This window comes from Heloderma suspectum, chromosome 7 (assembly GCF_057233095.1).
Source record: "Heloderma suspectum isolate Gila_16-S chromosome 7, 16-S_ref, whole genome shotgun sequence".
Taxonomy (NCBI): domain Eukaryota; kingdom Metazoa; phylum Chordata; class Lepidosauria; order Squamata; family Helodermatidae; genus Heloderma; species Heloderma suspectum.
Genome location: NC_139464.1, coordinates 102,492,663 through 102,781,020, shown reverse-complemented (window position 1 = coordinate 102,781,020; position 288,358 = coordinate 102,492,663). Strand labels below are relative to the sequence as shown.

The following is a 288,358-nucleotide window of genomic DNA, read 5'->3' as shown; positions in this document are numbered from 1 at the left end:
GATTACCCTTTTAACGACCTTAAATCACTGTGTCATAATCCCATACAGTGGGAATTATGATCTGCTTTAGCGTTTGTATGAAACCATATGGGTGTTAATTCTTCAGACTGGCAAATGCAGAATACAAATAATGATGTGGTCTTGTGTATATGATGTGGGATATTTGGTTTGGAAAGTCCTGCCTTCCCCACACTCCTGTAGTTCGCTGTGCTGCTTCTTTGTGATAACTCTCTCAGGTGCCTTTCCTCAGCAACACAGCTCCCCTTAATGATTCTCATTGCCCTTGGGTCCTCATTTAAAAAATGTGTCTGCAGATGAGCCCAAAGCTCTTACTGAAAACTGCTTAAGCAGCAATATTCAAGGGTTTCTTCCCTTTACTATGGGTGCCACCAGATGAGCTTTAAAAGGGTGGGTATGGTATGGATGGAAGCATATTTTAAGTTGTGTATGTGATATTTTATTGTCTCTTATTGTGGATCTTTTATTTGTTTCATGTATTAATTCTTTTCCTGGCTTCTTCCAAGTAGCTTGGGGTGACACACATGCCTCTCCCTTCTGCAGTTTATTCTCACAACTACCCATTACTCCTCCTATTTTTCAAGCCAGCCTTGCAAATAAGTTTTGAAAAGCTTTCCAAACTTCTCCCTTTCCAGTGTTTCAAACAGGAGAGGGCCTAGGGGCCATGCCTGCCTGGCATCAAACTGCTTAGCTTTACCAGCTCTTTACCCATAATTCCAGTCCAGATATGGGAGTTCATTGTGGTCATTCAATAGAATGGGAAAGGCAATAGAGCATGCTTAGATTGCCGATGTTTGAAAATTGAAAATACTTCTGATAACAATGGAACTGCATATGTAAGCCTACGAAAATCTTTCATGGTGGAGATAACCAAAGCCTGGACTGGAACTGCCCCCAGGTTCTGTTGTTGTAAAGCTACTGCAAAATACGGAGTTGAAACCAATGGATTGGTGGAGAGCTAGCTACTGTGTATGTATACTCTGAAGCAAATTTCCAGAAATTCAATGGAGCTTACTCTCAAATAAATAAGCTCGGGATTTCAGCATGTGAAGCATTCTCTTGTTACTTTGTGTGTGCCAGGGCTGAGTACTATCATTAGAGTGCTGACCCCACATGTATTTCTTTTCTTTTAAAACATGTTTGATTTGAATTGTATATTTGATCTTGTTTTTGTAAACTACCTGGAAGCTCCACCGAAGGACAGTATATATACTGTATATATATCTTTAAACTCTTGACAACCAGTGTATGGAGATGGTTTTGGAGTGGATGAGGGCAAACTAAGTGAGACTTAATCCAGACAAGACAGAGGTACTGGGGTTATGGAAATTGACGAATCTGGATTGACAATTATATCTGGTCTTATTTGGGGTTGCGCTCCCACTGAAGGACCAAGTATACAGTTTGGGAGTTGTCCTGGACTCAGCACTAACTAGAGAAGTTAAGGTGGTGGCACTGGCCATAAGAACTTTTTATCAGTTTAGGCCTGAATGCTAGTTTTGACCTTTCGCGAGAGGGCTGCTCTTGTCTTGGTTAATCATGCCCTGGTGACATCCAGGCTGGACTGCTGTAATACAGGGCTGCCTTTAAAGATGGTTCAGAAACTTCAGCTGGTGCAGAATACAGCCACCTGGGTGTTGGTGGGGGCTGGATGGTCAGCTCATGTGACACCAATATTGCACCAACTGGATTGTCCCACCTTGCCTAATCAGTGGATTGCCCCTTTGGCATCTATACCTGTCATGTCTATGGATCTTAGCCTGCATCTTATTCAGCAAAAAACGTTTTTGTGTCTATTGGATGCCAGAACATCTCTTTAATAAGGGTCTGTCTAATTCGACTAAATACTGGTGGTGCTATGCAGCTTATGCTTCTTTTAATATGTTTTGGCAATGTCCAGTAGTTACTTCCTTTTGAGAAGAGGCTATTATATGGATAAATTTTGCACTGGAACAGACTTTAATATTTATGGATGTACACACTCTTTAAAATTATCTACCTACTTCTTGTAAATTAATGGTCAGCATCAATGGATTTTTCATGCCCTTTTGACAGCTAAAAGACTGATATTACAACATGGGAAGAATAAGCACTCACCTCATATAACACAACGGATTGAGGACCTTAGAACGCTTTCGGTGCTTGAATGGGTGGCGTATAAACGCCACCTTCAAATGGATACTTATTTGGCTATCCAGGCCACTTTTGTTGAAGCTTATGTATTATTGCTAGAAAGTTGTATTTTCATATATATGCATTTCCTCTGTATCCACTGATATGGATATATATATATACAAATCTCCTTTTTTTCTCCTTTATTTTTATAATTTTGTTGTTGAAATTTCTCAACAAAAATTATATATTTAACCAGCTGCACTAGTTGGAAGTGCTTTTCAAACCCCAATTTAAAGTGCTGGTTTTAAAATTTAAAGCCTGAAATGGTTTGGGCCCAAGTTACCTGAAGGACCGCCTTTACCCATACCAACCTGCCTGCACTCTGAGGTAATCAACAGTGGAGTTTCCTCTTGCCTCTGAGGATAGTTAGGTTGGTGAGTACAAGGGTGAAGACCTTTGGGGTAGTGGCCCCACACCTCTGGAATGAGCTTCCATTGGGGGTTTGTCAGACCCGTTCTTTTCAGGCCTTCAGGAAAGCTTTGAAGACCCACTCGCTTCATTGGCCTTTTCTTTATTTTATATTTATTTATTACATTTATTAATCGCCCATCTGGCTGGTCACCCAGCCACTCTGGGCGATGTACAACATTAAAAAAGTTCAAAACAATAAAATTCAACATTAAAAACATCACATTTCTAAAATTACCCTAAATTACTCTTATTGTATTTTTAGGCTGCTGGTTTTATTTGTAAATGCGGTTTTATGGATTTTTACTATTTTGCATTGTTTCCTTTATTATGTACATTACCTTGGGAGGGTACTGCCTTAAAGCCTGCCTAAAAATAATTTTAAATAGATACGTTTAAATACATAAATAAACATAGTTGCTCCTTAAAAATCAAGATAGGAGAGCGATATTCTCTGGGGGAAAGGGCTCTGAAAAACATTGCTGTTCTGGCTAAAACTGGACAGTTGTCTGGTATTCAGTGCTGAGAGCAGGCCCTTTACTGCTATAACCCTAAGGCTATTGAGTTACACTGAGAAGAGATTTACAGTAAAAACCCAATGCATGTCTATTCAGAAGAACAGACAAACTTCCTTCCAGAATCAGCAGGCCTCAAACACAACTGTTCTTTAATTGAGCACACACAGAAGTGACAGCTTAGCACAAGTTCCACCCACCGTTCCTACTCCCAGCTCTACAGGAGCTGTCAAGGTTCAAAACAATAACTAAGCCGTAGTACCACCACCACCCCTGGATACATAACATTCTTCCCCCCTTAGCTATAATAGTCTTCCAACTAAGGCAGAGGTACCCTTTCACGGCACAATCTCTGCACTCGACTAGTAGGTGTAGCTTTCTCAGATGACTTCCTTTTAGTAACTGCTGTAGGTAACAAAGGAGTATTGCTCCCATTACTAAGTGGTTCTGGTGCTTCAGCTGGCAGTGAGAGAAACACATCAGTTCCAGATAGATCTTTAGCAGCTACCTCTGCTGATGACAACCTACTCTGCCTAGAATGCCTTCTCACTGGTCAACATGGCGATGCTACACTGACCCATTTGCACATTGGACCTTGTATGGCACAGGTCCAGTGACCTCAATGATAGAGGAAGGAACCTACCTTGGTCCAGCACCATCATTCCTAGCAAACACCTGATCTTGTGGGGCAAATGAACAGAGAGTAGGAGCTGAGAAGGCACCATCCAGAGCTTACTCCTCTTTGCTTTCTAGGACTTCAGCTAAATATGAGTGGAGACGATCAAGGGAAGCTTTTAGATGCTGCCTTATAAGTAATTCTGCAGGACTGACTCTTGTTGTTGCACAAGGAGTAATATGTTGAGCAACCTGGCAAGGCGTGTTGGCCAATATCTTCCCACAATGTGCTTCAGGGCATCTTTTGTTGTCTGCGCCGTCCGTTCAGCTTGGCCATTTGCTCAGGGATAACGAGGTACAATGGTGACAGCCTGAATAAGATTCTTGTCTGCAAATGTTTTAAATCTAGCAGATGTAAAAGCAGTCTCATTGTCTGAGACTATAGTATCAGGCAACTCATGAGTTGCAAATAAGTGGTGCAGTGCTGTGATTGTTGCCGCAGCTGTTTGTGATGTTATTAAGACTACTTCAAGCCACTTTGAGTAAGAATCTACCACAACCAAGAAGTTTTTTCTTTAAAATGGTACTGCAAAATCAATATGGAATCTTGAGCAAGGCTTCTTGGTCACTTCCCATGGGAGAATAGGTGCCCTTGGTGGATTGTGCCTAGTGACTTGATAACTACTGCACTCATTTACAGTTTTTCAATAACTGAGTCAACACCGGGCCACCAGACATAGCTCCTAACAAATGCTTTAACGCAAACGATCCCTGGATGAGCTACATGCAGCATGATCAAGATAGTCTGATGACTTTTATCTGGAAATAACAACATGGTTTTCCTATATCAGATATCCCTTATGGGCAGACATCTCATGCTGACAGCATTTGAATGGCTTAAATTCCTCTGGCAGTTCCTCATCTAGCCATCTCCTCCATACCCAGTTTAAAACACAAGCCAGTACAGAATCTCGAGCAGTCAGCTTAACAATTTGATCAGCTTGAAGAGGTGGATTAGGAGGGGCTTCGAGCATCAAGACTTCCAGTAGAGGAGGTACAACAAAATCTGGAATTTGAAGTACTCAACTCAATCCAGCGGCATTAGCTGTTGCCTTTCCTGGCTTATAGACAAGTGTATAATCAGAAGCATTGAGCAGAATGCTCCAACACTGCATGCAGGGTGGTAGTATACAGGGAGTAGGCTTACCAGGAGAGAAGATTCTTAGAAGAGGCTTGTGGTCTGTGCATATTTCAAAAGTATGGCTATAGAGATAGTTGTGAAACTTTTTGGCTCCTGCAATAACAGCCAAGGCTTCTCTGTCAATTTGTGCAAAGTTCTTTTTAGTGGATAACATAGTCCTTGAATAATAAGCAATTGGTGCCTCTGTACCATCTGGACATTTGTGGCTTAGCACAGCACCAACCCCGTAAGAAGAAGCATCAGTAGTAAGGATTAGTGTGGTTTTTTTTCATCATAATGTACAAGCACAGAATTTGAACTCAGGTGTTTCACATTTTGGAAAGCATTCTCATGCTGGCTCGTCCATTTCCATGGAACTCCTTTTCCCTGCAGGCGATGCAGTAGCTCAGCAATGGTAGCCTTTTGTGGAACAAACACATGGTAGAAATTGAGAAGTCTCAAGAAGGCTTGAAGTTCTTGCTTTGTTTTTGGAGCAGGTGCATCCTGAATTACATGTATTTTTTCATCAGTGTGGTAAATGCCAGAAGCATCAATACGATAGCCTTAAAATGTTACAATGGAAGTTCCAATTTCACATTTCTCCTTTTTTTACATGAATGCCGGATGTATCAAAACAATGTAGGACTTCTTGAAGTCATTCAGCAAGCTCTTCCTCTGTAGATTTCATGACCAGGACATCATCAAAATATAGTACAACACCTGGAATTCTAGAAAGTTGGGTTTCCATGAATTGTTGGAATAGTCAAGGGGCCACAGAAATTCTGAATTGCAGATGCTTTACTCGGAATGCCCCTCGATGAATGATTGTTTGGGCATCTGCTGTAGAATCAGCAACGACCAACTGTTTATATGCTTGGACCAGATCACGTTTTGCAAAGACCTTCCTTCCACCAAGAACAGCGAGGAGTTGATTGACAGCAGGCATTGGGTATGGATGCTGCTTAAGTGCCTTATTCACAGTGCACTTGTAATTCCTACACAGTCCCACCTTCATCGCCACAAAATATTGTATAGGTAGAGGGAATGACTGCAGAATCAGCGGGCCTCGAACATGACTGTTCTTTAATTCAGCACACACAGAAATAGCACAAGCTCCACCCACTGTTGCTACTCCCAGCTCTACAGGAGTTTGTTGTTGTTGTTCAGTTGTTCAGGAGTTGCCAAGGTTCAAATCAGTAACTAAGCCACAGTACCTCCACCCCGCCCCCAGATACATAACATATATGTTGTGGTTTAGAATAGTGCACACTGAAGACAGTTGCATGTTCAGTTGGTGTGATTTGCTTGATGCAAAGTATTGTATTATAGTGCTGCGGTTAGGGATGTACGGACTGTGTAAAATCTGCTCCGTCTGTGTTTCGCGGATTGTCAGGCGCCTTTTGTTCCGTTGTCCATCCACAGACATATGTGAATATCTTTTTTCGTCATGTATTTACACAAGTATTTACATAATTTACCTCAGTATGTAACATTTAGTGTATTGTCCCCCATTCCATTCAACGTTTCCTCAGCAGAAATTTATATATTTTCCTATGAATTTATATGCATAAATTTCGGGAAAGTAAAATAATCATCCAAAAGTCCATGGACTCCATGAAGCCTGAGGGGGTCGCTCCACAGTGGATTCTGCAGAATGGATTCTTAGAAATCCAAGTTTATTTTAGTCCGTCTCGAATTTCTCCAGCATCCCTAGCTGCGGTGAGGTTTTTGTATTGTTTCACTTTATGTGTGGTGTTTCAGTTTATGTGATTTCAAGTTGCCTTGAGCTCTTGTGTAGCACTAAAATATGAATGGTAAAATAAACAAAACAAACAATGTTTGCTGCATAGCCTCTCCTTCATCAAGCTTCCCTTTGGTTCAAAGTTACCTCTAACTTTAAGCTTCCTGACTGATTCGATAGCTCTGCTTCCAGTTTGGCTTCCAAGTGTCCTCTTGCTACTGTAGTGGCATTCCTCCAAAAGCATTACAAAACCACAATTATCTGGTCCATATGCTTGGCCTCCAGAAATCATCCATGTCCTGCCAGGAAAATGTCTCTTCCATTCCGAACCATATCAATTCTTTTAAAAACAGTTACAATTAAAACTACCAAATTGTATTTTTAAAATAGATATGTATATACTTCTGGATCTTTATGTGCCTGCAAGTGAGATTAGACCACAGTAACCCCTTAAACTGTTAACAACATAAATTTTGTTTCTTTTAAGACGCAATCCTATGCATGTTTAAAAAGAAAAAAGTCCTACAACTCCCAGTTGCCCTTCAGCAAGCCATCTTGTTGGGGCATACTGGGAATTGTAGGACTTTTTCTGACTAAACATACATAGAATTGTGCCCTTAATGAGTCAAAATGAGGCAGGCCTCACAGATTGAGTGGTTATTGCAGTTATGTCAGTATAATAGTTTTATTGTGAATTTATACATATTTAAATTACTGTCATCAGAGCTAGGGTGCACAAACCTTGTCAGCACACACAGCTACAATTGTAAATATACTTATCAGGAACTAAGTGCTAATCAAATAGGAGGGACTTTCTTTTGAATAAAACCACTTAGAATCAGGCTAGTTGCATACCTCCCAACATTCAAGAGAGATCCAGTGAAGTCCGCCAAGTATAGCTATGATTAAATAAGTCAGTTAAAATGAACGGTGATGGTCTTTAACATAGGGACAGAACTAAAAGCTGGAGAAAGAGAATAGACATATGTGTGTTTATCCCACCCCCCACAGGTCAGAAGTGGTCAGAAGGTAGACCTGGATCTGTGGGTAGATCTCTGAGTGAGTTGTATTAGATCAGCAAGGATTTCTGACTTCCAGTTATTTAACTCTAGCAGAAACAAAATTACTTCCACTTGAAATGACAAAAGTTTCAAGTACCTAGGCATGTTTTTTTTTATGTGAAGGACTATGAGCTCCATTCAGTTCTGGCACTCAAAACAAATTCCTGGGATCAGAATTCTAAAGGAATGTCTTTTGCACCAGGTTCCAGCTGGTGGATCTCAAGGTTCTAGTAAAAAAAAAGTACATCCTGCAAGTGTGAAGTCTGCCCACCCCTGCCTTATGTATACATCCCGCTGAAGCAAAGCAATAATAATTGGGGATTGCTGCATTCTCCCTTCAGCACACACAACTGGGTATCAAGAAATCAGAACAATTCATCTTGCCCAACACAACTACACTCTGTCATCTGCTCTGTCTGGCCCTGGCTCTCCACATCACCCAGAGTATTTCCCAATTCCCCTAAGACATCCCCTAGATGGAGATATTGGGGACAGAACATGGTATCTTTTAATGCAGAATTTGACTACTTTCACCGAGCTATAATCCTTCCCAAACTGGCTGGTCCGTTGGATGTGTGTGGCTTAGACACATCTATTCTAGCTAGAGTTACAACTTTCTAACTAGCCATAGACTAGGGGTAGGCAACGTGGTGCCCGTGGACACGAATGCATCCCCTGGACACATTTCTTGATGCCTGTGAAGGTGCCCTATCCCTCCCAGGTTGGGTTTTTTTTTAATTAACACATTTTCTTCTTGGCAGTTGGGATTGCTGTGAAATAGGTTTCTCTTGGTTCTATTGTTTAGTGTGTTGAAGTTCAGCCCCTACCTCTGCTTTGAAATCAGTCTTTTCAGCAGGTTACTTGCACTTTGCCACACCTCCAGGGCAGCCCTTTTGTGGTGGTGCCCAGGATAGCTTATAAAATTGCCAACAGTTCAAAAAGGTTCCTACCCCTGCTGTAGGCCCTTTCTTATAAGGCTGCAGTGCTATGCACATATTTACTAGGAAGCAAGGTCCGCTGAATTATGAAGCTATTATTTCTTAAAAAAACAAATACAGAGTTGGGTTCCACTCTAGGTTGAAACAATTTTCTTCCACCAAGAAGTTTCATTCAGGGCTGGTTCAGTTCAAATCAGATGAGAGAAGGACGTAGAATCATAGAATCATAGAATAGTAGGGTTGGAAGGGGCCTACAAGGCCATCGAGTCCAACCCCCTGCTTAGTGCAAGAATCCAAGTCAGAGCATCCCTGACAGATGGCTGTCCAGCCTCGTCTTGAATGCCTCCAGTGTGGGAGAGCCCACCACCTCCCTAGGGAATTGGTTCCATTGTCGTATTGCTCTAACAGTCAGGAAGTTTTTCCTGATGTTCAGCCAGAACCTGGCTTCCTGTCACTTGAGCTCATGATTCCGTGTCCTGCACTCTGGGATGATCGAGAAGAGATCCTGGCCTTCCTCTCTGTGACAACCTTTCAACTACTTGAAGAGCTCTCTCATATCTCCCCTCAGTCTTTTCTTCTCAAGGCTAAACATGCCCAGTTCTTTCAGTCTGTCTTCATAGGGCTTTGTTTCCAGTCCCCTGATCATCTTTGTTGCCCACCTCTGAACCCTGTCCAGCTTGTCTGCATCCTTCTTAAAATGCGATTCCCAGAACAGGACACCAGATGAGGCCTAACCAGTGCTGAGTAGAGGGGAACTAGTACTTTCTGGGATTTGGAAGCTATGCTTCTAGGAATGCAGCCCAAAAGAGCAGTTGCCTTTTTTGTGGACACATCACATTTGGTGGCTCATATCCAGCTTGTGATCTACCACAATTCCAAGATCCTTCTTGCTTGTAGTGTTGTTGAGCTATGTGTCCCCCATCTTGTAACTGTGCCTTTGGTTTCTTTTTCCTAGGTGCAGAACTTGGCATTTATCCCTATTAAATGTCATTCTGTTGTTTCTGCCCAGCGCTCCAGTCTATCCAGATCACTTTGAATTTTGTTTCTGTCTTCCAAAGTATTAGCTATCCCTCCCAGTTTTGTGTCATCTGCAAATCTGATCAGCATTCCCTGCACCTCCTTCTCCAAGTTATTAATAAAAATGTTGAAGAGCACTGGGATAGGGTTTGAGTCTGATTGTTTCATCTAGCCCACTTTGAGCTAGTTTGCTCATCATGGGGCACTTTGTTGAAAGCTTTGCTGAAGTCAAAGGTATATGATGTCCACAGCTTTCCCACAGTCCACAAGGGAGGTTACCTGATACAAAAATGAGATCAGATTCATCTGGCAGGATTTGTTCTTGACAAATCCATGTTGGCTTTGAGTAATCACTGCATTGTTTTCAAGGTGCTTACAGATGGATTGCTTTATCATCTGCTCCAGAATTTTCCCAGGGATTGATGTCAGACTGACTGGTCTGTAGTTCCCAGGTTCCTCCTTTTTACCCTTTATGAAGATAGGGACAACATTAGCCCACTTCCAGTCATCTAGCACTTCACCCGTCCTCCATGATTTCTCAAAGAGAATTGACAGTGGTTCGGAGAGCTTCTGCCAGTTCCTTTATTACTCTAGCGTGCAGTTCATCTGGCCCAGGAGATTTGAACTCATTCAAAGTAATTAGGTGTTCCTTGACTATATGCCTATCGATCTCAAGCTGCAATCCTGCCCCTTCAGCCTGGACTTCGCCTTTGCCAGGGGGTCATAGACCCTCTTTTGGGAGAAGATTGAGCCAAAGCAGGAATTGAGCACTTCTGCCTTTTCTTTGTCATCTGTTATCATTTTGCCATCCTTATTTAATACGGAAATATTACCACCATTTCTTTTCTCTGTCTTTCACTATGTATGTATCTGAAGAAAGCCTTTTTGTTTTTTTTAAGCATCCCTCGCTAACTTCATCTTTTGTTGTTTTTAGCATCCCTCGCTAACCTCAGCTCGTTCTCAGCTTTAGCCTTCCTGACGCCACCCCTGCAATTCTGTGCTATCTGCCTGTACTCTTCCTTTGTTACTTGGCCTTCTTTCCAGTTCCTATATGTGCGCTTTTTTGTTTTCAGGTCATCTCTAAGCTTTTTGTGAAGCCACACTGGCTTCTTCTGTTGTCTTCCACCTTTTCTTCTTATTGGAATTGTTTGTAATTGTGCCTTGAGAATTTCCTTTTTGACAACTTCCACCCATCTTGGACTCCTTTTCTCATTAGTCACTTGCCATGGGACCTTACTTATCATTGTTCTGAGTTTATTAAAATCAGCTTTCCTAAAATCCAGGGTATGCGTTTGACTACGCTCGGCTTTTGCTTCCTTTAGAACCAAGAACTCAAGTATAACATGGGCGCTCTCCCCCAGAGTTCCTGTAACTGCTACTTTATCCGCGAAGTTATCTATTTTGGTTAGGATCAAGTCAAGGATAGCCAATCCTCCAGTTCCTTCCTCTACTTTCTGTAGGAGGAAGTTATCTGCCACACTAGTCAGGAATTTCCTGGAGGGGCCATGTTTTGCAGAATTTGTCTCCCATTACTACTACATCATGCTTCCTTGAAACATTGGCTATTTACTTTTCAAAGGTTTCATCCTCGTCTCCTTCATCAGGTGGCTGGTAGTAGACTCCGACCACCATGTTCCTTTTATTCTTTGCTCCATTTATTTGAACCGAGATGCTCTCGATGGGGCTACCAAGCTCATCCTCCTGTATTTCTGTGCAGAGATATTTATTTTAACATATAGTGCAATTCCACCTCCCTTTCTGTTCCTCCTGTTCTTTTTGAACAAGTTATATCCTTCAATTGCTGTATTCCAGTCATGAGAGTCATCCCATCAAGTCTCAGTTATACCTATCAAGTCATAATTTCCCCCCTGTATTAAGAGTTCAAGTTTGTTCTGTTTGTTTCCCATACTCTGGGCATTAGTATATAGACATCAAAGACCATGTGCTTAATAGTCTGGCTTTCTTCCTACATGTTTGTGAAGACTATTATTGGGCGCCATTAGAGCTGTTCTCTCCGTTGCAGTGCATAAGCCTTCATCCATTATTACCGCCAACTTTACATCTCTCTTCCCCATAGGATTCAGTTTATAGCCCTCATGATAAAGTTCTTCATGCTGTGGCCAAACACATTCTTCCCATCCTTTGTGAGTTGCAACCCATCCCTTGCCAACAGTCCATCTTCCAGGAAGTATAGCCCATGGTCCCAAATCTCTCTTGTTGGCACCACCTTCATAGCTAGTCATTCACCCGGAGTATTTTTCTTTCCCTTTCTGTTTCTCTTCTAATTACTGGAAGGACAGATGAGAAAACTATCTGGGTCCCAAGTTCTTGAGTTTCCTTCTCAAAGCTTCAAAGTCTGACGTGATTTCTTCATAGCTCCACTTGGCGGTATCATTTGTTCCCACATGGATGAGAAGAAAAGGATACCTGTCAGTAGGCTTTATGAGTGCAGGCAACCGTTCAGTAGGGATGGCAGAGAATTCCGCCACGGATCACGGTGAGGCCGAATGCCAGTGCATTTGGCCCCCCGAACTCCGTGGCAGAACGGCCTGCCCCCCCTGCCCCCCCCCATGGATCCCCCCCGGGACGAGACTCACCTGGGACGGATCTTCCAGACGGTGGTGGCTGCTGCTGCGGCAGCCTGTCTTCCGACCAGCTGCCGCCGCCGCCATTTCCACTCTGGTAAAAAAGAAAGAAAGAGAGAGAGAGAGAGAGAGAGAGAGAGAAAGAAAGAAAGAGAAAGAAAGAAAGAAAGACGTGATAGGCTACGTAAAGATTTACGAAGCCTATCATGACTAGGTTTTAAAAAAACAAAAACGACATGAAAGGCTACGTAAATCTTTACGTAGGCTATCATGGCTGGGTGGGTTTAAAAAAAAAAAACCATGTACGCAAATGGCGGCGGCTATGGCCGCCGCCATTTGCGTTCCTTATTTTTGCCCTCTTAATCTACGTAAATATTTATGTAGGCTATGATGGCGAAAATCAAGGGGAACGCAAATAGCGTAGTGGGCGCTATTTGCATCCCTTTTTGATTCCCCATTTTAGCCTACGTAAATTTTTACGGGGATTCCGAGGAGGGAGGAACGGAGCGCCTCCCCCCCTGGCAAGGATTCCAGGGGGAGGGACGGAGCGCCCCCCCACCATCAACATAAATCCGCGAACAGATAAGTGACTTTCATACATCCCTACCGTTCAGTCATGTCTCTAATCCATCCTCCTGGGAGACAGCATACCTGGTGTGTCCACAGGTCTTCGCGACATACTTGAGTTTCGATCCCACGCAGCAAGGAGTCTTCCACTACCACTACTCTTCTCCTTGTTATTGTAGGCCTTGGTTTCATTGCCTCTGCTTGACTGACCTTCAGCCTCTTGCTCACCCTCATGCAGGTTCCCCTGTTATTTAGTTTTTTATTATTAAATTTATTAATCGCCCATCTGGCTGGTCACCCATCCACCCTGGGCGATGTACAACATACAATAAAAACAGTTTAAAACAATAAAGTTCTACAATAAAACATTTTCTAAAATACCCTAACCCACCCCAAATGCCTGCCTGAACAACAGCGTTTTTAATGCACGACGGAAGCTCGTTAAAGAGGGGGCATGACGGAGTTCCCTAGGGAGGGAGTTCCACAGAGTAGGGGCCACCACAGAAAAGGCCCTCTCCCTCGTCCCCACCAGTCTAGCTGTCCTGGCTGATGGGACAGAGAGAAGGCCATCCGAGGCTGATCTTGTTAAGCGGCCTGTCTGGTGCTGCTGGAGGCGCTCCTTAAGATAGGCTGGGCCAGAACCATATAGGGTTTTAAAGGTCAAAACCAACACCTTGAATTTGGCCCGGAAAACAACTGGTAACCAGTGCAACTCCTTCAGCACTGGAGTGATGTGATCTCGCCGGCGGCTGCCTTTAATCAGGCGAGCCGCCGCGTTCTGTACCAGCTGCAGTTTCCGAACCGTCTTCAAGGGTAACCCCACGTAGAGCGCATTACAGTATTCTAAACGAGAGGAGACCAGGGCATGTACTACCGATGGGAGCAGATGGTCGGGAAGGAAGGGGCGCAGCTGCCGTATCAGATGGACTTGATACAGCGCTGTCCGGCTCACAGCTGACATCTGAGCCTCCATGGACAGCTGGGAGTCCAAAATGACCCCCAGGCTGCGGACCTGGTCTTTCAAGGGTAGCCGTACCCCATTCAACACCAGGTCAATATCCCCCAGCCTCCTCTTGTCTCCCACCAAAAGTACCTCGGTCTTGTCAGGGTTCAGCTTCAGCCTGTTCCTCCCCATCCAGCCACTCACCGTCTCCAGACATTTGGACAGGGATTCTACAGCCAACCTTGGTGAAGATTTAAACGAGAGGTAGAGCTGTGTGTCATCTGCATATTGATAACACTGCACCCCAAACCTCCTGATGATAGCACCCAGCGGCTTCACATAGATGTTAAATAGCATCGGGGAGAGGATGGAACCCTGTGGCACCCCACAAGTAAGTGGCCACGGGTCCGAAACCTCCTCTCCCAGTGCTACCCTCTGGTACCTGCCGGAGAGGAAGGACCGGAACCACCGCAATACGGTGTCCCCAATGCCCAACCCCTCCAGGCGGTCCAGGAGGATACTGTGGTCAACGGTATCGAAAGCCACTGAGAGGTCGAGAACAAGGAAGGAGCATTCACCCCTATCCAGAGCCCTCCTCATATCATCTACCAAGGCGACCAAGGCCATTTCTGTCCCATGCCCAGGCCTGAAGCCCGACTGAAATGGGTCTAGATAATCAGTTTCTTCCAAGTGTGCCTTCAACTGCACCGCCACCACCCGCTCAATCACCTTGCCCAAAAATGGCAGATTTGAGACTGGGCAAAAGTTGTTCAAAACTTGAAGATCCAAGGAGGGCTTCTTTAAGAGCGGTCTTATCACTGCCTCCTTGAGGGCTGATGGCATCACTCCCTCCTCAAGGGAGGCGTTCACCACCGCCTTGATCCCCTCACCCAGTCTCTCTCTGCAGCTCATAATGAGCCAAGATGGGCAAGGATCAAGTAAGCAGGTGGTTGGCCGTACCGATGAAAGCACCTTGTCCACTTCATCAGGAGGAAGAAGCTGGAACCGATCCCACAAAACCGGTTTGCCACAGGCCGCCTCTTGCTCACTAACTGTATCCACAGCGTGCAGAGTAACACACCTAATCTGATCAATTTTATCTGCAAAATGCCTTGCCAAGGCCTCACAGGAGGCCTTAGAATGCTCCAGTGGTTTCGGAGCCACAGGACCAACCAGGCTCCGGACCACTTGGAACAGCCTCCTGGGACAGCAGTCTGCAGACGCGATGGAGGCAGCATAATATTCCTTTTTTGCTGCCTTCACAGCCACGTGATAGGCTGAAGATACAGCTCTAGCCCGTGTCTGATCGTCTTTGGAGCGAGACTTCCGCCACCGGCGCTCTAGCCTTCTCACCTCCTGTTTCAGAGCTCATAACCACGGATTGAACCATGGTGCAGTCCGAGCCCTGTTCAGGGGGAGAGGGCGTTTCGGAGCCACCCGATCTAATGCCCCAGTGATTGCGGCATTCCAGCCACCCACCAGGGTCTTGACCGAGTGGCCGTTGGCATGCCCCAGAGAATCCCCAAGCGCGTTCAGGAATCCATTTGGATCCATAAGACGCCTGGGGCGGACCATTTTAATGGGTCCTCCACCCCTGCGGAGGGGTTGTGGAACCGAGAAGTCCAACGTCACCAGATAGTGATCTGACCATGACAAGGGGGTGGTGGATATACCCCCGACTTCCAGATCACTCCCCGCTTCTCCAGAAACAAACATAAGGTCTAGTGCATGACCGGCTACATGGGTGGGCCCAGTTAGAATATGGTGCAGCTCCCAGGAGGCCATGGTCTCCATGAAGTCCCGAGGTGCTCCTGTGAGGATGGCCTCCGAATGTACGTTGAAGTCCCCCAACACCATTAAGTTAGGGGACTGCACACGCACATCAGAGACTACCTCAAGCACCTCGGCCAGGGAGTCAGTCATGCAGCGGGGTGGACGGTACATGAGCAGAATCCCCAGACTGCCCTGTAATTCTTCCTCTGCAGGCTGCCCTCCAGTCTCATCCCCAAGTACCTGTAAATGGTTCCATAGCTCCACTGCTTCCACTGGTGCAGAGTGGCATCTAGTTCTTCTGCTCCTGTCACCCTTTTCCAAGGAGTATACTCTCCTGCATTTTTCCTCACCTCGACATTTTCCTCTTCTGCCTCAGCTTGCTGTTGCTTCTCTAGCTTCTGTTCTTCACTTTGCTGCTGTAGTTCCACCGTTCTGTCCAAGAACTCTTCATGTTCTCTTATTCTCTGGAGGGTCGACAGTCGCCACTCCAGTACTCTTTGCTTTTTCTTCCAGCAGTGTGATCAACTTGCACTTGTTGCACGTGTAGGCCATGTTGTTCTCAGGCAGGAAAACAAACACTGCACACACCTTGCAGGTCACCACCACTGGAGAGTCTTGTCCTTCCATAGTCTCTTTTCCCTTTTTTTGTGTCTAGCTTTCTGATTGTTCTAGAGTAGCCTGTGCTTGTTCTTCTACTCACTCTTTGCCTTTGTCTCCTTTGTTTCCTCTTCCACTGCAACTCCCCTGGCCAACACCTGTTTGCTCGCTCCGATTGCTCTCTCTGTGGGAGCTTGCTTGCTTCTATAGTCCCTAGACCAGCTGGAGCAGCTTCCTCTGCTCTGCTCTGCTCTGCTCTGCTCAGCTAGGAGGCGGGAAACAGACTGAAGCTTTCCCCCCACTCAGCTGCTGGGAGTACTCAGGCCACACCCCCACAATTCAGTTGGAGCTCTCAGGAGCACCTGGTGAACTCACAGCTACTCAGAAGGGAAAGGACAGCCCCCTGGGCCCACTTACCTCTTTGCCGTTGTCTCTTTTGTCTCCTCTTCCACTGCAACTCCCCTGGCCAACTCCTGTTTTCTCTCCCTGTTCACTCGACTTAAGGTTGCTGTTATTGTGGATGCGTGAGCTTTGATAGCACATGTATGTGCACTAAGGCATTATGTGGGAATGGTGGCTGTATTTGTATTGTATGGATATCCATGTGCACACTGTGCCACCATGTGAAGATCTGTCCCTTAGCAACAGGGATGTGGAGATGATTGGTACCATTTTGTGGGCTACATTTGACAAGAGGGCACGCACATGTGATAGTCTCCCAGCCACAGCTGTGCAGAAAAGACAGACTGTCCTGACCACAACCAAAGGCGATACTCATAGGCAGAAATAGAAAACTTCAAGCTTTAAGTCAGGGGTGGGCAACTTGTGGCCATCTGAACGTTTTGGCCTACAACTCCTGTCAGCCCTAACCAGCATAACCAATAGTGAGGAATTATGGGAGTTGTGGTCCTCCTAATGTTTTAGCCTACAAGTTGTCCACCCCTGCTTTAAGTTGTATTCTTACTAGTGCATAAACAAGAATAGATGTTTAGATATGCACATTATTTAAACCAATGTTGGGATGAGAGCAGCAATAACCACACTGGGTTTTCTCTGAGGATAATTACTGCTGTGGTATTCTTAGCACTTTATCTTATAGTGAAGCACTTACCACAAGAGGAAGGCTCTGTGTGGATGTTCTGCTGTTTCAAAGTGCTAGCATGGATTCCCCTATCCCACTCCTGTCCTTGTACTGTCAGAGAGCCCTAATATTTTGTCCTTTTAAAGCTGTTACCTTTCCCCCAGATAAGGCTTATGTACCCTTAGCAGTGCCAAGGCAGACTGAAGTATTACGTTTCACAACAGTCCCATCTTTGCCAACACTCCCCTCTAGTCATATCTTTCTTGTTTGGTTTTATGATTGTAAAGCACCAGTTGCACAGTATACAAATCTAATAAACCAACAAACAAGGGAATGCACAGATATGGAAAGCTTTACCTGATATATTGTACAGCTGTTTAATATACAAGAGCCCTTCCCTACCATCCCGCAAGCAGCAACCCTAGCTCCCATTGCTTAAGGATCCAAGAAATGCAAAGAAGTCTTCTCCTCAGCTGACCATCTTTAACCTTGATGGGATTTGAACATGCATTCCTGTCTCTCTAATTAGGTCTGGCTTACACTTCATGATTCTCAACCAAATACCTAAACTGTCTCTAATGAAAGGGTGTGTTTTTTTTAGTTTATTTACAATATTTGTATGTTGTTGTTCAGTCGTTATGTCGTGTCCGACTCTTCAGGACCCCATGGACCATAGGACGCCAGGCCTTCCTGTCCTCCATTCTTTCCGGGAGTGTGCTCAAGTTCATATTCATTGCATCGGTGATGCTATCTAGCCATCTCATCCTCTGCCGTCCCCTTCTCCTTTTGCCTTCAGTCTTTCCCAGCATCAGGGTCTTTTCCAGAGAGTTTTCTCTTCGCATTAGGTGGCCAAAATATTTGAACTTTAGCTTCAGTATCTGTCCTTCCAATGAGCAGTCAGGGTTGATTTCCTTTAGGATTCACTGATTTGACCTCCTTGCAGTCCAGAGGACTTGCAAGAGTCTTCTCCAGCACCACAGTTTGAAAGCATATATTCTTCAGCACTCAGCCTTCCTTACAGTCCAGCTTTCACAGCCATACGTTGCTACTGGGAAAACCATAGCTTTGATTATACGAACCTTTGTTGGCATCTCTGCTTCTTACTATGCTGTCTAGGTTTGCCATAGTTAAAAGGAGCAAGCATCTTTTAATTTAATGGCTACAGTCACCATCTGCGGTGATCTTGGAGCCCAAGAAAAAAAACTCTGTCACTGCTTCCATTTCTTCCCCTTCTATATGCCAGGAAGTGATGGGGCCAGATGCCATGATCTTCGTTTTTTTAATGTTGAGTTTCAAACCAGCTTTTGCACTCTCCTCTTTCACCCTCAACAAGAGGCTCTTTAGATCCTCTTCACTTTCTGCCATTAGGGTGGTATCGTCTGCGTATCTGAGGTTGTTGATAATTCTCCCGGCAATCTTAATTCCAACCTGTGATTCATCCAACCCGACGTTTCTCATGATGTACTCTGCATATAAGTTAAATAAGCAGGGCGACAATATGCAGCCTTGTCGTACTTTCCCAATTTTGAACCAATTGGTTGTTCCATGTCTGGTTCTTACTGTTGCTTCTTGACCCTCGTACAGGTTTCTCAGGAGACACGTAAGGTGGTCTGGTACTCCCATCTCTTTAAGAATTTGCCACAGTTTGTTGTGATCCATGTGAGCATAGTTAATGAAGCAGAAATACACGTTTTTCTGGAATTCTCTTGATTTCTCCATGATCCAGGGAATGTTGGCGATTTGATCTCTAGTTCCTCTGCCTCTTCGAAACCCAGCTTGTATTTCCGGTAGTTCTCGGTTCACATACTGCTGAAGCTTAGCTTGTAGGATTTTGAGCATAACTTTGCTGCCATGCTAAATGAGTGCAATTGTACGGTAGTTTGAACACTCTTTGGCATTGCCCTTCTTTGGAACTGGAATGTAAACTGACCTTTTCCAGTCTTGTGGCCACTGTTGAGTGTTCCAAATTTGTTGGCATATTGAGTGCAGCACTTTACCAGCATCGTCTTTTAGGATTTTAAATAGCTCAGCTAGAATACTGTCATCTCCGCTAGCTTTGTTGTTACTAATGCTTCCTAAGGCCCACTTGACTTCACTCTCGAGGATGTCCGGCTCAAGTTCAGTGACCGCACTATCATGGCTATCAGGGACATTCAGTTCTTTCCTGTATAGTTCTTCTGTGTATTCTCTCCACCTCTTCTTAATCTCATCTGCTTCTGTTAGGTCCCTGCCTTCTTTGTCCTTTATCATGCCCGTCTTTGCACAAAACGTTCCCTTGAGATCTCCAATTTTCTTGAAGAGATCTCTAGTCTTTCCCATTCTGTTGTTTTCCTCGATTTCTTTGCATTGTTCAATTAAGAAGGCTTTCTTGTCTCTCCTTGCTATTCTCTGGAACTCTGCATTCATTTGGATATATCTTCCCCTTTCTCCCTTGCTTTTCACTTCCATTCTTTCCTCAGCTACTTGTAAAGCCTCATCAGTCAGCCACTTGGATTTCTTGCATTTCTTTTTCTTTGGGATGGATTTTGTTGCTGCCTCCTGAACAATGTTACGGACCTCCGTCCATAGTTCCTCAGGCACTCTGTCTATCAGGTCTAATCCCTGAAATCTATTCCTCACCTCCACTGTATATTTATAAGGGATATGATTTAGGTCATACCTGAATGGTTTAGTGGTTTTCCCTATGTTCTTCAATTTCAGCCGAAATTTTGCAAGAAGCAGCTCATGATCTGAGCCACAGTCAGCTCCAGGTCTTGTTTTTACTGACTGTATGGAGCTTCTCCATCTTTGGCTGCAAAGTACATAATCAATCTGATTTCGATACTGACTGACCATGTGGTGATGTCCATGTGTAGCCTCTTGTGCTGTTGGAAAAGAGTGTTTGCTATGATCAGCGTGTTCTCTTGGCAAAACTCTATTAGCCTTTGTCCTGCTTCATTTTGTACACCAAGGCCATGCTTGCCTGTTATCCTGGTGATTTCTTGACTTCCTACTTTAGCATTCCAATCCCCTATGATGAAAAGGACTTTTTTTTTTTTGGTGTTAGTTCTAGAAGGTGTTGTAGATCTTCATAGAACCGATCAACCTCAGCTTCTTCGGCATCAGTGGTTGGGGCATAGACTTGAATTCCTGTGATGTTGAATGGTTTGCCTTGGATTCGTACTGAGATCATTCTATCGTTTTTGAGATTGTACCCCAGTACTGCTTTTCCCACCCTTTTATTGACTACGAGTGCTACTCCATTTCTTCTAAGGGATTCTTGCCCTCAGTAGTAGATATAATGGTCACCTGAATTAAATTCACCCATGCTTGTCCATTTTAGTTCGCTGATTCCCAAGATGTCGATGTTCAATCTTGCCATCTCATGTTTGACCACCTCCAGCTTACCTTGATTCATTGATCTGACTTTCCAGGTTCCTAAACAATATTGTTCTTTACAGTATCGGATTTTCTTTTCACCACCAGACACATCCACAGCTGAGTGTCCTTTCGGCTTTGGCCCAGCTGCTTCACTCTTTCTGGCACTACTTGGAAATTCCCTCTGCTCTTCCCCAGTAGTGTATTGGATACCTTCTGACCTGAGGGGCTCATCTTCCGGCATCATATCTTTTAGCCTTGTGATACGTTCCATGGGGTTTTCTTGGCAAGAGTACTGGAGTGGGTTGCCATTTCCTTCTCCAGTGGACCACATTTTGTCAGAACTCTCCGCCATGACCTGTGTGTCTTGGGTGGCCCTGCACGGCATAGCTTATGGCTTCACTGAGTTACGCAAGCCCCTTCGCCACAACAAGGCAGCGATCCATGAAGGGGAATATTTGTAAAATGCTCCATATCTAAAACAGATTTTGGAGCTGTGAACATAAAAAGTATGTATAGTAAAAGGATTAAAGATTAAAACACCATATTAAAATTATGCTTTTAAAAAACTGAATGCCAATAAAAACAGTAGCTGGTCACTTAGGGAATGCCTCCTGGAACAGTGCTGTGTTCAGGAGGTGCCAGAAGCAACCCAGTGTTGGTGCTGCCTGACCTCCAGTGGCAGGAAATTCCAAAGAAAGGGGGCCACTATATTTAAGGCTCTTTTACTGGTGGACTCCAATTGGGCCATAGGTCCATGCGAAACCACCAGGAATACGCCCTCTGATTACCTCAGTGATCAGGCAGGTTGGCAATGGAGAAGGCGCTCTCTTAGGTATCCTGGCCCCAAGTTGTTTAGGGCTTTGTACACTTTACCTTTACACTAGTACTAGAACCTTAAACCAGGCCCGGTAGCAAATTGGCAGACAGTGCAGTTTCCTCAGCAAAGGAGTTGCATGCTGAAAAAAGGGGCAGCTCCCAGCAACAGCAGAACTGCTGCTTTCTGCACTAGTTCCAGCTTCTGGAGCAGCCTTAAGGGCAGCCCCACATAGACCACATTTAGTAATTCATTCAATACATTTATATCTTGCCTTTAAGAGGTCCACCCTCACAAAGCAACTTACAAACAAGAAAGGGGTTGGACATAAGAACATATGAACATACAAAAATAGTACTATTGAAATTGAGGAAATTAAGCCCACATTAACTACCTACTCAAAAAAGGCCAGTTTTTAAAGCTTAGAGGCCTGCACTGAAAGAGTAAGGAAGAGTAAGCAGCAGGAAGGGAGCTGAGGGGCCACCGCCAAGGAAGTCTTTGCCCCTTGTAGTTGCCCATCAAGATGTTCTAACTGACAGGCAACTGAGCAGAACCCTTAAGAATGACCTAAGTCAGGCAGGATCGTCTAGGTAAGGTCATGCACCGAAGTTTTGGCTCTGACTCATGGCTCATTCACACATGCCAGCCTCCAGAATCCTAGGCCCGTCTGACAGACATGCCTGAGTGAACTGTCCCTGAGCAGCAGCAATGTCTCTGTTTCCACAGCCTTGCAACACCAACGCTGGGCAAGCAGGGCATAAAATCAGGCTAGGAAAGCTCGTGGTGGAAGGCACCGTCTTTTCATCCTTCTCTGCTGCACACCCGCTCCCAGCAATAGGAGCATGACAGGCATTGAGATCAGCACCTATCAGCACATGCCACTGTGCACGCAATCCAAAGTGACAGCAGCTGCTGGGTGGGTGTTTTTTTTAGGGGACTGCTGTTTTGTTTTGTTTTGTTTTTGACGTTCCCACCAACCCGGCAGCGAAAAGGATTTCCGCCGCCTGGGCGCGAGCTCCCCCGCCCGCCCCCTCCGGAATGCAGGAGCGCTGCAAAGGAGCCGAAGGGACGCCAGGCGAGGGTTTCCCGGGGCTTGGCGGCCAATGGCCGGGCGGCAGAGGCGTGGCTAGCGGCGGCGGCGGGCGAGCGGCGGACGGAGCGCGGGGCGGCGGGGCGGTCGCTGCGCGGCGCGCCGGGCATGGATGGCGTCGGAGGCGTCGCGGCGGCGAAGCAAGAGCCGCTCTGCCTGTGTCACCACCCCGATCGGGGCGCGGGGGGAGTGGCGGCGCGGATGAAGGGTCACCCCGGGCCTCGATGAGGAGTCGCCGCCCCTAGATCTGCGTGGCTCGCCGCCCGCCGGGGCGGGCAGCGGCCCCGTCAGCCCTTCCTCGCCAGGCAGCAGGCGCAGCAGCGGGCGGGCGGCGCGGAGCCCTGCCTGCCTGCCGCCGCCGCGGATTATGCCCCCGCCGCTGGAGGCTGCTGCCGGCGCCGGGCGAGCGCGATGGCCCCGCTCGAGCGCCGCGACGAGGGCTGCGTGCTGGCTGGCCGCGGCGTATGGGCTGAGGGCCCTCTGCCCGCTCGTCTGCCGGCGGCTCAGGCGGGCGGGCTGCACGACGGGCTCGCGGCGGGTCGCCGGCAGCGGCGGGAGCCGCGCGGCGGGAGGGGACCTTCCGGAGGCGGCGGCGGCGCTGCTGCACCGCCCGGGGCTGCCGTCGGGCCGAGCCTCGCCGGCGGCCAATGCGGAATTTTTCCGGCAGCTGCTGGAGCTCCGCAAGGTCCTGTTCCCCAAGCTGGTGAGCCCCGAGAGCGGCTGGCTGTGCCTGCACTCGGTGGCGCTGGTCTCGCGGACCTTCCTCTCCATCTACGTGGCCGGCCTGGACGGCAAGATCGTGAAGAGCATCGTGGAGAAGCGGCCGCGGCGCTTCGCCTGGAAGCTGATCAAGTGGCTCATGATCGCCGTCCCGGCCACGTTCGTCAACAGCGCCATCCGCTACCTGGAGTGCAAGCTGGCCCTGGCCTTCCGCACTCGCCTGGTGGACCACGCCTACGAGACCTACTTCGCCCACCAGACGTACTACAAGGTGATCAACATGGACAGCAGGTTGGCCAACCCCGACCAGTCCCTGACCGAGGACATCATGATGTTCTCGCAGTCAGTGGCGCACCTCTACTCCAACCTGACCAAGCCCATCCTGGACGTGGTGCTCACCTCCTACACCCTCATCCAGACGGCCCGGGCCAGGGGGGCCAGCCCCATCGGACCCACGCTCCTGGCCGGTCTGGTGGTGTACGCCACCGCCAAGGTGCTGAAAGCCTGCTCGCCCAAGTTTGGCAAGCTGGTGGCGGAGGAGGCGCATCGGAAGGGCTACCTGCGCTATGTCCACTCGCGGATTATAGCCAACGTGGAAGAGATCGCCTTCTATCGAGGGCATAAGGTGAGGAGAGGCGGCGGCGATGGCGGCTAGCTGGCTGACCTTTGAGGCTGGGACGGCTGAGGCTGCTGCTGCAGCTGCTGTAGTGGTCTGTCATCTCTCTAGCACTCTGGAGCATGTGCGCTCAACCCCAGAGAGAGTTGAACAGCCAGACGTGTTTACAAGATACAGACTGTAGCAAAAGGGCTCCTGCATGCTTCATGAGCCAGCCGGGCCGCGTTTCTCTACAACCAAACCCTTTATCTGGGAATGCCTAGGACAAGCATTGGTAATAAATAGCTTAATGTGAATGAAATACGCTTTAATGGGGTCGCAGCCAAGGATTGTCTACGTAGAGGAGACCCATTGAAATGAATGGGACTTAAGTTAGTCATGGCTAACCCAAGTCCCATTCATTTTAATGGGTCAGCTCTTAAGTAGAATGATCCTTGGACGCAACCCACAGCTTTTATTCCCACTGAGCAGCTTTTATTCACAAAATTGGGTTTATTTAGAGGGTGAATTTCCCTGTGGTTTCTGAACTCCACTCACTATTGTTCCCACAAAATGACCTATGTAATTATATGTTAGTTTTCCCACTTAACTCCTTAAAAAAAACCCACCATTATCCAGTCTCATCTGGATACTTTCTTTATTTCCTCCTTGGAAATAAACAATGCAATCCTATACACGTTTACTTAGAAGTAAGCCCATTGAGTTCAATAGTACTCACTCCCATGTAAGTTTCAGCCTCTCAGCTGGCTGGGGATTATGGGAGTTGTTCAACCCATCTGGAGGATACCAGGTTGGGGAAGGCTGGACTAGGCTCATCTTCCTATGTAAAGGTGGTTTACAAACGTACTTGCCAGAGATGCTTGTCTCATTGCACTTAGAGGGACTCACTTCTGAGTAAACACACATCATATTGCACTGTAAAATGACTATAATCCATTTCTGATGGATCTTTTATATTCTTCTAAATGTATTGGCGAAAAGAAATTACTTCTTCCCCTTCTGCCCCACCCTGATCAATGTAGCACGTGCACATGGCAGCTTGGAGAAAACTTTGCTCTCACACTGACAGCAATACAACCTTTGATACTGCTCTCCATAGCTAAACAGTGATGTAGTCCTCAGAGTCTTTAAATAGCACAGACCAAACGTCACCAAAGTGGTGTTTTACTTTCTTTCCCAAAGCGGGGTATAATCCCAAAGTGGAGTACAAGCAATAAAACACAGTGAAATAATACAACATTAACAGAAACCATAATCAAACAGAGGAGAACACCAATGGTTAAATAACAGTTTACACAATGCAGCAAAAGAACAGAGAGGGGAATTCAGTCAACAACTGTAGTTGTATATGAGCCTTTTAAAAATCAAAGTGTCCAACATTTTTAATATGAATTTTAGCTTTTATCTGAGAATGAACGGAGTTTTCCTTCTTTTGGTTTTCTTTTAATTCAAAGGAGAATTAAAAGGGTGGTTGAGCAAAGGAATAGGGTCACCCTATGTCTGAAGCAGAACCTAGACAATGGAAAAGTAGAGTTGAGAATGCTGACCAAAGTCTGGCAACTGCTCCATAGGGAGGCCTTCATCATATTTCAAAGGTCATAGTTCCAGATAGATTTCAACATGCATGCGTGCACGCTCGCACACACACACACACACACACACACATCCCACATTCCATTAATTTTGAGATGATAGTACATTTTACAAGTTTGACTAAATCCAAACTCCTAGAAAGGCACTTAAGACTCTGGCCCAAGTAAGGCTTGCAGCTTTGAGTCTAAAAGGAGCCCCAAATCCTCCAAAGCCAGTGAGTTAGAATCAACTTTCCAGTTATTTCTCTTTGGATTGCTTTTATTGCTCGTTTGTTTTTTAATGGAGTACAGCCAATGCCAACACTTCGACGTTGAGGGTGAGTTTATTTGCTAAAAATAATTCATTTACAAATAGTAGTTCTGATCCATAATTATCTGTACTTGGTCTACATGAATTATGCTATAAGTGAGTGGGTTGACAGTAACTTTATCTGACCAGGTGTTCAGCTGATACATATCAGCATACATTCCCTGGGTGAAGCAATATTAAGGGGGTTCCTAGATATTTCAAGCATTATCATTTATTCCGAAGCAGCTTTGTCCCATAGAAACTACTGGGTATACCTTGTTTCAAAAGACTGTCGCTTCAAAAGACTCCATAAGATACTTCAAAGGCCATGGTCTACACCGGGGGTGCAAAACCTCAGGCCTGCAGGCCAAATCCGACCCTCCAGGATTCACCAGATGGCCATGCCCCACCCTCTTTCCCCCAGCCGCTGATACTTTGGTGGCTTCCCGACTTTTGCATGGTTTATCTTCCCCATTCTTAAAGGTTGAAATGCCTCTGCTAAGGCTGAGTTCCTGGCAGTAAGAGCTTGATGCTAATATCCTGGTATTTTGGCCCCACCCCTTTTGCCTTTGGCTCCACCCACCACTGGAATGCAGCCCCCGAGAGCTTCTCAGAAACTGAATTTCAGCCATCAGGCTGAAAGACGTTCAAGACCCCCGTTTTAAATACCAACAGGCAGAGCCTCAGATGGTATATGCTGTGTAATTGCTATCCACTCAATAGACCAAAGCAGGGTGCATTTGAACATAACCTCCTGGAGGGGGGATATGTTAATCTGTAGGCTTCATATACATGCAAAAACATGGTGGGAGAATGAGTTAATTACTCGTGCTTCTACTTTGTGTCACATATGAAACCACCCCTGATTTAAAGAAACATTCAGCTCTTGTGAGCTGATAAGACACATGAAAGAGTTGCAGCCTCTTACAAACATGTCTGTTTAAAGTGCATCTATTTCTGTCTCTGTCATACTGTGTGCATATTTACATTTTTGAACTATAGGTAGAAATGAACCAACTCCAGAAGAGTTACAAAGCTCTGGCAGAACAAATGAACCTCATTTTGTCCAAACGCTTGTGGTATATCATGCTCGAGCAGTTCCTGATGAAGTATGTCTGGAGTAGCAGTGGTTTGATTATGGTGGCTGTACCTATCATCACGGCGACAGGATTTGCAGATGGCGGTAATACCCTTTTATTTAATCTGAAATGCTTTGCATGGCCATACAATGGGATTATCTGAAGGTGGGGGCATAAGAGAGATCTGCATATACTTTGTGCCCTCATTCTAATACTGCATTCCTGGATAGCTCTGTGATGAACTTTGCAAGCAAAAACATAGAGATTAAGCGGGGGGCACCCCAGTCCCCAAGAAAATGAAACATAAAACTTTAAACTTCAGAAATGAGGGCTGCCTTTCCAAGGAACACTTATCATTCCCTTTATCTCAGGTTTAGACTGCTAGGCCACATTCCTGTTTTCATTTTGGTCCTCTGTAACATGAGTGGGCAGAAAGTAGATCCCCAGATGTTTTAGACTTCAACTCCCAGCATTCCTGACCATTGGCCATGTTTGCAGCGGTTTCTGGGAATTGAAGTCCAAACATCTGGAGATCTACCTTCTTCCCAATTTGGTACCCCCAGATGTGTTGGACTATAGCCTCCAGGATCCCCCAGCATCCTTTCTGTAGCATCACTGAAATCCATTGTTAAGCACATGCAAATAGAGGTGTATGATGAGGACTTTCACAGTAAACAGTGATTTTACATCTAGTAAATGGCTGGAGGGAGCAATCCTATGGCCCCTAGATAGTATCTGAGGGGTCATAGGATACTTCAGATTCCTGGATCCAAAACTGGAGACCACACTCCAACCTCGGATATGTGAATCCACACTCTGCCCCTCTCACCGTCACTGCTGGTGCAGAAAGAACTGCACCAGCTGCCTCTCTGAGACTGGGAACTCGTTGTGGGGGGAGGGGCTGAAGGGGGAGTTCTGGTGGGAAGGAAGGGAGGGGACTGGAGAGGCCAGGATACTAGCTATCCTGAGGCCACTCCAGCACCTGTTCTTACCCCTCTGGAACACCCCAGCTAGACGGGCAAAAAGCTCATCAAGCAAAAATACAGAGGTTTACAAGCATCAAGGGTGGAAGCCATAGGATTGCGCCCTGCCAGGGTTAGTCATGCTTAAGCTCCTTGATTTAACTGTGCTTAATTCAGTATTAGTCTAACAGTTTCCTGGCCATTTACTATATAAACAATCTTAGAAAAGCTTTAATTTTAGATTGGGTTAGATTTTAATGTTTTTAGTCTGTTTCTTAAAAAACACACACACCTCTCTTTGAGTGTCAAGTGTTGAGTACATCAAACTGTTCTAGTGTTTCTAGTACAGTAACGTGTCAGTGTACTATACATTTCAACTCGGAAGTAAGCCCCATTGCATCCATGGGACCTACTCCCAGGCAAGTGGGTATAGGATTGTATCTGAAAGAGATGAGTCTGTTTCAAGGGACAAAAGGGAAAGATCCTCAGGAAAATCTTTATCACCCAATGAGAAAAAAGGAATAACAGAATGTAAATTTTAACTTGTTATTTATTTTTCTAGTACTTAATGGGCTGATGCAGCTGAAAGGAAAATAATGGTCATTTGTCGTAAGAGAATTTGTATAGTTCCTTAAGCTCCATATTTGCATTTACACTTTCCAATGATTCAGGGTTGAGTGAGGCTTTGAGCCCAGGTTCAAGTTCAATTATCTAACCGTGGGATCACTCTACATCTCTAAGGTGTGATTAGAGTCACATCAGGGAGTAAGAAATGTCTTGGCTCATAATAAATATTACTAGGGAATTAAAATAATGTTTTTTGGTGTACACAAAATTGGTAGTGACACATTCTGAGAAAGAATTTAATTAAAAAGGTTGGTCCAGCTATTGCTGCTACCACAATGTCCTTTTCCTTAATTGTTTTCAGGAACAATTTCAGCGCACCACACAAGACCTTTTCTATACACGCAAGTCGCTGTTCATGTTCACTGTTGCGCAGGCTAATGTACCACGTGGGCACAGTTGGCAACAATTCCTGTGATCACAGCAACTGGAATATAGGCCACCGGGGTCTGTGGTGCTGCCAGGGCTGGATGTGGGCCGCAGGTCTAGCCCCTGCCCCCAACTGGTGGCAATGGCAACTTGTCCAAGGCCATTGTAGCTGTGGTTGCTCAGTTTCTTTGTTCGTGTGTGGATAGGCAGGATTGCTGGCAGGTCGAGCACAATGTCTGTGTGAACTGGCTCTAAGCTGAGTTGGCTACTTAGTTAAGACAGCACAGAGTTCTCCTCAGTTTCCAAAAGACAGAACTATTATACGTAGCGATTAGTTATGTTAATGTTTTGTAAGAGCAGAACGAGATGGGGATGGTAGCAGGCACGTGTTTTCAGACGTAGACCACCACTGTAATGCAAGCTATTCTGCCGTTCTCCTACCCTCCCTGGTGTGGATGTGACCTTAGATTTTTCTAGCCTAGGATTTCAGAGAGAAAAAGAAAATGGGATGAATCCCAACCAATTCATAGCCATTTAATTAATTTTTTTTAAAAAAATGCATTTTAAATTGAAGAAGACACAGGCCTTTTAAAGTGTATAAACACTGTCATCTGCAACATTCAGTTATCGCCTATCTCTCTGTAATTTTGGAAATGAGCTCTTAACAAGCAGGAACTGCAACAAAATGTTGCGGCATGGAATGCTCCCCTTCAGTGTTCCAGCCAGCCAGCCATGCCCTCTTCCAGGATATTCCATTCTATTCCCCCCTCACTCCCCATTTTTCCATTTTGCCCCCTGTACCAAACAGCATTCTGTGCCCTTACTGGGCTTGCTTACCTCTAAGCAAGCCCGGACCTTACTGGGCTGTTTTTGGGCAGCAATGATCTTCTTAAGGTTTTTTGTTTGCTTAAGATTGTTTGAACTTCTGCAAACCTTGGGGTCCCCTGAGCATGTCAATACCTCTCTCTTGTTTCTCAGTGGTCCCATTTTGGCTATATAGATAGTTCAGAAACTTCAGCTGGTGCAGAATGTGGCTGCCGTGTCCGAGCTTTTTACCTGCTTAGGCTGGAACACCAACTGCGGCCCTATCTGGAGAGGATGGACCTTGTCCCAGTTATCCATGCACTAGTCACGTCCAGGCTGGAGTACTGTAATGTGCTATATGTGGGGCTGCCTTTGAAGATGGTTCAGAAACTCCAGCTTGTACAGAATGCGGCTGCCTGAGTATTGGTGGGGGTGAGGCGATTTGATCACATAATGCCTATACTGCTCCAGCTGCACTTGTTATTGGTGTGTTTCCAAGCCCAATTCAGAGTGCTGGTTTTGACCTTTAAAGCCTTAAACGGTTTGGGACCAAGTTACTTGAAGGACTGTCTTCCCCTGTATCAGCCTGCCCGCCCTTTAAGATCAGAAAGAGATCTCATTTGCCCGCCCATGAGAGCAGCCAGGTGGGTGATCACATGTGAGAGAGCTCTCTCTGCAGTGGCCCCACACCTTTGGAACAAGCTGCCATCGGAGGTCCACCTTGCTCCGTCATTGCAGGCTTTTAAGAAGGCCTTGAAAACATATTATTTTACCATGGACTTCTCTTGATATGACTGCTGTTGTTGCTGTTATAGCCATTGTTGTTGGTTTTAGTGTTTAGTGTTGTTTTTATTGCTATTTTATTGTGTTTATGTTTTTATCACTGTGAGGAGTCATCAGGGGTCACTGTACAATCCCCTAGGTATTCTTGGTTGCCTAGCCGCAGTAGCCAGCCACAGTTAGGGTTGGTAAAACAGAAGAAAGGGGAATCAGGGCAGGGGCTCTTTAAATGGATCCAGGACTCTGAGGAAGGAGGAAGAGGTGGGGCAGAAGCACAGGATAAAAGCCTGAAGGATAGACACTCAAGGGAGGAGTAAAGAGAGAGCCAGAGTAAAGAGGCTCAGGAAGGGTGGCTGAAAGGAGCAACTAGGAGGTAAAGAAGGGGACGGAGAGCAAGGGGAGAAGAGTAGCTGGGCTTCCTTGATGGCCAGGGACCTAAAGCAGAGGAGGGTTTGCTAGCAAACCCCAAAGAGACCCACCTGTACGGTTAGCAGCAGTCAGAAGCCTATAGGAATTGGTTGATGAGCAAAGACTGGCTTAATTAGCTAGCAAGCTCAGGAACAGGTTATCCTGACTATGTAACTATTCATCACCCTCAAGCAGCAGTATGTAAACAGTCCCTCTGGTTCTACAGCTACTGCGCTGAGGTAACGCACTCCACCCCACAGCTACCTGCACTATAGACCTTCAGCCTGCTCCAGCAGATACTTACCAATATTGCCCTGAGAGTGTCCATCCCAGTCCTGCAGCTACTTACCTCATGTTATGACCTCATATCCAGGGCCCTGCAGATACTTACTGTTATTGATCGAGAGACTCTGTGCCTTATCCTGGAACTGCTTACTACAGGTACCGAGAGGAGATCCTGTGCTGTAACAGGAATTAATAACATCTACAATTGCTGCTTTTATGTGGTCTGCTTAGTCATTTGGGATGGAAAGAGGACAGAAGGACAGGCTCCTCTTGGCAGAGGGGGCACACTGTATGACAATCACTTCTAATGATTTAACTGTTTTAATGTATTTTATTGCTGTAAGCCGCCTTGGGAGGGCTTCTGCCCTGAAAGGAAGCCAAGACATTTTTAAATTTAAGTAAAAATAATCCTGTTGGCACTCACCAGCTGAGTTTGGTTTTAGACGGGGTGATTACTCCATGGTATAATCTTATTAACAAGCAGCAATATACCTTTGATACAGCATAGAAGTAGGCTTGCAGCTTACCTAGAGGCATAGCCATGGAAAAAACATAGGGCAGTATCCAGCTGTGTCATTCTATTGGCGTAGGTGACATTGCGCTAGCAGAAACTGAGTTCTGAACTATGCGCAAGAGGAGACTCTAACTAAAGTTACATTTGCGCAAGCATGGTGGTGCAAGGAGTTTTGCATTATGTTTGGGCAACGCTTTGGGCAACCCATTGCACATTCCACTTGGGTCACACAACTACTTGCACCCATTGTGCAACGTGTTGTGCAATGCATTGCAACTACTTTGCATTTGTTGTGCAACCAGTTGCACAACTGCTTGCAGAACCAGTTGCACAAGAGTAATGGGCAACCGCTTGCGCAAGGGAAAGACTCAGCAAAGCTCCGCTAGGGCTACTTGAGTTTGCAGAGTGCCCGTAGTCCTGATCCAGTAAGGATTATTCAACTCCTACCCAGTGATCATCTGGGCCTCACTGATTTGGCTGGAGAAGATGTGAACTCCCCTCCAGAGCCAGTAGTTACGTGTGACTAGTAAGTTGTATGCAAGTAGCACTGTGTTGGGGCGGGAACGTATGTGCCAATTGAAGGCCCATTATTGGACTACCATCAAATATTCCTAGAATGAGATTGTGTAGATGGTGGCATAGCTTTTTAAATTTTGTTTTGATGTCATTTGTTGGTAAAGGCAGCTTGTCCCCTAGTCCAGCAGTAGTTGAGGGTGAACCTAGTAGCATAACAAAGTTTCTCCCACTCGCTGCCTCCTATAACTGCGGACATCCCCAGACAGAACCGCAGGAAATCATCAGGGCAAAGGCCACTACCTAATGAGCTGAGTAACGGGGCAGGTGTGTGTGTGCACGCACGTGCAAATCTTCTGTAATGGAGCTCATTAGCTGACACTGGGCCACTCAAACACAGTCAGCCTAGCCTACCTCACAGAGCTGTTGTGAGGATAAAATGTGTATGTGGAGGCTGGTGGCCCGATTTCAGTGGGGAAGTGACTCCATTCAGGGTTTCAGTCAGAACCAGCCAGAATGCTAAAGGAGCTATCCAAGGTGCTGAACCCTATCTCCAAAATAGGTTCATCATCTTGGATAGCTCTTTTAGAATTCTGTCTGGTTCTGACTGAAACCCAGAATGGAGTCACAGAGCCACCAGCCCCCCCTTGGAGGGACATCTATACACCACCATGAGCTCCTTAAGGAAGCGGTGGAATAAAAATAACGATTTCATTATATATAAGTCATTGTTCTCCAATAATAGCTCTCTGTGGGGGTGGGGGTTGTGATTAGCATAACAAAGCCTATCCTTTGTTCTCATAACATTAATGCTTTAAAAACATTTGACTATTATTTGACAATATTTGACCAGTCAGTTGACCAAATCTTTTCTGGCTACTCAACTGCATTTGTTCACCTTCTGCTAATAGACTTGAACTAGTAGCTGGTCCTTTTTCATGAAATGATTTTTACATTATTTTGCTGAAAGAGAATTTCCTAAAGGTATGAATACCACAAGCTGGCTTCCCAAAGAATTATGCTGTGTTGGTTCCTGTAAAATATTTTACAGAGAAATAGTTGGTATGAAGGCATTAAAAGACTTAAGAAACAATTTTATGGCGGGAAAAATGTAAATGCTGCATTTGGCAAGAGCGTTGGACTGGGAGCTGGGAGATCCGGGTTCTAGTCCCCACTCGGCCATGGAAGCTCACTGGGTGACTTTGGGCCAGTCACACACTCTCAGCCCAACCTACCTCACAGGGTTGTTGTTGTGAGGATAAAATGAAGAGGAGGAGGATAATGTAAGCCGCCTTGCGTTCCTTGCAAGAGGAATAAAGGCGGGATATAAATGCAATAATAATAATAATAAACATAGTTGTACATAGTTGTAATGTTGTACATAGTTTGTTTGTCATATGCCTTCTATGATAAAAAAAAGGTAAAGGTGTCCCCAACCAGTCGTGTCTGACTCTAGGGTGCGGTGCTCATCCCCGTTTCTAAGCCGAAGAGGCAGCGCTGTCCGAAGACACTTCCGTGGTCATGTGGCCAGCATGACTGAACACCGAGGTGCACGGAATGCTGTTAGCCATTTTGAGTATTTCACTGCTTAAAGGGCATATTTTTTCCTCACGAAACCTCTTGGCCTCTTCCCATTTGATCCAGAAGAGAAGTTGACTTCAAACTAGCTACCCGCACATCTACATGTAGAGTGTTATGACTTCAGTATGCGTGGTGTGAGAAAGACAAGTCTTATATAAATGTACCAACTGACTATAGAAAAATGAAGGATTTACATTACAGGGTGGGCAACTTGGCTTCCAAATGTTTTGGCCTAGAACTCCCATTAGCTCTAGCCAGCATAGCCAGTGATGAGGCCTAATGGGAATTACAGGCCAGACATCTGGATGACTGGAAGTTGCCCACCTTTGACTTTTACAGTATAAACCTATGCATGTCTACCTGAAAGTAAGCCCTACTGAGTTCAGTGGGATGTACTCCCAGGTAAGTATATCCAAGATGGCAGCCTTTTAAAAATTGGTATGAAAGTACATAGTTTCTTACACACATTTATATATTTATTTCACTTATTTCCTATCTTTCCACCAAAAATGGCATCCAAAGCAGCTAACAATAATAAAATGAAGATTAAAACAAAAAAATTAATTAAAACAAACACATAAACAAATAAGTTAAAAGCACAATGAAAAACACAACAATAAAAGAAATAAAACACACCCAACTCAATAGAACCCTTCACATTATAGAATTTGCTTACAATCAACCCCAACTCAATAGAACCCTTCACATTATAGAATTTGCTTACAATCAACCCCACTATGGGTGATATTGAGGACTATTTGTAACATGCACAGAGAGTAACCATGGAGCAGTGGTATCACTGGGTCAGGAGGGAGTGGGAAGAAGGTAGATTGGGATTTACTGGTAGATCTCTAGATGATTTGCAGTAGTTTGGCCAGGACTGCTTATTCCCAATTGTTTAAAAATTGTAAAAACAAAATGACTCTTCCCCATCCTAAATTATACAGTTGACTTGAAGAAAGTTTGCTGGGGAGGGGGTAACCAAGAGTGGATTTGGCAACCATATTTGAATGTTTCTTATTTTATGACACAGATTTTGCTCATTTTTATCTCATTTTCTTATGAAAAGGGTTTTCTTTCATGTTTTGCTCCAGTTAAGACTCCTTCTTTGCTTTTAGAATTAGAAGATGGTCAGAAACAAGCGATGGTCAGTGAGCGAACGGAAACCTTCACTACTTCACGAAATCTGTTGGCATCTGGAGCGGACGCCATTGAAAGGATTATGTCTTCTTACAAAGAGGTATTGGATGAACTTACTCTTGACAGCAGATGGGATAATACAATGAAAAATAGTGTAGGAAGTCTTAAATGTAATTGGATACCCAAGGACACATTTCAGTGGTGGGTGGTGGGGTGGGTGGGTGGGTGGAACTAGAAGCAAGGAAAGATTTCAGCAAGCTTCAAAAGCTCTTGGACATATGCAACATTAATTTCCATAAAGTAGTGTATTTTAAGAGCATTTGTTCTGACGACTTTTTATATCTCTCCTAATAACCAGAAATATAGGTCTTCCTGAGGAAGAAACACATGGGCTTGGATCCTAAGCTGCTGCTTCATTCACATAAAGAGGGAAAGAGGTGATTTCTGCCAACTATCCCTTCATCTAGCCTCCTTCACCATGTCCCACAACATTCTTAACAGTTCCCCAACCCCCAGGAATGGATTGGGGTGGGGGCACAGGGGCTGCAGAGGGAAGGGGAAGATGGGAAAGCCCCATTAAGTGTATATGAACTTTTCTGATTATTATGGAGAGAAAGTTAGGATCCAAATCATAGAGCCTAAAATGGACAGGAGGGAGAACTCCTCTAAATGGGCACTCCTGTATATACTATCTGGACTTAATGACATTGGTAAAACCATTAAGTAGTTCCGCTGAGAAGAGATGGAGAATTTGACCCATTGTTACGCCATGCAGGTAACTTCTTAAGGTAAGGTTGATTTGGGGCCTATAAGTCTAGATTCAAGTGCCAGAGGTAACTGTTTGCTTTTTCCAGAATAGTTTTATATTTCCTCAAGTTATGTGTCAATATTATTATTATTATTATTATTATTTATTCATGATGAAAACAATCCTATGCTATATAATATTATATGTACACAAATAAGTTTACAAATATTTTCCCTTCTCTGAGGTAGAAATATTTTGACAGCCTGACAAGTTCAAACCACCAAACTCAGGTTGATAGCCTGGCATGTTCAAACCACAAAGCTCATTTGCTTGTTGAAGAATTATTTTTTTAAGCCAGGTTGCTTGGGGTGAAAGGCAAGTTTAACCCCCACCTTAATATTAAAAACAAATGTTTGAAAGAAATACCAACACCAAGTTCCATGCTAGTCATGCTTTAAAAAGATTTTTATACATGATGGTTTATACCAACATGTTCAGATGTACATTCAAATGTACATTTGAATGAATGTTTCATTGAAAACACTGCAGCATGGATCGATGGAATAGCCACTCATTCTGATGTGTATTTTGATGCACCTCAAATTTACAACTGTGGTTCCTGACCAAGCTGTTTAGACATACACAGAATTCCCTAGCTGAATAAGAATGCAAATTATTTGGTATCCTATAACCTCATATGGAATACAACAATAAAATGCATAGAATTAAGAGGGGACCTACATGGCTGCCAATAATTCACCACCCCATTTGGAGGTGGTGGTGCTGCAGTTTGACCACCAAAATGCCATGCATCACTTTGTGGTGCCCCATTCCATTCAGGGTTTGCCCCAAGTGCCCCGCCCCCCAAATAGGGCAAACCCTGAAATAGGGGGAAAGGAGACCAGCCCTAATGGATGTTAGTGTTTGCTACTTAGTCACCATTTAGGGCTTGTTCAAATGTGCAGGACGACTTTGGGATACGGAACTGCCCCCCTCAGTTGAAATTAGTGGGGCAAGTCCTACATGCGGGTGCCCCATGTGCACATCAGAGCATGCTGAGGCTCTGGATCAGGGTGGTTAGTGTGTTATCACAGTCCTAGTAATTTTGTATAAATATTAGTTTTGATGATATCAAGGCCTGTAGCTAAGATTTGGGCACTAGGCGTGGGGCAACACTGGGTGACTGAAGGAGGCCCTTGTATTTGCCTGATGCAGTATTGTGCACAGAAGCAGTTATGGTAAAAACTGAGGCAAAGCAATTCAGACCTTATATGTGGGCTAGATATGAGTTCATTTCTATTCATTTTAACATTGCTGATTTTGTAGTATTAAAGTTCTCCGTTGCAAGATTGTGATCACTGATAAGAAATTGCATTTGTACAATTTGTAATAATTGTACAAATGCAGTTATTAAAAGTCATTTTAAATGTAGTGTCATTTTATTTCTCTTACTAAATTAAGTTTTCTTTGTATGGAAAGAAATAATTTGATGAATCGCTGAACTAACATAGTAGTAAATATTTGCCTGCCAAGAAATGTGTGCAGCTGATAGCTAATCTCATACTGTAATGCCCTTATATAAATCTGTGGTGTGGCCACACTTGGAATATAGTGTACAGTTCTGATCACCACATCTCCAAAAGGATATTTTAGAGCTGGAAAACATGCAGAACGGGGCAAGCAAAATGACCAGGTGACTGGGGAACCTTCTCTAGGAGGAAAGGCTACAACATCTAGGCTTCTTAGTTTAAAAAAAACAATGGTGACGAGAGTGGGGGTGGGATATGATAGAGGTTTATAAAATTATGCATGATGTGGAGAAAGTAAATACAGTGTAGTTTTTCTCCATTTCTCATAATACTAGAACTAGGCTATCAGTGACAACATGCAAGCTGCCAGGTTCAGAGGCATGGTGACTATAAATACCAGTTTCTGAGAGCAAGAGCAGGAGAGACTGTGGGCTTCCTGGTGGTATCTGGTTGGCCACTGTGGGAAACAGGATTCTGGACTAGATGGACCTTTGGTATGATCCAGGAGGGCTCTTCCTATAACTAATTTAGGTCACGTTAGGGCACAGTCCTATGCATGTTTAGACAGAAACTCATACAACTCCAAGAATTGTAGGACCTTTTTCTGTCTAAACATGTGTAGGATTGCACCCTTAGTTAGTCAACTAACTTATGACTTAAGTTAGTCCCATTCATTTCACTGGGTCTGCTCTAAGTCTGACTAATATTGGATACCATCCCACATTCTGACATTGTGTCAGAATACACAATATTCTGACATTATTGTACTTCTTTCTTGGTACAAATAATATTGTTCTCCTGTTTTCTCAACTGGTCCAGATGTTTTGGTCAACTTCCTTCCTACCTGCAGATGGAAACGGCACACTGCAATTTGGGGATAATGACATAATGTCATCACTTGTTGATAGCAACCTTGAAAGCCTCCCCCCGACTTTCTTTATAAACCTGGGTGTGACTCCTGTGTTGTTTGAAGACAGGCTGAACAAGAGAGGAATTTAGAGCTGATGGTGCAGGCACAGGAATAATTCCAGCCACATCTTTAAGAGAAGTATCTCAGAAGAACTAGGGGAGCTACTGATGGCCTAAACTGAATGAGCCAACCTTGTGGGTTGGAGGGGACGAGGGAAATACCTGTTTTCAACATTTTCCTACCGCCCCAAAGTCAAGCTGGTTCCACAGCATAATCTTTCAATGGGGCCATCATGCAACTGAGTGATTCTATTGTGAAATTTGGTATGTGTGGGTAAAAGCTTGCGAATGCACTTATTTTTGACCTGGTTGTGTGTGTGTGTGTGTGTGAGAGAGAGAGAGAGAGAATGAGAGAGAGAGAGAGAGAGCACAAACACATGTTCAGATGAAGAGTGTTAATCTTATGAAAGACATGAATGATTAAGGGCACTTTAGGAAAGAGGTCACGAAAGACTAGATCCAGTTGCAACCAAATTTCCTCTTTCAAATAACAGTTGAAACACAGGTTTTACTGAGGGGAGGAAGGAATATATCCTGAAACTGATCTTTGTGGAAGTAGGCAGATATCAAACCCCACTCTTTTTAAGTGAATGAGAGCTCCTACTTGTTGGTAGTTTATAAGTGGTTTATAATATTTATAAGTGCAGTGCTACCCTAGGAAAGCGACAGACCAGCAGCAGAAATGCATTCGGTCTCGAGTTGCTTTCAGTATCGGTCACCAGATACTGGTTGATCCCAAGTGAATGACACTGCATGTCTCTACGAGGTTGGCATGGAAAATGAAAGAGAGAAGGAGAGTCCTTATTCTTCTTTGAGGTCATCAATGGCAGCCTTATTCCTTTGGGAGATTAGCACTGTTTTCTGCAGATGCATTGCATACATGTCTGTATATTTCAACTATATAGCATGGTCCACAAATCACTTTTGTCCATCTTAATTCAATTGGATTGGATGGCATTAAGTCAGCTTAAATGCAAATATGCCAGCAAACTGGCTGGATTGCAAGCCTCCATGTTTTTCAATTGTATGTTGCTTTCTTGTCCAGTTCCCAAAATAATAGAAACTGCTGCTGAAAATTCTGCTGTCCTGCAATCCAGTTATCTGCAGGTGATATCATCATGCCCGACAGCAGGGGTGGGCAGAAGTTGATTACCCATCAGCCCCAGCTCACATGACAAATGGCCAGGAATGCTGGGAGTTGTAGTCCAAAATATCTGGAGGGTACCAGGTTGAGGAAGGCTGCTGTAGAGCAATTGAGAAGCTGACCTTTATGGTCCTGTTCCTGTCTATAGCAAGAAATATCTGAATACTTATGAAGACTGAATTTGGGGGTTTCACCAAAGCATTTTGTTCCTCACCAAGAACAGAATACGTGATACGTACCAAACCTTTGGTAGAATAAAATAAGCGGTGGTTCCAATCATTCATCTACACAGGTGTGGTTGTGTGTGCACATGTGTGTATCTTAATCTGCATAATTGTTTGTTGTCTTTCAGGTCACAGAGTTAGCAGGCTACACAGCTCGCGTGTACAACATGTTTGCAGTCTTTGATGAAGTGAAGAGGGGCATTTACAAGAGAGCAGCTGTTTCTCAAGAATGTGAAAGCAACAACAAGAAGAGGGAGAAAACAGAACGACATATCAATGGTCCCTTAGAAATCAAGGGTAAGGAATAGTTTTTGTTAACATTCCTTTTAAACATCTCACATCTGTGTGCAATGTAAATTGAAACAGTGGGGCAGCTATATAAACGAAGACACACTTCACACACTTAATCCACCCCTATTGCCTTGTATTAGAAGTCCTGCTATCTTCCGCTCTCAGCTATGTGTATTCCTTGCCCAGCTCTTTCCTATTATAAATTGTCTTCTGTCAGATGCTGAGGGCCGATCTACATGTTCAGATGTATCACATGGTACACAGTTCCTGCAGCTGTCCCATTTCAGACTGCAGATGGGAGGCGGCATATCTGAATGTTCCACCCCATCAAGATCTCCCTTCCCATGGAATGCTAGCATGTCAGGGAGAGAGTTATAGTTTCACCTTCCCCCTGACCTGCTTGTTTTCTATTTGAAGGGAGGTGTTGTTTTTAATGTGGCAGAGCATGTGGACTTTCACTTTTCCAACTGTATTCTCATATTGGTACAGGCCCAGGAATTGCACATGTATCTTCCGCAGTTCTTCTGCTAATGGTGACATTCCAGTATTAATCTTCAACTCTCCCTATCTCCCCCTTTAGGCTCATGCCTGCTAGTTCCCATAGTATATGCTGCTCCTTGCTTCCCAGCGTTCCTCTCTTTAGATATTTTTGTGGTTCTCTGTGATGCAGGGTAATCATTTCCCTATGAAGGACTTTATATCTCCGCTGTCATTTCCTATCTTATCCCCAAAATGTCCATCCCCAGTGTCTGCCTTCTCTCCAACAAATATTAGCATGTACTCTTTACCTTTTCTTGGTAAAGAGAAAAGATGCACTTTTCTCACTACACCAGCCTTCCCCTACCTGCAGTGGTGTAGTGGGGCCAGGGCTCACAGGGACACAGCCCTGGCACCTTTTGATTGGCCAGTGTCATCATCTGGCGCCCCCCTCAGAATTCCCTGTTCCCTCTGAGTTTAGCTGCAATCCTCACAGTAGCTGGGAGAAAATGCATTTTCCCAGCAGCAGTGTATTGTTCCCTGCTGTAATGCAATGGATTTTGGGTGGAGGCTTGGTCTTGAATGGGCAGTGAAGACCCATTCACTTTACAAAATACCTGCACCTGATGGAGGTGAGAACTGCTAGAACTGGTTTGTTGATATCGATCAACGCATCTATCTGCAGTTTTTGAGTCTCCTTGGGGGCCTTGGTATGGGGATGATCATTATGAGTTCCTGCCTTTCAAAATGTACCACTATATCACTGCCTACCTGGCACCCTCCAGATGTGTTGGACCTCAATTCTCATCAGCCCCAGCAAGCATTACCATTGTCCATGATGGCTGAGATAGTGGGAGTTGTGATCCAACACATCTGGAGAGCACCAGGTTTAGGGAGGCTGCAATACACACTTTCTTTCCTGCCTTCCTGCTGTTTTTTGGCGGGGAGGGAACCTGTTGTTTACTCTTTAAAAAGCCCCATTCATGCAGTTTCTAATTGCATGAATGGAGTAATGTCTATTATTATTATTATTATTATAAAATTATGAGGTCTTTCAGCCAAAATAGGGCGCCCTCAAGGCTTACAGTTAAAATGTGCAACCATTTGAAAATATTTTTAAAAATGCCTTCAAACTGCACATGCATTCCTTAGCACATATGGATTGTGCCTCTTCATTGAAGTGGAAAGGGAGACTTGCTGTCAAATGTTTTACACTTGAATTCACAGGCCATTTATTTTGCTGTTGTCTTGAAGCAGTTACATTGATTTTAGAAGAACTTATTCCAGTGTCAATGGCTTGAAAATTGCCACCTTTCTATGTGGCATAAAGGGGGAAATCTGTACTTCAGATACTTCTAACTGTATCTTAAGTTACTATTTTACCCTATGTTGGTGTTTTTCCTTCAACACTCATGAATGAAAATTACTGATAAGTCAGTAGTATAGCCCGCCATTGTATTTATTACGCTGTAATTTCAGTGGCATAAAGGGTGAGGGAAAGTCACCCTACAAACATTTGTCAAAGTCCAACTTTAATGTGGTGGTGGTGCTTTAGTTGTTCCTTAGTTACACAATCTGCATGATTTAAAAGCAGTTCAGAACTCCTTGTAATACTTGGAGAAAGGCTGCCAGGCATTATAATGAAGAAATTGTTTAATTTATGTTGGGGATAATTGTTTTAATTGTTTTTTATTTTCAATTCGATCAGTGTAAGTCTTCGATAAAATATATATATTTCATTTAGTGGCACCTTCTTGCTATGAAGAAGAGTATCTGCATGTAGGTTAGATATGTGGGTCAATATACGTTTTTTAAACGTCCTCTGCCTTTTTATTTCTTTCAAAAGACGATGGGTAAAATCCAGTGTCGCATGAGTGTAGCTGCTTCTCATGCAGTGGAATTTCCCTTTGCTCTCTTCCTCCTGCAGCCCTCCATGTCCCACCCATATCCATACTGGAGGGTCCCACAACCCTCTGGAGCAGATGGGGACATGGGGAGGGGCTTCAAGGGGGAAAGGAAATCCATTCCGCCCGCAGTTTTTGTTCCTGTGGCAGATGGCCACCGTTGGATACAACCATATGTTCAGTTTCTACTAATTTGTAGCAAACTCATTCAAAACATTTGAACACAAGCTGAATATGCTTTATATATATATATAAATATTATGCTAAAAACTGAGTAAGGTGCTAGGGGCTGATTTTGGCATAATGTTTAACTCCAGATTCACAGAAAGCAATGGCTGTGACAGCCCTCTTTCCGCATTTGGGAAGGCAGCGCCCCTCACATCCAGCGAATATGCCACAAGAGAGCTTTGTATGTCCCTGTGTGCTTTGTATGTCCGCTAAAGGCTGTTCCCTCAGGAAGGGGTGTTCATGCTCCATCTGCTGGGGCTTAAAAGACATAACCGTGCAGTGTGCTTTAATGCTGCTTAAGCACCCCTAATACCATTCATTATCTTTAACTCCCTGTGAAGGTGAAGCCAAGGAGTATGTGTAGACTTTAAAATGCTGAGGGAAGGAGACTGTGTAAGCAGGTTTACATGATCGTCTACTGTACAATGGCCTCAAGAGCTTACTGTATGATGGCAAGTAACCCTGTGGAATATGTCTTCTCCAGCCACATGGTGATTGCTGTGCTCCAGGAACTGCTTGGGAAAAGAGGGAAGGAAGAGGGAGGAGCTCTAATGCTCAGCTTGCTCTGGCCAGAGGCTATTGATGACCAGCCCCCAAGGTGTTTTGGGAGACGCTACAATAGGTTTTTAAGTAAATGCCATGTGGTAAAACTTCATGTGCATCTAACCTCCATTAGACGTTAACAGTGTCTGTTAAGATGGAGCAGTTGCAAACTGCTTGTAAAGGACCCTTAATGGGGGGGCTGCTGCACAGCATAATGACACAGAGGGCAAATGAAAACCTTTCCTCAAATTCTTCATCCTGAATGAAAATGGACCTGAATGTGGGAGGGATCAGCTCAATCACTTGTTGACCAAGAAGCTCTCAAGTGCAGATTCTAGGCATATCTATGAGCAGGGTTTGAATGTTATGTTTGAGGGACCTTGAAATGCATGTTTTCTTAAGTGAATGAAAGTGCTTCCTCAAATGTACAATTAAAACTCTGCTCCTAGATTATGCCTAGAATCTGGACTTCGCTTCTTTACAGTTTCTTGATCAAGAAGTGATTGAGTTGATCCCTCCCATGTTCCTTCCCTCATAATAATCTAGACCAACTTTGAACATATTCAATTAAAGGTTAGCACTCTACCAGTATAGATCTTGGAAAGAAACAGGAATGTGTATGTGAACATACAGGGGCTGTTCACACAACACGCTAACCCAAATTCAGTGGTTGAGAGTGAGTTGTTTTGAACCATGGATTACTGTGTTGTGTGAATGCAGCCAGGGTGGCTTGTTTACCATACAGTGTGGCTTATTTTGTCAGACAAGCCACCTTGAGAACCCATGGTTCATTGTTGTATTGTTCAGGATAGTTAACAAGCCACCATGACTGTGTTCAGACAACATGATAACCTTCCCTGTGTAAAATGTGCTTCATTCAGACAACACCCCAACACATGGTTCAAAACAGCCCACACTCAACCACTGAGTGTGGGTTAGCATGTTGTGTGAATAGCTCCACAGTGAATGATGATATATCAGAACTGAGTGTAGGTTTTCACATGTATGGAAAAGAATGCCAATAATACATTATGGCAGTATCTCTAACCAGTTTCACTGTGTATAGAAGTGCCAAATATTATATGGAGTAGTGGCAAATACCTTGAAAGAAATGGCATTTCCAAAAATGACTTTCCTCTTTTCTTGCTTCGGGAAACTGGATTGAGAGGTTAACATGGTATCATGTGAATCTTATGAATATACATCACACATTTTTAATTTAAACTGAGTATCCAAAGTTTAGAGTAAAAAGTTAACATAAGGCAACACTTTGCAGTTATTATGCTTGATGCATAACTGACATTGACACAGCCATAGACTAAGAAACAAAGACTGATCTTTTCATATTGCGTAGCATTTCCTCAAGTGCAGTATTTTTACTGAAGGCAATTCACAATCAAGACATCCAACAATGAACCTATATCCTCCTAAGACTGACAACTTTCTGTCTGCCTGTGTGTGAATGTGTGTGTATGTGTGTGTGTATGTGTATGTGCTCTACTAACATGTGTTGTTGTGGTGTGTTTTTTTTTTACTTGTAGGAAGAGTGATAGATGTTGATCATGGAATTATCTGTGAAAATGTTCCTATTATTACCCCAAACGGAGATGTGGTGGTTTCCAGGCTAAACTTCAAAGTAAGATGATATGCAAGTATCTTCTGATTGTTACCATCACAGTTAGCACAAAAGCAGCACAGAGTTCATGTACCTTATTTTAAATACTTGGACAAGCATATGGAGAAGAGGGGAAATCAAGCAAGGTAGGCATAGCTGCTCAATGGTAGAGGCAGATGGGTACAGTTCATCCTACTTCAGGAAACAAGCAGACAGGTGTCTGCTTCCTGTGCTCTGGTCCACAGATTCAATCAGCATGTGGAGGTGAGCAGGGCTCCATGCATTTGCTGGCCATGCCACCTGATCTCTATGCATTGGGCAGAACATGAGAAAGTTACAACTGTATGTGCATAGGGTCCGTACTTGTGATAGGGAACGCATACAGGTCCTCTGTAAGTATAGACCTTTCATACAGCTTTACCCAATGCATAGAGGTTGCCAGGGGGGCGGGGTAGGGGCAGTAGTCACATGAAGGTTGAGGGCGGGGCCAGCTGCTGTCATCTTGTTCGACGTGTTGAAGTGAAGGTGTGGACTGGACTGTGAGAAGAGGTCTAGACAGTGATAATGATCTGCCTGTGTTCTCATGCGATTTCCAGATTGAAAACTAAAGCCAGGATGTTCAGTGACTCATAGGGTCACACCTGTGTTCTCTTGCCCTACTACAGTACTCTAGTTGAGCTACAGTTAGATGCTAATTTTGCTCCCTGAATGGACAAGGGATGCAGTTTCTTGTATTACAAACATAATGAAGACAAGGGAATTCAAATGACCGAGTCTCTGCTTTCCACATTATATTTTAATATGAAGAAAAGCCCCCAGAAAAGGACAAAAGATACATTTTTTTCTGTACCATCAGAAGGATCTGGTGTGTGTGCGTGAGAGAGAGAAAGCAAAAGAGATCAGCATTTTGTGAAGCTTCTTAAATGTCTTTCAGAATTCAGGTATCTCATCCTGGCTGCTAAGTTTTCCACCATTAACAAAATGTCACTTTTGCCACTGAATTCTGGCTAAAACAGAATTCAAGGCAAAAATCTAGCCTTATGTTAAGAATCTGGCTGGATCACAACAATGCTCATTTAGCTCATGTCTTGTTTCCCACAGTGGCTAACCTGATGTCTCTAGGAAGCCCACAAACAGGACAATATTCCAGAATGGGGCATATTGATCAACACACACATTCCCTTTTACTGGATCTACTGCATATTCCTCTAAGAAGTGCTCTAGTGTTTATAGTGCCAAAATCCATGATCCAGTGTAAATGAAGCATGTGCCTGCAAAGATATCCATTCCCTGCAATTGTTAATCGCAGTGCTAATGAAACCAGCTGAAATCCAAAAGGCAGATGGCTTTTCTTCAGAATTTCTGAAAATGGATTTCATGGTGGAATTTGTCCTAAGGCTCTGCATATCTCTGAGAAAAATGTACATCTTTTACTATTCTCAGGCCATTTCTCTACCCCTGTCCTTCATACTTAGGAAGTGAAATATAAAGGGCAAAGTATTTTAAGACAAATTACTTGTTCAAATGAAAACAAAAGAAAAATGGCCCTAAGGCAGCTGATATCTTGAAAGTTTTAAATTTCCTTTATTTTTGTAAAACAAGAAGTGACATAACTTAATCAATGAAAGTTACACAGTTAATTAATGTTGGATACAATTCACATTGTAGCTAAGGGAGAAACTATACATTATGAGAAGCACTGTATGTCCTTGTAATAGCTAGTTTAGCACAGTGGGCCAGTTCACATGATCAGAATAAGCCATGGTGGCTTATTTAAACTGTGGTGCGTACCAGGCATGATTTCCATGAAGCTGGAGGTGGCTTGTTGTGTCATCTGGACCCAGCTCGTTGGAGGGGAAAACAACCCTCCAATACCTCTACAACAGCCCATGGGTTATTAGAGGGTTGGTTCCCCTTCTAACAACCCTTGCTGGCTGGGTTCAAAAAGTATAACAAGACACACCCGAGTGGTGATTATGGAAATCATGCACCTGCACATGGCCAACATGCACTGTGATTTAAATAAGCTACTGTGGCTTATTTTGATTGTGTGAACCAGGTCAATGGCTGGGTTCACACAACATGACAACCCACACTCAAGGTTGATTATGAGTTGAGTGTGGGTTATTGTTGAACCTGTGGGTTGTTGTGTTGTGTGAACAACCCACAAAGGGAACCCATAGTTTGCTGTTGGGTTATGAACTGTGAGTTGGTTGTGGTCAAAACAAACAGTGCTTTGTTAGTGAGGCTGGGTTCACACAACATAACCCATGGTTCGGTGATAACCCATACTCAGCCTTGAATGTGGGTTGTTGTGTTTGAACCCAGTCAATGTTATTTGCATTACTTTGTCTACTGGACCGAACTGGCTGTTGCCAGGGAGCGTTCCACTTGCTATGTATTACTTGCTATGTCAAACTAAGATTATGTGAAGGAGGCATGAAACACTGGCTATATTACAGCCCATAAACACAGGGAAAAGCCTGCTTGATAAAGACTGCAGGGTTATTAGCAGGACCTTCTATTTTTAAGTTATTTAATAGCTAGTTTGTATTCGTTTTAATCTAGCCCACCTCTCTGGGCTGGCTGAGGGCATCAGTTTAATAAGGAGATCCATGTTCCTGGGTCCCCCCATCCCATCTGTCTCCCATTGTCCTTGCTTCCCCATCACCCCTTTACTTGGCTGTACTGCAAAAAGTTTTCCTTCATTTTGCCCTAGACAGCCTCATTGTGGATGCCAGTAAGAGCCAAACTACAAGTTACGCTAATCATGTAGCATGTAGTTGAGGGTTAGCCTTTTCTTTAGTGTAAGCCTGTCCCCTGATTCGGATTGGGATCATTGCACACTAGGAGGGGAGGATTAACCCCCCCCATCACCATTTGCTTCCCAAAATTGAAGCCAGTTGAGCGGGTTTTCTTCCTTTCCTTTTGATTTCGGGAAGCAAACAGTGGTGTCAATAGGAGTCAGTCTGCAGGCATTCTCATATGTGTGTGGATTAATTCCAGCCACTGAAGTAGGACTGTCTGAGAACAGGACATCATTCATAGCAGAGCACCAGTGATGTACGCAGATAATTTGATTTTTCTAGAGATCCCATAATGTTTACTTGAGGATCAATTTGGGGACTCTATCCATAGCGGACAATGGGAGCACATGACCCCTCTCCTGCACGTATGTGGTAACATATTATCATATTCCACCCCACCCACACCCACACACACCTTTATGAGTGAGGCACATTTGGAATTTTGAGAGACTTCTAAAGATGGCTGCCATGGGAGCAGTTTAGCCATTCACAAAATGGCTCCCATAGTGGATATGGCCAGTCACAAAACCACCAATTTCCTAGAAGGCAAACTAAATCTTTACGTAGCCTATCACGTTGTTTTGTTTTGTTTTGTTTTTTAACCTGGAAATGGCGGTGGTGGCAGCCGGTCGGAAGACCGGCTGCCGCCTCTGAACCACCACCGCCAGGAAGATCCGCCCAAGGTAAGTCTCGTCCCGGGGGGGGGGGAGGGGGGCGGCGGGCCGTTCTGCCACGGATTTCGGGGGGCCGAATGCGCTGGCATTCGGCCTCCCCAAGATCCGTGGCGGAATTTTCGTACATCCCTACAACCTTTCAAGGACTTGAAGAGCGTTCTCATATCTCCCCCCAGTTTTCTCTTCTCAAGGCTAAACATGCCCTGTTCTTTCAGTCTCTCCTCATAGGGCTTTGTTTCCAGTCCCCTGATCATCTTTGTTGCCCTCCTCTGAACCCTCTCCAGTTTGTCTGCATCCTTCTTAAAGTATGGTGCCCAGAACTGGACACAGTACTCCAGATGAGGCCTAACCAGTGCTGAGTAGAGGAGAACTAGTACTTCCCGGGACTTGGAAGCTATGCTTCTATTAATGCCTGCCCAAAATAGCAGTTGCCTTTTTTGCAGCCACATCACATTGTTGGCTCATCTTCAGCTTGTGATCGAGAACAGTTCCAAGATACTTCTCGCTTGTAGTGTTGTTGAGCCACTATCCCCCATCTTGTAACTGTGCCTTTGGTTTCTTTTTCCTAGGTGCAGAACCTGGCATTTATCCCTGTTAAATGTCATTCTGTTGTTTTCTGCCCAGCGCTCCAGTCTATCAAGATCACTTTGAAATTTGTTTCTGTCTTCCAAAGTATGAGCTATCCCGACCAATTTTGTGTCATCTGCAAATTTGATCAGCATTCCCTGCACCTCCTCCTCCAAGTCATTAATACAAATGTGGAAGAGCACTGGGCCCAGGACTGAGCCCTGCGGTACCCCACTCGTTACCTCTCCCAAGTTTGAGAAGGTCCCATTGATAAGCACTCTTTGAGTCCAATTCTGTAGCCAACAGTGGATCCACTGGATCGTTGTTTCATCTAGCCCACTTTGAGCTAGTTTGCTCATCAGTTTGCTCATCATGGGGCACTTTGTCGAAAGCTTTGCTAAAGTCGAGGTATATTATGTCTACAGCATTCCCACGGTCCACAAGTGAGGTTACTTAATCAAAAATTGAGATCAGATTCATCTGGCAGGATTTGTTCTTGACAAAACCATGTTGGCTTCGAATAATCACTGCATTGTTTTCAAGGTGCTTACAGATGGATTGCTTTTTCATCTGCTCCAGAATTTTCCCAGGGATTGATGTCAGACTGACTGGTCTGTAGTTCCCAGGTTCCTCCTTTTTACCCTTTTGGAAGATAGGGATCACATTAGCCCTCCTCCAGTCATCTGGCACTTCACCCGTCCTCCATGATTTCTCAAAGAGAATAGACAGCGGTTCTGAGAGTTCTTCTGCCAGTTCCTTTATTACTCTAGGATGCAGTTCATCTGGCCCTGGAGATTTGAACTCATTCAAAGTAATTAGGTGTTCCTTGACCATATGCCTATTGATCTCAAGCTGCAATCCTGCCCCTTCAGCCTGCACTTCATCTTTGCCAGGGGGGTCATAGACCTTCTTTTGGGAGAAGGCTGAGCCAAAGTAGGAATTGAGCACCTCTGCCTTTTCCTTGTCATCTGTTATCATTTTGCCATCCTGATTTAATAGCTGAATCACCATTTCTTTCCTCTGCCTTTTACTATGCACATAGCTGAAGAAAGCCTTTTTGTTGTTTTTAGCATCCCTCGCTAACCTCAGCTTGTTCTCAGCTTTAGTCTTCCTGACGCCATACCTGCAATTATGTGCTACCTGCCTGTACTCTTCCTTTGTTACTTGGCCTTCTTTCCACTTCCTATATGTGTCCTTTTTTGTTTTCAGGTCATCTCTAAGCTTTTTGTGAAGCGACATTGGCTTCTTCTGTTGTCTTCCACCTTTTCTTCTTGTTGGAATTGTTTGTAATTGTGCCTAGAGAATCTCCTTTTTTTAAAACTCCCACCCATCTTATTTATTTATTATTAAATTAATTAATCGCCCATCTGGCTGGTCACCCAGCCACTCTGGGCAATGTACAGCGTATAATAAAGCAGTTTAAAACAATAAAATGCTACAGTAAAAACATTTTCTAAAATACCCTAACCCACCCCAAATGCCTGCCTGAACAACCACATTTTTAATGCATGACGGAAGCTCATTAAAGAGGGGGCATGGCGGAGTTCCTTAGGGAGGGAGTTCCACAGAGTGGGGGCCACCACAGAAAAGGCCCTCTCCCTCATCGCCACCAGTCTAGCTGTCCTGGCTGATGGGACAGAGAGAAGGCCATCTGAGGCTGATCTTGTTAAGCGGCCTGTCTGGTGTTGCTGGAGGCGCTCCTTAAGATAGGCTGGGCCGGAACCATATAGGGTTTTAAAGGTCAAAACCAACACCTTGAATTTGGCCCGGAAAACAACTGGTAACCAGTGCAACTCCTTCAGCACTGGAGTGATGTGATCTCACCGGCGGCTGCCTTTAATCAGGCGAGCCGCCACGTTCTGTACCAGCTGCAGCTTCCGAACCGTCTTCAAGGGTAACCCCACATAGAGCTCATTACAGTAGTCTAAACGAGAGGAGACCAGGGCATGTACTACCGATGGGAGCAGATGGTCGGGAAGGAAGGGGCACAGCTGCCGTATCAGATGGAGTTGATACAGCGCTGTCCGGCTCACAGCTGACACCTGAGCCTCCATGGACAGCTGAGAGTCCAAAATGACCCCCAGGCTGCGGACCTGGTCTTTCAAGGGTAGCCGTACCCCATTCAACACCAGGTCAATATCCCCAAGCCTCCTCTTGTCTCCCACCAAAAGTACCTTGGTCTTGTCAGGGTTCAGCTTCAGCTTATTCCTCCCCATCCAGCCACTCACTGTCTCCAGACATTTGGACAGGGATTCTATGGCCAACCTTAGTGAAGATTTGAACAAGAGGTAGAGCTGCGTGTCATCTGCATATTGATGACACCGCACCCCAAACCTCCTGATGATAGCCCCCAGCGGCTTCACATAGATGTTAAATAGCATCGGGGAGAGGATGGAACCCTGTGGCACCCCACAAGTGAGTGGCCACGGGTCCAAAACCTCCTCTCCCAGTGCTACCCTCTGGTACCTGCCAGAGAGGAAGGACCGGAACCACTGCAATACGGTGTCTCCAATGCCCAACCCCTCCAGGCGGTCCAGGAGGATACCGTGGTCAACAGTATCAAAAGCTGCTGAGCGGTCAAGGAGAACAAGGAAGGAGCATTCACAAGGTCTAGTGCATGACTGGCTACATTGGTGGGCCCAGTTAGAATATGGTGCAGCTCCCAGGAAGCCATGGTCTCCATGAAGTCCTGAGGTGCTCCTGTGAGGATGGCCTCTGAATGTACGTTGAAGTCCCCCAACACCAGTAAGTTAGGGGACTGCACATGCACATCAGAGACCTCCTCAAGCACCTCGGCCAGGGAGTCAGTCGTGCAGCGGGGTGGATGATACATGAGCAGAATCCTCAGACTGCCCTTCGGGCCCAACCTCCAGTACATGCACTCAGCAACCTTGGTCTCCCGGAGAGGGGGTCTGGTGAAGACCAAGGACTCTCGGTAGATAACAGCCACTCCCCCTCCCCGATCCCCAGCCCTCGGCTGCTGTGCATACGAAAATCCGGCTGGATACATGGCTGCAAGGGTTGGAGCAGCAGCCTCAGCCAGCCAGGTCTCCGTAATTAGGGGTGGACGAAAGTCCCTTACCTGTCCTTGAAGGACGTTCGCGGTGGGGGGGAGGCGCTTCGCTGGTCCCCCCGCGAAGTTCAGGCCGGGGGGGGGAGGCTTCCCACCTCGGCCCGGTTGAAATTCAGGCCGGGGGGGAGGCTTCCCGCCTCGCCCCGGCCGAAATTCAGGCCGGGGAGGAGGCTTCCCGCCTTGCCCGAACGCGAAAGTTAAAAAAAAATTTAAAAAAATACGCCCCCTGATAGGCTACGTGATGATTCACGTAGCCTATCATCATGGCTAGATCTGCAAAGTCAGCTGTGATAGGCTACGTCAATCGTCACGTAGCCTATCACGGGTGACTTTAAAAAAAAAAAAAACGCGTACGCTAATGGCGGCCCCCATAGGGAGCCGCCATTCGCGTTCCTTATTTAGTCGCTGTAGTCTACGTAAATGTTTACGTAGACTACAGCGACCAAATAAGGAATGGGAATGGCGGCTCCCTATGGGGGCCGCCATTAGCGTACGCGCTTTTTTTTTTTTTTTTTTTAAAGTCACCCGTGATAGGCTACGTGACGATTGACGTAGCCTATCACGGCTGACTTTGCAGATCTAGCCGTGATAGGCTACGTGAATCGTCACGTAGCCTATCAGGGGGCTTTTTTTTTTTTCCTTTGATTGCAATGGCGACGGCCCCGCTCCCCGCTCCCGCCCCGCTCGAACACCCGCCGAACCGCTGGCCGGACCCGCCGCCGGGAGGGACATTCGGCGAAGGTAAGTCCCGTCCCGGGGGGGCGGTGCGGGGGGCGGGGGGGGTTCGGAGGATTTCTCCCCGAAACTTGTTCGGGGGGCCGAACACGTGGAAATTCTCCACCAACCCTATCCGTAATACATGCCAGGTCTGCACCCTCATCCAGGATCATGTCATGGATGAGGGAGGTTGTCTGGGTAACAGACCTGGCATTGCAGAGCAGCAAACAAAGGCCAGAAGATGGAGTCACGCCTTCCCCCAGCCATCCTTTGGCTGTGGACAGGCCCGGAGCAGAGGACAGATACTACACATCTCTCCCTTGTTCCCCTTACCTGGCATGGCCTGCCCCTAGCGCTCCACCAGCGCCTGCTGCCCAGCCTCAGTATGTTCTGGCCCGCAACAGTCCCCCCACTGCCTCCATCAGGTGAACACATGCCCCCTCGCTCCCGCCTATCAGGCAGGCTAACCACCCCTAAAAACACAACAAAATCCCCCTGAAATTAAAAAAACAAAACAATTAAAAATCCCCTTAAAACTAATAAAGAAGTCCGCAGGGAAGGTCTGGTGTTGGTGGCGGCGGAAGCAGCAGCAGCAGGCACGCCTCTTCCCCAATGGTGGCAGCTTCTCCGCAGGCCCTGGCTCTCCCAGGTAGGGATGTACGAAAATCACTTACGCTTTGCGGATTATGCTGATGGTGGGGGGGAGGCGTTCCGTCCCTCCTCCCGGAATCCTGGCCGGGGGCGGAGGCACTCCATTCCTCCCCTCCGGAATCCTCTGTGGCCGGCTGTGCTCCGCGGCAGCTCCACGGAGCAGCTGGCCAGGCCCAGCCAGGCCAGAGCTGTCTGCAGCCGGATTTCCGGTCGCGGAGGGCTCTGGGTAAAAAACAAAGAACAAAACCCGCGTACGCAAATGGCAGCTGCTGCGGCCGCCGCCATTTGCATTCCTTCTTTTTGGCCATCTTAATCTACGTAAATATTTACGTAGAGTAAGATGGCCCAAAATAAGGAACGCAAATGGCTATGGCCGGCCGCTGCCATTTTTGTACGCCTTTTTTCTTTTTCTTTTTACCCAGTCGTTTTAGGCTACGTAAGTTTTTACGTAGCCTAAAAGGTGTATGCAAATGGCGGTGGCCGGCCGTAGCCACCGCCATTTGCGTACTCCTTTTTTTTTTTTACCCAGACATTTTAGGCTACGTAAAAACTTACATAGCCTATCACGTCTGTGTAAAAAAAAAAACTGCAAATGGCGGCGGTGACAGCTGGTCGGAAAACCAGCCGCCGCCGCCCAGAAGATCCGCCCCAGGTAAGTCTCGTCCTGAGGGGATCCGCAGGGGGGCAGGCCGTTCCGCCACAGATTTCCGGGGGCCGAATGCTCCCCGAGATCTGTGGCAGAATTCTCTGCCATCCCTACTCCCAGGCCACCTCAGCCAGCCAGCTTATGTAGCCCCTCCCGGAAGGGGCGGGTGGAAGCAGCACAGCTGGCTCAGTACCTGGGGGCCTGGTCCTGCAGGGACTGGCGGTCTGCCAGGCAGAAGTCCACATGGAAGGCCTGGTGTTGGTGGCGGCGGCGGCAGGCCCAGCAGCAGCAAGCATGCCTCTTCCCCAATAGTGGCAGCTTCTCCTGCAGGCCCTGGCTCTCTCGGACTCCTTTTCTCATTAGAGTCGCTTGCCATGGGACCTTACTGATCATTGTTCTGAGTTTATTAAAATCAGCTTTCCTAAAATCCAGGGTACACGTTTGACTACACTCGGCTTTTGCTTCTCTTAGAACCAAGAACTCAAGTACAACATGGTCGTTTTCGCCCAGAGTTCCTGTAACTGCTACTTTATCCACTAAGTCATCTCTGTTGGTTAGGATCAAGTCAAGGATAACCGATCCTCCAGTTTCTTCCTGTACTTTCTGTAGGAGGAAGTTATCCGCCACACAAGTCAGGAATTTCCTGGAAGGGCCATGTTTTGCAGAATTTGTCTCCCAACAAATATCGGGGAAATTCAAGTCCCCCATTACTACTACATCATGCTTCCTTAAAACATTGGCTATTTGCTTTTCAAAAGTTTCATCCTCATCTTCTCCTTGATTGGGTGGCCAGTAGTAGACTCCGACCACCAGGTTCCTTTTATTCTTTGCTCCATTTATTTTGATCCAGGTGCTCTCGGTGGGGCTACCAAGCTCATCCTCCTGTATTTCTGTGCAGAGATATGTATTTTAACATATAGTGCAACTCCACCTCCCTTTCTGTTCCTCCTGTTCTTTTTGAACAAGTTATATCCTTCAATTGCTGTATTCCAGTCATGACAGTCATCCCACCAAGTCTCAGTTATACCTATCAAGTCATAATTTCCCTCTTGTATTAAGAGTTCAAGTTCGTTCTGTTTGTTTCCCATACTCTGGGCATTAGTATATAGACATCGAAGAGCATGTGCTTCATAGTCTGGCTTTCTTCCTACATGTGTCTGAAGACTATTATTGGGTGCTATTAGAGCTGTTCTCTCCGTTGCAGTGCATGAGCCTATGTCCATTGATACCCCCAACTTTACATCTCCCTTCCCCGTAGGATTCAGTTTAAAGCACTCCTGATGAAATTCTTCATGCTGTGGCCAAACACATTCTTCCCAGCCTTTGTGAGGTACAACCCGTCCCTTGCCAACAGCCCATCTTCCAGGAAGTATAGCCCGTGGTCCCAGAATCCAAATCTCTGTCGTCGGCACCACCTTCATAGCCAGTCATTCACCCGGAGTATTTTTCGTTCCCTTTCTATCCCTCTTCTAACTACTGGAAGTATGGATGAGAAAACTATCTGGGCCCCAAAGTTCTTGGGTTTCCTTCCCAAAGCTTCAAAGTCTGATGTGATTTCTTCATAGCTCCGCTTGGCGGTATCATTTGTTCCCATGTGGATGATAAGAAATGGATACCTGTCAGTGGGCTTTATGAGTGCAGGCAACCTTTCAGTCACGTCTCTAATCCGTCCTCCCAGGAGACAACATACCTGGCGTGTCCATGGGTCTTCGCGACATACTTGGGTCTCGATCCCACGCAGCAAGGAGTCTCCCACTACTACCACTCTTCTCGTCTTCTTGTTGTAGGCCTGGGTTTCATTGCCTCTGTTTGACTGACCTTCAGCCTCTTGTTCACTCTCATGTAGGCTCCTCTGTGATTCTTCCTCTGCAGGCTGTCCTCCAGTCTCATCCTCAAGTACCTGGAATTGGTTCCACAGCTCCACTGCTTCCACTGGTGCAGAGTGGCATCTAGTTCTTCTCCTCCTAGCTGTCACCTTTTCCAAGGAGTATCCTCTACTGCATTTTTCCTCACCTCAGCATTTCCCACTTCTTGCTGTTGCTCTTCAAGCTTCTGGTCTTTACTCTGCTGCTGTAGTTCCCCCATTCTGTCCAAGAACTCTTCGTGTTCTCTTATTCCCCAGAGGGTCGACAGTCGCCGCTCCAGTCCACTTACTTTTTCTTCCAGCAGCGTGATCACCTTGCACTTGTTGCAGGTGTAGGCCATGTTGTTCTCAGGCAAGAAAACAAACATGGCACACACGTTGCAGGTCACCACCACTGGAGAGTCTTGTCCTTCCATAGCCTCTTTTCCCTTTTTGTGTCTAGCTTTGTGATTGTTCTAGACTAGCCTGTCCCTGTTCCTTTACTCACTAGAGGTTAAAAGCAGAGTCCCACAATAATAGAAGCCCAGCTAAAATGGATACCACAGGTTAGGAAAGGTAGCACCAAGTCCAAAAGGTCACCGGCATGGTTAGCAAGCAGTGTCAAGGAAGCAATTAGAGAAAAGAAGGCTTCCTTCAGAAAATGGAAGTCTTACCCAAATGAGAAAAACAAAAGGGAGCATAACTTGCTCAACTTGAACTTGCACAAAAGAGATGCAAGCAGACAATAAGAGATGCAAAAACAGCATTTTGAAGAGCATGTCACTAACAACAACAAGGCCAACAATAAAGAATTCTTTAAATATATCAGATGCAGGAAACAAGCTAGGGAAGGCAGTTGGACCATTGGATAACAATGGAGTTAAAGGAAGATGTGGAGGCTGCAGAGAAACTGAATGAATTCTTTTCATCTGTCTTCACTACAAAACATATTGGACAGATACCTATGCCTGAACTGATGTTTTCAGCAAGGGAGTTTGAAGAAATGAGGCAAATAGTGGTGACAAAAGATGAAATTCTTGACCTTATTGACAAACTGAAAGTTAATAAATCACCAGGCCCAGAGGGTGTCCATCCTAGAGTTCTTAAAGAACTCAAATGTGAAATTTCAGATCTTCTGACAAAAATATTTAACATGTCCCTAAGATCAGCCTCTGTATCAGAGGACTGGAAAATGGCCAATGTAACACCAGTTTTAAAAAAGGGATCCATGGGGGATCTGGGAAACTACAGGCCAGATAACTTAATGTCCATTCTAGGTAAATTGGTTGAAGGCGTTATTAAAGATAAAATTAGTAAACATATAGAAAGACAAGCCCTGATGAAAAAGAATCAACATGACTTCCGCAAAGGTAAGTCATGTCTCACTAACCTTTTAGAGTTCTTTGAGAGTGTCAGTAAACAAGTAGACGGGTGATCCGGTAGACATTGTTTACTTGGACTTTTAAAAGGCTTTTGACAAAGTCCATCACAAAAGACTCCTGAGCTGACTTAACAGCCATAGAATAAGAGGAGATGTCCTCTTATGGATCAGTAACTGGTTAAAGAACAGAAAGCAGAAAGTAGGAATAAATGGTAAGTTCTGCCAGTAGAGGGATGTAAATAGTAGGGTCCCACAGGGATCTGTATTGGGAGCAATCCTTTTCAACTTTACTTACTTACTTATGCATTTATTTATTTATTACATTTCTATACTGCCTGATAGCCAAAGCTCTCTGAGCGGTTTACAAAGATTAAAAGACATTAGAAAATACAGTATACAGATTTTAAAAGTGAATTCCATAAAAAGCACATGAACAGAACAATATACAAGAACATATATCTAAAACAACTTCAACAAGCAGTCTCAAAGCAGACAACCATAACCATATGCCATTCCAGGATCAATTAAAACTTATATGCTGCCAAATGCCTGGGAGAAGAGAAAGGTCTTAACCAGGCACCGAAAGGATAACAATGTGGGTGCCAGCAGGGCCTTGTCGGGGAGATCATTCCAAAATTTGGGGACCACCACCAAGAAGGCCCTCACCTTTGTCGCCATCTTCCGAGCTTCCCTCAGAGTAGGCAGCCAGAGGAGGGCCTTAGACGTTGAGCGTAGTGTACGGGTAGGTTCTTGTCAGGAAAGGCACTCCGTCAGCTGTTGTGGTCCCGAGCCATGTAAGGCTTTATAGGTCAAAACCAGCACCTTGAATCAGGCTCAGAAACATACAGGCAGCCAGTGCAGGCGGGCCAGAATCGGTCTTACATGTTTGGATCTTCTGATCCATTATCAACCTGGCTGCCGCATTTTGCACGAGCTGCAGCTTCTGAACTGTCTTCAAAGGACCCCATGTAGAGTGCATTGCAGTAATCTAACTTGGAGATTACCAGAGCATAGACGACTGAAGCCAGGTTATCCCTGTCCAGATAGGGGCATAGCTGGGCCACCAACTGTAGTTGGTAGAAGGCACTCCATGCCACTGAGGCCACCTGACCCTCAAGTGACAAAGATGGTTCCAGGAGGACCCCCAAGCTGCGGACCTGCTCCTTCAGGGGAGTGCAACCCCACCCAGAACAGGTTGAACACCCTCCATCTGGTCAGCAGAACCACCCACCAACAGCATCTCAGTCTTGTCTGGATTGAGCTTCAGTTTATTAGCCCTCATCCAGTCCATTGTCGCAGCCAGGTACTGATTCAGCACATCCACATCCTCACCTGAAGAAGATGAAAAGGAGAAGTAGAGCTGCGTCTCATCAGCATACTGATGACAACGCACTCCAAAACTCTGGATGACCGCACTGAGAAGTTTCATGTAGATGATGAACAGCATGGGGGACAAAACTGACCCCTGTGGAACCCCATATTGGGGAATCCACGGGGCCAAGCAGTGTTCCCCAAGCACCGCCTTCTGGAGCCGACCCTCCAAGTAGGAGCAAAACCACTGCAATGCATGCCTCCTGCTCCCACCTCAGAGAGCCGTCCCAGAAGGATGCCATGGCCAATGGTATCGAAAGCCACCAAGAGATCAAAGAGAATCAACATGGTCACACTCCCCCTGTCTATCTTCCGACATAGGTGTCATACAGGGTGACCAAGGCTGTTTCTGTGCTAGAACGCAGCCTTGAACCCCAGCTGAAATGGATCTAGATAATCAGCGTCTTCCAAGAGTGTCTGGAGCTGGTTGGCAATCACCCACTCAAGAACCTTGCCTAGGAGAGGAACATTTCCCAGTGGCCTAAAATTACTAAGATTTTCTGGGTCCAGGGAAGGTTTTTTCAGGAGTGGTCTCACTACTGCTTCTTTGAGGCAGCCTGGGACCACTCCCTCTCTCAAGGAGGCATCAATCACCGCCCTGACCCAGACAGCTGTTCCTTCCCTGCCAGATTTTATAAGCCAAGAGGGGCAAGCATCCAGTACGGAGGTGGTTGCACGAACCTGTCCAGGCACCCTGTCAACGACCTTGAGCTGCACCCACTGAAACTCATCCAGAAGAGCAGGACAAGGCTGCGCTCTGGACACCTCACCAGGTTCACCTGCTACAACACTGGAGTCTAAGTCCTGGCAGATGCGAGAAATCTCATCCTGGAAGTGCCTCGCAAATGCATTACAGCGGGCCTCAGAGGGATCTACAGTGTCCTTGGGGCTGGCATGTAATAGCCCCTGGACAACTCCGAACAGCTCCGCGGGACGACAGACAGAAGATTCAATAGAGACCGCAAGATAATGTTTTTTTGCCGCCCTCACTGCCCCTGAATATACTTTACTATAGGCACATACCAGCATTTGATTGCATCCACTAGGAGTTCTCCATCTGTACTCAAGCTGTCCCCTATTTTGTTTAATCACTCTCAGCTCTGGGGTATACCACAGAGCAGTATAAGCTCTACTCAGGAGAGGGCACTCAGGAGCAATCATGTCAACCACCCGGGTCATTTCTGCATTCCACAGATCAACCAGGGTTTTGACAGGAGAACCCACCCTATCAGCCGGGAACCTCCCCAGAGTCCTCTGGAAACCATCCAGATCCATTAGCCTCTGGAGGTGGACCATTTTAATAGGTCCCCCACCCATGCAGAGGGGGAAAGCTGCTGTAAATCTAAACCTCAGCAGGTAATGATCTGACCATGACAAGGGGACTGATGCAAAGTCCCCCACCTTCAGACCACCATCTCCATGTCCAGTTGAGAAAACCAAGTCTAGAGTATGTCCTGCCACATGCGTCAGGCCGATGACATGTTGGAACAGTCCCATGGTCGTCACAGAAATCCTGAGCCACCTCAGACAAGGTATCCTCAGTGTGAATGTTGACATCCCCCAGAACTAAGTCTGGGGGATCGCAACAGCACACCTGAGATGACCTCCATCAGCTCAGATAGGGAGTCTGTTGAGCAGCGGGGTGGGCGGTACACCAACAGAGTCCCCGATCTGTCCCAGTGGCCCGACACGAGGTGCAAACACTCCAGACCAGTAGTCACGAGGACAGGGAGCCTGCAGAGGGAGATGGATCTCCTATAGACCACAGCAACCCCTGCTTCAGGTCTTCCCTGATGCTGACCCAAATACCCCAGTGGGCAGAGCTGGGAGAGGCTAACTCCTCCCTGCTCAACCACCCAGGTCTCAGTTATGCATGCCAGATTGGCTGCCTCATCCACTATTAAATCATGGATGATAGAGGTCTTATTCTGAACCGATCTGGCATTTAACAGCAGCATCTGGAGACCCAAGGGCAGGCTGATAGGGCAACCACCATGCCTGAGGCTGGAGGGAGGGCCAGAACACGGCACAGCCGTTAACTGTCTGGGCTGTGTTCCCCTAACCTGGCTAGCTCTCCTCCTGACGCCATATCTCCCTTGACCCATAACCACACTAATTGGGGCCCCTTCAAGTACCCAGACTTGGCCATATATCCTCTCTGCTAGGCACATAGCAGGATCCTAAGCAAACAACCAACCCCCACACATAAAAGCCGCAAAACCAGTCAAGCCAGTGTTAGGGGGGTGGCCTTTGCCATTGTGGCCCCCCCTAAGTGGCTCCCTCCAAAGGGGTGCCCTTGCCTTTGGTGGCAGGGGCGCTGCCGCTCCGCATCAGAGCTGGGCTGATAAGAATGTTCCAAGGGAACTCGGGCCCAGCCAGCTTGAATCAGCTGTAATGAGCCCGGGGGAGGTTTTTCTTTCCCTCTTCAGCTCCAGCTCCAGCCAGTGGGGTGGCTTCTCATCTGTGGCAGCAAACACAGTCCCAGGTAGGGCCAATAAGATAGTAAGTTGGCCCACCTGCCTCTGTTTGATGTCCCGGCTGCCGTCCCCTCCAGGTCCAGGCTTTGAACTTGTTTGGAAATTATCTGGAATTAGGAATGAGCAGTGTGGTGGCCAAGTTTGCTGATGACATCAAATTTTTTAGGGTTAAAACAAAAAGGGATTGTGAAGACCTCCAAAAGGATCTCTCCCAACTGGGAGAATGGGCATCAAAATGGCAAATGTAGTTCAACTTAAGCAAGTGTAAAGTGATGCACGTTGGGGCAAAAAAAAACACACCCCAACTTCATGTATATGCTGATGGGATCTGAGCCAGCAGTGACTGACCAAAATAGAGATCTTGGGGTTGTGATGGACAACTCGATGAAAATGTCAACCCACTGTGCAGCTGCTGTGAAAAAGGCAAATTCCATGTTAGGCATAATCTGGAAAGGAATCAAAAACAAAACTGCCAATATCGTTTTACAAATCTATGGTGCGACCACACATGGAATACTGTGTACAGTTCTGGTTACCTTGCCTAGAAAAGGATATTGTAGAGTTGAGAAATGAGCAACTAAAATGATCAGTGGGCTGGAGCAACTCCCCTATGAGGAAAGGTTATGACATCTGGGACTGTTTAGTTTAGAAAAAGAAGGAATAAAGGGAGATATGATAGGGGTGTCCAAAATTATGCATGATGTGGAGAAAGTGGATAGGGAGATATGTTTCTCCCTCTCTCATAATACTAGAACCCAGGGACATTCCATGCAGCTTATTTGTGGGAGCTTTAGGACAGATAAAAAGAAGTACATCTTCACGCCGCACATAAACTATGGAATTCACTACCACAAGATGTACTGATGGCCACCAATTTGGATGGCTTTAAAAGGGGATTGGACAAATTTCTAGAGGAGAGGACTAGCAATGGCTACTAGTCCTGATGGCAATATGCTATCTCCAGTACCAGAGACAGTATGCCTATATAGACCAATTGCTGGGGAACATGGGCAGGGGCTCCTGTTACATTCATGTCCTCCTTGTGGGTTTCTGATGGGCAGCTGGTTGGCCATGAAGAGAATGCTGAACTGGATGGACCCTTGGTCTGATCCAGTGTGGCTCTTACATGTTAAATATAACCACTGTATGCAAATTTTTGCTAAACTGCTGTCATAGCAAGGGATTCACATGGAATTCAGTCCTAGTGTGTGCAAGTTACCTAAGGAAGTTCCATTCTGTCCTGGAATTGTAGAGAGAATCTAGGAAATACTGACAATTGGGACATTACCGGTGACATTTGGTGTGTGGGTGTATTTTTCACACCCTTATTTTCACAGAAGCCAAATGTTCCTATTTAAAAAAAATAAACGGTGGTTTGATTATAGCCAATAGAGGAAGCACACGGTGATAAAACACAAGCTGTAGTTCTGTGCATATGGAGCTCCTGCTGTTGGCTATGATGGATGGAGCCCCACATTTATGGTTGGGTTGCTTTCTCCTGCCAAAGCCAACAGTAGAATCACATAAGACTGAACAAAGGCAGTGTGTATTATTGATGCACATGATTCTTAGCCACTGATCTTTCCTACGGAGACATAGTTTATTACCTCAGGTTCCTTAAATTCTTTTGCTTAAATCCCTTATGCACATGTCAAAGTGTGCAACTAATCAGGTCAGGAGGCCACTGCTTAGGATAAGTTATTGAAATGCCTCACTCTATGACATTATGACATCCTTTCAAGGATGTAGATATAGTAGCACAAATGTTAGGTATCAGGAAGCAGGATTCTGATGCGACTTTTAATTGTGGATGGGGGTGGTATGGCACAGTACACTTGAATGCTGATAAAAACAGTTGCCTTCTAAAAGGATCTTGCGTTCTTCATTTTCGCCCCTTGTAGGTTGAGGAAGGAATGCATCTCCTCATCACTGGACCCAATGGTTGTGGAAAGAGTTCTCTCTTCAGAATTCTAAGCGGCTTGTGGCCTGTCTATGAAGGAGTTCTCTACAAACCACCCCCCCAGCATATGTTCTACATTCCACAAAGGTTTGCGATTTTGTTTGTGATTTATACCATACCTACACAGATTTGTATCCTACTGCCGTACTGTACTCAAGGTGGCTTACGAAAAGAATAAAGCAATTAAAAAAATTCACTGATACAACATAAATTGGAGGTCTGCGCATGTTCACTTGGCTTTGTAGATTAGTTGGCTAACGTTTTTGTTTGGATTTTAGAGAAATAGGAATAGTTTACCGTGGTAAACTATTATGGGAAAAAAATTTAAAGGGCTACAATCAAATAGGAAAAACCAAAGGGGGAAAATTGAAAATTCCAAAGCGTATGGGAAGGTGGAGTGGGGGCGGGGAGAAGTTGCTCATCACTCACATTAGCCAATACATCTTTGTGGCATTCATGCAACCACAGTGCAAGCACCAGTTTCATGAGTAATGAGTGTGAGCATATGTTGTTCCCATCAACAAAATATTGTGGATTGTTTATGACAAAATGTGATTTCCCCACAAGTGATGCTCAGCCTTTCAAAGGTGACCCTCTCAAAGAGAGGGGGACTTCTAAAGATGTTTGGCTCCTGTGTACTACCTTGATAAATATTTCAGATACCTAGTGTGAAAAGCCTATTGGTTCCAATCTAGCCAAACTTAGTTGTGACTAAGTCCCACTGAAACCAATAGAAGATGTTGGTTCACTTGCTTTCAGTGAGACTTGGGCTGCAATCTTTTACCCATTTTTTACCCACTTTTGAATAGGCATATATAATAGGATTGTGCTGTTAGTCATGAATAACGTTAGCTGGATTGGGGCACTAGGCAGGAAGTTTTCCTATGTGAGCATCATTGAAATGAAAGGGGCTAATACAGGAAAATATCCCTTTAGATTATGGTCATTGTCTGCACTGGTTTGTCTCTGATTCAGAATAGTTTATACATGCCATAGTTTTTATTGGAGTTCTCTGAATTAGTGGACTAGCCCTTCAAAACAAGATGCTGTGTTGCTTTTCTGTGATAATGAAGTGAAGCCCTAGTTGATTTTACCCAGATTAAAACAGGATTTTACCCCGTTTAAAACACTGCTTTGATTCCGTATGGTTTAACTGAGAATTTTGCTTGTCTTGGTTGCTGGAGGAACTGTTCATTTGTACATAGGGTCCACTGATCACCTTAAAATGCAAATTATTTTTGTACCCCATGGATGGTGACAGGGCACAGGAGGTGATTAAAAAGTTGGAGATACAGTTTACAATTGGAAAATGCATAGGATATTACCTGGGCAGGCCTCCAAACAGGGAATATTGGCTTTAGAGATTAACTGTCATTTTCTCCCTTACTTTCCAAGGTATTGTGCCTTCTGACAGGCACTCTAGCGGTCTGCTATTTGGAACCAGGGCTTATAGAAATGTATAGAGTTTTACAGAGTTATTTACAGAGTTATAGAATTTACAGAGTTATAGAAATCCCAAACAGTCTATCTTAAATCGGTATAGAGGGATTATTTTTCCTAAAATATTTTGTGAAATGTCTGAATTGATGTTTATAATTCCCCTTTGCCTGGGAAGTTTTGCATGACAGAGGATTTGGTCAAAGGTAAGGCATGCATCTGAATACTTGTGTCCTTCTTAATGCCACTTAAGAATGTTTGAACTTTATTTGTTATCCTGAAGGGGAGGGGGATACGGAGAAGGGACTGAGATGCTCATTGTTTGTATTGTTTTGAAAAATGGTGGGGTGAACCAATAAACCAGGGTGGGCAACCTTGTTTCTGTCAAGAACCGCTCTCCCTCATGGGTAATCTGTCAGGGGCTGCATGTCAGTGGCAAGCAGAGCCAAAGCCGGCAGGGGCAGGGCAGAGCTAGGCCCAAAAGTGGGTGTGTCATCCCTTTTCTCTTTCTGCCTCTCTCCTTTCTCTGTTTTTCCAGGGCTGGCCCTACCATTAGGCAGGGTGATGGTGCCTGAAGGATAGCGCTTCAGGCGGTAGATGCTAGGAGGCAGCAGATGCCAGGAGGCACAGTTCAAGGAGAGAACTGTGTGTGCCATGCAGCCTACTCTGCGCCCCCTCTGCTGCCTTCAAGTTCAGTGGAGAAGGTTGCCCCATCATTAGTGTTGAAGACAGATTCATCTGCCAGTCCAGTCAGCTTTTGTACATGGAACGGGAGCGGGCACCATCTTGTCCTTTGCCTCAGGCAGCAAGATGTCTTGGGCTGGCCCTGTCTTTTTCTGCTTCCCCCTTTTCTCTCTCTCCCTCCCTTCCAGGAAGAGCTTCCAGGGACCAGATAGATCTCTCTTGGCATTGGTCTGAACTGATCACACGCAGAAAGGTTTTGAAATTAGGCTGAGGGCCACATTGCCCCTAGGGCCACAGGTTGCCCACCCCTGCAATAATGCATTAGTAACCCCCCCAAAAAAAACACATTTTTTAAAATAAGAACTATATGTGACATCTGATAGGATACACAATCTACACAATTTTGCTTTCCCTAGTTCATTGCTATTAGAGCTTATTATAACACTTCTATTGTTACATTTATATCCCACATTTCCTCTAAGGAGCTCTAGGCAGGTCCATGGGCACATTGGGAATGTTGAGAGACTGTTGTGGGCACTCTCCCAAAATGTCTGTCATTGTGGGAGGGGCAGAGAGTCTAGGCGGCATGCACGTTTCTTCCTCCTTCCCATTTTATTCCTGCAGCAAACCTGTGAGATAGGTTAGGTTGAGAGAAAGCAAGCTTTGTGGGATTTGAACCTGGGTCTGGTGGGGACTGTTAACAACCAGAGTCTGGTCTTCTGCTTGCTGTTCCTTGCAGTTCCCTCCCAAGGGGTCCAGTCCCAATGCACTCTTGACACTTCTGATATTAAGGTGAATTTGACTGCCATCCCTAATTGCTAGTGCCAGATTGATAGATACCTATCCCATCATAGAAACACAGGTGCTCCTGTCATTTCAGATTAGTCCCAGATGTTCAAGCTGTATATGATTCTAGTGTCTTTCTTAATTCTATGGCTCTTCTTTGAGCCCTGCATGGGAAGGGCAGGAAGTGTCCTCCTGACAGCTGTTTGAGATGCCACAGTGCTGACTCTTATATTGATTGACAGCCTGCTCCCTGCTGTGTCTCCCCAGTGGGCTCAAATCCCAGAGGCAGGCAATTTCTGGATTGTGCTCTCAGACTGCTTTGCTGCAAGGGAGCCAAACAAATGTTCATGAAATCAAGGCATGGTCTTCAGCCTGAATTTCTTCGCTGTTTCCTTTCCATGTTTCGGATCTGTGCCCTTTCCCGCAACTTGGTGTTAATTGTGTAATATTCCTGCCTGTGACGACAGGTTCCCTACTGTTAGGGAAGCTCTACGATGCTCTGTGCCCTGTAAACTATGTTGGCGGGTGTAAGCTAATTATGTTTGGGCTTGGTAACTGAGCTCCTTGAAATATTTAACAGATATTCTTGGATACTGGAGAGGAAAGCTTGTTGCTGGTTATTTTAGGCTGAGATCAATTATATCTTGAAAAGAGTTGTGGAAACGGGAGCTTGCCCTAAAACACCCTTGAACTAATATCAGGAGTGAAGGGAGCACACCAGAGGGGCTACTCTTCTTTAGATACGGCACCAGACTTGTGTTTTCGTAGTGCCACTAAAGTTGTAATAGGCAAGCCCATAAGTTTTATTTTATGATTTACTATTAATATTTACATGCTGCTTTAGGGTGTAGTCCTATGCATATTTAGACAGAAAAATGTCCTCCAGCACTGCTCCCAGAATGCTGGGAGTTGTAGGACTTTTTTCTGTCTAAACATGCATAGGATTGCGCCTTTATTTGCTAAAAAGCTGTCAAGGTGGTGCTTCACCTTCTGTGTTGGGAAAACACGTTTTCTGCCATTTCTTGTAAGCAAGCATTAGCATTCCTTAATGGACACGATCACATCATTTATTAAACATAATGTATGTGTTCACCCAGTGAGTAAAAGAATGAGTCATCATCACATACGCGATAACAGAAAGTCACTAGGTGTTGTAAGCAGTTGCTGGTCCTTATTCCCACAGTGAGTTGTCTAAGTATTTGTAGCAGATTCTTTGCTTGTAATCCTGGTGAAATGACCTTGCATTGTAGTGTGATAGTGGCGTGTTTTAGCACAACCCAGGTGAAAAATCTATGTCTGGCACAGCAGGTTTTAGGGCAGGGGAGGGGAACCTTTTTTCTGTTGAGGGCCACATTCCCTTGGGGGTAATCTGTTGTAGGGTACCAACAGAAGTGCCCCCCCCCCCCCCCCGAAGAACTTAGAATCTGAGCAGGCTCATATGGGACAAGGTTGTCTTTCAGGTAGCCTGGTCCCAAGCTGTATTGGGCTCTAAAGGTTATAACCAGCAGTTTGAATTGTGCCCGGAAACAGACCGGTAGGCTGTGAAGCTGTTGTAACGAAGGAGTCACGTGCTCCCTGTAAGCAGCCCTGGTCAACAGTTTGGCCATGGCATTCTGGACCAGCTGAAATTCCAAAGGCTGGTATATTGTTCTCAAGCCCAAGTTAATCCATATTGCCACACTCCAGTCGGTTCTTCTGTAAACAATGCATTGTTCTCCAGAGTAAGTTTAGGTAAACAGTCATCCTCAAATAATTACAGTATTTAGAAAGGCAGCATTTAAAGCATTATGCACTGTTCAAAGAACATCAGCTGGCAGCCCTAAATAGCAGGGTTGAGATGTGACTCCGTATGTGAGAGGGCTAATTTAATTAATGTTCTTTCCACTGCTTTACAGGCCTTACATGTCCATTGGAACGCTGCGGGATCAGGTCATCTATCCTGACTCAGTGGATGACATGCATGACGAGGGGTACCATGACCAGGATCTTGAGTGTATCCTGCAGATAGTTCATTTGAATCACATAGTTCAGAGAGAAGGAGGTACTTAAAAAAAAATAGAAGGGAGTATATAACCTGGGAGAAGACACTGTGTATATATGTATGTGTGTGTGTGTGTATAATTATAGAATCGTGTTTCTCCAGATCTCTGTCATCTGTTTCCCTCCAGATTCCAGACATACTGCTCCTAACTCCCAATGGCACGTTAAATTAGTGCATGACAAGGCTTTGCTGAAACGAAATATCTCATTACCATATATGATGGTCGCACCAGAGCTATAGGAACAGATGCTTGGTCCATCTAGTCCAGTATTGCCTTCTCTGACTGAGGCAGGTCTCTGAGGTGTCAGGCAAAGGTCATTTACAGCCTTGCTGCCTGATGATCATTAAACTAGAAATGCCAGGGCTTGTGACAATGAGTTCCATAAGTTAACTGTGCATTGTGTGAAAAAGCATTTCCCTTGTTTGGCCTGAATCTACTTCTTGCACCAGATAGCATTACAGAGTTGCATAAACAATTTAGGATTCCTTATTTATGTATTTATTTTTATTTACAATATTTATATACCACTCCACATCACAAGATTTTGGAGCGGTGAACAGCAGAGATAAAAAAATGAAACACCATGTTAAAATATTTTAAAAGAGAATAAATTAATTGTGAAACATTTTATGAAACATTTTATCAATCTGCCTGTATGGAAGAGTTCCATTGGGTTTGATCCAGACCTAGTCATATTTTGAGTAGACCCCCTGAAATCAATGGAACCCAAGTCACCTGTGACTAACAAACCCTATTGATTTCAATGAGTCTACTGTAAATATGACTAAGTCTAGACACGACCAATAATTTGTTTCTCCTAATGTCTCTCCCTTTCACTAAAAGCAGCTGCGGTGATCCCTGGCTTGGCACTGGGGTGAGTTTTTTTTAACCATTCCTACACAATTTCCCCAATTTAAATCCCCCAGCTGCTTTTAGAGGCTTTTATGTTTTGACTTATGATCACTGATTTATTAGATTTGTATCTTAACCCATCCTCCAAGGAACCCAGGGAAGAATACAGGGAAAAATTACTCCCTAATTTTATCATTACAACAAACCTGTGAAGTATGTTATGCTGAGAGTAAGTGAGTAGCCCAAAGTTGCCCAATTGGTGAGCAAGAATTTAGGCCCAGATCTCCTACTCAAAGTCTAGCACATGTCCTCTATACTAAGGACAGGCAGAAGGTGGATTGGGATCTACTGGTATAAACTAAATAGATAAAATAAAACCAGCAACAATGAAACAATATCCAGGGTGGAAAACTAAACACTGGTGTTCTTAAAAGATCGTTAAAACAATCCTAAAACAAACTTTAAAAGCCCTTAACATGCCTAGGAGAATAAAAAGGTCTTCAACTGGTGCCGAAAAGACCACAACATAGGCAACAGGTAAACCTCTCTGGGGAAGACATTCCACAATTGGGTGCCACCACTGAAAAGGCCCTTTCTCTGGTAGCCACCTGCCGAACCTCACTTGGAGGGGTAACCCTGAGGAGGGCCTCTGAAGATTATCTTAGGATCTTAGGATCCTTAGGAGTAAATATGGAAGAAAACAATTTCTTACAGGAGATCTGTAATGGCGTATGATTACCAGTTATAGCAACAAACTGTTTTTCTAAATTAGGGTGCTAAAATGAAGCGGGGAATGGGGAATTAGGAATGGAATTTTGTATGAAAGGTGCATGAGCTCAGTTCTGGTACTGAAGACAATGTTACAATTTCTTTGCTACAGTAACTCAGTTGTAGATTTGTACTTGTACATGCAGATTATGCCAGCGTATGACTCAAGGCAGAATTCTACAACCTGGTGCCCTCCAGGTGTCGCTCGACAAATCACATCATCCCGCAGCCAGCTATGGGGGGTTATGGGAGTAGTAGTCCAACACCTCTGGAGGGCATCAGGTTGAAGAAGACTGACTCAAGGGGTAAAGTAGGTAATTGGCCCCTGAGCTACTCTTTTGCACCTATTGGTGCAAAGGGCTTGATGGATCTCAGGGTTCTAGTAAAAAACAAAGTAGATCCTGCAAGCCTAAGTCTACTCACCCATGAACGTGTGTGTTGCAGTTACATTTCTGAAATAATTCAGGGTATCGGTAAAATTGTATTGTATGCTACTCTGTGGTCGGGTTACTGGGCATTTGCCCAGTATAATAGTTCTTATACTGTATAATACACTGCAAAATAGTTATTATACATTGCCTGAAATGTATAATAATGATTTATGAGTGATGCTAAACCTTCATAATCACAGGTGTTTCTCTCTTTTAAAAAAATGTATTTTTACAATTAAAAGAAAAAAAAATCCAAAGATATAAAAATACAAAAAGCAGTATAACATAGTTTCATACACATATGTCTATTTGTTATTTAATTTGATTTTACTGAGGCCAAAAGGGGGTGGGGGAAGGATTAAACAAAGAGTTGCATTTCTCTTATGTCTCTTTGAAGGATGGGATGCTGTGACAGACTGGAAAGATGTCCTGTCTGGAGGAGAAAAGCAGAGGATGGGCATGGCTCGGATGTTTTACCACAAGTAAGTCTAATATGTAGGTTTTGAGGCAACAGTATGAATAAAAAGGACAGGGCCAGCCCTGTCATTAGACACAGTGAGACAGGCACCTCAGGCTTTGAATGCTGAAGGGCAAGGAGAGCTCGGGAAGTGTTGGACAGAGCTGCAAGTCCCACACAGCCTACCCTGCACCTGTTAAGCTGTGCTGCTGCTCTCTGGTTCTGTGGAAGCTGTCCCATCACCAGTGTCTGTATCAACTGTCAATCTGGCTGGCTTCTGTATGAGGAATTGAACAGACACCATCTTGTCCTTCACCTCAGGCAGAAAAATTTACTGGATCAGCCCTGGACATGGATAGAATGTATTGCTCTTTCTCAGGGGTGGGGGCAAAGATAAGGCACGTGATGGATGCTACAGGGAGATGTGGAAGAGCCAGATAACAGGCATGGGATCGAGTTGGAAGAGTGGTCGACGTGAAGTCCAATGGACCAGCGGTTGGGTAAACTCAAGGAATAGCAGGGCTCACCAATAGGTAGAGTGAAAAGAGAGTGTTCCGAATTCTTCTGTCTCTGTCTCTGTCTCTGTCTCTCTCTCTCTCTCTCTCTCTCTCACACACACACACACACACACACACACACACAGAATGCATGTAATATATAAAGCAGAGATGCTGAACCTTTTTCAGCCTGAGGGCTGAATTCAATTTCAGAAAAGCTTTTGGAGGCCACATTCCAGTAGTGGGCATGGCCAAAGGCAAAATGGGGTGGGGCCAACATACAAAAAAATAACCAGCATATTTTAGCTTAAAGCCCTGACTGCCAGTAACTAAGCCCTGGAAGAGGCATTTCAAACTTTAGAATGGGGAAAAAAGTGCACAGAAGCCAGGAAGCCATAGAACTGTCAGCAGTTGGGGAAAGGGAGCCCCAGAGGGTGGGAGTGGAACCCCAGGTGAACCCCACAGTCCTTAGGTTCAACACCCTTGATATGAAGGAAGCTCTACTTTGCTCGTGGCGCCCCTGAGAGCAAACGATCACTGTTACCTTTCATGGCAACCTGGGCAAAACCAGTCTCACATTCAAATGCAGGGTGTCATCGTGGGCGCACGCGTCTTGAATGTTCTTGGATATCTAGTACAGGAGTGTGTAATCTAAGCTGTCAGTTTAGCTTTGAAGGCTGTCTTGGGCAACTTCCAGGACTCCAAAACGTGTGTATTTGAATTATATCCGATATAACTAAGATCGTCACTCTGAACCCAGCACAGTGCGCAGCTAGAGGATCCAGTGAGGGGATGCTGCAGTCCGCTGGCCTGAGAATGAGTATTGTTGCTGCGCTTCCTCCCCTGAATCACAGCCCCTTGCCCTGCATCATTGAGGAGAGATGCTGTGTTACTCCAAGAAGTAAATGAATAACCATTTGTTTTCCTACTTTATTCTCAGGCCCAAATATGCATTGCTGGATGAATGTACAAGTGCTGTCAGCATTGATGTCGAAGGAAAGATATTCCAGGCTGCAAAGGGAGCTGGCATATCCTTGCTTTCAATAACTCACAGACCATCTCTTTGGTGAGACCTTAAGTGGGGCTTTCTTTCTTTTAGCTTGCAACCAGATGATGGACGTGGGCATTGCTAAGTCAACAGCTCTTTTTGGTATCCTCCTCACAATAGTCATGGCACAGGGTTCCCTGTCACAGGGAGAGCCTTACAAGCAGGCACCCCTTTACAGAGGTTTCTCCCCACCATGCAGCCCCGATTACATGGCGGAGAAAGCCCCCAAAGGGCTATCATTTCCAGGATGATCTGTCTTTGTCCCAGTAGATAGGAAAAAGCCTTTAGCATTGATTGATAATCATCTGATTTCTCCACATTTGTGAGGGGAGGGGGAGGGGAGCAAGAGTAATATGGGGGAAAATAGTCAGATGAGGTTGCACCGCCACCCCGGCTAGCTCCTTAATAATTCCCTCCTGGACATTCCCGTAGTTTTAAAAAATGTGTAATGCTTGCAACTGCCAACGTTTCCCGAAATGAGCTTCCAAATTGGCTCTAGGGGACCTCTTGTTTCTGGTGTCCCACTAGCAATTGTGTGACTGTTCCAAATCCCATCATTAGATTTCTTAGTGTTTCTTTCTTGTCCTGCAGGAAGTACCACACACACTTGCTACAGTTTGATGGAGAAGGAGGCTGGCGCTTTGAACAGTTGGACACAGCTATCCGCTTAACCCTCAGTGAGGAAAAACAGAGACTAGAATCCCAGCTTGCAGGAATGCCAAAAATGCAACAGAGACTGAATGAACTTTGTAAAATTTTAGGGGAAGATTCTGTGCTTAAAACAATGGATAAAGAAGAATAAATGTTTTAGTTTATATTCCCCCCCAACTTTTTTAAAGTTACAAATGCACTTTTATTTCTGAGACACTACGGTTTGCATGTATTGTGATTAGGTTAGAGTGTAAGCAAACATAATTGGCAGTGAGCTAAATGCTTCAGAGAAGCTTCAGCCTCCTAGTGTTACGGAAGAAAGTAATCAAATGCTGAATTATAGCGAGGGTTCATTTTCAATAGGAAAAACTCAGTTCTTGAAGGGGTGTTACAAGCCTCTTTCAAAACCTCTTACCTTAGTGATCTTCCACATTTGTTCATGCCTGTTCCCACTCCTGATATGCTGCTGCTTTGATGCCAACTTTAGGACTTCTTTGTGTTTTACTTTGTGGTCCCAGCCAATCAGGGATCACATGGTGAGCACTGTGACAGTACAGCACCCCATAGTAAATCAGAGCTGGGCACATGACTGAGCATAAGCAAAGCCCTCCCATCACCCTGACTCTAAATGTGGGGGAGGAGAAGAGGGAGCATATTTACTTTGCCCAGGCAACTGGGCTTAAGCTCCCTAGATTTATTGCTCACCAGTTCTGTGTGGCAAGATTTTAGTCCCATTCCTGCTCTAGTTTTGCATCATTATACACTAAATATTTAGGATAAAATGGGGCTGTGGGTGTGCATTACATACAATACCAAATGTTATGTTATCATTTATTTCTATGCCACCTTTCAGCCAAAAAGGCCCCCAAAGCAGCTCACAAAGGGGGACGCAAATACAAAATTCAAACAATAAAATACATCTTGCAAAAGTTTAAGATAGCAATATCTTAATAACCTCTTTAAAGCCAAAAACCAAATGCATCCTTCCCCCTGCCTTAAAATAAATGTCTCCGAAAGTGGAAAAGCTCACCCGATAGTTCCAAGCGCAGCCATTGCTCCTTGGCAGAAGCTCGTTATAAAGGTCCCAGATAAGGCAGAGCAGGTGGAAAGCGAATCCCCAATGGTTCCAAATACAGCTTCTCCCCTGTCATTGCAAGACATCCACAAGTGGATGTGCATCTAGTTGCACATGTAATTATGGATATCATCCATTCATACTGCACTATTTTTCAGTGGATCTACATTCCGAAGTTCATTCCCATTCAGTCCCAGCTAATCAAACCTTCCTAGGCAAAGTGGCATTGGGTGCCCCCCTCATACAGTGGTGCCCCCTTGTGGAAGCCCTGTGAGGCTTGGCCACAATGGCCCAGCAATCAACCACAATGCTTCAGAAGAACAACTCAACCTCCAGGACGAAGTTGCAGTTGGAAACAAAGGTGGTGACCAGAAGGTGTCCCCCTGCACAGCATGTTAAAGGAATGGGGGGTTAACTAGTCAGGACAGCAGTCATTAGGGGCTCCAGTAGATGTCTCAACAGTGGTGTAGTGATACATTTTGAAGAGCAGGCACTCATCATGACAGTCCCCATAGTCACACTCCCAAGGATAGTCCAAAGTTGCAGGCAGCTGTGTTGATCCATATCAACAAACCAGTTCCAGCAGTTTTCATCTCCACCAGGAGCAGGTCTTCCATAATGACAATGGGTCTTAATTGTCCATTCAAGACCAAGCCTCCCCCCACCCCAAATAATTTGAGTTACGACGGTGTCAAGGGCTCCTTGGAGGCCTCTCTCAGTCTAATCCAGTAGCCAAGTCCAGACACAGACAAAGGGATTCCTTTCCAAGCTTTATTCTTCTTTTACAACTTAACAACTCTACCGTTAGCAACTAGATATGAGCAGCAGAGTACCTATGCCCTAAGTTGGAACAGTTGGTCCCCGTTTGAAAGGGAATTACTGGCAAACCCCTGAACTTAAGGACTAGGGAGAGTCCCTCCCCTTTTCCCTTGGATCCTCTGGGCGCAGCCGTTGTTTGCGCGCCAACCAGGCACTACGCCTCCTTTCTGCGCCCTCCATTTGGCGCCGCTCTCTGCGTTGGCGTCGCGCGTCCACCAAGTCTGCTATCTGTGCTTGGTCACTCCCTGGACTGCTATCTAAGCTAGGAATGCTGGTGGGAGGAATCTCCGTCAGCTGCTGGCCCTGGGAAAGAGGAGCGCGCTCCTCTCCCAGGAGCGACTGCTCTTCCTCAGAATCAGAACTACTCTGGGATTCTATGGGCTCAGTGTCCACCCTGACAAACGGGGAGCAATATATTGTTACTGGAGAAATTTATCCCCCAACACAGCTACAGGCTGAGGTGGTGGGAGGTGGGGTGGCAGCTAATCAAGAAGTGTCAGCACTGCCCCTGCAAGTCATAGAGTCATAGAATAGCAGGGCTGGAAGGGGCCTACAAGGCCATTGAGTCCAACCCCCTGTTCAATGCAGGAATCCAAGTCGGAGCATCCCTGACAGATGGCTGTCTAGCGTCGTCTTGAATGCCTCCAGTGTGGGAGAGCCCATCACCTCCCTAGGGAATTGGTTCCATTGTCGTATTGCTCTAACAGGACGTTTTTCCTGATGTTAAGCCAGAATCTGGCTTCCTGTAACTTGAGCCCATGATTCCGTGTCCTGCACTCCAGGATGCCCAGTTCTTTCAGTCTCTCTTCATAGGGCTTTGTTTGCAGTCCCCTGATCATCTTCGTTGTCCTCCTCTGAACCCTCTCCAGCTTGCCTGCATCCTTCTTAAAATGTGGTGCCCAGAACTGGACACAGTACTCCAGATAAGCCTAACCAGTGCTGAGTAGAGGGGAACTAGTACTTCCCGGGATTTGGAAGCTATGCTTCTATTAATGCCTGCCCAAAATAGCAGTTGCCTTTTTTGCAGCCACATCACATTGTTGGCTCATATTCAGCTTATGATCTACCACAATTCCAAGATCCTTCTTGCCTGTAGTGTTGTTGAGCCACGTATCCCCCATCTTGTAACTGTGCATTTGGTTTCTTTTTCCTAGGTTCAGAACTTGGCACTTATTCCCATTAAATGTTATTCTGTTGTCTTCTGCCCAGCACTCCAAGCTATCAAGATCACTCTGAATTTTGTTTCTGTCTTCCAAAGTATTAGCTACCCTGCCCAATTTTGTGTCATCTGCAAATTTGATCAGCATTCCCTGCACCCCCTCCTCCAAGTCATTAATAAAAAAAGTTGAAGAGCACAGGGCCCATGACCGAGCCCTGCGGTACCCCGCTCGTTACCTCTCCCCAATTTGAGAAGATCCCATTGCTAAGCACTGTTTGAGTCCGATTCTATAGCCAACTGTGGATCCACCAGATCGTTGTTTCATCTAGCCCACTTTGAGCTAGTTTGCTCGTCAGGATATCATGGGGCACTTTGTTGAAAGCTTTGATGAAGTCGAGGTATATGATGTCTACAGCATTCCCACAGTCCACAAGGGAGGTTACTTGATCCAAAAATAAGATCAGATTTGTCTTCTTCTTGACAAGTCCATGTTGGCTTTGAGTAATTACTGCATTGTTTTCAAGGTGCTTCCAGATGGATTGCTTTATCATCTTCTCCAGAATTTTCCCAGGGATTGATGTCAGACTGACTGGTCTGTAATTCCCAAGTTCCTCCTTTTTACCCTTTTTGAAGATAGGGACAACATTAGCCTTCCTCCAGTCATCTGGCACTTCACCCGTCCTCCATGATTTCCCAGAGAGAATAGACAGTGGTTCTGAGAGCTTCTGCCAGTTCCTTTATTACTCTAGGGTGCAGTTCATCTGGCCCTGGAGATTTGAACTCATTCAAAGTAATGAGGTGTTCCTTGACCATATGCCTATCGATCTCAAGCTGCAATCCTGTCCTTTCAGCCTGTACTTCGCCTTTGCCAGGGGGGTCATAGACCCTCTTTTGGGAGAAGAGTGAGCCAAAGTAGGAACTGAGCACTTCTGCCTTTTCTTTCTCATCTGTTAATCATTTTGCCATCCTTATTTAATAATTGAACCACCATTTTTTCCTCTGTCTTTTCCTATGCACATAGCTGAAGAAAGCCTTTTTGTTGCTTTTAGCATCCCTCGCTAACCTCAGCTCATTCTCAGCTTTAGTCTTCCTGACGCCATCCCTGCAATTCTGTGCTACCTGCCTGCACTCTTCCTTTGTTGCTTGGCCTTCTTTCCACTTCCTGTATGTGTGCTTTCCCCCCCCAGGTCATTTCTAAGCTTTTTGTGAAGCCACATTGGCTTCTTCTATTGTCTTCCACCTTTTCTTCTTGTTGGAATTGTTTGTAATTGTGCCTTGAGAATTCCCTTTTTTAAAACTCCCACCCATCTTGGACTCCTTTTCACGTTAGAGTCGCTTCCCATGGGACCTTACTGATCATTGTTCTGAGTTTATTAAAATCAGCTTTCCTAAAATCCAGGGTACGCTTTTGGCTACACTCAGCTTTTGATTCCTTTAGAACCAAGAACTCAAGTGTAACATGGTTGCTTTCGCCCAGAGTTCCTGTAACTGCTACTTTATCCACTAAGTCATTTCTGTTGGGTAGGATCAAGTCAAGGATAGCCAATCCTCTAGTTCCTTCCTCTACTTTCTGTAGGAGGAAGTTATCTGACACACAAGTCAGGAATTTCCTGGAGTGGTCACGTTTTGCAGAATTTGTCTCCCAACAAATATCGGGGAAATTCAAGTCCCCCATTACTACTACATCATGATTCCTTGAAACATTGGCTATTTGCTTTTTAAAAGTTTCATCCTCATCTTCTCCTTGACTGGGTGGCTGGTAGTAGACTCCGACCACCATATTCCTTTTATTCTTTGCTCCATTTATTTTAACCCAAATGCTCTCGATGGGGCTACCAAGCTCATCCTCCTGTATTTCTGTGCAGAGATATGTATTTTAACATATAGTGCAACTCCACCTCCCTTTCTGTTCCTCCTGTTCTTTTTGAACAAGTTATATTCTTCAATTGCTCTATTCCAGTCATGACAGTCATCCCACCAAGTCTCAGTTACACCTATCAAGTCATGATTTCCCTCCTGTATTCAGAGTTCAAGTTTGTTCTATTTGTTTCCCATACTCTGGGCATTAGTATATAGACATTGAAGAGCATGTGCTTCATAGTCGGGTTTTCTTCTTACACGTTTGTGAAGACTATTATTGGGTGCTATTAGAGCTGTTCTCTCCATTGCGGTGCATGACCCTTCATCCATTGTTACCCCCAACTTTACGTCTCCCTTCCCCGTAGGATTCAGTTTAAAGCCCTCCTGATCAAATTCTTCATGCTGTGGCAAAACACATTCTTCCCAGCCTTTGTGAGTTGCAACCCATCCCTTGCCAACAGTCCATCTTCCAGGAAGTATAGCCCGTGGTCCCAGAATCCAAATCTCTCTTGTCGGCACCGCCTTCATAGCCAGTCATTCATCCAGAGTATTTTTCGTTCCCTTTCTGTCCCGCTTCTAACTACTGGAAGGACGGATGAGAAAACTATCTGGGTCCCAAAGTTCTTGAGTTTCCTTCCCAAAGTTTCAAAGTCTGACTTTGTAGCTCCGCTTGGCAGTATCATTTGTTCCGACATGGATGATAAGAAAGGGATACCTGTCAGTGGGCTTTATGAGTGCAGGCAACCCTTCAGTCATGTCTCTAATCCATCCTCCCAGGAAACAACATGCCTGGTGAGTCCACAGGTCTTCGCGACATACTTGGGTTTCAATCACATGCAGCAAGGAGTCTCCTACTACTACTGCTCCTCTTGTTGTTGTAGGCCTGGGTTTCATCGCCTCTGCTTGACTGACCTTCAGCCTCTTGCTTGCTCTCATGCAGGTTCCCCTGTAATTCTTCCTCTGCAGGCTGTCCTCCAGTCTCATCCTCAAGTACCTAGAATTGGTTCCATAGCACCACTGCTTCCACTGGTGCAGAGTGGCGTCTAGTTCTTCTGCTCCTAGCTGTCACCCTTTTCCAAGGAGTATTCTCTACTGTATTTTTCCTCACCTCAGCATTTCCCACTTCTGCCTCAGCTTGCTGTTGCTCTTCAAGCTTCTGGTCTTCACTTTGCTGATGTAGTTCCACAGTTCTATCCAAGAACTCTTTGTGTTCTCTTATTCCCCGGAGGGTTGCCAGTGGCCACTCCAGTCCTCTTACTTTTTCTTTCAGCAGCGTGATCAACTTGCACTTGTTGCAGGTGTAGGCCATGTTGTTCTCAGGCAAGAAAACAAACATGGCACACACCTTGCAGGTCACCACCACTGGAGGTTAAAAGCAGAGTCCCACTGGTATGGAAGTGTGTCTGTCGAGGGCTCCTTGGAGGTCTCTCTCAGTCTAAACTAGTAGCCAAGTCCAGACACAGACAAAGGAATTCCTTTCAAAGCTTTATTCTTCTTTTACAACTTAACAACTATACCGATTGCAAGTGCAACTAGATCTGAGCATCACAGTACCTATGCCCTAAGTTGGAACAGTTGGTCCCCGTTTGAAAGGGAATTACTGGCAGACCCCTGAACTTAAGGACTAGGGAGAGTCCCTCCCCTTTTCCCTTGGAGCCTCTGGGCGCAGCCGTTGTTTGCGCGCCAACCTGGCACTTCGCCTTCTTTCCGCGCCCTCCATCTGGCGCCGCTCTCTGCGTCTGCATCGTGCATCCACTAAGTCTGCTATCTGTGCTTGGTCACTCCCTGGACTGCTAACTAAACTAGGAATGCTGGTGGGAGGAATCTCCGTCAGCTGTTGGTCTTGGGAAAGAGGAGTGCACTCCTCTCCCAGGAGCGACTGCTCTTCCTCAGAATCAGAACTACTCTGGGATTCTATGGGCTCAGTGTCCACCCTGACAGTGTCTTACAAAAAAAAAATTTTTTTTTTAAATGTTAGGGGCCTCCCCCTTGACCTCCCCTGCTGAACTCCCCTGGCCAACTCCTGTTTGCTCCCCGTTTGCTTGCTCTGGTCACTCGCTCTCTGGGAGCTTGCTTGCTTCTGTAGTGCCTGGACCAGTTGGAGCAGCTTCCTCTGCTCTGTTGAGCTGGGAGGTGGGAAACAGACTGAAGCTTTCTGCCCACGCAGCTGCTGGGAGTACTCAGGCCACACCCCCACAATTCAATTGGAGCTCTCAGGAGCACCTGGTGAGCTCGCAGCCACTCAGAAGTCCTGGCTGCACTATACCGCTGTGCCTGAAGATGCCCCCTGCTGACCCTGGTCCTGCAGGACTTGATCAGGGCAGCATACCTCTTCTCCCTGACACCTGTCTCCTTGGGAATAGTTTCACACCTGTTTGCAAAGAGATGCAACCACCACCGCCGCCCACTATTGAAAAAGCAGGGCCTGTGGATAGTGGGATAAAAACATGCTCCTCCATTTTGGCTCAGCACTCGTTTGAGCCCTGAAAAATCAACAAGAAATGCACTTGTGTGTGTGTATGCTCAGTCACTATACCTTACAGTAGATCCCAATGAGATGACGAACTCATTTGCTCCTGAGAAGCTACTTATGTGGCTAGTTTATCTCAACAGAGTCTTGCTTTAAAGCCAGCAGGTAGAATATGCTCTCCCACCCAACTGCCACGTGTATATGATGTGCCTGTGTGTACAGCAAATGGGCACGTTACCCAGGCGTGGAGCAACGCGGGCAGGGCTGCGGTGAGTACGCAGGCACATGAAACAAAAAAAACTGAACTTGGGCAGAAGGGGAAACCAGTTATTTTAATCCATATATAAATGATCTCCTGCACTGCAGCTGATAATGTATTCATGTCAGTAGCTGCATTTTTCTAGGAGAGAACAAAATGACACCCAGACGAGAAAATAACTCTCACAGTGGGAACGGTTCAGCATTCCATTCCATTCACAGAGAAGTGACATGGGAGGCATGTAGTGTGCATCAATGGCAAGTATGCCACAAGGCAGAAATTTGGAGAATGTTTTCTCTTTTGCTGTGGGGTGTACATCTGTGCTCTGCATTGCAGTGGGTATGAATGCAGTCAGAAGACTGTATTTCTCTCCTTGTCCCTTTTACGGATCTGTTGTGTTATCTTAATAAGGCCCCGCCAAACTCTGCCTAGTACATCACAGGGGTCTAGAAAGATATGCCCCCTATGACATCCTATGAGTTCCATTGATGGCACATACTGTGATGAGCCTAATCAGAGATAACTGCTGCATTCTCCCTGCACCCCAGCTGTCTTTTTCTTGAGATAACTTCCCTATTGTCTCAAAATAAACAAAACAGCGGTAGCTCCAGAAAAAAAAGGGGAGATGAGCTCTGTCTTGTATATTTCAGTCTCCCCAACCTATAGGAATTTACATTAATACCCTAATGCTAAACCCATTAACCTGGAATCAAGACCTGTTGATTTCTTTTTAGGTTTACATTCAAGTAAAGGGTTTTGCTTTTAACCACTGCATGTCAGGGAAATAAAGAAGCATATTTTTGCCATTTTGCTGTGTATCCCTGAATCCATTCTGGGGAAAGCTGTGCCATTTGGATTTTTTACCCATCACACAGTTAAGGCACACAAGCCCTGCCAAAGAGAGAAGGGTGGGAACATGCCAGAGCAGCAGTAGGGAATGTGTGGCCCTCCAAGTGTCATTGGACTATACCTCCCATCAGTCTTAGTCAGCATGGCCAATGGTGAGGGATGCTGGGAGTTGCAGGCCAACACATCTGGTGGACCACATATTCCCCACCCCTGTGCGAGATGACTCTTGATTGTTAAAGTGATAGGTCAGAAGGTGGTTCAAGGAAATGAGCCATTCCATGTTCCCAGGGCCAAATTAGGATTTCTTGCCAACGTGGACACAAGAAATCTAATTCAGAAGAGACAAACTTCAAGTCTCAGAGAGAGAGAGAGAGAGAGAGAGAGAGGACTCTATAAAGTGGTATGTACATTGATGGTACTATATAAATAATATGGTAATAATTAGTATCCTAAATGATATATTCATCCATGAAATTCTGTTTGCTTCAAAAGTAGACATCTGACCAGAACTGCCATGTAGTGTTATGCGCCATGTGATCGTGTTATGCACCATTACTTTGCACAAGTAGTTGAGGCTGCAATCTGGAGGGAACCAGACTGGGGACGACTGCCCTACACAACTCATTTACCAGAGGCTAAATCCCACTGACCTCAAGGGGACTATCTTCTAACTGAGTAGATATGTATAGGATTGCACTGTAAGCACTATATTCAAATTAGGTTCTTAGGCAGGGCAAGGAGACCACTGCCACTTCCATAATATAACAGTGGATTCCATCCAAGGACTACTGATCACGTAATGGGACTTCCCCTGCCTCTCCTCCCACCCTGCACCCCAGTGCCCCCCAATCTGCTGCAGAGGGGCCACAATTGTATACAACCCGGTGATCCCAATATAAGAGCACCACTTACCTTGATCTGGCTGCACATAAAACTGATGAGCATATTCTGATAGTGAGTAGCTTTACTTTAGTAGAAACCATTTGTTAGTGTGTCAAGAACATAAAGCATATGTGCAGCCTCAGTCCATGTTTACGGCAAATCTTGTGATACTTTGCACTTATATGAACAGCAATCCTCTGATTGAGAATATCAAGAATATTGGAGACAATGGAAAACAAGAAATGTTCATCCTTTATTTCTGAACCCTATGAAAATACATCTATCTGAATGGTTGGGAAGGTCTGGATAGGTGATGCATCTCCATTGGGTAACTTGATCTTGGGTTAGCATGATTGTTAAGAGGAAATGCTCCAATCTCATCTGAGCTATGAGTTCTCTGAGTGGCTTTCTTCTCAGTTTCATCCCTATTTGTAATAGGCAGATGAAGGGCAATTTTGAAACATTTTTGAAACCCATAGCAACAGATGAGAAAATACTTCTTTCATTTCTTTTCTTTTTGGCAAGCCCATATAATATTTCACTTAGGTACACTAAGGGAACAATCCTATGGCCGCTAGACAGTGGCTAGACAGCCATAGGATATCTTGTTTTCCGGGAACTGGGAAGCAGCGTGTCTGGGGGCGTTCTGGGGCGGGGAGGGCGGAAGTGCTTGTACGACCCTTCCAATATGTCGTACAGCAGTCTCCTTCCCCACTCAGCCCTCCCACGGCTAGATAGGTGCAATCAGCTGTCTAGCTGAAAATGCAGGGCAGGAGGAGCGCAGAGGGAATGATCCCCTCCATGCTTCTCCTGCCCTGCACTGGAGAAGCTGGATAGGATTACGCCCTAAGACAGCTGATGGCAAAAGGGGTGTTTTCCAGAAATGCACTATATGGTGTAACATATAACAATAGGTAAGGCAAAGTCTAGTGCTTGCTGTTGCTGCTTGGGAAAGTGTGAGAACACATGGCATCTGCAATGCTCCTTTGGCGAGCCACTGAAAGTCTCCTGGGTCTGGGCTACCTTTTTACAAAAGATGATTGGCTGGTATTTCTTCACAGACGGTCCGTTCAGAGACCAACCCAATACATTTTCCCAGGAACTGCTCATATTCAAGGCGAGGTGGGGTGGGATATATCTAACCATGGGACAATCAGAGGCTAGATAATTAATATTTAAGTTTTACATTCACTGGGCTAGAAATTGTATATAGCACTCAAGTGATGTGACCTCAGATTGTAAAGGTCTTGCCATCTAAGATCATCTTTCACATTACCCTTAAATCCAGTTTTTGTTAATTTCTCTTTGTAGAGTGTAAAGTTCATTTAAGTTTGGTTCCCTTCCATTCCGTGTCCCACATCAACAATGTTCATAGGTGCACATAAATAGTGCAAAAGCTTCAAAAGTGGCTTTAACTGTCCTGTGTGAAAATGTTCTGAGATTCTTGTAATGGTTTTTGAAAAGTATCTGAAGGCTGCCTAAAAAGACTATTACTATATTCAGGGTGTAGGTGCAATGTTGATAACCTCTGGAAGCCCAAGTCTCCATTTTTGTAAAATACTTGGAATGTGTTGTACTATGGGAAGGTATTCAACAGTGGTAGATTGTTCTTGTGATGATTTCAACAGGTTGAATTTTTCAATGGATATGTAGGTGTTCTGTTTTTTTGTGGCTGACTGCTTCCTGCTATACCCCACATCAACCTTCTCCAACCTGGTGCCCTCCAATGGGTTGGACTACACATGACTGGGGGATTCTGGGAGATGTAGTCCAACATATCTGGGAGACACCAAGTAGGGGAAGGCTGCCCTAATATTATACTAACTATGCTTTCTACTGTTATAGTTATAACTATAATAATTATATAACAATTACAGTTATAACTATAAAAGTAGCAAGTATAATAATTATAGTATAGCTTTATAATAAGGAACTGTAGTAAGTATATATCATTAGAGTTATTTAATATACTCAAAGTGGAGTTAATTTCAAACTATTTCAAGGAGGTCAGAGATGTACCTCATATATACATAAAAAATACTAGATGCTCCTAGAGAGGTTATGGTGTTTTGTGAAGTAGGAATTCTAATGAAAGAAAAAGGTAGGCCTCCACAGATGACATGAGGCCACTGCTATCAGTACAATGTGCCAAAAGTACAAAAACAGACTTGGAAGACTGAGCAGAGCTGAAACACACAATCTCATCCACAGGTTATACATCAAGTCACAAAACCTATAATATGCATGTATGTTGCATAGTATTATGGAATTCAGCACTGATATAATGGGTAAATTTTTCCAGCCTATCTTTAGAAGACAGGCTAGAAAAAAACATTTTACAGATGGAAGATTTATTTATTACATTCTATACTGCCCAGTAGCCAAACTAGTGAAATCTAATTTTCTAAATATTTCTGTTTTTATCTGTTAAACTAACAAGTAAAAAGCTAAATACTGAGACCCCAAGATAGTTAGGTTGGGCCTACCCTTTAATTACTAGATAAGTTGGGCCTCCTCTCTCCCCCTCCCCAGAATTCCACTCCTGATTTTCCATTTCCTGTTGACAGCATTTTGGAAAGAAGGATCTATCCTGGTATGTGTCTGGTGATTTTCTAATTGGACTTTGTGGCTGCCTTAGTTCCTTTTCTCTGGTTTCCAAAGTGCGGTTTACAATTTCAGTCACCTGACAGGAATTCTTTCTCATGGACAATATATTAGAAGCCACTTTAGAGCAGGGCAGATTCTTTATCCATCTAGCCCAGGATTTCTGAATGACCGAGGTCTCCAGGGTCTCAGACAAAGGTCTTTCATATCACCTGCTACCTGATGCTTTCAGTTAGAAATATTAGGGATTGAACCTGAGACCTGCTAGATGCATGCCTGTGCTCTGCTACTGAGCTATGCGCTCTCCTGCATGGTGAGCTTATCACCATGTACATCATGTGCAAGTGGATCATGTGATTGCACTGTACTGCATTGTGCTAGACCAGGGGTGGGGAAACCTGTGGCATTCCTGACATTGTTGGACTACAAGTCCCAGAAGCCCCAGCCAGCATGGCCAATGGTCCAGCACAATGAGAGTTGTGGTCCCACATCTGGTCTAGACAAACTGCTTGACAATTGCCAACTATAAAAGTGAAAAGAAAGACAATGAAGCTAAACGGTAACAACAGGCCTGCCTCAAGTGTTTTGGAATAAGCATCCAGCTTTAGCTGAGAACACAACCAGGCTCAGCTCAGAAGCCACACTGTGCAGTCTCCATACCATAGAACCCTCCATGGTCTTATGGGCTCCTTTCCTCTCCTCCTCCTGCCTACGTGAATTCCCTGGATTGAATCATAGAATCATAGGGTTGGAAGGGGCCTACAAGACCATTGAGTCCTATCATGTGTACTGGCATAACCATTGTTTCAATGGTTTTTAAATGTGTGTTTTAAAAATATTTTGATTTTCTAAACCACTTGAGGGCTCCCTGGCCTGTGTAATCTTCTATAATAAAAAAAAGAGAATAAATGTCTGACAGCACTGTAGCTTCAAGACCCTGAGCCTGAGACAGCTGAGATTTGGCATGCATGCTAAGGGAGCCCTGGCAGTGTGCATGTCTGGGATATTTGGTTGTTAAAATGCATTAGGGTACAATCCTAAGCATGTTTAGACAGAAAAAAAGACCCACAACTCCCAGCATTCCCCAGCCAGCCATGGATTGCACCTTTAATTAATTTTAATTAATTTTAATGTGACCATGTGTTTGAATCCTGCAATACTATCTTCAGTCACTAGGTGGCAGACTACCCTAACAACAATAGCAATAAGAAGAACATAAGGAAGAGCTGTGCTGGACCAAACCGAGGCCCATCTAGTCCAGTTCACACAGTGGCCAATCAGCTACCCTCAGGAAACCCACAAGCAGGAGGAAACCCACAAGCTGGAAATAGACTTGTAAATGACAAAACAAAGAGAAAAAAGGCAGCTGCACCAATGTTTATGCTACCTGATGTGTTTCGAGAATGTCTCGTTATCAAGAAGTTCTAAGCACTGTTTGGAAGATAATTTCCCAATAAAAAGACATTCTCAAGATTTTATTGATTGATTGATTTAAAATATTTCTTGGCCGCCTTTCAGGGCAGAAACCCTCCCAAGGCGGCTTACAGCAATAAAATACATAAAACAGTTAAAATATAAAAAGTGATAAAACATAGAAACAATAAAAACAACAACAAAAGCCAACAATAAAACCAGCAACAGTGTTAACAGCAGTAACATATCAAGAGAAGGTGAAGGTAAAATAATATGTTTTCAAGGCCTTCTTAAAAGTCTGCATTGCCAGAACATGGCGGACCTCCGATGGCAGCTTGTTCCAAAGGTGTGGGGCCACTGCAGAGAGAGCTCTCTCACATGTGATCACCCACCTGACTGCTCTCACGGGCGGGCAAATGAGATCTCTTTCTGATCTTAAAGTGCGGGCAGGCTGATATGGGGGAAGGTGGTCCTTCAAGTAACTTGGTCCCAAACCATTTAAGGCTTTCAAGGGCAAAACCAGCACTTTGAATTGGGCTCGGAAACTCACTGGTAACAAGTGCAGCTGGCACAGTATAGGCGTTATGTGATCGAATCGAGTTGCCCCCATGAATACTCAGGCGGCCGCAGTCTGCACAAGCTGGAGTTTCTGAACCATCTTCAAAGGCAGTCCCACATATAGTGCATTACAGTATTCCAGCCTGGACGTGACTAGTGTGTGGATAACTGAGGCAAGGTCCGTCCTCTCCACATAGGGCCGCAGTTGGTGTTCCAGCCTAAGCTGGTAAAAAGCACTCCTGAACTGGTAAAAAGCACTCCTGAAGCACTCCCAGCACACTTGGGCTTCCCCAGTTAGCTCAGAGTCCAGGAGGACGCTCAGACTGCGCACTTGGTCTTTCAGGGGGAGTGCAACCCCATCTAAGACCAGTTGTAAACCTCCATCTGAAGTAGTTGGTTTCCCAATGCACTGTACCTCCGTCTTGTCTGAATTAAGTTTCAACTTGTTCGCCCTCATCCATCCCAAAACAGCCTCCAGACACTGGTTCAAGGGTTCCACAGCCTCCCTGGGATGTGCAGATGGAGAGGAGAGGCAGAGCTGAATATCATTTGCATACTGATGGGAACCGTAAACAGTCATGCAGCTGTCTTTTTTGTATTGGCAGACCTCCCTAACCAGTGTATAACTTTGCAGCTGATAAGAGTTTGAAATCAGCAGAAAGTAGTCCAATGGACAGAGTTATGCTATTGCCCCCTTACCCTTGCTGTGGGGCAGCCCCCTCAGGAGACTGGAGTGAGCCCTCCCTCAGGGGGCTATATGGTAGGGTCCGTGCCTAGGGGTGCCAGTGGGCATGGCTTCACTCAGATGGGGCAGGCACAATGTGTCCAACACTGACAGCTGCATAACTTTGCTATATCAAACTCAGAGCTATTCCAACACATGTGAAGCTGGGTACATTCGCAAGTGGAATAGAACAGAGAGGGCCTTTTCAGTGGCTGCACCCAGGACTTTGCAATTCCCTACCCAGAGAAATCTGCCTTGCCTCTTCCTTGATGGTTGTCTGCCACAGTGCGAATAACTTTCCTTTTAGGAAGGCCTTCAGTTGTCAGTGATTTGGGTGAATTCTGGTTGATGGGCTTTTCGTGCTGTTCTGATTTTATCTTTGTGCTGTTTGCTGCTCTGTTTCTTCTTTTAAGTAATGATGTTTTGTATTGTATTGTATCTCGTGTGTGTGTGTGTGTGTGTGTGTGTGTGAATGAATATGAGAGACAGAGAGATAAGAGCATGAGTGTATTTCTTTTCCTTTTAAGCAACCTCCAACTTTTTGGAAAGATTGGATATACGTAAATGTTTTAAAGAAAGAAAAAATACATCATTACAACTAACCACAGTTCACTTTATTTTAAAAGCTTACTGCAGTTAGTGCTGTTTATGGTTTGCTGACGTTCACTTTAACCAGGGAAGGCACATGCAAGCAGAGAATGCATGAGCCCCTAGTATGCTCTTAACTGCCAGCCATGGACTTGGTGATCAGGCACTATGACATCTGAAATGGACCATAGTGGTGTGAGATGCATTGTTTTTTTCAATGGGATTACAGATGCCTTAGCATAGTGAAAGTTCTAAAATGAAAGTAGGGTATTACAACTCCCCATCTTCCCTGACCATTGGTCATGTTTGCTGGGGCTGATGAGAGTTGGAGTACAACAACATCTGGAGGGCCACCCCCTCCTAGGATGTTATTCCTGAGTCAGCCACAGTGAATATTGGAGGAAGAGTGGGTAGGTGATGGTTTCTTTATGTTTCTATGCCATGGCAGAGAAAGGGAGTTAATGTGTGAAAACATTAAAAATAAACTGGAGATACTAGTTAGCTTTGATGCCTGTTTTATAGTATACTACTGGAGCAGAAAAATCTGAGGTAAAGTAACTCCCATGATATTCCATGAATCAAAGAGATAACTGTGTTAAAACTGTCCTGAGGAATGAACCACCTAAATTCATTTTTTACCTCCTTTAGCGTGCAGGACTCCCCAGACCATAGTCTCCTTGAATTTCATTTGGGGCAAAAATCAGTGGTAAATGTAATATTCTTAGGAAAGGAACAGCCATTTTCTTGGGCTGGTTCAAGACATTTTGCTGCCCTGAGCAGCTGGACTGCATTGTCTGGGAGGTGTACCATAGGATCCTTTGCAATGCTATAGTGCAGGGGTGGGCAACAGATAATTTTGACCTACAGTTCCCATGATCTCTAACCATTGGCTATGCTGGCTAGGGCTGATGGGGGCTGTAGGCCAAAACATCTGAAAGGCTACAAGTTGCCCGGCACAGCCATGGCAGATGTTGGTTCACAAATCTCATATTGCACGTGATCTGGGATTTGTTCCCCAATGTTCTGTGATACCTTGCTCAGGAACCTGAGATACATGCCTCATATCTCGTATTCTACTTCACTGGCACCCTTGAACATATTGACTAGGCCCCTAAGAACCATGAACGGCGTTTCACTCATGGGATGGAGCTTTCCTCCTCTTCTTTTCAAAGTTGCTCCTAACGGTCAGAAGAACCTCTGGGATGATGACTGTCATGACACAGGGGACAGCAGTGGTGTAGGTGGGAAATCTAGCAGAAGTTGGAAGCTGCCTTATACTGAGTCAGGCTATTGGTTCATCTAGCTCAATGTTGTCTCCTGACTGGAAGTAACTATCCCAGGTTTCAGGTTGGAATCTTCTCCATCCCTACCTGGAGATGCCAGGGATTGGGCCTGAGATCTTGTGCATACAAAAGACACGTGCTGCAACTGAGCTATGACCCTTCTGCTTGCACTAGGGCACGGTTGGATCCAAGATATTGTTGTGCTAAGTCAGGGCTGGGCAATCTTTTTTTTCAGTTGAAGGCCGCATGCTGGTGGTGGGCAGGGCCAAAGCCAGCAGTAAGCAAGGCCAGAATCAAAGGTGGGTGGGGATACTCCCTTATATCTCTCTTCCTCTCACCTCTCTCTCTCTCTCTCTCTCTCTCTGAGCCTTTTTACATGAGGCTTTTATTGTGCTTTCGTGATTGCTCACTCACAGTAGTTTGCGGATCCTTTATACCACTTCATCATCCTCCAGGCTCTCTTCCATGCTTTATGACCAATATCACAGGGTGATTTTTCAACGGGGAAAGTCTGGTATATCCAGAATGTCGCTATTAAAATTTCTGTGCAATTGCACAGCACAATCTAGTGGCTGTATATGAAACATATAGAAAGGCAGAGAAAGAAAACTCCCAGAAAAAGCATGTGTAAAGGAGTCGATCTTAATCCTGCAAAAAATCCAGAAGCAGAAGCCCCAGTAAGGATGTGGGATAAAAGCCTCATGTAGAAATGGTCTCTCTCTCTCCCTCCCTTCTTTCTTTCATCTTCCTCCCCACTCAACAGGCTGCTGGGAACATATGGATCATTCTTGCCAGAGGTCTGAACTGATTGCTTGCAAAGGGCCAAATTTTGAAATTAAGCCAAAAGCTGTACATGGCCCTTGGCTTGCAGGTAGCCTACCCCTTGTCATGATAACTTGGGTTTTCTTATATAATCAAGACTGACTCTGGGACAAGCTTGTGATGGACCCTACTCACTGAATTCATTTGAATAATCACTGGCAAGGGGCCCATGAGAAAGGTAGCCTCTATTCTGCTAATGTTGAAAAGTTGGAGGTTGGGGGCAAAAAGAGTGCAAATGGAAAAATGTTCCTTATTGTGTGATATTTGGAGATGCGGCAAGAAATGAGGAACAGGAACAATGGGAAGAAGGGCTACTTTTATATGACCTTAAAACAAAACAGATGTATTTATTAACTGGGACAATTTTTTCCCAATTACAATTTGTATCTCTTTTTGGTTTGATGTTTAAGCAATGCCAATTATTACACTAGTAAGTTATTAGACTTTTAAAAGCTCTTTTAAAGCATGATCCTAACAGTCTCATTCAAATCAGTAGGAGTTGCACCCAAGTAATCAAGGCACCAAATAGATTGTTAGGTTAACTGTAATAATTATTCCCTCTTTTCCCCAGCTTAATTAAATACGTTTGAGCTTTCTAGCAATGAGAACTATTGTAGTGCATGTGTTTAAAGGCTTTCTAAAATGTATGAACCAATATGAAAGCAAATTAAATTACTACACTTGCTTGTTTATAAAGGTTGGGAAGGAAGGAATTGCAACATCAACTTTCGGTTTTGTTCTGGTTCATTAACACTCTTGAAAAGATGACAGGTTTTGAAGCAATAAATTTGCTTTATTAAGGGTGTAATTTAATTCAGCATTACATAAATTATGTTGTATTTTACCTTGACGCTGCAGTGTTTATTAATCATGAGAAACTGAATAACGGCTAAACAGGTTTGATGAGGTTTGCTGGCATGACGCAAGACAAGCACCTCAGCCTACCCTGGTCTGTAATCCTGAAGATCGCACTCTATGCTTTCTAAATTGCAGAAAGTGGCGAGGTAAGTTTCACAATATTGTGGGCTATGGTTAGACAGCTCTTTACTGCCCTCTAGCCAAGAGCTGTTCAGAGAAATACCCAGCAAATAAAGCCTTTTAAACTGAAATTTTGCATCCACTTCCCGCTAAAAATCTCATAGCCAAAAAGAGTACCATGTAACAGTCACCTGTAGACGCAGTAATCACAGAAACACAATGCTGTAACATTTAAAGATTAACAAATGTATTGCAGCAGTGGCAGGAACGGAAGGACTGACAACAAAAACTGACAGTTGTTAAATTAAAATGAAAAAAGTCAAGATCAGTCCTTCAAACTTAATAATGATGATGATGTTTATTTATTTAAAATTATTTTTAGGTTGCCTTTAAGGCAGCATACAGATAAAGGCATACAGGATAAAAAGCATACAAAAGTATATAAATATGCAATAAATAAATATATAATAAAATACTATAATCCACTGTAAAAACAGAATACACCAGTAAAGCCTGCAGCCTGCAGATTGTGGAAATGTGAGAAAAAATAGTTCAGAACCTTCCTGAAGTTCTGCAAAGAAGGGCCTGAATGAACCCTTGATGGAAGAAGAAGACGAGGAAGAATATAGTGCTTCCTGCGTGTTCCATGTGCCTCATATACCAATGTTCTTCAGTAAGATACAAAGCGACCAGAACAAATGACTTCAGCAGGGCTGGCCAAGACATTTTGCTGCCTGAAGAAAAAGATAAAATGGCCGCCCACCCTGAACTCCATTGTACCTACAGAAGCTGACTGCATTGGTAGTTGAATCTTCCTTCACCACTGGCAGTGAGACAGGATCTTCCTCTACACCCAGAGGCAGCAGGCTAATGTAGGGGATGTAGAGCAGGCCGCCTGACACACAGGTCTGCCCACCACCACCGCAGCTGCCCACCCTCTGCTCCGTTACCTGAGGCGGCCACCTCAGTCGCCTAATGATAAGGCCAGCCCTTCTTGTGGCTCAGGACAGGCCCCTGTGGAGTCTGTCAACACATATAACAAATTAATTAAGAGCAATAATTAATTAACAATCTTGCCCCTCGGGATCACACCACCACAAAACAGGTGTGGCGAAACTGTGAATTGGGTTAGGCTTGTTGTTGTTTATTCGGACAGTCGCTTCTGACTCTTGGTGACTTCGTGGACCAGCCCACGCCAGAGCTTCCTGTCGGCCGTCGCCACCCCCAGCTCCCCCAAGGTCGAGTCCGTCACCTCCAGAATATCATCCATCCATCTCGCCCTTGGTCGGCCCCTCTTCCTTTGGCCTTCCACTTTCCCTAGCATCAGCATCTTCTCCAGGGTATCCTGTCTTCTCATTATGTGGCCAAAGTACTTCAGTTTGTTAGGCTAAGAGATAGCAATTTTCCCAAGGCCACCTATGAATGAGGAAGGATTTGAAGCAAACAACCCACACTGACCCTGAAATGGCAGCAGCAGGGTTCTGAGACAAGATTTATATGTATTGGAGGAGAGGGAAGCATGGCTATAAAGGCCATGTGGTGGAAATAGGGTGGCCACTTATGCATCACCCCAAAGAGGAAATTAATCACCAAAAAAGAGGACAAAAGAGGACAGTGGTTGCATAGCATTTGCATATGTTAATGTATAGGTGTAAATTCAAATTTAGAAATAACTACTATAATTTAAATAGAAATACATCTTATCACACTGGGGAAGACCCCAACCAGTGTGCCTGCTCAGTCAGTTGTCCAGGCTCATGGGCAACTTCAAGGCCCCTGCTGATCTTCTTAATAAGGTTCTTTATTTTTAAACTGGACTTGGACTGGACAGACCTTTAAACAGAGGATGCCTTCAAATAAAGGACTGTCAGGATGTATGGATTTTGTTAAATCCATTGCTTCTGTGTTCTGTGAATTCATAGATCATAGAATCATAGAATAGTAGGGTTGGAAGGGGCCTACAAGGCCATCGAGTCCAACCCCCTGCTCAATGCAGGAATCCAAGTCAGAGCATCCCTGACAGATGGCTGTCCAGCCTCGTCTTGAAGGCCTCCAGTGTGGGAGAGCCCACCACCTCCCTAGGTAGTTGGTTCCATTGTCGTATTGCTCTAACAGTCAGGAAGGTTTTCCTGATGTTCAGCTGGAATCTGGCTTCCTGTAACTTGAGCCCATGATTCCATGTCCTGCACTCTGGGATGATGGAGAAGAGATCCTGGCCTTCCTCTCTGTGACAACCTTTCAAGGACTTGAAGAGCGCTCTCATATCTCCCCTCTTCTCCAGGCTAAACATGCCCAGTTCTTTCAGTCTCTCTTCATAGGGCTTTGTTTCCAGTCCCCTGATCATCTTTGTTGCCCTCCTCTGAACCCTCTCCAGTTTGTCTGCATCCTTCTTAAAGTGTGGTGCTCAGAACTGGACACAGTACTCCAGATGAGGCCTAACCAGTGCTGAGTAGAGGGGAACTAGCATTTCCTGGAACTACCAAACTTCCCGGGAAGCTATGCTTTTATGAATGCAGCCCAAAAGAGCATTTGCCTTTTTTGCAGCCAAATCACATTGTTGGCTCATATTCAGCTTGTGATTGACAACAATTCCAAGATCCTTCTCGCTTGTAGTGTTGTTGAGCCATGTATCCCCCATCTTGTAGCTGTGCATTTGGTTTGTCAAGCATCTTTCATTCCATTGTCTGGTCACTGATAGAATTGGATTTTTTGAACCAGAATTCCATTCTACTTGTGCTAATTCATATTAGTGCTAATGTGCACTTGCACAGATGCTCTAATGTGCATTAACTTTTCACTTTGGGAGGAATTTGTGCTAATTTACACTAACTAACGCATATTAGCATAAGTGTGCAGCAACACTGATGCACACTTGTGCGAATGTGCTATTGTGCATTAGTTAATGTACATTTGTGCATTAGCATTAATGTATACGTGCATTAATGTGCATTAGTTAATGTGAATTAGTACAGCTCCTCCCCCCGCAAATGAAAAACTTGTCCGCAAGTCCACAGAATATGTGTGATCTGCAGGTTGTATTCATAAAAATCTGAACTCATTTGACTCCATTACAGATTTCTCCAACATACCTAGTCCTCCTACAGCCCTTCAAATAGAGGACTACCCTCTGTAGAATAGGACACATTTCCACCCTAGCTGATATTTCAAACTGCATATGAAACGCTTAGGTTTAGAGAAGCTTGGCATGTAAAATATATTGAAGATGTTATCTGTGGTTACTTATAAGGTAACTGGTGATACTGTTTGAATTATGGGTCAATACTTGAACCCTTGGGAATTGCATTTTGAAACATCCAATAAAGCTTTCTCACTTGCTGTGTTCAATATTTAACTGTGGACACACCTAGAAATAAACTGTTTGGAAAAAGATCCTCTGACAGGCGGATTCTACACAAAGCTGTCAAAGGGAGCCACTTTCAGAGCAGGTGTTTCAGATGCCCCATTACATGCAGAAGAATCCTGCTGCTTCTTGTATAGGCTTGTTGCAAACCAAGTGTTCACACCAATTCTGCTCTCCCTAAGATGGCCACTGAAAATATGCATTGCAAAGTCTGGAGATTAAGCAGGTGTGCCTTGTTGGAAACAAACCTTCAGCCAGCACAAACAGGTGTATAGCAGCCACATGTTTAAAACAGAAAACTGGTTTAGAGGAAAAAGTACTTCTACTTACACAAGGCCTGATCCACTAGTCATGTTCATGCTACAGAGCAATTACTCATGAGCAACGTTACCTCCAGGAAGTAAGTGAAGCTCAGTAAGAAAAATGGGTGAGGATATTAGTGCCCCAGTATAGATCAGGAAGCAGGTCTCTGCATGGGTGTCACTTGCTGAATCAGAAGCTGTGGGCATAATGAAGCTGTAGCGTATATCTGCAATGCATTACTTTCAATAGAATGCACATTCAAATTAAATTCTCTGTTTATTGAACAAAAAGCCTGATATAGAACTTGAGGCAAAAATACGGAATAGGGAGGCAAAATAGTTGGCATTAACCCTGTGTGAACTCTGGCATCAAAGTTCACTAGGTAAGGAAAAATATTCAGTCTGCTCCTAATGATTTCTTGGTATTCACGAAGCACTTATCAGTTTAAACCTGGTGTTCAAAAGTGGAATCAAAGTTATACGATGATGTTAACTTTGACATCTGAATGTCGTGGGACTGGCTGAACCGTGACTAAGTTTCCAGTTTCCACTTAAAGCTCAAATCAGTTTTCAGCAGTGTCGAAACTCTGATGTGGTTTGGCTACCTCGACCACATTTTGTAACTTGATATTGACAATACTGGGACCAACTGGTTATACTTTGGTATTACTGCATTGGACCTGGGTTAGCCACTCCAGGCTAACTGGGGGTAACTCCACATCATAGAGGACAATGGGGTATCCAGTCCATTACATAGAAGGCCAATGCAATAAAATCCAATGCAACAAGGTTTATTGCCTCCACTGTCAATCAGCAACTGCACACCATGGGTTGAGTTTAAAGCCACCCTTATTTTATTTATTTCAGGAAATTTCTAGCCCACTTTTCATTTAAAAATTAAGAAATCCCACAGCAGTTTATAAAATAAATTCATAATAAAATACAATAAAGCCAATCATTAAAACAATGAAACGATGATAAAAACAATAAAATCTCATTAAAATAATGAGGGGTAGCTGACAATCAGAGGTAGCTAGCAGTCAGGAAGATGCTGAAGTATGTCTTCAGTTCTTGGCAGAAACACACCACACTAGGGGCCCATCTACACCCAGCTTTTACTCTGGGGCAGGGATGAGTTCAGGTCCCTCATGATACATGACGTAGTCGCGACTTTGCAGCCATCCGTGGTTTTTGCCTGGAAAATGCAGAGTTCCAAGGAGTCGTTTTGCTGCGATATTTTTTGTTTGCTACGGGTTTCCCTGAGCTTGAGAGCCAGGGTCTGCAGGAGAAGCCACCACCACCACCTGGGGAAGACGGCGCTGTGCCTGCTTGCCGCTGTGCCTGCTGCCGCCACCAACACCAGTGCTTCCCTGTGGACTTCTGCCCGGCAGACTGCCAGTCCCTGCAGGACCAGGCCGCCAGGTACTGAGCCAGCTGTGCTGCTTCCACCTGCCCTTCCTGGAGGGGCTACATAAGCTGGCTGGCTCAGGTGGACCGGGAGAGCCAGGATCTGCAGGAGAAGCCCCCCCCCAGGGAGGTGGGTGTGCCTGCCACCACCATGGACTCCTGCCTGGCAGTATTTTTAAAGGGGTTGTATTTTCTTGATTTTTTTTTTAATTGTTGGTGGGGGTGGGTTTTTGGGGGATTCTGTTGTGTTTTTAGGGGTGGGCAGCCTGCCTGATAGGCGGAAGCGAGGGGGCATGTGTCCACCTGACAGAGGCAGTGGGGGAGTGTTGGGGGCCAGAACATACTGAGGCTGGGCGGCAGGCGCTGGCGGAGCGCTAGGGGCAGGCCATGCCAGGTAAATGGAGCAAGGGAGAGATGTGTAGTATCTGTCCCCTGCTCTGGGCCTGTCCAGAGCCAAAGGATGGCTGGGGGAGGGGTGACTCCATCTTCTGGCCTTTGTTTGCTGCTCTGCAATGCCAGGTTTGTTACCTAGAAAACATCCCTCATCCATGACATGATTCTGGATGAGGGTGCAGACCTGGCATGAATTACGGAGACCTGGCTGGCCGAGGCTGCTGCTCCAACTCTGGCGGCCATGTGTCCAGCTGGATTTTCGTATGCACAGCAGCCAAGGGCTAGGGATCAGGGAGGGAAAGTGTCTGTTATCTACCGAGAGTCCTTGGTCTTTACCAGACCCCCTCTCTGGGAGAACAAGGTTGCTGAGTACTGGAGGATGGGCCTGAAGGGCAGTCTGGGGATTCTGCTCGTGTACTGTCTACCCTGCTGCACAACTGACTCCTTGGCTGAGGTGCTTGAGGTGGTCTCTGATGTGTGTGTATAGTCCCCTAACTTATTGGTGTTGGGGACTTCAATGTACATGCAGAGGCCATCCTCACGGGGGCACCTTGGGACTTCATGGAGACCATGGCTTCCTGGGAGCTCCACCCTATGCCAACTGGGCCTGCCCATGTAGCCGGTCATGCCCTAGACCTTGTGTTTGCTTCTGGAGAAGTGAGGAGTGATCTGGAAGTTGGGGGTATATCCACCACTCCCTTGTCATGGTCAGATCACCACCTGGTGATGTTGGACTTCTCTGTTCTACAACCCCTCCGCAGAGGTGGAGGACATATTAAAATTGTCTGCCCCAGGCATCTTACAGATCCGAATGGATTCCTGAATGCGCTTGGGGATTCCCTGAAGCACACCAACGGCCACTCAGTCGAGACTCTGGTGGGTGGCTGGAATGCTGCAATCACTGGGGCATTAGATTGGGTAGCTCTGAAATGCCCTGTCCCCCTGAACAGGGCTCGGACTGCACCATGGTTCAATCTGCAGTTATGAGCTCTGAAACAGGAGATGAGACGGCTAGAGCGCTGGTGGCGGAAGCCTCGCTCCAAAGACAATCAGACACGGGCTAGAGCTGTATCTTCAGCCTATCACGTGGCTGTGAAGGCAGCAAAAAAGGAATATTATGCTGCCTCTGTCGTGTCTGCAGAGTGCTGTCCTAGGAGGCTGTTCCAAGTGGTCTGTAGCCTGGTTTGTCCAGTTGGTCCAGAACCACTGGAGCATTCTAAGGCCTCCTGTGAGGCCTTGGCAAGGCACTTTGCAGATAAAATTGATCAGATTAGGAGTGTTATTCTGTGCGCTGTGGATACAGTTAGTGAGCAAGAGGTGGTCTGTGGCAAACTGGTTTTGTGGGATAGGTTCCAGCTTCTTCCTTCTGATGAAGTGGACAAGGTGCTTTCATCTGTAAGGCTGACCACCTGCTTACTTGATCCTTACCCATCTTGGCTCATTATGAGCTGCAGAAAGAGGCTGGGTGAGGGGATCAGGGTGGTGGTAAACGCCTCCCTTGAGGAGGGGGTGATATCATCAGCTCCCAAGGAGGCAGTGATAAGACCACTCTTAAAAAAGCCCTCCTTGGATCCCTGAGTTCTGAACAACTTTTGCCCAGTCTCGAATCTGCCATTTTTGGGAGAGGTGATTGAGCAGGTGGTGGCGATGCAGTTGAAGGCACACTTGGAAGAAACTGATTATCTAGACCCATTTCAGTTGGGCTTCAGGCCTGGGCATGGGACAGAAATGGCCTTGGTCACCTTGGTGGATGATATGAGGAGGGCTCTGGATAGGGGCGAATGCTCTTTACTTGTTCTCCTTGACCTCTCAGCAGCTTTTGAAACCATTGACCACGGTATCCTCCTGGACCACCTGGAGGGGTTAGGCATTGGAGACACTGTATTATGGTGGTTCCAGTCCTTCCTCTCCGGCAGGTACCAGAGGGTAGCACTGGGAAAGAAGGTTTCAGTCCCATGGCCGCTCACTTGTGGGGTGCCACAGGGTTCCATCCTCTCCCCAATGCTATTTAACATCTATGTGAAGCTGCTGGGGCCTATCAGGAGGTTTAGGGTGCGGTGTCATCAATATGCGGATGACACGCAGCTCCACTTCTCGTTCAAATCTTCACCAAGGTTGGCCGTAGAATCCCTGTCCAAATATCTGGAGACGGTGAGTGGCTGGATGGGGAGGAATAAGCTGAAGCTGAACCCTGACAAGACCGAGGTACTTTTGGTGGGAGACAAGAGGAGGCTGGGGGATGTTGACCTGGTGTTGAATGGGGTACGGCTACCCTTGAAAGACCAGGTCCGCAGCCTGGGGTATTTTAGACTCCCAGCTGTTCATGGAGGCTCAGGTGTCAGCTGTGAGTCAGACAGTGCTGTACCAACTCCATCTGATACAGTGGCTGCGCCCCTACTTTCCTGACCATCTGCTCCCATCGGTACTACATGCCCTGGTCTCCTCTTGTTTAGACTACTGTAATGCGGAAGCGGAAGCTGGTACAGAACGCAGCAGCTCGCCTGATTAAAGGCAGCTGCCGGCGAGATCACATCACTCCAGTGCTGAAGGAGTTGCACTGGTTACCAGTTGTTTTCTGGGCCAAATTCAAGGTGTTGGTTTTGACCTTTAAAACCCTATATGGTTCTGGCCCAGCCTATCTCAAGGAGCGCCTCCAGCAACACCAGACAGGCCACTTAACACGATCAGCATTGGATGGCCTTCTCCCTGTCCCATCAGCCAGGACAGCTAGACTGGTGAGGACAAGGGAGAAGGCCTTCTCTGTGGAGGCCCCCACTCTGTGGAACTCCCCCCCTGGAGAATTCGGTCATGCCCCCTCTTTAATGAGCTTCTACCACGCATTAAAAACGTGGTTATTCAGGCAGGCATTTGGGGTGGGTTAGGGTATTTTTAGAAATATGATGTTTTTAATGTAGAATTTTATTGTTTTAAAATGTTTTTATTGTTGTACATTGCCCAGAGTGGCTGGGTGACCAGCCAGATGGGCGATTAATAAATTTAATAAATAAATCTGTCCCTTCCCCAAACTGATGTCGCATTTTGCAGTGGGTGTGTTGTAGGCATGCGTAGTGCCCGCGTCACTTTGTGATGCCCCTTTTCTCCCCCATCCCTTTGCAGCTGCGCAGTTACAGAGGCACAGAGGGGCTTTTTCATATTTAATCACACATTTGCACATATTTGCAGCTTCGTATCTTCATAACAATTGCTTTTGGACTCAGGACCCAAGGGCTGGGGGGGGGTCTTGGGGGAGGACCAACATCACTCTGGCCACCATTTCAGAGAGATAGCTAGGCACACAGCGCTCACACCTGTGAGTGCGAACTATCGCGAGAGTCTCAGGCTGGGGAACTGACAAACTAATGGTGCGGAAATGAAGGAGCACAAAACACCCAATTTTTACTTAAAAAGGGACGGAAAGACACAGGAGAGCCCCTCAGATACCAAACAGCCACTGAAGTGTTGCTCCCCCACACTCACGGGACAGCACCACTGTGCATTTCAGTATAATGGCAAAAAAAGGTCACGGCGAGTCTCTTAGGGCAGCACATAGTACATTGCAAGTGCTGATTCAAAGCCGCATTGCTGTGCAGTTGTGACGGGGTGGGGGGGTCAAAGCTGTGCCATGCAGATGGGGCCTAGGAGCTCGCCCGATCTCAGTGGGGAGATCATTCCCACAGCTGAGTAGGCCCTCCTCAGCATAAACTTCAGTAGGTCACAGTACAGTAAGCAAGTCCTCCCCCTTAGAACGTAGAGACTGGGGTGGCCTATACGGGGGAAGGCGGTCTCTCAGATAACCTGATCCTGAGCTGCTTAGGGCCTTATAAGCCAACAATATCACCTTGAACATGGCTCGGTAGCTAATTGGCAGCCAGTGCCCTCTTAGTCTTTACTGTTGAGGCTCTGAGTTGTGTCTTTTGTGAAGTCCTTGAGCAATGTGTTATTCTCAGCTGGGTTTTCCTATTTGGATACAGTTGCCCAACTTTTGCTCACACAACCTATGGCTCTGCTCTTGGGCCCAGTTGGCACTCAACCACCAATCATGCCACTCCCCTGCATGTGGCTCAGTACCCTTCCACTCCTCAGCCTCTTTCTCCTGCTCAGCATCTTCTTTCTCCCCCTGTTGACCCACCTTCTGCTTTATACCCTCTACCCGGTGATTCCATCCTTTCTCTTGACCCGCTCCTGCTGCTTCTTAGCCTCCTTTCTCAGTCATGATTATGCCTAACAAATTCCCATTCCTCCCATCTCCATCTCACCTAGCGGGCCCTATGCTAGCCCTGGGCTCCTCTTCTGATTGTCTCCCACATCTCAGGGTCGACAGGCCGCTGCCCACTGAAATGGGTATTGCAACAGTTTTTGAAACCTTTATGGAAGGGCTTTACTCAGCAGCACTTTCAGGTGTGGGGTTGAGTAAGAGTTGTAGCCATATTGCCCCTGAGATTATATATCTGAGCCTTCCACAACCTGGTGCCTTCCAGATCTGTTGGACTACAACTCCCAGCATGCCTGGCTGAGAGATGCTGGGAGTTGTAGTTTAACACGTCTGGATGGCACCAGGTTGTGGATAGCTGCATCCCTACTACAACAAGCCCCAAATGTTTATGAATTGAGCCTTTAAGGGTTATTTCTGGCTTCACATGTCTTTTCTGGCACATCAAAGGATATTAATGAGCTCAGTAATTTAGCTGCAATGTTATTAATTTAAAATCAAAGCTGAACTTTCTAATGGGGACACCCTTCCCTCTGCTTCTTATGTTGCAAGACATGTTCCTGAGGCAGTGGCAATCAAGGCTTTGCTTATTGGTTGTCTCATAACAGCTGTAAAGAAGATTGTGCTGTTCCTTATCAGTCCTGTCTGGTGATATTATGAGCTCATTATTTTAAGTGTGTGTGTGTGTGTGTGGCTGGCTGGCTGGCTGAACTGCCTTCAAACAAGGTTGTCTCTTTGATGCTTTGCTACACAACAAGGTTGTCTCTTGGATGCTTAACTACATTCCAAGATCATATATTTCCTACATAAAAGAGTACGCTCAAGCCCAGGCCAGGAAGCTGTTTCAACATGCAGATGCGCTGTGGAAATGGGTCATACGCTGAAGAATCACAATTATTTTCTGATTTAATTTGCATAACATGTACACAGCTAATTGGGAAACTATTTGTCCAGGATCTAGGTGAGGCAAGCCCTATACATTCTGTTCGCATGTGACTTGGGCTGGTGCATAGAATTATTCTTTTTCCCCATAAGCCATATTCACATGCTCAGAATAATACCTGAGGGCACAATGTGTGTAGGAAATGAAGGGCTGCATGTAGCAGCCCTGCCTTCCACATCCCTGAGTGTTTCAGCCCTGCCATTTCCACTCTTGACCTTCATGTGCTGAGTGTGAAGGTCTGAAGGAAGATTCAGCTGTACAAGCTTAGAATCCTCCCCAGGTACATCATGGTTTCTGATTGCAAAGATTCTAAGCAAGTTCAACTGAACATGCATAGAATCTCCTTCAGACCTTCATACTCTTTTGAATGGCAGAGTCAGGCTACGGAATGCAATTTGACTGCAGGAAATGTAGGATGAATATAGATGAAAACCACAAAAGGGATTTTAAAAACAGCTGAAAAAGCCAAAACCTAACCAAAAAGACATCTACTTGTATTATTCCTGATGCATTCCGAGAACATCTCTTTATCAAGGGAAACTGGAAGATATTATACCAAAAAGCAAACAAACCTTTATATACTAATTCACATATCTTAAAGAACACAATTTCTTGAAGATCTAGGGCAACAATTTTGTACACCATAACAACTGTATCCCTGCATCTAATATAGTTTAAAACAGGGGTGAGCAACTTGAAGCCTTCCAGATGTTTAGGCCTCCAACTTCTAGCCAGCATAGCCTACGGTGAGAGATCATGGGAGTTGTAAACCAAAACATCTGGAGGTCCACAAGCTGCCCACTCTGGCTTAAAACATACAAATGAGCATTGCCCAGTGATAACTTAAGATATGAAGTGCTTGCAGCCACTTTGGAAGCTGGTCAGGAGTAGAGATGTACAACTTCTGGAAATTTTGAAACCATGGGGAAAAACTGTTTTTTCCCTGCTTTTTGGCAGGGGAAAAACTGAAATTTGGGGGGAAATTAAAAAATAAGCAATACTTATATTGCTTATTTTAGCACTCTTTACAGCACTAAATATTTATATTGCTTATTTTAGCACTCTTTACAGATCTAAAGTCACTTTAAGAGCAATACTAAGGCTGCTAGACTCTGTCTAGTGGGCCATAGGAACCACTCTCCTCCCTTCCCCTTCATAGTCAGTACGGTTCTCTTTCAGCCAGCTGCTTCTCCATGTTTGCAACTGAAGCATGGAGGGGGGGGGAGGAGACAATGGAAGTCTCTGTACGAGGCTTCCTATGTGCCACACAGCCTCCCCACCTCCCGCTCCAATGTCCCCAGCTAGATGCATGAAATTGCACATCTAGCTGAAAATGCAGGGCAGCTGGAGCTCCAGCCGCCCTGCATAGGGTAGTTGCCAGCCTCCGAGTTCGGAGGCTGGTGACTATCTTCATAGGATTGCGCCCTTTGTTGCTTTAGGACAACCTTCCATAACCTGGTGCGCTCCAGATATTTTGGACTATCAGTCTCAGGCAGGATGGCCAATGGTCAGGAATGCTGGGCACTGTAGTCCAAAACATCTGTAGGGCACCAGGTTGAGGAAAGCCGCTTTAGGAACGTAAAGCAGCCTTTATGTTCCTAAAGTTACATTATGTATAACTTGGTTTGCTCATACAATTATTATATTTCAAAACTTTAAAAAGTGAATCCCGTTAGTAAATTTGTAATTATTGTCTGAATAAACTATACTTAAACATTTAATATACCAAACATGATTAATTTTATGAGCAAACCAAGTTATACATAACATATTCTAGGTTCCTAGTTTATGTCTGAACAAAGGGAGCTTTAGGTTTAGTCCCTGAAACATCTGAAACATCCTAGAAGCCAGAAGAAGAGGGAAGAACTGGAGGCAGATGAAGACAAGTCCAGAAACACAGGACTCTGTAGAACAAAACACAAACTGTCAAGAATATTATGATACGGTGACTTTATTCACACGTTGGGAAATTGAGCATGACTTGGAGCATCCCAAAATGTTTATCGGTAAAAGATACATTGGAGCAATAATTTTAATAAGAAATGGAAGAAATAACTATGCTGAGAATCTTACAGAGAGGATTAAAAAAACATTTCCTCCCCATAGCGTCATTATTTCCAGATATTTTACACCTCTAGTCTGTCTATAAAAGTCTTCCTATTGCATAGTTTTTAGAAATCATTTTGAAGGGAGTAAAGGCTTGGTAACAATATATAAACACCTTGTCTTGAATTCTAAAAGAAAATATTTCATAATCCAAACCTGTTCAATTTTCCCAATTTTTTGGAAAACAGTCCTCTGTTTTTTTTCTGAATTTTTCCATTTTTTTCTGGAGCTTCCCCAAATCTAGTCAGGAGTAACATGCCGCTTAGTGATAAGGAGAATTTAGGGTGCAATCCTGTGCAGGTTTAGACAGAAAAAAAGCCTACAACTCCAAGCATGCCCCAGCTATGCTGGCTGGGGCATGCTGGGAGTTATAGACTTTTTTTTCTGCCTAAACCTGCATAGGATTGCATCCTAAATCATATATATGTACCTGATTGGAAAGCAGGAAGTGATCAAATCCTCTCTGCCACTAAGGGAGCAATCCTATGGTGACTAGACACTGTCTAGAGGGCCATAGGATATGCTGTTTTCCGGGAACCGACCTCAGACCCCGTGCTCTGAGGTCAGTTCCTGGAAATCTGACTTCCCCCCAAGGCAATGCAGAGAAGCCCCGTCCCCCCGCTCGGAAGACAAGTGTGGAGCGACTGACAAGGGGCGTTCCAGGGGAGTGTTCTGGGGTAGGGAAAGCGGAGCTGCGCATACGACACATCCAATGTGTCGTACGGCAGCTTCCTCTCCTGGTCAGCCCCCACGCCGTTAGACAGCGAAAACAGCTGTCCAGCGAAAAATAGCAAAGCAGGAGAGGCATGGAGGGAACGATCCCCCCTGTGCCTCTCCCGCCTTTGGGGGTGGACGCCTATCTAGCTAGGATTGCACCCTTAGTAGATCACTAGAGATGGCAGCATAGCAGGTGGTTACAAGTCTATGGTGGTAAGTTGTTGTTGTTGTTCAGTCATTCAGTCGTGTCCGACTCTTCGTGACCCCATGGACCATAGTACGCCAGGCCTTCCTGTCCTGAACTCTCTCCCAGAGTGTGCTCAAGTCCATATTCATTGCATCGGTGATGCTATCTAGCCATCTCATCCTCTGCCGTCCCCTTCTCCTTTTGCCTTCAATCTTTCCCAGCATCAGAGTCTTTTCGCATTAGGTGGCCAAAATATTTGAGCTTCAGCTTCAGTATCTGTCCTTCCAATGAGCACTCAGGGTTGATTTCCTTTAGGATGGAGTGATTTGACCTCCTTGCAGTCCAGGGGACTCGTAAGAGTCTTCTCCAGCACCACAGTTGGAAAGCATCGATTCTTCGGCACTCAGCCTTCCATATAGTCCAGCTCTCACAGCCATACGTTGCTACTGGGAAAACCATAGCTTTGATTATACGAACCTTTGTCAGCAAGGTGATGTCTCTGCTTCTTACTATGCTGTCTAGGTTTGCCATAGCTTTCCTCCCAAGGAGCAAAGCGTCTTTTAATTTCATGGCTACAGTCACCGTCTGCGGTGATCTTGGAGCCCAAGAAAAAAAAATCTGTCGCTGCTTCCATTTCTTCCCCTTCTATATGCCAGGAAATGATGGGACCAGATGCCATGATTTTAGTTTTTTTAATGGTGAGTTTCAAACCAGCTTTTGCACTCTCCTCTTTCACCCTCAACAAGAGGCTCTTGAGATCCTCTTCGCTTTCTGCCATTAGGGTGGTATCGTCTGCATATCGGAGGTTGTTGATAATTCTCCCAGCAATCTTAATTCCGACCTGTGATTCATCCAACCCGATGTTTCTCATGATGTACTCTGCATATAAATTAAATAAGCAGGGTGACAATATGCAGCCTTGTCGTACTCCTTTCCCAATTTGGAACCAATCGGTTGTTCCATGTCCGGTTCTTATTGTTCCTTCTTGACCCTTGTACAGGTTTCTCAGGAGACACGTAAGGTGGTCTGGTACTCCCATCTCTTTCAGAATTTGCCGCAGTTTGTTGTGATCCACACAATCAAAGGCTTTAGCATAGTCAATGAAGCAGACTATGTTTTTCTGGAATTCTCTTGCTTTCTCCATGATCCAGCGAATGTTGGCGATTTGATATCTAGTTCCTCTGCCTCTTCAAAACCCAGCTTGTACTTCTGGTAGTTCTCGGTTCGCATACTGCTGAAGCCTAGCTTGTAGGATTTTGAGCATAACCTTGCTGGCATGTGAAATGAGCGCAATTGTACGGTAGTTTGAACACTCTCTGGCATTGCCCTTCTTTGGAATTGGAATGTAAACTGCCCTTTTCCAGTCTTGTGGCCACTGCTGAGTGTTCCAAATTTGTTGGCATATTGAGTGCAGCACTTTAACAGCATCATCTTTTAGGATCTTAAATAGCTCAGCTAGAATAACGTAATCTCTGCTAGCTTTGTTGTTAGTAATGCTTCCTAAGGCCCACTTGACTTCACTCTCGAGGATGTCCGGCTCAAGTTCAGTGACCGCACTATCATGGCTATCAGGGACATTCAGATCTTTCCTGTATAGTTCTTCTGTGTATTCTTTCCACCTCTTCTTAATCTCATCTGCTTCTGTTAGATCCCTGCCTTCTTTGTCCTTTACCATGCCCGTCTTTGCACAAAATGTTCCCTTGGTATGTCTGATTTTCTTGAAGAGATCTCTAGTCTTTCCCATTCTATTGTTTTCTTCAATTTCTTTACATTGTTCATTTAAGAAGGGCTTCTTGTCTCTCCTTGCTATTCTCTGGAACTCTGCATTCAGTTGGGTATATCTTCCCCTTTATCCCTTGCTTTTCCTTTCCCTTCTTTCCTCAGCTACTTGTAAAGCCTCATCAGACAGCCACTTGGATTTCTTGCATTTCTTTTTCTTTGGGATGGATTTCGTTGCTGCCTCCTGAACAATGTTACGGACCTCCGTCCATAGTTCCTCAGGCACTCTGTCTATCAGGTCTAATCCCTGAAATCTATTCCTCACCTCCACTGTATATTCATAAGGGATATGATTGAGGTCATACCGGAATGGTTTAGTGGTTTTCCCTACGTTCTTCAATTTCAGCCGAAATTTTGCAAGAAGCAGCTCATGATCTGAGCCACAGTCAGCTCCAGGTCTTGTTTTGACTGACTGTATAGAGCTTCTCCATCTTTGGCTGCAAAGGACATAATAAGCCTGATTTCGATATTGACCATCTGGTGATGTCCATGTGTAGAGTCGCCTCTTGTGCTGTTGGAAAAGAGTGTTTGCTATGATCAGCGTGTTCTCTTGGCAAAACTCTATTAGCCTTTGTCCTGCTTCATTTTGTACACCAAGGCCATGCTTGCCTGTTATCCTGGTGATTTCTTGACTTCCTACTTTAGCATTCCAATCCCCTATAATGAAGAGGACATCTTTTTTTGGTGTGAGTTCTAGAAGGTGTTGTAGGTCTTCATAGAACCGATCAACCTCAGCTTCTTCAGCCTCAGTGGTTGGGGCATAGACTTGAATTCCTGTGATGTTGAATAGTTTGCCTTGGATTCGTACTGAGATCATTCTGTCATTTTTGAGATTGTATGCCAGTACTGCTTTTCCCACCCTTTTGTTGACTATGAGTGCTACTCCATTTCTTCTAAGGGATTCTTGCCCACAGTAGTAGATATGATGGTCACCTGAATTAAATTCACCCATGCTTGTCCATTTTAGTTCGCTGATTCCCAAGATGTCAATGTTCCATCTTGCCATCTCATGTTTGACCACCTCCAGCTTACCTTGATTCATTGATCTGACATTCCAGGTTCCTAAACAATATTGTTCTTTACAGCATCGGATTTTCTTTTCACCACCAGACACATCCACAGCTGAGTGTCCTTTCAGCTTTGGCCCAGCCGCTTCACTCTTTCTGGCGCTACTTGGAAATTCCCTCTGCTCTTCCCCAGTAGTATATTGGACACCTTCCGACCTGAGGGGCTCATCTTCTGGCGTCATCTCTTTTAGCCTTGTGATACATTCCATGGGGTTTTCTTGGCAAGAATACTGGAGTGGGTTGCCATTTCCTTCTCCAGTGGACCACATTTTGTCAGAACTCTCCACCATGACCTGTCCGTCTTGGGTGGCCCTGCACGGCATAGCTTATGGCTTCACTGAGTTACGCGAGCCCCTTTGCCACAACAAGGCAGTGATCCATGAAGGAGGGTCATAAGTTACCTCTTGACAAATGATCATCTGTATTTGTTATGCTAAGAATGCATCGAGTGTATATGCTAAGAATGCATCAAGATGCAAACTCATCTGGTCCTTCTTTGGTGCTCAGTTTACAAGGCTTTTATTTTTAGCTATTCTTTTACTTTCCCTTTCTCTGATGCTTCTGAGGACAAGTGTCAACAGGAGAAACTCATTTCCACCTCACCTTCTTACAAACTGAAAATTTCCTATCATTGGCTTTCTACTCTACCTGTAACAAAAGAAGTTGCATCAGACTCTTCTCCAGTATTTCCATCCCCCTTACTTTTTGGAAGCAGTTTCTTCCTGCCATGCAATGAGATCTATGCTGTTGCATACCTCCCTTGTGCAACTTGGGACCTAAATAGGCCCATAAGAGCCCCTTTGCTGATTACAACCTTTATCTAAGACTTTATTCTGGAAGTTTGGGCTGTGTGGCGTTACAGGAGCCTTCCCCAACCTGGTGCCCTCCAGAAGTGTAGGACGACAACTCTCATCACCACCCAGCATGGCCATTGGCTGGGGATGATGGAGTTATAGTCCAGCACATTTGGAGGACAGGGAGTTGGGAAAGTCTGAATTGGAACAACATCTGTTAGGTACAGGGCTTTTACTGTGCTGGCCTTGAGACTGAAGAATGACCTGACAAATGAGGTTCGTGGTTGTACTTCCCTCCTTTGTAATGAGCATGAAACATCCCTGCTCCAAAAGACATCTGGATAATGTTGGTTAAAGGTATGGTATGTGGCAGTGTGAGTCTGACAGGTTAGATAATTTTAAATGAGCATCTCTTATTTTAGTTGTATCTTTTTAATGTTATGGGCACAACCTAGTCATTGTTAACTTAAGCATATTTAATACCGACTGCTTTCAGTGGAAGAGCTAGGAATTTGCTTACATTTTCCCTATTGAGATCAATGAGATTAAAAGGGCTTAGTTTGGGCTGGATTGTACTCCATGTTTTTATTTGCTGTTGTTTTTTTAAATCTTTTTTTGGTTTGAAATGGGACGTGGCTTTGAGCCATAGGGTAAAAAGGTGGGGGTATTTAATAAATAAACACAAACACTATGTGCATTGGAACTCTAATGTTTATGTAAGGTTCCTTTAATCCTCAAGCTCAGAGCGGGCAGGGTTCTGCTTTATCAGAAGTATTGGATAATAGGAACAACTTGGCATGCTTCTAGACACTGGGGGGCAATAGAGAACATGTTGTATCAACAGCTGCTTGACTTCATCCCCCTTGTTGTCCTGTAACTTGATCCGTTCCCTTCTCCTACCCCTTCCCCTTTACCTCTGCAACAAGCTCTCTCCCTCAGGGAAGCAAGTAACTATATCTCATGCCTTTGCTTACTTACACTCGTGCAACCACCTTTGGGTGGTGCTTGTAGTTAAACAGCGTTGGATAGCCTTCTTCAATGATGTGTATGAAAGCACTAATAAAGTAAGCTAATTTGAACTTCTTCTAAACTGGCTCTAGCCTGCATTTATTCCTCTAATACTAAATGCTGTGTCCACACACTTTCTTTGTATAAAGCAACTCTGCTGTAAATCACATCAGGCTTTCCAGCACAAAGAACCCCATCAAACAGGTTGCAATGCCCTGATTAGAGGATGTGGTGCAATTGATAACACACACATTAGCCATGGTAAAGCTACTTTGGTCAAACAAAGTCTACATATTAGAATCATAGAACAGTGGGGTTGGAAGGGGCCTATAAGACCATTGAGTCCAGCCCCTGTATTATATACAGTTATGTTTGCTCAGCCAAGCTGTGAAATGTTTTGCTTTCCATGATAGTGCAGAATGAATAACTAGGTGCTATTCCAGTCTCTGGTTAGCCTGTTTATATACCATAATCATATTGCAGGGAATTCTACTCCTGCCTTAATCTACATTTATATGGGCACCATATGGCAGGCTGCTGTGCATGGGATGAGAAGGGCTCTAGGCTTATTAGAAACTTCCTCCTTTGTTTGCATTACAAGGGGCAAAAAGGATCAGCATAGTTCTGCACACTGCAATTACTGTGGAAAACACTGCTTAACATTTTTAGGGCACAATCCTATACACTGGATGGGGAATGCTGGGAGTTGTAGGAATTTCTTCTGTCTAAACATGCATAGGATTGTATATAAAAATATACAACAAACAATAATACCAAATATTATCAACAATTTAAACAATATAGAATATAATCAAATTTATCAACAAAACCAGCAAATATCACAAAGTTCCCAATAATACAAAAGGCTGTACATTCCCTTGATGTTTCTTGACGTTTCTCCTGATGTTCAGCTGGAATCTGGCTTCCTGTAACTTGAGCATGATTCCGTGTCCTGCACTCTGGGATGATCAAGTAGAGATGCTGGCCTTCCTCTCTGTGACAACCTTTCAAGGACTTGAAGAGCGCTCTCATATCTCCCCTCAGTCTTCTATTCTCAAGGCTAAACATGCCCAGTTCTTTCAGTCTCTCTTCACAGGGCTTTGTTTCCAGTCCCCTGATCATCTTAGTTGCCCTCCTCTGAACCCTCTCCAGCTTCTCTGTATCCTTCTTAAAGTGTGGTGCCCAGAACTGGACACAGTACTCCAGATGAGGCCTAACCAGTGCTGAGTAGAGGGGAACTAGTGCTTCCCGGGATTTGGAAGCTATACCTCTATGAATGCAGCCCAAAATAGCAGTTGCCTTTTTTGCAGCCACATCACATTGTTGGCTCATATTCAGCTTGCAATCGACAACAATTCCAAAATCCTTCTCGCCTGTAGTGTTGTTAAGCCACGTATCCCTCATCTTGTAACTGTGCATTTGGTTTCTTTTTCCTAGGTGCAGAACTTGGCACTTATCCCTATTAAATGTCATTCTGTTGTCTTCTGCCCAGCACTCCAGCCTATCAAGACCACTCTGAATTTTGTTTCTGTCTTCCAAGGTATTAGCTATCCTGCCCAATTTTGACTTAAGTTAGATTAACACTGGATACAACCTTTAGGCGCCACACTACAACAGTTTCCAGAGCAGCACTCTGAGCAAGAGAATTATTATGATTAATATTAATATTTATAGGTCTCATTTTAGGGCAGGACCCCTCTGAAGGCGGCATACAACAATGTTTGAAACATTTTTCTGCAATCAAATTATGGATTTTTAGATTTCTGAGAGGAAAACCCCTGTATTTCTGTGGCAAATGTACCTTTGTGAGGGAGCAAGAGCATTCATACAGGAGATCCACCACTTACAAACTGGACTGAAACAGTCTAGGCCAAGCTGTGCCACATGATTAGCTTCAATACATATCTAAAAATGGATTCTGCAAAATTAACAAAGATTCTTTCAAGGATGAAGTCAGTCACCGTAAGCAGTAGTCCAAATGCTTTCAAGTGGAGAAAAAGGTACAGAGCTCTTCCCCTCGCAGCATAGACCAGGCTTCCCCAACCTGGTGCCCTCCAGATTTTTTGAACTCCAGCTCCCATCAGCCCCGGCCAGCCCAGCCAATGGTCAGGAATGCTGGGAGTCTTAAAAAAAATGTGAAGGGCACCAGGTTAAGGAAGGCTGGCACAGAAGTATCTAACATGTACAGAAAAGTAGCCTTCCACATTGCACAACACCCTGGCAATTGAGAAAAGAATGAGACTTGTGGCTGGAAGCCCTGGCATGAGATAAGCCTGGCCTGGCCTGGCCTGGCCTGGCCTGGCCTTTCATGGTGCTCCTAGCAAACCTGTGGTGCCTGTGGTGGAGCTATTTATATTTCTTGTTTATTCGGGTTACTTCCACCACCCTCCTCACCTGGGCTGATCATGCACATCTTGGCAGATGTTGAAACCACAATGGAGCTTTACTAGTTCTGCAGCTGCCCTGCCTTAAATCATACTTACTGTATGTTTGTTTCTTGGCAATTTCCAGGTGGAGACCTTAGAGAACCTAACAGTCCCAAAGATCAGGTTGTGACGGGTTAGCCCTAAACCACGGAGCATCTACTCCCTTCTGTGCCAGTCATGACTTGACCCCTCCCCTTTACCTGCCCCACACACGAGGCCATGTCACAACTACTGGGAGTGGCAGCTGTGGCAGTCAGCAACTGGGTGATTGACATCCTTTCTAGTTGATGAACCCAGGACAACTGTCCCATTTGTCTAATGGGAAGCCCAGTTTACCATATGTACTTAGAGCTCTCAAAAGACGGATTATGAGAAATACCATCCTTTTAAGTATGTTGGCTGGCTTACAGTGCCTGCAAGTAGCACAGGTAACCTGTTTTAAACATATTATTCCGTTTGTGTATACTAATTTGAAATGCTTACAAGGGTCTGTTGTAATGTAGTGTTCCCAGCTTTATAAAGCATCGTTGAATGATGAAGCCAGGAATAAATGTTGGACCTGTGCACTTTGCCCTTGCCCCTTCCCCTTTCTTTGTGCACTGGCTTCAGCGCTTCAGTTCTGGTTAAAGTAAACCACAATTTCCTATTTATGTCTGAAGCAGGAAAATGCAACTTAATGTTGGTTTCAGAGACGGCGTCACAGGTAGGTATGGTTGGGCACCCACCAAGACCTCTTTGGGGTTGTTCCTCCTCTTCACAATTGCAATCTGCTCATTCACCTTCCTCTAGTTCTGGGCCTGAGCAACAGTGGTGGTGAGAAGGAGGAGCAGTAGATGCCACTGTCTGCTTGCTCCCTGGCTGTCTGCCTGTCAAGCAAGCAAGTAGTAGCAATGATGACAAAGAGGAGGAGGAACAATAGCAGCTGGTGACAATGGCAGTGAGAAGGTAGACTCACTGAAGGACAGGGCCCATTGAGGGCATCTTGCCCAAGGGTCCTCCAAAGCCTAGAGCTGGCACTGGTTAGTTTACTAACCAGGATCTGGAACCAGGATCAAACTGTAATTTCAGATACCAGGTCTGTTCGGATGTAATGCTGCCTGATTGGAGATTGCTCCATGATGTCCAAACTGGGACTGTATAGGTTAATCGTGGGTTAAACAACCCAAAGTTAACCTAACTACTAATTGTAAGTTAAGTTTGGGTTGTTTAACTCATGATTAAGCCATAGTGTCGGGTTCTGACATCATGGAGCAACCTCCAATCAGGCCCATCGGAGGCTGCAGATTTAAAGAGACAGTGGCAGACTGGTTGCCATGGCAAGCTGTGGGTTAAATAACCTAAGATTTGTCACTGTTACATGCGAACCATGTCTCTGGTTTGTAAAATGACATTAAGCCACACTTGTCTATTTTGATTGTAATTGGAAGCGGCTTTATTTTAGCCAGGATTGAAGTGCTGAAGCCAACGCATCAGGAGAGGTGTTTGGAAGGAGTGTGCAAGGCACTTGTTTTGTGCAATGTTACATTCATAAACCATTGTTTATGAAGTCAGGATTGTTACATCTAAACCAGCCTATGTCTCATGACAACTGGAAGAAAGATGACAGCGCCTGTTAAATGGCCTCATTCTAGAACAGTACAGAGTGCCCACTCTACAGGTACTCCAGAAAACTTACGTTTGGGCTGTTTTTCCCAGACATGTTGTTCTGTTAGTATCTACTTGCTATGGCTGTCCTGGATTAAGCAAAAATAAACAATTTGGGGACCTGGTAGGAGCTACTAGAGCAATGTGTCTGATAAGTACCATATAACCGTTCCCCTGTAACCATTTCCTGTGGTAGACTGCAACCCAACTTTAATTTGGGGCTCCTGTAGAGGTTTTTTTTTATGAGTGTCTATTAAGCTACCTTGTGAAATCAATCACTAGAATGATATAAACATCATAAAAGCCAAACTAATGGTTCAAACAAATAAAGCCACAAGAAAACAAAGATGTGTAAGCTCCAAAATGCCTGTCTGAATAAAAGCATTCTCAACTTACCCATCACCAATCTAAATATTTGTCAGCTCACCTAACTCAGCTTCTGTCTCCTGTCTATGCAGTGCCTGCTCACAATGGTGCAGTTTCCTCTTTTAATTCTGTTCCAGAATTTACCTTTGATTCTTTGGCTTCTTCTTTCTAAGATTATCTTTCTATTGACACTGGTCTTTCTCTCTCTCTCTCTCTCGGTTAGATTATCACAATTCTTTGCTTATTGGTTTGCCATGTCATTTAGGGTATGATCCTATACATGTTTAGACAGAAAAAAGTCCTAAAACTCCCAGCATGCTCCAACCACGTTGGGAGTTGTAGGACTTTTTTCTTACTAAACATGCATAGGATTGCACCCTTAAGGGTGCAATTTCTGTCTTACATTATTTTGCTCATCTTAATTTTTTAGCCTGCAAATTTTATCATTTGACTTCTTTCTTGATTTATTGTCATAGTTTTGTATTCAGTTTAAGATTTTTAAAATTAGGATTTTGAATTCTAATTTAAAACTATAATTTTTTCCCCGATTTTCTATTTTCTTTACAACTAATAAAGCTGTATTATTTATTCGATTAAATTATTAATCAATTGATTAACTGACTAAATGTTGCAGCCCTATAGATTACAGATTTTACTTCATATAGGTATTGCCAAGTTGAACAGGTCTTTGTCCAAAGAACTTAATGACATGTGTGTTCCCCTGTACTTAGCGTTGCATGAGTGATGGCATATGAACTCACTATGTCCAAGATGACATAGTGTGTGTGCTGATGCCACTGATTTAAGTGTGATCATGTTTGTGAGCCAGTGTCACACAGTGGTTCGATTAGGAGTGGGCAATTTGTGGCCATCCAGATATTTTGATCTACAACTCCCATGATACCTCACCATTGCCTATGGTGGCTAGGGCTGATGGGAATTGTAGGCCAAAACACATGGAAGGCCATCAGTTGTCCACTCCTGGGTTAGAGTATTGGACTAGTACCAAAGACACAGGTTCGATCCTTATTCAGCTCTGAAATTCCTGTGTGATGTTGGGCCAGCCAGTATCTTTCAGCCTAACCTATCTTACAGGATTGAGGTGTGGGTAACATGGGTGGGAGAGAACCATATACATCATCCTGATCTCCTTGGAGGAAGGATGAGATAAACATGGATTGGCCTTCTAATTCATTCTAAAACTCTGGTTCTATTAATACGACTCTATGCTTGGAGTAAACTGGCTAATCTCAGTGGTGACAGTGATTTTTGTTTTGTTTTGTTACATTCTAGATTTATGTAATTTCTTCCACCAATTTGCTTTTGAAGCTTGGGCTGGCAGGTTTAGCAACTGCACCCTATATTAATAAATTTAGATTCTATACACTTCCCATGGTATAATCCTATAAACCCCGTAGAGAGATTATTTCTACTGGATTAATTTTTATTCTTTTCAGTGAGAGAGAGAGAGAGAGAGAGAGAAACCCCCACAGGATTTAAGGGTAGATCAAGATGAATTTGTCCAATATGTTGTCTGTTTGAGGTACAAAATTGAATTAAAAAAAGAGTTTAATTGGTTTCAGGGAGAGGCAAATAGTGCAGAGAATTTTCATCTCAGCATTCTGATCTTGGGAAAGTAACTGATGGACATTAGCACTAAGAGTTTTAGGGTGCAAACCTATGCATGTTTGGACAGACAAAAAGTCCTACAATTCCCAGCATCCCTGGGGCATGCTGGGAATTCTAGAGTTTTTGTCTGTCTAAACATGCATAGGATTACACCTTTAATGGCAGAAGAAGAAGAAAAAAACCCTCTTCAGCCTCTTAGGAGAGCACCTGTGGCCTAATTAGGAGATGGTGTGTAACATGAATTGTGATTTCCTTGCATACCTGGCTTGCAGTTCAAACTGCATCTACTATACAGTTTGGTAGTAATATGTAGTATCAGAACCCTTCAAGATACTTATCAATCTACAGGGAAGACCTATGGGAAGACCTGATCCATGTGAACGTTTACAGTGTACTCATGACTTGGGGAGTGGCAGAGACCCTTTCCCAGGGCACTCAGATATTTTTTTTTCCTGCAACAGTGAATCATAAGAACTATCAGACCTGACTACTTTTACAAGGGGAATAGTTGGTTTTATGTTTTCCCAGCTTTATGAATTTCTCAGCTGCTCCTATATGAAAAAAAGCTGATTAAATCTTTAAACAAAGATCTCTCATGAGATTTCCTTCCTGTTCAAATTGCCAAATACATATTTCCAAATACATATTTCCACATATTTGTGGAAATGTACATTTGGGAATGCCCATAGCTCAGTGGCAGCACTCATGCTTTGCACACAGTAGGTCCTAGGTTTGATCCTTGGCATTTCCAGGTAGGGCTGGGAAAGACTCTTGTTTGAATCCCTGGAAAGCCACTGCCCATCCATGTAGACAATACAGAAACAGGTTGACCAATGAGCTGACTCAGTATAAATGTTGCACGTTTATGGGCTTCAGAGCTGTACCCAATTAATGAACAAGACAATAGCCTTGTCTCATTCATTTCAGTGGGACTCACTGTTTATCACATCCTATCAGGTTCTAAGGCCCGAAGCAGATGGATATCTTGGAAGCGGGCAGTCCAAAGGTATGCTACAGGGTGTGGATGGCCATTGACAGAGATGGCTGAAGGCCTGTAGCACAGAGCAAGAACCAGATGACCTGCCCTAGGAACGACATCCTCAGTCTGAGGAACTTAGCAGGCCTGAGAACCTTTATAGCACTGGATTGGTCCTCCAGTACCATGTATGTTCCCAGCCAGGAGGATTATGGACTATTATAGGAACCTTCTCGCTGGCCAGGGCTGGCCTCCTCTTTCGGCAGACTGAGGCAAATGATTCAGGCAGTGGAGACCTGTGGTCTGTTCCAGGAAGCCTCTTCTTACGCTGTTATGATTCTTGCAATACAAAAACTGGGACACCAGCCTCATCCCTATGCTGATTGGTTTGCTGCCTGAGTGCAGAAGTGCTCAGATCACTGCTGTTGGCCTGCTATGGTTGGCTGTTTGGGTAAGGGCCAACTTATAAGTTGCAACATTATGAGCATTTGGGGAGAAAGCGAAGGGCTGGGCTATAGTCTTGACTCTCTCCAGTTGGCCACCAACAAAGATATTTTGGAATAGGAGAGGTGGAAGAGGAGTTGAACAAAGATGACAGAAATGGTGGCCATGTGTCCTTGTAGGCCTCTATTTGAAAGGCTCTCAGAGGACAGTTCTCTGTTTGAAGGCATCCTGTTTTAGGACTGGGTAACTTGTGGACCTTCTGATGTTTTGGCCTACAAGTCCCACAAATCCTAGCCAGCAGAGCCAATGATTAGGGATGATAGGAGTTGTAGGCCAAAACATCTGGAGGACCACAAGTTGCCCATCCCTGCTCTATTTGAATAGCTATCTGGTTTAAAAATAAAGACCCATAAGAAGAAATAGCAGGGGACTTGAAGTTGCCCATCAACAGTAAGGACCAGAACAGAAGACTGACAAGATATACAAGTCACTTGGTCACATTCTTCCCCACTATGGTGAGATGTAATGTATTGCTATTTAAATCAGGGAGGGCAACCTCCAGCCTGTGGACTTAATCTGACCTGGTACAGGTCCCAGTCTAGACTGTGAAAATTTCCCAAGTCATCTCACCCCCTTCCCGACATCACCAACAACCTACTTGCTGCTTTAATCTTCCTTCATGATTGCAAACCAGTGATCGCTCTTCCCCCACCCCTTTTCCCTCTTCAAGTTTGCCTCTGTAAAACCTTTTCCCCCCTATCTGGAACTGAATCTGTGGCTTTCCCCCACGTTTCCAGTACCTTTGTGTCTAATCATAGCAATTATTCCTAAATTGGGATCTATATAAATAAATCAGCATATGCAAATTTTATGCAAACTTGTGTCCGCTTTTGTTCTCTCTTTTGGTGATGGACAGGTGGTAAGGTGGTCATACATCTTTTTAAAAAGAGGACAGTCCTCTATTTGAGGGGTTGTCAGAGGACTGTCTTCTGTTCTGAAGGCATCTTCTGTTTGAAGGGCTGTCCAGTCTGTAATGGCCACCAGTAGTTTTAGAGGGGCCTAGAGATCCATAATGCTTTCAGCTTTGGTGCAATTATCATGCTAGTCGGTCTCTTGGCTGGTAAAATGAGTCAAAGGTTGATATCGCCACCTCAGCACATTCCATGCTAACAAGCTCTGAATCTTATCAGGATTCTGGGAAACACCTAAGAAGTGAGGCTATGTTTACAGGTGTCTGTGCTGGGAAAGTTCTGATTGTCTTCCCTCTGATGTGGGGCTGTTAGTCTATGCTGGGAAAGTTGCAGATGAACGTTAATTAACGCTTGCTGCTGTCATGCTGCCTCACTGCTAACATGTATGGTATAAAACCCATTGTACCCCTTGGCTCTGGGTTCAGAGAAGCTGTCTGATCCAACCATTGGGTATGCCTGTGTGCTGTACGTACTCAATAAAATCTCCTTATAAGCAAACCTGGATCTGGCTTATCACTATCTCAGCACCTCTAAATTAGGAGGCTTACTGCAGGGGAAATACACAGTCAGAGTCCATTTTCAAGGTATAGAACTAGCAGAAGGAACAGCTGAGCCTTGAAGTTGCCCATCAACAGCACCTGGACAGCACTATGGTGAGATGTACTGTATTTCTATTAAAATTATAATAATTAGTTCTAAATTTGCAACTATATATATAAGTAAGCATATGCAAATGTTATGCAAATTAGTGTCATCTTTTGTCCTCTTTTTTGGTAATGCTTTTCCTCTTTTGGGGCGATTCATCAGTGGCCACCCTAGTAAGTGGTCTCCCTAACAGCAGAGCTCTCTCCCTAACTTCCTTCTAAAACATCTATCCCAGAATTAGATGTTCAAGACTTGGCTAAGACATTTTCCTGTGCAAATTTCTTTTTTTCAAGTAGGGAGATCAAAGAGCAAGATCTTCTGGGCAACAAGATCTTCTGGGCAAGAAGTAGGAAGGAAAAGACTGTTACTAACACACCTGGCCTCCAGCCACTTTAAGGCCAAATTAATTAGTAAACATTTTGCAGAAATACCTGTCTGTGCTGTGTCTCATTTTCTTCTTTCAGAAGATATAAACACACCAAGCAAAGCTAACAGACCAGAGCCATAAATAGGTGAGTGATTACATAGAGAAAAGGTAGGTAAATTAGAATGGACAATTATGACATCTGAATGGGAATTCCAGTTTCTGGTTAATTTAATTCACAGAGAGCAATCCTATGGCCACTAGACAGCGGCTACACGGCCATAGGATATCTGGTTTTCTGGGAACCAACCTCGGAGCCCGTGGTCCGAGGTTCATTCCTGGAGAACCATCCTCCCCCCACTTCCACGCTGCCTTGGAGGCAGTGCAGAACAGCCCCACGCTCTGCACTCACAAGAGGAGTGTGGAGAGGCCGAAGAGGAGCATTCCCGGAGGGCGTTCCAGGGCAGGGAGGGCGGAAATGCCTGTACAACACATCCAATGTGTCGTACAGCAGCCTCCTCCCGTGCTCTGCCCTCCCGCAGCTAGGCAGCCACAATCGGCTGTCTAGCCAAAAATGCAAGGCAGGAGAAGTGTGGAGGGAACAATCCCCTCCGTGTTTCTCCTGCCCTGCATTAGATAGGCGGTCGCCTCCAAGTTCAGAGGCACTTGAATAGGATTGCGCCCTATTAGCACAAATAGGAACACAAATTATGGTAGTTAAGCTGACACTCAGGATAGTAATTAATTGGGGCATTACGTTGCTCCAGCTGAGGTTCTCAGAACTATCATTGATTGTTCACATTGTGGATCTAAATATGTCAGGTTGGACCAATGATTTCTCTTTCCACTATGTCCTTGTTCTTGTTGGCTGGCATCAACGTCAGCCAAGCCCTAAGATACAACTGCATCTGTTCTGACCCATCAGACAGAGGCTGCGTTTGCACGACACAACAACCCACCGTGGGTTGTCGTGTCTTCTGAACCCAGATTGCTTCCTGCAGGGGGGCTTATTTTTGGCCAACAAGCCAGCCTGACAACCCATGGTTTGTTCTTGGGTTGTTTAACCCACAATGGGTTTATGTGTCATCCGAACCCAGCAGAGCCAACCCATCGTGGGTTGTAGTGATCGGGCAGCGAGCCACTTAGCAAAACTGGAAAAACCTGCTGCTCTTCACAAGTGAACTCGTCTGTGCCACAGTGACAGACTCTCCACCGATGCCCAAACGGCACTTTGGAGGGGCTGTCACTCATTTGCCAACCCCCTTTTAAAAAAGAAATTGGGCCCTGGCATTTGTGCAAAAATGTCGAATTTCAGCCCCAGGAATTCATAGAATCATAGAATAGTAGAGTTGGAAGGGGCCTACAAGGCCATCGAGTCCAACCCCTTGCTCAATGCAGGAATCCAAGTCAGAGCATCCCTGACAGATGGCTGTCCAGCCTCGTCTTGAATGCCTCCAGTGTGGGAGATCCCACCACCTCACTAGGTAATTGGTTCCATTGCTGTATTGCTCTAACAGCCAGGAAGTTTTTCCTGATGTTCAGCCAGAATCTGGCTTCCTGTAACTTGAGCCTATGATTCCGTGTCCTGCACTCTGGGATGATCGAGAAGAGATCCTGGCCTTCCTCTCTGTGACAACCTTTCAAGGACTTGAAGAGCGCTATCATATCTCTCCTCAGTCTTCTGTTCTTGGCACTTATCCCTATTAAATGTCATTCTGTTGTTTTCTGCCCAGCGCTCCAGTCTATCAAGATCACTTTGAATTTTGTTTCTGTCTTCCAAAGTATGAGCTATCCCGACCAATTTTGTGTCATCTGCAAATCTGATCAGCATTCTCTGCACCTCCTCCTCCAAGTCATTAATAACAATGTTGAAGAGCACTGGGCCCAGGACTGAACTCTGCGGTACCCCGCTCGTTACCTTTCCCCAGTTTAAGAAGATCCCATTGATAAGCACTCTTTGAGTCCGATTCTGTAGCCAACTGTGGATCCACCGGATTGTTGTTTCATCCAGCCCACTTTGAGCTAGTTTGCTCATCAGGATATCATGGGGCACTTTGTCGAAAGCTTTGCTGAAGTTGAGGTATATGATGTCTACAGCATTCCCACAGTCCACAAGGGAGGTTACCTGAACCAAAAATGAGATCAGATTTGTCCTTCCAATGTTCAGAAACTGGGGTGGGGGGGGGGATTTCAGTCTCTAAGGACACTCTGTGAATGACCTTAAAGTGGCCATTCTTGAACTAAGGAATTTCAAAGACAGATACCAACATAAAATTGCTGAAGTACAACTCATTGGGCGGGTATGCATGATCTCAAAGAGAAAACAAGCCACAGTGGCTTATTTTCCCTCCCTGTGCATGCCAGTCATGAGCCACCTAATTAGCATAATTACCCTTGCTGGGTACGGGTTGTCATCATGTCCGAACCTGACAAGGGTGGCTGGCTGGAGTGGTTTACAAACCACCATGGAACCCATTAAGAAATTCAACTCTATTTCCTGTGGTTTGAATAGGAACAAACTTTTTTTCTCCTTTTTATCGCACTACATACTGTATGTTAATTGGCTCACTGCTAAAATTATGTCTGTTTTATCACCCAACAATGTTTTGTGAATGGCAACCATTGAGGTAATAATGGAAGGCAGATTCCGGCTGAACATCAGGAAAAACATCATTCTATGAACTGACCTCCCCCCCCTTCCATGGCAGCATGGAACAGCCCTGTGCTCTGCACTCGCAAAGGGGCGTTCCGGGGCAGGGAGGGTGGAAATGCCTGTACGACACATCCAATGTGTTGTACACCAGCCTCCTCCCCCGCTCAGCCCTTCTGTGTAGCAATGTCCAAGAATTCCGCCACGGACTCCATTGAGGCTGGATTCTTTTGAATCCAGCGTCCGGAGTCCGTAGTGGAAAGGGTCCACCTACCTCTGCCTCCCGGTGGACCCACGTGGAGACAGATCCTCCTCACTGGCTGGCTCCATATAGCAAGTGATACGGCCGCCATTGCCATGCCGTATCGCTGAGCACTCACTGCAGGAAGGGATCCGGACGCAAATGGCGTCCGCTATGCCATTTGCGGTTGTAAAGGTCTTAGATTAAGCTAAATGCAGCTGTAAATGTCTGCATTTAGGTCAATCTAACAGCTTTACGGCCGCAAATAGTGTCCACTATGACATTTGCATCCCTATTTTTTCACGCGATAGGCTACGCATTTGTATTTACGTAGATATTTGCATAGCCTATCACGTGAAAAAACAGGGACATAAATGGCATAGCAGATGCCATTTGCGTCCGGATCCCTTCCTGCAGTGAGTGCTCAGCAATATGGCACAGCAATGGCGGCCGTATTGCTTGCTGTATGGAGCCAGCCGGCGGCTCTGTAGAGTTGCCGTGCAGCGGAGCCAGCCAGCAAGGATTCCGGGGGGAGGAACGGATTGCCTCCCCCCCCCCGCGGACCCGCCCCCCAGACTGGCAGGTAGGGGATTCGTACATCTCTACTCCTGTGGCTAGACAGCCACAATCAGCTCTATAGCCAAAAATGCAGGGCGGGAGAAGCGTGGAGGGAACGATCCCCTCCGTGCTGCTCTTGCCCTGCCTTGGATAGGTTGTTGCCTCTGAGTTTGGAGGCGGCTGCCTATCTGAATAGGATTGCACCCTAAAAGAGTCAAGCTTGGCTGCCACATTACTAGGCTGCTGAATGTTTGAAAATGAGGCTGCAGCCTGCAAATAACAATGCTATATGATGATGTAGTGACATTCCCAGGGTGTATTCCTTGGGGGGAAAGATGGCTGCACCTATAGGCCCAATAGAGCTTTTGGAATGGAGAAGGGTTTTTTTGGTGGTGTGTCCCTGGCTCTGGAATACTCTTCTTACGGAAGCTTGCCTGGCACCCACATTGTTGTCTTTTCAGCACCAGACATTTCTTTCAGAGTGTTTTAGCATTTTTAGTATCCAAGGTCTATTATTTTAATCCTTGTCATGTGGTTTTTAATTCTTGTACCTAATGGTAATGTTAGCTTTTGTATCTGCACTGTGTTTTACTGTGCTATGTTGGTATTTGTCTATTTGGGTTTTAAGTTGTGCTGTATTTTATTGATTTATTATTACTTTACATTATTATTATTATTATTATTATATTTTAATACTGTGCCATTTTACTTGAACTGTACAATGTTTTACTTAGGGCACAATCTTATGTATATTTAGACAGAAAAAGTCCTTCAACTTCCAGCATTCCCCAAAATTTTTTCTGTCTAAGCATGCATAGGATTGTACACTTATTTTATATTATTTGAACTGTACAATGCCTAGATAATGCCTAGATAATCTATTTTATGAGGATTTTAACATAAAATAATAAATAAAACATCTGTTTTTTTCCCCTGTAGGGAATTCCAAGGATGGGTGCTGAAATAATTCAAGATGAATAGGACTGGAAGTTAGGTTGGGTGAAGAATAAAATGTAGAAAAACAATCTGCATAGGAGATATTAATGTGTCTGTAAGGTCATGAGAAAAGATGAACAGGGAGTGTCGCAGGAATGAGAGTTAATGATAGAGCTACTGAATGGAAGTCAGTTTACTTGTACATGGTGGCACAGACAATATAAAATTCCAGAAGAATACACCTCCCTGGGAAAAATGAGGATTGTGCTTACACTCATTTCCATGAAGACACACCCATGTTCCATCTACATACCTTTTTAACCTAGAGCATTTTGACTAGCGTTGCAAGGAATTGGAGGCTGAATGCTTCTCAGTGTAGTTGAGAGAGAATCGCAGTTTCTAACCTATTTGTGCTACTTGCACATACAGTCAGGGCCAGAAATATTGGAACAAGGATAAGGCCTCTGTACACCACCACATTGAAGTAGAAAGGAAACACACCCTGATGGGAGCGAAGTCAGGACTTTCAGCTGTAATTCAAGGGGTTTGACAAAAGTGGGGCACTAACCATTCAGGAAGTACAGCCACTGGCACACACATACACCCATCGCAGGTGGCTCATAAGTAATGGAACCAATGGCTGACAAGCAGCTGCATGGCCAGGTGGGGCCTGTTTCCTGGATACCCCATGACCAATCAAGCAGAGAAAAGGCTTGGAGGTGGTTCTGAGTGTTACATTTGCATTTGGTAGCTGTTCACTGGAACCCCCAACATGAGGTCCAAAGAGGTGTCCATGCGAGTGAAGGAGGCCATCATTAGGCTGAGGAAACAACATAAACCCATCAGAGAGATAGAAAAACAGTGGGAGTGGCCAATACAACAGTTTGGAACATCCTGAAAAAGAAGGAATTAACTGGCAAGCTCACCAACAGCAAAATGCCTGGAAGACCATGGAAGACAACTAAAGTGGATGACCGCGGAATTCTGCTCATGGTGAAGAGGAACCCTTTCACAACATCTAGCCAGGTCAAGAACGCTCTTGCGGAGGTAGGCATGTCAGTGTCAACATCTACAGTCAAGAGATGGCTTTATGAATGTAAATACAGAGGCTTCACAACAAGGTGCAAACCACTGGTAACACTCAAGAACTGAAAGGCCAGATTAGCCTTTGCCAGCAAACACCTAAAAAGGCCTGCCCAGTTCTGGAATAAGATTCTTTGGACTGATGAAACCAAGATTAACTTGTACCAGAATGATGGGAAGAGAAAAGTATGGAGAAGGAAAGGAACAGCTCATGATCCAAAGCATACCATATCATGTCAAACATGGTGGAGGCAGTATTATGGCATGGGCATCTATGGCTGCCAATGGAACTGGGTCACTGGTGTTTATTGATGACCTGACTGCCGATAAAAGCAGCAGGATGAATTCTGAAGTGTATAGGGCTATACTTTCTGCTCAGATTCGGCTGAATGCTGCCAAACTGATAGGATGCCGCTTTGTATTGCAGATGGATAATGGCCCAAAACATACAGCAAAAGCTACCCAAGAGTTTCTCAAGGCAAAGAAGTGGGATGTTCTGCAATGGCCAAGTCAGTCACCTGAACGCAACCCAATAGAGCATGCTTTTCACTTACTGAAGACAAGACTGAAGGCAGAAAGACCCACAAACAAGCAGCAGCTGAAGGCAGCTGCAGTAAAAGCCTGGCAAAGCATCTTGAGGGAGGACACTCAGCATTTGGTCATGTCCATGGGTTCCAGACTTCAGGCAGTCATTGACTGCAAAGGATTTTCATCCAGGTATTAAAGGCGATCCTTAAGTTTGAAATGATGTTTGTTTGTTCCATTACTTATGAGCCACCAACGATGGGTGTGTGTGTATGCCACTGGCTGTCCTTCCTGAATGGTTAGTGCCCCACTTTTGTCACACCCCTTGAATTACAGCTGAAAGTCCTGACTTCGGTCCCATCTGGGTGTGTTTCCTTTCAACTTCAATGTGGTGGTGTACAGAGGCCAACTGCCAAAACAGTTATCCTTGTTCCAATATTTCTGGCCCTGACTGTATGCTGGAGTACAAAGCTCAAGCTAAAGCATTCTTCTACATTATTACGTGTTGTAAGTGCATTACCAACATCTGGGCCTATTTCTTGTTTTATCAGGCAGGTGGTGGAGTTTCTCTGGAGAATGATCAGATGACAGTAGAAGGATTTCTCCAAATAAGCTAGGTTCCCATTACATCCTTTGGAATCCCCCATTTTTCACTGTATTCCACATACACAGAGGCAATTGTTGATAAACTTTTGCTTATCAGATGACCAAGGGGGTCCACACCTCCCTAGAAAAACCATTTTCTGAATGCTTCAGATGAGCAAGAGTTGCCCATTCATGGGAAGCCACAATTATCTGTGATAACGTGCGAAAGGTATGTTAAAGGAAAAGACCCAGCCAACTCCCTCTTGTGGAAAGGCAACCAAGGTCATAGGAATTGCTCCTCTCCTTTCTTTCAGAGGACTTGCACTGGTTTGCATGAAAATCATGCTGAGTCACCATTCCTTTCTCTGATAGGGTTCTGTTGCCTGCCTGCCTACCTGCCTGCCTGCCAGTGCAAGATTATCTCCAGGTGCCAACTCACTGCAGTCTTTTGTTATCGTTAAATGGTCTAAATACATGCTTCGAAAGCCTTTCTGCATGTTACCAGATCTCATGTTCAAGAATCTTTGTAGTGGTGTTGTTCAGTTGTTGTCCCCCACCCCCTGCACTTCATTTTGCCCTATTAGTTATAATTATACCACTACCTCCACCCTAAATAATTTACTTCCAGTCTTGTTTTCACTATCCAAATATTTCTAGGCTGTTGTCATAATGCCCTGAATTTGTTTCTTCACCAAGATATGTTTTTTATTTTTTTCCCTTCTGTTTTTGTTTTCTTCCTCCATATATCCATCCATCATTCTTGCCACGCCTGCTTGTTGACTGATCCATTCACCAGCCTTGCAAAGTTGCCTCCTTCATGGCCTTCTGTGAACTCGCTTGTTGTTTGTCAACAGGGTTTCTCCTAAGGCATGAATACAGTGTTTCATAAAGTTTCATACAAAAAGAGACGTCCCTGAAAAATGTCTTACAAACATAACCAGCAGTGTTCAGCAAGTGCAATATAGCTCCTTAAAATAATGTGCAGTATGGCTCCTTTAAAAAGTTTTTGAAAAATAACATTTCCTTAAACCATTACACTTTAAAAAGGGGTGGGTGGGTTGTAAGTTTTTTTTTCTTTTTGAGCCTGCAAGTTATTCCTGGAAATGTTCTCATTTTTTCTCATGGTACAATTTTATTAGGTTCCAATTCTATGTTTAGTGCAGCGTTTAAATTACATTTGAATTTCATGCTTTTAGATGCTCTGAAAAACATTTGTGGGACATCTGTTAAAATGGGAATCATAGAATCATATCATAGAATGTAGGGTTGGAAGGGGCCTACAAGGCCATCGAGTCCAACCCCCTGCTCAATGCAGATATGAGATATAATGGCTTCTGTTACTATGGTCCACATTAACTCTGCAGTGTCCTCACCACCCCCACCCACCCAACTGGCCTTTACATACACTCTGGCTAGATCTGTGAGCAGCAGGAAAAAACACAAATTAAATTTGGCCATGGCAGAGACAGAGTGCACCTCTTGGCCACCACGATGCCATTCATCACCCAGTCAACATGCCCACCCTGGGGAGATCTTAGCTCTGTGACCGAAGGCCTCCTTCCTGTGGCGTCTTACAGTAGCGACAGTATTGTCACTGTATTTTGTCCCCACAACAGCTTTGCAGGGGAGGGCGTTTGCAGCGGGGCGTGTGAGGCTGAGCGGGAGCCACCCAAAGCCCTGTGTGGCATCAGTGGCAGAACTGGGATCTGAGCTCAGCTCCTCCGCCTGGGTTCTTCTCCCACGAGAGCACTTTCTGCTTTCCTCCTGCCTGTTCCCTGGCTCCCCAGGCTCTCCAGACAGCCGGCTGCCTCTATGAAAATATGAATGAAAATATTGACATATGTGCTACTGTTTCTCAGGGAGCTTTGACTCTAGACACCTTGCTAAAGGTCACAGCAATAGACAACTTTGCTAAAATGGTGGTGACTGGAAAGTTGTCGTAGCATTATAGAGGTATAGTGCTATAGTAGTTTCATTTAAGTGGTATCTCACTATTCTAATACAAATGGATGAAAATGAAAAGGCATCTTTTCCTACAACAGCCCACGGGTTATTTGAGGATTGTTTAACCCTCCAAGAAGCCGTGCCACTTGGGTTCAGATGACACAATAAACCGTGGGTGGGTGGTGATTAAAATCACACCTGGTACATAATGGTGTGTGCCAGCACATGTTGTGGCTCACAACAAGCCACCATGGCTTGTTTCAGTCATGTGAACTAGGTCATGCTAAGGGCTTTTAAAACACTGGGCATCGTGTTACTCTTCCATCCATCTAAAAAATGTTGAACTTTCTCCAGTAAGAAATAAGATGGATGCAGAACTAGGAATTCATGGGAGGATTAGAAATGGGTGATGATGTCATATGGACCCCACATAAAATGTGAGTGAGTGAGCCATCACATTTCCACAATAATTGGAAAGGTGCTTTTGGGCTCATGTCCTGCTTGTGGACTTCCTATAGGCATGTGGTTCATCACTGTGTGAATAGAAAGCTAGACTAGAGGGGCCTTTAGTCTGATCCAGCAGGGCTCTTCTTAGATTAGCAGTGCAACTCTATGTATGTTTATTTAGAAGTATGTCCTATGGGTTCAGCAGGTCTTACATTCTCATAGGTGCACACAGTTATCTTGTTTGACACCACGCCGAACTGTCTATATTGTTTTATTTTTGGCACTACAGTCTTTGGCACTAATGTTCCAGTTTCTTTCAGTGTAATGTTGTATTATCATGTTACATACTGCACTTGTCAAAAACACACCTTATTTAAATGTGTGCAAATAGAAGTGTTTTAACGTTCTGGGGTTAAAGGGGGACAAATGCAAGAAGAAGAAAAAAAGGAAATCACCAAATGATTGGTAGTTGTGGAAAGGTGGTGGGGACAGGGGAAAAGGAAGGATGTGTGGTCTTCAGGGGAACCCCAGGGGGCCAGATGTGGCCGCCAGGAATGGGGTTCTGCATCCCTGTCCTATGCATTATAGCTGGAAGCCATGCAAGTAAAAATGGAGCATGAAGCTAGAGACATGTTTGCCCACTTTTTTTTTACAGGACCTACTGAAAACCCACTGAAATGGACCCTCAATTCTCCCTATTGTGAAAGGTGAATATGTTTGCATATTAAGAGCCTGCCCATTTTGGCTCAGCACTATTTACAATTCCTCTACCAATGTTCTGTTTATCTTATTCTCCTAAATGTCTTTGCAGTTTTCAAATTCCTCTAATCATGTTTTCACTTTCCCCTTTCTTTTATTTTGCAGCAATGACTGCAACTCCACCAAATTTAATATACTTTGCACTTAACGTGCTTTTCACATGCATTAGTAACTCTATTTAATAAGAGCAGACTTTAAAAGCTGAACCTCTTGGCCACCCACTAGACATTGTTCTACTACACTTATCCCTGCCCTTCTTTGTTTTGATCCTACAGGCAGTATTTAATTCAAGGGCTGATGTGAACAAAATTGATGGAACATTTAAGAGTGAGATGTTGTCACAGGCACTTCGTGGCCTGTAAGTACATGTGTTTCTGCTGTTCCCTTGTGAATTGTTTTCTGCTATTTTTAAAGGCAGTCATAGTGTGTGTGTGTGTGTGTATCTGCTTGCCCCATCTCCCTTATCACTGATCACTGTGTGTTTAGGTTGTACTTCCCTACCTCTAATACAGTGCCTTTTGAAAAATTGCAGTAACATCTGTGATTTTCAACCAGGAGACTTGGACTAATTGGCTAATGAATGGCCACAGGATAATCCCTGCCCAAGGAGTTTACAAGACAAGAGTTACACAAATGTGACAGGGTATTAAATAGGCAAATGGGAGATAGGCAGGTGGACAAAGGACATTGGGTAAAGTCCATAGATAGATAAAGCCACTACTGAAGGGAATTCATAGTTAAGGGCTGGTTACCAGCCTAATTTATGCTTCACTGTGTGTTTCTGATCTTGAAGCATTACAGCAAAGGTGTGGGGCAAAGGTCTGAGGTGGATGTGTAGCAGTGCAATAGATGACAACTGATGTTATCACCATGTGTGCCATTCCTGGCTCTGTGTTGAATTTATTCCTAGCCAAGGAGCAAGATGTTTAGGCAAAGCTTGATTGCTCCAGTTACTCAGTGAGGCTGCAATCTTATGTATATTTATGTGGTGCCAATCCCATTGAACGCAATGGAACTTACTTCTGAGTAAACATGCATATAACTGAACTGAAAGTAACTAAGTTAAGGCTGCAATCCTATGCACATTTGCATGGGACTAAACCCCAGTGAAATAAGTGGAATTTTATTCTGAGTTAAATTGCATAGAACCAATTTTACGCACATCTACATGGGGGTAATCCCACTGAATTACTTCTATGGACTATGGTCAGGAGGATTGGGGGAGAAGTATTCTGTAATGCTCTGAAGTAAAAACTTCCTAGTTCTGCTATATTTCTCTTCTTAGAATAATAAAACAATGTTAACAACAACAAAACCCATGCTTAGACTGGCCATGCCTCAGTTTGCAAAAATAGCTGAGGGAGGGGGGCTAACCCAAATTGGGACTATGGCATAGGAAAGGGGAGGTTTAATTCTTCCCACTGCACCATTTTCCTGGTACAATATAGAAAATGTACAGGCTGAGGCTATGAACACATAAGTTTGATTTTCGCTGGGAAACCAACATAAGGGATAGTATTATTCATCCTCCCCCAGTGCCATGGTCCCAATCCGCACACATACACCCCAGCCCCCTGTAGCAGCTATTTTTAAATGTTAAAATGACAGGAGACTCAATTACGATCTCTGTTGTTTTGTCTAGTTTGGCCTATCTTTTCCTCCCCCACCCCCTAAGTTTTATACAGATCTGCCTATGAGATGCCCTTTTTCATGGTTTCAACTCCCCCACCTTTTTAGATGGTAAGAAAAGGTGCCACAACACCTTTGTTGTTGTTGTTTTTCTGCAACAGATGTAACACAAGAGCTACTCTGGAACAATGTAGCATCTAAAACGTACATGACTTGCTGTGCACAAATTTTGCAATGTAAGTAAATAAAATACAGACGTTACCTTCCCACACCACACACATGGAGTTGCAAAGTCTAGTAATGCTGGTTAAAGCAGGAAGAAGATTGTAGGGATGTGAAAAACTCAACTATTGCTGCACTGCAACAGCATAGGCAATGCATTAGGGACCAAAACCATATATGCATCCTAGCTCTACGCACTGCTGTTTGCAAGTAAGTCTCACTGAGTTCAGTTGGACTTTGTTCCTGATAGTATTGTACCACAGAATATACCTAAATTTCAAAAGTGTCTGTTTTTGTTCTCATTTTTCATTATAACCCTTCTCTTTAATTTCTGTTAATGTTTATTGTTGTTATTAAAAATCTTAATAAATACTTACGCTCCTAGTCTCAGGTAAGCAGGACCAGGCCTACCATTAGACAGAGTGAGGCGGTTGCCTCAGGCAGCAGATGCTGGGAGGCAGCATAAGAACATAAGAAGAGCTGTGCTGGATCAGACCAAGGGTTCATCTAGTCCAGCATTCTGTTCACACAGTGGCCAACCAGCTGTCGACTAGGGAACCACAAGCAGGACACGACTGCAACAGCACCCTCCTGCCCATGTTCCCAGCACCCTCCTGCCCATGTTCCCCAGCAACTGGTGTATATAAGCATACCGCCTCTGGTACTGGAGGTAGCACATAGCCATCAGGACTAGTAGCCATTGATAGAATTCTCCACCAGGAATTTGTCTAACCTCCTTTTAAAGCCATCCAAGTTGGTGGCCATCACTACATCTTGTGGTAGCAAATTCCATAGCTTAACTATGCGCTGTGTGAAGAAGTACTTCCTGTGTGAAGATCTGTCCTGAATCTCCCACCAATCAGCTTCATGGGATGACCCTGGGTTCTAGTATTTTGAGACAGGAAGAAAAATGTCTCCCTATCCACATTCTCCACACAATGCATAACTTTGTACACCTCTATCATGTGTCCCCTTGCTCTCGTTTTTTCCAAGCTAAACAATCCCAGCTGTTGCAACCTTCCCTCATAGGGGAGATACTCCATCCCCTTGGGCATTTTGGTTGCCCTTTTCTATACTGTACTGCAGCAAGGCGTTGGAGAAGAACAGAGTGTGCCAAGTGGACTGGCCTGTGCCCACTAAGCTAGCCTGCTGCCTTCAGGTGTGGTGGAAGATGTCCATCACCAGTGTTAGGGAAGAGTCAACCACTATCCAGTCAATCCAGTCAGCTTTTGTACACGGAATAGGCCATCTTATTCTTCACCTCAGGCAGCAATATGTCTTGGTCTGGCCCAGCAGGTAAGTGCACATAGATTGCAGCCATCATACTGTGCTTTGGCTCATCTCCCTATACAACGTAAGTATCTGCATTACCTATTAATGTGCGTTTGGGAAAAGCTATCAATATTTCCAGCTTTATTTCAATTTATGTTTCTTGTTTGTGAAAACAAAACAAGGAATGAAGGCACTCCTTAGTTACCTCTGATGGTAAGTCTCTAAATATGGGAATGACTCTCTGTCTCCATGCCTTTAAGCAGAAGGATGCTGTCACAAGATATATTGCATAAGCTCTATAGAGGGAAGTAACTACTCATGACGGCTAGCATACTAGATTCCTTTGGCACACTGAAGATGCATGGAATTCATGAACCATTTTTAACCAACCCATGCAAAGGGTAGAGATGAAGAAAGGTGATGTGTTGATGTCTGTCTTGTGTGTGTGTGTGTGTGTGCGGGGGGGTGTTATTGTGAAAACCTTCATGTGTTGGGTAACAGTACCCTTAAGGCAAATGTTAGGTTGTGTAACTGCCAGGACATGCTAAAGTCATTATGGTAGAACAATTGGTTCTCTTGCTTAGAGAAGCTGAAATAAGGAGGTGTCTTCTGGCTAGCTCCAGTTACTGAACAATTAAACTTGCGAAGAGAGTGATCACCCGGTAAGCTCATTCTGGGTGTTGTTGGTATGGGGCTGGCTGCAAGTAAAACTGGAGAAAAGTTATGTTTTTATTTTATTACATATATATTTTTATTTTATTACATTTATACTCCACACTATGGGTTGTATTCAGTGTTAGTCCTACTTAGCGTAGACACATTGAAATGAACAGGACTTAAGTTAGACTAACATTGGTTACAACCCTATGTCCTCAGAACAACTCTGTGAGGTAGATTAGGCTGTGAAATCGTGGAAGCAATTTAGTCATGAACAAGGGCAGAAGTAAACAAACCAAACGCTGAGTTCCCAAACCTGGGTTTGCCTCCTAATGTGGGGGTTGGGTGGGGAAGAGGCTTTTAGGAAGAAATGCTCAGTTCGTCCTGTACCCACCAATTTCCCACTGCAAATCCCCACCTTGCTGTGGTGGTGGTAGTAGTGGTGGGGGGTTAAATGGGGGTCTTTTTCTGCTAGCTGGGCTCTAAGATTAGAAGAAAAGCTCAGCTGCAAAGACAAATAGCCTGGTATGGCATTTGTAGGAGAGAATCAGCTGGAATGGAAAGTGTTAAGCACCCCTGCCTGCCCAACAGCCCTTTTTTTGCAAATGCCCAACTTGCTACTACATTCAAAACCAGCAACTATACATTTCAGAAACATCTGTTTACAGGTGTAATGAGAAGTTCCATTCTTTAAAGTCCCATTTAACACAATAGAATGGGACATACACCTTTTCCACCAAGGTCCCTTCAAAGCAGATAACAGTTACTAAAATTAGATGCAACAATTTAAAGGCAGTGAACTAAAACAAGTAAATAATTAGCAGAGGGCCAGTGAAACCAGCAGACAGACAAAAATGAAAACACAACAGCTAAAGGAGAAAAATCCCTTCCATGCTCAGGAGGTTGTGAATGGCCCCCAGAACAACACAGACTTTGCCTATCATTGAACTTCCCTTGGAAGGAAATTGCACAGCTTTGGTGCGACTGAAGAAAAGACCGTATCCGGTATAAACCTCCACCATAACTTAGATGACATGGAGCCTTGAGCAGGGCCTCCAAGGAAGAGGTTTACAAATGGGTCAGTACATATGGGTGTATGTGGATCTTTAGGTACCTTAGGCCCAGGCAATTTAGGGGTCAGCATCAGCACTTTGAATTGGGCCCAGAAACCACCTGGGAGGCGAAGGAGTTTTATCAGGATTGGTACAGTATATATTTGTTTGGCTCACCTTTGTGAACAGCCTGGCAGCAACCATATTTTGTACCATTTCTAAGAACTCTTCAAAGGCAACCCTGTATAAAGCACATTAATGTAATCTAGTCCGGATGTGACTAAAGCATTAATTGCTATTGCAAGGTTGTTCCTTTCTAGGAAAGAACACAGCTGGCAAACCAGGGTAAGCATTACTGGAAAAATGTACATCAGGTCACTTCTGCCACCAGGACATCCCAAAGTAGCACTGAATCGAAGAGCGTACCCAAAGCTGCAAACCAGAGACTTCAGGAGCAATGCAACCCCATCCAAAATAAGAGTCAATAATATTCCCCACCAAAAGAACTTCCATCTTGTCTGGATTCCATATGCCTTGCCTCCCACATGGTGTATACTGATACTGATATATCTGCGCAAGCATCACAGAGGGTGTGAATCATTTTATTTAGTATGAAAAGACTTAGAGAACTGCCATGCTGATTTTGCAGTCTTTTAAATTATGGGTGCAGTGGCAGCCATAAGAGAAATTTCTAGGAGAAATACCACAGAGCTACGGTGCAGCATTGTTTTATGATCTTAATATAATTGCAAGAATATTCAAGGGTACATTTGAAGTGTGGCACAACAATAAATAATGAGAACTCCTCCACAATTAAAAAATGAAATCCATTTTATGATCATGGTCTTCTGGGCTATTTTTCACATGTGTTAAAATTCAGGGCATTATCTAGAAATTAATAGAAACAACCAAGGTATCATTACTAATTTTGTCTTCTAACAATATGCATGAATTTTCTAACTTCCCAGACATTAATTGGTACAACTTTTATAATTATAGACAGCAAAAACAGGAGAGTGTTTGAATATTTAAGATATGCACACTGTGTCTGCTTTTCATGCAATCTGCTGTGCTTGCTAACCTGATCATCATCTTGGGCTCTTGGCATGGCATTTCACGTCCATTCTTGATTAATCAATACACATTTACCTGGTTCGCACTTAAGAACAACCCAGAGTATGGGTTGAGTATGGGTTGTCAGTCACTGAATCATCAGTTGTTGTGTTATATGCGAACCCTGCACTTTGGTTTAACTATGGGTTGTTAATCATGAACAGTCCAGTGTCCCCAACCCAACAACAAACCATGAGTTTTATTTCTGGGTTGTTTGTGGTTAACAATCCACAGTTAAACCATAGTGCAAGGTTTGCATGTAATGACAACCCAGAATTCAACGACAACCATGATTTAATGTCAACCCTTACTCAATCCATACTCTGGGTTGTCGTTATGTGTGAACCAGGCCTCTGTCCACTATCACTGTATAGATTTTCTTTGAAAAGATACAGAGGGTGGTAGAGTGCTATCTTTGTTACATTCTATATAGGTTCACCTGTTTAATTTGATTAAGCAAATAATTAATGTTTTAAAGCTTTTTTTGGTTCCTTTAAATTGTTTTTACATTTTTTATGTCAATGATTTTATATTACGTTGTAATTCTCTTTCATTTGTGGGTTGTAATATTTGTGAACTGCCTAGAGAGCTTTGGCTACTGGGTGGTATTGAAATGAAATGAAATAATATATTTACACCCTGCGTTATCTTAGCCACCTTGGAATTTTGTAAAGTTAAAACAGTTAGCATGAAATACAATACTTAAAACTGAAAATATAGCCATTTAAAAAGGATTAAACTACTTAGAAAGCAGCATGTGGGTTAAAATAATGGTAAAAGTAGTAGATAACACTATAGCATTCCTGAGTTAAAAGGCCTGTGCCAATAAAGCGGTTTTCATCTAGAGCTGGAAACTCATAAAAATCGGTGGCATACATATGCATGACTCATCAGAAGGCATTCCAGAGTTGGAATATTGCAACAGAAAAGGCCCAGTCCTCAGTCACCACCCACTTTACCGCAGTAGGTGGGAGTACCTGAAAATGGGCCTCCTCAAATGACCTTAAAGAGCAGACAGGCAGGATCATATTGAGTAAGTGGCCCCAGACTGTAAATAACTTTATAAATCAACACTGGCATTTTGAATTGGGTCCAGAAAGGCACTGCAAGCCAGTTTAGCTGTTTAGAATTGATGAAATAAATTCCAAATGACTGAGATAATAATTTTGTGACTTCTGTAGCCTCTTTAAGGTCTCTTTGCAATCCTAAATATCAGATCCATGCATGCTCAGGCCATATGGCAGAATTTTCTAGAGCTCTGGAGCATGAGGCACACCTCCTTCCCTCAATGAATGGTTTTGGTAGCAAAGACATCTCAGCCAAGGGGTGAAACAAGCACTTCACTGGCATAGCTGCTTCTCCGTCAGTGATGAACTTCTTAGTTTTCTCTCTTCAGACCTAGAGCATGTGACATTTCTTCCCTCACCTGTTTTCCTTTCCTTTTAATTTAATTTTGCTTCTTCACTCTTAAGCTGAGAAGCCAGTCAGTGATTCCATGGGTTGCATTTTCCATTATAAATGTCACAGTGCAGCCATCTAAGCAGTGCATAAGCAGCTTCAAATTCTAAAGCATACCGTTCATATTTGCCTGCAAAGTACAGGTCTGGTATAATTCCCCATAAAAGTGCACCCTGAAGCATGCCACACTTCCACACAGTGTTATTCTGTCTTCCCTCGCCCACTGATAAAACAGTTTTTCAACAGCTTAACACACAGGTTTCATCCAGTTTATACTCCTGTGCTCAAATGGAGTCTCTCACCTACTTTCAAAAATAAGAGAAGAGCCATTTGAAATGTTAGCTACTTGGTCCTGAGTGCCCTTTAAAGTTTTCTTTTTTATTGCAATCATTTCAGCAAGGAGAGTCAGTGAACTGTACTGCTGGCACTTTGTTGAAATACAACATATGAAGGAACATACAAGGGAAAAGTTGTTTTAAGACCCAGTTTAGAGATTTAAGCTGATGTCACCTTTCCAGATATAGTTCTGCTTGTTTCCTCATGTCTTAAGATGGCAAATAATGTTCAAGGCATTTCTTGGGTGCTCACCTAATTTATATTCCCTTAGTTTATATTTCTAGAAATATTGTCTTTCTACTTGTGGAGTACCTTTAATGTTAAAAGGGAAACTTCCCTTTTGTTCCCTTTGCTAGAAAGGACAAGGGTTGTTTTTTTTGTTCGTTTGCTTCTCCTCAAGGCCAAACTGTGATTGGGAGAAATCCAGGAAGGAAACTCTTGCAATTTTAAAAAAATTAATAACATTAATGTGTGTGTGTGTGTGTGTGTGTGTGTGTGAGATTTGAACTGGGACAGTAGTGCAGGGGGAAGGGCATTTAACCTTTCTTCCCTGCACCATTTTCCTCATGAAAATCTTCACCACAATCAAAGTTTCTGTTTGTCTCATGGGGAAAACGTAGAGGTACCTGTAATGGTGAAATAAATAAGGTATGTTTATGGAAGACAGCTAAAGAGTTGCAACTTTACATCTCCAGACAAAGATTATTCCATAGCCTTGGGGCAATCTCTGTAAAGGCCCTGGTCCTTGCAACAGAGCTTTCCACCTTTATAATGTTGTACATCAACAACCAGTGCTAGATAGGGGTAGGAGAGAAATTAGTTTGATTCAGATTTTAATTTACCTAATTTCATACTTTCAAACCAATGCGCAAACTGGAAACTCAGTTATCCATTGAAATTTGCAGTTTTCCAGATTTTGCAAAGGAAGTCTACAGATAAGAAATGTGTATAATAGGGGAAAGCATGTATTAGTGAAAATAATGTTTGGAAATGCATTGTTAGGAAAATTGCTTGCAAAAAATGTGTATTTTAGGAAAAATTGCATACAAAAGTGCATATATTAGGAAAATGCACACAAGAATCTGTATGAATGTTCATGCAAACGTTAAAAAATATATATCTCAAAGTTTGAGATGAACTGAACCGAAATTGACAGATTCATCCATCCACAGTGCCTGATTTGAGGAATGCACTTGGCATTTGGGTTGATATAAGTGACAACTTCTAAGATATGTGGACTCCCTAGGCTATCCCTGATATTATATTATTATTACTACTACTACTACTACTACATCTACATTTCTATACTGCCCCCTAGCTGAAGCTCTCTGGGTGGTTTATAAAGGTTAAAACATTAAAAGTACAATATGCAAATTTTAAAATAGAAAAAACACACAACAGTGTACACACACAAAGACAACGTATATCTAAAAACAATTTTGAGCCATCAGCCAAACCATAAAACAAATCCAGGCTCAATTAAAACTCATCATATGCTGCCAAATGCCTGGGAAAACAGAAAAGTCTTGACCCGGTGCCGAAAAGATAACAATGTTGGCACCAGGCGGGCCTCATTGGGGAGATCATTCCACCAGGCGGCCACCACTGAAAGGGCCCTCTCCCTTCTTGCTGTCTTCCAAGCCTCCCTTGGAGTAGGCACCCAGAGGAGGACCTTAGATGTTGAGCATAGTGTACGGGTATGTTTCAGCTGAGAGAGGCGCTCCATCAGGTATTGTGGTCCCAAGCCTGGTAAGGCTTTATAAATTAAAACCAGCACCTTGAATCTGACTCGGAAACCCCAACCAGATGATTAAGAGAGCAATCCTATAGGCCCAAAACAGCGACTGGGGATCCACAGGATTGTTTGGTTTCCTGGCTCTGAGGCTGGATATAGGAACCCAAACTTGGAGCCAGGAAATCACACTCCCTGCCCCCTCCCCTTTGTAGTCAGTGCGGAGAGAACCACGCTGGCTACCTCTCTGCATGTGGAAAACATCCTTCCCTCCCACTCCGAGGCGCTGCTGTTAGACGGGCAAAATTGCGCATCTAGCAGAAATGCAGGGCGGCTGGAGCGCAGAGGTGAAGATCTCCTCTGCTGTCCTCCCACTCTGCACTGGATAGTCGGCAGCCTCTGAGTTTGGAGGCTGCTGACTATCCTCATAGGATTGCACCCTAAGGTGACTAAGAACAGTGCAGTCTAGTGTACCAGAGACGGCCAGGAAGATTATTTATTTGTTACATTTATATCCTGCCTTTCCCCCAAGGAGCATACGTGGTCCTCTTCCTCACCATTTTATCCTCCCAACAACTCCATAAGTTAAGTTAGGCGGACAGTCAGTGACTGGCCCAAAGCCACCCAGTGAACTTCATGGCAGAGTAGGAACCGGAATCTAGGTCTCCCCAGTTCTAGTTCAATGCCCCAACCTCTACACCACACTGATTCACAGAGCCACATTGCTCTTATCAATCTCCAGACAAACATCATCCACCAGAGCAACTCAGGTTGTCTCTTTCTCATAGTGAGGCCAGACTGAAGAGCCAAAGAAAGATGCCTGGATTTGCTCTGCTATAGCAACACCTCATGTTGCTCTGCTAAAGCATGTTCTCTTCCAAACTTCCAGAAAAGGGAAGGTCCAACACCTGCCTTGAATAAAGATGTCCTTTTTTTGAAGAGTGAATGAATCACTGTTTTCTTTCTTTCTTTCTTTCTTTCTTTTTTAAGGAAGGCAAGATTCACCCTTCCTCCAAGAGGTATTTACTATTCTGACCAAAGCATCCTCCCACAAGTGCACTTCGAAGGGATTTTTAAAAGCAGGTGATTAGATCCTAAATATGCATTTAGGACTGAGCTGCTTTTGATATAAGCTGTTACTGAATGCATTGTCATGGATATTACTTTTAAAAATTTGCTTATGCAGTTCAGCACTGGGTAATGATAGATGGGCTTGGTGATTATTTAAACTGTAAGAACATTAAAACAATTATATGACAGAGGTATACTGTGGAACAGACTCATTTCCAGATTTGAAAAATTGAGAGATTGACCTATGATAGTCACAATGGAAAGAACAGTGCAGCACTTAAAAGCAACAGGGAAACAGGTGTATCCTGTAGTCATTATTACCTATTATTGAGCAGCACTGTTTATACCACATAAATTAGTCATACTAGTCACCATTCAGTGACTCAGTGTAATCCTTTCAGACCTGATCCCCACAAAACCAACATGGGCTTTAGGAGATCTTCGTATCTAAACCATACAATGCAAGGCAAATTCTTTCAAGTTGACAAAAACGTTTCTTTTACCGTTCACATATTTGCATCTAATGACACTAACATAACTTTATCTGGGAAGGCTCTCATGCAATTCCTGGCTGGGATCAAGTTTATTACTCATAAGCCTGGTAGATATGGTATCTGTTGTTGGGTAGAATATCAGCAGCTATTTGATACATACTTTATATTTCTTTTCTGCCTGTTAAAAATGTTGATGGGGCAGCCAGCTTAAACATATTTAAACTGGCTTAGTGTATAGTATAATATAATAAGATTTGCATAAGTAATCTATCAAATTAATTTAATATTTTAGAATGGATTTTAAGGTCTAATGTCATTTGAAGACACCAAACTAACCGCATTATTATTATTTATTGCATTTCTATACCGCCCCATAGCCAAAGCTCTCTGGGCAGTTTACAGAGGTTAAAACATTAAAATACAATATACAAAGTTTACAGGTCATTTACATAAAACCACACAGACAATATACACAAACATTTAACTAAAAACAACTTTGAACAGTCAGTCAAAACTAAAGACACATCCAGGACTGATTAAAACTCATCATGTGCTGCCAAATGCCTGGAAAAAGAGATAGGTCTTAACCTGGCACTGAAAAGATAATCATGATGGTGCCAGGTGGACCTCATCGGGGAGCTCGTTCCACAGATGGGGGGCCACCACTGAGAAGGCCCTCTCCCTCGTTGCTGCCTTCCAAGCTTCCCTCAGAGGAGGCACTTGGAGGACCTTAGATGCTGAACGTAGAGTACAGGTAGATTCATTTCAGGAGAGGCATGCCATCAGGTATTGTGGTCTTAAGCCATGTAGGGCTTTATGGGTTAAAACCAGAACCCTGAATTGAGCTCAAAAGCATATAGGCAGTTGGTGCAAGTGGGCCAGAGTCGTTCTTATATACAGACCTAGTTATCAATCTGGCCACTGCATTTTGCATGAGCTACAGCTTCTGAACCTTCTTCAAAGGCAGCCCCACATAGAGTGCATTGCCCTTATCTAACTTGGAGGTTACCAGCACATAGACAACTGAAGCCAGGTTATCCTGGTCCAGATAGCAGCTTAGCTGAGCCACCAACCAGAGTTGGTAGAAGGCACTCCATGCCACTGAGGTCACCTGAGTCTCAAGTGACAAAGATGGTTCTAGAAGAACCCCCAAGCTACAGACCTGCTCCTTCAGGGGGAGTGCAACCCCATCCAGAACAAGTTGAACACATTCTATCTGGTCAACAAAACCACCCACCAACAGCATCTCACTCTTGCCTGGGTTGAGCTTCAGTTTATTAGCTCTCATCCAGTCCATTGTCTCAGCCAGGCGCTGATTCAACACATCCACAGCTTCACCTGATGAAGACAAAAAGGAGAAATAGAGATGTGTGTCATCAGCATACTGATGACAGTGCACTCCAAAACTCTGGATGATTGCACTCAACGGTTTCATGACGATGTTAAACAGCATGGGGGACAAAACTGATCCCTGGGAGAACACCATACTGGAGCAACGTTTCCCAAGCACCACCTTCTGGAGCTGGCCTTTCAGGTAGGAGTGAAACCATTGCAATACAGTGCCTCCGGCTCCCAACTGAGAGAGTTGTCCAAGAAAGATACCATGGTCGATGGTATTGAAAGCCGCTGAGAGACCAAGGAGAATCAACAGGGTCACACTCCCCCTGTTTTTCTTCCGACATAGGTGACCAAGGCTGTTTCTGGGCTAAAACCTATCCTGAACCCTGATTGACATGGATCCAGATAATTGGTCTCATCCAAGAGTGTCTGGAGCTGGCTTGCAACTACCTTGCTCAGGAATGGAACATTTGCAACCTGCCTATAATTAAGATTTTCTGGATCTAGGGAGGATTTCTTCAGGAGTGGTCTCACCACTGCCTGTTTCAGTCAGCCTAGGACCATCCCTCTTGCAAGGAGGCATTAATCACCTCCCTGGCCCAGCTGCCTGTTCCCTCCCTGCTGGTTTTTATAAGCCAAGAGGGACACGGTTCCAATATGGAAGTGATTGCACAAACTTGTCCAAGTACCTTGTCCATGTCAAGCTGTACCAACTGAAACTTATCCAAGAAAACTAGACCAGGCTGTGCTCTGGACACCTCACCTGATTCAGCAGCAATAAAACTGGAGTGTAAGTCCTGGCAGATGCAAAAGATTTTATCTTGGAAGTGTCTAGCTAGTGCATTACAGCGGGCCTCAGATGGGTCCAAAGTGTCCTTAGGGCCAGAATGTAATAGGCCTCGGACAACCCTAAAAAGCTCCACTGGGTGGTATATGAAAGATTGAATAGAGGCAGTGAAATATTTTTTTCTTTGCCACTCTCACTGCCTTTGTGTATACCTGGCCATAGGCACACACCAGAGTTTGATTGCATCCACTAGGAGTTTTTCTCCACCTGCACTCAAGCCATCTCCTATTTTGTTTCATCGCTCTCAGCTCCAGCGTATACCACGGAGCTGTACAAGCTCCATGGAGAGGGTGCTCAGGGGTGATCATGTCAACTGCTTGGGTCATTTCTGCATTCCACAGGTCAACCAGAGCTTTGACATGAGAGCCAGCCATAGCTGCTGGAATGCTCCCCAGAGCCTTCAGGAAACCACCTGGATCCATTAGCCTTCAGGAGCAGACCATTGTAATAGGTCCACCATCCTTGCAGAGGGGAAAAGCTGCTGTAAGTCTAAACCTCAACAGGCAATGATCTGACCATGACAAAGGGACTGATGCAAAGTCCCCCACCTTCAGATCACCATCTCCCTGTCCAGTTGAGAAAACCAGGTCTAAAGTATGCCCTGCTACATGTGTTGGGCCAATGACATGTTGGGACAGTCCCATTGTTGTCATGGAAACCATGAAATCCTGAGCCACTCCAGACAAGTTGCCCTCAGCATTAATGTTGACATCCCTCAGAACCAACCATCTGGGTGATCTCAACAGCACACTTGAGTCCACCTCCATCAGCTCAGCTAGGGAGTCTGTTGAGTAGCAGGATGGGTGGTACACCAACAGAATCCCTAATCTGTCCCACTGACCCAATACAAGGTGCAAACACTCCAGACCAGTGGTCACATGGACAAGGACCCTGCAGAGGGAGATGGAATTCCTATAGACCACACCAATCCCCCCCATCCCCATCCCTCAAGCCTTCCTTGATGCTGGACCAAGTACCCTGGTGGCTATAGCTGGGAGAGACTGACTCCTCCCTGCTCACCCACCCAGGTCTCAGATGCCAGATCGGCCACCTCATCCACTATAAAGTCATGAATGAGGGAGGTTTTATTTTGCACTGATATGGCATTTAAAAGCAGCATCCAGAGACCTGATGGCAGGCTGACAGGGCAACCACCAAACCTGCGGGTGTGGGGAGGACTGGAACATGGCACAGCCATTAACTGTCTGGGCCGCATTCCCCTTACCTACCAAGTCCTCCTCGCAATGGCATATCTCCCTCTACCCATCACTACACTAATTCCCCACCCCCACCCCCCAGGTCCCCCCACTTGGCCCAATATCCTACCTCCCAGGCACATACTCAGGCCACCAGAAAGCCAGGCAGAGGAACAGGGTCCAGGTCCTGCAGCACTTGGAGCTAGATGGTCTCTGGCACCTCCAGCAGCAGGAGCAGCCTTTATACCTGGAGTTAGTTTGGGACCCTGCCCTCCCAGGCCAGGTGGAAAAAAGCCAGGCAGAGCAACAGGGCCCAGCTCCAGCAGCATTCACTATAGCTGGAGTCAGTTTGGAGGCAACCATGTTAGATTGACATTAATTACTGCAATAGCACTCCTATGCCCTGGGTATGGTATGGAGGGGTAATCTCATCCAGGCAATGGCCACAATTCAGCAAAAGCTAGCAATAAAGATGTTTCTTCCTCCAAAAAGTGGCTGATGAACTTTTAATAGAAAATTGCAGTTCTGCAACACATTTCAAGTGAATTCTGCAACTCAGTGTACACTTACCTAGGAGTGAGTCTGAATGAACACACTGGGACTTGCTTCTGAGTAAGCATGTAGAGGCTTGTACAGTAAGGGTGCAATCCTATCCAGATAGTCAGCACCCTCTGAACTTGGAGGCTAGTGAGGATCCAATGCAGGGTGGGAGAAGACCAGTGGCTTCTGTGCTCCAGCCGCCCTGTATTTCTGCTAAATGGTGGATTTCGCCCATTTGCAGCAGTGCCTTCGAGAGGGAGGAAAGGAGGCTGAGGCGGCCATAGTAAATGGCGTAACGCAGCCATCCTGACCTCCTCCCCTCCTCGCCCCCGGTAACACTTCGTCTCCACACTCCATTTTTGGAATGCAGAAAGGTAGCCAGCGCGGTTCTTTCCACTCCAGTTACGAGGGGGAGAGGGAGGGGCAGGGAGTGCAGTTTCCTGTCTGCAAGCTTGGAGCCTGAAAACCAAACTATCCTGTGCCCGCCCCCCCGACACTGTCTGGTGAGCATAGGATTGCTCTCCCCATAAATAAAATAAACAGTTTGGAAATTGCCAATACAGGTCAAGTAAATGTACACTGATTCTGAAGCCAGGTGGCTATTGTATTATTACTATGCTTCTTAGGGCACCATACAGTTACTTACACTTTATAGGCTTCTGATTAGATGATTTAAGGATTTTGATCTATATTTATTTATCTATAAACCTCATCTACATTAGTGCAGTTAGGGTTCTCAAGCCTGAGGCTCAGAAGCTTTTCCTGGCATGCAAACAAAAGTAACTGGACAAGCTTCATCTGCAGGGCGGCTGGAGCACGGAGCCACTGCTCTTCTCCCGCCCTGCATTGGATCCTCACCAGCCTCCAAGTTCAGCGGGTGCTGACTATCTGGATAGGATTGCACCCTTACTGTACAAGCCTCTACATGTTTACTCAGAAGCAAGTCCTAGTGTGTTCACTGAGACTCACTCCTAGGTAAGTCTACACTGAGTTGCAGATGAATATCTGTACATTGGGCAGTTGTTAAAGGCATAGGAGCAGGAACCATGTCTGATTCTTTTCAACTGATGAAATTCATAGTATTTTGTGTTTCTATGCACTGTACTGGAGCTGTAGTGCATGAATCTCAGCAATTTTATAAGAAGTGTGTGCAAAGGTGGAGGCCTGACAAAAAAGTGTTTGTAAAGCACCATGAGATCTTTACACAGAAAGTGTTATGCAAGCTCTACAAAATTGAATACATTAACTTCCAGGCTCTGGAACTAAATGCACTTGTTCCAGCAAAGCCATACTGACTTAAGGCATTTAGGAGCTTAAGAGTTTCCTTAACAACATTATAATACATTATATTTGGAAAGAGTGTGTGCTATTATGTAACAAAATTTTTGGACTGAAGAGCTGGCATGTGGAAAGAAACATAGGAAACTGCCTTAGACTGAGTTAGACCATCGCTCGGGCATTGGTGTAGCCCAGTATTGTCAACACTGACTAGGGTTTCGGGCAGGAATTTTCTGCCCTACCTTGAGATGCCAGGGACTGATCATGGGACCTTCCATATGCAAAGAATGTGCTCTACTACTGAGCTGCAGCTCCTCTGGTATTAATCAAGGGATTTCTTGAGTCTCTGTAGAAATATCCAAGCCAAATATCTGTGTAAATATCCAAGGAAATATCCAATACCTAGTCATGTCACCAAAACACAATGGGACTTGCTTTTGAATACACTTGCCCAGGATTGGGGTCTAAGACAGCTGCATCTGATGAAGTAGGTTCTTGTTTATGAAAGCTCATGTTATGTTAAGGGGGCATGTTTAGATAAAACAAGTCCTACAACTCCCAGCATGCTGCAGTTAGCCATGCTGTGGGGCATGCTGGGAGTTGTAGGACTTGTTTTTGTCTAAACATGCATAGGATTGAGCCCTAAATTCGTTACACATTCAGATGCCCCAAGGCTTTTTGTGTTTTTGTTGCACATGTACTTTTCTGTCATCACAGATAAAAATGAGGTTGCAGAAGAGAATTTGCAGTGCACTAAACACAGTTCTTATTTCTATATTAAAATAGAAGCCACTCATCTCTTACTGTCCTTATATTTGGAACTCCATCCCAGGAAAATACATGTATAAAACCACACATCCCCTTTCCTTCAAATCTGTACTTTTAAAAACCCACTTTAACCTAATTCCAGCCAACCCCCAAACTGTGCCTTAGAATGCAGGCTTGTATTTGCTCCCGGTCAACCCTTCTCACCTCTCCTTTCACCTATGGCAACTCTGCCACCCACATCAGATTTGACAGACTGGGCCAGGCCTAGCCTTTGTCAGAACAAGGTGACCTGCCTCAGGATAAAATGGAGAGGGGGAGGACCATGTAAGCTGGTCTACAATCCTTGCAAGAGAGAAAAGAAAAAGGCAGGATATTATTATTAATAATTAGAATAATTAGAATAATTATTAATAATAATTAATAATAATTAATAATAATTAATAATAAAATAATAATTTCACCGGATTCTACCAGTAAAAAAAAAAAAATCAACAGATGGGATGCGACAGAAATTGGGCAGCAGCATTTCCTCCCCCCATCCCAAGAAACGATGCCCGCAGTTCGGGGGGGGGGGCGTTAACAATTGTTCCCACCGGTGCAATTTGAGAAGAGCCCGCGAGCGACAGTCTCTTTCTCTCCGGGCGATACCTGCGAGCGACAAGAGCGCGCTGGCACGGGCGCTCGCAGCAGCAGGGCAGGAGGCGGGGCTCGCTTCGTTGCGCATTGCGGCTGGCGAGCGTCGGAAGCTGCTGCTCGGCGAGAGCGCTGGCCGCGCGCCGGCGCGCCCTCTCGGGGCGGGGGACGGAGCCGGCGGCTCGCAGGGGGCGTGAGGTTCCCAGGGACGAGTTTATTGCTCGGGTTAATCCCAGCGTCGCTCCGCCTGCACGGGCTGGGAGGGCAAGAGCCGAAGTGGGCGGAGTATAACCCTCGCTGCCTCCGCTGTGGCTTGCTACCTATTCATTCAGTCAGCCGCCTAAAATGGCTGGAGAGAGGAGGAGGTGGCGGAGACGGAGGAGGTGAGACAGCCGCAGCCCCCGCTTCGCCCCCCCCCCCGATAGCGCGGCGGGCTCCTGCTGCCCCCTTCACCGCGGAGCGCGAGCACTTTCCGTGCAGGACTTCCGCGTTATTATTGCGAAGCCTGCATCTTCCCTGACGCCTCCCGTTTTGCTTTTTAATTTAAACACACGCGCTGCCTTGAATGGTGCGTTCTTTCTCTCGAGCCCGCGCCTTCAGCCTTTGAGCCATGACGACTGGCCAAGACGAGAGCTCCGTCAGGGTGGCTGTCAGGTAAGGCGTTGTTTTGCTTCGGATTCAAGGTGCTGTGGGGAGACGCGGAGAGCGGATTCCGGTTACCTGCCTGCTGCGGGCTGTTCTTAACGGGAGGCTGGAAAAACCGAGGGGAAGGGAGAGCTGAGAATAGGGCAACGAGGCGCGGGTGGGAGCTGGGAATATGGCAGCAGAGCGGGGTGACTCTTGGAGGCAGGCCAGAGGGAACGTGTAAGAGCAAAACGTCGGTCTTCTGGCTGCAGACCGTGGTCACGTTGCTTACTCTCGAGCTGAGGGTTGTTTAGCAGGTGCCTTGTGCAGCATGAAGCTGCAGGGCTAACTAACGGCCTGCAAGTTGACCGCCAGGTTTTGAGGGAAGGATCTCCTTGAACAAGGAGAATGGAGGAGCCATAGGTAGACCTCCACCGGACATAAATGAATGGAAGAGTGCGGTTTTCTTCCAAAGAAGGGAGGGGTGGGATGCTGGAAGGATCAGGCCCCCTCCTGTATCGACTTCAGCTGCCCCCCCCCCCCGAACACGGTTTGCAGCTTGGCTTTCAGCTGTTGTATAAAGGAATTTGCTTTCCTTCAGATACTACTGTTGCATATTTAATCACTAGTGTTTAATGATGCATCAGCTGTGGCTGAGAAACTGGGGGTGCTACTTTATGTATCTGGTATGCTCCAGTGGTATTGTGTAAACGAGGGCTGGAATCGGTGGCAATTCCGATTTTGGCAATACTAAAGATGGCTGATCAATATATTCCTATAATGGGGTTAAACATCAAGTAATTTGAGCAGACAGTACATGTAGTCTTATGTTTAAGTTATTCTGTTGTGTGCGGTGTGCATAATTCTATTCCAGAGACTACTGTGCTGTGTCCAGGGTGCTATTGTTACAGTTCTGGGCTGGCTAATTGGCTGTAACTGGATGGACTACTTGTGTTTGCAAAAAGTAGCAGGGAGTGAATACATGAATGTCTTGCTCATGGATGGCAAATTGCAACATCATTCTACTGCACTACAAAATTAATGAAGAATTTATAGTGGAACCTGCGGATCAGCCAGGCTTGTGCCAACCATTTCTGCCTGCCTCCTTCATCTCCAGAGTTACAAAAAAAGTTTCTCTGTGGTGTTACATTTTTCATTGGGAGTTCTCAAACAGATGAAATTGAGAAACGTTTAACGAAGTGCTAATTCTGCACTTACATAGGTGTGTAGAATGTCCAGTTTGGTCTAGCATGAATAAGGGGTTCCAGAGTTAGTGCCTAGTACTGCATAGTTACCTGAAGATGTAATCCATCCTTTCCTGTGTGTATGTAGATAAGTATTTCTTACACCTTTACTCTCTGTGTAAAGTACTGAGGCTGCTATGATATAGTAAGATTGCAATCCTATGCATCAGTCTTTCTATTGTATACCGAGGCCCTTCACAGAGAGTAAAGGTGCCCTCCAGACATGTTGGACTGGAACTCCCAGCATCCCCATCCATGAGCAAGACATTCATGTGTCCAACACATCAGGAGGGTGCCACATACTTGCCTGCAAGTAAGTCACATTGAACTCACCTATGCACATTTATAAGATTGCTCAGTCACTAAACTTTAACTTAGCATGTACAGGATTTGAGAAAGGACTAGATGATCCAAGCACAACACCATCAAACCCAAATAAACCTTCCCCTTCTGCTTGCATCCCCCACCTATATGAAACTGTCAATAGAAAAACCTGAGTTCAGGGTACTATAGATGTGTTAGTTGCTTACTGGATTCAAAGCTTTCAGAGGGTTGGAACAAACATTTCTGCCTAAACATTTGTGGTGACCTGTCAGCTGGTGCAGCCACTATGTTGTCCCCCCAATGCTGGAATGACGTTGCGGAGTGTGATGCCATTCTGGCGCAGTATTTTATACATCCTAAGCACTTTCTTTTTTCATGCGGTCTTAGTAGAAATAGAAACACTTTTACAAGACATAAAGAGCCTGCCTTTATGTGGGATCCAACTGTATGAAATCGTGATCTTGAGGAATGAATGAAATGAATTCTTTGTGATGATGTATTATGTCACAGCTGGAACATCATGCTAGAAGGGAGATTTAGTTTTCGCTGTTGATCTGCAGAACTGTATAATGTATGGAGCATTCACAAGGCTGTAAAAATGCCTCGCATGACGGATGCAGAAGGATTGTTGTGATTAGGTTACTGACTTTTAATAATGCCTGTATTGCAAGGGAGTTTGGCAGTGCTTCTAGTGCATGAAAAGGCAACGCCCAGTGAACAGTGAGATGAAGCTCGATGAATACTGTGAGGGTTTCTTGTTTTTCAGAGTGGTGATGTCACATCTATCCTGTCACTGAATTCATGTGAATTTATCTTAGTCCCCACAAAGGGTATTGCTGACCCTGTAACTGGGCAGTAGACATATAAAGGAAATGCTTTATTGTGGTATTATAGGATGATATTTTGTGTCCTTAAAATCAATATAATGTATCGCACTTCCACAGTCTGTACATACCAGGGTGAAACGGTGTTAATGGACTGTAGGTGGAAATGATTTGAAGCCCAATCCTGAATATTGGTGCCAGCATTTTTGTCTACCTTCCCTTCGGTATCAGCACAGCATCACTAATTGTAACATGGTATGTCCTTCTAAAACAATGTATTCACTGCTGTATCACAAAATTGGGCTGAGCTGCTGCGTGTGCCCTCATTGTGTATATATATATTGCATAAATGACATGAATGCTTTTGTAATGGCTTATAAATCTTATTTGGAAATGTTTTCTAAGAAGAGAAGCTCTGACTCGGAGTCAGACCCATCTCCCTAGGGAAGCAGTTCCAAAGAGAAGGTGCCATTACTGAAAAGGCTGAGATCTGGCCAAATAACGGACTTCTCAAAAGGGCTTCCTTAGCAAATTTTACCACCTGAGTAGGATCATATTGGAAGTGGCACTCATTCAGATAATCTGCTTACTGGATACAGTAAGTTTGCACCAATCTGTTGGGTGTAGGAAGAGTACAATGCATATTTAAAAAAGGAAATAATAATCTATTCCCTACTTTAAGACAATGGCCAGGGTCTAGAGAAGCGTGCAACTAGTTTGCTCACCCTAGAGGACTTTCAGTATCTTTCTCTAATATCGCTCTACATGCCATATGGCAAATAGTTTTTGAATTACTGAAAGGGGTTTAAAAAAGGCTTGTGAGTGGGTGGGCTGCCATTCAAGTAAAACGTGCCAGTAAGCTCATGCATGTTCTTTGTGTTTTTGTAGTAATACTTAACACCTTTCATTGGAAAAACAGCACCTTTTTAATATTGTGGAAGGGCTGATGTCTCATGCACTTAACTGTTGTAAGAAATAAGACTAAAACAATAATCCAATATTCTTAATATAAACTAACAAGATATGATTTCAACATGGCCGCTGTGCCAGGTCAGAGACATGGGATACATTTAATTACCTCTCTGCTGCTACTGGAGCAGAATATCTGGACTGCAATCCAAAGAGCTCCCTTTGGCATGTTTTGCACATGGCAATTAAGAATGCTAACATTTTTTAAAGTGTCCCCCTCTCATGCTGTATCAGAACATGTTTTTGAAACTCCAGAGTTTCAAAAGCATCTTGCCACACACACAAGTTTGGTGTTTTTTTTGATGGGGTGGGAGCATGATGATGTGAGAGATCCATGCAATCGGCATTACATAAGTACTTTCCACATTCAAACACATACCATGGCTCTATGAGGCCATATCAAACAAGAAGGTGACTGTTACATCACTGTGGATACGTGTGATGGTGGCTTTGACCACATAGAGTAGTATTCAGTGTTAGTCCTATGTAGAGTTGTTGTTGTTGTTCAGTCGTTCAGTCGTGTCCGACTCTTCGTGACCCCATGGACCATAGCACGCCAGGCCTTCCTGTCCTGCGCTATGTAGAGTAAGTCCATTTAAATGAATGAGGCTTAAGTCCATTTAAATGAATGAGGCTTAGGTTAGTCACAATGATCTTAACTCCCATTCATTTCAGTGGGTCTAGTCTATATAGGACTAATATTGGATATGACCCATAGTTCACTGGATTTCTAGAGGCCTTGAGATGGAATAAAACTGGGTACTTGGATATAACAGTTGAATCAGAACTTTGGTAACACACTTTTGGACTTGTAAACCCAGTGGCCTTGAAAAAATTTTTATATCATGCCCAGGAACAAAAAAATCCAAGGGGTAGCCATGTTAGTCTGTTACAAAAAAAACAGAGCCTTGTGGCACCTTAAAGACTATCAAATTTATTATGGCACAAGCTTTCATGGACTACAGAAAAAAAATGATTATACTTAGCAGGTTGCAAGCTTCTTTACTTTGTTTTAAAGAACATCTTAAACCTAGTAATTATAATCAAATATTGACTTTCTTTTTGTGTATGACCCACGAAAGTAATATCCACCAAGCTACCATTTCGATTCTAAACACCTGGATAACATTGTAATACGTTAATATAATTAACTGAGAATATGTACATGATCAAAGACACAGAGGAAATAGCAAACCTTTTAGCTGATGTTTTGGCTCATCATCAAGTCATCAGTTTAAGCTACTCTCTTACAGTAGAGAATGACAACAGTGAATGAATATTGTTCTCAGGAGTTGGACATTAGTTGCTCAGATTATTTGCCAAAAGCCTTTCAGTGCTTTTATGCTTTACTCAACAGGAATATCTGGTACACTGTTCACTACCCCATAATTATGCATAGTATTCTGGAATAATTAGTGTGCAAGATGATAGCTTAAGGGTTGCAATAACTGGAAAGGCTGGACCATTTTCCATGAAACTATATCAAGTCTGGCATGCACTGTTGTGAATGGCCATTAAAACATCCAAATTCTGCTACTTTCTGAGTATTCCCCCCCCAAAAAAAACACTACTGAGCCCTGTACTTGTGTTTTCTATTTAATCCAATCAGCTACTTTATTTACTTTATTTCAATCCTCTTGTCTAACAAAGAACAAGCTCAAGGAGAGCTCACAAGCAGAAGTGCATCTGCGTGCTGTAACCTGCAGGATAAAAGGCCCAGTTTTAGAGCTGCACACTCCTACATATCAAAACATTTTATTCTTAACTTTTAAAAAACAACAATAAACAAACTCTCCTTGTGATTTTGACAATGAGAAAGATACATTCTACATTCGCACAGTATCTGCTACTCATTTGACAAAGAGAATATTTTGTTAATGTAACTGATTTTGAGATGGAGGAATTTTAAGACAATGGCTACATCATTTAGTAGTAAGTACTACAAAATAGGAAGGTTTTATTTATGAATTCAAATGGATTACCTTCTGTTTGAAAGTTTGGTTTTACTGTACAAGACTGTCCATTCTCTTGACTATGTCCTAGATAATCAAATTTTAATCTATTTGAAGAATGCCTGCTTTCTCTAATAAAAGTATTTCTATATCTTCATCAGAGCATTCCAGCAGTATTCCCTTTTCTCTTCCTGTTATTATCTTACCTACTCCCTATTCTTCTCTTCCAGTTTGCACTACATTTGCTCCATTGGATTTTAAACACAACATCTCCATCTCTTCACTGAGTCTCTGCTTCTTGCATCTTACTTGATAATTGCCACACTACCTCTCCCCGTGAACATATTTACCAGTAGAAATAATTTCCCTTATTTTTTTACCTGTTGCAGTTAGCCATCTGAAAGCTGGAAGTGAAAGGATCAATAATATAGCTGGGTATTTATAGGATTCTGCAACCACACTGTGCAAGTACATAATTCAGGATTGTGTTTAGTAGTTTGACAGTCTCTGCTTTTTTTCTTTTTTTAAAGCAAGTCTCTTGCACTCATGTAGGCAGACCTGAATGTGTGTGAATAATGTTCGAAGAAATTTTAGAAATCGAAAGGATGGACTGAATGGGATTATCTTGGGGGCAGGACTTCAGTGCTTTATTTCCTTTCTAATAAATTATACAAACTGTTTGTTTTCTGAAATGTATACCCGGCTCCAGTGCTAAAGGGCTATCCTAGTAACTCACAAATAATGGTTTTAAACATTCTGTAAAATAATTATTAAAAAAGACCTTAGAATCATAAGACAAAGAGCAGGAGTATGGGATTAACGGCACAATCCTGTACATGTCTGCTCAGAAGTCAGTCCCACTGAGGTCAGTGGGACTTATTTCCAGGTAAACTGGCATAGGATTGTAGCCTGGAACACAACACTAGCACATTAAAATCAACAACCATAGTCCTGTGGTCAGCCTGTTAAGGATTCAGCAAATGCCTTCTGGAAAGGAAGGTCTCAGCATCTTGTTAAATCAGGGGTGGAAGCCCGCGTGACCCTAGCCAGTCCTCTGTGATGTCAGGGGGTGGAGGCATTCCCCTGAAATCATTTGGTTCTTGGCTGATACACAAGGTAGATTATCTGCCTGGCACCTTTTCTGCACGAAGGCTTCCCAAGCTGGGTTCCAGTTGACATACCAGGTGAACCAGTTCCTGGATGAGAACCAATCAACAGAAATTGAATCGTGGAAAAGAGAGGCTCTGTGGGTGGGTGGTTCCTGGGTCCAGGAGTTGGGTAATTTACCTGTTCTGGATGGGGTTGCAGTCTCCCCTTACAGCATGGATGCAGAACCTCTGGCCTGCGGTGGTTTCACATTCAGCTTGCGGAGCCTCATTGGGTTCCTCCTTTGGCCTCCGAGCCCTGTCCTCTAGAGAAATACCTGCTGTTATCACCTATCACAGATTGGAGGTATTAGTGGGGATGTGGATGAGGGCAGGGGACTCGGCTCATGCTTGGAAGAGTGGTTGCATCCTTCTCTGTACTGGGAAAGGCACAGAACTCCATACCTCTCCCAGCATGGAGAAAAGCAAAATGGTGGGGGTTGGGTGGGGTGATGACATGGGTGTGACATGAATACACCCAGTGATGTCATCCAGCTGGTGGGGGCAATTTGCCTCCCATCCCAACATGGATCTGCACCACTGCCTTACAAGGATGGGGACATAGTCTGGTAGTGCTGTTGGATTCATCTCTTGTCACTGGAGGCCCAAGTGGCAGAGAGCACATTACCAGCTTTGGCTGGTATAACAGCTGCTTCCATTCCTTGACAGAGATAGCCTGGCCACAGTGATCCATGTATTGGACTATTGTAATGCACTTTATTTAGGTGGGGCCGCACTTCAGATTAGTTTGATAGCTGCTCTTTGGAGAGAGAGTTGGCTATTGGGTGGTATAAATGTAATAAATAAATGAAATGTAGTGGCTAGCTTGCTTTGTAGAACCTCCTACTGCACACATGTGATGCCTGTGCTGTAATAAATAGAAGTAAATGCACATTTATAGTTTTCTTGATTCGGATTGCAAGATCTTAACTTTAGAGAAAAGCTAACTCTTCCCCTCCGATGTTTAATACTACACCATAGGAAATGGATGTAGTATTTAGGGTGTAGTGTTAACACATTCTTTAGCACTCTGTTTGTATATAGTTGCTGTTCTGCATCTGCTTAACATGTTGGCATACTTTGCTGGTAATATCAGAATAACAGAATATGGTTTGTGAGAATGGTGTAGTGTACATATTCCAGGGTAAAAATGGGTGTATCTCACCTTAAACATTTATTTGCTAGTGCAGCATGTTGTAGGGGCATTTTCATGTGTCAGTGAGTATCTTTTAGTCTCAGTTGAGACTCTTCTAAGTAGGGCTAATGAAGTATAGAGAATAGGAGAAAGTCATCTTAAAATCAGATAGACCATTGTTGCTCTTATTCAGTTTACAGATGTGGAAAATTTACTTTATTTGTGAATATCCTTAGGATCAGGCTGTTCTCCAGTCAATGGAGAAGGGATTTGTGTATGTAATCCAGTTGGAGACCTGACTGCAGCATTTTTGTTCAGTAGGAATTAAATCCAGGGTTTGGTGCTGAAACAGCAATATTAACGTTAACTAATGTGTCCCATCTATAAAATGGGTATTTTTTTTAGCCTGTCTTCTAAAGGTAGTCTAGAAAAAAATACCCATTTTACAAATGCTGAATTCCTTGATAATATACTATGTATATGCATGTTACAGGTTTTGTGATTTGATGTGTAGTCTGTGGATGAGAGCGTGTGAGTTATTGGGTCTGAGCGTATTTCTAGTTCTTGTTTTGTGTTTGCAACACATTGAATTATGGTAGATTAATAGTAGTGGCCTCTTATAATCTGTGGGGTCTACTTTTTTCATGAGTTACAATTCCTCCTCTAGGTGTGCTGGGCTTTAATAGGCAGTGTGGGTAACGAAACATTTGTAGTTGTGGCAGTTAATGTTTATGTGTTGGGAGTAAAGGGCATGACTTCCCACAATCCCTACTGCCTGAACACAAATATAGATACAAGAGAGAATGGTTCTGAATGATAAATAATCTCAACAGTGGAATTAAGTACATGTGTAAGGAATCTCTGTGGTCATTTTCAGACAAGCTTGGTAGGTTGATTGTAGAAAACTCTGCCTTGGCTGTAGGCATTTGGGTTCAGTGGTCTTCAGTATTTCTATGGTAGAGATATCTCATGGGGACACCTTTGTTGTCTTCTTAAATTACTTTATATCTGCTTATAATTCTGGTTATTTATGTTTATATCACTTTATATGCTTGGGGTGAGTTCACAGAGAGTAAGAATTACATACTCTAGGACTTTATCTGAATAACCCAGTATTTTCATAATTACAAGACTGTTTTTTTTACCTTCCCTCCTTCCAACTTTTCTATTCAACAACATTTTTTAGTTTCCCTTAATTTAATTTGTTTTTTAAAGCTGAGATTGCCCTTAGAATCCAGACTTCTTCCAGGAATTGATGTAGATCTGTTGAATGAAACTCAGTTACCACAGCATGAATGACTGTAGGATTAGATTTCAAGGATATCGCCATGGCAATGACATTAAACAAGGGAAGCCTGCATATATGGAAGGTAGCAAAGAGGCCCTTAGTTTATGGATGTTTGCAAAGGATAGCGCTTTTAGAATATCTCCTGGTTCTGTACAGAGGAGTCCAGGTTTTAACTTCGAATTATTCACCATGGTACAACAGTTTTGCATTCTTTGTGATTCCTGTGCCTGTTGCCTTGTCTCCATCCCCAAGGCTCAGAAGAAGTTTAGAACTGTTGTATACTTTAGAACCTCTGTACCCATACTTCAAATCAGCATGTTTTGGACTGGTCTTGTCAGTCCAAAACATGCTTCGCACATGTAGAAAAAAATGGCTGAACATGAGCGTTCAGAATGGGATGTGACTGTTTTCTAGACTACCAATAATCGTTGAAATGTATAACAATTGAATAGGGATGGGAGATCAGGCAGTACACTTCCTAGTGATCTGAAAGCAGTATTGTTGGGGTCATAGTAAAGATTTTGGGTTGTGGCAAACTTTTTATTACTGCTAAAGTTCTATTATCCAATGATCTTGCTGATTGTTTTCGGCAATATAAATACCATTTCTACATTTTGTAGATTGTGAATATCTTCCCAAAGATATAATGCAATTAATACTTATTGCGTATATACACATGAATTAGTTTTGTATGAGAAGATTAATCTATGATTTTTAATTATTTTATATTGCATGTAGTTAATTAATAGTTTGCCTGATATATTGATATATATATATATATATATATACACACACACACACACACACACACATTCTTTCTTTAAAATAATATAGTATTCTTGGATACCAGTCTTTGCCAATACATCAGGGTCTTAATTCCTAAGCAAGCTGTTGGGTATTATTCTGTAGGAAAAACCAATTTGTAACCAGTCATTGAATCATAGAATAGTAGGGTTGGAAGGGGCCTACGAGGCCATCGATTCCAACCCCCTGCTCATTGCAGGTATCCAGGACAGAGCATCCCTGACAGATGGCTGTCCAGCCTCGTCTTGAATGCCTCCAGTGTGGGAGAGCTAGGTCATTGGTTCCATTGTCGTATTGCTCTAACAGTCAGGAAGTTTTTCCTGATGTTCAGCTGGAATCTGGCTTCCTGTCACTTGAGCCCATGATTCCGTGTCCTGCACTCTGGGATGATCAAGAAGAGATCCTGGCCTTCCTTTCTGTGACATCCTTTCAAGGACTTGAAGAGGGCTCTCATATCTTCCCTCAGTCTTCTCTTCTCAAGGCTAAACATGCCAGTTCTTTCAGTCTGTCTTCATAGGGCTTTGTTTCCAGTCCCATGATCATCTTTGTTGCCTCTGGGTCCTCTGAACCCTGTCCAGTTCGTCTGCATCCTTCTTAAAATGTGATGCCCAGAACTGGACACAGTACTCCAGATGAGGCCTAACCAGTGCTGAGTAGAGGGGAGCTAGTACTTCCCGGGATTTGGAAGCTATGCTTCTACGAATGCAGTCCAAAAGAGCATTGGCCTTTTTTGCAGCCACATCACATTGTTGTCTCATCTTCAGCTTGTGATCGACAACAATCTCAAGATCCTTCTCACTTGTAGTGTTGTTGAGCCACGTTGAACAAAACCATAGTTGAACAGTAATAGGCTTGATCGTGAAGCTTAAATGTTCTCTCTTGATACCTCTCTGCCTCAACATGGCTTTGCTTCAACATGGCTTCTTTATGGTAAGTAAGTTGTTAACAGTAGCAGGGATATTAATAATTAGTTAGCCAGCGTGGTGTAGTGGTGAAAGTGTTGGACTGGGAGCCGGGAGATCATATTGTGACCATTTGCTTTTACATCTGTAAATATACTCTTTGGGCTAACCTGGAATTACCATTTCTCAGTGAGAATCATTGCTTGAAAATTCTAACATCAAGAGAGCTTCGGCTAATGGGTGGTATAGAAATGTAATAAGTAAGTTGTGTGCATTAGAGGCAGGCATTGCCGATCCATTCTATGCTTGGTTTATGGTGTTTAGATTATTTCTGAAATTGCAAAGATAAGGAATAGAGCTTATTTTAAAATGCAGAGTTAAGAATAGGAAGGGAAAATAGTTCTTAAATACCATGATTCTCATTGTCTTCATCTTTCCAGTGTTCTAATATGCTGCTGGCTATTGGCCTCAGCAACATAGTGTTGATGCAGGTGTAATAGGACTACATGAATCTACTAGGACTACTGTGAATAGGACTACTACTTAATCTTTGTGAACTGCCCAGAGAGTTTCGGCTGTTGGCAGTATAGAAAATAAATAAATAAACAAATAAATAAAAAGCACCTGTCTGTCTGTCTGTCCCCAAAAGTTTCCCTGTGGCATATTTGTTGTGTCAATATGCCAGACCATAGGCTACTTTATAGAGTAAATAGGTACCATAGCAGACTTACCATACAGCAGGATCTTCATGTGCCCCATGCCACTTTGACACATTCTTCTGTTCACAATCAACAGAGTCTGAAGCAATAGGAAGAACTAGAGCATTGCCCAAGGAGTTGCCAGTAGATCAGCTAAGGATATTATTCTATCCAGGGCTGAGATTGAGGGATGGTTGGGTGAGGAGTAACACATGCCAGCCAGAATCCAGAAGACTCCATTTGAGATACACTAGGGGGCATCTGGCTGGATATGCTACAGGGATGAAATGAAGGGAACTTGGCAAACCATCATTAGGGATGTATGACAAATTTGTTTCAGTTTGTTTTTTATTAGGATGTACCCATTTCACACCTTCTGGACTGAGTATGGACTCAGACCCAATCTGTGGTGGAAGTCTATACATTTATGAGCTTGCAATGTGATTTGAGGAACAAAAAAATTGCATTCATCAGCATGGATACATTTGAAAAATGTGCATGAAAAAAGGCGTACCTTTTAAAAATACCCACAAATATGCTTTAATCAATTGGAGAAAAATATGTATAGTTCAAATATGTGCACAACTGATGCGTACCTTTGGGAAAAAATGCATGAAAATACCCAAGGATTTTCACACACAAAACCCTCAAAGCTCGCAATCTGATACAGACTTGAGTTCGAATGAGCTTTGAGATGGAACTTGGGAGAACTTTGACGAGCTCAAGTTCTGCTGATTCACTCATCTGTAACCATAGTCAAGATGCTAGAGACCATCAGAGTTGGAAGGCCCACATCAAGGTCAGGGCTACCCTAGGGTGGGTTATACTAGAGCTACAACCACCATTTAATTTTTGCTTATTTAAGGTTTTTTAAGAGAAGGAAAGAAGGAAACAAAGGAGAGATGGAGAAAGCAAAGGAGACAGGAGGAGGAAGGTACATGAAAAAGAGCAGTCCCATGTAATAGAGTTCAGGCTGAGGCTAAAGTTGGTCCCAGATCTGAAAAAATGTAGTATAGGGGCAAAGTACTTGAAAAATATTTTTCCCTAGAGCACCAGTTGCTTACATGTGCAGAGAAATATAAATACAGAGAAGTCTCACCTTTTCCTTGATTCACCAAAAATATTAAATCAACATGTATGTTCATGCAATTGCTTAACAGACTTTTCTTCAGCATGGTGGGCATTTTATCATTGCTCAAGTGGCGAGTCAAATATTGACAAATAAAGGTTGAATATTTCAGAGTATTTAAAACAAGATTTTGGCTTTCCCCAAATCTCTATAATTTAGGGTACAATCCTATGCATGTTTAGATAGAAAAGAATCCTACAGCTCCCAGCATCCCTCCAGCCAGCCATGCTTAGTGGAGCATGTTGGAAATTGTAGTACATAGGATTGTGGCCATAATGTTTCAATTGCATCATTGCCTTCAGTTCTTTTAACTACTGTCTTTCTAGAACCGAGTCCAATTTTTTATTGGAGCTTTACAGGGCAGACAGCCAGATCTGATGGAGAAGGTATGTCCTGGTTCCTGCAGCAATCAAGATAGAGTCATGGGTGTTCATGACCCTAGGCAGTGACCTTTTCTGCTGATGACTGCTTACGTTTCTGTTAGGAGATGTCTGCAGCTATAGGCGGTATCCAGTGGGAGAAACTTTGATGTGATGCTAGGTTTGCCCTCGACTAATACTGGGCGAGGGAGCAAGCAGCCATCGCTCCTGCCCTTGCTTCCAAATTACACCATAATGAAATTTAAAATGTAAGCTACCACCTACATCGTGGCATTCTTGTAATCACAGAATAGTTGACTGCAGACAAATAGGTGATCAGTTGACCTGTATGGCAACCGTAGTTACTCAATGCTTAAATTGTATTGAAATATGTAAGTTTACCACCTTCAAGAGATTAGAAGGTACAAAGTAGGAAAATGAATACCTGTTGGGCAAATTTGGGTTTGTGTCGGAGTATCAATTATGAACACTTTTGAGCTTTACATGACTTCCTAAAAGTATTGATCTTAAAGGAAGATATCAAATATGGAAGAGCAACCATGTTAGCTTGTATCAGCAGAAGTTGAGGAATGAACTTTTTGAGGCATGAATCTGTTTCATCAGATGCATGAAATGGACACTCTGTTCTGACACAGTGGTCTTCAATCTGATCTTACTGCATGATCTTTCCCATAAGGCTACTGTACTTCAAATGATATTTCTAACCAGAAGCTGCCTGCATATTACAGGGCTTTGAACATTGTCACCAAAGTACCACATTTAAACAGATTTTTGTCAATAGAAATGAAGGCAAATAGAAGCACATTTCTAGTTTATTCATTTTTATACATTTTGAAACAGTAATATCTCAGGGGTTTCCCTTGACAAAATGTTTTTAATTTTTTTAAAAAAACATGATTTCTGGGAATGGTGGAGGAGACGGTCTTTACAGCTGCTTTAATTTGGGCTGTGGTTCACCAAGAATGGAGCAGCCTTCATAGAGACCTGTGCTTGGATGTCTTCAAGAACAAGAGTGTGTGCTGAATGTGGTAATTCCACATAATAACCAGAGATAAAAATGCTCCTGTGGAAGAAAAATTGTATGTCGGCTGAACAAAGGACGGGCTGCAACTGCCCCTACGCTGCCCCCAATTCTGCCCCTGTTTGAATATAAAGATTTTTTTTTACAAGAGGGTTTTGTTTCTTAATTTTAAACATTGTGTGGTGAAGTAGGGGGTAGCCACCTGTCTAATCTATGCTTGACGGGGTGCCATTTTCGTTTATGTCTGACGCAGTTAGGAAGCCCATCCATCATGATCAATCTCAATTTCATTAGTCTGATGGAGGGGGGGGTAAAGTGAACTGGTGTTCCCAAACCCTTAAAATTGACATGGGAGTTAGGGCTAAAAATATTGAAGGACTAATAATGCAATCCTGTATGCATCTACTCAGAAGTAAACCCCATTGAGTTCAATGGAGTTTGCTCTCAAGTAAGTAGGTATAGGATTGCAGCTTAAGTCATCTTTGGGAATAAACAGGCATTTCAGCATTAGGCATTTTCCACTTGAACAGAAATTAAGTAGCTGGTTACTTATTTAACCCTTCTGAATTGTAAACTCTAGTTATAATTGTTATGAATTGTTATTATCAGCTATATGGTGATCGTGAGCAGCTGGGCACTTAACTGTTCTTTACATGCCATCAAGTTAGGGCACAATCCTATGCATGTTTAGATAGAAGTCCTGTAACTCCCAGCATTCCCAGTCAGACATGCTGGCTGGGGAATGCTGGGAGTTGTAGGACATTTTTCTGTCCAAGTGTACATAGGATTATGCCCTTAACTGTTCCTTTTTGGCCAGTGGAGGAAGCTTGTGTTCTGCTTTGTCCCAGACATCTGTAGGGACTAAAAGCAAGACGTCCTTTGCTTGCCCTCTCTCTCTCTCTCTCTCTCTCTCAGCTTTTATGATGAATGATTGGAGAGAGCCAAGTTTGTAGCTAAGGTTTGTAGAAGTTTGTAACAAAAACCTGGGTAGTGGAGGCTACTTCTGTGATACGCTGCTTGAAGCAACCAGGCAAACAAATGGGCAATATACTATTGTAAAACAGAGCCTTAATGGTTTGTGTCTGTGTTTGGGGGAGGGATAAAGGGTGCAACTCTGCTCCCTTAAAATTGATGGCAGTTTTTGACAAATGCCTCAGAGTAAGGTGGATTGCACCTAAAATCAGATAACGGTGGACCAAAGTGCATATCAGTGAGAAATATTTTAATCAGTCTTCCAAGCCAGGATTGGCAGAGGGGTTGTGGTGTAATTATATTATTGGATGTAACATGCCAGGGGGATAGGAAGGCAGGATAAAAATCAAATCAATGAATAAACTGGTAGTAGGAGGATGGGTGCATCTACAGGCACAGGCTGTGTTCGAGCTGTAGATGCAGTTGGACCTTGTGAACAGCAGGAGTGGGCAAATGTTGGCCCTCCAGATCTTTTGGCCTACAACTCCCATCAGCCTTAGCCAGCACAGCCAATAGTGAGGGATCACGGGAGTTGTAGGCCAAAACATCTGGAGGACCACAAGTTGCCCACCCCGGTGTACAAAGTCTCAAAATACCATTACCAAGGCTCAAACTGCACGTCTCATTAATTATGTAGGATGGAACTGAGCCTGGTCTTTATATGTTCTGTAGAATAGGTGCATGCAGACTCAGTATGGATCAGGAGCACTAGGAGGGGAAGATTCCTCCCTAAGCTGTTTGTTTCCCAAAGTTCACCCCCCTGTGCACGTTGGTTAAAAAAAAGTTTGTTTAAAACTCCTGCATGGGGTGGGAGGGAATATTGGGAAGCAAGCATGTGGGGGGTGGAGGAAGATTTAAACCTCCCCTCCTGCTGTGGATTGAGGCCATGTGCTCTTACTCTAGAGTAAGAAATGAAGAGAGGAGTCAGCTGCACACTACGTAATTAACATAATATATAGTTTGACTCCAAATGCTTTCATTTGCTGGTGTACTTTTTCTAAACAACCTTTCCTGCACACAGGCAGCTAATTTTTATATTGAGTGTGAATCCTTAATATCCAGATTCCTTCATGATCAAAGTGAGCCCTGGTTCTTTCCAGTTATGGAAAGCCTGTACAGTTATGGAAAGCCTGTATGGAAAGCCATACAAGCCTGTATGAAGCAGGCTTGTCTAGGAGAAGGAGATGCAACACGCTCCTTCTCTTTGACCATACTGCCTCTTCTCCCTTATCTTGTCTTCCTTATGTCTCATCACAATGTTACTGTGGACAACTTGATGGCTGTGAATGTTTAAATATTGACATATAGATTATATATTGAGGTTTCTAGTCTGTCTTATGCTGAAAACTCATGATGATGGAGTGACAAAAGGACCTGAAATAGTGTGGCGGGGGCTGGGGAGTAGCCACACAGAACAGAATTGTAACTTAACCTTGAGCTCAAAAGACCTACCCCAGTAGTGTAGACATTCCAACACTTCTGCAAGTTCAAAAGCCAGGATGGGTGGGGGAAGAGGAGGTAACCATCAAGAGTACCTCCCTGTACTTCCTTTCTTTGTAAACCTGTTACAGGGTTGAACCATTAAGAGGGTGCCTTCAGTGTCCTTGCAGTGAGTGCTTTGTGTGGTTATGGAACATGCACAACAGAGGCAGTTTGAGCAAAAATGGAACAGCTGGAAGCAGAGGGCGGTGTTTTGAACTTTAGCATCTTGCCCAGTGGTGGGCAGCTTGTGGCCCTCCAGATGTTTTGACCTACGACTCTTCTTACCCCTCACCATTGGCCAGACTGGCTGGGAATGATGGGAATTGCAGGCCAATGCGTCTGGTGGGAATCAGGTTGGGAAAGTCTGGACTATATAGACCAATGGCTGGACTCAGTATAAGTCAGCAGCATCATATAATTCATAACAGTGCAGTGCTGAGGATTACCTGCTTCCTAGATCCCCAAATAGCAGGGGACCCTCTTCTTTATACTATGAACTATATAACCATAGTAGTGTTTGGTCATGTACTGGAGGCTCTTGTTGCTGTCTTTTATTTTATTTTTTGGGGAAAACGTTACTTATGTTGTTATTATTCCTATGGCTCATCACAAGGAATCACTGTGAAGTTAACTAACTAAATATTTCAAACTCTTGTAATTTTTCTTTTTTTTTTTCCCCAGGTTTCTCTCAGCAGTTCAGTCTTGTCCATACAAGCATAAAATTATAGAGTTAGGATTTCAGGCTTTTAAGTTGCAGATAATTGAATGGAGACTATACTTAACAAATTTGTAGATGAGACATGACCAAAAAGGGGGGGAGGGGGGAATGGCTGAGAAACACTTCAGATGACAGATGAGAATTAAAATGAGCTTGATAATTAGGATGAAAGCAATTAGACGACATTCTGTTTTAGACAAATGTATTTTGTCTAAATTTACTTGATAGTCTCTCATACCTTCTGTCTGGCTCTCAAGGGAGAAAGCCAAATAGCTTGGAGAGAGATGAAATATCTACAGAGTCTTGTGGTAGTCACAGTAAGCCATCATAATGTACTGTCATTAAGGTAAAAGAGCTGACCTGTGTAAGTCTGACCTAGCTGTGCCATCCTGATAGAACCATTAAACCCATTTTCTTTTTAGTACTGTGATGAGTCTTGTTCTTTTTTTTCTTTTGGGGGGTGGGGGAGGGAGAAATCATCAACACTTGTACTGTTGTGCCCATGTACTGACTCACTGTAATAATATATTTTAATCCCTTATTTTATTTTTGCAAACAAGCCATTTTTAAAAAAAGTAAACCCACAGTTGAGAGCATCAGCCTGCATTTTAGATAGTGTTGTCCCTTCCCCCTTTTTCTTCTCATGGTACTTCTATGGGAACACTTACGCAGCTGAGCCAGAAATAATTTGCATTTAATGATTTGCTCACAGCAGCTGGGAAATGCATGATTTGGAACCATTCTCTGTCCAAAAAAGAAAAGAAAAAAAAGGGGGGGGGTTGTGGTGGCTGATTTTACTCCATCCAAACAAAGAAATGAATTGTTGACCCTGGAAACACTAGTCTGAGATGGACTTTCCTTCCTGTCCCCAAGGAGCAGCAACAAGGCATTCAGCTGATAGGCAAGATTCTGGGATAGGTGTTCCTGCTTTGTATGACTAGCTGGAACTGAGACAGACTGGCAGAGCACTGAACTGGCTGCAGCTGTGCGAATAAGGAAAGCATTGTTCCACAAATGATACAAAAAAATAACTGCTCTGTAGCATGAGATATGCCACGTTAGATATACTAAGATAACTATCTCTCCTATGCCCACAGTTGTATGAGTTTGATGGTACAGCACATTTTGAAAATACATATACAAAATAAAATATCCGGGGTGTGTTTATGACAGACACAAACCTATATCCATCCCTGAGGACCAATCTATGCATCAAGGTGATTGCACGTTGGGTGCTTTAAATCAGGGGTGGGCAGAAGGCAGATCAGGATATACTGGTAAATCTTCAAGTGATTTGCAGTAGATCAGCAAGAATTTCTGACTCCTACTCATTTAGCAGTTGTGACAAGAAAAAGCCTTTTTCTTTTGAAATTAGCCTGCTAAAATCAAGAAAGCTTGGGCAGGGGGCAGAGCAAGAATAGGAGTAGATTGTGTGTGAAAGGATTTTTGTGTAAGCTTCAGCTCTGGTACTGAAAACAAATTTTTGGGCTGAGTCCTGTTTTCCAACACAGAGCCCACCTACCACCTGATTAGTCTTGTTCCATGAATGTGAAATTAGCCTATGTAGACATGACTCTGGCATGTATGTCATTACCAGATGGGTCCTCGTCTCATAGACATGGTGGTACATATATGTCCAGATTGTACCAACACCATAAACTCTGGATCAGGAAAGAAAAGAAACTGAATCCAAATAATGATCAACCCTGTGTTTGTCAAGTATTCCCTTTTCTTAGATGTGTAGGACAGCTTTGCATGGTGCAATGAGGTGGCGGAATATTTTTTTTTTCTTATCCCACTTCTTAGGAAAGTGAAAAAACAAGCCTGCAGGGTTGAGTTGTGCCAGTTGTTTTCACAAGTGGAGCTTGCAAAGCCCATACCCTACAAGTTCCTTTCTGTAAAGTTGGATTAGAAGTGTGATAAGAGTAGAGATTTGGAGGCCTGGAAAAAAAAAATCCCAGTAGAGTTCAGGAAAATAAACACTTTTTCCCTCCCAAGAACCTTTTCAATTTTTCCAGTGGAAAATTGGAAACCTTTGGGAATGCTGAAAAACCCCATATGAAATATTTTCTCTTTAGGAATGAATGAAGTTCTTTTTATGAGAAAGTTTTACTCATCCAAATGTGCACTATGAAGATTTTAATGCAAGATTACCTACAGCATTAGAGAATTAATTCCTGTATATACTGTAGAGTCCAATGCTTTCAATGTTATAAAGTTTACCTTTACCTTTTTATGCTACTAATCCTTAATATTGTGTCTGTATGACGCTGTTTCTGTCTAGATAGCGCATTTTCATTTGTTTTCAAAAAGATTGTGGTTTCTGTTATCAGCTTTTATTCTTTCCACTTCTCAGATGGCAAAAACTAAGATACATGGGCTTAGGTAGCATAGGGTGTGGCAATTTCCAGCATGTGGTCTTCCTCCCTCTTCCTCCCTCACTCCCCCCCCCTTCCCAGTTTCAGGTATATTTGCAATTTTGCTTGTACAAAACTAAGGCTACAATCCTATCCACGCTTACCTGGGAGTAACACCCATTGAACTCAATGGGGCTTACTTCTGTGTAGACATGTATAGGATTGTAATGTAAGGCATTTATACTTTTGAGGTTGCAGTTGTATGTATACTTACCTGAATGTAAACTCTACTAAACAGAGTGGAACGAAGTGGATCTTAAATCTGAGTAAACATCCATTATTAGATACTTTTATGTAGGCCTCCTTGAGAAGGTTTTTACCCTAATAAGCAGCCTAAAAACATTTAAATTGCTTTATAAGTTTCATAAATATGCCAAATATTTAGCATATATAATGTTGTTAAAGCAGTAAAACAAGTTAAAATTTTGATAAGAGGGAGTATTGCATATATCCCAATCTCTCTGTCCCCCCACCCCGCTTAGTGCCTTCAAAATTCCTGAAAATTTTCCATCTCTAGATAAGAGGAAATGTAACTTGTGCATCTTGTTTCCCCCCTTTTTGTAACATGTACAGTTGCTCTTGGAACTCAAGAACTGAAGGAGTAGCCTATATTTCACTCTGTGGAAAACGTCTGTAAAATAGGCATTTGTTATCTTTGAAATTTCAGTATGGTCATCCCAGTGCTGATTAACGCTTTCATAAAATAATGGTTTCATTAGCTGTTCATTGGGCTTGAATTCATGATTTTTATTTTCAAGAGGGTAAGAAAGGGGAAGCATTCCAATATTTGATTAGATGATCAGAAGACAAGGAGGAGTAATGAACAAAAGCCAGCTATGTAGGGGATTAAATCCCTCACATACTGGACCAATGCAAGCTTTTCTCAGGCTTTGAGGATTTCACAAATGCCACTAAGAAAGCCTTGTACTCAGGAATGTTGAACTTGTGAGCATTTTGTGATAGGAGGTAAAAAAGAACCTGTTAGTGAATATATTAGCCTACATGTATTAGCCCTCAGATTTTACATCTGAATTTCAAATACAGGAAGTTCAAAATTATTTTGTTACCTGTGAAAATAGCTTAAAAAAAGACAGAGGTATTTGCCAGATGTGTCCTCAAACTGCAAACTCTGCAAACATCTGTGATAGAGACATGATTTTTTAAAATGATGCAATGTGAGTGTATTAGCTTGCCAAATTCCCATGGCAGGTGCACTTGGTTGAGGATTACATGCCACATCCACTTGGATGGTAATTTTTTGGACTGTATTCACACAGTCTTAATTTTTCTAACATTGTAGAGATGCTTCATTATGTTATAAGCGTAGGTTTTCAAGCCAGTGTTCTTGATCCTGTTGGGAAACGGGAGAGCCCTATGGCAAGGGTGGGGAATTCCTTTTGGTCTGGGAGAACACACAGAACAATCTCTTTCCCCATCTCAGCATCAGTTTGGCTGGAGTGGAGACGCTCCTTGTTTCCAACACAGCTTTCACCTTACAGGGTTAGTGGAAATTAGGCTTGCATAGGAAGTGGCTTATGCTGAGTCAGATGATTGGTCCATGCAGCCCAGTACTCTTTATTCTACTGGCATTAGCTTCAAGGTACAGTCAGGACCAGAAATATTGGAACAAGGATAACTGTTTTGGCAGTTGGCCTCTGTACACCACCACATTGAAGTTGAAAGGAAACACACCCAGATGGGACCGAAGTCAGGACTTTCAGCTGTAATTCAAAGGGTTTGACAAAAGTGGGGCACTAACCATTCAGGAAGGACAGCCAGTGGCATAACCCCCCCCCCCATCATTGGGGGCTCATAAGTAATGGAACAAACCAACATTATTTCAAACTTAAGGATCACCTTTAATACCTGGATGAAAATCCTTTGCAGTCAATGATGGCCTGAAGTCTAGAACCCATGGACATGACCAAATGCTGAGTTTCCTCCCTTGAGATGCTTTGCCAGGCCTTTACTGCAGCTGCCTTCAGCTGCTGCTTGTTTGTGGGACTTTCTGCCCTCAGTCTTGTCTTCAGTAAGTGAAAAGCATACTCTACTGGGTTGAGATCAGGTGACTGACTTGGCCATTGAAGATCATCCCACTTCTTTGCCTTCAGAAACTCTGGGGTAGCTTTTGCTGTATGTTTTGGCTCATTATCCATCTGCAATATGAAGCGGCATCCTATCCGTTTGGCAGCTTTCGGCTGAATCTGAGCAGAAAGTATAGCCCTATACAGTTCAGAATTTGTCCTGCTGCTTTTATCAGCAGTCAGGTCATCAATAAACACCAGTGACCCAGTTCCATTGGCAGCCATAGATGCCCATGCCATAACACTTGCCTCCACCATGTTTGACAGATGATGTGGTATGCTTTGGATCATGAGCTGTTCCTTTCCTTCTCCATACTTTTCTCTTCCCATCATTCTGGTACAAGTTAATCTTGGTTTCATCAGTCCAAAGAATCTTATTCCAGAACTGGGCAGGCTTTTTTAGATGTTTGCTGGCAAAGGCTAATCTGGCCTTTCGGTTCTTGAGTGTTACCCGTGGTTTGCACCTTGTTGTGAAGCCTCTGTATTTACATTCATAAAGCTGTCTCTTGACTGTAGATGTCGACACTGACATGCCTACCTCCGCAAGAGCGTTCTTGACCTGGCTAGATGTTGTGAAAGGGTTCCTCTTCACCATGAGCAGAATTCCGCGGTCATCCACTTTAGTTGTCTTCCGTGGTCTTCCAGGGCTTTTGCTGTTGGTGAGCTTGCCAGTTAATTCCTTCTTTTTCAGGATGTTCCAAACTGTTGTATTGGCCACTCCCACTGTTTTTCTATCTCTCTGATGGGTTTATGTTGTTTCCTCAGCCTAATGATGGCCTCCTTCACTCGCATGGACACCTCTTTGGACCTCATGTTGGGGGTTCCAGTGAACGGCTACCAAATGCAAATGTAACACTCAGAACCACCTCCAGGCCTTTTACCTGCTTGATTGGTCATGGTGTACCCAGGAAACAGGCCCCACCTGGCCATGCAGCTGCTTGCCAGCCATTCGTTCCATTACTTATGAGCCCCCAATGATGGGGGTGTGTGTATGGCGCTGGCTGTGCTTCCTGAATGGTTAGTGCCCCACTTTTGTCGAACCCCTTGAATTACAGCTGAAAGTCCTGACTTCGCTCCCATCTGGGCGTGTTTCCTTTCAACTTCAATGTGGTGGTGTACAGAGGCCAACTGCCAAAACAGTGATCCTTGTTCCAATATTTCTGGCCCTGACTGTATTTGGAAGCAGCCTTTCCCAGCCCTGCTAGCTGACAGCCTGTCATGGCAGGGAACATAGGAAGTTGCCTTATACCGAGTCAGACCATTGATTGGCCCATCTAGCCCAGTATTGTCGACACTGACTGGCAGCAGCTCTCCAGGGTTTCAGGCAGGGTTCTTTCCTTGCTTTACCTGAACAAGCTGGGGATTGAACCTGGGATCTTCGGCATGCATGTGCTTTGTCACACTCAGCAGTGGCCCCTCCCATAGCTCATATGCCCCCTGTGAGGAGGCAGGGACTGGACATGGGGTTCTTCTCTGTCAGCCTTCCCCAACTTGTTGGCCTCTAGATGGTTTGAACTACAACCCCCAGCATTCCTGACCATTGGCCATCAAAAGCATTTGGAGGGCACCAGGTTGGGGAAGGGTGTTCTACATGCATAGCATCTAGTCTACCATTGAGCTGTGCCCACCTAACTTCTCTTGTGACTTCTACAGCTGAAATTTTCTCTTTGCAGTTCCATGAAGCTGTCTGCTGGGAATTAATCTGGAAACTGTTTGAGACACCCTTCCTGAACTCAGTGTCCTCCAGATGTGTTGGATGAATGGTAGTCCAACACATTTGAAGGGCACCAGATTGGGGAAGGCTGATTTAAGGGGTCCCCCTCCTCTACCATGCTCCCCCAAGGGGCAAATTTCCCTTAACATGGACCCTGGTAGTGCGCTTTTAAAAATTGTATCCTTTTCCAACATAAGGACCAAAACCAAATAGGAGGTTACTTAATAGGTGCATGGGGAAGAGAGGGTTACTGAGGCACTAAGTGAATTGTTACCTGCAGAGCTGAGATTTCCGACCTTGTTGTGTTGCAGTGCTTATCAAGCTTTTTACCTTAAAGGAGTGTCTTACACATAGTGTAAGGTGAGGAACCTCTGAGTATCTGCTACAGCAGTGATGGACAGAGGTCAGGCTTGCAGGATTTACTTCAGTTTTTTTTACCAGAACACTGAGGTTTACCAACCAGAGTCAAGTGCAAAAGTAATATAATTAAAGAATTCTGAGCCCAGGAATTTGTTCTGAGTACCAGAATTGAACAGAACACACAAAAATCCACTCCTGGTTACACCCCCCCCCATCACACTGGTTTCTTCATTTCAGCAGTAGAAATTGGGAAATATTGTTGCTATTGTTAAATAATTGGGAGCCATAAATCTTTGCCAATCTACTTCAGATCATCCAGAGATCTAGCAGTAGATCCCAATCTGCCTTGTGTCTACCCTTGTGCCACAGAACCCACACTTTAAAGAGGTTTCTGGGACATGTTCTAGGAAGATGCTTGGTTCATGTGGTGTTCTTGCTAGCCTGTTAGACCCGGCTGTTGTTTCTCATAAACTGAGAGGGTGCCCTAAAATGCAACAGACTCTTTTCTTTGGCTCCTTTTCCTGTGGCTCCGCATTGCAATAGTCAGGCTGGCTTCAGGAAAATTTGCCCTCCCCATTACTCTTGGAGGAATCCTTGATAAAGTTCCAAGGAGTTCTTTGAAAGGCACTGGCCTGCTCTAAGGTATAAAGCAGGGCTGGACTACTGTTGGTCCTCCAGATATTTTGGCCTGCATCTCCCATGATTCCCCACTATTGGCTATGCTGGCGAGGGCTGATGGGAGTTGCAGGTGAAATCATCTGAAAGGCTACAAGTTGCCCACTCCTCCTGGTGTGAAGTGACTCAAAAGCACTCAGTGTAGGTACTAGAGCTCTTTACCAGGTGCAAATGTAGCATACATTGAGGTAAAGTAACTGATGAAGTCAAACCATGCAACCATTGTGATGGGACCTCCTTTGAAATCATTTAGCACATTGGTTTGAGAGACGTGGCTCACAGCACTATTTTCTCTTCTCCTCAAGAATGCGCCTGCTCAAGGACCCCGCCTGGCCCGCTCCCCTGTATCCATACAAAAAGACAACATAATTCCCCCCCACAACTATATTTGTTTCCCATACAAATATGTGCATTTGATCTTCATGTGTTAAAAACAAACGGAAAATATTCCAAGAAATATTTATCCAAGTGTAGTGTACGCTTCAACAGTTGAAACTTATAGAGTGGATTTTGCTACAGTGGGTTGTTTTTAGCCTCAGTGATCTTTTTAAGTGTGTGTGTGTGTGTGTGTGTGTGTGTGTTGCTAAACTTCTTGCTTCTACAAAAAAAAAAATGCATGCAACTAGTGGAAGTACTATTCCCATTTTGTTCAGACATATTCATCTAAGAAAATAATGCAATTTGAAAACATTTCTTCAGTTATAGGGCTTTCTTTATATTTTTTGGCAAGGGTAGTGAAGACAGCAAGAATTGTCCAGAGTTAATATCAAGTCAGTGTTAACTTCTGCTGTTAGAAACTACAGTGGATTGCATGTGGCCCCACCCTTTTTTTTCCAGCTGTGTGCACCACTCCCAACCTTTCCAGAGAGTAACATGCTTAGTGGATTGGAACCAAGTGTTGGGGTTCAGGAATGCTCAAAAATGTAACTCAGCCCCGAGTACAGTATGGCAAAGCATATAATTTTCTGTCTGGACTATTTCGTGATCCTGAAAGGAAGTGGCATTTCCCCCCCTGCTGCATAGTTAGGTTTTACCAGCTCATAGCAGTACAGTCCTTGCATGGACAGCCTGCTTTTTGTTTAAAAACAGAGCAGCTTCTGTTCACTTGAAACAGTCAACAATAAACATGAAGGGAAAATTTCCCCCCTGGAGTGTGGTTTGGAGCTTTTATGGAAGGAGTATTAAAAATATTACACTTTATAAAAGCTGATTGTCAGAGCAACAGACTGGCCAGCCCAAAGGCAAATGCTGGAAATGGGTTAATTTATTCTACACATTAAAGGGGGAAAATTAAGTAGAGGGATGATGATGATGATGATGATGATGATTACTGCAATTATATCCTGCCTTTATTCCCTCTTGCAAGGAACCCCATGGCTTACATGGTCCTCTCCTGCTCTCCATTTTATCCCCACAACAACCCTGTGAGGTTGGTTAGGTTGATAGTCAGTGACTGGCCCAAAGTCACCCAGTGAGTTTCAGGCCAAGTGGGGACAAGAACCCAGGTCTCCCGAGTCCCAGTCCAACACTGTAACCACTATACCATGGCTCTCATATGCCCATCCTTTCACCATTCAGGTTGTATTGTCAGCGTGGTAGGGTACCTACACTAGGCCTTAATCACTTCATTCATTCATTATATTTCTATACCACCCCATAGCCAAAGCTCTCTGGGCAGTTCACAGAAATGAAAAAACCATTAAAATACATTATATAAAATATAAAACCATTCATGTAATAACATAGAACAAATAACACACACAACAACATATATCTAAAACAAAAGCAATCAGTCAGAGACAATCAAGGCACTTATTATACGCTGCCTGCCTGAGAGAAGAGGGCAGTTTTAACCTGGTGCCGAAAAGATGACAATATTGGCGCCAGGTGAGCCTCGTCAGGGAGATTATTCCATAAATGGTGAGCCACCACTGAGAAGGCCCTCTCCCTTCAGAGGATAGGTGACTGGGTTGCCATGAAACAAACACATTTGAAATTCCCACAGGAAATTGATAGTTTTCTTCTTTCCATCTGGCTTTGAGTATGGTACGAAGGCACGCAGTGAGCTCTGTTGTCACTAAGCAGTTTTAGGTCTGGACAGTGCTTGGATGAAAAAATGGTTCAGAATCTTATGTACACCTCTTTGAGTTCCATGACAGGTGGGAAATTAGTGTGCATGTGTGTGTGCTCTGCACATATGTGCATGTATATAGAATGACATGGTTCACATGCAGTGACAACTCAGGGTTTGTTTTTTTAAAAACATGGTTGTTGTGAACCACTGGGAGCAAGTGAGCATCCTGGCTCCCACCACCCAATTGCTCCTACTGGAGCCAAACAACCCAGGGATACTCCATTGCTGGGTTGTTTACTGTTGTGTATGAACCGGGAATTCTGGGTTGTTGGGTTGGAGACGATCCAGAGTTTAACTGTGGATTCCAACTCTGGGTTGTCTCTCCCCCAACAATGCAGAATTCCTAGTTCGTACATAATGCTAAACAACCCAGGGACTGAGCATCTCTGGGTTGTTTAGCCTGTCCCACTTGTAGCAAAAATGATTGGGTGGCGGGAGCCACTATGTTTGCTCACTTCCGCTAGTTCTCTTTTTTAAATCACGGGTTATCATTGTTGGCCTGAACTGGGCCATTGAGAAAAATGTTGCGCTTTTTGTTTTAGATTACGCTACTAATCAGTCTTGAAAATATTATTCTTACCTAAACTGGGAAGTGGTCCAAACCAGTTTTGGGTTTCAGAGAGGGCCAAGCTGGCCTTTATACATCTTGTTCCCTTTCATCCCCAAATTCCTGCTTACCACCAGCTTGACAACTCATTCCTGAGTAAGAACTTCTAGAGAGGCAGCTGTGTTAGCCTTTAAGATGCCACAAGCCTCTTGGTTGCTTTTTGTTGTTACCACGTAACAAATTTATTGTGGCACAATCTTCCCTCATGGCTAATGAAAGACTTTAAAATATACTGAATAGTACATTAAAAAGAGGTTTAGGGAAAAATAGAAATGCCGAATAAATATTACATGTGATGCGTTTGTGGGTGGATTCCAAGGAAAAGTTGGTACCTGCTCAGAGAAGGATATCTATTTACTTGAGAGCCAACACTCAGTTTTCCCTTTCTTTTTCTTTTTTTCCCTGGCAAGCAAACAAAAGACCTTGTCACGCTGCAAGGGGATGCCATCTGTACTGAGCTGTCTGGCAGACCATTGCAAAATGGCCTAACACTGTTTTGAGAAAGAAAAACAAAGATCACAGCTTGACTTCTTTCCAACTAGTACTAGCAACTGCAGACAGAGACATGTGATCCAAGAAAACTAAATCAAATGTAAGAAGGAAATAATAAGCTCACCTAGAAAATGAATGTGCAGTAGAATAAATAGGAGTTCTGTGAATTAAATTAATGGGTAGATAAGCCTGTTCCAAACAGAGGTCCAGAGAAGTATAATTGTTTTAAGAAAATAAATCTCATTAAGCAAAGCAAACCCATGACAGCAACATAAGTGAACTGTCTCCAGACAAATCAAGTGCCATATTGTTCTTTTTATTACATTACATTGCCTTGACTATTCTCTCTTATTTGCCAATTAAAAATGACAGCTTTTAGGTTTCCAGGTTCCCGGTTTAGCTCTTTTAAATGGATTTCTCATCTTCTTTCTTTAAACCTCAGATGTATGACAAAATGTCTGGCAGTTGGTTTATTTACTCTGTATAAGTTACTGAAATTAGTGGCTTTGCTTGGAACTAGTCAATATATTTTTTATTAAAAATAAATTATGTATTTACCACCTTCTTTTTCCTATAAATAAGGTGCTCAAAGTGGATTTTAGATTGCAATCTAAAAAAAACATAATGGGTTGGATCCAAAAAGCCATGTATGCTGGGAGTAGGTTGGAGAAGGCTTGTTTATAATGTCACCACCTTGTGTGAGCAGATGGTCCCCCACTATCAAGAGCAGATTTTTATAGGGTGCAGGTGATAGTAAGGAGAAGGGGAGAGAAAGCTGTGTTGCATTAGCAGAATGCCACTTGTGCTTCTCCACCTTCAACGCAATACAAAATATAATCACCAGGAATAAAATACTGTTCAATTTTAAGAGCCCCCTAAATTATTCTTCTTCTTTTTAAAAGTGGGGGAGGGGACACCCTAAATTATATTTGACTAATATTCCTTTCTTTTTCCACTACTTTATGTGGAAGATCTACATCCTGCTGTTCAGGCTGCTCCCTTTCAGAGAAGCTAACATAAAGATGGAATATAAATACAATAAAAATATCAGTCATATTAAAAAGGCAGAAATAACAAAAAGAAAACATATATCCAGTTAAATAGTGCATAACAACTGGCCCTGAAAAGCCTGGGCAGAAAGAAAATGGTCTTCACCTGCTGTTGAAATGACATTGGAGGTGGCACCAGTTAAGTTTTCTTGGGAATAGATTCCAGAGTCAGAGTGCTGCAACTGAAAGCACTCTGTCACGAGTCTCTACCTGTCTGACCTCTTGAGGCAGATCTGAATAGCCAGGCAGGTTCAGGTGGGAGCAGGCAGTCTTTCAACTGAGCATCTGAGGGACTTGAATTTATTACAAAACCCCAAGATACTTATAGAATCATAGAATCTTAGAATAGTAGGGTTGGAAGGGGCCTACAAGGCCATCGAGTCCAACCCCCTGCTCAGTGCAGGAATCCAAGTCAGAGCATCCCTGACAAATGGCTGTCCAGCCTCGTCTTGAAGGCCTCCAGTGTGGGAGAGCCCACCACCTCCCCAGGTAATTGGTTCCATTGTCGTATTGCTCTTACAGTCAGGAAGTTTTTCCTGATGTTCAGCTGGAATCTGGCTTCCTGTCACTTGAGCCCATGATTCCGTGTCCTGCACTCTGGGATGATCAAGAAGAGGTCCTGGCCTTCTTCTCTGTGACAACCTTTCAAGGACTTGAAGAGTGCTATCATATCTCCCCTCAGTCCTCTCTTCTCAAGGCTAAACATGCCCAGTTCTTTCACCCTCTCTTCATAGGGCTTTGTTTCCAGTCCCCTGATCATTTTTGTTGCCCTCCTCTGAACCCTCTCCAGTTTGTCTGCATCCTTCTTCAAGTGTGGTGCCCAGAACTGGCCACAGTACTCCAGATGAGGCCTAACCAGTGCTGAGTAGAGGGGAACTAGTACTTCCCGGGATTTGGAAGCTATGCTTCTATGAATGCAGCCCAAAAGAGCATTTGCCTTTTTTGCAGCCACATCCCATTGTTGTCTCATATTCAGCTTGTGATCGACAACAATTCCAAGATCTTTCTCGCTTGTAGTGTGGTTGAGCCACGTATCCCCCATCTTGTAACTGTGCCTTTGGTTTCTTTTTCCTAGGTGCAGAACATGGCATTTATCCCTATTAAATATCATTCTGTTGTTTCTGCCCAGCGCTCCAGTCTATCCAGATCACTTTGAATTTTGTTTCTGTCTTCCAAAGTATGAGCTATCCTGACCAATTTTGTGTCATCTGCAAATTTGATCAGCATTCCCTGCACCTCCTCCTCCAAGTCATTAATAAAAATGTTGAAGAGCACTGGGCCCAGGACTGAGGCCTGCGGTACCCCACTCGTTACCTCTCCCCAGTTTGAGAAGGTCCCATTGATGAGCACTCTTTGAGTCCAATTCTGTAGCCAACTGTGGATCCACCGGATCGTTGTTTCATCTAGCCCACTTTGAGCTAGTTTGCTCATCAGGATATCATGGGGCACTTCAGTATCATTAACCAATGACATTCTAAACTCTTTAACTCATTGTTATTTAAACAGAACACACACTAGGAATTATAACAGTTTGAGAGGTTGCATAGGGCTGGCTTGTTTATATGACTCCTTATCCTGTGATTAACTCACCTCAGGCTTGGATTTGTTTAAATGAGTAAGGATCCATAGAGTGCGTTCACCTATGCGTATCCATTTCTTGATGACCTTAACATCAAGTGATCACAGACGTAAGTGATGTGCATGTCTGAAACAGCCGTCATAGACGATGTAGACGAGAGATGGGCAACCTGTGGCCCTCTAGGTGTTTTTGGACTGCAAGTTCCATCGTTCCTCACCATTGGCTATGCTGGCTAGGGCTAATGGGAGTTGCAGTTGAACAACATCTGAATTGCCACAAGATGCCCACCCCTGATGGAGACAGAGCTTTCATTATCTCAGTTTATCATCTGAGATCATGTATGTGAACCCCTTCAAACACTGCATACCTTCATAAAAAGTATGAATACTTTAGAATTGTACTCCTGTTTATTATTACTTTATTAGATGTACTGGGAACATAGATTTATCTTGAAGGTATGGGATATAAATTACATAAATATATACATTTTGTGAAAATCACCTCAGAATACATTGGACAACAAGCTGAGTTCCCCTCTTAAAGGGGAGATGTGATTTGTGGAGGCACACAGGCTAGTAGTGGAGGGAGAAAAGGCTGGTGAGGGGTGGTTGCATAACTGCAGCATAATCGCCTTCCCCAGTATAGCACAGTGGGGAAAAGTACCTAGTTGTCCAGGCAAAGGCTGAGAGTTTGAATCCCCTCTGGGCAATAAGTCTTTCAGGAGGGGACTGCTGAGCCATTTGGAGCTTTGATGGAGGGGGGGCCAAAGAGAGGGACCCAGAGGAAGGGAGATCTCACTCCAGTTCAAGCTGAGGCCCCTAGAAGCAGGGTTCCCATGTGGCTCCAGGATTGCAGTTGCTGACTTCCCCACCCACCCACTCAGGGTAGTAAAATGTCTTGCAGTGGCAGAGGTAGTTGCCAGTTAATGGGGCCGGGAAGGAATTTTACCTGCATACCAATTGGCAGAGACTATGCGGGGGAGGGGGGGGCTTCCCTTTTGCAAGATTAATTCCATTATAAATAAGTTGCTCTGGACCATCAGTAAACTCTTTGTTTTAAAAGTTAAAGGTCTTCATTTTATAACATTTGTCAAAACCATAGATGTGATAGGCATTGGGCTGGATCCAATCGTGAGGAGGAGCAGGATTGGGTTCCCTGCTCCCCCACGGTGAAGATTCCAGCAAGGGCTTTCAGGGATGTGGCACCAAGACCAGCCCAACATGGGGGCTGTGAGCTGGCCATGTCCAGGGTGGTGGAAAGGGGTTCACATTAGCGCTCCTGGTATGTGGGCCAGGACGGGGAACCTGTCAGCAGGCAGGCCAGCTGATGACAGGATCCATGCCCTATGCTACTGCCAAGCCTGTTCAAGTGAATCAATAAAGTTGTGGCCAATTTATTATCCCAGCTATGTGTGTCTAATTTCTTCTCTTTCCTTGGCCAATCGGACTCAAGCCCTGCCCACACAAAACGCATACATGCTCAGCTTCAGCCCATTTTAGTCTGGAACACACAGAGGGTTAAACGGGGATGGCACATGTGTGAGCATGCGCACCCCACCCCCAAGCACCCCTGGCTCAGTGTCTAACGATCAGAGCTCACTTTTACAACGGTCCTAGATGTGGTAGTCACTATTCACACTGACAGTAAGCTGCTTTTACAAGAGGTGGAGGAGTGACAGAATTCAGTATGTATTTACATTGGGCCTGATGACAGGAGTGTGTTAAAGATCAGTGCATGCAGAAATTTGCACATGCTTCTGCCCCTCACATGACTGCTTCTGGTGGGAGATTGCTCTCAGCATGACCCACGTCTACCATACCACACAAGGCCATGTAAATGGGACCTGAGATTTTTCTAGGAGCAATTCTTTTTTGTCACTCTCAGCTTACTACTGACATATATCATGTTCTGAAACGCAAACCTGTAGAACAGAAAAATCACTTGCAGTGTAAAATTACATGATTGTTTATATTGGCAAGGTAGACCTCCATGATGTAAATTTGTTTACTTAGTGGGCAGGTTGTCAGAGCGTGTTCTGTGATTTTAAGTAATTGTTCCCTTAAGAATAGTCATACATGGTTTTTCCAGTTTCATCATGTAGCACAGGTTATGCTCAGGACATGTGCGAACTCCAGCTACTTTGTCTGAGTCTTCTTGCAAAGGGATTAACTGGCAATAAGATTATAAATACATTTGAAACTATTGTGTGGGGTGCCATGTGGCATCATACTTCTTTGCAGTTGAGAATCTTGTTTTTTTGGATCTTCTGTTCTTCACTCAAGCGGTGTGGGTGGGCTCAAATGAAAGGGGAAGTGCAGTATTTTATTCTAACTTCCTATATAGGTTTTTCCCTAGATATTTTCAAATGTCTCTATTTTAATTATCATTTCAAAAATTGTAAAATGTAAGCATTGTAAAACGTAAAACGTTACACTAAAATTGTGTGTCATTCCCTAGTAGACACATAAGAGCAAAGACCGCAACCCATCAAGCACTACAGTTGCACAGCCTACATTTACAGTGCCAGAACACTTTAAATGCAAGCCCCATTTGAATGAATAGCGATTCACTGATGCTTGGTGGATGGCACCCTAGGGTTCATTAAGTGTGTCTTATTATTTTAAATAAAACCTATATAAATTCAGAATGACTGCCTTTGTGCCTCTAGCGTGGTTGGTGTTTGAGTAACTCTATCAGAGTATAAAAGGGAAGCTACAATGAAAAACAAGCTTGTATCAGAAGATTTTGAAATGCAAGTAGTTTTAATTATTAAAATAAGTTTCAAGCTACATGTCACATGTGAATGAATGTAATGAATTTTAATGAAAAGCAGCTTCAGGAGACTGTGAATCTGATGGACTAAATTGTCCTTCAAGCTGCTCTAAATTGCTCTTCAGGCTGCTTTTCCTTCTGCAGTGTTCCAGATGAATAACTGTGCTTGTGAATGTGCATCTGGAACTTGACTGGGGGGGCTAGTCATGGTAAAGTTGGTGGGGATGGATCTTGAGCAGGAGAGGGACTGATTTCTCACCCCACCCTCTCCTGATCCTCCCTCTACTCAGAAATGTAGCCTACTGGTGCCATTTTAAATTAAAGAAATATACTCAAGTCTTCATTCCACATACTTGCATGTAATATGTAGTTTGCCCATAAGTTTGTGCTTCATTCTATCTGGGTGCTTATGGAAAACATTTGCTTTCTAATAGTTTTTATACAAATTTAGCCTCAAACTTTTAAAATAATCCTCGGTTTTGGGCTAATGGCAGTGAGTCACAATAATGAGGAAACAGGGTTATGTCAGCAGTGATTTGAGTTTTGAACATGAATTACTGCAAAACCCGCTTGTTAGACCAGTGTTGAACCATATGATCCAAACCTAAATAACCCTTTTCCCCTAAAAATGTGAAGTGATATTGAGCATCTGGAAACAATTATTAAAACAAATAGAACAGTTTGTTGTTTTTTTCTTTGCCATATGCTTAGGTTTTTGTAAAACTAAATTAGAATTATTTCCATGCTATTCTTGTTTCCATAGTAAGTCTAGTCAATTTAAAAGTTGTTATCTTTGGCAGGCTTCTGAAGTTTAAAAATAGAGTGATCTGAGGGGCTTCTGTTTTGCTATGATTTATTCTTTGGCTAATCTTTGTAAGTAATTATCACTTGTATGCTTATTCAATCAAAAGAAAGTCCATTGAAAAATAGTGATCAGTTAAAGCATATGGAACTTTCCTTAGTAGAAGTGAGCAGTGAACCATACAAGTTACTTCATACCCTCCTTGATCAGTCTGATTTCAATTTATTGCAGAACTTTTGAAATAAGTAGGAGTGTATCCTGTCCTGTTCCAGTGGTTGTAATGTTTGGCCTTTGAATTTCTTTCCAACCTCCCCCCCCCCCCACAACAGAATCAGACCTCAGCTAGCCAAAGAGAAAATTGAAGGATGCCACATCTGCACATCTGTCACACCTGGTGAACCTCAAGTATTCCTGGGAAAAGATAAGGCCTTCACTTTCGATTATGTGTTTGATATTGAATCTCAGCAAGAGGAAATCTATGGACAGTGCATAGAAAAGCTGATTGAAGGCTGCTTTGAAGGATATAATGCTACTGTGTTTGCTTATGGTCAGGTAAGCCTTATGCATGCTTCCAAATGAAGTGCTTGCTTTTCATTGTTTTGCAAACAATTTTCAATTGTTTTGCAAACAATTTTCTGAATACGGTGGGGTGGGGGATGGGAAGCAACTTGTGGGGAAGAGTTGGGTTCATTCAAGCAGGGATGAAATTTCAGATTTTGATGGAGGCAAGGATCAATAGATTTCAATGTGTGAGAAGTTAGCAAGGTTTAAAGGCTTACTTTTGATATACTCGTGATTAAATGGCAAAACAGCACTGTATTTTAAGCAAGGACGGGACAATAATTTTGAAGCAAGGGTGCTTGAATATGGAAGCATTCCTGCTTAAATTACAGTAGGCCCTAATTTGAGATGGTCACATTCCCCTTGAATTTGTTGTTGTTTATTCGGTCAGTCGCTTCCGACTCTTCGTGACTCCATGGACCAGCCCACGCCAGAACTTCCTGTCAGCTGTCGCCACCCCCAGCTCCCCCAAGGTCGAGTCCATCACCTCCAGAATATCATCGATCCATCTTGCCCTTGGTCAGCCCCTCTTCCTTTTGCCTTCCACTTTCCCTAGCATCAGCATCTTCTCCAGGGTATCCTGTCTTCTCATTATGTGGCCAAAGTACTTCAGTTTGGCCTTTAATATCATTCCCTCAAGTGAGTAGTCTGGCTTTATTTCCTGGAGTATGGACTGGTTTGATCTTCTTGCAGTCCAAGGCACTCTCAGAATTTTCCTCCAGCACCACAGTTCAAAAGCATCTATCTGTGTATATGATATCCATTTTCTGTCTTCCTTCACTCAGCCTTCCTTATGGCCCAGCTCTCGCAGCCATAGGTTACTACAGGGAATACCATTGCTTGAACTATGCGGACCTTTGTTGTCAGTGTGATGTCTCTGCTCTTAACTATTTTATCAAGATTTGTCATTGCTGTCCTCCCAAGAAGTAAACATCTTCTGATTTCCTGGCTGCAGTCGGCGTCTTCAGTAATCTTTGCGCCCAGAAAGACAAAGTCTGTCACTGCCTCCACATTTTTCCCTCTATTTGCCAGTTCTCAATCAAGCTGGTTGCCATAATCTTGGTTTTTTGAGGTTTAACTGCAACCTAGCTTTTGCACTTTATTCTTCCACCTTTGTCAGAAGGTTCCTCAGCTCCTCCTCGCTTTCAGCCATCAAAGTGGTATCATCTGCATATCTGAGATTGTTAATGTTTCTTCCAGCGATTTTAACTCCAGCCTTGGCTTCATCAAGCCCAGCACGTCGCATGATGTGTTCTGCGTACAGGTTGAATAGGTAGGGTGAGAGTATACAACCCTGCCGTACTCCTTTCCCAATCTTAAACCAGTTCGTTGTTCCGTGGTCTGTTCTTACCGTTGCTACTTGGTTATTATACGGATTCCTCAGGAGGTAACCAAGATGACTTGGTATCCCCATACCACCAAGAACTTGCCACAATTTGTGATGATCCACACAGTCAAAGGCTTTAGAATAGTCAATGACACAGATATAGATGTTTTTCTGAAACTCCCTGGCTTTCTCCATTATCCAGCGGATATTGGCAATTTGGTCTCTAGTTCCTCTGCCTTTTCTAAACCCAGCTTGTACATCTTGTTCCATATTTTGGCCACCTAATGTGAAGAGAAAACTCTCTGGAAAAGACCCTGATGCTGGGAAAGACTGAAGGCAAAAGGAGAAGGGGACGGCAGAGGATGAGATGGCTAGATATTATCACTGATGCAATGAATATGGACTTGAGCACGCTCCGGGAGAGAACGCAGGACAGGAAGGCCTGGCGTGCTATGGTCCATGGGGTCACGAAGAGTCAGACACGACTGAATGACTGAACAACAACAACCTTGCAAGATCTTGAGCATTACCTTACTGGCATGTGAAATACTGGCATGCCACTGTTTGATAGTTTGAACATTCTTTGGTGCTTCCCTTTTTTGGTATGGGGATATAAGTTGATTTTTTCCAATCTGTTGGCCATTCTTGTGTTTTCCAAATTTGCTGGCATATGGCATGCATCACCTTGACAGCATCATCTTGCAAGATTTTAAACAGTTCAGCTGGGATATTGTCATCTCCTGCTGCCTTGTTATTAACAATGCTTCTTAAGGCCCATTCAACCTCACTCTTCAGGATGTCTGGCTCTAGCTCACTGACCACACCGTCAGATCTATCCCCGATATTATTATCCTTCCTATACAGATCTTCCGTATATTCTTCCCACCTTTTCTTGATCTCTTCTGCTTCTGTTAGGTCCTTGCCATCTTTGTTTTTGATCATACCCATTTTTGCCTGGAATTTACCTCCAATGTTTCTAATTTTCTGGAAGAGGTCTCTTGTCCTTCCTATTCTATTATCTTCTTCCGCTTCCGCGCATTGCTTGTTTAAAAATAATTCCTTATCTCTTCTGGCTAACCTCTGGAATTTTGCATTTAATTGGGCATATCTCCCCCTATCACGGTTGCCTTTTGCTTTCCTTCTTTCTTGGGCTGCTTCCAGTGTCTCAGCAGACAGCCATCTTGCCTTCTTGGTTTTCTTTTTCTTTGGGACGTTTTTTGTTGCCGCGTCCTGAACAATGTTGCAAACTTCTGTCCATAGTTCTTCCGGGACCCTATCTACTCAATCTAGTCCCTTAAATCTATTCTTCACCTCCACTGCATATTCATGAGGAATATTAGTGAGCTCATATCTAACTGATCTGTGGGTCTTCCCTATTCTCTTTAGTCTGATTCTAAATTGTGTAATAAGAGGTTTGTGATCTGAACTACAATCAGCTCCAGGTTTTGTTTTTACCAACTGCATAGATGTCTGCCAACTTTGTCTACAAAGGATGTAGTCAATCTGATTTCGGTGTCAACCATCTGGTGAAGTCCATGTATAAAGTCGTCTCTTAGGTTGTTGGAAGAGAGTGTATGTTATGCACAGTTTGTTGTCTTGGCAAAATTCTATCAGCCTATGTCCTGCTTCATTTTGTTCTCCCAGACCATGCTTGCCTGTAATTCCAGGTGTCGTTTGACGACCCACCTTAGCATTCCAGTCTCCTGTAATGAAAGTAACATCTTTTTTTGGCGTACTATCCAGTAGGTGCTGCAGATCCTCATAGAACTGATCTACTTCTGCTTCTTCCGCATCTGTGGTTGGGGCGTATATTTGGATCACTGTGATGTTAAATGGCTTACGCTGAATTCTAATTGAGATCATTCTGTCATTTTTTGGATTGTATCCAAGCACTGCTTTAGCCACTTTATTATTAATTATGAAGGCTACTCCATTTCTTCTGTGGTGCTCTTGTCCACAGTAGTAGATCTGGTGGTCATCTGATGTGAAGTGGCCCATTCCAGTCCATTTCAGTTCACTGATACCCAAAATGTCTATATTTAATCTTGACATCTCCCCAGTAACCACATCCAATTTGCCCTGGCTCATAGATCTTACATTCCAGGTTCCTATGGTGTGTTGATCTTTAGAACATCGGATTCGTCGTTCATCACCAGCACCATCAGCTGCTAGCTGTCCTTTCGGCTTTGAGCTAGCTGCGTCATCACATCTGGGGCTAGTTAAACTTATCCTCTGTTCCTTCCCAGTAGCGTTTTGACCATCTTCCAACCTGGGAGTCCCATTTTCCGATGGTATACCGACATATCTCTGGTTGTACTGATCCATTTAGTTTTCATGGCAAGAATACTGGGGTGGGTAGCCGTTTCCTTCCCCAGGGATCGTATTTAGTTTGACCTCTCTGCCATGACCTTCCCATCTTGGGTGTCCCTTCACGGTTTAGCTCATGATGTCACTGAGGTGCTCAAACTCCAGCACCACAACAAGGTAACGATCTCCTTTGCTGGAGCCCCTTGAATAGGCCCACATGAAACTGGACTTGCAGCCTCACCCTGGGGGAGGAGGTAGCAGGCAGCTAAGGGCTCTGTTGAATAACTGAGGGGGGGATGTCCCCTCCAGCAGCAAATGATACTCACAGTGTCTTTTCCTATCAGGGATCATGGGGCTTGTCTGAAAGATAACTATTACTAATGTTATTACCAATAGCATCTCAGTGAGTAGAACCAGTGATCTGGCTGGAGATATAAGTACTTCTGTAGCATAATCACAAATAGTCTGCATCTCAAGATGATGGTGTGGAGTGACTGTCCTATGTTCAAGCAAATATACAGTTGTTATTTTGACACTGTATGCTTGCTACAGGTAATGCTTTAAGCTAGACAAAATTAGTAACCATATCCCATCCCACACATCTCTTAAATTTCTGCTTCTCAACAAAATACATAGAAGTAGGTTCCTGGTTGCATCCCAGTATTTCTGTTTATCAGCAATTCTATCTGTCTGACACTGATTGATTGATGGATTGCATTTTTAAATTTCCCAATAACTGAGTTCTCTGGTTGATTTACAAATTAAAAACATAAAATACGAAATAGGAATAAAACAATAATAAAACAAGTCAGATAAAAACAAGATAAAACCAGCCGCAATACATAAAACCAATCGTAAAACCGGCAGCAGGGAAGAAATAGTGCAAAGATGTAAAAACTCCAACAACAGTTCTTAAAATGCCTGTCGGCAAAAGGCGTTCACCTGAGATCAATTGGAAATAAAAATAAAATCGAAAAGAACTTCCTCTTTGAACAGTTGAAACAAAGTCCCCCGCCCCCTGCCCAAGAGTTCTAAATTGGCTCATGTTTTGCTCCATGAGCATTCCTGCAGTATAGCTTGCAAATTGTTACGTGGGGCAGGCAGGCAGCAGCATTGTTGCCTAAGCTACTGTGTGATGTTCCTGTTTGGTATGCATCAAGTGTCCTCTTGAGAGTCTGGCCCCCTGAACAGCTGATGGAATGAGGCAAAGGTGATGGCTGCTGCTCCAGTAGCAGTCTTGCCTGCTGCTGATAGTGGGTGGCTGTCTCCTTAGACCAGGTTTTTGTTCCAGCAGTTCATATCCTCCTTGCCCCTGGTCCTTTTCTCCATGTGAAATTTAGTTTGACATAATCCACTCAGTAACGCAGTTTATTGCTCCCCGAACATAGGCTTCTCTCAGAGTGAGTGGAGTATGAGCCATCCTTTTCACCTGAATTGGGTTGTCATTGGGAAAGATACTTTATGGATATCAAATCAGTTTTAACTCTGCTCCAGCTAATAGTATTATGGTCTTTAAGCCTTTTCCAAAAAGGCTTTGAGCCGCCAGATGTTGTTGGCTTGCAACTCCCTTCAACCCTGACCATTGGCCATGTTGGCTGGGAGAATGCGAATTTTACTCCATCATGATCTAGGGAGTGAAGGTTGGGAAAGGCGGAGTCTAGTGGCCTCCAGGAAGTGTATCCCTATCCTTTGTTTCTTGTGGAAACTAGCACTTAGTACTCATTTCTGCCATCTTTAAACATCCTTATTGCTGTAGAAATAGAAAAAAGTAACATTTAGCAAAAATGCAAGGTAGGCAGCTCAAGTCAAAGGCTTTTTGACAAGCACTAGAGTTTTCAATGACATTTTATTGAGTTTTTTTAATATGGGTAAGACAAGATTGTGTATATGATATCCATTTTTGTTGCACATTAATACTTGGTCTCTAAAATTTAGACAGGAGCTGGTAAAACATATACAATGGGAACTGGATTTGATGTTAACATAATGGAAGAAGAACAGGGCATTATATCACGAGCTGTAAAACACCTTTACAGATGTATTGAAGGAAAAAAGCATGCAGCTATTAAACAAGGACTTCCTCCTCCAGAATTTAAAGTGAATGCTCAATTCTTAGAGGTAAGCTTTCATAATACAGTGATTTATCTGAATCAAGATATTTTGGAGATCCTAACTACTGCATATTAAATTCTGATTGTCATTAAGGTAAATGGCATCTTGTCTCAGAAGCTTCTGTATTGTGGAACTTCATACAATTATACTATTGCAAACACAAACCTATAATGCCCACAATGAGAAGAGGGCAAATTGTTTCACCTTTTCACTAAAGCAATTATTGATGAACCTTCTTTAGAATCAAGGCAAAATGTTTTATTAATAGAGAGTCAGTAAGAATGTCCCCTCTTAATATGACAAAGTAGTTGAATAAGACCAGTGAAATGTGTCCTGTTTTCTACTTCAACATTTGCTGTTCTAAAAGGAGTCAGTGTTTAAATGCCTTTCTCAGGAAGGGTTTCCCATAACAACAGCCAGGCTATTCAAGTTACAGAAGACTAAATTTATTTAACTTCTGGCACAGGCAATTACTGGATGGCTATTGCATTTCTGCCACAATATTCACCAGATAATGTTTGGACTTGGGCTAGTATGTACCTGTTGTTCTTAACTAAAAGCACTGGATTAAAGCTCTCTGGCTAATATTTGTCTAGAGGAACATATAGGCATAGAAAATGCACAATATGAGGCTAGGCCCTTTGACTGCTTTTGATTTGGACTTTGCTTTCTGAGGGCTTTGAGAGTTAAACCGTTGCTATTTTGCAGGGAGGGGGAGGCTAGTGGTTTGTAAACAAAACAATTATCCAGAAGTCACTTCAGACTCTTAAGTGCATATGCAACTAGTAATTATAACTATTGCCATTTCCAAACATGGAACCTATTGGTAACATTTTAATTAAAGCTGCACTCATAGATTTGTTGCTATGTCACTATGATATGTTTGAAACCACAGAAACAGAGGCATTTACTTCCTTATAATAAAAAAAGCCTTGAAATAGTGTGTGTGTGTGTGTGTGTGTGTGAGAGAGAGAGAGAGAGAGAGAGAGAGAAAGAGAGAGATAATTTGATTCATTTTCAGTGCTGCCATATTAAGAAAAAAAATAAAGAAAAAAGATTTCAATAAAAGATTGGGAAGAGGGAGTGGGAAATGTTGTATCCCTACCAGTAACTAACAAGGCTGGCAAGTTTAAATGCTAATTATTTGATATCATGGATGTTAGAATTTCTTTACTTCTAAGAACTAGAAGTACACATACTATGTCTTTGTTTTACACATACTATCTCTTACCTTAGCATAAATCACTAAATATACCAAGGTCTCCATTCTTAGAGACATTTCTTTGTACTGACAGATTAACAAAGCATGAGACATCCTGGTCACTAATTGTCAACCCTAGCTGGTTTTTATTTTGTTGCTTTACAGTGTTTTGCTATTTGTGTTGCTTGCTAACAACAGCGTTTGTCTAGCTTAAACTGGTACTGGCTAGTAATTACGCAGTAAAAACCCTGCTGATCTGTGTTTACAGTATTGGCCCTAACACTGCTAGTTGAAGAAACCCAAAATAGAAATGGTCTTCCCACTTTCTAGGACAGCCTTCCCCAACCTGGTACCCTCCAGATATGGGAATTATGGGAGTTGTAGTCCAACATATCTGGAGGGCACCAGGTCAGAGAAGGCTACTCGAGGAAGATCTAAAGATCATATGAGGGGGTGGCAAACATACTTGGGGAAATCAGAACAAAATTGCATTAGATGCCCCTCCACAGTTGCTGGGAAGTGATAAACGTTTGTGGAGCCCATTGTCCATTTCTCATCCTGTGTTTATGTAGTCAAAGACGGATTATGAAAATTCTCCTCTTGCTCCATTTCCCATGCAAATGCTCTGGGCTGCATTTGCATCCTTGTACCGTTCTCTGGGGAAAATGCGTATAGAAAGATTCCAGGAGATGAGGGATTTGAGGACCTTTACTGAAATCTTTATCTGCCCTCTACCTCTAGCCTTAGAAATGTCCTGCTAATGCTCAGATACAGTGCCTAACTGTGGCTATTAATGGCCTATTCTGATGTTGTTCTCTCTCTGTCCTACATATATTTAAAAAGATGGTTTCATCTCTCACAGTCAGGGGCTATCTTGCATTCAAATTAATTAGGGTTCCGCGTGTTCAGTTATTAGCTTATCCGTAGGGGTTGGTGGGCGGGGAGAGGAGTAGTGCATGAGCCTCAGTTCACTAATAATTTTCCTTCAATATACTATCATGGGTAAAGGGTAATATCTGAACAGGGCCAGTATTTGTGGAAATCGGACTCTACCAACTGTTCAGTAATTTTTTTAGGATTGGGTTTAGAAGAACAGGAGATGTGAGGATACTCAGGAAGTCAACATAGAGGGAGATAATAACCTAGTTCACATGACAGGGGGCTGTTGTGTTGTACCAGGGGCCTACAGGCACCATTTTTGCATGGTGCCTGTGGGCGCCCAGCTTGCCATGACTTGTGTCATGTGAACCCAGGTGGCAGGGTTGTTTGAGAGTTAGACATCCCTCAAGTAATCCTAAAACAAGCCATGGTAAACGTGAAAGCCCCTGTGGGTAAATTAACTCATGGTGGGCTGTTACGGTGTGCGAACAGGCCCATGGAGTATTAACTTGCTTCAAATCTGCATTCACTAGCAAATTTGAGTGTTGGGCTCAGTTGTACATCTTAATTTTATTGTGAGTAATAACTTGCTTTCCAATGTGCATTCACAAGCAAATTTGAGTATTGGGCTCAGTTGTACATCTTAATTTTATTGTCCTTTTTAATAACTGATTTTTTTAAAATTAGCTTTACAATGAAGAAGTACTTGATCTCTTTGATACGACACGTGATATTGATTCAAAGAACAAAAAGTCAAATATCAAAATCCATGAAGATTCAGCAGGAGGAATATATACAGTGGGAGTCACAACACGGACTGTGAATGCCGAAGCAGAGGTACCATTGCACAGAGTAACGTTGTTTCCAGCCCCATTGTAAATAAGCAAATGGAGATGCCTCCTACATTAGTATTCTTTCCCCCTAAAGCCCTTTTGTACATCTAAATCTTGCAGTTTCCCCAAACGTGCTGCTATCAACCTTTTGTGCATGGACGGTGCCATTTAAGGATCCATGCTTTGCAAATGAGTTTTCTGTTAGTATATAGCAGGGGTGCACAACTTGCGGCCCAGGGCTGCTCCCAGTGTAGCCCACGAAGCCAGCAGCACCCCACTCTCTTTTCTCCCACAGCCCAGCTGATCCACCCACCGGCTTCTTCCCCAGGTCACCACCTCCTCTCCCCAGCAGGGAAAAGCGCTTATGTCCGATCAGCTGTGATCAGAGGTAAGAGCTTTTCCCTGCTGGGGAGAGGGGGCAGGGCCTGGGGAGGTAGCTGCTGAGTGATTTGGTCCTGCTTAATTCTGAGTAGACATGCAGAGGCCTGTTATTTGGAATGCTATTTGAAAGTGCTGCTGAGTTACTTAGTCTTTCTTACTTATGAGTAAGAAATTCCCCACCTTTCTGGTAGTGACATGTTTATGTGCTGTGTATGCATATGTGCAGCCCTGGGCTCTAATCAGACAATGAATGTGGCTCCTGGGGTCCAAAGGTAGTGCACCCCTTGTATATAGAATAAGATATGTGGGCAGATATGTGGGCTGCCAGTTTCTGTCCTGAGCATTCGAGACTGTCAGCAAAATTTACCATCGTTTGCTCTGGCTCATCTCATTTTGTACTGTTTCTCTGAGTGTTACTGATGTGGCATTAAATATTCAGAGCACTCTTAAAGGGATCAAAAGGAGAGACAATACTCTCTGCCGTCGTCATTTCTTTTGCCACTATAACAAGGTAAAGTAGCTTTCTGTTCAGCGGAAGCTGGTCAGGTTCTGTCATCCAGTGATTTAGATTAAGCTCATATGTCTACTGATTCATCTAGAAAGAAGTTCTCCTTTATTTATCCCAGAATTGCGTTTATGCATTTTTGTATGTATCTGGGGACGTATAATTCCTTACACTCAAACTATATTAATTCTCACTCTTTTCTGTAACTTTGGATGAGGTGGGGGTGAGGTCAGTGCATTGGTTACAGATCTGTAGAACAGCGTTCCCCACATTGATGCCCTCTAGATGTGCTGGACTAAAACTCTCAGCATCCCCAGCCAACATGGTGGGTTGGGGAATCATAGAATCATAGAATAGTAGGGTTGGAAGGGGCCTACAAGGCCATTGAGTCCAACCCACTGCTCAATGCAGGAATCTGAGTCAGAGCATCCTTGACAGATGGCTGTCCAGCCTCATCTTGAATGCCTCCACTGTGGGAGAGCCCACCACCTCCCCAGGCAATTGGTTCCATTGTCGTACTGCTCTAGCAGACAGGAAGTTTTTCCTGATGTTCAGCTGGAATCTGGCTTCCTGTCACTTGAGCCCATGATTCTGTGTCCTGCACTCTGGGATGATTGAGAAGAGATCCTGGCCTTCCTCTCTGTGACAACCTTTCAAGGACTTGAAGAGGGCTCTCATATCTCCCCTCAGTCTTCTCTTCTCAAGGCTAAACATGCCCAGTTCTTTCACCCTCTCTTCATAGGGCTTTGTTTCCAGTCCCCTGATCATCTTTGTTGCCCTTGTCTGAAGTTGATGACAACTATAGTCCAACATGTCTGGAAGGCACCAGGTTGGAGAAAGCTGCTATGGAAGCTTTTAAAATGTATGGTAAATAGCTGATTGCTGAAGCAGATGTTGTTGTTGAGAAGAATGTACTTTGGAGCCTTATACAGTGCTACATGTGTTTGTTTTGGGGAATTGGAAAAATAAATATTAAAATAATAATGTTTCTTTATTATGAGTGCACACTTTTAAACCTCAGACTGGTTAGGCTTAGGAGTGTGCGCATGCATATGCATGCATTAAAAAAAGGCTAACCTCTAAATCCTTTCCCATTTATACAGATGATGCAGTGTTTGAAGTTAGGTGCTTTATCTCGAACCACTGCCAGCACTCAGATGAATGTTCAGAGCTCACGTTCTCATGCCATCTTCACTGTCCATTTGTGTCAAACGAGAGTTTGTTCCCCAATTGATGCAGTACGTATCTTAGGTGTACAGTTCTTTTTTCTTTTCTTTTTTATCTTGGAAAGAACTTTGCAGTGTGTGAAGCCTAGAGGAGTGTCCAGTATTATTAGAATAGTAGGCAAAATCCATTTTCATATGTTGCCACCTCATGTTATATTGCTAGTTGCTGCAATGCTACTCCTTCCTGTGATGCTGGGGTAACATGAGGTGCTTATACTGCAGCTCCTGATGATGCCAGCATTGTACCCCCCGAAACTGTGCTGTGTTGGCATGGAGAGAGTTGCAGCATAGGCTCTTTCCATAGGGTCCAGGGCTTCTAAAGTTATCCCGGTGCTGCAAGGAGGAGCAGGGCTGTAATGTTGCTAGCATAACGTAAGAGACCTGAGTAATGCAGAGAGCATTATTTTAATATTTAAATACCTTACTCTCCTTAAAAATCAATCAGATTTTATAAACATGTTTTCCCGTTCCAGTAGTTACAGGTTTGTAACAGCCCTGGTTTGTAACAGCCTTCAATGAGCCTGGTTTAAGCTATTTGACTATTACATCCCCAAATATTGTGTGATAGAGTCTTGTTTGGTTGGGGAAGTTAAAGGTGGTTATGTATTATGTATGTGTGTGTATTTTTATATGCATGATTTGCTGGATTGCTTGACATGACTTTTACCTTTGCAAGGAAGGCAAGTAACACTATATTACACTTAGAACAATTTCCTAGCTTAAAATTTAAAAAAAACTTGTTCCTCTTTGAGTTTCATTTAGTGCTCTAATTGGCCAGTGAATCCTTGGTGTAGCTGGTGGCAGTGGAAGATGTATTTTATATATATACACAAACACACACACACACACACACACAGAATTTGCTTTAAATGGTGAAGATATGAAACTGAGTGGCATCAGTCCATGCATATTCTGTATTTTGGCTGCCTTTAAAAAACAGTTGTATTTGATTTGGAAAATTAAGCATGCTTGTTGGATTCCAAAACTTGCTTGCTTGCTTGCTTACTTACTTATTTATTTATTTCATTTCTATACCGCCCAATATCCGAAGCTCTCTGGGCGGTTCACAAAAATTAATTTAATTAATTTAACATTTATTAATTAATTTAACATATTATACACCATGCATGTAGGCATATGTTTGAAGATGTAAGCCTTGGTTTTAATTGGCTTTAAAATAGAAGGTTTACATTTGAAAGTGAACTGGGCTGGTCATGGGAGTGAAAGGCTTTTATGACTACCCCATGCTTTGACTAGCATTGTACCGAATTAGCAAAAAAATAAATAAATGAAATGCTCTATCCTTCTGAGCACATTGTATGCAGGTGCTTGGGATGATATACTGAACTATGTATGTTTCAATTATGTGAAAACTACAGTGTGCTTCTGGCTAGAGGGCAGGATAACTTACATTTCTTCATTTATTCTGATGCGTATTGTACAAACATTCTACCACTTAAAAGTAACTTCTGCTAGTAACAAGTAATAAAATGTTCTCTGAAGTTTTGGAGGTCAGCGGGAAGGTACTTGTGGATCTGGGGCATATATCACTGGATTCTGAATGAGTGTTTGCTTAGTAAAATGGGCTCCTTCTTATATCTAATTGGTACAGCTGTTCTGAAACATTCATGGATAACGAAGTTCACATTCTTTCCCTCTAGTGGTAGCTGGAAACACTGCAGGTTTCCATCTTCCTAGGGCTAGAGACAGGTGGTTTTAAAGAGTTGAAAGTGGTTTGAGAGGGGCTTGGTGTCCAGACGTACTTCTTTTGTCCCACTGTTGTGTCTGGTTGAGTAAGTTTTGCAGCTTTTTGAAGCAGTGTTTATCAGACACAAGATGGGTCAAATGTACAAACTGAGCAGTTTTCTTTTTTGAAGAAAAAAGTTTGAAGTTCCTTCTGAAGAATAGCTCTTTTTTTCCATCTTCAGCTTAAGATATGACTCCAGCTTAGGACTCTGGCTAAGAGGGTAACAGATTCTTTATTTTAGTTTAGCATCTGGCAAATACTGCATATATTCCTCTCTTTTTGAAAGGAAGCTGGAGGAGAGCAGACAGGCTGCTTTATTTTTTTCCTTTTTTGCTACATCCACTTCTGATCTGTAATGCTGGCTTGCCTTGAAAACGCAATGGAGGTCTTATTCTTTCATAGTATCAAGAAAACAGGGCAAAAAGGTTTTACATTGGTGGGCTAGCTATCTTATTTTATTTATTTATTTATTTCATTTCTATACCGCCCAATAGCCGAAGCTCTCTGGGCGGTTCACAAAAACTAAAACCAAACAACACACAATAAAACAATTTAAAATATATAGAACATTAAAACCACAATATAACAATACAACCACAATAAAACCTAGCAGCAGTACAGGAGTTTAAAATACAGATTTAAAACAGCAAAGATAAAAATTTAGAAAGCTAAAATGCCTGGGAAAATAAAAAGGTCTTCACCTGGCGCCGAAAGGAGTACAATGTAGGCGCCAGGCGAACCTCACTAGGGAGCTCATTCCAGAGCCGGGGTGCCACAACAGAAAAAGCCCTCCTCCTAGTAGCCACCCGCCTCACTTCTTTTGGCAGGGGCTCACGGAGAAGGGCCGCTGATGATGATCTTAAGGTCCGGGCAGGCACATATGGGAGGAGGCGATCCTTCAGGTAACCTGGCCCCAAGCCGTTAAGGGCTTTGAATGTTAACACCAGCACTTTGAATCGGGCCCGGAAATGGACCGGCAGCCAGTGCAGCTGGAAAAGTACTGGCGTAATATGAGCTCGCAGGCCAGTCCCTGTTAACAATCTTGCTGCCCTATTTTGGACCAGCTGAAGTTTCCGGACCGTTTTCAAAGGCAGCCCCACGTATAATGCATTGCAGTAATCCAGACGAGAAGTTATCAGAGCATGGATAACTGTAGCTAGGCTGTCTCTGTCCAGATAAGGGCGTAGTTGGTATACCAGCCTAAGCTGATAAAAAGTGCTCTGTGCCACTGAGTTCACCTGTGCCTCAAGTGACAGTTCTGCATCCAAGAGCACCCCCAAACTACGAACCTGATCCTTTAGGGGGAGTGCAACCCCCTCCAGAACAGGTTGAATATCACCTAGCCGGGCAGACGAACCACCCACTAACAGTACCTCCGTCTTGTCTGGATTGAGTTTCAGTTTATTGGCCCTCATCCAGTCCATTACCGTGCCCAGGCACTGGTTCAGAACAGCCACTGCCTCACCTGGTTTTGATGAGAAAGAGAGGTAGAGCTGGGTGTCATCCGCATATTGATGGCACCTCAGCCCACACCTCCGGATAACCTCCCCCAGCGGTTTCATGTAGATGTTAAACAGCATGGGGGATAGAATAGAGCCCTGTGGAACCCCATGGCACAATTGCCATGGCACAGAGCAATAATCCCCCAGCACCACCTTCTGGAATCTGCCATCCAGGTAGGATCGGAACCACTGTAGTGCAGCGCCTCCAACTCCCAACCCAGACAACCTATCCAGAAGGAAACCATGGTCGATGGTATCGAAAGCCGCTGAGAGGTCCAGGAGAATCAACAGGGTCGCACTCCCCCTGTCCCTCTCCCGGCAGAGGTCATCCCACAGGGCGACCAAGGCAGTTTCCGTTCCAAAACCAGGCCTGAAGCCCGATTGAAATGGATCTAGATAATCCGTTTCATTCAAGAGTGCCTGGAGCTGTCCTACAACCACCCGCTCAAGCACCTTGCCCAGGAAGGGGATGTTGGCCACTGGCCTATAATTGTTAACATCCTCTGGGTCCAGGTTAGGCTTTTTCAGGAGAGGTCTAATTACTGCCTCTTTTAAAGCGGCAGGCACCACTCCCTCTCTCAAGGAGGAATTTACAACCTCCTGGACCCAGCCGGACAACCCCTCCTTGTTTGATTTAATAAGCCATGAAGGGCAAGGGTCAAGCACACAAGTGGTCGATCGGACTTGGCCAAGCACCTTGTCCGCATCCTCAGGCCTCAGTAACTGAAACTCATCCAATAAAACTGGACCAGACGGTGCTCTGAACGCCTCTACCAATGGAACTGCATTAATCGTGGTGTCCAATTCATGACGAATCTGAGCGACTTTATCCTCAAAGTGCTGCGCAAACCCGTCACAGCGTGCTACCGAGGGTTCCACCGTCTCTCTCCCTGGCCCAGAATGTAACAGGCCACGAACCACTCGGAAAAGCTCCGCCGGGCGACACTGAGAAGATGCAATTCTGGTGGAAAAGAACTGCCTCTTTGCCACCCTCACCGCCACAGAGTAGGCTCGATAGTGGGCTCTTACCTGTGTTCGGTCAGACTCAGCACAAGTTTTCCTCCACCTGCGTTCCAGCCATCTCCCCTCTTGCTTCATTGCCCTCAGCTCAGGTATATACCAAGGAGCTGGCCGGGCTCTGCTCAGAGGGAGAGGGCGCTTGGGTGCGATCGTGTCAACCGCCCGAGTCATCTCTGCATTCCACAGAGCGACCTGGGCTTCGACAGGAGCACCAGCCATACCAGCAGGAAAATCCCCCAGAGCCCTCTGGAATCCATCGGAATCCATTAATCTCCGGGGGCGGACCATTTTAATAGGTCCCCCACCCTTGCAGAGGGGAAAGGCCGCCAGAAGTCTAAACCTCAGCAGGAAGTGATCTGACCATGACAAAGGGACAGATGTTAATTCCTCTACTTTCAGATCACCATCCTCCTGCCCAGTCAAGAAAACCAGATCAAGCGTGTGTCCTTTTATATGCGTTGGGCCGATGACATGTTGGGACAGCCCCATGGTTGTCATGGCGGCCATGAAGTCCTGAGCCGCCCCGGATACAGCGGCCTCGGCATGGAAGTTGAGATCCCCCAGGACCATCATCCTGGGGGTCCTCAACACCAAGTCCGAGACCACCTCCGTCAGCTCAGGCAGGGAGTCCGATGGGCAGCGGGGTGGGCGGTACACCAACAGAATCCCTAATCTGTCCCGGGTACCCAACACAAGGTACAGACACTCAAGATCTGCACTCGAATGAGCAGGAAGCCTGGAGAGGGAGATTGAATTCCTATAGACCATGGCAACCCCCCCTCCCCGACCCTCAAGTCGGTGTTGGTGCTGCACCGAGTACCCAGGAGGGCACAGCTGGGAGAGAGTGACCCCTCCCAGTTCCCCCACCTAGGTCTCAGTAATACATGCCAGGTCAGCCCCCTCATCCACAATCAAATCATGGATGAGGGAGGTCTTATTTTGGGCCGACCTGGCATTCAGCAGCAGCACCACCAGACCCGAGGGCAGACTGGTAAGGCTGCCAGGAACCATCAGGTTGGGGGAAGAACCAGAAGAGGGGACAGCTGTAAGGTGTCTAGCCCCTCTTCTCCTCATCTGGCCTGTTAATCCCCCAACGCCATACCTCCCCCTGCCCGTGACCACAGTTATGGTGGCACCTCCCCCACCCCCTGAGTTGTCCAATAGTCCTCCCAGGCACATATTAAAATATTAAGATATAAAATATACAACAGTTTAAAAGAATATAAAAGAGATAAAAGAGAACAGCAGCTAAGAAGGAGCAGATAGTCCACGTTTGCCCCTTCCCCTGGTCTTTAAAGCTGCTGCCCTCTGCTGCTGCTGCTATTTGCTGCTGGTGTTGTGGCTGCTGGTGTCTCTGGAGAGGCAGGTGGGTAGATCCTGTGACTCCAAGTGCGACGCTAAGTGCGCACTTAGCTTCGCACTTGGCGCGACGCCGAGGCGCACGCCGAGGCGCTGCCTCTGGCAGCCCCGCCTTAAGTACCTGTGGGCGGGGGCAGAAGCAGGCTCAGGCTCAGGATCACCCGGTGCAGCTGCTGGCTGGTCCTCCTTCCCCAGGCTCCTTCCCGAGCAGCCTCTGGCAGCCCCGCCTTAAGTACCTGTGGGCGGGGGCAGAAGCAGGCTCAGGCTCAGGATCACCCGGTGCAACTGCTGGCTGGTCCTCCTTCCCCAGGCTCCTTCCCGAGCAGCCTCTGGCAGCCCCGCCTTAAGTACCTGTGGTGGGGGCAGAAGCAGGCTCAGGCTCAGGATCACCCGGTGCAGCTGCTGGCTAGTCCTCCTTCCCCAGGCTCCTTCCCTTCCTTCCTATCTGCCTTGTTAGGCCATGCTTTTCTCAACTGTCACACTAAAGTTACAATAATTATTTTTTAACACATCACAAATAGATATTGTCAGTGATACACAATATTTCCATTACTTTTAAGCCAACACCTCATAGGCAAGTAATAGAAATATTGCGTACCACTTACAGTATCTATTTAGTGATGGGTTAAAAAATGTTTCCTGACTTGTAGTCAACTGACTACACAGTTTCCTGACTTCTAGTCAACTCGCCACAACAGCTATTCAAGGAAATTGGAGGGTTTTGATGGGTCAGCACTTCGTAGCTGAATTTAGTCAGGGTGAAGGTGACATTATTGGATCTGCTCAGAAAGCTATGCTGAGGTGGCACTGAGTCATAGCCTTTCTGGATGTAATTTTGCTCCTTCTCCTCTCTCTCTGCCCGCTTGGGAGGAAACAAAAACTTGCCCTTTACAGATCTGTCACTCTTCCAGCCAAGGATACTGTCTTTGACAGGGCCACATATGGATAATCTAAGATGTTTCTGTCTGTTCAAGGTTCTTGGACTACCTTTTCTTCTTTATTCTATTTAAGAAGGAAACAAGAAATAAATGTGAAGGCAGTAATGAAGTGGTTTCCTTTGATAAAAATAATGTCCTTATGAGTGACCCCCTGTTAGTACATAGCTGAGGCCATGTGTTGTTCATTCATTTATTACAATTCTAATCTGCCCATTAACTTAATGTTCTCTTTCTCACTATGTAGCCTCACAGATTTTCTGTCTTTGCCACAGGACAATATAACAGATAATAGAATAATTTCAGAGTCATCTCAGCTGAATGAGTTTGAAACCCTTACTGCTAAGTTTCATTTTGTGGATCTGGCAGGATCTGAGCGATTAAAGCGTACTGGAGCCACTGGAGAGAGAGCGAAAGAAGGCATTTCTATCAATTGTGGATTAGTAAGTTTAAGTTACCTTGTTAGTAACCACACTTGTTTAGAAGAATCCCTGACGCAGAGATACTTAATACACAGGAGTATTAATGATTTGCAGTAGAGGAGGCAACAAGGAATGATATATGCTTGAGAACTGAATCACATTTTTATTAACTATTTCAGAGCTCTATTGTAAATATGATACTAACCGGATACTTGCTATTCTGTTAGAAATTATTGCAAGAGATGATGATAGAAATTCTTACTAGATTAATGCTAATTGTGGTTTGCTCCCCCATTAAGACTTGGAAGCATCTTCAGATTCTTCTTTCAAATCCTAGTTTAGGGGCAAACTCTGGATAACTTTTAATGTTTCTACAGAATACGTCAAACCATGATTAAGGGCAGTGGCATTTGAGCTGCAGGCGGCCACTTGCTACTGATCCCTTAACCATTGGTACTTCCAGACAGAGGGCTTCTAGTACTACCAATCGAAAGGCATTGTGCAGCTGTTTCATCTTTCCCTCCTTAATGGATTTTTTTTTGTCTGGTAAGAAAAAAGATAGAAGAAGTGGTAGAAAGACATGGGAGGGTTAAAAATCATCTGGATTTCCTGTAACATTCCTTGAATGAGGTAATTGCCCAAGAAAATCTGTGACTGGAAGTATCCCCATGTCAATGGTTAGCTTTTCTAATACCTTACACCATAAGATATTAAGGGCCAAACTACATGTTCTACTAATTGTGTCAGTGTAGCTGAGGCTGCTATTTTTCTTTATTTTTATGTAAGCCTGATCTGGATTGGGATCATGGAACTTTGGAAGAGAAGGGTTTAAGCTTTTCCCCAGCCTAACACACACACACACACACACACACCCCCCTCAGTGGGGTGAGATAGAATTTTGGGATGAAAATGGGTGGGGGAGAACTCAAAACTCCCCCTCCAGAGCACCATGATCCCAATCAAAATTGGGGTCCATGTGTGCTTACTCTGAAGTACATAAACTAAAGCTCGTTCTATGTGTGATTAAAGGAATGTTTAGTTTGGCCCTAAGATTCCCTTGTCCATTGATCCAAAGAAGGAGAATGCATTTCCAGGCAAGAACAGTGTGTGCAGCTGGAACCTTTAAGGCAGTTTTCTTCTAAAACAGAACAGTGACTTTTTTCTTTGACAGTGAAAACTACTGTAGTGGAACAAAACAAAGTAAAAGTTCTCCTGAGTCTATTGTTCTCTCACGCATAGGGTTCATGCATAAGGTTCTCTCACCTTTCTGTACATCTGACTTCACAATAATTTTCTTGATGGTATCAATACTTAGACATGTTTGTTTTTTCATTAGCTAGTTTTTATGGCATAGTTTAATTCAAAAATGTTGATGTATATTTTATAGTTGGCGTTGGGCAATGTAATAAGTGCATTGGGAGATAAGAGTAAGAAGGTGACTCATGTACCATACAGAGATTCAAAATTAACACGACTGTTGCAAGATTCTCTTGGAGGAAACAGGTATGGACAAAGATTTACTGAGAGCATTGCATTACACCATGTTTGAAAAAGATGACAAAATAAATTTTATTTTCTTCCTGTTGCTGAGACTAAAATTTATTAGGATGCAATAAAATAAAAACCACATTAGATTTAAATATATTTTTGTATATCTGGACTAAAATACCTAATTTTTCTACCTTAGGGTGCAATCCTATGCAGATAGGCGGCCGCCTCCGAACTCAGAGGCGATCGCCTATCCAATGCAGGGCAGGAGAAGCATGGAGGGGATCATTCCCTCTGCACTTATCCTGCCCTGCATTTGTGGCTAGACAGCCGATTTCAGCTGTTTAGCCGTGGGACAGCGGAGTGGGGGAGGAGGCTGCCGGATGACACATTGGATGTGTCGTACTGGCATTTCCACCCTCCCTGCCCTAGAACGCCCCTGATCTCAGAGGTCAGTTCCCAGAAAACAAGATATCCTATGGCTGTCTAGCCGCTGACTAGTAGCCACAGGATTGCTCCCTTAGTGGAGGAAAAAAAAAACTTAAGGCACAATTCAACTTTTTATGACATGGGAAATGATGTGATCCCATAAATAAATAAAGAAATGGCCGCTTATCCTTTTAAAAATCCAACAGAATAAACAGAAAATCTTCATAATGAAAACAAGCTAAGATACAGTGAAGGAAATGATCTACTTAAAGCAGTACTTACTTTGAGAGAGGTAGTAATGCTGTTATGCCTTGATTTGGATGAATTATTAAAGCACTGGGATTTTTTTTTGGTAAAGGCTTTGAAAACAAGGCCATTTAGGTGTCATAATTTCACTTGATGATTATTCTGCATTCGCTGCAGAAGTCTAATGCTCTTACAGTTTTTTAAATTGAGTGATGTAGATAATGTGCTGATGACAAATCTTTTAACTGTGCTACATTATAAACAAGTTTACCACAGGAATGGCACTGAGATTTATCTGTGGCAATCTCTTCAGCACTCTGTTTTCCTTTTATTATCCTTCCCCATTCCCACTTCAGCCAATTGCAGCACAATCCATGCTGTTCAGAAGGGTCCCCTGACCCTTCTGAGAGGCTTTTTGCATGGCAGAATGGGAGGCAGGAGGGAGGAGAGCACAGTGAAGATTCATTACTTTTCAGAGATGGCTTTCCAGTTCAGCAGTGCTAGTGCCTGTGGTGGAAACTACAGTTGTCTGTTGCTGCAGTGAATCTTACCCATGCATGTATAGAGTCTTGCTGAATAGTGACCATACTCGGTTTGCTTATACTGCAATGGATTTTAATTTAAAATAAGCCTCAGCTGTACTACTCAGAATGCAAAAAGTGTTGATACTGTGCATGGCACTGTACAAGACTCGTTATTTCTAAAAGAAGAGTAGGGTATAAGCTAAACTACAGACAAGATGGCATTCTTATCATTCCATAGATTATAATTTGCGATAATATGCATTTAAAACCAAGCTGTTTAATAATATATTCCTGCTTTAGTTGAGCCATAATATAATTTTGTTTGAAAGGAGGGCGGGGAATTTCAGGAAAGGTCCCAAAACGTATTTTGCATTAGTATGCACAAACTGCAGTGTGGTGTAATTAAAAAAAAAGATGAGCTGGGAAAACCAGATAGCCGTGAAAGCAGGAAGAAATGCGGACTGGAGCAATGTAAGGTGCTAAGAGCACAACTGATTCCACAAAGTGGTATTTTCACATCTAATTATGGATTGTCACCTGGATACTTTGCAACCTGAACTTAAATTTGGATAATATTTTAATTATTGGCATTTCTGGTTATGTGCGAAGTAACATTCTTCTGTTGTCATTTGTTCTCACTCCAGTTGCCTTCTAAGTTTGTACATCGCTAGGCAAAAGATATTTTGCTAAATGTATTCACTTCACTACTTGGAGCCTTCTCTGAATATGACTTCCTTTTAAATAGCTTTAATATATTTTGTGCATAGGTCTTCATAGTACTGTTGCAGGTTACAGCTGCCCTTCAGCAGCTTTTATAAAGAAAACCAAGTAGGAGGTCAGTTTTCACCTTCACAGTTACAGGAAGCCAGGTTCCGGCTGAACATCAGGAAAAACTTCCTGAAGCAATGCGACAATGGAACCAATTACCTAGGGAGGTGGTGGACTCTCCCACACTGGAGGCGTTCAGGACAAGGCTGGACAGCCATCTGTTAGGGATGCTCTGACTTGGATTCCTGCATTGAGCAGGGGGTTGGACTCGATGGCCTTGTAGGCCCCTTCCAAACTTACTATTCTATGGTTCTGTGGTTCTATGATTCTATGATTCAGCTTGAGACAGAATTCATCAGTTGATATGCCTATGCTTTTTTATTTATTTTTGTTCAGCTGTGTTCAGCATTTTGCCCTTTTAAAATTCTGTGTAGTATGCCAAAGAGAAAGAACTTTCTGGCAGTAGTAGTAGGGGGGAAATAATTGCTGGATACATTTTCCATATCGTCTTTGGGGATCAATTAAAGCAGTTATTTTAATCTCTGGGCAAACATGTTAATGCATTGTTCTTTGTTTATGTTATTTACCTGTAGCTGGCACACATAACTGTTTGTGCCTTTTTTTGGAGTTTGCCTTGTGTGATAAAACTGGATTGTTTTTAAACTGCAGCCAAACAATCATGATTGCATGCGTAAGCCCTTCGGACAGAGATTTCATGGAAACATTGAACACTTTGAAATATGCAAATCGGGCACGAAATATCAAGAACAAAGTGATGGTTAATCAGGACAGGGCTAGCCAGCAAATTAATGCTCTACGAAGTGAGATTACTCGTCTTCAGATGGAACTCATGGAATACAAAACGGTAACATTTGTTGGTATTTGTTATACATGTTTTCATCAGTAGTATTTGGCCACTTGGTTTAATGTACTGTAAATAATTACACTTCACATGTTCAAGTTTGTTCTCCCCCTGCTTTGTGGTACAGATAGGTATCTGTTACTCGTACCATGGGTTTTTTAACTAACATGCTTTGAAGTGAGCCACTGGTTGCTTTGTTGGAAGCGTTAGTAGCAGCCTGTTGGTTAAATGGCCCTAGTATTCCACTTCGTACATGTGTCTGTCTATATGGAGGGCCTGTGTTGCAATGGAGGAAAAGGAGCTCCAAAGTGCATATTCAAAGCCCAAGTCTCTAATTCTGAATGTTGCTCCTAATGTAGCCTAATCCAAAGGTGTCAGATGTTTCAAGGTATCCACAGAGTTGCTACATGAGCAAAGGCTTCCTTATTGACATACATTTCAGGAGCAGCTCTATGCATTCAGCAGCAGTGCAAACATGAGACATTACTGACAATGAAGCAAATAAAAGAACCCAATATTTTCCCAGGAATCCTATGTGCAAGAAACCTGTGAGTACAGGAGTCTCTGGATCTGTGGTTATGGAATGTTTCCTACCCATACTACTGTGGTCAGTAATACAGTATTCTAAGAGGCCAGTATAGTTGAATAGCCAAAATAATGGATTTGGGCTTGAGGAAGTTAGGCTTTCTGTGCATTCAGCCACCAGTTCTCTATGTGGCCTTTTTCCTACCTTATACATTATTGTGTACTATAGTGAGTTGGTTAGTTAGCAAGAATGTGGACTTCACAAAGCTCTTATATGCTGTTGGTAGCCACATAGAGGCCTGTGTTAACCTAGAATAGAGAGCAGCTTTTAGATAATTAAGTAGGCTGTCTCACACAGGAAAGTTGGTACCAGGCAAGGCCAGTTTTGCAGCCGTGAAGCTGTTTGATTCTTGCCAGGTTGCTTTGGTCCCTCAGATAAGAGTGTAATATTACGTCTCCATGAAGAGCTGGGAAGTTTCCAGCCCAGGCTGGAATTTCAGGACCTCTTTCTCTTGAAAAAGGTAATTTATTGCCTTGACTACAATGCCTTATGCATTCGCTAGGGCATGGAAGAAAAGGTATATAAGCATTGTTTAAAGCATGCCAGGCTGGTCTTGCTTCAGGGGGTAAATGTGCATTGCTGGCCTGGAGAAACGTTTTTGGCCCTAGGAATGGCTTCTCTCTATCTTGGGGACCCCGATAGATACCCAGCTGTGATAGCTTGATCAGCTGGAAAGAGATGTGAGCTTCCTTTGCATAGATATTCTGCATCAATTTTCTATCAGTAAACAGTCATCTTTTGGCACAAGCGGCTTCGTTTCATCTTGGTAAGGAAAAGAATCTATTTTGGCTGGGACCTGACAGAATCAGGCCTCCATATAAATACATGTGCTAAAAGTTGTAAAGAATGTTGCCTCCAAAATGGTTATTGGTAATACAATATGCAAAATATAAACACAGTATATGAAAAGCTGTCATTGCTATCCTGTTGGAGAGAATTTGGCTGGGACACAAAAATGCATGGGACCAAGCCCTCCACAGTTCCCTTTCCAGCTGTAGTTCTTCCTGCAGGACAGAGAATATTTAATTTCTCCACACATGGATGGGGTTTGCATTGTCATCGCAGGCCACTATGGCTTAATAAGCCATGGTGGGTTGTGGCACATAGCAGCCGCCATTTTGAATGTGGCTTGTCATGTTCTACAAACTTGGGCATCATGGGTCATACGAGGGTTAAACAACCCTAGGATAATCCAGTGCGAGGGTTGTTTAGCCCTCACATAATCCATGGTGACTTGCATGACATGACAAGCCATGGTGTGCGCCTGCCGTGGCTTGCATGTTCAAAATGGTGGCCAGCACGTGCCAGCACGTGAATTCACCCATGGGGCTTAGTGTTACATGCAAACTTTGTTCTTGGATGTTTCTGACCAGCTTCCCATGAAGCTGCACTTGGGCTGGAGGGGAGAGCTGTTTCTGAAGCACATCTCTTTGACACACTTTTTATCTCTGGTTTTTGCTAGTGGTAAAACAATGAGAACATTCCATAGCTGTGTGAAGCATGGTTGCAGTACAGCTTTGCATTCCAAACAAATGTTAATTTGGTCGTGGGAACTAGCTGAAACACTAAAATGAAAGTCTTCCTGCATTTCAGTACAAAGGTTAAGATTAGCCCTTGGTGAGTGAGAAGAATAATTATATTTACCTTCTCTTAGGGCAAAAGGATTATTGATGAGGAAGGTGTGGAAAGCATTAATGACATGTTTCATGAAAATGCCATGCTACAAACAGAAAATACCAACCTGCGAGTCAGGATAAAGGCCATGCAGGAGACTATTGATGCACTGAGAGCCCGAATCACGCAGCTTGTGAGTGATCAGGCCAACCAGGTCCTCGCCAGAGCAGGTAATGTGTACTCTTATCACTGAAAATTGCCGTATGAATGGTAGAAACTGTTAGTTATTCACTGGAGTAAAGGACAAACTAGACGTTATAGCATTCATGCAATTATATGAATGGCATTTTTAGAGTAAATAGTGGGCATGGGGTGGGGGATTCATCCTGGTGTATGTTTGTGGAGGGCTGGGAGGGTGGTTTTAATGGTTTGTTCCTACACTGGCTACTTGCATTGTAAGGAAAACTCCCATTTCTGCCAATGGAAGCTTTCTTCCATTGCAATTAAGCATCCCCCCCCCCCCGCATCTAGACTGCAGCAGGGGGAGGGGGAGGGTAAAATCACCATACTCTCTGCTAGCATCCCATTCTGATTTACTCTTTAAAAACCCTCATTCACTCAGTTGCTTATTGCATGAATATTGTAACATCTAATTTGGACTACATACCATCCAAAAACTATGCACAGTGTCTGTACTGTTTCCTAACTGAAGTTTTGCAGTGCTGCAAGAGCTTTGCAGTCTCTCCCCCACCTCCCAAAAGCTAGTGTACATGCTAGGGGTGCCACAGGAGTGACACTGCTAAGGGTAAGTGGCCAGCCCTTAGCTCAGCTGTAACATTTTCAAGTTTCTTCCGGACCTGGTTGAATAGGAAAACTTGCTTTGTCCAAGGTTGGTAAAAAGTAAGATGCATACATGATTTACTTACCTAGTTCGTAAAAACAACAACAACAACAGTGCCTTAAGAGACAGACCTGAAAAGCCAGTCAGCAATACCTATGATAATGATGGGTAATGTCGAAGTCAATTCTCTTAAGTAGTGAGAGATTAGATAGACGCAGGAAGTATATGGTCACTACTGACTCTCTTCAAGATAGTTGGACAAGAATTAGGAAATTTTAGTCAAGGCTGGTGGGCAATAGCTAGACAGGCAGAAGAGGTGAAGGGAAGAGCCCAGCTTCTTGTTACCATGGTGATAGACAATGGAAGTACACACAAGTCTTGTCTGACTCCAAAATGGAGCTTGGGGCACAATTAGTACAATTAGTACTTGTAATAATAAGCTTACCAATTACTGTAATAATTAGTACTGGTAATAATAAGCTGCTTCAGCTTTAACTTTCACGGTTAATGTAAATCACATTAATTCCATCCTGTCCTATAATTATGAAAGAATAGTTAGGATATAGATTTCCAGTATGGCACAACCTGTGTTTGCTTTCATAAATATGGTAAGCTAAGTGGATCATCTAATGGCTGAAAATTGTAAATCAGCACTGCTTGATTTCACAAGTGGCCTCCTCAAATTACAATAGTGTTGTGGACATTTGAAGCATTTGGTAAGCTAGAACTGTATTTCTGAGCATTCTGCAAACTATTTCTTGTACATATTTAATAAGCCAGTAGAACTCTTACTGTTCAAACGTCTGTTGTTTTTATTTGTATTTAATGTTCCCCTTTGCAATGAAAAATGTGCATATCACTTACGGGAGTGTCTGGTCTTTCTCTTGTGCATGCCATGTAAACAGTACATCATGTGGGTCTGATGCGCCACCTAGTGGAAAAATCACTGTTCCAATTAAGTCTTTTAACTTTCTTTCCCACCTTTGAAACTCAGTTTTGCAATTTTGCCTCACTGAAGTGGTCATGGATTTGCCTCTCTGCATTCTTCTGACTCAGGCGTGTTTTTTTCCATATTCACCAAAATCTCTGAGCAAAAGAGAGATGTTTGGTGTACCTGTCCCACCTGGGCTGGTTCCTGAGGAGGAAATACAAGCCAACAGATCTTTTCTGCTAGATATGGCTCATCCGCCATGTCAAGGGGATACAGGCACCAATTCAGACACCAACCTTTTGTTGGTGGGCAGTCGCCTTGCTGGGCACACTGACAAATGGCTGGCCATCACGTCAGATGGTTGGGTCCCAGAGACTCTTTGCTCACGTCTGCATTGGAGCTGACATCTTGACCCCCCCCCACACACACCATTTTTCCCCATCACCAGCCCCAGCAAATCCAGTCAAGATGGTGAAATTGGCCATCCAACTTCTACTAGATATTGCAGCAATGGAACCGTTGCCTCTAGAAGAGGATTAAGGCTCTATTCTCACTTCTTTACAGTCTCAAAGGAAGATGGGTCCATCAGAGCTGTCTTGAATCTCAAGTTTCCCAACCACTTCATCTGTTACCGCTGGTGCTGGAAGGAGACTCTTTTGTCCATCAAAGAAGCTCTTTGCCTAGGAGACTTCCTGTCTTCCTCAACCATCGGCGTTACCTCCATTTTGCCTTCAAAGGGTCCCATTTTCCACACAGAGCCATGCCTTTTTGCCTAGCTTTGGGTCCCAGGGTATTCACAAAGATCATGGTCACTTTGGTAACACATCTCCACATGCAAGGGCTCTCAATATTCCCTTACCTTGATGATCTCATCCATTCAGCCTCTTGGCATCAGGCAGTGGATGACCTTCAAGTCACCCTGACATGTCTCAAGGACTTCAGTTTTCTGGTTAACAATCAAAAGAGTCATCTGCTCCCCTCTCACAGAATACTTCACCTGGGGGCCTTACTAGATGCACAAGTAGGGATCATGGCTGCCTCTCCAGAGAGGTTGTCCAAAATTCAAGCTGTAGTCAAATTGATTTGCTTGAAGAGATCAGCTGACCTCATGCTTCTAGCGAAGGTTTGAGGCCTCATGGTGTCAACATTCCAGGTAACTCCTTGGGCAAGATTTCATTCTTGTCCCTTACAATGGGCCCTGCTTCCTTTCCAAAATGACATAGCTTCAAGACATCACTTGAATATTCAACATTCTTCGAGCTTCCTTCTGATGGTGGCTGCTCCGTCCTGGTCTGGAGAGAGCGGTCCTCCTCCAGGATCCTCCCCGAAGAGTAATTACATCAGATGCCAACCTTTCTGGTTGGGGAACTCTGTGCAAAGGGAGGGTGGTTCAAGGAACCTGGTCCTTGGGGGAGTCACAGCTTCCTATCAACCTATTGTCAGGAGGGCTTTACACTGAATCCTATGGGGAAGGGAGATGTAAAGTTGGGGGTAACAACGGATGAAGGCTCATGCACCGCAACGGAGAGAACAGCTCTAATAGCACCCAATAATAGTCTTCACAAACATGTAGGAAGAAAGTCAGACTATAAAGCACACGGTCTTTGATGCCTATATACTAATGCCCAGAGTATGGGAAACAAACAGAACAAACTTGAGCTCTTAAAACAAGAGGGAAATTATGACTTGATAGGTGTAACTGAGACTTGGTGGGATGACTCTCATGACTGGCATACAGCAATTGAAGGATATAACTTGATCAAAAATAACAGGAGGAACAGAAAGGGAGGTGGGGTTGCACTATATGTTAAAAATACATATCTTTGCACAGAAATACAAGAGGATGAGCTTGGTAGCCCCATCGAGAGCATCTGGGTTAAAATAAATGGAGCAAAGAATAAAAGAAACATGGTGGTCGGAGTCTACTACCAGCCACCCAATCAAGGAGAAGATGAGGATGAAACTTTTGAATAGCAAATAGCCAGTGTTTCATGATGTAGTAGTAATGGGGGACTTCAATTTCCCCAATATTTGTTGGGAGACAAATTCTGCAAAACATGGCCCCTCCAGGAAATTCCTGACTTGTGTGGCGGATATCTTCCTTCCAAAGAGAAAATAGAGGAAGGAACTTAGAGGATCAGCTATCCTTGACATGACCCTACCCAACAGAGATGACTTAGTGGATAAAGTAGCACTTACAGGAGCTCTGGGGGAAAGTGCCCATATTATACTTGAGTTCTCAGTTCTAAAAGAAACAAAAGCCGAGTGTAGTCAAATGCATACCTTGGATTTTAGGAAAGCCGATTTTAATAAACTCAGAAAAATGATAAGTAAGGTCCCATGGTAAGCAACTCTAACGAGAAAAGGAGTCCAAGATGGGTGGGAATTTTTAAAAAAGGAAATTCTCAAGGCACAATTACAAACAGTTCCAACAAGAGGAAAAGGTGGAAGACAACAGAAGAAGCCAGCGTAGCTTCACAAAAAGCTTAGAGATGACCTGAAAACAAAAAAGCACACATATAGGAAGTGGAAAGAAGGCCAAGCAACAAAGGAAGAGTACAGCAGGTAGCACAGAATTGCAGGGATGGCATCAGGAAGGCTAAAGCTGAGAACGAGCTGAGGTTAGTGAGGGATGCTAGAAGCAACAAAAAGGCTTTCTTCAGCTACGTGCATAATAAAAGACAGAGGAAAGAAATGGTGGTTCAACTATTAAATAAGGATGGCACAATGATAACAGATGACAAAGAAAAGGCAGAGGTTGTCAGGCTGCCCCTGTTGCCCACTGACTTTTCCAATAGCCAGAATCAACACTGAGACAAAAGAGCTGCTTTCCAAGGCTTTAATTCCATTCATCCTAATGAGGCATACAGATGCTAATTGTTTGAGACTCAGAGGAACTACAAAGGAACAGCCATCTTGGGATTTCTAAGGGTTAGGACGTCAGTTGATCTCCGTTTGGGAAAAACATGGCAACTCTCTGAACTTAAGGGGTGGGAGGGGAAGATCTCCCCCTCTCCCGTGATACTTCTGGGCGCAGCTGTTGACATTGAGCCAATTGGGCTGAGCGCTGAAGCTCGGCCCCTGCAATCTCTCATTTGTTCCTGTGTCTGCACCTCGCATCTAAAAGCTCACGTTATGCCTCCCTTTCCACTCCTGGTTCACTGTCACTCCCGGGGATGTGAGCGGGGGGGGGGAGCTCCCCCTCCAGCTGAGCCTCTGAAGTTTGAGAGAGTTCCTCCCCCATGAATTATATCTCCTCCTCAGAATCAGAGCTGCTTTGGGACTCTGTGAGCTCAGCTACAACCCTGACAGAGGTGCTCAATTCCTACTTTGGCTCAGTCTTCTCCCAAAAGAGGGTCTTTGCCCCTGGCAAAGGCAAAGTCCAGGCTGAAGGGGCAGGATTGCAGCTTGAGATCGATAGGCATATGGTCAAGGAACACCTCATTACTTTGAATGAGTTCAAATCTCCAGGGCCAGATGAACTGCACCCTAGAGTAATAAAGGAACTGGCAGAAGAGCTCTCAGAACCACTGTCTATTCTCTTTGAGAAATCATGGAGGACGGGGGAAGTGCCAGATGACTGGAGGAGGGCTAACGTTGTCCCTATCTTCAAAAAGGGTAAAAAGGAGGAACCTGGGAACTACAGACCAGTCAGTCTTACATCGATCCCTGGGAAAATTCTGGAGCAGATAATAAAGCAATCCATCTGTAAGCACGTTAAAAACAATGCAGTGGTTACTCGAAGCCAACATGGATTTGTCAAGAACAATCCTGCCACATGAATCTGATCTCATTTTTTGATCAAGTCACCTCCCTTGTGGACCGTGGGAATGCTGTAGACATCATATACCTCGACTTCAGCAAAGCTTTCGACAAAGTGCCCCATGATATCCTGATGAGCAAACTAGCTCAAAGTGGGCTAGATGAATCAATGATCCAGTGGATCATTGGCTACAGAATTGGATTCAAAGAGTGCTTATCAATGGGATCTTCGCAAACTGGGGAGAGGTAACGAGCAGGGTACTGCAGGGCTCAGTCCTGGGCCCAATGCTCTTCTACATTTTTATTAATGACTTGGAGGAGGAGGTGCAGAGAATGCTGATCAGATTTGCAGATGACACAAAATTGGGCGGGATAGCTAATAACTTGGAAGACAGAAACAAAATTCAAAGTGATCTTGATAGACTGGAGCGCTGGGCAGAAAACAACAGAATGACATGTAATAGGGATAAATGCCAAGTTCTGCACCTAGGAAAAAGAAATCAAATGCACAGTTACAAGATGGGGGATACATGGCTCAACAACACTACAAGCAAGAAGGATCTTGCAATTGTGATAGATCATAAGCTGAAGATGAGCCAACAATGTGATGTGGCTGCAAAAAAGGCAAATGCTCTTTTGGGCTGCATTCATAGAAGCATAGCTTCCAAATCCCGGGAAGTAGTAGTTCCCCTCTACTCAGCACTGGTTAGGCCTCATCTGCAGTACTGTGTCCAGTTCTGGGCACCACACTTGAAGAAGGATGCAGACAAACTGGAGAGGGTTCAGAGGAAGGCAACAAAGATGATCAAGGGACTGGAAACAAAGCCCTATGAAGAGAGACTGAAAGAACTGGGCCTGTTTAGCCTTGAGAAGAGAAGACTGAGGGGAGATATGAGTGCGCTCTTCAACTCCTTGAAAGGTTGTCACAGAGAGGAAGGCCAGGATCTCTTCTCGATCATCCCAGAGTGCAGGACACGGAATCATGGTGAAAGTGAAGTTACAAAGTGAAGTTACATGAAGCCAGACTCCGGCTGAACATCAGGAAAACCTTCCTGACTGTTAGAGCAAGATGACAGTGGAACCAGTGACCTAGGGAGGTGGTGGGCTCTCCCACACTGGAGGCATTCAAGACGAGGCTGGACAGCCATCTGTCAGGGATGCTCTGACTTGGATTCCTGCATTGAGCAGGGGGTTGGACTCGATGGTCTTATAGGCCCCTTCTAACCCTACTATTCTATGATTCTACTAGAACTCCAGGCGTCTAGGCTAGTGGTTCAACACTTCACGCAAGTACTTCCTCTCAGATTGGTATTCATTCAGGCCGACAGTGTCACAGCCAAAGGCACACATCGACCATCAATGAGGAAACAAGTCTCCAGCCCTCTAGGCAGAGGCTGACTCCCTCCTTTGGGCGGAACACCTCCTAGAATCTCTTTCTGTAGAATACCTAAGCAGGGGAGAGAATAGTCAGGCTGACTGCCTAAGCAGGAAACAGCTAAACCAAGGAGAATGGATGCTTCACCCAGAAATCTTTGAAGAGAAAGTCTCTTGTTTCAGGAGAGTCATAGACTCATAGAATAGTAGGGTTGGAAGGGGCCTACAAGGCCATCGAATCCAATCCCCTGCTCAGTACAGGAATCCAGGTGGACCTGTTTGCATCAGAAGCCAGTCACCAGGTCAGCTCCCATTATGCATCTCCACCACCAGAGATGATGGATGCCCTGTCTTCTTCATGGCCTACTGGGCTTCTATATGCTTTTCTGCCACTCCTTCTTCTCTCCAGTACTTCCAGCACTTCAGAAGCCACCCTTTGAGATCCTGAAATCATTATCTTTCAGACTGCTCTCTTTCAAGGTTTTATTCTTGGTGGCCATAACATCAGCCAGAAGGCTGTCTGAACTTAATGCCCTCTCCATGGATAAACACTGTATTCTGTAAAGATAGAGGGGTGCTCTGAACTAACCCCTTTTTCCGTCCCAAAGTTCTGTCTCCTTTTCATTGTCAACAAGACCTAATCCTTCCCACTTTTTGTCCTTCCCCTGTGCACCCCTCAGAAAAGAAATAGCATTTCCCTGTTGTCAGGAGGGCTCTGAAGGCCTATACCAGCAGAACCAAAACTTTTTGACAGTCAGATTCCCTGTTTGTGTCATTCCACCCTGCTTCCTTGGGACAGAAGGTTTCTAATGCCACCCTGAGTAGATGGCTAAAGGCATGCATTTCCCTAGCCTATTCCTGCCTGAAGTTGTCTCCACCTACCAAAATTTTTGCCCATTCTACAAGAGCAGCCACAACATCAGCAGCTTTTCTCCTCAGTGCTCTGCTGCATTGATTTGTAGAGCAGCTACATGAGCAAATCCTAGCACCTTTGTTAAACTTTACAGAATTGACTTATATGCCTCTGCTAAGGCGGCCTTTGGAAGGCTTATCTTGCAACACCTCCTTTCCAGTCATGAAGCAGCTACTACTTTGTTGAATCCCACCCTACATGGGTCAAGCTTTGGTATGGCCCACCTGATGTACTGCTTCATGCACAAGAGAAAAGACATTTGGTCACTTACCCTTGAAAGGGATTTCTTTGTTCATGGAAAACAGTACATCAGGGCCACACCCTAGAATCAGATTCAGTTATGGCTGTTTCTGCTGGTGGGGATTAATTTTCATATTTTGTTGCACTTGGTTTCTTTCTAAGCCCTGTCTGTAAAGAGTGCGAGATGTCCTTTTTTTCTTGTTTGTGTTTCGCCGTTCTCACTGATCCTAGTACTTCCTGAGCTTGTCATCAGAAACTGAGCTTCAAAGGCAGGAAAGACAGTTCAAAGACTTAATTGGAGCAGCGATTTTGCCTTTGACCACCAAGTGGCACATAAGACCCACCCGATGTACTGTTTTACATGCATAAAGAAATCCCTTTTATGGGTAAGTGACCAATGGTCTTTTCTTCACGCATCCTGCTGGTCCTTGTCCTGAGTTTCTGTTCTACATTTTAACACAGCTACATTGGTCTAGTCTGCTAGGATCCCTAGCTTTGTCCTTCTTGGCCTTTCAGTCAGCTCTGGATGTCACTTCAGTGCATGTATATAGGTGTGTGTGCATGCTCTCTCTGTCTCTGTCTGTCTCTCTTTCCCAGATAACCCTAAGTATTTCAATTTGTATTAATAATGCTGTGATCTATTCCAACCTCAGAGTGTTTAAACATTTTGATGTCCCTATGCCAGACTTTCCCATCCTGTCACCCTCCAAATGTGCCGGTCTACAACTCCCATCATCCCCAACCAGCATGGACATTGGTCATTTTGGCTGGGGATGGTGGGAGCTGTAGTTCAGCACAACTGCGGGGCACCAGATTAGTGAAGGTGGCCGTATGCAATTGCAGTAACATTTAAAAAAATGTCTTTTCTGCCTGCCTTCAGCTCACCTATAGTAAATATATTTTAACGTTGTTCATCTTTATTTTAAAGGAGAAGGTAATGAAGAAATCAGTAACATGATTCATAACTATATCAAGGAAATAGAGGATCTCAGGTATTATTCGTTTGATGTCTATCATAATTTTGGCTCGCTTGTGTCTTTTCAGGATATAGAAACTTCTCTCTGTGTGTAGCTATACCAGCCTTTGCGGTAGAGAGGTAGTGTCTTTATATATAAACGTGGAAGGAGCCTTGGCAGTGGTTCAGGAGATTGTATATATACATGGTAACATGCTGGGGCTCTCACTGTAGTTTAGCATTATGTCCAAACACAGACATACTGTGGTTAGTCTTAATTATGGTTTACCAAAGCAAACCAAAGCAAAGCCATAAGCTATGCCGTGCAGGGCCACCCAAGACGGACAGGTCATGGCAGAGAGTTCTGACAAAATGTGGTCCACTGGAGAAGGAAATGGCAACCCACTCCAGTATTCTTGCCAAGAAAACCCCATGGAACGTATCACAAGGTTAAAAGAGATGACGCCGGAAGATGAGCCCCTCAGGTCGGAAGGTGTCCAATATACTACTAGGGAAGAGCAGAGGGTATTTCCAAGTAGCGCCAGAAAGAGTGAAGCGGCTGGGCCAAAGCCGAAAGGACACTCAGCTGTGGATGTGTCTGGTGGTGAAAAGAAAATCCGATGCTTTAAAGAACAATATTGTTTAGGAACCTGGAATGTCAGATCGATAAATCAAGGTAAGCTAGAGGTGGTCAAACATGAGATGGCAAGATTGAACATTGACATCTTGGGAATCAGTGAGCTAAAATGGACAGGCATGGGCGAATTTAATTCAGGTGACCATCATATCTACTACTGTGGGCAAGAATCCTGTCAAAGAAATGGAGTAGCACTCATAGTCAACAAAAGGGTGGGAAAAGCAGTACTGGGGTACAATCTTAAAAACGATAGAATGATCTCAGTACGAATCCAAGGCAAACCATTCAACATCACAGTAATTCAAGTCTATGCCCCAACCACTGATGGTGAAGAAGCTGAGGTTGATCGGTTCTATGAAGACCTACAACACCTTCTAGAACTCACACCAAAAAAAGATGTCCTCTTCATCATAGGGGATTGGAATGCTAAAGTAGGAAGTCAAGAAATCACTGGGATAACAGGCAGGCATGGCCTTGGTGTACAAAATGAAGCAGGACAAAAGCTAATAGAGTTTTGCCAAGAGAACATGCTGATCATAGCAAACACTCTTTTCCAACAGCACAAGAGGCGACTGTACACATGGACATCACCAGATGGTCAATATCGAAATCAGATTGATTATGTCCTTTGCAGCCAAAGATGGAGAAGCTCTATACAGTCAGTCAAAACAAGACCTGGAGCTGACTGTGGCTCAGATCATAAGCTTCTTGTTGCAAAATTTCAGCTTAAATTGAAGAAAGTAGGGAAAACCACTAAACCATTCCGGTATAACCTCAGTCATATCCCTTATGAATATACAGTGGAGGTGAGGAATAGATTTCAGGGATTAGACCTGATAGACAGAGTGCCTGAGGAACTATGGACAGAGGTCCGTAACATTGTTCAGGAGGCAGCAACGAAATCCATCCCAAAGAAAAAGAAATGCAAGAAAGCCAAGTGGCTGTCTGATGAGGCTTTACAAGTAGCTGAGGAAAGAAGGGAAGCAAAAAGCAAGGGAGAAAGGGGAAGATATATCCAACTGAATGCAGAGTTCCAGAGAATAGCAAGGAGAGACAAGAAGGCCTTCTTAAATGAACAATGCAAAGAAATCGAGGAAAACAACAGAATGGGAAAGACTAGAGATCTCTTCAAGAAAATTGGAGATCTCAAGGGAACGTTTTGTGCAAAGACGGGCATGATAAAGGACAGAGAAGGCAGGGACCTAACAGAAGCAGATGAGATTAAGAAGAGGTGGAAAGAATACACAGAAGAACTATACAGGAAAGAGCTTAATGTCCCTGATAGCCATGATAGTGCGGTCACTGAACTTGAGCTGGACATCCTCGAGAGTGAAGTCAAGTGGGCCTTAGGAAGCATTACTAACAACAAAGCTAGCGGAGATGACAGTATTCCAGCTGAGCTATTTAAAATCCTAAAAGATGATGCTGTTAAAGTGCTGCATTCAATATGCCAACAAATTTGGAACACTGAACAATGGCCGCAAGACTGGAAAAGGTCAGTTTACATTCCAATTCCAAAGAAGGGCAACGCCAAAGAGTGTTCAAACTACCGCACAATTGCGCTCATTTCACATGCCAGCAAGGTGATGCTCAAAATCCTACAAGCTAGGCTTCAGCAGTATGCAAACCGAGAACTACCGGAAGTACAAGCTGGGTTTCGAAGAGGCAGAGGAACTAGAGATCAGATCGCCAATGTTCGCTGGATCATTGAGAAAGCAAGAGAATTCCAGAAAAACGTCTATTTCTGCTTCATTGACTACACTAAAGCCTTTGATTGTGTGGAACACAACAAAATGTGGCAAATTCTTAAAGTGATGGGAGTACCAGACCACCTTACCTGTCTCCTGAGAAACCTGTACCAGGGTCAAGAAGCAACAGTAAGAACCAGACATGGAACAACCGAGTGGTTCAAAATTGGGAAAGGAGTACGACAAGGCTGCATATTGTCACCCTTCTTATTTAACTTATATGCAGAGTACATCATGAGAAATGCCGGGTTGGATGAATCACAGGTCGGAATTAAGATTGCCGGGAGAATTATCAACAACCTCCGATATGCAGACGACACCACCCTAATGGCAGAAAGCGAAGATAATCTAAAGAGCCTCTTGTTGAGGGTTAAAGAGGAGAGTGCAAAAGCTGGTTTGAAACTCAACATTAAAAAAACTAAGATCATGGCATCTGGCCCCATCACTTCCTGGCATATAGAAGGGGAAGAAATGGAAGCAGTGACAGATTTTATTTTCTTGGGCTCCAAGATCACCGCAGACAGTGACTGTAGCCATGAAATTAAAAGATGCTTGCTCCTTGGGAGGAAAGCTATGGCAAACCTAGACAGCATAGTAAGAAGGAGAGACATCGCCTTGCCGACAAAGGTCCGTGTAATCAAAGCTATGGTTTTCCCAGTAGTAATGTCTGGCTGTGAGAGCTGGACTATAAGGAAGGCTGAGCGCCGAAGAATTGATGCTTTCGAACTGTGGTGCTGGAGAAGACTCTTACGAGTCCCCTGGACTGCAAGGAGATCAAATCAGTCAGTCCTAGAGGAAAGACTGAAGGCAAAAGGAGAAGGGGATGACAGAGGATGAGATGGCTAGATAGCATCACCGATGCAATGAATATGAACTTGAGCACACTCCGGGAGAGAGTGCAGGACAGGAAGGCCTGGCGTGCTATGGTCCATGGGGTCACGAAGAGTCGGACACGACTGAACGACTGAACAACAACAACAAAGCAAACTAACTTCAAACTGTGGTTTATGAAGTTGGCTTGTTCCGATAAACCATAGTTAAGACTTACCACAGTTTAGGGTTCAGACATAACTGCTGAACTGCATTTAATTTAAAAAAAGAAGCAAACGTTTCTAATTTTCTCCTCATAACTTGACTGGAAAGGTCATGAACCTAGGCCAAACCATTGTTTAGTGTTATGTCCAAACAGATCAGTGAGTGAATGTGCATGCACAAACACACTTTTCCCTTATTGAACACTCCAGATACCTAATGAAAATTTTTCCCAATAAGTGTGTTAGTCTTCAAGGTGCCTCAGGACTCTGTTTTTGCTACATTACATCAGAATTCTGGTAAGAGACAAAAACAACTATGGGTTGTGAAAACAACTATGACATTAATATAATGCTGTGGTACAGTTGCTTACATATCTGTGAACTGCTGCCATCCCAGGAACCCATTTTAGTGAATTTTCTTTAATATGTTCATGTAGAGCAGCTGGCTAGAACTTTGAATGTTCTAAAATATTTGTCAAAAACATATATTTGAAATTTTCTGCTTCTGTTTTCTTTCTATAAATTTTGATGTCTAGAGCAAAACTACTTGAAAGTGAAGCAGTGAATGAAAATCTTCGCCGCAACTTGTCAAGAGCTTCAACGAGATCCACATTTTTTGGTGGCCCCTCAGCATTTTCTTCTTCAGTTCTTCCCTCTGATAAAGAGACAGTTGAAATTCTTGATCTAGCTAAAAAAGATTTAGAAAAACTGAAGAAAAAAGAAAAGAAGAAGAAGAAGAGGTACCATTTAAAATTGCATTTGCATACAATGGTGTCTGTTTTAGCTAGGGAGTTGTAAGTAGTAACATGATACATGCATCCTGCAAACACTTAAGTACCTTTACAGTCAGAAAAACAATGAATCATATGCACATTCTTATTTCGAAGATAATATTGAACTGTGGTGAAACACATCTCTTTTGAACCTGTTTTAAGAATAAACTACTACATGGGCATCTTATCATCTTTGAATTTTAGTTAGAAGATATAATGTACCAATGCACAGGGTAGTTGCTTGATCTGAAAGACATATTTAGTAGCCGTTAAGATTTCCTTTGATCATTCTTAGAATGGCTTCTTTTGCTTTCTTCATATTCAGCTTTTGCCTGTCTTGCTGTATCACTGCATTTCCACACTCCTTTTGTGTTTGCTTTAGTTTCTGTCTGGCTGGGTTTTTTTTATGTTGTCTTAATTTTTCAATGCTCAGACTTCCTACCGGTCCATGTGTGTGTTTTTAATATAAAAACCAGGTGCATGGAAGTAGCAGCGTAAAATGAAAGCAGCATAAAATGAGAGTTGGAAGTGAAGAAAAAGGCCAATCTGAGCCAAGATTTGGCTTAAACACTCACACCTTAAGCTCTGTTTGGTGTTTGAAGTAATAACTTGGGCACTGACTTGCTGTTCTTCTAGATCATCTCACTTGCTCTCTCAATTTGTGTGTCACTCTGGTCAATTAGCTTATTTCAAAAATAGTGCCTCAGTTTGTTAGGACCAAAATTGTGAGTTGGGGTAAGCATTCCTCCTCCACAAAAATGTGAGTATTCTGGTCTGAGTGGTGTCTATAATACATTTGAGTAATACAGAACCCAACAGACTCTTGTAATGGGAGGAGGGGGAAAGGTACAATTAAGCTGTGTTTAAGCAGTAGCTACACCTTATTTCTGTCTGGGTATAGTGATGAGGCTACAGATTAACAGGAACAGTGGGCAGAAAGATGGCGTTTTCAATCTTTCCCTGAAATATTTTCCTTATGTGTATGATGATTAGTACTATATATTCAGAAGATGACATAGTATCAAATTGGTTTAATCGTATTTTGGACAGTTACACCTCAGAAGCACTGCAGTGAAGGGCAGAGGTGGGAAGGGTCACTGAGCAGCATAGTGGTTAGACTCACATTTCTGCATTATTTGCACCCCTATTTTTCCAAGGTTGTCTACCAAAGACAATTTCTCAGAATCACAGGGGAAAAAACAGTCTGTAGAACTGGTAGTTCATAATGTGTAACGTTTTTGGAAATATTTAGCCACAACTAAAATAAGAATGTTACATTATAGGGTAGAACGATATTATAAATATGTAAGGTTTAATGGGCTTGATAAGATACTTCCAAAAGAACCACATACCTTACTCAGCTAAATGAAATTATTATTATTATTTTAAAGATCTACATATTCCATTAAATTCTCCATCTCAGTTGGTCCACAATTTCAGTGCAATATTAATGTAATTTCAGCAGCCTGAAACTTTAATAAAAGTCATGCGCATACCTGCCCACTACTTCTATGCATCTCTCATTAAGTGTAGGTATGGATGCTTCTTTCTTTTTGTTGCTGCTCAGGTTTACTTTTTCTTCTTTCTAACAAGCAAAAATTGACATACATTGAACTCAAAAGTTTTACTTTAACATTACAAAAATATAGACTTGGAGTTTTCAGATTTTCAGTGTGAAATTAGTTTTTTTTTAAGTTTTTTAAATCTTAGGCTCACATTTTTCTGCAGATTGTCATCTCCCCCACCCCTGTAAGGCACTTTTGTATTTTTTTTTTCTCCTCTTAACTTGGTAGCTCTGCATCCTTGTTAATATGGTTTGAAGCTAGCCCTTCTGAAACTGAAAATGTGCGAGCTATTCTTTAACTGAGCATTCCTGCAAACAGCCAAAAGAAACGTCTGGTTTGTAAATCATTAAAAACAATCCACAAATGCATTACAGAAGTTTTTTTTTTTTTAACCTTTTGTACAGTATGTAATATTACATGTATATCCTACTCTTCTTTCAAGGAGCTCAGAACATCTTGCAGTTGACAAGGCAAGACCTTCTTAGCTTTAGCAGTAGAACTTTTAGCTCTCAGACCACTCTGTGGAGAGAAGGGGAAAGGCTGTGTTCAGATGTGACACTACGGGTGCAATCCTATGCAAGTTTTGACAGAAAAAAGTCCTACAACTCCCAGCATTCCCCAGCCAGCCATGCTCATTGTAGAATGCTTGGAGTTTTAGGACTTTTTTCTGTGTAAGCATGCATAGGATTGTCCCCTAAGCCATGGTTTAACTTTATGACAATGATCCAAGCCTTCCTCCCTCTGTGCTCATGCACACTCCCCTCCCTTCTCCTTTTTGGACAAAGCCATAAAAAGGATATTGAAAACTTCTGCTTCTGTTTTAGATTAGCCACCATTTAGCATGTCTGAACCCTAAACTGTGGTTAGTCTTAACTATGGTTAGCAGAAACAAGCTAGTTTCAAATCTCCAGGGCCAGATGAACTGCACCCAAGAGTAATAAAGGAACTGGCAGAAGAACTCTCAGAACCGCTGTCTATTCTCTTTGAGAAATCATGGAGGACGGGGGAAGTGCCAGATGACTGGAGGAGGGCTAATGTTGTCCCTATCTTCAAAAAGGGCAAAAAGGAAGAACCTGGGAACTACAGACCAGTCCATCTGACAGTCTCTGGGAAAATTCTGGAGCAGATGATAAAGTAATCCATCTGTAAGCACCAGTCCATCTGTAAGCACAAGCTGAAGAGGATTCAGAGGAGGGCAACAAAGATGATCAGGGGACTGGAAACAAAGCCCTATAAAGAGAGACTGAAAGAACTGGGCATGTTTGGCCTTGAGAAGAGAAGACTGAGGGGAGATATGAGAGCACTCTTCAAGTCCTTGAAAGGTTGTCATAGAGAGGAAGGCCAGGATCTCTTCTTGATCATCCCAGAGTGCAGGACACGGAATCATGGGCTCAAGTGACAGGAAGCCAGATTCCGGCTGAACATCAGGAAAAACGTCCTGACTGTTAGAGCAATACGACAATGGAACCAATGACTTAGGGAGGTGGTGGGCTCTGTCACACTGGAGGCGTTCAAGATGAGGCTGGACAGCCATCTGTCAGGGATGCTCTGACTTGGATTCCTGCACTGAGCAGGGGGTTGGATTCAGTGGCCTTGTAGGCCCCTTCCAACCCTACTATTCTATGGTGGTTGAAGTTGCCTTCCACTAACCATAGTTAGGTTTTTGTCCAGGTTCAGTTGATATGGCAAGCTATAGTTAATCAAAAATGGAAATGAAAGCTTCTGAACTCCTTGTGGCTGTGTCGGAGGAGGTGGGAGTATGCAAGATCGTATACAGGCTAGGCTAATTTTTAGCATTATATCCAAACAGCCCAGTGATAGGGAGAAAAAACTAACCTCAGGTATTATTTTGGTAAAGCCAAGTGGTCGCCATGTGGCTTCTTCTCCTTAAAAATATATGGCTAGAGAGACTAGGGATGGGAGAGAAAGTTGGTTAGGTTATAATTTTAATGTAAACATGCAATGTTCGCGCTTTCCCAACCTATATGCACATTGAAACACAGTTCAAACTTCTTTGAATTTTGTGATGTAGTTCTCCAATTAAAAATGTATATATTAGGGGAAAGTGCACAACGTGTGTATATTACTGAAAATAACACACTAAAATGCATTTTATTAGGGGAAATTGCTCACAAAAATGCACATATAATTGCATACAAATTGCATATATTAGGAGAAATAAGCATGAAAATATGTGCCTTTTTTGTGCAGACTTAAAAAAATCTACAAATTAATGTTGAAACAGGACAGAATGCAGTTAAGAGTGAAAAAATGAGAAATTGAGAGAAACAGAAATTGGTAGATTTGTCTATCCTAAAGAGAGATAACTCCACTGGAAAACTTTCCTGTGCATTTACTGTTTGTTTCAGTGGTGCCTGCAGAGGAAATCTTCCCAGTATGCCGCATCCCTTTGTTTTCTGTTGATTTTCCAACTATGAAGAATGTATTGCCTTTTACTATTTATAGTCTTTTGATGGTGTCTTCTTAAAAAAATCATTTGAAATCCACAAGCTCATATGTCATCTTTTTTTACCTTCTTGTTGCTCTTGCTTTTCACTGTCTGGTTTGTCCTTCATTGGCTTGGCCTTCCAATACTGTACCTCGTGCTTTTGAAGGCTGCAGAAACTTGAGGAAAGCAGTCAAGAAGAAAGAAGGTTGGAATGTTTCCCAGGTTTTTAATTAAACTGTCATTTAAAAACAAAAACTAAAAGCTGGCCGCACATAAACATAAACTGTTCTACAAAGAGTTTCATCATGTGATTTTTTGTTGTTGCAAGACTAATTATTATCAGTTCTTACACACATTCCCCTTCAAAAAAAGAACCAGCATCAAATAAAACATTGATGCAGACATCTGGGTTTGAACTTAACCAGAGCAGTTTAAAGGGGGCTGGATGTAAATTTGAACCCATTTCAAAATGCTGGTTTAGACCAGGACTAAACCCTAATCTTGATGGTAATCAGATAATTTTGACTATATTTAACAGATTTCTTCTTGAGCTTTTATAGCAAATGAATCCCTGACTTGAAAATCAGTCTATAAACAACTGCTTGTGCAGTAGCTTTAGAGCAGTGGCAGGCAACTTGTGGTCTACTGGCTTAGGGCTGATGGGGGTTGTAGGCCAAAATGTCTGGAGTGCCACAAGTTGCTCACCCTTGCTCTAGAGCAGTGGTCTCCAAAATGGGGGTGCGCAAGATGATCCACTGGGGCGCACAAGCTGCCTCCCGCTGCTTCTACGAGCCACCGTTGTGTGTGAGGAGGGTGGCAGCAGTGGTGGCAGCAGCTGAAGGAACGCAGGAAGGAGATTAACCCTTCTGACTCAGCAAAGCGGTAAGGAGATTAACCCTTCCCACTCTCCTTTCACAGAATGAAGCCAAGAAGGAAGCAGGCACTTTCCTCTCAGCTTCCATCCTGCCAAAGGATAGCGGGAAGGGTTAACTGCCCAGGAGGAGGTTAGCACTTTCCACTCTCCTTTGGTAGATTGAAGCAGAGAAGAAAGCCCGAGAAGAAACCGTGTGCTTTCCTCTCAGCTGCCATCCTGCCGAAGCAGAGCGGGAAGGAGATTAACCCTTCCCACTCTCCTTTCGAAGCCAAGAAGGAAGCGGGCACTTTCCTCTCAGCTTCCATCCTGCCAAAGGAGAGTGGGAAAGGTTAACAGCCCAGGCCAAGCCACCAGTTGACCAAGGAGTGGGGACTCTGTGCAGGGTGTGGGACTGGCAACCATGAGTCCTGGCTCTGGCGCAGGCAGGAGCTTGGCCAAGCATGCCTTTCCCCTCCTTGCAAGTAGACAGTGGTGCCCTCACTTGATCATCAGCGTATAGTAACAATGTGTGCACAGTTAAGTGGATTTACAGATTATATTAATAATTTTTAAATGAGAGCAAAAGGGGTTTTGTACGATTAATAAACTAAACTAAACTACTTTAAAATATTGTTTATACAATTATTTATACAAATATACATATATTGGGGGCGCATGCTCAATTTTTTTTCCACTTATGGATGTGCGATCAAAAAAGTTGGAGACCACTGCTCTTGAGCATAAATATCTAATTTTTTTTTTTAGCAGCTTACCCTTTTCAATCTGGTCTAGATTCAGGGAATCAGTTTGAGCTGAACTTCCCTTTACTTATCTTTATTGTAGATGTGTCTGTGTGGGAGTTTCCTGCTTCATATAAAGGCATTGGCTCAGATCCGGAGTAGCATGAGCAGAACTCTGCCCATGCAACAGGACTTTCCTGTTCCTTCCTCCTCACTGCAGCCCTCTACTCCCCCCACCCAAATCTGCTCATTGGGAGCAGAGGACCCTCCAGAATGGCATAGGATGTGGGATAGAGACTGCATTTAGGCTGGGACACCTGGCAAAATAGCTAACCTCGGTTGTCCCCACACTGTGTTTTGTACACAATGGTATATTGCTAGTTTTGTAATAAACTGGAAATGCAGGAAGAAACACCTATAAAAAGAGGTGCTGTGCTGAGTTAACAGCTTTCTCTTGTGTGGAATGGCACTGCCTACCATGTTAAACATAAATTCATTTATGTTGAATTCCTGCCTATCATGCAACTATTAAAAGTATAGGAATTCTGCAAAAAAAAAGAGGAAGTGGCAAGCACAATACTGCAGCATTTTGCTGCTTGTGGAGATCGTATGAGTAGAATTAGCACATTGGAGTCTCCACAAAAATCCATGCATACAAAAATCCATGTGTACAAGCCTGATCCTACAGCTGCAATGTGATTAACTGTTCTGTTGGTGCAGATGTGATTTTGAATAGAACTCATTTAGGTCAGGGATACGTGTGTTATCCTAGATACAAGCATTTATTATTTAAAGTACAATGAACGACTGTATTATTTTTACATTATTACAGTTCGTTACAAAGATAGTAGTCTCAAAGCTAACAACTACATTACAGTCGCTTTGTGAGTGCACAGAACTCCAGTAACTGCACAAAGCATCTTATTTATGTATTTATTTCACCCAATAACGAATGTTCTTAAATTCAGGATGATATGATCCTGATTGAATTCATTGGAGAAATATATCTACTAATAATTATAGATGAGATTATTATAAATACTTATAAAGGTACAGGGAGTAAAGATAAATATAACTGGAAGATATATCCCATAACTATTTTTAAAAAGTCATGTCTACAATAAAACTACAGCAAAGGGAAATGATTCCCTTGGACAGCGCTTTGACATTTCTAAACTCTCCAAAATACTTCCATTCTTCAACAATCCTATTCACTTCCATTTTCCCTCACTTCATCAAATATAAGATATGATCTTATTTAACACAGACAGATCCTAAAGTTTGATATATCACTCCCTCATGCTTGGAACGTTTAAAGACTTCCAATATTTACCATATGACAGCCTTGTGGCTACAAACATATAAAATTGAAGCGTCTCATTCTTAGATACTGCACCCTTCAAAAAGGTTAGCAGACAAAGCTTAGGGTTTAGTGGTAATCCAGTCTTAAAATTTGATTTACTAAGCATAAAATTACACATAAATTATAGTTTGCCATCTTGAGCGCCATTTTTGTGGTGTAAAGCAGGGTATAAGTTAAATAAATACATAACATCTGTGTCCAGTTAGCCTTTGCCTTACTACACGTCCACCAAGAGTAGCCTTCAATTATAATGTCCCTTCATTTGCAGTTTGATACTTTAAAATCACCTTTTCAATTTATGCATCTTTATATATTTGGACATCCTGGAATCTAACAAAAACTGGTTTTGGTAGCCAGAGATGAGAAGGGGATAGGGTAGGATAGTTGTTATCCACCCCAAGCTCTTGAGTTCAAATTAATATCTGTCTGTCTGTCTGTCTGTCTATCTGGGAGGCATTGTGAGAATGATACTTTCAGGAGGAGTTGGATTACTTCACTGGCTGGAGTAACTGTTTGTCAAAATAGAATGAAATTGTAATAAGTAGTATATAGTTGTATTCATTTGGACTAATAAGCAATTTTGCAATCAGTTGGGCAGTCCTCAGTGACAGGAAGTCCCCAACTGATTGTTCTATATTAATCACTCCATGTTTTAAGAAACAGTAATTCAGGTTCAAAGAATTGCAAGGTAGACCTTAACTAGGAACCTATATTCTAAGGCCAGTCTACTCTACCAAGAAGCTGGCCAAGATGATTGGGTGGATTAGTACAGTAAAATGGAGGAGAGATGAAGAATATTGGGAGGACTGTAATAGAAGAATACAGGGATACAAGCCATCCATTGTTCTGCTTGGGTCTGAGGTCAAAAGGCATATCTTACCATTTAGACTGTAAATTTTAGAACAATGATATTCCCTAGTAGCTGTAGCAGCAAAGTAACTTCTTGGCTTTAAGACTGATGGACACATGGAAACTGACCCAAAACAGTTTGTAGAGAAGCTCCATGCACTGGTGTCACTTCAAAAAGATTATTTTTCTTTTTACCAGCCCATATATTTGCAGCCATTTTATGTTAGTGATATGTGGCCCAGGTGTGTACTTGAGGGTGCAGCTAGAAAGAGCATCCATTATAATTTTTTTATCTAGAGCATCCCCTTACATTTGGACAGTGTGTTGGTTTCATCTTCTCTTTCACTGTGCCACCAGAAATAGACATTTTGGCATTTTTTGCTTTCTCTGTAGAATACTTGAATTCACTAAATGTTGTAAAGTTTCTGTCTCATTCAGCAGGCACCTCTATCATTGTTGCCCCTTGTTTGCAGCTGTTCATGGTTTGCAGCACACCATGGTCATTTATAATTTCTTTAGCTGTACTTTACGCTTACTTCTTTTTACATCTATCTTGTGACATTAGGTCAGGCTGACAAATTCATGTTTAAATTGTTTTATTTACATTTATCTTTGTCCACCTCATCATGAAAATGATGGGTAAAAATGAACTTGGAAATACTTAATTAAATCTTTTTTTAAAAAAACCTCGAACATAACAATCCTAAAGCTTCAGTTCTCGTCACTTTTCCCCTAGCGCCACGCATAGGCAGTTCATCTAAGATCCACGTGTGTGAGACAGCCTCTGTATTGGGGGCAAATTCAGCAATCCATAAATTGCATGGCAGCTGCTCATCCATGATTAAGGCTGCAATCCTTAACACACTTTCTAGGGATTGTGCCCCTTTGAACTCAATTGGATTTGCTTGTGAGTTAACATGCCTAGGATTTTATTGCATGTGTTGCAATAACTTACACCTACATTTCTCAATGTGCTATTGTTATGTTTCTCAGTAGTTCCTCTACAGAAGACACTGAAATTTCTTCAGTGAAAGGGAGGGAATGATTGGCTCTGAAGGCAAGGGATTTAAAGGTTTAGGCTTCTCAGCATCTTTCCTCCTGCTCCTTAAAGAACCTCCTCTGTGGGTGGTACATAACTATTTTATGTACAGGACTATGACTTCGGATAACTTTTCTTTTTGAAAGTGGCTTTTGTAGTTCCAGCTTGTCTTTACCCCCAGCTTAACTTTAAGCTGCTCTGGCATGATGTAGACAGAAACACTACAGTTCTCTAGCATTTCTGGTGGGTCTGTCTGTGTCTTTATAAAAGCTTTGCAATGCAGTCCCTTCTCCCATTTGTGGGTCACCATCCTACCTTGTCGCCTCGCTTCTGAATCTCCAGAATGCAATTTTATGCATGGGGTTGGGGAAAATCCTTGGGATATTTATGGTTCTTCTTGCCATTTCAAAACTTTTGATCTTGCAAGAAGCTGTTTGAATAGAGTAGCAAAAACTTTATGATTTGCCCTCTTACTTTTTGCTTTCAAAGAAACACCAGGTTGTGGCCAGTACTTTAGGTAGGCTGTTGGTTTGAGCAGAGGGTAAATCAGCCCCTTCCCATAGTTTATGTCCCCTTTTCTATTGCTTTCTCATAGTGTTGTTAAAGAGGAGAACACAGATAATGAACAGGAGAAGAAGGATGAAAAGGGCATTTCTGAAAGAGAGTATCATGAACTAGAAGCAGTAAGTATTGTGGCATTAATACATTTAGGGTAAATGTAAATCCTGTCTATGCATATCTAGACAGGAAAAAGTCCTACAACTCCCAGCATTCCCCAGCCAGCCATGCTGGGAGTTGTAGGACTTTTTTTCTATTTAAACATGCATAGGATTGTGCCCTTCGTCATTATTTGTATTGTCAGTGGCAGGGGTGTTGAACCTCTTTCAGCCCAGGGACTAAACTCAATTTTGGAGAACATCTCAGGTGCTGCAGGTGGTGGACAGGACTGAAGGAAAAAGGGTGAGGTCAAAGGCAAAAGAGGCAGGACCAAAAAATACTGGCATAGGTATGCTTAAAGCTCCTACTGCCCGTAACTAGGCCTTAGGAAAGCATTTCAACCTTTTAGAATGGGGAAAAAAATGAATGAAAGCTAAGAAGCCACCAAATGATCGGTGGTTGTGGGAAAGGGGCATGGCCATCCGGGAAACCCAGGAGGGCCAGATCTGGGCCCCAGGCCTGAGGTTCTGTACTCCTGGTCTAAGGCTTCAGTCATATGCCTGCCTGGTAGTGCTTTAAAGTCAACAACAAGAACAAGAACAAGCAAGGAGAAGACATAAAATGCCTAAGTACATGCTGGTGACAGCAAAGCATATGTACTTTTGCCACAGTTAACCTTCATCATTTTCTTTAATGATTAAAGGCTATGTATATGAGCAGAATAGAAAATGTTTGTTTATGAACGGACTAAATTAAAATTGTGCACTGTACTTAAATCAAGGAATCTGTGGAGGAGTTCCAATTTTTCCTCCTCTCCTTTTGTTATTGTAGGAAGAAGGTCAGGAGCTTAGTGATCATGAGGATGAGGAGGAAGAAGAATTTGACGATGATGATGACATGGAAGTTGTTGAAAGCTCAGATGAATCAGATTCTGATTCTGATGAAAAAGGTGACAATTTTTTTTTTAACACTATGGTTGTCTTTGCATCAAGCTCATCATCAAGCTGACTCATGATCACCGCAACCCTGTCTTGCATGAGGTGCTTTTCTAGTTGTATGTACCTTTTGAAGCTCTAGAGGCTGCATGCCACAATGCGTTAAACTCTTCCTGATGCTTTTACTTCCTTAACTTACAGCAAATTATCAGGCAGATTTAGCAAACATTACCTGTGAAATTGCCATAAAACAGAAGCTGATAGATGAACTGGAGAACAGCCAACGAAGACTTCAGACCTTGAAAAGGCAATATGAGGAGAAACTAATGATGCTACAGCATAAGATTCGGGACACGCAGCTTGAAAGAGATCAGGTGCTTCAGAACCTAGGTAAGGAGCATATTCTAATCTTTTGTGTTAGCCACTTTGAGTGACTTTTAACAAGCCATATGGTGGAATCCAGAATAAAATAAGTGAGCCAGTGTAATGGCATGGGCAGAGAGACCTCAGTTCAGACTCTCGCTTAGCCATGAAGCTTACTGATTTTGTGTCAGTCATTCTTTCCCAGCCTAACTTACATCACAGGCTTATTGTAAAGTAGGACTGGGCAACTGTTTGGCCCTGGGGCTGCATGCAGTGCTGGGTGGTGGGTTGGGAGCTGCACACACAGATGCCCCCCCCCCGCCCAATCTCAGCATGCAGGGATGGGGGAGGTTAAACCTCTCCTCCCTGCCCATTTTACTCAGGGGTTTGGGGGAGGTGTTTAAAGCCTCTCCCTCCCCCAGCAATCCAAAGCATCACCCCCACCCCGCAGTGATCCAGAGTCAGAGTGCTGTTTCCTCACTGCTCAGTCCGTGTACTGGGATTGCTAGGAAGGGACAAGGTTAAAGTCTTTCCCTGCACCCAGTTATCCCGATTGTTACTTCCCCGCTGCTGTTAACAGGGAAATGGTGAACTGTTTCCCATCCTCCAGCTGATTGCTGATCAGCTGGGAGGTAGGGGAAAAGTGGGTGGACCCAGTGGGGGGTTTCATGGGCTACGCAGAGAGTGGCTAAGGACCATATGTGGCCTGCGGGTTACCCACATGTGTTGTAAGGATAAAATGAAAACCTCCATGTAATCACCATGAACTGCTTGGAATAAGGATGGGATTCAAGTGTTATAGTTATTGACAATTAATTTCTGCCAAACCATTTTTTTTTTTTTTTTGCACAAATGAGAACTCTAGCAAAACCTGAAAGGTGGCACAGTATAGCAAGACTTCCATCCGCTCATGCACCCATCTTCACCAAGGAAGCAACAGCCATGGATGGAGTATTTGAACCCATCCATCTAGTTTGGTGTTGTCTACACTGCCTGACTACAGTTCACCAGGGCCCCAGACAGAAGCCAGGGAATGAATCTGGGATCTTCTTCATACCAAGCATGTGCCACTGAGCTACAGCTTAGAGTGATTAGGGATGACAAATTAGGATCCACTAGATCAGAACAAAGCCAATGTAAGCCAGTGTATACACAATTGCTCTTTATCTACCTCAAAGTGGTATTATCCTTCACATCACCTGCATTTTACTGCTGAGAGCCAAGGCTGACCAAGCCTTCTTGCTAGTTACAAGAATGGTCAAGCCAAAGGAGGAAAGTATTTCATGTCTGCCCTAGCATGCTCCATTTTATTTATTTATTATTTAATAATTTAATATAATATGTCTACATGTAAGCATCTAATGAGGCAGGTGTCTGTCCCATGTGTGCAGCCAAAATGGTGACCTCCTAAGGAGCTGTCTCCCCCACTTCTCCCAAGGAGCTGGCTCCCCTACTTGTCCCATGGAGATTTGCAGCATGACCAGGGTTATAATTCAGGTGGGACATTCCATATTAGCTGGGGTGGGATGAGCCCATAGCCAAGGCTTATAAAGTCCCCAAGCTCTCAGTCCAATCCCAGCAGCTAGCAGCAAAAACGGCTGTCTTTCGCTGTCTCCCCATGAGGGAAAGAGAGAAACTGGAATGGGATTAAAGGGCCCACCAGTGCCTTTCCGTTGACCTGCACCACATACTCCAACTACCTTCCTGTTCTCAACCAGCCACCGACAACACTCAAATCAGGTTTTTGCCAACTTTCTTGAGCTTCTCTGGTGTGTTCTGGGTGACGGTCTTTAGCAGTCTTGGTGCTTGCCTGGTGGTCAGGAGAATTAACCATGTGGCAGTAGTCAGTGTTTTTGTTCTTCTTTAGTCCTTTTCACTCACACAGCTCTTTGGGAGCCCTTCCTCAGAGGTCTGCAGTCCATGAAGTCTGTGGTGGCAATGCCAAAGCTGTGGACCAGGCCTCCTATTTTGGCCAAGGAATGAACCACAGGGAGTTCTCCCCCAAGTATGCTCCCAAGTGCTGCCCATGGAAGCCAACCAGCACAGCCAGTTGGCTCCTGGGCTGGAGCCTTGTGCTACAATGTAACCAGGTGACAAAACCTATAGAAAGCTTCTGGCTGTGTGCAAAAGAGGCGGGTTCCTTGTTCCCACATACCATCCTGTGTGACAGGCACAACATCCCCTTTTCCGGTAAGTGGGATCCCAGGGCCTCTAGCAAAAACTGAAAGGTGATGTGGAACTGAGCGTATGTGTACATGATCCATTGACTGAGAAATCCATTATCATTACTTAGGCTCAGTGGAATCCTGCTCAGAAGAAAAGGCAAAAAAGATAAAAACAGAATATGAAAAGAAACTCCAGTCTATGAATAAAGAACTGCAGAGACTACAAGCTGCTCAGAAGGAGCATGCACGATTACTTAAAAATCAATCTCAGTATGAAAAGCAACTGAAAAAATTGCAGCAGGATGTGGCAGAGATGAAGAAAACAAAGGTGGTTGTCGTTGTCGTCCTCCTCATCTTCCTCCTCCTCCTCCTTCTTTAAAAAAGATACACTCTCTAATACTTCAAAGATGAACTACATTCCTAGGCATTCTGTAAAATGTTATCCTTAAAAAATACAATTCTGTGTATTTTTTACTGGCCAATTGAATAATGTAATTATTTTCCATTGTTCATCTTGTTAATAGCCTGGTTTGCATGTAACGATAAGCCAAAATTCTGAAGAATTCTGGCTTATCGTTACATGTAAACCAGGCTATTAACAAGATGAACAATGGAAAATAATTCTGAAGAATTCTGGCTTATTATGAATGAGCAAGGATGTTGGCATGTGCTACTTAATCGCTCTTGCTTGGCTTCTTCTGCAGTGGAAGTGGCTAAACAAACCAGGAAGCCTCTGTCTGTGATTTGTTTAGTGTTACTTTCAAACTGGGATCTCTGGCTTGTTCCTCTCCAAAACAAGCCAGAGTCATCAGCTACAGTTTTTCTTGGCTTATGACTCTAGCTTGTTAGAAGAGGGACATGCCAGAAATCCAGGTTCAGATATAATGCTAAACAAACCACAGACGGAGGGCCCTGGTTTGCTTCGCTGTTCCCACTGGAAGGAGGAGCCAAGCAATAGCGATCGAGCAACATGCAGCAATGTGTTTGCTCATTTCCAACACGCTAGAATTCTGAAGAATTTTGTCTTATCATTATGTGTGAACTGGCCCAGTGTGAATACAGATGGCTGTTTACCAAGTGGTAACTTACTGTGGGAAAGAATTGCTTGGAGGAGCCGATTATCTGTAAGCATTCATCCACATGGTGAAGAGAGTTTTTCAAAACTGACCCGCTTCCTTGAATTTCTGATGGTGCAAAAGTGCGGTGCTCTACCCCCAAAGACAGGTACTGTAGACCATTCTGCTTTTCCATATGGTCGTTCACCCACTGCAGTAAGTTACAACTTGGTAAACAGCTGTCTGAATTTACTCCTGCTAAGTGTGGAATCTGAAATTGTCTGAGAACACGGGCCTGTTCACTACCTGCTTGTGAGCTCTAAACTAAGCAATTGCCAGAGAGTGATTGCTATGAGAGATTATTAGAGGTTGTGGAAGGACCTCAGCCTTGTAGTTTTCTTGCAGTGGTGAGGGGGAGAGTGAATACAAAGGGATTGTTGTGTATATTATGGAAAGTAAAACCTCATTTTAAAGGTGGTTGAATTACCATTATACAGGTTCGTCTGATGAAGCAAATGAAAGAAGAGCAAGAGAAAGCCAGGATGAATGAATCTAGAAGGAACAGAGAGATTGCACAACTTAAAAAGGAGCAGCGAAAGCGAGAGGTAATTAATAGCTGAAAGCATGGGCAGATTGTATCTGTTGTATTTGCATAGGATAAACATAAATGTGGGTTAAACTGTAACTGAAATGGAACCAGAGTAGTGGCACTTAATATAAAAAAGGTGGCAGAGCAACTTTTAAAGTTATCCCTGGGGGAAAGCCAGCAGGAGCTGGGGAGTGTCTGGTTCAGAATTAATCATCCCTAGGGGATGAGGGTGAAAATATTTCTGATTGTCCAAATGGGGCAAATGGTACTAGTTCCTGTCTACTCAGCACTGCTTAGGCCTCATCTGGAGTACTGTGTCCAGTTCTGGGCACCACACTTTAAGAAGGATGCAGACAAACTGGAGAGGGTTCAGAGGAGGCCAACAAAGATGATCAGGGGACTGGAAACAAAGCCCTATGAAGAGAGATGGAAAGAACTGGGCATGTTTAGCCTTGAGAAGAGAAGACTGAGGGGAGATATGAGAGCCCTCTTCAAGTCCTTGAAAAGTTATCACTGAGAGGAAGGCCAGGATCTCTTCTCGATCATCCCAGAGTGCAGGACACGGAATCATGGGCTCAAGTGACAGGAAGCCCGATTCCGGCTGAACATCAGGAAAAACTTCCTGACTGTTAGAGCAATACAGCTATGGAGCAATTCCCTAGGGAGGTAGTGGGCCCTCCCACACTAGAGGCATTCAAGACGAGGCTGAACAGCCATCTGTCAGGGATGCTCTGACTTGGATTCCTGCATTGAGCAGGGGGTTGGACTCGATGACCTTGTAGGCCCCTTCCAACCCTACTGTTCTATGATTCTATGATTCTAATCCTATTCAAACTCACCTGAGAGTAAGTCCTATTGAATGTAGTGAAACCAACTTCTGAGTAAACATATATAGGATTCTTCTGTTGGAGTTCTTGTACCTGAACTAGGACTGCCAACTAATGCTCACCTCTGTAGGAAGTAGGATCAGCAAAGTTCCCGTTTCTGGTTTTACAAGTTGGTAATTATATATGTATGTATGTATATATGATTGCACCGAGAGGATTATATCTCTTAATTTATTGATGGCTCTTTTTCAGCATCAGCTAAAACTTCTGGAGGCTCAGAAGAGAAATCAAGAAGTTATTCTTCGCCGGAAAACAGAAGAGGTACCAGAGTATATTAGTGCTGCAATATCTGTGTAAATTGTGATATTAAATTGTTCTAATTTGTAAGCAAAATGCTGCTTTATTGGACACTGTTGTCCCACTATTTTAGGTTACAGCTCTTCGTCGGCAAGCAAGACCTATGTCTGATAAAGTGGCTGGGAGAACGAGTCGGAAGCTGAGTCTGCCTGAGCACTGCAATCAAGAATCGAGTTCATCTTCAGTAGACAATGATGGGCCAAGAGCAGTATCTCAACAGAAGATGAGAATACCTGTAGCAAGGGTCCAAGCATTACCAGCAGCCACAACCAATGGAACCAGGTAATACCAGGCAAACATTTAATTGTCTATTTTTGTAGTTTAAAATAAATAAATAAACAAATTCAGTTTAGCAGATGATCAGGACAGCATGCTGGGAGTAGCTTCCTCCAGATTCCGAAGAACATAAGAAGCTGCCTTAGGCCATCTAGTTCAGTACTGACTACAGCAGGGGTGGGCAAGTTGTGTTTTTGGACTGCAACTCCCATCATTTCTCACCATTGGCTATGCTGGTTCGGGCTGTTGGGAGTTGCAGTGTAACAACATCTGCAGGGCTGCACATTGTCCACCCCTGGTCTACCGTGATTGGCAGAAGCTCTCCAAGGATTCAGACAGGGGTCTTTCCCATCCCTACCTGGAGATACTGGGGATTGAACCTGAGACCTTCTGCATGTGTAGAGCCATGGCCCTTCCCCCTGTTACGGGCACCCTGCTGCTCTGCTGCTTCAAGCTCTGCCTTCTTATCTGATCCTTCTATAATGTTCTGTTTTGACAGAGCAGATTTTCAACTGATTTACAGTTTGCTGTAATCCCTTCTCTATGTGACTGACACCAGGAAATGTCCTGAAATAGCACCCTTCACAGATACATGCTTTTGGGGAAATAGGACTTTGACTATGAAGATGGACTGTTGGCAAGGGACAGGTTGCACCTCACAAAGTCTGGGAAGAATGTGTTTGGCCACAGCATGAAGAACTTCATCAGGAGGGCTTTAAACTGAATCCAATGGGGAAGGGAGATGTAAAGTTGGGGGTAACAATGGATGAAGGCTCATGCACCGCAACAGAGAGAACAGCTCTAATAGCGCCCAATAATAGACTTCACAAACATGTAGGAAGAAAGCCAGACTATGAAGCACATGGTCTTCGATGTCTATATACTAGTGCCCAGAGTATGGGAAACAAACAGAACGAACTTGAACTCTTTATACAAGAGGGAAATTATGACTTGATAGGTGTAACTGAGACTTGGTGGGATGACTGTCATGACTAGAATACAGCAACTGAAGGATATAAGTTGTTCAAAAAGAACAGGAATGTTTCAAGGAATCATGATGTAGTAGTAATGGGGGACTTCAATTTCCCCAATATTTGTTGGGAGACAACTTCTGCAAAACATGGCCCCTCCAGGAAATTCCTGACTTGTGTGGCGGATAACTTCCTCCTACAGAAAGTAGAGGAAGGAACTGGAGGATTGGCTATCCTTGACTTGATCCTACCCAACAGAGATGACTTGGTGGATAAAATAGCAGTTACAGGAACTCTGGGGGAAAGCGACCATGTTATATTTGAGTTCTTGGTTCTAAGGGAAGCAAAAGCCGAGTGTAGTCAAACGCGTACCTTGGATTTTAGGAAAGCTGATTTTAATAAACTCAGAACAATGATAAGTAAGGTCCCTTGGTAAGTGACTCTAATGAGAAAAGGAGTCCAAGATGGGTGGGAGCTTTTAAAAAAGGAAATCCTCAAGGAGGCACAATTACAAACAAATCCAACAAAAAGAAAAGGTGGAAGACAACAGAAGAAGCCAATGTGGCTTCACAAAAAGCTTAGAGATGACCTGAAAACAAAAAAGGACACATATAGGAAGTGGAAAGAAGGCCAAGCAACAAAGGAAGAGTGCAGGCAGGTAGCACAGAATTGTAGGGATGGCGTCAGGAAGACTAAAGCTGAGAACGAACTGAGGTTAGCGAGGGATGCTAAAAGCAACAAAAAGGCTTTCTTCAGCTAGGTGCATAGTAAAAGACAGAGAAAAGAAATGGTGGTTCAGCTATTAAATAAGGATGGCACAGTGATAACAGATGAGAAAGAAAAGGCAGAGGTGCTCAATTCCTACTTTGGCTCAGTCTTCTCCCAAAAGAGGGTCTATGACCCCTCTGCAAGAGTTAAGTCCAGGCTGAAGGGGCAGGATTGCAGCTTGTGATCTATAGGCATATGGTCAAGGAACACCTAATTACTTGGAATGAGTTCAAATCTCCAGGGCCAGATGAACTGCATCCTAGAGTAATAAAGGAACTGGCAGAAGAACTCTCAGAACCACCGTCTGTTTTCTTTGAGAAGCCATGGAGGACGGGTGAAGTGCCGGATGACTGGAGGAGGGCTAATGTTGTCCCTATCTTCAAAAAGGGGAAAAAGGAGGAACCTGGAACTACAGACCAGTCAGTCTGACATCAATCCCTGGGAAAATTCTGGAGCAGATGATAAAGCAATCCATCTGTAAACAATGCAGTGATTACTCGAAGCCAACATGGATTTGTTAAGAACAAATCCTGCCAGACGAATCTGATCTCATTTTTGGATCAAGTAACCTCCCTTGTGGACTGTGGGAATGCTGTGGACATAATATACCTCGACTTCAGCAAAGCTTTCGACAAAGTGCCCCATGATATCCTGATGAGCAAACTAGCTCAAAGTGGGCTAGATGAACCAACGATCCGGTGGATCCACAGTTGACTACAGAATTGGACTCAAAGAGTGCTTATCAGTGGGATCTTCTCAAATTGGGGAGAGGTAGCGAGTGGGGTACCGCAGGGCTCAGTCCTGGGCCCAGTGCTCGTCAACATTTTTATTAATGACTTGGAGGAGTAAAATTTGTAGATGACACAAAATTGGGCGAGATAGCTCATACTTTGGAAGACAGAAACAAAATTCAAAGTGATCTTTACAGACTGGAGTGCTGGGCAGAAAACAACAGAATGACATTTAATAGGGATAAATGCCAAGTTCTGCACCTAGGAAAAAGAAACCAAATGCACAGTTACAAGATGAGGGATACGTGGCTGAACAACACTACAAGCAAGAAGGATCTTGGAATTGTTGTCGATCACAAGCTGAAGATGAGCCAACAATGTGATGTGGCTGCAAAAAAGGCAAATGCTCCTTTGGGCTGAATTCATAGAAGCATAGCTTCCAAATCCCAGGAAGTACTAGTTCCCCTCTACTCAGCACTGGTTATGCCTTATCTGGAGTACTGTGTCCAGTTCTGGGCACCACATTTTAAGAAGGATGCAGACAAACTGGAGAGGGTTCAGAAGAGGGCAGCAAAGATGATCAGGGGACTGGAAACAAAGCCCTATGAAGAGAGACGGAAAGAACTGGGCATGTTTAGCCTTGAGAAGAGAAGACTGAGGGGAGATATGAGTGCGCTCTTCAAGTCCTTGAAAGGTTGTCACAGAGAGGAAGGCCAGGATCTCTTCTCGATCATCCCAGAATGCAGGACACGGAATCATGGGCTCAAGTGACATGAAGACAGATTCTGGCTGAACATCAGGAAAAACGTCCTGACTGTTAGAGCAATACGACAATGGAACCAGTGACCTAGGGAGGTAGTGGGCTCTCCCACAGTGGCTGGGACAGCCATGCATCAGGGATGCTCTGACTTGGATTCCTGCATTGAGCAGGGGGTTGGACTCAATGACCTTGTTGGCCACTTCCAACCCTACTATTCTATGATTCTATGTTGCCCAATTTGGGGAAGATGTTGTTCTATAATGTATTTTACAAAAAACACTGGGGAGATGTTTGTGATAATACTGGAAACAAATCTAGAAGATGATTACAGATTTTCTAAAAATAAGTGGTACTCCCAACTCCCCAATTGAAATGCCAAACATTAAAAGTGTTTATCTTTTATTATTACAGCTACTGAAAATTCCTGAAACATTCTACTATATTATTTGAACAATGTGTATCTCTGAATTTCTTACAGGAGTAAGTATCAAAGAAAAGTGATGACTGCAAGGGTTTATACTTCCAAGGGAGCCAGAATGAAATGGCAGTTACTGGAACGTAGAGTAACAGAGATCATTATGCAGAAAATGACTATATCCAATATGGAGACTGATATGAATAGACTACTGAAGGTAGGATATTTTTGCAGGTATCCATTCAGCTAGTTGTGGCATTTTGGAGAATGCCACTTTTGCATTACATGAAAAATATGATGTCTTAGGTCTGGACCGCACATGCATGTTCATCGCTTAATGACGTGAAATGCTGGTTTGAATGGGTCCTGACAAATATAACACGACTGATGGAAAGTTCATAATATTTCCAATTACAAGCTTTTCAATGGAATCAGTTTATATGTTCAGTTCCTAGTCATACCGTGCACAGTAATCAAGTAATGTACATGCATGTATGAAACAGCCCTTAATGTTAGAAAGACCAGCAGTTATGTATTAGAGATGCTGCATAGTTGTTAATTCTTCCACAAAAATTCAATAAAACACATGAGAGCTTCACTTAATTTATTTCCCACTGTAAAACATTGGGGTGGCTCTGTTTCCCAACGCATGTTTTACATACATTTTTTAAATTACAGCAACGTGAAGAACTTACCAAAAGGAAAGAGAAGCTTTCCAAAAGGAGGGAGAGAGTCATCAAAGAAAGTGGAGCAGATGCAGATAAAACCATCCACAATATCAATGAAGAGATGGAGTCACTGACTGCAAATATAGACTATATCAATGACAGTATTTCTGACTGCCAGGCAAATATCATGCAGATGGAGGAAGCAAAGGTATGTCATCCCCAAAGGTTTTGCAAAAGTATTATGTTCAGGTAGGTATCTTTAATGGCATTTTATTCACCTTCTTTTCTCCTATGGTGATTTTTCTATGGTGATGCTGGGTCTGGCCCCGGAGGCTTAAGGGTCCAGATGGTTTCCAGAGGGCTTTAGGTTTTTTTCTGGCTGATATGGCTGGAGTGCCTGTCGAAATCCTGTTGAAATCTGTGAAAAACGGAAATGGCTTGGGGAGTTGACACGATTGCTACTGAGTGCCCCCTCTGCAGTAGAGCTTGTACGGCTCCATGGTATACCCCAGAGCTGAGAGCAATGAAACCAATTAGGAGATGGCTTGAGTGTAGAGAGCTTCAGCTATTGGGTGGTTTAGAAATGAAAAATAAATAAATAAATAAATTGATGGTGAAAAACTCCTAATGGATGCAATCGAACACTGGTGTGTGCTTATGATCAGATATATTCAGGGGCAGTGAGGGTGGCAAAGAAATAACATCCCACTGCCTCTACTGAATCCTCTGTGTGCCACTGAGAGGAGTTTTTCAGGATTGTCCGGGGCCTATTACATGCCAGCCCTAAGGACACAGTGGATCTGTCTGAGGCCTGCTGTAATATACTTGCTGGGCACTTCCAGGACAGTCTCTTGCATCCTCCAGGAATTTGAATCCAGTGATACAGCAGGTGAATCAGGTGAGGTATCCAGAGCATAGCCTTGTCCAATTTTCTTGGATGAATTTCAGTTAGTACAGCTCCAGAACATTGACAAGGTGCTTGGAGAGGTTTGTGCAACTGCTTCAGTACTGGATCCTTGTCCCCCTTGGCTTATAAAAACCAGCAGGGAGGGAATAGCCAGCTGGGCCAGGGAGGTGATTAATGCCTCCTTGTGAGCGGGAGTGTTCCTGAGCCACCTGAAATAGGCAGTGTTGAGACCACTCCTGAAGAAATCCTCTCTGGACCTGGAAGATCTTAACAACTTTAGGCTGGTGGCAAATGTTCCTTTCCTGGTTAAGGCCCTTGAGCGGGTGGTGGCCAACCAGCTCCAGACACTCTCAGATGTGACTGATTATCTGGATCCATTTCAGCCGGGGTTCAGGCTGGGTTCTGGCATGGAAACAGCCTTGGTCACCCTGTATGATGAGGTATGTTGGGAGAGAGACAGGAGTGTGACCCTGTTGATACTCCTGGATCTCTTGGCAACATTCGATACCATCCACTCCTGCTTGGATGGCCAGCTCCAGAAGGTGGTGCTTGGGGAATATTGCTTTGCCCCGTGCATTCTCCAGCATGGGGTTGGTTCCCCAGGGCTCAGCTTTTGTCTCCCATGCTATTCAACGTCTACATGAAACCATTGAGTGGGGTCATCCAGAGTTTTGGAGTGTGTTGTCATCAGTATGCTGATAACAACCAGTTCTGCTTCTCCTTTTCATCTTCATCAAGTGAGGCTGTGAACATGCTAAATCAGCACCTGGCTGCAACAGTGGACTAGATGAGAGCTAATAAAATGAAGCTCAATCCAGACAAGACCAAGATGCTGCTAGTGGGTGGTTCTGACTGGAAGGAGGGTGCTCAACCTGTTCTGGATGGGGTTCACTCCCCCTGAAGGAGCAGGTTCGTAGCTTGGGCATTCTCCTGGAGACATATTTGTCACTTGAGGCTCTGGTGGCCTCAGTGGCATGGAGTGCCTTCTACCAGCTTCAGCTAGTGGCCCAGATGTGCCCCTATCTGGACAGGGGTAACCTGGTTTCAGTTGTCTATGCTCTGGTAACCTCCAAGTTAGATTATTGCAATTCATTCTATGTGGGCTGCTGCTTGTGCAAAATGCAGCAGCAGATTAATAACTGGGACCAGAAGATCTGAGCATATAACACCAGATCTGACCAGATCTTGCATTGGCTGCCTGTATGTTTCTAAGCCCGATTCAAGGTGCTGGTTTTAGCCTATAACTCCTTACACGGCTTGGGACCACAGTACCTGATGGAATGCCCCTCCCAAAATGAACCTACCCTGATACTACTATCAACATCTGAGGCCTTCCTCTAAGTGCCATCTCCAAGGCAGGCTTGGAAGGTGGCAACAAGGGAGTGGGCCTTTTCAGTGGTGGCCCCCTGATTATGGAACGAACTCCCCACTGAGGCCTGCCTGGTACCAACACTGTCATCTTTTCAGCACCACATTAGGACTGCCCCCTTCTCCCAGGCATATTATGGGCCATTTATGTCAGCTGTCTTGAACAGGTCTAATATTGAATTTTTTTTAGTTGTTTAAATTCTTTTACATTTTGTATGTTAAAATTTCTATACTATGTTTTATTATAATGTTGTATTTGTGGTTTGTAATTTTTGTGAATTGTTGTGAACCATCCAGAGAGCTTCCACTAGTGGGTGGCATAGAAATTAAATAAATAAATGAATAAATAATAGGATTCAGTTTTAATCTGAAAGGCTCCTAATTCAGAACCATTGGAATAGCTCACGTGAAGCCCATGTAGTATTCAAGTATTTTTTTCTGACTAATAGCTGTTGCTGTCTTCTCTTGTTTATTTAGGAGGAAGGAGAGACTCTAGATGTCACTGCAGTGATCAATGCCTGTACACTTACAGAAGCTCGATATTTACTTGACCATTTCCTTACAATGGGCATTAATAAGGTAACACACATAGTGAAACCTAGGGTTGGACGAATCCCCTACCTCCGTTCCGGGGCGGTTCCACAGAGGGACCAGCTGCTCTGCTCCTGGCCCCTCGAAATCCTCCAGAGCGTCTCCACATCCAGAGGATTCCATGGAGCCGCACTCCGGCTCCCTAGCACAGGCGATACGATAATGGCAGCTGACATTACTGTATTGTATTGTGGGGAAAAACACAGATGCAAATGGCGTATTGGACGCCACTTGTGGCCGTAAAGCCCTGAGTTTAACCTAACTGCAGCCGTTTACGGCTCTATTTAGGTAAGAAAACACCGCTTTACTGTGGTGTCCGCTACGCCATTTGTGGCTGTATTTCTCCCAGCAATACAGTAATGGCAGCCGCCACTACCATACTGCCTGTGCAGACTGCCGGAGAGCCACGCTGCATGAAATCCTCCGGAGCTGGAGGTAAGTGGCACCATTCCGCCACAGAATCTGGAGGTTGGATTCTTTGGAATCCAGCCTCGTTTGAGTCCATGGCGGAATTCTCTGACATCCCTAGTGAAACCTATGGAGTCTTGTGCTGGATTACTGTTGCCTGTATCCAGCCTAATGACTGGATGGTGTAGCTGGATTCTCTCAAACATGTTAGAGCTATGTTGGTACATGGTTCTACACAGTATATATCCTCCCCCCCGCCGACCTGAAAATTTATAAATATATTTTGTACTCAGCACAGTGGTCTGAGGAAGGAAACTTAGCAAATGTTTCTACATACCAACTAGTTCTGTTCTAGGTGACCTAATAAGAATAAAAGGATATGAAACAAGGGTACAGTTTTTGGTAAAAGCTAGCTATCAAAGATTTTAAGTGGTGGTTGTTGTTGTTGTTGTTGTTCAGTCGTTCAGTTGTGTCCGACTCTTTGTGACCCCATGGACCATAGCACGCCAGGCCTTCCTGTCCTGCGCTCTCTCCCGGAGCGTGCTCAAGTTCATATTCATTGCATCGGTGATGCTATCTAGCCATCTCATCCTCTGCCATCCCCTTCTCCTTTTGCCTTCAGTCTTTCCCAGTATCAGGGTCTTTTCCAGGGAGTTTTCTCTTCGCATTAGGTGGCCAAAATACTAGAGCTTCAGCTTCAGTATCTGTCCTTCCAATGAGCACTCAGGGTTGATTTCCTTTAGGATGGACTGATTTGACCTCCTTGCAGTCCAGGGGACTCGTAAGAGTCTTCTCCAGCACCACAGTTCGAAAGCATCAATTCTTCGGCGCTCAGCCTTCCTTATAGTCCAGCTCTCACAGCCATACATTACTACTGGGAAAACCATAGCTTTGATTACACGGACCTTTGTCGGCAAGGTGATGTCTCTGCTTCTTACTATGCTGTCTAGGTTGGCCATAGCTTTCCTCCCAAGGAGCAAACGTCTTTTAATTTCATGGCTACAGTCACCGTCTGCGGTGATCTTGGAGCCCAAGAAAGTAAAATCTGTCACTGCTTCCATTTCTTCCCCTTCTATATGCCAGGAAGTGATGGGGCCAGATGCCATGATCTTAGTTTTTTTAATGTTGAGTTTCAAACCAGCTTTTGCACTCTCCTCTTTCACCCTCAACAAGAGGCTCTTTAGATTATCTTCGCTTTCTGCCATTAGGGTGGTATCGTCTGCATATCGGAGGTTGTTGATAATTCTCTCGGCAATCTTAATTCCAACCTGTGATTCATCCAACCCGGCATTTCTCATGATGTACTCTGCATATAAGTTAAATAAGAAGGGTGACAATATGCAGCCTTGTCGTACTCCTTTCCCAATTTTGAAGCACTTCGTTGTTCCATGTCTGGTTCTTACTGTTGCTTCTTGACCCTGGTTCAGGTTTCTCAGGAGACAGGTAAGGTGGTCTGGTACTCCCATCACTTTAAGAATTTGCCACAGTATGTTGTGATCCACACAGTCAAAGGCTTTAGTGTAGTCAATGAAGCAGAAATAGACGTTTTTCTGGAATTCTCTTGCTTTCTCCATGATCCAGCGAGAGTTGGCGATTTGATCTCTAGTTCCTCTGCCTCTTCGAAACCCAGCTTGTACTTCCGGTAGTTCTCGGTTTGCATACTGCTGAAGCCTAGCTTGTAGGATTTTGAGCATCACCTTGCTGGCATGTGAAATGAGCGCAATTGTGCGGTAGTTTGAACACTCTTTGGCGTTGCCCTTCTTTGGAATTGGAATGTAAACTGACCTTTTCCAGTCTTGCGGCCATTGTTGAGTGTTCCAAATTTGTTGGCATATTGAATGCAGCACTTTAACAGCATCATCTTTTAGGATTTTAAATAGCTCAGCTGGAATACTGTCATCTCCACTAGCTTTGTTGTTAGTAATGCTTCCTAAGGCCCACTTGACTTCACTCTCTAGGATGTCCAGCTCAAGTTCAGTGACCGCACTATCATGGCTATCAAGGACATTCAGATCTTTCCTGTATAGTTCTTCTGTGTATTCTTTCCACCTCTTCTTAATCTCATCTGCTTCTGTTAGGTCCCTGCCTTCTCTGTCCTTTATCATGCCCGTCTTTGCACAAAACGTTCCCTTGAGATCTCCAATTTTCTTGAAGAGATCTCTAGTCTTTCCCATTCTGTTGTTTTCCTCGATTTCTTTGCATTGTTCATTTAAGAAGGCCTTCTTGTCTCTCCTTGCTATTCTCTGGAACTCTGCATTCAGTTGGATATATCTTCCCCTTTCTCCCTTGCTTTTTGCTTCCCTTCTTTCCTCAGCTACTTGTAAAGCCTCATCAGACAGCCACTTGGCTTTCTTGCATTTCTTTTTCTTTGGGATGGATTTCGTTGCTGCCTTCTGAACAATGTTACGGACCTCCGTCCATAGTTCCTCAGGCACTCTGTCTATCATGTCTCATCCCTGAAATCTATTCCTCACCTCCACTGTATATTCATAAGGGATATGATTGAGGTTATACCGGAATGGTTTAGTGGTTTTCCCTACGTTCTTCAATTTCAGCTGAAATTTTGCAACAAGAAGCTCATGATCTGAGCCGCAGTCAGCTCCAGGTCTTGTTTTGACTGACTGTATGGAGCTTCTCCATCTTTGGCTGCAAAGGACATAATCAATCTGATTTCGATATTGACCATCTGGTGATGTCCATGTGTACAGTCGCCTCTTGTGCTGTTGGAAAAGAGTGTTTGCTATGATCAGCGTGTTCTCTTGGCAAAACTCTATTAGCTTTTGTCCTGCTTCATTTTGTACACCAAGGCCATGCCTGCCTGTTATCCCAGTGATTTCTTGACTTCCTACTTTAGCATTCCAATCCCCTATGATGAAGAGGACACCTTTTTTTGGTGTTAGTTCTAGAAGGTGTTGTAGGTCTTCATAGAACCGATCAACCTCAGCTTCTTCGGCATCAGTGGTTGGGGCATAGACTTGAATTCCTGTGATGTTGAATGGTTTGCCTTGGATTCGTACTGAGATCATTCTATCATTTTTAAGATTGTACCCCAGTACTGCTTTTCCCACCCTTTTGTTGACTATGAGTGCTACTCCATTTCTTTGACAGGATTCTTGCCCACAGTAGTAGATATGATGGTCACCTGAATTAAATTCGCCCATGCCTGTCCATTTTAGTTCATGGATTCCCAAGATGTCGATGTTCAATCTTGCCATCTCATGTTTGACCACCTCCAGCTTACCTTATTTCATTGATCTGACATTCCAGGTTCCTAAATAATATTGTTCTTTACAGCATCGGATTTTCTTTTCACCACCAGACACATCCACAGCTGAGTGTCCTTTCGGCTTTGGCCCAGCCGCTTCACTCTTTCTGGTGCTACTTGGAAATACCCTCTGCTCTTCCCCAGTAGTATATTGGACACCTTCTGACCTGAGGGGCTCATCTTCCGGCGTCATCTCTTTTAGCCTTGTGATACGTTCCATGGGGTTTTCTTGGCAAATATACTGGAGTGGGTTGCCACTTCCTTCTCCAGTGGACCACATTTTGTCAGAACTCTCTGCCATGACCTGTCCGTCTTGGGTGGGCCTGCACGGCATAGCTTATGGCTTCACTGAGTTACGCAAGCCCCTTCGCCACAACAAGGCAGTGATCCATGAAGGGGTTTTAAGTGGTGCTGAGGGCAAATTGGATTTTTTAAAAATAAAGTGTGCAAAGTGTTGAACTGGTTGAAATTGTGTTGTCTAAAGCTGGAATGTAGATGGTGTAATATATGGAGGTGTTTTTTTTTAGGAGACACAGCAGAACAATGGTAATAAAACAGGTATTTAAGCTCCAAGTTGCATTAGCCAGGAAGAGATAAATCTTGCAATAAATATACATAAATTCTTGCTGGTGTGAAACAGAATATATGGAAAATCCGTAAGTCCTTTTGCCTTCTTGCAAGTGATGAGTGCCCTGTCCCTGTCCCATGTATCCAGCACAAAGATCACTTGCTCCTTTTCTGTAGAGAACTTGGGGGAACACAGGACTTTTCTAGGCATTTGCAGGACGGGGTGGCAGCAGAAAGAGCAGCAGCAGCAAGGCACTGCTGTGGTGCCATTTGGAACTGCCCAGGGTGAGGAAGAGAAGCCACCCTGTTTTTCTTCTATGGAGAAATGGGAAGCGGGGGCAAATGAGGTGGTCTCTGTCTCTCAGTAGGCTTTTGTGAAAGGTGTCAGTAGTAGCCTGCAGCCGTTGCAGAAGCCCAGCATGTGGAGAGAAACCACTCTTCCATGCTTCCATGGAGATGTTTGGGGGGAAATGGAGGGAAGATTTATCTGACTTCTCTCTGGGATTTTACAAAATGTGCCAGCAGCTATTGGGTACTGCTGTTGTCCCCTGGAAAAGCCCCAAACAAGCAAGAGAACCCAACCAAAGCAAGAGTCAGTGGTAATAGCCAGAAAAAATGTATGGTTAATAAACCAATACAAAATTCATTATCATAAAGGAGAAGAAAACTATATGTAGCATGTTAGGCCAGTTCTTCAACTCACGTGTCTTAATTTGCATATATAAAAAACATCTTATAAGAGCTCCTCTTTTATTTCATTTTGGCCATAAATTATTCATGACAACAGGAAAATGTCTTCCTGGTTGGACTTTGGGTCTTGTCCATTAAGAATTGATTCTATATTCACATAGCTCCATCTCTTGAGAAATTACACAACTGAGAAATCTTTACTTTCATGAACCCTGCACCAGTGTGGGTTATTTTTCCTCCCTGTGCATTGAAAATATTTCTTCATGTTGAAATCTCCTTAGATTTTTGCACAGTATGTGGTCAAATGTGATGGGTGCTCTGAGACAAATGCTAAAGGTTACAATTTGCGTCCCAGTTAATGTCATAGAGGAAAGTTCGCATATAGTTAATACAGTGGCAGCAAAATGTCCATTGGTTTGTAGGATGGCACCCATAAATAATTAAAAAAGAGGGTTTGTAGTGTCTTTGCATATTTATTTGCATGTATGACTTCACATTTATAGATTTATTTTAAGGAGATTATGAAGTCCTTTTCACAACTTCCATAGGGTCTCCAAGCAGCTCAAAAGGAGGCTCAGATTAAAGTTCTTGAAGGTCGCCTTAAACAAACAGAAATTACTAGTGCAACCCAAAACCAGCTGCTATTTCATATGTTGAAAGAGAAGGCAGAATTAAATCCTGAACTTGATGCACTACTGGGCCATGCTTTGCAAGGTAATTTGAATATTCTACCAAACTGAATTATACCGCATGCTAGGTTTACTTATGTTGCATGTTATATTAAGTGTGTTTCAAATAAGGTATCTTATGAATAGATGCTGTACTTATATCGTAAAACCATACTCAAAGTTTGTGCATGCAAATGACTATTTTTACAAATGCCGTTTTCCACACTGATGAAATTCAGGAAACCACATAGTTAATCACTGTTAGAGCTTGAATTCAATACCCAGATAATTTACCTACAACATCAGAAGTTTAACAAATTGGAGTCGTAAAATTGTCGGTATTTAAATTCTCTTTCTCAATTGAGAATGATAGGAGAGCTTGTCATCTGTACTCTACGGCATCTATTCTTCTAGTACTGATAGATTTAATCTGTTTATAATGTAACATAGGGCTCTTTATTTTCCATTCTGCAAATGGATTGGTTTTGATTGGAGTGTTGCTTTTGTTTCCTCCTTGCTGTTGTTTTACACAGACCTAGATAGCATACCATTGGGTAAGTATATGTAGCTTCTGTGTAACCGCACAGCTGCATGAAATACTAATGATATATGTATACACTAACTGGTGCATCATAGAATGTGAGCGTGCATAAAGTCTGCATGTAGTATTTGGAAACATACTCATTATTATATGCTTACCAAGTCCTTTTTCCTTAGGTATACCACATCTTACAAAGATGTATGTTAACAACAGACAGACATGGATGCAACCAGTGCAAATGTACTTAAAAGCTTTTCATTGTTCACTGGGATGCTGTAGCTGATATACTGTTGCTGATCGATTTGCACTCTCACTTTTACTGTAGTTGTAACACAAATAACAATTTTCCAGACAAAATGGAACTCTTAATCTAGAATTCATTTTAGCAGCACACATAACGGCTTCTTTTTTCAGATGAGTGCTTTATAGACATTTAATTTTCAACTCAATTGATTTATGGTACAGTTAGTTGTTGTCAAGGTGTGCATTGCATAGAAAAGCGATGGATATCATTCAGTGGTAGTACCTGTCAAAGAGTTAATGGGAAGAGAAAAAAATTGTGTTGAATTGTGAACATTTAGTATGTGTGTGTTGTTTTTTAATCAACCTGCAGTAACCAACATAAAGTAAAGAGCTAGAAAGATTTTGGACAGTTTCTTTAAATGTTTTTAAAATACGGTCTCTGGAGTTACAATTGGACTACACTGGCTATTCTGTCCAATTTCCTCTGGCTCAGACCTCCTGTAGGCTCCAGTGTGAGCCACCTCTTCCACTTGAGTGCCAAGTGCATGGAGGATTTGGAGTCTGTCTGCATAGAGGAAAGGATGGGCTCAGGCCAGGCTGCTACCATGCTGTTTTATTGCCACACCATTTGAATGCATGGATGCGGCGGTGTCAAGTCCATGCGTACCCACTGGAAGTCATCCATAAGTAATGTGCTTCTAAGGCTACATGTATCTTGGCCCTGAACTGCAGAGATCCCATGTCAGTTGAATGCAGGATCTCCTGACCATTGGTCATGCTAGCATGCCCTGCTAGCATGACCAGTGGTCAGGAATGCTGGGAGATGTAGTCCAAAACTTCTGGAGAGCATCAGGTTAGGGAAGTCTGCCGTAGCCTCTCTTCCTCCTGACACAGCAGGGAGAACTGAACTCCAGCAGGAGGTCCTGCATTCAGCTGACGTGGCATCTCTGCAGTTCACTCATCGTTTTGTGCTTCCAGTCATAGGGAAGGCAGTGCATGGGCATGAGCATGACCCTGTTCTATCGCTCCCAGGGCACAATCCTGAAACCATGTAATGAGCAAACAGGTCCACTGTCTTCTAGGAGACTGGGAGATAAGTAAGAAGGGCGAGGGGATGTGGCTGTCTGGTAGAGCAGCTGCTTTGCATGGAGAAGTCCCAGGGTCAATCCCCAGCATCTCCAGGTAGAGCTGGAAATATTCCTGCCTGAAACCCTGGAGAGCTGCTGCCAGTGTTAACAATACTGGGCTAGATGGACCAATGATTCAGTATAAGGCAGCTTCCTATGTTTCTAGCAAGAGGAGCACAACAGTAAGTGATGCAGCATTGGGCGGAAGAGGAGTGCAATGAGGGGTGTGGGTGTCAAGATTCCCTTGGCCCCCTCTTTCCTCAAGCACTCACAGACGCACAAAAGAGAGGCTTCAGTCTCACGCCTTTAATTCATTATTCACAGGTTCATTACAGATGCAAATCCTCGAAGCCTCTCCGGCTACAAAGGGATGCCTCCAGGGGATTCAAATGGGATAAACAAAAGTTGCCCGCAGTTTGAAAAGGCGGCTGTCTGGCTAGGCTAACTGAGGGAGGGAGGTCCCGCCCCTCGCCTGCTGCTCACCTGCATAGCCTCTCACGCATCGCTAACCGGCTCGAATGTCTGAGCTCCGCCCCTGACAGTTCCCTCTTAGCTCTGCATCTCTGCCTGGCGTCTCATACGTCACAGACCTCAAGTGCCTCCTCCTCCTGCACGCTGCTTCTCACAGAGGGGGGTAAGGATGAAGCTTCATGCCCGGCCATCTGGGAGTTGGTAACCTGAGAAGTATGCCTATCTACTGTATATCTGAACTGGCCTGTGAAAAAACCTTCCCCAGTTCTGGCTGCTCCTCTTCTGTATCTGAGCTGCTATCTCCCTGCACTCAGAATCAATCCTGACAGTGGGGGGAATTCAGGGAAGTTGTGATAGAGGGAATGACCATGGAGAAGGGGAGGGAGGCAAGGTTAGATGACTGGGCACAGAGAGATAGTTAATCACTTCCCAAATTTCTATTTTTTTAAATACTTTGTATTCTATTTTTTATCTTTATAAATGTAATGAACAGTACCAACAACCTTGTCATTATCTACAGTTTCCAACAATACAATATTCTTAGGAAGACACAGCAATAACGAAAAAGGGGAAAAAAAAAACAGAAGAAGAAAGCAAGAAAGAAAAAACATAAAAAAGTTACTTAAAAGGATTAAATGTAAACTCCATTACACACAAACTTCAAATATCATTCTACTTAAAAGTTATACCTATAACATTGCCAATATTACCATTCAGTACAGCACAGATAATCAACCTTACGTTTCAATATCATATCAGTCTTATAGCAAGGGAGCAGGCCTACAGTTCATTTCCATAACCATATATTGCCCTTCAGTTAACATATAATAGTAAAGCTTAACAATTTAACCAGCCAAAAATATTACTAATCAAAGTCTCATAATAATGATAGTAATAATAATAAAAAGGAAGGAAATTAAAAAGGATAAGTAATAATAATAACAAATCACTAATAAATTTTATGCTATCTATATTTTAGATAGTGTCATTTCTAAATCTGTATATGAATGTATACATATCTATACACACACAAACAGGAATTTTATTATACAGTATATCATGTCTAATATAAAAAAAGAGGAAGTAAGAAAAAGAGTAAAGTTAAAGCAGTTAAACCTCAAAAAAACCACGTTTATGGCAACCAGCTTGATTGATAACTGGCAAAGAGAGGGAGAAAACATGGAGGCAGTGATAGACTTTGTATTTCTAGGTGCAAAGATTACTGCAGATGCTGACTGCAGCCAGGAAATCAGAACACGTTTAGTTCTTGGGAGGAGAGCAATGACAAATCTTGATAAAATAGTTAAGAGCAGAGACTGACAACAAAGGTCCACATAGTGAAAGCAATGGTATTCCCCGTAGTAATCTGTGGCTGCGAGAGCTGGACCATAAGGAAGGCTGAGCAAAGGAAATGCTTTTGAACTGTGGTGTTGGAGGAAAATTCTAGGGGTGCACGAAAGCCACTTACCTGGTCTCGCAGCTTGCTTCGCGGTGGGGGGGAGGCGCTTCGCTGCTCCCCCCGAAGTTCAGGCCGGGGGGGGGAGGCTTCCCTCCTCGCCCGGCTGAAATTCAGGCCGGGGGGGAGGCTTCCCGCCTCGCCCGGTCGAAATTCAGGCCAGGGAGGAGGCGCCTCGCCTCGCCCGGCTGCGAAATAAAAAGTTTTTTTTAAAAAAGGCCCCCGTGATAGGTTACGTGACGATTAACGTAGCCTATCACGGCTAGATCTGCAAAGTCAGTCGTGATAGGCTACATTAATCGTCACGTAGCCTATCACGGGTGACTTAAAAAAAAAAAACGCGTACGCAAATGGTGGCCCCCATAGGGAGCCGCCATTCGCGTTCCTTATTTGGTCGCTGTAGTCTACGTAAATCTTTACATAGACTACAGCGACCAAATAAGGAACGCGAATGGCGGCTCCCTATGGGGGCCGCCATTTGCGTACGCGTTTTTTTTTTTTAAAGTCACCCATGATAGGCTACGTGACGATTTACGTAGCCTATCATGGCTGACTTTGCAAATCTAGCCGTGATAGGCTATGTTAATCATCACGTAACCTATCATGGGGGCGTTTTTTTTTTTTTTAATCACGGGGGCGTTTCTTTTGTCAGTGATTTCTTTAGTGTAATCCGGAAATAACATAACTTTGTCTCGTGTTGGCCCCCCAAAAAGTTCTCCCACTTCTCTTGCCAAGCGCAAAATATGATTTTTTTTGTAGAAACTCTTGCAAATTGAACTATAACAGTATAGGCCGTCCCTTTGATGCCACGAGCTGGACCTGGAACACAGTATGCATGCTCAGTATCGAGTAAATAATCAAATGGCAGAGTGATTAGCTCATGCAGAAATTTATCCAAGAATTTAGACAGACTTACATATATCAGCAGGCAGATCTTTGATACCAAGGATACGCAGATTCGCTCTACGAATATAGATGTATACTATGCCTCCAGTTGGGAAATTCTCGCAGACAGGATATTATTGGAGGCATGCATAGCCGTCTCTTGCGTGGACACCTGGTCTTGGAGAGCATTAACCTTCAATTCCATCTTTTGCAAAGAGCTATTAATTAAATCCACAGCTCCTTGAAGGTTAGTAATAGAATCTTGGATTGTATCCAGCCTCTTAGCCTGTTCTGCTAATTGAGAAGTCAAAGTTTTTATCAGAGCTAGCAACTCCTCTCCATCTCCGGCATCTCTAGAAACCTTTGCCAAGGGAGGGGTTGGGGGAGTTGGCGGTGGTCCCACAGCTTTTTTCCTTCCCCTTGCTGCTGCCATCCTCCTGTTCCGTAAGGAAAGCAAGTAGGTATAATTACAAACAAACAGTCACTTCAACAGATTTTGCAGGTCCTCAGATATTTTTAATTCATAAATACTTTTGGAGCTCGCCAGCCCTGAAGTCTCCTAATTGCATAGGAGTTTCAAAACAGCTTTGAGTAGATGACGCTCCAGAAAACTGACCTTAGACTCCAGCTGTTCTGCTGCTCCGCAAAAGGAGTTGTTCTTCCAAGATCTTATCTAGATGGTACTCTAGCTTCCACTTTTAATTCCAGGGGAAGATGAAAAGGTTTTTCAACCTTTTAAAAGCTGTTTGAGGAGGTGACCTGTGGAGCCTCTGCAGAACGTTTGCCAGGGCGACATGGCTCCTACCAGAAGTCCCAAATTTCTATTTTTAATTAAGTGTTATTAGACCGTATGTCAAATGTGTGTATACGTCAGATGAATGCCATAATGCTTGACAATCATTTGGAAACAATTGTTTGTAACAAATAACTAGTGAAACAAGAAGAAAACACAGTACCTTATTCCTCTCTGGCCCCACATTCCATAGCAACGTGAAGTAATGCACAAAACTACTCTTTTGCTGTGGATATTCAGTAGTCGCATGAATATAGCCTACATACCTAGTATATCAGCTAGGGCAAGCACATGAAGCTAGACCCATTTTTCTCTTTTATTTCCTTGATTGCAATGCTAAATTTTTTGTTTATCAATCAGTCTACTTCATAGCTCGGTAACCCTGTGTGTTCTTATGTTGGACTGGGGAATCTAACTAATCTTCTGTCACCACATATTATGCTTTTGTCCTCTCAGCTGAATTACTGAGAATGTACACAAGCCTTCCCCAACCTGGTGCCCTCCAGAAGTTTTGGATTACAATTCCTAGCATTCCTGACCATTGGTCATGCTGGCTCTGGCAGATTGGAACTATAATACCAAACATCTGAAAGGCACAACATTGGAGAAGGCTGGTGTATGGCAACCCTCAAGGGGATTTGGATGGTTGGAGATCGGAAGCTGGCAGAGTTTCACTTAGTACCCCAGTTAGATCTCTAGCAGGAATTGGTGTTGGGATGATGCACAAGACATTTTAAAATGTGGGCCCCAGCAATGAGGTGGGGCACCATTTGGGCTCTGCCCAAATATTTTGGGCAAGCACTGGCCCCAGCTGCTGATTTGTGTGTTTTTTATGGTGAATTTATTCCCAGTGGTAAAGCTGGAGTAACTAGGCACCCATTTCATTGGGTTTACCAAGTGACTCTCTGAGAGTGCCAAGGTAAGGACTCCAAAGGACCCCAGGGATGTTGCAGTTACCTTTTTTGTCTCCTTTCTCCTGTTTTTTGTATGTGTTTCTGAATTAAACTTTGTATACTTTCAGTGACAGGTGGTAGATTTTATTATGGGCTCATTCATTTGTTATTTCCCTGCATGCAGACATATTTATGATGTACTGTGGCAGTGACTGACAAGCATGTTACTGTTCTTCTTGTGTGAGCTGATGCATACATAGAGTTATCACTAGCATAGGTTCCATTTCATCTGTGTAGCTTCACTTCCTTCTTGTTTCTTCTATAGATGTTGTAGCTGTTTGGAAGTTGTTGTGTAACTGTAGCATAGTGAAATCATCTTGCTTTATAAGGCCTAAGTACTTATTTTCTAATGAAGTGGACAAAGTATTAATCATCTGCTGAATTTAAATTGCAGGCTAAATTAATGCAAAATAGAATCCCCCCTGCTTTCATTTAATATTTATTCTGGGGAATAATAATAAAAAAAGGTGTTCAGGAATGTTCTATGTCTCTGCAAGACACTTTATTTCTGTTCTCACTGCTTTCTTTGTGATATATTTCTAATCTTCCTCTCTACACGGGCAGTAAGTACAATAAAATGTTAGCTACTCCTCCTGAGGCAAAACATTTGCAGAAAGAGCAAAGAGCTAAGTATGTAGATTCAACATCAGGGATATTATGGGAAACTAGATCATTCAAATTTAGTTGAATCCCATTTTAAGTAAAAATAAGTGTGGGAGTTTTCACATAGGGAGGCAATGCAGATTATTCTCCTTTTGGATAGTATGAGGAGCCTTTGCAGTAGATGTTTATTGTGCATGAAACTGGCTAAGAAATTAATGACTTTGGGAATTTTCCAGAAAATACAGAAGACAGTACTGATGAAGATGCTCCTTTGAACAGTCCTGGGGCTGAAGGAAGGTGAGAGTCAATGTAAACTGTAGTCACTGGCTACTTCTAAAATAGCTGCTATCAATGTTTTGCATAAGTGAGTGTAACCTTTTACAGCATCTTCCTTAACAGATTCTAAGGAAGCTGAGGAATGAGCAAAGGGACTGAAACGGCTATAGACAAGGAACTAGCAAGGATAAGCCCAATTAACATTCTCTTTAACCAGTAAGAATAGTGTTTGGCTCTAGCCCTGACCTATTTCTTCATATGTCCATAAACCAGGAGGCCTGGCTTTAGCTGGCTGTCCCAGATATCTGGATGAAGATGAACAACAAGCCTGTCCGTCCCATTTAGTGGCTGCTTCTGCAGAGTTCCTAGAGCCAATCAAGCCCTTTGTATGCCCTGCCCCCTTTGAGAAAAATGTATTCGGTAGATAAACCCCAAATCTGAGGCTAGGTCACACAGGCAGACTGTAGTGTCAAGTGAAACTTTGCATGTATGTAATGGTCCATGGGGTCACGAAGAGTCGGACACGACTGAACGACTGAACAACAACAAATTCGGTATCACCTGATGTTAGCTCAAAAATAATACTTTGATCTCACCCAAACTTGTAGCTTTCTTCAGTCAAATGATGTACATACATGTGTGAATCCTGACATCGCTGGTAGAAGTAAAGCTCCGTGGCTGTAGCTGCTGTCAGGACTAGTTGACCAAGGGGGGAAAAGTTACCTTGTTTATCTAACAGCTTCCTCACTAAATGCCGACTTTTGTTTCCAGTTCTCTGTCTTCCGACCTCATGAAGCTTTGTGGTGAAGTCAAACCGAAAAATAAGGTAAGCTGTATGGATATGAATAATCAAATGGCCATTTTTTGCATAGTAATTGCATCTTCAGGTGCATTTTTTCAGGTATAAGCATCTGTTAGATATAACTTGCAATGTTTCTGAGATTAATGATGTATCATCTCTCGTGTGCAAATTTCTCTTGCTGTTCATGTGCTGAGGATCCCCTGAGAAATGTTCTTTCCCCGTAGGCTATTGACATAGGAAGACTACATTTCCCAGGGGTTACTGAGGGCCTGATGCCAGAGGGCTTGGGCAGGGGTGAGATTCTCCTCCTGCAGCATGCTACCAGAGTGTCAGAAGGGATGGGGTGGGGGAAGATACTGTTGTGCAGCCACAGTGACAGCCTAGTAATTGGGATGGGAGAGGGGGAACCGCGTTTGCAACTGGGGGAGTTTATTTCCAAAGTCTTGGAAATAGGCTGAAGTATCTAACCCACAAGGCACAGTTTAGAGAAGCTCTGAGCCCTGGGTGCCAGGGAGCTGTGCAGTCCCTGAGCTTGTTTGACCACAAACAGTGTAAAGCTGAGACAGGGTCCCTTCCTGCCTGTGTGCTTATAAACAGGTCTGGGACTAGAGAGAAGTCACATAGGCTAGAGGGAAAGATACTTTCTGACAACAGCAAAAGCAAAGATGAAACAATGCCATTTTGGCTAAGCTTTGATTAAGACCATTTGGCATTACACCAGTCTGGGCTGAAATGAAATTGGGCAAACTTCTAAACTGGCTTTGAGATACTGGTTGTAACCAGGTGCTTAAAGTGAATTTAGAAGTAGGTCTGCTTGGGAATCGTTACATGAAGCTGAAATGAGGTAGAAGGGGGCTGGTGGAATTTGCACTTGAGAAGACTGTGTGTTCATGATCCTATGGTCCTGATCCCTAAACGCTGCCTGAACCAGGCTTCAGACTAAAATTTAAAGACATAAATGTTGCACCTATATTTGCAAAGAGGTGCAAATACCTTGTCAGGCTGAAAAATACATGCAGCTGCCTGACAGACATATAGTGATGTGTTCAGAAATTTGCCATTCATCAGAAGAGCCAGTAGTGTGTGGTGGTCAGTTTATATCTGTCTTTCAGCATGCAGTTGGCTTTTGTGATCCACCCTAGGCTTCTCTATCATAATCATTTAAATCTGTTGAACTCTTTAGTTTTTATTATGTAGCTTAATGTTTTCTGATGGAAGGTTATGAAGAAGAGAAGTTTTGGGGGGAAAACGCCAATCTTCATAGTTGGCCATGCATTTAAAACAATCAGCTTAAAAAAAAAAAAAATTATATTTATAAAATGTTAGTAAACCTTGTTTCAAATGAAATAATTATTTGGGGTTTGTGAATCCTCACTGTTTATTCAAATCTTCTATAGCAAATTTGTGTATTCTGCACAATTCTGCATGAACAAAAGCTGTATTCTGCAGCCTGTATACATTTTATGCAAATTAAGTGTGTTTGCATTATTTCTCTAATAATTTTTTTCTGACAGTCTCATTTTGCATAATTTCTAATCACAGTAGGGCTGGTGAAGAGCCATGTAGGACATTAAAGCAACCAACGTGTTGAGCCCACGTCTTTGGTTTCTGAGATTTCACAAGGCACTGCCCCATAGATTTTTAAGAATATTTTTGCAGGCGTGGGGGTCTTTTTAAGATAAAATCTGAGATGCTCAGAAACCTGAATTCTGTGGCTTACCCAGTTCTTTGCATTTTCTGCATATGTAGAATCCATCACCATTGGCATACTGGCAATCTTGGCCAGTGATATGCTTTTCACTGGTAACTTGTTCACTAGGAGGAAATGCAGCTATATTAGACATTACAGCAGGGTTTGACAAGTGGCATCCCTGAATTAGGCCAGTTGAAAGTTGCTATTTGTCCTCTTCTGGTTCCCAATGCTCCCTCCCCTCCATTTCATCCACACTCTTTGAAACTGTCCAGATGAGGCACAGAGGAGATGCATGCAGTGGAGTTTTTCCTTCCTTTTCTATACCCATTCTCTTTCTTTTTAGCCTTTTTGGCCTTCTCTGAGCTTAGATGAATGACTGACACTGGAAGGACATGGAGAATTTTCTTAATCATAATTCTTCTGTCCTTGTGCTTTCCATCTTGAGAAAGGAGCCAGAAGTGTGTGAGTGGAACCAGAGGATCCACTCACTCGTACACTGTGGTTGTAGCTCATGTATTACCAGCAATCAAAACACCATGAAAGGAACATGTTCTCTTCAGACTACCTGTGTTTTTGACTTGGTGCCACAGATATTAGGAATACTCTTATTTCAGGATTAGAGGTCTACCTTCAGTTCCAGAGTAGGTGGCTGACTCCCCTAAAAACGCTGAAAGTTAGGATCTGTTAAAATATAAGACTGACTATCTTGGCATCTTGTGAAATGAACCACTTTTATTTTAAACTAGGGTGCTGAACAATTTTCTTATTTTCTTTTTTGCAAATGAAGGGGGATTGGAGACTATTATGGTGCCAGTGCATTTGCTGTTCAGATTAAAAAGTAATTCGATATATTCCCACTCCCAGCTTTAAATGTATACAAACAGCTTTGCATTTCACACAGAAGTTTTTATTTTCCTTTTCCGGTTTATTCCAGGCACGCCGTAGGACCACGACCCAGATGGAATTGCTTTATGCTGATAGCAGTGACTTAACATCAGATCTCAGTGCAGGAGACACAGCTTTGGCTGCCCCTCTTGCATCTGTTGCAGAAGCTCAGGAAGGTGGAATAAACATTGACACGAAAGAGTCTCCTGCTAGGGATAGAGAGGTCATTCCCTCACAATCAGGCTTGCCTTCTAAGACTGGCAGCATGTAAGTTTTGCACAATGCACTAACTTCCTCCTGGCTTCTAAAATGCATGTTGCTAACTTCTTGTAGAGAGCCAGCAGATGTCAGGCTAATCAAGGATGATATTTCCTTCATTTTCCTCCAGCTTCTACTGTGCCATCATCACAGAATGGGCTAGATATTTAGTATCCTTAATATTTTTGTGTGTAGGTATTTTTACTAGATTTTTTTTGTGAACATGGATTCATATACTGTAAACCCTAATTCTGTGTAAAAAATATTAGAAGGAAGGACAAGTGATATGTAAATGCAACATAAATACACTGGAGCATAAATATGATGATAAAATAATGTAAAATCTAATAATAGTTAACAATAGCTTTAAAGCAGGGGTGGGCAACTTGTGGCCCTTGGGATTTTTGGCCTACAACTCCCATCAGCCCTAACCAGTATAGCCAATGATGAGGGATCATGGAAGTTGTAGGCCAAAACAGCTAGAGGGCCACAAGTTGCTCACCCCTGCTTTAAACTATATCTGAAATGCTTTGCATGGAGTGGATCCATTGGAGTGATCTTCTGTGAAATATCTTTAAAGCATTTTTGGCGTATTGTGGACTCTACGAATGTCATGCTGCATTTTAGCTGCTGCATATAATGACACAGCAGAAAAGCGAGGCTGAAGGCTCAGACAGACAACATGCTCAGCCTGTGGTCAGATTGCTCACTTTCCAAACACGGAATGTATTTTTAATGCTAATGATATTAGTTAATTAAAGTTCATGGCATCAGTTAGACTACTGTAGCAGTTAGCATTTTTATTTCACCAGGAATTTTATTCCTATGACACGCACTGAACTTACTGTAAATTGGCACTGATATAACCACATAGGTGGAATATACTTGGGAAATGTATCTAAATTTGTTGTGTTTCTCTTTAAATTGCTTATAAATACAAGCACTAATGTATGTGTGTAATTTCCTGGATTAACCTACCTACTGCAATAAAATTATTTTCTCATAGCTGCTCAGCAATTCTAATAATTTAACGTTTTTCATGCATGTTGCTTGTGGCAGTAGAAATAAGCAATAAAATACTCCTGACAGGCACTCTGTTAATAGTCTTGGCTTCAACACTTTTGCAAGCACTCTCTGAAAAAATGCTTTTGACAGCATAAATAGTAGTTAGCATAGGCTGAGAACCTGCTGTTTTGCAATGTTCTTGGAACTTCAAGATATAACAAAAAAAGGAAATGTTTGGCATGGAATCCAGGATCCAGGTAATTTTTTTTCCTGTAGTTTCTAAAGCATTTGTTCATAGCAGATAATTGCAAATAAAGCAAAACCATTACATACATTTTGCAAGTGAATGTACTGGTTCACTGTGTTCCAGTGCAAAGCTTGTTTCCATTTATCTCATCCTCACTGGCATCAGGAGGCTTTTCTGCAGTGATGGGGGCCTTGGGCAAGTCAGTATATTTCTGCCTCAGTGTCTCAGCTGTAATATGGACATAATAACTCCTGCTTACCTTACGTGTACAGCAGCCCTCTTGATCTTGTCTCATGGCCCTTAACATCTACTGGGAGCTGTCAGAGTGTCTGTCTCCTTAGGAAGGGAATTTTCAAAGCCTCTAGCTCAGCTTCATGAGGCAACTCCTGCTAGCCTTGAGAATTATAAGCATGTCCAGGTTCCTTCAGATCTCTGGCTCCTGCCACTCAAACCTAGTGGCTACTGGGAGCTGTCAGAGTGTCTCGTGAGGCTGAACATTCTGAGAGCCTCCAAATTATGAAAGTGTTAACTCTCAGTATTCCATGTTGGGGGGTGTTCCATGTTGGGAGGTGACTTCAAGTGCCCCTCATGAGGAGGCCTCTTCCAGTTCAAGATTATGGCTGCTCAAGAGACAGGGTGTTGTTCAGAGCATTCCATTTAAAAAGCAGCATCAGTGGGAAGTCATTTAAGAAATATCACTTGTGTTTGCACTTGTGTGGTGGTGGACATTATAATGCTTGAAGGTGAAATATAGATCTGTAAACACAATGGTTCCATTCAGACACAACAGCAAACTATGATTATGAGAGTGAGCAGGCACTGGTGTTGGTTGCACATGCTTTCCCCTGTCCTTTCTCCTCTGTGAGTGAGAGGAGGAGATAGAAGCTTCTTCTCATGGTTTGCAGCAAACCACAGTTTCCAGTTTCGTCAGAATGTGGGAAACTGTAGTTTGTGCATATCATAGTTTGTACGCAAACTAGATATCAAACTGGACCACAATTCTTAGTGTTCAGACAAAAATAGGAAACTGTTGCAAACCATGAATGGAAACTTCTTATCTTCTCCCCTTGCCCACAAAGGTGGGAGAACGAGGGGAGGGAGTGTGTGAGGCCATGGCTCATTCCTACTTACTTCTGATCCTCTAAACCAGTTTGGAAGATTTTATGAATGTAGACATTGTGGACCTGTGCTAGGGACTTGACCATTCACAGCTTTTTAATATCTATCCATCACAGTGAACTCATGTGTTGGCTGCAAGTCACTGGCATTTGTCATTTGCATTTACCTGCATATTTACAAACCTGCATATCTTTTCAAAGAATAATGTCCATCATGAAAAGTGTCAGAAACTAGTGATGATCTTGATGTTCATAATTATCTGATTCTCAATACAGATGTCAGGGTCATAATGCAGAGATGTATTACAAATAGAGTGTAATTTCCCCAAGAAGTTCTTCTCTGGATCAGAATGTAAAATGAGGTTCTGCACAGGTACAACCAGTGAGTTTTCAAGCAGTCCTCAAATTTTTATTTATTTTCTCCAAGTCCTGAATACTAATCATAGTTGAGAAAAAGGTTGGTTTTTCAGGGCACAAAGGAGCTGTGTAGTCCATGAGATCTTGGCACAGGACACCACTCAGATATTATCTGTAAGCCATCCCTCTAGCCCAACTTTTCCAAGCTAGTGCCCTTCAGATGTGTTGGACTTCAACTCCCATAATTCCCACCCAGCATGGCCCTTGCCACCAGCTTGGGGAAGCCGGCCCTGACTACTCAGAAAGGCTGCTCTAGTTCATGTGCCTGCAGCATTAAAAATAAGTCATGAGAGACTTTTGTACAGCTTTTTCTATGATTAAAATAGATGAAACTTTGAGGGGCAGGTGAAAATTCAATGGAAAATGTAGGTACTTTTTGATGAGAACTGTGAAAGCAAATCTTTAAAAGTACAGCAACATTAGAAACCAGGCAGAACTCTCCCATAATCACTGAGCTTTTTTCCCCCTGAGTGTGTTTGTAAATATTGAGCCAGTTCCCAATTAAAACAAGGGAATTTGCCCATCCCTCTCAGAAACACATCTGCCACAGAAGAAAGACATCTACCATGTAAAGGGTGAAGCGGCCCTTAATGCTCATTTAAGGGCTTGTGCACTCTGACAATTTGTCATGGATCATTAACAATTTGACACACTTGTAAACTGGATTGATTTGCACTAATAGGACCTGGGAATTTGAGTATTGCTTCTCTGAAAATGGAACTGTTTTGAAGAGGTCAATCTTCCTTCCCAGCTTCAACAATTTAAAAAAAATGTAGGTAGAAAATCCACAGACTGGATGTAACAGACATCAGTGTATGAAGTCTATGGGACAAACTACACATGACATTGCAACTTTCAACATAAATTTATTTTTGTAAAAGCAGCCTTGAGGGGTGTTGATTGAGGGTCTGGAGTGGGGATTGGGAGGGGGGATCTAACCCTTTCCCCCTGAACTGCTGCCCTGTTCCAAATCGCCATCACCGCCCCAGAGCAGGTACTAGCCAGAGGGGAAAACTTGTGCCCCTTTCATGATTAATGGCAGCTTGGGGAAAGGGTTAGACACCTCCCTCCCCCTCCAGGTCATCTCACACTGCTGCCCTGATACAAACTGGGGGAGGGGCATGACTGCTTTTACAAAAAGAAAATTACACTGTGGATTCAAAACATTGAACTCCAACATGACCTGAAATTTGGCCTTATACCCATATTTCTTTTTTGCTCCACCCTTTATTCCTGTTTAGAAAGTGGGGTTCACTTGTTTTCTTTATACCTTGTACAAGCTTACTAGATGAACCTCAGTAACTCCCCATTATGACGAAAAATAAATATAACAATGGATGCCTGTAAGAAGTGTAATGGCACAAAGGTACTAAAAACAGGAAATGAGTAACGGGGAAGGGAGATGCAAGGATGATCAGTCATGGAGACCAGGCCTTATCTATGCATCTCTAAAGAAACCTAGCTGTTCCACTGCAATCCAGTGTGTGCAGATGCCTTATGTGCTTCTTAAGGGCCTAACTAGAAGTGACTTGCACGCCTCCATGATTTTCATCAAAACTGTAATGGAGGAGAAATTTAATCCTTCCCTCCCCAGGCGCAGTCCTGATAGAAAATGGCCCTGACCCAGTGAAGTAGGAAGAATGGTACCATTGGTGCCAAAAGGAGCAGTTTTCTCCAATGCTAAATGCTGTGCTGGGGAAAGGGGTATTTTCCTCAGGAGCACAGCTATGGAGGGAAGGAATAAACCTCTCCTCCCTGCATGCTGTTGTGCCAATGAAAATTCTCCCCCTGCCCCTCTTGCCAGGTATTAATGTTTTTAAAATCTCTGGCATGATTGTTAAGTAATGTCTAGTTTGCCCTTGAAAGAAACTTGATGTATGTGATCCACAGGAAACATGGCTGGGAAAACCTGGGCAGCAATCTAGAGGAGCAGGCCATGCTGTCCATTGCATCCTACTTCCCCACCCCTGCATTTTTTCACATCAGCTGCATATTCACACTTGGGAATCGCAGCCATTATCTCTTGATCTGTATTTACTGAATAAAGGGCACAATCCTATGCATGTTTAGACAGAAAAAGGCCTACAACTCCCAGCATGCCCCAGCCAGTTGTAGGCCTTTTTCTGTCTAAACATCCATAGGATTGTGCCCTAAATTTAGCTGTATTTGGGTATGTACTTTTGGTTCCTGTTTTGACAATTACGTTGATAAAAACACTTAGGAGCAGGCAACCTGGTACCCTCCAGATATTTTTGGACTACAACTTCCATCAGCCCCAGCCAGAATTGACTATGAGATTATGGCATCCAGAACATCTTAAGGGTACCCAGTTGCCTACCCCTGAACCTAGGTCTTGTCCTGGATATGCTTCCTTGTACTTGCATATTATAGGTGTGAACACATAAGTAGATGCAGCGGAAACTGTGGCCAGAGTTCTTAGACCTAGCTCTTCCTCAGGTGGGAAAACACTGTGTTTGGGCTGTACTACTCAGGCTGCGGTTGGGGGCTCACAGGACTGGATGCTTTTCCATAGAAAGAAAACATTAAAAACGAGATGTCATAAAGAAGACTAGGTTAGAAGGTTTTCTGACATGGCGGGAGGGATTCTCCCATTGCAGCCTGAATGACAGGTCCACCACTTCAGCAAGAGCTAGTCACAGTGCTCAAAGTACTATGCATGGCCTCAAGCATGCAAAGTGTTTGTCCATTTCTTTTTAACTTCATGCTCAAATTGGAGACTGGTGTCAGGGGGCATCTTAACCCATTCTTCCTGGTTGGTTTTCCTCCTCGTGCTAGCCTTCCACAAACTGCTTTTAGCCCTGTGAGGACTAAGCAAGAGAATCTGTTATTCCCCAACGAAGCCAAAAATAGTGGGGAGGGGATTTGGTGCACCCTCCCTGCTCCCCACAAGCTGTTCTTCTCTTGGAGATTGCAGTCTGGGCTTTAGGGAAAAGGGGGGGGGCAAGACATAATGTAGCAGGGAGTGGGGATGATGCATGGTGTCATTTGTAGTCTGAGCCTTGGAAAGATTGGACTTGCATATGATGAAAATCTGCAGCATTCCTACAGCAAGACTTTCATATCAACCAGTGTCTCCGCAAACATAATGCTTTTCAGTAGACTCAGTTTACACATTCAGATATCAAGTGACGTACAATACATATATCAGGAGTGGACAAACTGGCCTCCCATGTGTTTTGGACTACAGTTCCCATCAGCCCTAGCCAGCATAGCCAATGGTGAGAGTTGTAGCCCAAAATATCTGGAGGGCCACAAGTTGCCCATCCCTGGCATATATGCTCTTGAGTTGTAGCTAAATATACACAATACTTCAACTGAAATCTTGTGACTGAGTTGATATGTAGAAATATGAAAACTGGGTCTGTGATGGCATGAGCTTCAAGTCGTCAAGGGAAGAATGTATACCTACTCCAATACATGTCTGTTTGTCATTTGCCTCTGTCATTGTATGGAACTGGTGCTTAGGGGCATTTTAAAAGGGAAGATCATATATAACTAAAACAAATAACCAAATGCTCTAAGACAGCCAATCTTTCGTTGTCTCAGATCTAGGCAGTCATCTCTGACAGAAAAGAAAATTCCAGAACCCTCACCTTTATCAAAGAGAAAAACCTATGAGAAATCTCCAGATAAACCAAAGGCAAAAGAACAAAAACAGTAAGATACTTTTTTTAAAAGTAATTTTGTCTTTGCTGTGCAACAAATAATGAAAGTAATGCTGTTTCATTTAAGAAGGCTCCTTTTGTTGTAGCAAAATATTTCTTTACCTGACTTAATGCCACACTGAAAACTGGTGTGGAAACTTTATTAATATTTAATCATTTTTAAATGGTCCTCAGTGTCTTCGACAGGCTTAAGCCTATTGCTTTTCATCCTTGAACTGCCCTTCATTTTACATAGCCTTTTTATAAGCTTAAAAACTTTTTAAAAATGTTTGAATATACTGCCATCTTGTGTCCAGCAGTATTTGATTACTGTATAAGGGTTATATATTTATGTTCTGCCAGGGGAGCATGCAAACTGCATTTCTTGGTTAAGCAAACAGGCACCAATGAGTTGTTCCGAGGCATGTTTCATTAATTTACTCTCTCTAACAATTTCATTTACCTTTTAATTTTATTTTAATAGAAGAGGCTTTTAATGTTCAATTTTTTTCTTGTAGCTCAGATTCTGGAACCTCAGAGGCTAGTCTGTCACCTCCTTCCTCCCCACCAAGCCGGCCCCGTAATGAACTGAATGTTTTTAGCCGTCTTACTGTTTCTCAGGGAAACACATCAGTTCAGCAGGATAAGTAAGTCACAAAGGAAAGACCCAAAGTGCCACAATGTGGATGTGCCCAAAGCACGCATGAGCCTGAAACATACCTTCAAAATGTTGATAGTCTGGCTGTTTCGTGCCAGAGATGAAAACAGAATTTTTATTTCTCTTATGTCTTCCCTTATCCCAAACCAGCTTTTTGAAATGACATGGAATTGCCATAGTTCCACAAATACTTATTTCCTGCTGAAACATATTTGTCGTGCTTATGTAACTTCTGTTCCCCCTAATCTATGAATGATCTGTTTATCCATGTTATGTTCTTAAGTCATGGGAGCACCTCTATGAGTTGCTGTGCTTTTGAGCAATGCAATGTCAGTATTTATACAATTAGGGCCTAACTACACAAATGGATTTATAGGCAATCAGTGCTCTGGTTCACCAACAAGCCACACGGTGGAGTAACAGAATGATAGGACTAGGGGAAACCTCAATACTGCTAGCTTTGTTAAGTATTCTTTTTTAATGTGACGACAAGTTTGAGTTGATCCAGAATCTTTATTGCAAGATTGCTGAACTTGAAGTGCTACCAAATTGTGCTTAACTCTTAGCTTGTGATTGTAGTATTGTAGGCTGATTGCTCTTTTCTCTTGTTGCTGGTCTTTCTGCTATTTTTATCTAATGTCCCCCCCCCCCCCCCGCAATCTGCAGTTACTTTATATGTCCCTAACAATTGCTTGCAAGCCTTCAAGTAGTTTAAGCCCATCCTTGTAGTCATTGTATGCCAGCTAAAAGTCGTAGTATTTCTTTAGGCGTAACTGATTGGATATAATGGCATTTAAGGTATTTGGATTAAGGTATTGGATATAATGGCATTTAAGCTTTGATAATTGTAACCTGAAATCAAAACCAAACTCCTCAGCATGTTTGATTTGCTATGAAAATGAAGGATGCTGTATCCTTAATGATTAAAGGTGTACTTAAGCTGTATTTTAAATCTGGGTGATTTTTTAAAATGATTGCAAATTGAAGAGCAAAATCACAACTTGATTCAGAAAACAAACAAACAAGGTGGTTAACTACTTTGCTTTAAGCGAGATAATAAAAATTTTGAACATGGTTCCAAAGCAGATAATAGCACCCTTAGATTTTTTTTCCTTTTTAATAATGCATGTACAAATTAACAAAAAGACGAGAGGCCACGTTGCAGCCGTTTTATTAGTTTTTTTCCATGGACTTCTATAAGAATGAGTAAGGAAGCTGGAAATGGCTTGCACAAGTCCCTAACTATGATATAAACAATTTTTTTTGTCTGGAGAAACAAAATATTTTCAGCGTATTCCCCAGTATTACTAAACCTGGTAAGGCCAGTTTGGGTGCTATCTGCAAACTGGCTTTGCTTCCTTATGTAGCAATGCTGTTGTTCGTTCGTTTAGTTTTTCTTAATGGAATCTTTACTCTGCTGATGCCTGTATTCTTTCTCCGTAATCCCACCACTGTTCATTGTAGGTCTGATGAAAGTGATTCCTCTCTCTCGGAGGTACACAGGTATACTCTCTCTTCCTCCTTTCCATCTTCTGGACTCTTTGTGATATGCTTAATACATTTGCTGCAGTTTTTAAGTTGACTAACTTTCTTCTGCATGGCTTTTTAAAAAATGCAATGTCCTCACAGACATTCATGCATTCCTTGCGTCATTTTAAAAAAAAATTTAATGGAAGGAAGCATAAAGTATTTGTTTTGGGGTTTTTGTTTGTCCAGCATGTGCACTTTTTAAATAAATTCTGAGGGCAAAGCTTCTCTGGATGGTGTTTTTGGTTTTGTTTTTCAAGCACATCTCTCTTTTTTTCTTTTTTTACCCATGACCTTGGAGTTGATTGGTTGATATTTTTTTATTGTCCTCAATCTGCTTTATTGATAGCGAAAAGCTATGTTGAACTGTGTGGTAAAGTCAGTGTTTTGGTTATACACCTTTATTGTGCCCTTGTTCACAATAGTTCTTGTATCCTAAAGATGCACATTCTATTAGATCTGAGAGGAAATCTCTTTCATTGGAAGTCAGCAAATAAGAATGATTACACTAGCATTTTTCATTCCTAAATCTTAAGCATTGGGCAAGGATAACTAGTTTTCCCCACATTATAAAAAAGGAGAGCAGGATGTAACAAAAATAAAAGCAGCTTATAAATGATCATAGGGTAAATTAAAGAAAGGATGAGAGAGTTCTGTTCCTTATTAACCGGTATTTAGGTTATGCGTTCATTCAGACTTATGCAGAATCAACCAGATCTAGTCATCTTTTTTCCTAGTTTTGTTATTCACATGGAGCTTACTCTGCCTGCAGCTGCTTCTCCATTCATTTTAGCTGAGGATGTAGGTCCATGTGTACATCTCTTGGCAGGTACATATCTGCTCCTTCTCTTTGAATGAATAGAGCAGCCCAAGTGCTCAAAACATCTGGGCACGCATTTGAGAGCATACAGTTTTCTCTGGAGTGTAGAGAATGTCAGCCGAGCAGCTATTGCTGCTTCATTGCGTCACATAGTTTAGACTTTTACTCCTCTCTCCAGTGCAGTCATTGGCAGGGGAGCTTTACAAAAAATAAAAACATTCATTACAAATCAGTCAGCCAACTTAATAAGATGCCCTTTTGAAGGATTTCTTTCATCCTCTGCTATGCTACCTGAAACTTCTATTGAAATGTTTCACTCTTGTCTTTTTGATGGTACATGGTTTTCACTATGCATGATCAATCCACTTTAGTTCTTTGTCCCCTTAAAGAACAGCAACACTCAACTGTTGGATTGGGAGGAATCCAAGTCAGGAATCCTGGCTTGGATTCGTGCATTGAGCAGGGGGTTGGACTCGATGGCCTTGTAGGCCCCTTCCAGCCCTACTATTCTATCTATGAACTTTCAACTGGTGTTTACTGTATCTGAAATGTCCGAATTTGAAAGAGATTGGGAGTCCATTTTTTTCACTACTTAAATAATAACATGTGTAAGGAATATCTGAAACTAGGTCCAGTTTTTATTGACTGCCACATCAATTTTAGAAGAATAAATGCTCCCCATACTTTCCACAACTTTACTTTGAATATCCCTTTCTTGGAAGAATAATTTCAATTGTATTTCTTAAATCATCCATTTCCTTGGTTTTACTATCCATTTCTTTATGTCTTGGAATTCAATTTAATTCCTTTTCCTCTTCACTGCATTTTGTACTATGTGTCCATGGGCTGGATCCAGATTTAATCATACTTTGAATAGACCCATTGAAATTAATGGGACTTAAGTTAGTCATGATGACTTACTTACATAAGGCCCATTGATTTCAGTGGGTCTGCTCTAAGTATGACTAAAACTGGATCCAACCCAATAAATTTTAACCTAAAGCTTACCTTCTTGTCACTGAAGTTGGTTTTTCCTGTACCTTTCAGTAGCTGTAGAGAGCAAATCTTCAGTAACAGCTCTTGGACTATTCTAAGACAATGCATGCCTCTTTCTAAATTCTACATAGCAAAAGCTCACTTTCTGCATAGGATAAGCCCCCAAGCAAAGGTGGTCATGCTATAGAGATGGGTCCGCAGGCTACATTTCCCAAAACGTTGGCTCTATCAGTCCTGAGGAAACATTTCTTCAGCAAAGCTTTTCCTGAACCACCTACATTTCATTTCACCTATGTCTCTTCTACTACGTGACTCTCCAGTGCCCAATCCTCAGTGTTCTTTGGGTCATTACCTGACTTTTCCCTGCTCCTGCATTATCTACCTAATGTATAACTATTAAGCTCTCTGGGCATGGGGCTGTATCATTTCCATGTTTGCACTGAATAGGAGAAATCACTCCCTAGGCCATTTTACAAATACAAATCCCTGCCATTCTTTTAGGGTGCGGTCCTAACCATGGTTAGACAGAAAAAATAATGGCTGGCTGGGGCATGTTGGGAGTTGTAGGACTTAAGATTGAACCCTGAATCGGTTATTCAAAACTTAGCTTGTATCTTACATTCTAAATCCTTTATTATCCTAGATAGACGAGAGAGAATTCAAAAGATATCCATGTCCTCCTTAAGCAGTTTAATATAGCAGTTTTTATCCATGGCTTTACTGTGGTCACATCTGTCATGAATGCAATGCTTTTGTTAGTGGAACCCAAAGTGACATATTGAATTAAAGTCAGTTTAGTTCTTCTAACTTAAATCAGTCTAAACAAAAATTTATATTAAAGTCCTCGCAATGCAATTTTATCACTTCAGTTTCCTGTGGAGAACCATTTGTCTGACATTGCCTCCATGTGAGAGCATGCCAGCTTTCAGTCATTCACTCTGATATGGAAAGATTATCCATATATGCACTTATTTCTCATTTATCTACTACCCAAGGCAACGTACAAAAACCTAAACAATACAATAAAGTCCATCATTAAAACCACAACGATTTCAACCAATAACGCCACAATAAAACCAGTACAGAGATGTGAAGGGCCAAAACAAAACAATAATTTTAAAAAATTGGTTTTCCCATTTTTTTTCTGGCTCTTCACAGCTCTTAGTAAAAAATCTGTAGCAGCAGCAACTTTTAGAACAGCCAGTCTTTGTTCCAGTGTAAACTCCACAACCCCCAAAACTATTAAAAGCCAGGGAAGGCCTCCTTAAATGGGAAGTTCTTCACCTGGTGACAGAAATCAATGGCAGTGATGGCCAGACTACTACTTAGCAGGGAATTCCAAGCATAGGCACCCTGACAGAAAGGGCCATACTCGTTACTGGTGGAGGCTGGTGGCTCCAATATCAGCGAGGCGGTGGATCTGTTCCGGCTTTCAGTTGGAACCAGTCAGAGTTCTAAAGGAGCTATCCAAGGTGATTCACTACCCCACTGACATTAGAGTTACCAGCCTGCACTGCTCCTTACTGTAGAAAATTCCATCTTGGCAAATAATGGAATCTGGAGTAGGACTTCACCAGCAAATCATAGGGAACAGGATGAGAAGAAATGGGAGAATGTGCTCCCTCCTCTAGCAATTTTTCAAACAAATGACTCCGCAGGAAATTGAAGTGCTGAAGTCATCACATAGCTTCTTAATCACCCACTCAAATATGGTTGTACAAATCAGTTGTAAAACACCTTGCAAGAGGAGCATGAAGCAGCTGAAACAGAGCGTTCCGGGGGGCGTTCCGGGGTGAGGAGGGCAGAAATGCCTGTACGACACATCCTATGTGTTGTACGGCAGCCTCCTCCCCTGCTCTGCCCTCCCGCAGCTAGACAGCTGAAAGTGGCTGTCTAGCCAAAAATGCAGGGCAGGAGGAGCGCGGAGGGAACGATCCCCTCCATGCTTCTCCTGCCTTGCATTGGATAGGCAGTCGCCTCCGAGTTCAGAGGCCGCCGCCTATCTACAGAGGATTGCACCCTTAGTCTGCTAGTACAATTATCAGGGTTGGCCTCACCATTGGGACTGGTGGTTGAGATGTCCCTTGTAATGGGAGTGAAGTACGTGTGAACTTGTGCTCTGCTGTGGGTGGACAGTAGAACATATTATTGGTCTGTGATTATGCAAACACATTTCCCTGCTTGATCTACAGCTTCATGTAATATTTCCAAGAAATCAAGGACAGTGCGGGGCAGGGGATGACAACAGTGAAATATAATGGCTTTGCCATAAGAACTAATCCAAAATTCTTCTGTTTCCTTACATAGGGGTATAATCAACCCATTCTCTTCTTTGAAATGTGTCCGATCTTCCCCAGTTCAATGTATCCATGTTGCTGAAGGTCATACGAAGGCTGTGCTTTGTGCTGATTCTACTGATGATCTCCTCTTCACTGGATCAAAAGGTTTGGCATGTCTCTTGTTGGTATATGCAGCTTTCTGGATAGTCGTCATATGCTGATGAGGCTAACAAAGGAGAAACAGAGTTCTCTAAGATGTTATATTTACATGCTATATTTACCATACGAAGAGCTGCTGGCTGCCTTTCTCCATCTGTATCTCCATGGTCTTTTGAAGATAAGTATCTCTTCAGGGTACTTATTGTGCATTCATTGTTCCCCACTCATAGTTGTTTACGGGTTATGACCCTCCAGTTTTGCTTCTGTGTCTAAAGAGTACATTCTGCGAATTGTTTTTAGAGCTGTTCTGCTATACCACAGTGCCACCTAGAGTTATGTAGCAGTGGGAAAAGAAATGCTCTTCGTGTAGTGCTCAGAGCTCAGTTCTGTGACAAAACTGAAAATAGATACAGTGGATTAACAGACTATTAACAGCTGATTAACAGCCTTGTGCAGAAAAGCTCCATGTATCTCTCTACTTAGCAGCTAATTTGCTCTGCTCATCCCTCCACCCCCACCCATGCAATTCATAAGAAAACCTGGCTGCTAAGGGCCAAAGCAGACATTATGTTAAGTGCAGGGTCCACAATATGGATCAGGCTTTAATCTTTCTCCCCACTATAGTCCTGATCTGGATCAGGGCCCCTGCACCTGCAGTTTATAGTGCCAAATAGCAATCTATTTGCTTTAATGAATCACTATTTGGCACTGTATATATTGTAAATGCAGAGGCTCTGATCTGGATTGGGACTGCTGTGTGCTGGTGAGAGTTAAAGCCCCCCTACCCCCATGCTAGGGTCCCAATATGCATTGCGGCCCTGTGCTTACAGAACAGTCAGGAAGAACAAACAGCGTAGCTGCTTGTTACCTCTTAAAAGTAATGTCTGCTTTGACCCTAAGAAGGGAGACAAACAGTGGGTGCTTCTACTCTCATGTAGTAAGTGAAACATAGGTGGAGCATAAGGAGTAAAATGACTTAGAGTGAAATTCTATGCATGTTTAGACAGAGAAAAAGAACTACAGTTTCCAGCATTTCCCAGCCAGCTTTGCTGGCTGGGGCATGCTGGGAGTTGTAGGACCTTTTTCCATCTAAACATGCATAGGATTGTGTCTTTAAGCTGGTTACATGTGGTATGCATTTTTGTCTAGATAATTTCACTTTCCCTACCTTGTAAGGTTAGGAAGAAATAACTTCTTTGCATGAGAGATTCTGCCTTTGAAGACTATATTCACACATGCATGCTTCTCATTTGATGACTGCAACATCAGCTGCATGTGTGAATGAGCTGTTACAGATCAAATGCTATAGATTTTATATTGCCTCTCATCTCCTCAAACATGGCACTTTTCAATGATGTTAGTTCACACATATAGTTTAATCATCAAGTTTTGAATAAGCAAGTGATGTGCGTACATGAACCGACTCTTAAGTAGAAGGTAGTGACAGGACAGATTTATGTATGTACGTATGTATGTACGTATGTGTTTACTTATTTAAAACATTTCTTGGCCGTCTTTCAGGGCAGAAGCCCTCCCAAGGTGGCTCACAGCAGTAAAACACATAAAAATAGTTAAAATATTAAAAACGATAAAAACAATAAAAACAACAATAAAGCCAACAATAAAAGCAGCAGCAACAACGGCAATAACAGCAACAACAGCAGTCATATCACGAGAAGGCCAAAGTAAAATAATATGTTTTCAAAGGCCTTCTTAAAAGTCCGCAATGATGGAGCATGGCGGACCTCCGATGGCAACTTGTTCCAAAGCTGTGGGGGTTTTGAGTGGGTTGGGGGCATGGAAAGGTAAAGAAGGAAGATTAGGAGTGGTGGCAAACTATAGCATATATGCTTCTCAAATGCCAGTGGCAAATGGCAAAGTGAAAGTTAATAATCTTCATAAAACTGGAATTAAAAAGTGAGTGTCTCTAAGCCTTCAATAAGTCTTCTCTGCATGTTACAATTTTAACAGTATATGTTGTGGACCCACATTTTATACCCAATAAAATGATTAATTACTCCACATCTCTTTTATCCATACTGTAGATGAGGTTTAAAAAGGAAGACATGTAGATATTTTCAGCATCAGAGAGCACAATATCTAATATTGTCCATAATATAATACAGGCTTCCCCGACCTGGCACCCCCCAGATCTGTTGGACTGCAGCTCCCATAACACCCCACCAGCAGCAGCTGGCAAAGGCATGCTGGTTGGGGATGATGGGAATTGTAGTCCAGTATATCTGGAGGGTGCCAGATTGAGAAAGGCTGATGCAATGAGCGAAGTGGCTGACTTTCCCTTCATCCTCCCCCCTCCTTTTCTTCTCCTTTGCCTTATTTAAATGCAGTGTTAAAAATAAGTTTCATACACACAGGAAATTAGGGGAACATATTCAGGTAATGTAAATATTAACATTCAGCAAAAATTGGTTGTTTCCCACCTGGCTGTATATATATATTTAGAAACGTAAATATGAAGCTAGAACAGTGGAATGATGCTTGATAAATTTGTGAACTTATATAGCCTTGTATAAACCTTTGACAACTGTTTTTATAGTACAACATGGGAGCTAAAAGTATTAAACTACTCTTTAAGAAATAGCTAGAGCTACAAAATTAACTCCATTTTGTTTATTATGGTGTTTAAACTACTGATTTAGTCCTTTAAGGCTAGGGTTTGTCAAAACACTATTTAAAGGGGGGGGGCATTTGAAACGGTGTGTGTTTAATTCATATTGGTTTCTCAAAAATCTCATTCTAAAGCGCTGAAGGGTTGCTGTCAAACTATCTGTTCTACTCATGCTTTGCTTTCTTCTATGGCAGGGGTGCACAACCTTTTTGTCCATGTGATGCTGGCTCAGGGGTCACCCCCCCCACCCCATCCTGATGGCTCTTTCCTCACTGCTAGCAGTGGCGGGGAAAAGATCTCTTGGGGAGGGAGTGGAGAGTACAGGCAGTGGGGAAATTGGAGGTGGTGGTGGGAAACTGGCAGTGATGGAGAGGATTCAGGACACCCTTGGGGGTCCACTGTAAAGACCTTGGAGGGCTGCAGGTTGTGCACTCCTGTTCTGTGGAATGGTGAGGGATTTGAAGTTTTTTTTTAAAGGCCCTAGCTTAGTGCTGTAATTAAATGGCATTTTTGAGGTCTGTGAAACTGACAGCAGTTTTCACTATGTACTACCCAGATGCGCAACTTCCTCACACTTCTGGTTGTTATGTTGCTGCTGCAGTGCTTGAAGGGAAGCTTCTTGCAACTAAGATCTACAAGTTTCTGATGTGTAGATCCAGCTTGTGAATCTTAGCACTGTTTCCATCAAAATCAATGAGAGTCTTGTCATTGAATTCACCAATGTACCTTTTCATTAGACTAGTTTTTATTGATAAGAATGTGCAAGCTCTCAAATTTGACAGAGTAATAAGCTGTGCTCTAAAGTGGAGTGGATAAAGGTGAATATTGAAACTTGATCTAGACAAGACAGAGTTGCTCATTGTGCATGATCCCAATTACCACTGAAGTGCTGGAGATACCAGTCGTAAATAGTCATACTCCTCCAGAAGGAACAGGTGTGTAGTCTGAGAATACCTGGGATCCTCCTCCTTGCTGTGCAGGTCATAGCAGTGGCCAGGAGCATGTTTTATTTGTCTGATTTACCAGCTCCACCTTTTCCTGGGACACAGGTGTTCAGATACTGTGTTGCATGCCCTGGTAACCTTTCAACAAACTATTGTAATACACTCTTCATGGGGATTTCTTGAAGAATTTCATAATCTACAGTTGCTGAAACTTCAGGCTGGAAAATTCAGCACAAAATCACGCAGCAAGAATACTGAATGGAAACATACATTACAATCATATCACACCTGTATTGTACCATCTTTACTGGCTTCTGGTTCGTTTCCAGGCCCAGTTCATAAAGTGCTAGTTTAAACTATAAAGCCCATCATAGCTTGGGCCACAGTGGAGGACTGCTTCTTCCCATATATTTCTGCCATGCGCTGTTCTGAATGCCCTTGCATACCGAGGTGTAGTAAGTGGCTGCTTTTGAGCGATCCTTCTCCGCAGTCGCCCCCCAGTTATGGAATGCTCATCCTAGAGAGGTCCATTTGAGGTCCTCATGTTTTTTTGTCCCCAAACACCTTTTTATTCTTGCAGGGCTTCTTAAACTGTTGCCCATCCTTGCTGCTTAGTCTGCATCTTAAAGTGCTTTTATTTCTCTGAAACATTTTAGATCTTTTAGTGGTTGCTTGTCAATTATGTTTTGGTCTCTGCTGGGTTTAAATGGATTTATTGGATTTTTATTTCGTGTTTTATTTGTATTTATGGAAGTTGCCCTGAGAACAATTTGTTATAGGGCAACTAATAAAGCAGATAAATAGATCTCTATATTGCACAGAGTAATGCGGTATTATTCACTTTTTTATTTGTTATTCTTGTCCTTTTTTTTAGATCGCACTTGTAAAGTATGGAATTTGGTAACGGGACAGGAAATAATGTCTCTGGGTGGTCACCCCAACAATGTTGTATCTGTAAAGTACTGTAATTATACTAGCTTGGTCTTCACAATCTCGACATCTTATATTAAGGTGTGGGACATCCGTGATTCCGCTAAGTGTATTCGGACACTAACGTAAGTTGGAACTTTTAGAGGCAAAAATTTGATCTTGAAATTTGACTTAGATTTTGCAATAAGCAGTGTGGGACCTGTAGTTAATGAAAACCACCCTGCCTAAAACCCAGCTACTTGTTTCCATTCATTTGAATGCAAAACCCATTGAATTGGCAATTGGAAGACTAACTGTAAGATTTGTAGGCTAAGAGAAATTACAGTGCCCAATGGTGCAGGGCTTGGGAAGGGAGCAGGAAAACTGTGTGCTGCTGTTGCTGTTTCAGATGTCCCCAGTCCAGTGGGCATTTAATAAAGAACTAGGTGAGCTGTAAATTTGTTGTTGTTCAGTCGTTCAGTCGTGTCCGACTATATAAATAAAGGTAATGGGCTTAGATGAAGAGCTCCATGTGAAAGAGACTGAAACAGAGAGTGTGAGTTAGTAGGAAGAGAAGCATTTTCCTTCTCAGCAAATTCTGGTTTTGTTCTGTAATAGGAGTCGAGGAGAGCTTCCTGAGTCAGACAGTGGATCCAGCTGTCTTGTGATTGCCTCTCCAAAGCCACAGGCAGAGAGAGCTTTCTTATCCCTACTACGTGCTGTCTTTTTAACCAGAGATGCCAGGAGTAAACCTGGCACCACAAAGCATATTGTGTACCACGGAGCTCTGGACCTTCTGCCTCAAATGCAACGGAAGCTGAACTTGCATTTTATTCCACATACTGACTTCTTTCAGCATGGCATGCTGACATGCATCCTGCTCATGTGAAATGTCTTGATCCATGTACAGACAGACAGTTTGTCCAGTTTTAAAAGTCTTGATATTTGGAGACATCTGAGAATGGGCTGATTATCCACACATGGGTTTTGCTGTAAAAGTAACTAGGAAAGTCAGTATATAATGGATAAATACTGGTCAGATTTGTGCATTGAATTCTCCCTTGTATTCTTATACCTGAAGGGCTCCCCATCTGTTTCCTTTCCCACAGTTACTTGTTTAGAATATTTGGGATAGCATGAGGAATACATATACAAATGGGGTATAAATAAATATATTACAATTTTCACTTGTAAAGCATTTTGAAGCTTTGCATTGAAAGCTAAAAACTCAGTGTCCACAAACTGTCCCATCATTTGTCCACAGTCAGCATGAAATGTGCTTGTGAGATTGATGGGATTACTGATTCGCTCCCCCCCACCCCAATTACAGAATTGTATGTAACTTTTCCTCTTGTTTCCCTGTACAATAAAGGTCTTCAGGCCAGGCAATGCCAGGTGATGTTTGCTCTGGAAGTACGAATAGAACAGTGACAATTCCAGCTGGAGAGAACCAGATCAATCAGATAGCCCTAAATCCAACAGGCACTTTTCTGTATGCGGCTGCAGGAAATGCAGTGAGAATGTGGGATCTGAAGAGGTAAAGCTTGCCAAATTATTACTGAGGATGCAAAGATGCAGTTGAGCCATTGTGTCTAGAAGCTTCTGTGGCTCCTGCTTGTACTCTAGGAACTCCCCATTTGGCAACTGTGCCATGAGTAGCAATATTTCTTGGCAGGGTTGAGAGTGCAGGGATTCTACACCGGTATGGAGACCTTGAGGCACCATCTACAGGTCCTCATTATATGTTTGCAGTATGAGAACTAGTGCATCATGGTTTCTTCCCATGCCTTTCTGTTTATGTGAGAAGCTCTGAGCCATGTGGGAGGAGTCCATGCGGTGTTTCCTCCCTATACTGGTATCACCCCTCTTGGGAGCTGGAGCACTGTTGACATGGAGAGGAGCTGCACTGCAAATGTAACACGAGATGGGTCCCAGATGCTGCTGCGGATGTTCCACAGTGATGTCTAAAGATTTCTGTGGATCTGCAGACTTGAGTCCTCTAGCCCTCCTATTTTTAACTGTAAATTTGGTGTGTGAAATTGTGCATCCTCAAATTGGGGTTTGCGGGGAGGGGCTGCTGACCTCTATTGTAAATCTACTCAAAGGGGTTGGGGGGTGGGTGAGACGTGCAGATGGCCCAATCAGGCCACAAAGCATGACACAAATTTGGAAAACATCCCACAACTAGAATTTCCAACCTTATATTTACAGCTATACCTGATTGCTACACAATATTAAATGACTTTCTAATGTGGTCAGAAAAATAAATACATGCCAGGAAAGTTCAGAAGCAGGAAGAAATGGAAATATAAATTTTAAGCTAGTCTGGGTAGTATCCAACGGTGTCCCAGCGTAGTGCTGGTGGTTTGCCACTGAAATTCAGTGGCATGGCAGCAAAAAGGGGTGGTATTTCTGCTGCTGCATCACTGAATTTTGGTAGCAAATCACCATTTTTTCCCATTGCACTAGCAAGTGCTAGTTACATTGCACAAGTGTTAGCTTATGCTAGCCCAACATAATTAGCGCAAGCACTGGGACAACACTGTACTACCCATTGTCTCAAACTGCTGCTTCCAATGCATAACTCCCACTTACATCCCATATAACTATCTGCAGGGATCAAATTCTGATATCCAGTACACCGCTGAAAAAATCATTTGGGTCGATGCTCTTTTTTCCTTGAAATATTTAGAGCCAGAGTTCTTTTATACCTGAGTAACTCTTTCTATGTCTACTCTTCTTCTAGGTTTCAGTCTACTGGAAAACTAACTGGTCACTTGGGCCCTGTTATGTGCCTTACAGTAGACCGCATTTCCAATGGGCAAGATCTCATCATTACTGGTTCAAAGGACCATTATATAAAGGTACTGACCCAGTTTGCACATAACAGTGGCAAATTGTGGGTTAAACAACCCACAGTTAATCTACAATTAGTAGTTAGGTTAACTGTGGGTTGATTAACCCATGATTAACCTATAGCGTCCAGGTTTGAACATCACATAGCAACCCTCGATCGGCCCGATCAGGAGTTGAATATTCAGAAAGGCTGCGGAACATGCCTGCCATGTGCCGCAGCAAATCCTGGAACAGTTCTGTCTCTCCTGTGTGTTTGTCGTAGTAGTAATAAGTCAGGCTTCAAGAATGGACTATGGTTCCCTTTTCCCCCTTTCTGTCCTTACAAGATTTAGAAAGATACCGTGCAATCCTATGCATGGATAGGACTGTGCTATTAGAATCTTTATGTAAAATCTTTACAGTTTTAGGGCTAGTCAGACTGTCATTCTTTGGAGCTCACCTGTGCGTGAAAAATATCAATCCCCTACTTAAGTCCACATCTTCAGGCGCTTTGCTAGCATTTTGTTTTTATGTTGGAAAGTAAAATAAGTGGATTCTCTGCTGGTGTAAGCTTTCACTCTTTACTTAATAAATCATACTCTTTTCTCCGGGTAGTTTTTAAACCATTTCCTAAACATTAGCAACACACTCCTATGCTTGTATACTCAGAAGTAAGGCACGCTGAGGTCAGTGGGATTTACTTCCAGGTATATGTATATGGATGGCAGCCTAAATTCAGTATTTGCTGTTGGTTTCTTTTAGAATTATTCAAAACATTACTTTTGGCTTCTCATTAACTCCGATATGCAGACGTTATAACTTTTATGTTGCATAATTACCACATGAACAAGCAGTGGCAAATCATCTTGTAATCTTCCACGGGTATACTTTGGTTTATTCAGAGTAATTGTGTGGGTGTTTTTTTAATCTGCTTATTATATAATGGTTGTTATCTCTTGGCTGTTCTTATAAAATGAGAAACTAAAAGAAAAATGCCACAATTGGTTTTCTGCACGATAATCTAACTTCCATTCCTTGTGATACTATGGACCTGAGACGGTGATAGTAATGGCATTGTTTATCTGGAAAACATTGAGATGGAGAGAGAATATCAATAAATCTGTTCTGGATTATATATTTCAGATTCATTGGGCTCCATGTTTTATTGAATGCACATATTTTTATAATCAGTTAGTGCTTGCTGCTGCCGCACTATCCCAAAGCTTTTAATAATGGAGTATCTTGGATAGTATTACCTGATTTATTGTTCTGTTAAGGGCTGGCAAGATCATTCTGCGGATACTAAAACGTATTGCAACTATTCCAGATGTTTGACGTAACTGAAGGAGCTCTTGGAACCGTAAGCCCTACACACAACTTCGAACCTCCTCATTATGATGGCATTGAAGCACTTACTATTATGGGAGACAACCTTTTCAGTGGATCCAGAGATAATGGGATTAAAAAGTGGGACTTGGCTCAAAAAGACCTCATACAGGTAGTGCTAAAAACCATGTTGGATATTCAAGTATACAGCCTCCACAAAACAGAGCTACTGGCTAGTTGTCAAAAATTAAAACTCTTCAGATAGTCAAAATCTTTTAAGTTTCATTTTGGCAACAACAACAAAAGGTGTTGGAATGTACAAAGGGATTTGCATCTAGAAAACTAATGTGAGGACCCGAGAGCGTTGAGTATTTCACATTTGAGTTTCATAAGTGAACATCGTTGACGCAGCCTGTGAAGTGTCACCATCCACCATATTCATGAATATGACATACACGTTATTCAAATTTATACACCTAAATGTGCCAATTACCCTCTGGGTAATCTCATATAGACATGGTTTGCATGTAACAACAGTGAAGAATGTGGATTAAATATGGGTTGCTGTTGAATTGTAGGTTGTCGGTATGTGCAAACCCTGCACATGGGTTGTTAACCATGAACAAGCCAAAGTTCACAACCCAACAACAAACTATGAGTCCTCTTCCTGGGTTGTTTGTAGTTAACAACCCATAGATAAATCACAATGCAAGGTTCTCATATAATGACAACCCACGATTCAAAGACAACCCATACTCTGGGTTGTCGATATGTGTGAACCAGGCCAAAGTTTTCAGAGCCAAACTAGTTGCCTATCCCTGATTAGAGATGTTGTTTTTCTCAGCCTGATTTTGTGATTTTTGACAACCTGTCTTTTCAGCAAGTTCCTAATGCGCACAAGGATTGGGTCTGTGCTCTTGGCCTAGTGCCCGGTTCCCCTGTGCTTCTCAGTGGTTGTCGTGGAGGAATCCTGAAGCTCTGGAATGTCGATACATTTGCACCAATAGGTGAACTGAAAGGGCATGACAGTCCTATCAATGCCATCTGCACCAACTCCAGCCAGATTTTTACTGCATCAGAGTAAGTTATTTTAATGCTCTTTTCAGGGACTTCATTTCTGGAATGAATTTTGAGCATTCCAGTTCATTTAAAACACTGATAGTTTAAAAAAAAATCTTTATTGATTTTTACCAAATAATTATAAGCTTTATGACAAAATACAAAAGCACAACAAAAGGTTATAACATATATATTGCATGTTTGCTGATACCTGTTATTATACATTTATCTAATCTCCAGGATGACAATACAGGTAAGTATTAATTCATAGAATCATAGCATCATAGAATAGTAGGATTGGAAGGGGCCTACAAGGCCATCGAGTCCAACCCCTTGCTCAGTGCAGGAATCTAAGTCAGAGCATCTCTGACAGATAGCTGTCCAGCCTTGTCTTGAATGCCTCCAGTGTGGCAGAGCCCACTACTTCCCTAGGGAATTAGTTCCATTGTCATATTGCTCTAACAGTCAGGACGTTTTTCCTGATGTTCAGCCAGAACCTGGCTTCCTGTAACTTGAGCCCATGATTCCGTGTCCTGCACTCTGGGATGATCGAGAAGAGATCCTGGCCTTCCTCTCTGTGACAACCTTTCAAGGACTTGAAGAGCACTCTCATATCTCCCATCAATCTTCTCTTCTCAAGGCTAAACATGCCCAGTTCTTTCAGTCTGTCTTCATAGGGCTTTGTTTCCAGTCCCCTGATCATCTTTGTTGCCCTCCTCTGAACCCTCTCCAGTTTGTCTGCATCATTCTTAAAATGTGGTGCCCACAACTGGACACAGTACTCCAGATGAGGCCTAACCAGTGCTGAGTAGAGGGGAACTAGTACTTCCTGGGATTTGGAAGCTATGCTTCTATGAATGCAGCCCAAAAGAGCATTGGCCTTTTTTGCAGCCACATCACATTGTTGTCTCATCTTCAGCTGGTGATCGACAACAATCCCAAGATCCTTCTCGCTTGTAGTGTTGTTGAGCCACATCTTGTAACTGTGCATTTGGTTTCTTTTTCCTAGGTGCAGAACTTGGCATTTATCCCTATGAAATTTCATTCTGTTGTTTTCTGCCCAGCGCTCCAGTCTATCAAGATCACTTTGAATGTTGTTTCTGTCTTCCAAAGTATTAGCTATCCCACCCAATTTTGTGTTAGGTCAGCATTTGATCAGCATTCCCTGCACCTCCTCCTCCAAGTCATTAATATAAATGTTGAAGAGCACAGGGCCCAGGACTGAGCCCTGTGGTACCCCGCTTGTTACCTCTCCCCCGTTTGAGAAGATCCCATTAATAAGCACTTTATGAGTTCAATTCTGTAGCCAACTGTGGATCCACCGGATCATTGTTTCATCTAGCCCACTTTGAGCTAGTTTTCTCAGGATATCATGGGGCACTTTGTCGAAAGCTTTGCTGATGTCAAGGTATATTATGTCCACAGCATTCCCACAGTCCACAAGGGAGGTTACCTGATCCAAAAATGAGATCAGATTCGTCTGGCAGGATTTATTTTTGGCAAATCCACGTTGGCTTCGAGTAATCACTGCATGATTTTCAAGGTGCTTACAGATGGATTGCTTTATCATCTGCTCCAGAATTTTCCCAGGGATTGATGTCAGACTGACTGGTCTGTAGTTCCCACGTTCCTCCTTTTTACCCTTTTTGAAGATAGGGACAACATTAGCCCTCCTCCAGTCATCTGGCACTTCACCTGACCTCCATGAGTTCTCAAAGATAATTGAGGCACCCCTCCCCCCAGCATGCCTTACAGCATGCTTTTGCAATAAGTGCAGAAATTCAAAGGGCTTCTTGTCAGCTTTGTGGGTCATCAGCTATCTGGGTTAATTTTCCCACTCATTTATTGTCACAGTTGACCCCCAAGCTATAAAAACGTGTAAAAGATTCTCCCCTAACTTTTGCTAGCTTCTGCATCGACCCAAGGTAGCTGAAATAGGGATGTGTTAACCATTCATTATTATTATTTTGTTCACACCTCTAGGAAGTTTTGAGTTAAAGAAAAAATGCTTCAGTAAGGTTTCAGGGATCTGTGAGATATACATCTCATTAAGGTTTTTAATTATTCAATTGTGGTCTATTCGACACCAGTATCACATTAGCAAAGTGATGGGGTGGGGGGTTGTTTTCTGTTCATTGTTGCATATGGAGAGGTGTGTTTTGTATTGCTGCCTTCTTCTGTACACTATTTATGTGGGAAGAGAACTATAAAAATAGGTACATGAATAAAAGAAGTGTGTATGTGCAGCAGATCAGTGTCATGTTAGGCAAGTTTGTGATGTAGTCATTTGACTGTAGCAAGTAAACATTCATTTATCAAATGGAAGTAAGCACTGTATACGAAGTATTTTAACATGATGAAAGATCAGTATATTCAACACCAACAGTAGCATGATGCCTTTATTAGGACCAACTAAATGTCAAAGAGATAAGCAGGCTTCCAAGGACCCCAAAACTCTTCTGAAAAATAATAATTCTGGTGAACTCAGAAGTTTACTCCCTGATGTGTGTTGTTTTACTTGATCCTAATAAATGTATCATGACGCTATTCTGGTTGGATTTCCCCCCCCCTAATGGACAACAGGGCTACATGCAATTTGCATCAATATATTGAAGCTGAGGTTACTACAGTGTAACCCATACTGAACCTGATTCTAATGAAATTCAATAAAAAATTAAGTTTGGTTAATTACTTCCAGGCAAACAAGTTGGGAACATTTTTTTTTTAAAATAAAGAGTTGTTTGGTCTCCCCCTTCCCTTCTCCACAACATGTGTGTACACTCGCAGTTCTTCAGTGTGCTAAAGTTATAAAATATAGCATTGATATATGTGGATGGGGGTTAGTAATACTTCATGTGGGCTAGAACATTTTATAGATTTATTTAGAAAGTTCGGATTCAGTGTTTTTTGCTACATTTTTAATGGCCTTTTGTGACAATTTCAAGAAAATTCACTGTTCCACATGGTGGGCCATGCACAGGAAATGTTCACCTCATTGTAACATTTGTTCTTTAGTTAAAGAAGCCGCCCTATAGTGGATGTATACAACGCTTGCCCTGTTTCCATGTCATACTAAAGTCAGTGGGACTCCAGTGCTTAAGGGAGCAATCCTATGGGGATAGGCAGCTGCCTCTGAACTCGGAGGCGACTGCCTATCCGATGCAAGGCGCACAGCATGCGGAGGAGATCTCTTCCACACTCCGGCTGCCTGCATTTGCAGCTAGACAGCCGATTTCAGCTGTCTAGCTGCGGGACCTCGGAGTGGGGCAGGGGCGGATGACACATAGGAAGCGTTGTATCAGCACTTTTGCACTCCCTGCCCGCCCCTGGGAACGCCCCCTTTTGCCCCACTCTGCACTGCTCTTACGAGCCGGGAACCTGGGGACATTCCATGCCACCTACAAGGTGGCAGGGGAGGGGGTGGAGAGGTGGTTCCCGGAAACGGACCAATCCTATGGCAGTCTAGCCGCTGTGTAGCAGCCATAGGATTGCACCCCGACTCTTGTTTTCATATGCAGTTGATTTAGGCAAATGAGGGACTTAGGCAATCTTATCCTAACTTTCTCTGGATTCTGTTTTTTGTCGGGAGAAGTCCTACTGGTCATCTCTAGTGATTGTACTTTATGGACAAATTTAGAATCATACAGGTTATCCCCTGTTTTTATGTAAGAAAACATTACAGTGATTTGGAATTAGGTACCTGCCTTTTGAACCAAGCTGAGAGAACCTCTCTTTCGGCATGCCTCTCAGTCTGCTTCATATGTTCCATAGTGGTGAAATTGGTAATGGATAACATACGTGGTCAGTGCAGTGGAACATATTTTAGAATCTCTGCTCTGGCTGAGGTATCAAATCTCAAACCTCACTTCTAGAGATCACCTGCTCAAGGAAAGGGTCCAGGGGAGAAAAATGCTTGGTTTTTAATTTAAGGGTATATAAACTGAAAAACAGCTTTTCTCTGCTTCTTTCTTCATCCATGTTCATGTATTTGATTGTTTAAACATGTTTTACAGTGATCGAACTGTGAGAATCTGGAAAGTTCCAAACAGTCTAGATGGACAGAACTCAGACCCTGGTGATGCAAGTGAAGATGTTGCCAGTAATTAAACAGGAATTGCAGGGCTGGACATCTCAAGCCATGGTGATAGACTGTGCTCTTACTGCAAGCTGTTTTGCATTTAGTAGACAAATTCTAGCAGCAGAAAGGAAAAAACTGGAAGATACAGCTCAACTCTACTGTTAAGTGTGTTGTGTTCTGCTAAAACTGCTGCCCTTAAGAACTGCCCCTGTGTACTGTATTTAAAACCCTAGTCTGTTGGTTATATATACATGCTTGCCTCACATATAATGGCTGAATTTGTGTGCATATATAAGCCTTGTAAGTTAAACAAACTGGAAGTCTGTTGGCTTGAATGGCAGCCTCAAAAACTGTAACTTAGAATATGAAAGTGCCCTGTGTACCTCACTCTCTGACCCTTCGGTTCAGCCGAACTTCACTTCACGGTCGTATGGAATGTGCTGGTATATCTATAGTCTCATTTCCCAAGCCTTTAAGTTAGCAGAAGAGAATTGGAGCAGAGGGGTGTGGGGGGTAAAGGTTTACTTATGTTTTGCTGCTGTAAGAAACGTTAAGACTGGAATCTCAGTAAACTGAAACAGATACTGCCCTGAATGTGTCATGCTAACAGTGAATGTCATATGACCTGCATTAATTGTTAGTATATATTCTTGTTGACCAAAGTTGTGCAGTTATGCCTACTCTGTGCTCAGGACTAGAACTAAAATGCTGTTGAATTGTTAACATTTTATTAGTGCTTTGCCTACCACAGTATTCTTACAGAAGTATCTTAATCTATTTTTCTTATGGACCTCTTTCTATCATCTCACACTTTTTGTTTTATTTTTTTAAAAAAGGCAAGGTGTCCTTTCTTTTAATCTGATTTGATATGCTGCTAAATATATTTTAAATATGTTTGTGAACCTTGGCAGTTACTTAAAAGAACTGTACCACCTGTGTCAACGAAGGCTGTGTAAATACATGGGTTGTAAAGACAGACTATATTAACATTGTGCCTGTATGAGAATTTTTAAAATGCTCTAGAGTGTGGATATTGAGTGAGAGGGTTGTATAATTTATCCAGCTTTTCAGGTCATTGATTTGTAAATTCAGCAAGTTTTAAACATCTATAATAGACTTCGAAACAGTGTTTCATTGTGTTGTTGCATTTGCTGGCAGAGAATATGAGCTTGTAAATGTACAGCTTGAGGTAGTTGATGCTTAAATTAAAAACACACACACAACTGAACATAAACTGTTTGATTGCCACTGGTTTTGTTTGGCCCACTACAGAAGGAAAAACTGGTGTTCTCAGAGGCCCCAAACTCCACAGGCCCCAAATACAAAGAGTGTGTGTGTATGGTTTTCTAATGCAACTCAACAGCATTCCAACAAAAAAAAGTACATATATATGCCTTAGTTTCTCTTGATATTCTTTGTTAATACATATAATCCTCCTAACTAAGGATCAAGGCCTAGCAGTTAATACTAATTTGTTAATACAAATAATCCTTCTAATTAAGGATCATACGCCTAATTTTATTATATTGTTCATAAGCTAGAAATCGATAACATAGGCCAGGAAATATATCTTTGCTCTTTAAAAAAAAAAATAAAAATGGAATTTTATTTTGAAGTAAAGATAAAAATACAGGCAACGGGAAGGAAGAACACACACAATACAACATGATTACAAATTGAGGAAACTAATTGGTTTTAGACCTTAGTATGTCATGGGTAAGTTGTAGGGAAATAAGAGTAAAACAGCCTAAAGAGAAGCTTGACTGGAGTGTGGTCAGAAGCTTGAAGGGCTTCCACATAGGAGATAAATGGACACAATGGTGCCATAAAACTTAACAACAAAAAAAGAAGGATTCCTGCCTTGCTGCACTTGCTAAGTGAGTCTTTATATCTTGTTCACCCTTATGAGTTTGCCCATCACTACCTCGACCAAGCAACAAGCTTGGCCAGTGGACCACCTTGGCTTGGATCCAAAGGTCCTCAGAGAAGAACTGTTTCCAACCGAGAGGAAGAATACTGCATGAGAAAAGTGACTCCAAAACCAGAGAAGGGCTTTCATTTGTGCAACACTTTTGCGCAAGTACCTGTCAAGATTCTTTTTATGGCTCACTAGAATTTATGAGCTACCGCGTGTGTCTTCCTACTCACCATGCTTCTTGTACTGTAACGGAATTCCTGATATATTGTGGTGTCCCACTGCAATTAGGGAAGGGCTTTACCTCAGTGGTGGAGCACATCCTTTGCATGCAGGAGATCCCAGATTGGATCCCTGACATCTCCAGGTAGGGCTGGGAACTTGAAACCCTGGACAACCGCTGCCACACAGTGTTAACAATACTGTGCTTAGATGGACTGATGATGTGGCTCAGTATAAGGCAGCTTCCTATGCAAGACGTTGCTCACTAGCACTTTTGCAAGAGATCACAGAAGAGCACTAACACATCGTCTCCTTCCATGCATGGCTCTTTGGATCCACGCTTTTGACTGGAAAGTAAAAATTGGGGGAGCCATATTTTTTCCCAAAATGCCCTGCTGGAAAGCAAAACCCACTACACTGCATGCCCACTCCATTGTCTTCTAAGCAAGAGAGGCAGTCACGTAAGACACTGAGGCACACAAATGAGTAAAGAGTCCCCCCTAGTTTTTAATTATTCTTTCTATTTATCACATTTGTATCCTGTCTTTCTCCTGTGGATTTCAAGGTGGTGCGTATGCAGGCATCCATCTATCCGCACAACAACCCTGTGAGGTAGGCGAGACTTCGAGATAATGGCCTAGTTTGCACTAACTTTAAAGCATGATTCAGCATTTCATGCATGAGCCTCTATGAGCCTGAGTAAAGTCTCAGGTTCAAGTGCCCTCCCTCCCATATAGTATAACCCATAACCATGGATTATGAATCTGGCATCTTTAACTAACTAGACTTTAGTTTAAACCACAATTCCTGGTTGGCTTGCAATGACAAGCCAGGAATTGGGTAAAGTGAAACTGAATCATTGTTCGTTCCTCCTCCTGGCTGGATGGGAGGATAGGAGGGAAGGAGAGGAGAGCTCCGGCCCGAGGCTTTGCTTGGACCCCAGAGGCTCATACAGATAAGCATTAAAGTGTGGTTTAGCATTGTGTGTGAACCTGCCCGATGACTGACCCAAGATGACCCAATCAGCTACATGACTATGTGGGGATTTGAACCCAGCTCTTCCTGTTTCAAGTCCAACATTCTATCCAGTCCACTACACTAGCCTTGTTCAAGTCAATGCTGTACAGATGTGTTAGACTGCAACACCCATCATTCCCAGCCAGCATGGCCAATAGCTATAGGGGTTGCAGTCCAGCACCTCCAGAGTGCACCAGCTTGATGAACCCTGCACAGCTCCACACTGGCACATCACATGCTTGCACACACCCTAATCACCCTTTCTTTCCTCTTGCCTTCCCCAATGGGAAAGTGACGGTGAAGGGAAAGGGAGAGTCCTGCCATTTCTTGTTTATAAAACTTCTTACTCATCTTTTCATCTGGATGATGCTCAATGCAACAGATAAACTCCTAAAAAAACCCAACCCATTATATACAACAATAAAACGTGTGCTAAAATATTCCAGCACGAACCTTTCAAATATTTGTTTTCGCCTGGTTCATGGCAGCTATGTAATGAAGGGCCAGCCCGAGGGAAGGAACTAGGCCTGGGTGGATGGTACACTGACAGAATCCCCAGTCTAAGACAAACCACCACCAGCATGTTCCCCAAACCAGAAATACTTTGCACTCTGTGTGTGTCCCACAGATGACTCAGATTCCCATCCCCCCATCCCTT

The 288,358-nt window shown here is 43.5% G+C and overlaps 3 protein-coding genes across 4 annotated transcripts; 2 read left to right on the top strand and 1 right to left on the bottom strand.

The window, feature by feature from the left end:
• The first annotated feature begins 22,532 nt into the window (after nt 1–22,532).
• On the top strand, nt 22,533–73,179 carry ABCD2 (ATP binding cassette subfamily D member 2). Its single transcript, XM_084811007.1, has 10 exons — nt 22,533–23,823; nt 26,698–26,878; nt 34,733–34,854; nt 39,497–39,665; nt 44,353–44,447; nt 62,535–62,680; nt 67,396–67,541; nt 69,991–70,075; nt 71,488–71,613; nt 72,187–73,179. Exons 1-10 carry the CDS (start codon nt 22,846–22,848, stop codon nt 72,395–72,397), a joined length of 2,259 nt encoding a protein of 752 aa, XP_084667133.1. The 5' UTR covers nt 22,533–22,845; the 3' UTR covers nt 72,398–73,179.
• A 52,463-nt stretch (nt 73,180–125,642) lies between these two features.
• LOC146340114 (uncharacterized) lies at nt 125,643–146,020 on the bottom strand. The gene is made up of 4 exons (XM_084811405.1): nt 146,013–146,020; nt 145,653–145,948; nt 140,350–140,430; nt 125,643–125,768 (listed from the first exon to the last, which is right to left on the bottom strand). The coding sequence occupies exons 1-4, from the start codon at nt 146,018–146,020 to the stop codon at nt 125,722–125,724; spliced, it is 432 nt and encodes a 143-aa protein (XP_084667531.1). The 3' UTR covers nt 125,643–125,721.
• KIF21A (kinesin family member 21A) lies at nt 145,782–286,127 on the top strand. 2 transcript variants are annotated; one of them, XM_084811009.1, is made up of 37 exons: nt 145,785–146,346; nt 180,318–180,540; nt 186,119–186,301; nt 189,063–189,212; nt 191,198–191,332; nt 198,159–198,326; nt 199,693–199,808; nt 202,430–202,625; nt 204,863–205,052; nt 213,812–213,875; nt 217,794–217,997; nt 222,211–222,249; nt 227,484–227,571; nt 228,377–228,494; nt 228,682–228,870; nt 231,137–231,336; nt 232,561–232,668; nt 233,732–233,800; nt 233,910–234,118; nt 237,821–237,974; nt 238,436–238,633; nt 241,178–241,279; nt 246,770–246,935; nt 247,423–247,443; nt 254,198–254,258; nt 255,009–255,063; nt 257,667–257,884; nt 264,230–264,340; nt 264,846–264,974; nt 266,450–266,488; nt 270,636–270,772; nt 275,214–275,394; nt 276,621–276,785; nt 277,995–278,112; nt 279,411–279,581; nt 280,290–280,489; nt 284,482–286,127. In XM_084811009.1, the coding sequence occupies exons 1-37, from the start codon at nt 146,303–146,305 to the stop codon at nt 284,573–284,575; spliced, it is 5,013 nt and encodes a 1,670-aa protein (XP_084667135.1). In that variant the 5' UTR covers nt 145,785–146,302; the 3' UTR covers nt 284,576–286,127. The 2 variants fall into 2 exon arrangements, with proteins under 2 accessions (XP_084667134.1, XP_084667135.1); XM_084811008.1 differs by lacking the exons at nt 222,211–222,249; nt 247,423–247,443; nt 264,846–264,974; nt 266,450–266,488 and having other exon boundaries at nt 145,782–146,346.
• The last annotated feature ends 2,231 nt before the right edge of the window (nt 286,128–288,358 follow it).

Coding starts and splice junctions, on each gene's coding strand:
- ABCD2 (XM_084811007.1), top strand. CDS start 22,846: ATGCCCCCGCCGCTGGAGGCTGCTGCCGGCGCCGGGCGAGCGCGATGG. Junction 44,448..62,534: donor TTTCCAGGCTAAACTTCAAA/GTAAGATGATAT, acceptor CGCCCCTTGTAG/GTTGAGGAAGGAATGCATCT. Junction 71,614..72,186: donor ACTCACAGACCATCTCTTTG/GTGAGACCTTAA, acceptor CTTGTCCTGCAG/GAAGTACCACACACACTTGC.
- LOC146340114 (XM_084811405.1), bottom strand. Junction 140,431..145,652: donor GCTCTTCTCAAATTGCACCG/GTGGGAACAATT, acceptor TGTCTTCATCAG/GTGAAGCTGTGGATGTGTTG. Junction 125,769..140,349: donor TAAACTGAAGCTCAACCCAG/GCAAGAGTGAGA, acceptor TTCATGCCTTAG/GAGAAACCCTGTTGACAAAC.
- KIF21A (XM_084811009.1), top strand. CDS start 146,303: ATGACGACTGGCCAAGACGAGAGCTCCGTCAGGGTGGCTGTCAG. Junction 255,064..257,666: donor AAGTCAAACCGAAAAATAAG/GTAAGCTGTATG, acceptor GGTTTATTCCAG/GCACGCCGTAGGACCACGAC. Junction 266,489..270,635: donor TCTCTCTCGGAGGTACACAG/GTATACTCTCTC, acceptor TTCCTTACATAG/GGGTATAATCAACCCATTCT.